Here is a 288,358-nt window from a genome sequence, read left to right on the forward strand (position 1 = left end):
CATTTGCCAAAAAGATATTGCTGCCTTCTACCCCCTCTTCAGAAATTAAGTCTTCACTTACAGAAAAAAAGACTGACTGTGCCTGTGGTAATAAACAGGGTTTTCTGCATTATTAATGCCTCCTTCTAATAGATTGCCTCAACTACCAGGTAACAGCTCATGCCAGGAGAGGCAACAGTAATACTCATATAGATTAAGCATCATACATTTCTTCTTCATTCCCTCATACTTATTCATGATTGTGGAGTTTTTCCATATTAATCCCAAATCTGTATATGTTTTACTTTGAACTTTGTCAGAAAAAAAGACAGCACATCAGAAAAAGAGAATAAAAGACATAAGCAAATAATCAGCTTCATTAAAAAATAAAAAAAAGAGCACTGAGGCAAGCTGGAAATAAAACTGTGTGCTGGACCATGTTATTTAAAAAGTCCTAAGAGAGCAAAAACTGTTAATTTGGCAGTAAATCTCAGTGAATCTGAATAGTAAATAAGCTTTAGATAACACTAATTATGAAGATGCTTCGAATGTTACTGCTGCAGCTGCCAAAACACCTCCTATAGCTCTGTTTTGTGACATTTTTATCAAGCATTTGAAATGAATAGCATCATTTCAACAGGCTGACTTCAATGTTCATGTGGCTATATTTAAACAGATTTTGTCAAGCTTCATTCCTACAGAAAGTCAAGAATACTACAGAATTCTGAGTGAAAAAACGGAACGCATAACAAAAATCATAATCACGGTAGAAAATAAAGACCTTTTTTAATAAAAGATACTTCGTCAACAAAGATCCACTGAGCTATGAGCACCCAGGCATATTTTTTTAATTCTTGGCCTAAAGAATATCTGCCAGGTTAAAATATTCTACCTGAATGCCTGTGAACGTGATGGATGCACTCGACCCCTTAATCAAACTAGCGGTAGTTTGGTACAGGCTCCAAAGGAGGTAAAGGCCTGAGCTGTAGCTGGGCCAAGAACTCCTCTAGTTTTGACCTGTTCTATGAAAACCCGCAAAGGAACAGAGTGACACAGTAAACATCAATACATACAAGTTTTGAACACCAATCGTGCGATTAACGCGTAAATAACAGGTGGCTTTTCCAAGACTCATTTATCAAGGAACAAAGTTAGTTGTGGGTACAAGGAGTCTCATGCCTACCTTTCCATCACATGTGATTTGACTACCAGCCAATCACTTTATCCCACAAATATGACAGCCTAAGTGAGACTTCTTTGAGCTCTCTCTGCTAGGCAGCATGGCTGCATGGCAGTGATCTCCCCTTCAGCTGGGACACCTCTCAAGGTTGCTCCTCAAGGCAGAAAGACCTTTTACCAACAATAGATCATTGGACAAGCGGTATTTGAGCTCCGTCTGAACTGCAGCTAGGCTGCTACCAGCTGACTCTCCCCTTGAACAGGGATGCCTCTCAAGGTTTGGGATTCCTCACCTGAGACTCAGAGATATTTCCTTGCCCGAGACAGAGAGATCCCTTACTCCTCGGTGTTGAGAAATCCCTTATTCCTTGACACTGAGAAAGTCCTTGCCACAATATATCCCCATTAAATGACTAACAACTTGTTAAACTTTTTGTTAAGTTTCGCTGACTCAATTTTCCTTTGTATGTTTCTTCCATGCAGTAATTATTAAGGTGAACCTTGCCATCAAACTTATTGAACTTTCATAAACCACTGTCAAACTTTGTTGAATTCCATTGAACTCACTGAGCTCTGTCAAATTATTATTTTACCTCAATAAAACATATTGCTGCTTCTTTCTTTTGAATGAGGTGCGTTCCAGTCATCCATGACAATGAAACAGAATGGTCATTGCAAAAATCCCTCTAGGCAACCGGGGGCAATTCTAACTGTGAGATGAGTGGGTTCACGGTGCGCTGGGTGAAGAACTGGCTGAATGGCAGGGCTCAAAGAGTTGTAGTGAATGGGGTTAGAACTGGCTGGCGACTGGTGACCAGCAGTGTTCCTCAGGGTTCAATTGTAGGGCCAGTTCTGTTCAATATTTTTATCAACAATCTGGATACAGGAGTTGAACGCACCATTAGCAAGTTTGCTGATGATACCAAACTGGGAGGTGCTGTTGACTCTCTTGACGGACAAGATGCCTTGCAGAAGGATCTAGATAGATTGGAGCACTGGGCAGTGGTTAATGGCATGACATTTAACACGAACAAATGTCAGATTCTGCACCTAGGATGGAGTAACGCTGGGTACAAGTATGAACTGGGAGAGCAGTGGGTGGAGAGCAGCCCTGCAGAAAGGGATCTGGGGGTGCTGGTCGACAGCAGGCTCAAAAAGAGTCAGCAGCATGCCCTGTCAGCCAAGAGGGCAAACTGCATCCTGAGGTGCATCAAACACAGCATAACCAGCCGGTCAAAAGAGGTGATTATCCTGCTGTATTCAGTGTTGGTGTGGCCTCAGCTTGAGTACTGTGTGCAGTTCTGGACTCCACAATTTAAGATGGATGTGAAGGTCCTTGAATGCATCCAGAGGAGGGCAACAAAGTGGGTGAAAGGGCTGGGAGGCATGTCCTGTGAGGAGCGGCTGAGGACTCTGGGCTTGTCTAGTTTGGAGAGAAGGAGGCTGAGAGGCAACCTCATTGCTCTCTACAGCTTCCTGAGGAGGCCAAGTGGACAGGGAGGTGCTGAGCTCTTCTCCCTGGTATCCAGTGATAGGACATATGGGAATGGTTCAAAGCTGCACTGGGGAGGTCTAGACTGGACATTAAGAAGCATTTCTTTAGCGAGAGGGTGCTCAAGCACTGGAACAGGCTTCCTAGAGATGTGGTCGATGCTCCAAGCCTGTCAGTGTTTGAGAGGCATTTGCACAATGTCCTTAATAACGTGCTTTAACTTTTGGTCAGCCCTGAATTGGTCAGGTAGTTGGACTAGATGACCGTCATAGGTCCCTTTCAACTGAAATCTTCTCCTCTTCTCTTCTCTTCTCTTCTCTTCTCTTCTCTTCTCTTCTCTTCTCTTCTCTTCTCTTCTCTTCTCTTCTCTTCTCTTCTCTTCTCTTCTCTTCTCTTCTCTTCTCTTCTCTTCTCTTCTCCTCTCCTCTCCTCTCCTCTCCTCTCCTCTCCTCTCCTCTCCTCTCCTCTCCTCTCCTCTCCTCTCCTCTCCTCCCTTCCCTTCCCTTCCCTTCCCTTCCCTTCCCTTCCCTTCCCTTCCCTTCCCTTCCCTTCCCTTCCCTTCCCTTCCCTTCCCTTCCCTTCCCTTCCCTTCCCTTCCCTTCCCTTCCCTTCCCTTCCCTTCCCTTCCCTTCCCTTCCCTTCCCTTCCCTTCCCTTCCCTTCCCTTCCCTTCCCTTCCCTTCCCTTCCCTTCCCTTCCCTTCCCTTCCCTTCCCTTCCCTTCCCTTCCCTTCCCTTCTCTCCATCCATCCATCCAGATGTTAAATCACCTTTTAATGCAGGTGCTTAACAGCAAAGCATGCATGCAAATCTGTACTTAGAATACAATGCCCTCTTGTTATGTAGAATACTATCATCTGTGGTTTCTTTCAGCATTCTTTTTCTTGCCATGCACTAGGTGATTCAGAAATCACTTGTATTAAGAACGATGAAAGTGAATTCCAAGCTCTTCCTGTCTCAACAGTATTTCAGCAGCTACTGGGAGGTCCTGCTTCCTTTGTGCGTAAGGTTTGAAGGTTTTAGATTTTGTATTTTTAAATAATAAAACAGCATTTCCAAAGTTGAAAGTGATATAGTTGCTTTTTTAAAAAAATGAATGAATCATCGAAGTTACGCATTACTGACACTAATCTGTCACTGTAATTTCTTTCACTAAGCAGTTACTTGCATCAAAATGCATTGGAATAACTCAGTGGCCTCTACCATTTACTGCATGGACTCCTGCCATGGTCTAAAGAGAACACTCGCACTCTAAAAGGCTCCAGAATAATGGCAGCATGACCACAAGAGTCTCTCTTTCTCCTGACCCTCATCCCTGGATGTTTCAAAATCTATGGACTGACATTGTGTAACTCCTAATTATCTCTGAAAAGGGTAACTTCATATTTTTCTCATATCCTACAAAAAGATTGGGTTTAGATTAATATTAGGCCTGTCGTAACATAAGAAAAACAACTCAACCACAGTCATGTTTTTATTAGACTGATACTTGGTTTGGGTATTTTTTTCACTTGCTATGAAATTGCTGTGTCCACTGATTTGTTATGTACAGAGCTTTAGAAAAGACGGGATAGCGAAGCTTTCAAAGTGTTCTTCTTCCTCTGCTTTTGTAGGCTCCTTGTTCATTTTTCTTGTTTACTCTAAGCAAAAACAGTAATAAAATCAAGCTTCTCAAAAAATTCTTTATTATACTTCAGCAAAACATAATTTCTGAAAAGTAAATTCTTGGTATTTTGGGGAGCTAGTTATTTAACCACAAGTTTTATTAACTATTATGAGACAGCTAACCAAGGGCAGAAAGCAGGAAATGGAACTTTCCGGGCTTTACTTTGAAGATTTTTCTCCTAACATTGTACAAAACAAATTAGCTTCATTCTAACAGAAACAGAAATAGACTCTTGACTATAGCAACCTCATTGTGCTGTGCTTTCAGGGAAGCTTGTCATCAGCTGTGTGATCAACTCTGATCTTGCTTCCCACTGTAAACATCAAAGATGCTTTTTGTGGCTTACCATAAAAATAAGTATCAGACTCCAGCATGGGCTCTTTTTGGTTGTTGTCTTCTGGGGACAACAAACTGCAGAAATACTGTCTGCAGAAGTGCTAGAAAAGATCTAAACAGTTTCTGCAGTTTCTGTTCACCCATTCCAACAACTCTTCTTTGCCCCTCTTCTTTCTCTTGCCAAAGTTGTACCATTTAGTCTTTTACACAGGCAAATTTATCTCAAACCTGTATAGCGGCTTGAGTGCAAAACTTAAAAAGTTTCATACTAGACACTTCAGCATGAGTCCACCTGTGCTTTTATGTAGACTAGACCAGATCTTCAAGAGACCCCAACAATGCAATGGCTCTATGGATTTTGTGTCAAATTCCGTACTGTTACACTGGTAATATTCACAATGTTAACCCATCAACATTACAGAGTAAGATTTGCACTGATGAGAACAGAATACTTTCCACAACAAAACACCATTTTTAGAATTTCTGAAAACCACACAGCTTCCTTGAGTGTCCCTTTGGCAAAGAATAATTTTACTCCTATGCTTGATTTAGGCAATAGTCCCAGTCCCTACTGCTGACATTTGATTCAGCCCTCAGAGAAGTCAATTAGAAACCTACTTTAGCTACAGCAGAATTGTATCTCTGTTGAAAGGTCTATCTGCAAATAATTGTCTAGGATGTGACTAGGATGTGCAGAACCTTTAGAACAATACAGAACTAAATATCATTAGGTTGTTCTGAAAGTAATAGGAATGCTGTCAGCATCACAAAACATCAAAACCTTTTTAAAAAGATAAACAGTATGTGTACTCCAAAGACCAGCTCCAAACACATTAGAGACCAGCAAAATGGAATTTAAGAAGGGAATATCCTTTTTGGTTTTTTATGTGCACTTACGTGTAATCAGTTTACTATTGTGACATGTCACTTGGATTAAAGAATCACATTCTGTGTTAAACACATGAAATATTATCTATTATATATTTTTGTGCTAATTTGTTGAAAAAGTAGTGACTGGCACTTGGCTGGTATTGGATGAGTTGTGACAGTGACATACAAATATGAGTGCATTTTACACACACAGTGAGTTTGCCAAGTTCATCTGTATTCTTATAAAATATTTTAAAACTAAGATCCATAAATAAATGGCATAGATTTTAGGTACTAGTGAGCATAAAGATCTTTAAAATTGACAGAATTCACACATAAAGTGGACAGACTAGTCAGTGCTGGTTTTGGTGGGTTAAAAGTCAATACACTTTTTTGGTACAGTGATCACTTTAGATAACATGATCCAGATACTCATGATATCCCAAAAATATAGATGCCCTGAGGGATCTTATGAATGAGTTCCTCCATGAAAAAGCTTGCAATAATCTTGCACTGCAGTGAGGGAGCAGTCTAAACATACTCCCTCTGTCCCAGAGAGGACTGCTGTGAGCCAGTCTCACTGCTAAATCCCAGGGTTACGGAGCGCTCTCCGTTGTGCCTACCAGAAGCACCACTGGCATAACCACCTAGCCCAGGAGGCTCCCCGCTCAGTATGCTGTCCTGAGCTGCAAACTTTGTGATGACTTTCTGAGGTAGGCAGGAAAAATGGGTGGCTAGCACAGGATTCTAGGTGTCACTGTTGAGCCCAGTCCCTCCAAGACTGATATGGCAATAACTAATTTCCAGGCACCAATAATTATGCCTTGTATACACATACCATGCTTGCAGGGAAGTAAACAAAACAAAGCCTGTGCAGCCCATCATCAGGCAAAATAATAAGGCAAAATGCAAAGGCAAGAAAGGAATCTTCTTCTGTACCCTTCATGGTACTTTTCCCTATGTTTTTTAATAGTTCTTGATGTTTGGAATTCCAAAGTACTGCCAAAACTAGTACAATTACATTGTATTAAGTTCATGCAGTTACATTCATTATTTCTGATTACCAAAAAGAACAACTTCAATCTCAAAACATGTACTGAGTGTTGAGGAAAAATCTAGGGCACAAGAATATTCGGAATAAGTTTAAGCTATAAGGCAATGACAGTTTCTTCTTCATCTATGAAAGAAGATTTCTTTTCATGTATCCAAGATGATACCATACTGTTCAACTTTAAAATTCAACAGCTTTTTCTTCTCAAAAAAGAATAAAACTCTCAAATCCTTCCCTAAAATATTAACCAGTAAGTGGACTGTCTTAAGGTTCTCTGAATCATCTCTTGGAAGATGCCATGTCTTCCTAAGCCACACTGCTTCCAAATATATTCGCCAACTGAAAGGGGAAAAGGCACCCGCACTTGCAATTTAAACATTTTGAACTTTTAAAATACTAAAAATAGATAATTTTTGAAGACACTGAATTTTGATTTATTTCCTTAAACTATTTAGAAATACATTCTATAAGCTTTTCTTCTACATCTCTCACCTATTTATGCCTCTTATATTAAAGCCCTCACTATATCACGTCTCTACTAAACAAAATTATCTGCCATAGGTTGTATGCACAAGGACCCTAATTCTGCTGTACTTCCTATGAATTATTTCTCTTCATCTTCCAGCCACTGCCATCTTCCTTTCGTGATTCTTGCCTGTTAATGACACCAAAATAGTATGCAACACAGAGATAAATTGTCCTCAATGACTGCGATTACAGATTTTATAGTATTCACAAGTCAAATCTAAACTTCTTTTCAGTGTAAAAAATGATGCTTAAGGAATGCTGATTACAAATATGCTACTGTTTTAAATTGGGCATGTAGAGAACTGCACTAATTTATCCTTCATGTCTCCTTATGCATAGAAATCACTGTTCATTTTAGACATGAAACTATTGGTACGGTTCAAGTTTTACTGGAGTAAAAAGATGCTATTCAGCTTGCCAAAATTCCTATTATTTATATATTAAGGGATATGTTTTCTTTTTTTTAATTCAGATAGTTATTTGCTTTAATGGTGCTTAGGCTTCGCCTTGCAAGTACTATTCTTTAAAAGACAGAATTAGCACACTTCAAGGATTAAGTTTGGATTTAAATATTTAGCACTTCTCATAAAAGTGACCCAGTTTCAAAAATATTATAAGCAAAATTCCACATACGGCCACAAAGCTGCAATCACTTTCTATGCATGATTACTTATATCATGAGCATTTTCAGATCTAATTCAAGAGAATCCATGAAAAAAACTAGAAACATGTTTCTCCACATGCAGCTTTTAGGAACCAAGTTAGGGAATTTCAGAAATATGTAATCATACAGGAAAACTGTCTTTAAAAAGCTTATGAATTCTGATTGATCCTGGGGACTAGACATCTCTATCTGATTGTAAACTCCATTTTGAATGTGGTTTGTGATCCTTTCAAGGACTTAAATTTCAGAGGATAGACATATGTGGCTGATGTATCACTGTCATCACCACATATCACTAACCTGGTTAGGTGGTTAACCAGGAAGATTGTCATTCCAACAAAAGCATCTTTGATGATAGCCTGGCTGAAGCTAATAAAAACAATTTTCACTTTGAGTAGCTAGGTTTGAGATTTAAATATTCTCTAATGACAGGAAATAAAATCATTGCTCTGATCTTTTAAAATTAAGATACTGAAGAACATTACAAAACTGGACTTTTAGGTAAGTATGTATTACATTTACAATGGATTTCAAAAAGCACTACTGCCAGGGTCTTCAAAGGGGCTTGTTTGGGCAATGACTGGAACTGCATCACAGAAGATAGGATGGGATGCTATTCAGAGGGACCTGGACAAGCTTGAGAAGTGGGTCCATGTGAACTTCAGGAGGTTCAACAAGGCCAAGTGCAACGTCCTGCACCTGGATCCGGGCAACCCCTGGTATCAATACAGGCTGGGGGATGAAGGGATTGAGAGCAGCCCTGCAGAGAAGGACTTCAGTGTACTGGTGGATGAAGAAGTGGACGTGAGCCGGAAATGTGCACTCACAGCCCAGAAAGCCAACCGCCTCCTGGGCTGCATCAAAAGCAGCGTGGCCAGCAGGCCGAGGGAGGTGATTCTGCCCATCTACTCCGCTCTGCTGAGACCCCACCTGGAGTGCTGCGTCCAGCTCTGGCGTCCTCTGCACAGGAAAGACATGGACCTGTTGGAGAGGGTCCAGAGGAGGCCCATAAAAATGATCAGAGGGCTGGAAGACCTCTCCTATGAAGAAAGGCTGAGAGAGTTGGAGTTGTTCAGCCTGGAGAAGAGAAGGCTGTGGGGACCCCTTATTGCAGCCTTCTAGCACTTAAAGGGGACTTAAAAGAAAGATGGGGACAGACTTTTTAGCAGGGCCTGTTGCAGTATGACAAGGGTAATGTTTTTAAACTAAAAGAGGGTAGATCTAGACTAGGGATAAGGAAGAAATTTTTTACGATGAGGGTGGTGAAACACTGGAACAGGTTGCCCAGAGAGGTGGCAGATGCCCCATCCTGGGAAACATTCAAGGTCAGGTTGGACGGGGCTCCGAGCAACCTGATTTAGTTGAAGATGTCCCTAGTCATTGCAGGGGGGTTGGACTAGATGACCTTTAAAGGTCCCTTCCAACCCAAACTGTTCTATGATTCTATGAAGACAGGGGAACAGACAGTGCTACAGGCTCCCCAAAGCAAGCTTCATTGTGTGCAGGTCCAGCAAACAGAGACCCAAAGCCACCATCCTGTTAAGTGCTGGAAAGGGGAGCTCAGCTGTTGTGGTGGAAACCTCTGAGGTGGCCTACAACCAGTATGCACATTATGCACATTAGTCACCCCACCGGGGTTCCTGGAAGAAGCATGTTTGAGGATTTAGCAAATCACTGTCTTTCCTTAATTAATGTCAAATTGCCCGGACAGGACAGTAATAAGGTGATACAGTATGTTATTGAAAGGACAGGTTTCTGGATATCAGTCACACTTTTTCAGGGAGGGATAAGTCTCTAAATGCACATGAAATAATGACAGACTATAAGGAGGGTAAAATGAATACGCAACGAGGTGCTCCTGGTGGGTGTCACAGAAAAGGATTGGGGTGACTTCTTGACAGTATGCTTCAGAACACTTCAGGATGAGGGTGAGCCTGCCACACTTCACACTGCAGAGGAGCTTGTAAGCTGAAAGCGGAGCTAAGAGCTAAGAAGTCATATGTACTGAATCTCTGATGATTTACTTTCATCTGTTAGGAGCATAACAGTAATCTCTATATTTTCCAGCTTTATTACTGGTATTCCACAGATCATTTGTTCTCCTATCCAATACCAGTGGCTTTGTAAGGGTTGATAAATGTTTGTACTGTACTTTGGATACTTATGATCCCATAAAAATATTAAGTAGTACTACAAATATAAAAGCAGGGGAGCAACATGGGTTATTTTAAAATTATTTTTCCTTTAAATACATAAGTCCAGGAAATTAGTTTATAAGGAAAATCCTATATATGATAGCAGTCTCAATTAAAAGAAAATCAAAAAGTTGACAGCCTTGAAGTTATTAATTTACTTTTGAGACTGCTTCAACAGAAAACATAAAGATGTGAAAAGAAAGATAGAGTTTCTTTAAGACTGTTTTAGAACATTTCCTAGAAAAGGATACAGTCCATTTTAGGAGTAAACCAGGTACCTATAAAGATGGAGTAGTGGCAAAGATCATACCATTCTGATAAGTCCCTTCTTTTCCCTTGGGAAAAAAAAATCATGCTTGTGATTCTTTATTCTTCAAATGACAATAGGTCCTTCTGTTGTCTTCCCTGCAGTGCTCTTATGTACTTCTGTGCAATTTCCTCAGTGATTTTTACAAATCTGTTCCTGAGCCAGTTGTGCAGGTAAGTTCCTGTCCTCTTCATGTCTCCTGTTGTGTTAGTAACTGAGCTATGGAGTAAAAGAGAGACTTGTAGAGCAAGACCAGAGAGCTTCTTTCAAGGGAGGAGTCACTTTTTTTTTTTCGTATCTGGTTGACATCTACATTTTCTACAGAAAAGTGCCATCATTTGGAAATGCATTCCTGCTGATGCACTCTAGTAGCGGTGAGAGAAATGAAAGCCACAAAGAAAAATGAGGATCAAGCTGAAGGTGTATATCCACAAAGAGACCGAGAAAGAATGTCAGAAAATGCAATTTGTCTGACAGAAATACCTTTTGTCAGAGAAATCTTTGAAATGTTGACAGAATTTCAATTAAAAGAAAGGATCTTATCTTAACTAAATGATATAATATGGCAATGCTCAGTACAAACTGCTGAGCTTTGAAAGTGGCAACTCTTGATAAGGAAGAGAGAGAAAATGTGAAAAAGCTCTCAGGTAATAAATCACAGCCTTGAACCAACAGAGCTACTACATTTATCAACTAGCACTAGTGAGATTCCTTAGGAAAACACAAGACTGATATATGAGTATTTATCTCAGCAAGTAGTGCTGCACTGTACTATTTCTGTTACTGACTGTGCAACAACAGTAGGTTATATTGTCACTAGGACAATCACAGTCTTTAACATATAACTTTATATATAATAACAATTCCACACTGAAGGACATATCAACTGGTAGATGAAATTCTATGGTTGCTCAATCCTCTGGACAAACCCATGTAACATAAGGAATATGTGAAATGCTGGCCTTCTGCACGTACTTGTATTTTCTCCTTACTTAGTGTATTTAGGTCAGAGGACGACTCATGCCCCAGGTTTCCTGGAATACAAGAAACAAATTTGGACCACAGAAACAAATGTAATAATTAGCTTTGTTTTTCCAAATGCCAGTTTAGAAAGGCAAGTTTCTTCTAGCAGAGATAGGACAGTAGAGATAACACTAGTGTTAATCGTCTTGTGTTGTCTAGCTCCACGGAGGTCTTGTTGAACACTGATGTTCTAGTTGGGGGGCATAACTCTACACAGTCCTGATGTCCTAACACCAGTTAGGATCACTAGTCTAAGTGTCATCAGCCTAAGTAAAAATCAACTTGTAGAGGATGACTTAATCTCGTATTTTATGCAGGCCTAGCACTCATTTTCCACACAGCAACAATATTTAACCAGGCTACCAGGCAACTTCCTGGATCTGGTGGTGCTGAGCTTGGTACAACTTGCTTCAAGCTGCCATTTTGTCACTTACTCGAAATAAGCTTTTCCCATATTCCTACAGTGTTATTATCACAGTCCTCCAGTGTGGCAGGTACTTTGCAGTGACCCAAGTTTTCTTTACAAATTATTCCAATGCCAGTGCTTTATGCTTGTGTGTGCAGTGACAGATCATTATAAAGGGTTATTACAAATAAAATATATTTGTGTGAACACACTGAAACTTCATGCAGGAAAGCTGTATGTTGCTGAGCATGGGTCTGCTAACTGCCATCATCATCCAGAATCATTCTGTTTGTATCTTGTTTGGTGAACACAGGGACATTGTGGAAAGATGGCTTAATAAAAATGTGACAAGCTGTAAGAGAGTAACACAATGAAATTTTGAGATTATTTTTTAACTCTGGGGTACATAAAATTAAATATTTAACTACAATCCCTCATTCTCAGAGTGTTTAGTGCCCACAGTTGCCTTTGTTAGACCTTCAAAGATTTTTTTTATTTTTTCTTTTTTTTTTTTAAAGCAGGATTTTTTAAATAAGTGATCGCAGCTGAGAACAAAACGTTACAGTTCCTGTAAGCTAACACCTGGAAATTAAACACCATTCTCTAAAATGTGTGGCAACTTTATATGTTGTAACCCGCACAGTGGAAGCCCCTATATTCCCCATTTCATTGTTTCTCAGTATGTTGGGGTGTTTCACTAATTCTTTCTTCTCTGAGGATGTACAATTTGCAAAAAAAAAAAAAAAAACTTCACCTCTTTGTGTAAACCTCTTTTAGAAGGAAGTTCATATAAAGAATTTTTAAGTTACGAATGGAGGAAAGTTACAGGAGAGGAATTGTATTCTTGTCATAACTAGGATCTGTTGTTTCCCTATTTGCTTTGTATTGATGGCTGTTGTCCTGTGAGCAATAGAAAACAACTTGTCAGGAAAGTTTCTGATATAGGTGTACATGTACTGCACATCCTGGAATTGCCTGGGTTTGCCTGGTTTTGTCTCCTGTTTCTGGTTTCCTTAGTTGAAGTTACAACCTCGGAATTAGAAATGAAAACTGATAGTAACAGTAACAGCCTGAGTAATTACTAAGTAACTTCATTTTAATGCCCCTGAAGGGCACTTCAGTGGTTTTGTATGTAATTATTCAGAAAAAAAAGCCTCTACCTCAGCTGCCAACGTATTGAAAGGCAGGGATTCTTTCTTCAGATGCCTTAGTACAGGCACACCCAAGTTATCAGGTAAATCGTATGGGTGGTGGTTGAACACACAGTGTTAAACTCAATGCCAAAATTAGAACAGCCATGAAGTTCAAATCAAATCTGTTAATCCAGGTGGGGGAAAGGGTTTAGGCAGGAGGAAAAGGATTTGTCATAAATACAATAGAAATGTAAGACTGCAAGAATCTGAAAGAGGTCATCTAGCCCATCCACCTGCTCAGAGACAGGGTATATACCATCTCTAAGAGATGCTTAATCTCTTCTTGAATCACTTTCACTGGAGAATTATGACAAACGCCTTGTATAATCTGATCCAGTGCTTAACTATGCTTAAACAGATTTTTTTTTTTCCTATAATGTACCCCACAGTACTGCTCATGAACACATCCAGCCTGCACTGGCTGCTGCTTCTGCAAGAGCATGACACCGTGTTGTATTCAGAGTGGTTACCGTATAAACCAGGGGAATTTTCAAAGCACTGTTATCGCATCATAGAGTAGTACATTTGAATATTTGACTTCTTATTCGTGAGTCTAACATTGTCATTATCACATTTAATCTTGTTGATGTACTAATTTTCAGGAATTGTAACTTACTTCCACACACCCAGCATATCAACAGGCTGCTTGTGCTAGACCAGCCTGCCTGCCAGGCCAGCCAATGCCATCCAAGTACCTTCTTTTCAGCTCCTGTAAGAAGCAGTATAGGACAAAGTTCGTCAAGTTTGGACAAAGCTGCTCTTCGAGGTTACATTTTTTAAGCAATCACAATACTATCTACACTTTTGTGTCTCTCTGAACCACTCCCTCTTTTCTAACAGCATGCTAAGAAGAAGAAAGAACATAACTTTCAAAACAAAACTTGGAAAAAAGAATATCTCTTGTAGATGGGCTCTTCAAGGCACTCTACAGAGTACCATTGTGAACAAGTCCTCAGGGGATAAAATGAAACCTGCTCATCTTTCACAAGCCTTTCTACCATTTGCCTGAACTTTCATCAATGCTGCAACAAAAAAGAGAAATTTAGTTATAACTTTGCCATAGGAAATAAGAAAAGAAATTACCTTCCTTAGGGAAAGCTCTGGGAGTCAGATGATGCTCTACAGGACTCAAGTATAGATCCAGAAGTTTAGTAACCAGAAAGTAATACGAATACACTTCTTTAAGCTGAAAGAAGAGAACAACCTCAAAACATTGCCTACCCACTTTCAGAGCTAAACATAAAAAGCAGTTTTCTCCCCAATATACTTTCACTATGTGTGTACCACACAGTACAAGTGTAAAAATTTTAAATATATTTAAGTATATTCCAGTAGTTGGATCCAAAATATTCTAGTCTCATTTTTTCCTTCCTGTACTTGATCCAGTGAGCTTGGAAACATTTGAATTCAATTTTGAACATTCAGGTGAAAGAACTGTACACTAGATTCACAGTGTATCGAGGCATGCTGGTATTTCCAAATAATTCCTCTCCTTTGACACCAGCAGCTGTCTCTCACCATAGCCATGCCATGCCTTTCAGCCAGGCACTACATCTTCTTCAAAGGCGCCTCTGTCCACAACTCAGTATGACAGCTTTTGTGCCTTCAGCTTCAGAGACACCCAGAGTTCCTGCCACCTCCTCTGAGCAGAAAAGGACTTGCCCAAGCACTGATGCCTGCTGGAGCCCTTCCACAACAAAGTGCAATCTCACCCCATTTGTATTTTGACCCTGACAGATGTCTGTGCCACGGAATCCATTCCAATGCCACTTATTTCTTAGAAATAGGTGGGATTTCAGTGTTTATCCATGTCACCTGCCATAAAGAGCCCAGGTTCTTCCAGTGGGTTGCCTTCCTACGCATTGAATGTAAAGGAATCCTTGATTTCAAAAAAACTTAAAGAGCAGTTCAGCTGTAACTGTACTGAGGTTAACATCTACTTTGACAGGGAAATTACTGTAGTAATTTCTTCCAATCATAATATTTCGTTCTCATTGCTTTGGCAAATTAAGAAGCAGTAAGACATTTGCCTGGGGACTGGAAGACAGTGGGGTTATTCGATTTTATAAGCTTCACCATTTCTGAAATCCAGGAAAAAGGAACACAGTTTGGCTATACCTCCTTCTATATTATATAGAAAAATAACATATGGGCTAGCTTACAACAGAAGACAGGGCATTAATAACTTTTAGCTTTTCTGGTTATTACAATAAGTAATTACAATGTCTGGGATATTTTTCTACTTTAAGGGCAAAACATTGTTTGCTGTGCTTATAACTCTTATGAGTTCCCTAAACATAAATAGCCTTTGTTATGATACTTCTAAAAATCTTTATTATGACAAATGCAAGCAACTTAATTTGTCAAATGCACAACTGATCAGAATAGTCTGCATATATCATTTCTGTCTAGTTTCCAAGGTGAATGGGTAGGAAAGGCAGTCAGATTTGCAAGGGTATAAAAACTGATAAATCTTTTCAACTTTTTTGTTTGTTTGTTTTCTGACATTAATGAAGATAAAAACATGCATGAATCCATTTGCAAGCAGATTTCTTATTTTTTCCCAGGAATCTGTCAAGCAAGAGTAAACGTTTATTTTAATCAAATTGCTAGACAACAATTGCATTTTAAGAAAATAATTCTATTTAGTAGTGATTTTTTTTTTTTAATAAAAGAACTTTTGCTGTCTGTTTTAAAAGATTTAATGCAGGTTTGTTATATGGAAAAACACAGGGAACGAAATGCACCTGATTGCACCAAATTCTCTCTTGTAGGAGGGTAGGGATGAACAGCACAGTTTTAATGAGACTTTTAAATGACTTTGATTAAAAAAAAGTTACCTCACTATTTTTACTTCACAAAAGTATGCATCATTATAGTTAGAAATGTGCTCCAGTTGCACAGTCAGGGTGCTAGCAGAAGGATGTCTACTGTCAGAGGTCTGTGCTAGTGCTTAGAAGGAAGCTCGGGATTGCTGTATCATCTTACTTGTTTCAAATGTTTTCTATCTTCCAGGATTCCAGGGGAATCAAATCCGCTGACTGTCTTCTTTTAGAATACCCTTTTAGCTTGAATTTAGGTCCTGACTGTCTCATGACTGAGAAATTTCAAATAGTTCTTTTTGTATTTTTTTCACCTCTCTGTTGTGTGTTGAAGAACAGGCATATTCAGGACTGACTTCCATGTCCTTTGGGTGCAGTACCAAGCCCAGTGCATGTTTGGGTGTTGCCATAGTACTATGCAGTGTAGTTCTAGCTCATTACAGAGAGGTTATACCAGATTTATGAAAGGGCATTAAAAAGGAGTAAAATCATGAACAGGAATGTTGACAATCTATATGAATCCAAACTTCAACATAAAAATGCGCTAAAATATTGTGTGTTAAGACAAAAATACCTCAGGTGTGACTACCTGGTTTTAATAATACCGTGCGCTAATGACACAGAAATATATAGAAAGCTATAGGATAACTTCTAAGAACAAGAAACCATTCAATTTTTACAAAGCAGATTAGCTCTACATGATATGCTGCAGAAGCCCTACTGGTGGGGCACAGACAGGACGTAATTATTAGATTAAGCTACAAGGCAGATGCGTTCATGCTGAAGTTATTTTCATAGGTAATATGATACAGGGTGTTTCCTTCTGACAGAAAAGTTACATTGGATAGCAGAAGGATGTAGGAAATGTGTATTTATCACTCAGCTGAATAGCCTGACGAGAACACTATTTTACCACAAACCCTCTGAGATTTCCCTTGAAGGTTTGGAGAGGGGAGAGAAGGGAGAAAAGAGAGAAGGAAGAGGAGGATGAAGACTAAATGCAAGTACCCACAGTATAGTTTTTCTGGGCTTACCAGCAGCAAGTGGCTTGGAGAGAGATTGAGTTTCACCTGCTTTTGCTCATGTTTTTTTTTCTGAAGCAGTTTGCTATCTAGCAGGAATTCTGCCTGTGTTTCATACAATCAATAGGAAAGCATAATTAAATGTGACCCCAGATACATAGGTGCCTTGGGCCAGACACTCAGCAGCAGCATATGGAATGAATAAGAGCATATGTAATGTATGTGCCAGAGCCATAATGACTACACCACTGTCTACTGCAATAAGCACATCCAGCTTTGTTATTCTTCAGCGCTTCTATCATTTTGTGACTTTTGAACTAGTGTAGTTTTTCTGTACTGTCATTTTAACCTTAGCTATGTGTTATGACTAATCCAGCCAACGTGCACAAGTAGCTATGAATACAGGAAAGAGCAAAAGATGTTGTCACCGTGGCTACAAACGTAGAGCTGGAGTGAAGGGCACGGTGAGAGAAGGAGGTGTGCTTTTCCCTAACATACTTTTTTTCTTTCATGTCTTCTGTGTTGAAGAAACCGGAATACATTCACACGCTTCTTCATTTTTTTATTCTCTAACTAGCACCTAGCAATGCTCCACTTTTCTGCATGCAAAAGTTCTTTAGGAGTGCAGCTCATTCTGGAATAATAAATAACAATTTTATTTGTATACTTGCACTTGCTTTAGGGGCAAATTTGCTCAATAATTATGTTTCTCCACATTTTTGACTGATCATCCAAACGAGTAGAAGTGTACCAAAACTGCTACATGTGGAATGACGTTCTTCACAACAGCAGAGGTCAGTGAGCCTCACATTTTCTTACTGTCTTTGGCCTGATCATGCACCCTTATGCCAGTCCTATGCGTGCTGCTAGAAGGATTCTTATAAGACAAGATCTAGAATTACCTTGAGAAGCCACATGGAAATAAAGTCGTAAAAGAAAAGCAGCTAGAATTGCAAAAACCATACAAACAGATTTCTCTAGCCCTATTCATGCACATGAGAGGCTTTTAGAAAACCTGACCTTCTTAGGAAGCATACAGACAAGTGACCAGAAAAGCCATGTTAGGAGTTATCAGAGTGCTGTGGTGGTGTGGTTTGACCCCAGTTGGCAACTAAGCACCACACAGCTGCTCACTCACCTTTCCCCACCCCGGTAGGACGGGGGAGAGAATCAGGGAAAAAAAAATAAACCCTGCAGATTGAGATAAAGACAATTTAATAGGACAACAGGGGAAGGAAAAAAAATCACCAAACAAAAAATAACGTGATAAAAGAATATACAAAGCAAGTGATGCACAATGCAATTGCTCACCACCCCCTGACCGATGCCCAGCCCGTCCCCGAGCAGTGGTCACTGCCCTCCCAGCCAACTCCCCCCAGCTTATATACTGAGCATGATGCCATACGGTATGGAACAGCCCCTTGGCCAGTCTGGGCCAGCTGTCCTGGCTGTGCCCCCTCCCAGCTCCTTGTGCACCGGGCAGAGCATGGGAAGCTGCAAAGTCCTTGACTGCTGTAAACTCTGTTCAGCAACAACCAAAACATCGGTGTGTTATCAACATTATTTTCATCCAAAATCCAAAACACAGCACTATATCATCTACTAGGAAGAAAATTAACTCTATCCCAGCCGAAACCAGGACATGTGGGATGACACTGGTGACCAACAGAGTTATTACAAACTTTTGCTTAAATTTGCTCTGTTAGCAAAACACTGCTGAAGAACAACTTAATGCTTCCAATTCTCATGATGGCATGAATATCAGTAGCTCACTGACAGCTCTATTACAGTGGACATATGATGAGTGTGTTTGAGTTTTACAGCAACAGTTTCACCACCTGCACTCTCTAACACAGAGAAACCTATTATGCTTAGACATATTTCTTTAAATCAGAAAACCTAAGCATCTATGTTGTTTCTAATATATAATTAGTTAATTATAATCCCAAAAGCGTTGTTACTCAAATGAGTCATCAGTTTGCTTGTTGCAGATAACCAGCAGAATTTGTAGACATTTAATGCAATGGAATCTAGAACTCATTTGTGGAAGACAGAAGGTTAGTTATGAAGCTCTGAGTGTCCGCTTTAAAACATTTTCACTCTCAGACAAGGCAGCTACACAAAGTCATGAACATCACAGTAACTTACTATTCAGAGGTAGTTACATGAAAATCAGATTTTTATATCTAATAAAGCAGTGGGAAATACACTAAAATATTTTATCTCTATAAGTAAGGCGGTTCTATTTTTATCACTTTCTGATACTATTGTATAGTGCTATTACTCATGAAGTGCTGTGTCCAGCAGGGGGTAGTTTTAAATAGGGATACAATACAGTTGAAGAGGTGCTTAAAAGGAAAAAAGAGCGGGAAGGGATCTGTGAGACAGCTGAGCTGTTACTGTCTTCACAAAGGCACTGAACTGGACAAGAAGAGTCTATCAGTCTAAGTGGGAAATTGGGATCTCAAACCACTTCAAGCGCTTCTTGCATATTTACTGATTCTTAAGCGGAAGATACCATCTATTATTAATTTTGCAATTTTTTTGTATGCCGCAACAGGTTCTCATGATGACCTGAGAAGCTACAGTATTACGGCAGCTCCTTTTAAAAATTGTTTCCATGTAATAAATACGTTGTAATCTTACAAGCAACCACATGTTCCTTTAATGTGACTGCTGACTGCCCTGCATACACATTTAATACCAGTTGCATTCATGCTACTAGAAAAACATTTTCCAAGTTGAGCTTTGAAAAGAAAACATTTCATATCAGTAAGATTACAAACGTGTACTACAATTAATCATATTTGCTCACTAGTGTTGTGAAATAGTTCAAATACTTAATAATCAATGACTTTTTAAGTTACTGAGGAGGTAGACTGATATTCATAACTTGGTTTTGGCATCAAAATACAGTGAATTATGAATTTTAACTAATATGACTGTGTCCGTGTGAAATGCAAGCAGATGCTAGTGTTTTTTGAAAACCGAAGAATTCCTGCTAACAGTTGAAACATAACTGGTGCATGATCATTTTCCACTATTTTTTATATGTTACTAATCCAAAAGCAGCCAAAGTTTTGAACTGAATGCCAAAGCTTCAGTATTATTTGTCCGTATTGTCAAGAGCACCAGGTACTGATGTGTAAAAAGTAGACACGTACCGCTCTGTGAATTTTGGAAACATTATTTTAGAAGCCAGGAATATACTTTCTAAAAAATGGTCAGAGAAAGTCTATGTTAGTGGGCCAATAAAATGTATTACTCTCTGTAATAAAATTTTCCTGAATGTCAATTAAAAAATGTATAACTAAATGTTGGACCTCAAAGCGTTTGTTCTTCTATTTAATGCTGGATTGGATATGTATTGCTAACCAAAACTGTGAAGGGAGACATATATTTAGAATATAAGGTAAGAAAGATCGGTACTCAGGAGTACAGTTTTGGATGTTTTTTCTCAAAAAAAAGCAACACTTGCTTAAAAAAAACCCCAGACTATTAGAGATCTTCATTTGCATAAGAAAACTTCCTGTAATGCTTTGCCATATTTTAAAAATATTTGAATTTACTTACTACTACTGCTGTTCATTTTCTAGGCACACACAAGCAGTTTTCTGGCCATTGCTGACTTGCTTTATGAAAGCCCCCATGTGTGCTTTATGACAATAACAAAAATCTCAGTTGTCACAGAGCATACAACAAAATAATAATTTTGGGCCCTATTTTCATGAGTCAACTTCAAGTTCGTATTTAAAGTTTCAAACATTCTTAAATGATTTGCTATACTAAGACCAAAGTACTTCAAAGATTTCAGGATTAACTCAAGATTGCTATGTTTAAGTTCTATTTTATTTTAGAGTAGCACCTGACTTTGTAAATACCTTTGGTTGTGTATATGTTTCTAAGATACACCGTCTTTACCTCAGTGGGATGGTTTGTGTGTAAAAGTAATCATCTATTTCTTCAGTGACAGGATTCAAATAATTTTCCAGAAAATTATATATAATTTACCTCTCCAGTTTTTCAGTTTAACCTTTATGGAATAGACAGAGCAAAGAGTATGAAAAATAATTTGTCATTTCTTATTTAACTATTTCAAATGAGATGCTCTTCAATTACTGTGCATCTAATCTTAGAATCTGAATGTTTTTATATTTACATGACATAAAACCATCAGAAAAGGTTTAATCAAATTGATCATAAATATAACAGTTAAACAGAGACCAAGCAATGGCTATCCAAGTCTGTCATAGGTACTTCTCCAAAACAAAGCTGAATTATAAAAGGTATGTCTATGTGGTAGAATTCGTGTAAAAAGAATGTTATAAAATGTTCAGTTCAAGTCATTGAAATGCCATGGAATTATAGTGGGTCAAAGAAACTTTTTTTTTTTTCATTCCATGTTAGTCCCTGCCTAATTCTTATATAAGTCTAAAACATTTGTTGCATTTTGGTTTTATTTCAGAAACATCTATAGGTTAAAAAGCACATGTGTTTAACTCTGTTATAATTAGAAGAGGCCTTTTTAAAGGCACTGGACTCTTTGTGGTATTACTTGTATCAGATCTTTTTCAAAGAGATAGTTCTTCCCAGTGTTTGCCAGTAGTCGAAATTAAATGGACAGTGACTAAACTAAACAGCCAAAGCAGTTTCGCTGGATGTATCTTGATACCTTTAATACTATAATTCCACCATAACCATAGTAAGCAATGCCTTCTATGAATAACGTGATTCGGACCTAAATTTCTCATGTAAAAAATGAAGGTGGGCAAGGATAAGAGAGTAAGACCCAGTTTTTAGAAGTGTTACACTTTCACTCTTTTCATTTTTCCTTAACACTTCATCAAAAGGGTGATTTATACCTGTTAGAGCCAATACAAGTAGCAACCATGTTGTGCAAGATGGCTGTTGCTGTTTGTTTTAACTTTCTGTCAGTTCCTCTTCTGGCTTTTCTGTGTGTGTGTATATAGAATCACAGAATGGTTGGGGTTGAAAGGGACCTTTAAAGGTCATCTAGTTACAACCTGCGTGCCATGGGCAGGGACACCTTCCACCAGACCAGGTTGCTTAGAGCCCCATCTAATCTGTCCTTGAATGTTTCCAGGGATGAGGCATCTACCACCTCTCTGGGCAACCTGTCCCAGTGCTTCACCACCCTCATCGTAAAAAATTTCTTCCTTATATCTAATCTAAACCTATCCCCTTTCATTTGAAAACCATTACCCCTTGTCCTATTGCAACAGGCCCTGCTAAAAAGTCTGTCCCCATCTTTCTTATAAGCCCCCTTTAAGTACTGAAAGGCCTCAATAAGGTCTCCTCAGGGCCTTCTCTTCTCCAGGCTGAACAATTCCAGCTCTCTCAGCCTTTCCTCATAGGAGAGGATCATCCCTCTGATCGTTTTTGTGGTCTCCTCTGGACCCGCTCCAACAGGTCCGTGTCCTTCCTGTGCAGAGGACCCCAGAGCAGGACGCAGCACTCCAGGTGGGGTCTCACCGGAGCAGAGTAGAGGGGCAGAATCCCCTCCCTCGACCTGCTGGCCACGCTGCTTTTGATGCAGCCCAGGAGATGGTTGGCTTTCTGGGCCATGAGAGCACTTTGCAGGCTCATGTCCAGCTTTTCACCCACCAGTACCCCCAAGTCCTGCTCCGCAGGGCTGCTCTCCTGTGTGTACATATATATACACACAAAGCCTGTAGGAACTGGGAGTCATAATTTCTTGACTCTGACTTGCCGGGTATCCTACTGATTTCAGTACGAAACCGACAGTGGAGGCAGGGGGAAGAGGCGAGGGCAGGCGGGTGACAGGCTGGGTGGCAGGGCGCAGCGCTCAGGGGGGTGGCGCGGTGTCAGCTGTCATTACGTATTACCCGTTGATGCGTGGATTGGGGGATTATTTTTAATAGACTGGCTTTGCTGGGGAGGAAGAGGCTGTGTGTTTAGGGGTATTCATTGTGATGCCGCTCAAGGTGACCTGCGAGCTGTGCAGGAAGGACAATGTTAAACCGGCGGTGGCTTCATCACATCAGGAACCGCCCTCGGAGGAGGAAGCCAAGGGACAATGTTTAACGAAGTGTCTTGCCTGAGGTACAGGAGTCATTATAGGGAAATGAGGAACGTGAAGTGTGCTTTGGTTTTTATCTGAGCTGTATAAAGGCATGGGGCAGTCATGAGGCGAAGACGGATGGATACGGGTGACAGCGTGGCCTTCCTGCGACCCAGGAGCTGCTGGCAGGTTGGGGAGCACGGAGAATGCTTCTAAGCTGCTCTACTTGGCACTCGGGAGCCGTATGAGCAGACAGTAGGCAGATAAAGCTATTACATTAAAACTTCAGAGCAGCTCAGGCACCATCTGGTGCCAAACAGGCGCCCGTGTTTGTAAGTCGGGGACAGGTCCAAGAGGCAGAGGTTCGCACAGGCGGCCTGCGGCTGGGGCGAGCCTCTCTCGGCCCCGGGCGAGCCGGGGTGCGGCAGGGCGGCCAGGAGCGGAGCGCCGGCCCCCGGACAGCGGAGGCACCCATCTTGTGCCGGCCCGGCCGCGGTGGCGCGGAGGCCGGCTGTGAGGGAACAGCTGCTGTGCCACGGGGGCGGGCGGGGGGGCGAGGCGGGGCCCCCACCGGCGGCGGGGTGCGGACGACGGTCGCGGCTGGGGACCCGCCCGGGCCGAGCGCCACCTTCCGCCGAGGCGGGGGGGGGGGGGGGGGGGGGGGGAGGAGCCGGGGACCGCGGCGGCCGGCGGAGTCCGCGGCGGCGCCTCTGCCCCCGCCTCCCCCGTGCGCCGGCCCTGCCGTGACGCCGCGGCGAGGCGCGCAGGCGCAGCAGCCCCCCGCGCCTGTTGTATCCGGCCGGCGCCTTTTCTCTCTCCCCCCTCCTCCCGCTCCCCGCCCGCCCCTCCCTCCCTTCCTCCCTCCTTCCTTCCCTCCTTCCCTCCCTCCTCCCCTCCCTCCCGGAGCCGCCGCGGTCGGTGCCGCCGCCGCCGCCGCCGCCGCTGCTGTGCGCGCCCTCCCCGCCCCCCGCGCGCCCGGCCGGCAGCGCCCGCGATCTCCCCGGCTGCCCCATGAAGCGATGGCAGCGGCCAACTTCGGCAAGATCCAGATAGGGATCTACGTGGAGATCAAGCGCAGCGATGGTCAGTGGGGCGGGGGCGGCGGCGGGGCCGGCCCGGCGGAGCGGCCGCAGACCCCGGCCGGGCGCCGCTGCCGCCGCCCCGCTGCGGGGCGCGGGGTGGGGGGGGGCGGGGAGAGGGCTGCGCGCGGGGCCCATTGTGTGCGCGGGGCCGGGGAGTGGCCGGGCCTGGCGCGCGCTGCGGTTGTCAGGGGAGCGCTGGCGCTCGGCGGCGCAGGGCGGTTGCGCGGGGCGCGAGCGGCGGCGGCGGCGGGCGCCGCTGGGGCCGGGGAGGCTGCGGCGGGGCCGGGGGGCGGCGGCGGCGGGGAGGGGGCCGAGGCGCGGCGAGGGGGGCGAGGCGGGGACGGGGTGGGCTCCGGGGGGAGGTGCGAGGTGGGCAGTGAGACCCGCGGCGCGGCTGTGGGTGGGGGTGGTGAGGGGGCGGGGGGGGAGCCCGGGGAGGTTTGGGCAGGGAGGTGGGAGGGCCGTAGGGGATGAGGTGATGGGGGGAGGAAAGGCCTTTAATGTGAAGAAATAACTTCTCGTTAGCGCTGGCGTACGAGCCGTGCTCTGGAAAAATGACACAACAGTACGCCCTGACAGAAATGCCTTTGGACACTTCCGTCTCTTGACAAAAAGCTTCATGTTATTATTTGAGATGTTCTTTATGATTAAAATATAAGAAGAGCGCTTGCTATTTATGCCCATGAGTTGTTATTTCTCCGTGGGGGATCCAGTGTTTCTCATCTTGCCCAGCATCTCCTGGAAGGAGGATGTATGGTGCTGTCTAGAAATACACGTGAATAAAGGAGGCGTGTGTGACAGGTTTAGGGTGCTAAGTCTTCATATTTGCCTGGTAAGAGAGAACCAAAATGGGAAGTTCACTGGCTGAATCAATGGCAGGTCACTTGTGACTTCAGCTCTTTAATTTGAGTGGGAATATGTCATCTGTTCTCGGCCTCTGTGAGATCTGTGGAGCCTAAGAAACCAGGGTGGGGTTCTGCTGGGATTTTCTGGAAAGTCTGTCTTTTTTTTTTTTTTTTTTTTTTTTTTCCCCCCTCCAGGGTTCAGGAGCTTGCTAAAGAATAAGCAGATGTTTCTGAGGGAAGAAAGATCTGGAGGTCAAAGGCAGTGAAGTTAGCGTGGTTTTGTCATGAGGCAGGAAACAAGCAGCCGACAAGCTTTATGCAGCTTGTTGTGTCCCATACTGCAGTTCAACCCTACAATAAAATAATGGTCGGTGTTGGCTGGACACTATACTAAACGTAACCCCTCAATTTGTGCTTAATGGCTTGTGTGTCACGTGAAGAATCTGATAGGTCTGGCAGTTATTTGCATAACTCCTGCAGATCTCTGCCTTGGATTTCAGAAGACCTCGCTGTAGCAACTTGTAAAGCTGTTTTTCTGAGGGCTGTGTGAACTTCTCATAAATGTTACTGTTTGGTTTGTACGCCTCTGGGAAATAAGGCATGAGAATGCTTTGCTGCTTTTTTTACCCCACCTCTGCAGGGTTCTGCTCACTTCTAATGTCAGAATTGAGGACAGTAACTCTTGAACATGACAAAATACTTATTTTCATTACTATTAACAATTTACATATTTTGCTGTATCATTTACATGTGTGATGTAGCCCATTAAATATATTACACATCAGTAATATACCAGGGGGATGCCTTCATAGCAGTTGCTCAAACTGTAGGGTTTGAGCATTTGTGTTAACTTGGTCCTTGTGTGAGCAACCAGACTGCAGCGTCATACCGGAGTTAGTGGGTCCTGGTTATTGTGAGGTTTGCTTGTTTTTTGTTGGGACGGGAGGAGGAGATGCCCCGTTCCGGCTCAGGCTACTGCAGCCTTCTGTCATTCTCTCCCCATTAAACTGTAGGAGAAACTGTCCTAGCTCTCTGGAAGGGAGCATTTTGAGAAAGCTACCAAAGGAGAGCCAGCACTAGACTGCATTGCCTTTTGAAGGTGGGTTTCCAACCTGAGCTGTGGTTGCACAGGTAATCGAAATTGATCTAGCTGCTGCTAGCAAGGAGAGGGTCTTGCTGCCTGTGCCTCTGTCAGCTGTGTTGTTCCTGCAAACTCTCTCTCCCATTCAGTGTGGCCAATGATTTTTTTTTTCCTGATGATTTAATACATTAATTGGTGATTTGATTCACTAAACACAGTAGAAAACTTTCGGATGTGCTACTTTTCTGCAGGATTAGTGAATTCCAATAGCTCACAGAGGGATTTGTGATCCCAGCAGTATTGGGGTGTAGGAAATGCATGGCCAGGGGGAAGTGGAGGTCTTCATATGATCTTCTGGTTCGGTAACAGGGAGCTACCTGGATCTGCTCTGCCCAGAACTGTATCCTAGGTAGAATCAGGGCTGTGTATCATGCCAGCTACCCTTGCCTGAAAGCACAAATAAAACCGTTCAATGAAGGTTTTGTAGAAAGCAGTGTGTTGTTCTGGGCTTTTTTTCACGTGTTATAGTGTCTGTAGGGAGTCAGTTTTTAAAACTAACTATTATTTTGAGAGGTAGGTATAGTAGTTCTTTAAAATTTCCTTATTTACCTGTTTATTTGCTGAATCCAGAGAAGAATAAAGTTTTACTTTGTTAATGAGGTCATTTGAAAAAGTATGTGTTTTTTCTCATCTGTCCACCAGTTATGTGTTGTGGTTTAACCCCAGCGAGCAACTAAGCACCACGCAGCTGCTCGCTCACTCCACCCCGGTGGGATGGGGGAGAGAATCGGAAGAGTAAAAGTGGGAAAAATCATGGGTTGAGATAAAGACGGTTTAATAGGTAAAGCAAAAGCCGCGTGCGCAAGCAAAGCAAAGCAAGGAATTCATTCACTTCTTCCCACCTGCAGGCAGGTGTTCAGCTAACCTTAGGAAAGCAGGGCTCCATCACACGTAGCGGTTACTTGGGAAGACAAACTCCATCACTCCGAATGTCCCCCCTTTCCTTCTTCTTCCCCCAGCTTTATATACTGAGCATGACATCACATGGTATGGCATAGCCCTTTGGCCAGTCTGGGTCAGCTGTCCTAGCTATGCTCTCTCCCAGCTTCTTATGCACCTGGCAGAGCATGGGAAGCTGAAAAGTCCTTGACTGGTGTAAACTCTGCTCAGCAACAACCAAAACATCAGTGTGTTATCAACACCATTCTTATCCTAAATCCAAAACACAGCACTCTACCAGCTACTAAGAAGAAAACTAACTCTATCCCAGCTGAAACCAGGGCAGTATGTTAAACACTTTTCTGAATACAGAGCTTTATTAATTCCAGATAACTCTTATTTTTCTTCAAATAAGAAGAAAAATAGAATAGCTTTTTTTTGGTGAAACATCACTGTTAAAAGTCATACTTGTTCGCTACAACACAGTTGCAAAGATATTCAAAACACAATAAATGGGAGAATGAGACCAGAACATTCTGGAAAGAAAAGTAGCGTATTCTGTCATTTTGACAAGTTCTAATTAGGTTTAAGTGTTTCATGAGAGATTTCTTATAGGGCTGTCGGGAAAGTAGATGTTGTACAAATGAAAGGCATTGTTAGAACTCGTGGCCAAAAACACATGAAAACCAGTGTTTGGATAACAACCAACATTTTCAAGGATTGATGCTGCAGAGCTGCTCGTTGTATATCTGTTTTTTCTCAGTGGGTAAACATTGGTATAAATGTTGTCTAGAGTTGCAGATAATATTTCCAGTTACTATTGGAATAACTAGTTATGTTCATATAATGTAAGAGCGTATTAAGTGATCAGCTGGTTTGGCTTCTTAGAATAATTTCTGATACTGAAATTTACTACTTGTTTCAGTGTAATCTATGTATGTTGCTTGAAATATGCCTTGGTAATCTGTCTTGGAAACAGGAAAGAATTTGTTTGTTTTAGGTTCTGAGTTGCTAAGAATGGGCTGCATTTCCAGTCTTGAAAATTGTGCTTTACCACACGGAAGCTTGGGGAAGTAGAGAGGGGGCCAGAAGGTATCCGCTGTAATACTCCTGTCCAGAAGATGCACCTTGTTGGGGTCTGAATACGGGCTATTGGTCTCTTGACAAATTCCCTTTACTCAGATAATAATAACCCACTGCTTTACGTGTGAACTTACACTTGTATCTCCACTTCTTGTGCATTATCCCATTAATGATGGCAAAGACCTATATAATTACTTGGAGAAAGAATATCTCACTTTTTTCCCCCCATAAATTCAGTCTTTTGCTGAAATAAGATAAATCTCTTATGCCCTGCAGCCCTTTAGTAGGCTGATTGGTGTTTTTCCTTTACTTTTTCAGTCCCATCATGTGATGTCCGTTTCCTCCTCAGGCTGTTCCTATTCTTTCTGTCTTTGCAGATCTGAAATACTACCTAGAAGGACAGAGAAATTAGTTATATATTTGTTCATTTTTTTGGGGGGGGGAGGGGGGATATAATTCTGATCTCACTGTGCCAGAAATAATGTAACAGGCATGAGGAGAAGGGGCATTCTTGTAATTGGAAGAGTGACTGAAGATTTGACTGAACTTCCAGGAAAGGAAAAATGCTGAACTTTTAGGGATTAACTATCAAATGGTGTAAAAAAGAAAGATCATGAGTTTGTGCCCATTTTTTCATAATACAAGAACAGGAGAGTTCTCAGTGTTTGAAAGAGAAAATTTAAAACTGATACCGGAGAATAGGCTAGGTACAGTTATCACATGGAGCTTGTTACCAGAGGAGATGGAAGCTAGAAGCATAGCAGAATTTTAAGAAGGATGGTAGGAATATCCAGTTTTACACTAAAAATTTTAAAAATACACCAGCAACCATAAAAGGTAGTTTCTGTTCTTCCTGAGTCTGTAGTTTAAAAAACCTCTAACTGATGGGAGGTGAGAAGAAGTCTTGCCTGTGCTGTGTTATTTTGTAATTGCCTGCTTAAGAATTTTCTTCACTTGTCCCTGAAGCAGCTGGAACTGGTCATGGTCAAAGATAATCCATCTAGTCCAAAAGCCTGCTGGCAGCTCCTTTCTCCTTAGGCTTGCCAAAACACCATCATAACTGTTTCGCCTTCAGACACAAACAAGACTGATTTTTGCAGTGATAAGGGCTATAATTTTTTTCTTTAAAGCCCAACTTCTGTGAAATTGATGTTTCTCAGAGCTGAGAGGTCTGTACCATCCTCTGTCTTTTGGGTAATCCTGTATGATGATCTCAGTCTTTATGTACAACTCCCAGTAGCAACAACGATTTTATAGCAAGTTAGAAGGTACAATGACACTATAAAAATTCTGTTCAGGTTTGGGTAGTCACCCTATTTTACAAGCTCTTGAGGATAGATTTAAATGGTAATGCGCTTTTACTCTTTCCTTTGGTGACATACATCTATTCCTTCCCTGTGATTAAGACCTTTTTGTTACCACATTTAAATCATTTGACTCAATTACCTAATCCCTATGTAAGCCATATGGACACAATGTGTCTTTGTCCTTCCATAGCGGCAGGGTTTCAAGTCTGCTATTGCTGGTGGAGCTAATGGGTCCAACATTTGGGCTTACTTACCTGGTGGAGGTTCTCATATTGTTACATCCAGAGTTTCTGGGGTTTGTTCCTACAGAATTGTTGACCAAGAGGATGTGTTAAATTTTCTGTGTCCTTTTTGAAATAATCTTTAAAGCATTCAGCTTTCGTTATGCAGGAAGTGGATTTTCACTGTAACTCGCAGATTCTCAGATATTTATGTAGGCCTTCTGTATTTTGTATAAATAGCTTTTGAATGACAAGAGTCAAGTCCTAATCTTCAGAGAATCTTCTCATCTTTGTTCCATAAGTGAGTTTAATGCAGCATTATATACTGGCAATAATGTATTTAGAGCTGTATGTGACTGCTAGGATTACACAGCTTGTATTGCATGTTTTTCCCGTCTAATCATGTTGTGGGGGGATCTATCCTTTGCTTCCGTTTGGTAAGTAAAGTTACTGCTCTTTCCACTCACTCTCTATGATGGCCTTTTGCCTGGGCCCAGTTTTACTTGTCTTTTCTTCTTACAGCTTTATGAACTGAAGACTTTGCTGTGCTGCTATGGCACCAAGCATAGCTTCCCACCTTGTCGAGGTGGGAAGAGACGATAAATCGTTGGGAAGAGGTCATGCCTAACTGAAGAGTAATGTCTTTGCAGGAGTATCTCTTTCTATTTGCTCTAGAAGATAAATTAGTCTCTTGACTTCTTTTAATACATCCGCTTATGGTAGGACAATGTAGAGAAATGAGTATGAAGTATTTAAGTGGTGAGCTCCGTTCTTGGAGCACAAAATCTGTAGCATATTTGTTGGCTTGACCCGTGGAATGTGCCACTGTGGTTTTTTGTGCTTGAGGAATAAGTAACAGAACGGAGTAAATTCACTTCAATGCTTTGTTCTTGTTTGAGTTCTTCCTTTGTAAACGTTTACTGCTTATGTCATAAAGTGTGATTTAAAAAAACCCAAACAACCCACAACTTTTTCCCCATCTAATTGTTTGTTGGGTTTTCTTCTCTTCCTCACCATACTGTATGACTGGACTCCGGATCGGGAAGAGAATGCTGTGGTCAACCCATGGGGAACACTAAAATGTGGTGTTCACTATAATTGTTCACAGTATGTTTAGTCCATAGAGGAAGAGAATTCAGTGACTTTTGATAAATTAAAGGTTTATGTTAACTTTTCAGAGTTAAGTTAAATTTCTAATGTAATGCAAAAAGTCAGATAGGGAAGTCCACAGTAAGGACTACCAAGCAGTCTTGACTTTGTCCAGTAGTGAGAATGTGTCGTAAATAAAAAATATGGTCAAGCATGATGGTGTTTGTAATTTAAAATGGAAGAGTTTTTAAGAAGACATTGGCTTTTAATAGTTTCTCAGTATGCCTCCGGAGCATAGTTAAAATTATTTGGAAGCATAGATGCTTTCATTGTGTGTTTCCAGATGTAGGGTAAAAGGTTTTTATGGAGCTGCAATACATTTTTGTTATATCTGTTCATCTATTTCAAAAACATGAACAAGCTTTCAGGTATATGAGCAGTTCTTTTTGCTTGCTTGAAAGCTTATTTATGTTTTCCAGTTTTACTACTTGTGTCTTTTCAGAAGTCTTTTTCTTTTTTTGGAGGGAATAATTACAGTTCCTTCTAATGTAATTTTTAAAAATTTTCTTGCTGTTGTATACTCCAAGCCTCTGGGTTTTATTGTGGCTTGGTATTTGAGGTTTTATTCAAATTGTTCTCAATACAGAACTGAACCTAGACACTAAAACAAATGTTCCTAGCTATATTGTTTGGATCAATTTTTTCTGGGTTTTGGTAGAGATTTTTATACTTACCTAAGACTGTTAGACACTCATCATAATTAAGTTAGCTACAGTTTATTTTGACTGTTGGTGTGATTCCACAGCTGTTTAAGATGTTTAACTTTGGGCTGCTTTTGTCTGTCCACTGCATAGGTGTTTTTAGTTACATGTGTTGTAGGAAAGGGAGGGAGGGCAGGGGACTGAAACTGTGGTAATCCAGATGTAGATTGTCTTAAACTCCTGTTAGCTATATCCTCAGATCTGTTCATATTATGTATGTGCAGACATGTGTGCGGTTTCTTCTTTTTTCTGTCCTCATTCCTTTCCTTAAAATGTTTACAGTTTTATATTGCTGTTTGAGTACTATTTTTTAATTTTCACTCCAAGAATTAAAAAGCCTATAGTTTGCTATAGTGTTCCCAATATAGACAGGTGATTGACATGATTTTCCTCCACCTTTGACCTCCTGTAAGGGGATGCTTTGAATTCTATAGTAAGTGTTTAGCTATGAGACAGTACTGACAGTGTCTGATATCCTGGAAATGTATTTTGTTCGTGTCCCCAGAAGGTATCATGATAAACAGGTCAGTTGTGGCTTAGAACGTCCATAAACCATTGATTTACTAGAAGTCGGTGATGTACATCTGCCATGTTAAATGCTTTTCTCAAGTGGAGCCACCTTTGGAGGCAGAACAGGGGGCTAGATGTTCTTCTCTTGTGCCACTCTTCTCCATGCCTGGTAGTTGCTCCTGGGAAACAGAGCAGCCGCAGGCAGTAGTTCTCTGGGAGGGTGTTACAAAGATGACATTGCCATTCCCCTGTTGAAAAGTATTCTGTGGAGTTAATTTTGCAGTCTTTGAATTTAGTCGTTGCTAAATATGTAAAACTAGATTTTACATCTGTTAGACAAAAGGTAATAAAGCTGTGTGAAAAATGACATTAGAATTACCTTTCCTGGAAAAGAGAATGAATTTATCAGGCTTATCCTTATTAATTTTTTTTAATGTGTGTAGTGCACTGAATCATGTACATGAGCAGAACACACCTAGAAGACTTCCGATGACTCTACTATTACAGTCTAAATTCAGTTGTTTTATGTTGCTAGGAACCCCAGTTAATTTTAGAATTGCTTAGTTAAAAGGAGCAAGTAGAGGTTCTTGAAGATAACTCTCTCAAACTCTGTGTCTAACCAAAACTTTAAGTGACATTTTAAAAAATTTGAATAATCAGTTATATTTAGTAATTAAGCCACTTGATCAGTTTTTTTTTTTTTTTTTCTTTCTTTTTTTCTTTCTTTCTTTTTTGGAATGGGGTCTTGTTTAGCAGCGGCCCTGAATGTGATCTTATATTTGACTCTTGAGAAAGAAAAATGAGGGATTTTGCTGCTTAAAGGCTTGAATGTGGTAGTAGAGTTTTTTATTTTGCTTTGTTAAAATAATATGCTTTCAGTGTAGCTTGTTGTTTTTACCTAGTGGCAGTTCTGGTTGCATCAGGCATAAGCTGCTTTTAAGTTTTCCAGACTTGTGAAGGTAACAGTCTGCTGCATTCCTTGCCCCTTCTGCAACACCGACACTGCAAAACTAATTGTCCAATCCCAAACAGTAACTAAGTGACTTGAGGAAACTTGTGTATAACAAAAAATCTTTTACTTTGGTTTCATTTTTATCAATGGGTGGTCATGCTTTTCACATAGAGGAATGTTATTTGCTTTCAAGTTACCAGTGATCCTGTTGAAGCTTTGTCAAGTGCAAGTTTGAGTTTCTCGTGGCTCCCATCAGGCACTGACAGCTCTGTGTAATCCCAGGTATCGGAAGTGTGAGTATTTTCAGTCTCGTTTGTTACTTACAGGATAGTATGTTAAGCATTGCCTTCAATGGATGAACATGCTGAATATGTGAGTGGAGGGAGGTGGAGTGTGGGCTTTATTTAAAGCTTTCTCTTTAGAAGCAAGGTGTGCAGCATACTTGTGCCCTTGCAGAGTTTGGCTCTAGAATTTTTGTTGCATAGTGCTGCACATTTTGCAATCACTAAAATGTGTTACTTTCCCCTTGTCGCTGAGCTACATACGGAGTTTGAGGTGTATTTCCGACCAATCTATAAAAGTGTTTGCTAGAGAAGCAGGCATGCATAATGATGTGGTGATGAGGATGTCTGGCTCTAGGAAGGGGGCAGTGGAAATGAATTCAGTTTGAAAAGAACATGCGCGCTTAGATTTTGGAATACTCCAAGTTTCTGATTCAATTTTGGGTTATGTTTGCATATTCTTCTACACTTTTATGAATTCAACTTCCCAGTTCAGTTTGACATTTTAATAGGATAGGAATTCAGGTGGTGATGAATGAGGTGAATATAAATCACAGCCTGATGATTTTTAAGTTACAATAAGCTTTCATCAAACACAGAGAAGAATTAAAATATCACTTAAATTTTTCTTGTTTGTTTGAGCTTTTAGAACCTTGTTAACATAAGGGAAAAATACAGGCTTTAAACTTGTGTGGGAATAAAGGGTTCTGATTTTTAACCAGGAGCAACAGTTGGCAGCTCTGTAATAAATTAAGTAATGTTAGATATTCTTACCAAATGTAATACTGTAAAGTAAGGGAAATGAAAAAAAAAAAAAACAAAACTAACAACAAAACACTGGTTGACAGGGTGGGTCATGAAAGGCAAATGATACCATTTGAAAACATCTATAGAAGGTGCTGGTAGAAATTTTCTGTGTGATGCAAGAAGCTATTGTTTCTAGGCAGCTACTGTCAGCTTCAGAGAAAGCAGAGAAAATCGTGAAAAGGAGGTCTCTGCCATTTATTCAAGCAACAAACAAACTGAGAAAGGGGGAAGGGAGAGAGGAGACTGGCCAAGTCATCTCAGTCTTTTGGCAGAGGGTATTCACCACACTATTTGAATCCACCACAATCTTAAATCCTGTTCCTAAAAAAATTTCAACAACCACTAAACCTCAATGCTGTTTGATAGAGATACTTGACTGATTCTCCTTTTGCTCCTACTTACCATAACTGTATTGAAATTCATACTGAGCACAGAGGACTTTGATCTGTAAAAGTATATAGCAAAGTATTCTTGAGAGGAACTTTCAGAAGCAGTTTTAAAAGATTTTAAAGAAGCTGCCTGCAAAATTGTTCTAAAGGACTCCAAGGAACTGCTGACTAAATGTGCAAAAAGATGTCAAATTACGTTCAGTTTTACAAAACTAAAAAAATACTTATAAGAAGACATTGAACTATTCCTGCAACTTGTTTACAAGTTGTCAACTCCTAGGAGAGACGTGAATGTCATTACCAGGAATTGAATGAAAACCTTCACTTATGCAGCGGCAGTAAAAGAAAAGTGTGATAGAGGACAGAAAATACTATCATTGCATACATTAACATCTTGTTCTCATTTGAATAAAGTTTGCAGCTCTGATTGCTTAATCTTCCTTAAATCTGAGAACTGGAGGAGTTTCATGTGGGCCACGGAAAGGACCACTGGGCATCAGGAAACTTCGCAGGAAGGTTGAAAATGGGTGGATTATTGTTTTGGCCTGGGCTTTTTTCTACACTTTGGAAGAGAGGTTGCTAGTGAATATATGACAAAATGAAGATTACTCTATGAAAAGTGAACAACAACTTCTTTCTCCCCTCTCTCTTTATAAGACTTTTGCTGAAATTGGAGAACATGAATTTTTTTTAAAAGCTTATCAAGTGTTTCTGCCTTTTTGGATGTTCCTCCATCTCCTTAAAGTATGCTCACCACTACCATAAGAAGTACCCGAGTGGATCAGACTGATAGTTCATCCAGCCCAACAGCAGTAGGAGAGGCTATTTAGGGACAGCAGGTCAGCCTTTGCACTGTCTGCAGTCCTTCTCTTACCCCAATATCCGGAATTATATCTGGGATATTAGAAGTACAACTCTGCCTAGTCCTATTAAATATCCATTTATCTGTGAATTTATTGAGTATCTTTCTGACCAAACTTACACTGTCTGCCTGCACAACCTCTTGTGGAAGCAAGATCGGGAAGTTCCCTGCTTGCTGCATAGAAAAGTACATTACTACTTTTCTCTGCCTGAAACAAATGTGTCTTAAGAGACTGCTCCCAGCTTTAGTGTTGCAGGATTTGGTGAATAACAGTTTCCACTCATTTTGTCCTTTATGGTTGTAAAGTGCAACCAAATCCACCCACAGTCTTTTCCTCAAAAGTGAGCAATCTCACCCACCTTAATATCTTCATTCTCTTCGTCTTCTTAGTTGTCCCTCTCTTTACCTCCTGTAATCCCGCTACATCTTTTTTGAGGTCTGAAGACTAGTGCTACAGTACTTGAGATGTGCATGTACCGAAATTTTATTTATCATTTGAAAATGACACTTGCTTTTATTCTTTAGCTTCCTGATGATGGCCAATGTTTTACTGGCTTTTTTTGTTGTTGCAGCTGCATGTTGAGTCAATGTTTTTAGAGAACTGTAAGTGTTAACTTAAGGATCTCTTACTTGGGTTGTAACTTCTAGTTCCAGTTTCAGCATTGCATACCCATGAATTAGATTATTTTTCTCTGGGTGCATTATCTTTCTTTTGTCTCTGTTGAAGCTCATCTGCCACCTTTTTGTGTACTCCCTTATATTTGAGATGCCCTTTTGGAGTCATGGCATCTGACTACCCAAAAAGCTGTCTTGCCAAAGGATCAGACCCCAAATTTACTGTAATTTGGAGTGTAACTGAACACCAGGCTGGAAGATGATGTGAAAGTTTCTAGCTAATGTTTTGAAAGGCCTATATCATAAAAGAAAACAGTGCTTCACTTTCCCAATCCCCTCCTTCACTAGCACTTGTTTGCATGTAATCTTATTGTACAGAGGATTAAAGTATTTCACTGTTTGGGCTGTTCGGATTGTGAATTTGTCTTGCACCTCATTTTAGTCTAGCATCTTGATACCGTGATCATTCTCATTGCATGTGTGCTAGTTCACTTCCAGGCTCCCATCTGGAGTGAACCAGATGACCTGCCTCCTACAGTAAACCTAAACTTCCTTGGCTGGTTCTTGAGAAAAGACCTGAACTGTATCATTTTGGCTATCACTGCTCAGACATACCTTCTACATTTTAGTAAGCATCACACTTCCATATTCTCGTGCACATCCCTGGGCATGCAGCACATGCTTCTATTCATGCTCTAGTGGGAGGCTGCAGTGCCTCCCAATGTAGGCTCCCAAAGGCAGGTCAAGGAGAATAACCATAAAAAAAAATTAAGAGACCTTAGGGCTCTAGGCATGCCACTTGGGACCACAGGGGTGCACCTGTAGAAGCATTTCAGTTCAGATCAAAAATGGACTTTGGACGTCTGTTCTCTGATCATCCCTTACATCCTTGTGCTGTGCTTTAGTGCACTTTGAAGGTGGCCTTGGAGCACACTAAATTCCTTTTGGATGAAATTTAGCTGGCAGGTACACTCCAAATATGTACATGATGTACTCCAACAAGAGGTGTTCAGTCTGTTGCACTAGACACCCCCCAGTCCCCTCCAAAACGTGTAGTATGAACGTTTGATCCCCAGCACCACTGGGGTGCTTTGCTCTGCAGATCTGCTCCTGTTGCAGTATGCTACTTGCTACCATAGGCACAGCTGAGGGACCTGGGTTGAGCACTAAGTGCTGTAGTTGTGAGCAATGTGCTATGAAAGGTGCTGTCCCAGGGATGTTGTGGACATGAACCAAGCTGTACCAGTTGTCTTAGGGTTTCTGTCCATGGTGTGGTCTGGCAAAAAGGCACGGAGGAGATGTCCAAGACTTGAAGTTTTTCTATTACAACCTAGAACCGCCTGCTGCTTGAGAATAAGAAGGTTGATCATGGATTATGCCATGTTTCGGTAGGAGCGTGACAAATTTAACTTGGCAGCAAGTAATATATCCTCGTAGGAGTTGCCTCTCCTCCCCATCAAACAAAGACAGACTGTTGCGGTACCCCAACAACAAAACCAGCATAACTGAATAGAAGGATTTTAGGTCATGGAGCAATTGGCCATCACATTAACATCCATTTTGGAAGTGATTGCAGCTCATCCTGCTTGATTTTGCGCTAAAACAAGGGGAAAAATTAGAAATCTAATTGAAGCATTCTAGGAACATGCAGTGCCTCGACTAGAAGTAGCCGCAAACAGTGGAGGACAGATGCTGAGGTGCCTCTAGTCTCTGTGTCCCAAACCGGTGTCCCAGAGGTGGAGCAGGTAAATGCGGCGCTGAACCCGGAGCTGGGCACAGGGTGACCTGTTTTTTTCCCATCCATTACAGTTATTCATTCCTGGCCATACACAGAAAGTAACATTGTTCTTGGGAAACTTCATTACTGTGCTACAGTGGGAGTGTCATCTCTGTGGAGATGTATATCATGCAGGAAGACTAGGAGGTATGGAATGAAACAACTGGATAAAACGTGGCACAAAGTAAATGTGCTTTTGCTATGGATTGGGAGATCATAAACTGTAAATGACAGGAGAAAAACCTTGATATTCTGGTTAATCACAAAATCTGTGTGGATTACCAGGGTGAAGTGACAAGGAGAAAAGTGAGTGCAGTTTCAGAATTACTTCTGTTTGGCAGTGAGTGCTCCTGTGGAAAGCAGTCTGCAGCTCCTGTGGGATATTGCACCTCGTCCTGGTTGACAGTGTTGGAAAAGGAGATACTCCTAGAAGACTGAAACAGGTAGAGATAGGCTCACTGTTCTTGTACAGGTATGTTTGCACAAGCTGTAAAAGAAAGCACAGATCACTGACTGTGAACACATGTAATCTGTAAAAAAGTTTGTATATGTTGACAGCAAGGTACTGGTGCAGCTTTCTGGGGTGAATAGCAGAGGCAGACCACTTAATAACATAAAGGTGGAATGTGTTCAGTTTATTGACAGGTTTCTAGGGGATTTATGGTAGCATGTATTAGATACGATTGGACAGGTGCTTCCTTCCAAATATTGTTTTCCTGTGGCTAAGTTATATGTGGACAACTTATCTGCTTTTAGAAACGATAGGATGACTGGCACAGTACAGCTGAGATAACTTGCTGATAAATATCTAAATATCAGCGCATCTGTTGGCCATCGTAATGTGATACTTCTTTATGAATTGAGCTGCTTTAGAACCAAGCCTCCTCCCTCGCTCTGACACTGACACCTACAGAGGCAATAGGTAGCTGTAGCTTCCGAATGCTATGGTGGTGAGCTACTCTCGACAACCTTTTGTGAAGCCAGTGGGGTGACTGCCATTGATTTCACTGGCCATTGAAGCTTCCAAAAACAAATAAAGGGAAGATGTTTTAGGAGGAGCTCAGTAATGTGAAATAATGCCCTTTGAAATATGCTTAAAAGACTGTTAGCTCCCTGCCCCCAAAAGAAACTGGGCCTACCTTGAAGGGAAGTAAAAAACCAAAGCGTTTCTCTAACTGGGGAAACCACAGCAAACTTGTTTCGAATGTAAAGGGAAATTTTAGAGATTGGCCTGCAAAACGAAAGGTCAGCAGAAAAACCCAGTGAATCACAATGTGAAAAGATTGGATATTTGACAATTATTAGAGAAGCAAAAACCGTGACAGCAGCGGTGGGATGCAGCTCTAGGTGATTGCTTTAGAGAAGGTGCATCAGTGTGGAGAGCTAACAGGTTCAAGTAGACTGAGCACGGCGAATTACAGTTTAGTGGTTCGGGGTGGAGGGGCTTGTTGGTGTTCAGTGCAAGGGGAACCAAAAAGTCGCTTTGTGTCCTGTTTGCTGTATGAGGGACATTAAGCGTGCTATTTGTGTTTTTAAGCTAAATATTATATACAGTTCAGTGGCATGTCTGTGTACTAGGTTTTTTTTGCCCTTCTCATTTGTTAGTGGACTGTCAGTAAGATCTGTGAACTCTGTTTTTCTAAAGCACTACTTTTGATTTGTTTTTGCACAGAAGTTGGATACATATCTTAGATGGGCGTTTTTCTGAGTTTGGTAGCTTTCTAGGTGGGGGCAAGAGTAGATCAAGTTGGATTTTAACTGAAAGCTGAAATATACAGGCAGATATGGGAAACTTCATTTGGGTACTGTTAGTTTCTCTTCTCAAAATCCCCGTCTGTTACGTTGTAGAGGTTTACAGAGGTCATAAAATGTGGTTGTAACATGCTTGTCATTTGAAGGACTTGGGTATTGCTCTGATAATTTAGAGAATAAAACAAAGAGAGCTGGTAGCTAGGGATCGTTCACAAAAATAAATATTAAAATATATCTTTCATTAAAATTACTTTTTTTTTTTTTAATATTTAAGACCTTGCTTTAGAAATACGGCAGGTACTGTGTATGTTTAGTGACCTATTTGATGGTGTGATACCACTGTAACTAAGGTAACAGCCAAGACAATAAGGAAGGCTGGCAAAACCACAATGAATCTGTATGATTAAGTAAAACAAAACTAAAGCATAACTGTGGTAGATACAAAGAAAATAAAAGGCCACTTGTTTGTGGATAAATGAACCTTTGAAACAAAATTAAATCAAACATGTTTAGTGTTGTGGAGAAAGAAACATCTGTCACTGGTAGCTGCTGGTTTTTCCTTGGGGGATTCGCAGCAGGACTGTCCGTGTAGCGCAGGGAGGACCGCAACAAGCGCTGACTGCCTGAATAGGGACATTGCCACAGTTGACATTACTGAAGACACCAAGCCTGGAATCCTCTTTTCCTTGGGATTTTTTTCCTTTAAGTTTGGTACAGGCATTGTTCGGTGAGTAGAGGATTATTTTTCACCTCCCTGAGCTCTATGAGAGCAGGAAAGCCCTTCCACCAGAGCTGTCAGGATTGGAACCTGTAGCGCAGGAGACAATTTTCTGGACCATGGTAATTCTGGTAAATGCTGCTTATGGATTTGTAGCCTCGTGTTTCTCCTAAACATAATTTTTTTTTATATGTTGTATTATATACATATAAACATATGTATATATGTTTATTTGTATACTTGGGGGGTTGTATTATTTTTAAAAGAGAGTGAAGAAAATTCTACTTTTCGCAGTTTTAGTTTTTGAGTATGAAGTAGCAGAGGGTGGAGGTCAATCATGTCCAGGTGTCTCCAGATGAGATAACATTCATGTTAGTCCCTCATGAATGTGATTAGGAAAATCATGGCAATTTCACAAATGCCTAATATAATCTTTTAAGGGATGGGGAACTTCTGTTGCAGTGATCATCCTCAGTAAGGTTCTGTAGCAGATGTTAAGTTATAGTATATTTTTGCATTAATCTATGAAACATCTACTGTTGATGCATTTAGAAAAGTGAAGTGCTTGGCTGACGGACCACTGCCTGAGCTAATGTAACACATTTGTGCTCCTAAAGAAGTGGCAAGTTCAGAGGATGTAACATAAGCTGTGAGTTTCCTTTACTGGATGTTGGGTCCGTTAACATTGCCGTAGCCTGGTCCTGCTAAAAATAATTGCCTGGGTTGGAGCTGACAAGGCTTAAACAACTCCATGATGATCATAGCATAATGCTGCTGGGCAGGGTCATGCTACTGTTTTTGGGAGAGGAATGAGAGGGTCATAGTGGAAATTATGAACCTTTCTTCTCCATAGCCTGATCCAGAGCCTGTGTGTACATTTTTAATCATTACAGCTCAAAGATATTTCTAAGGCTTCACAAAACTCTTGCATGAGAAGTGTGAGTACAGTGTCTTTTGGGGCGGGTGCACTTTAATTAGTGGAAGGGTGGGGAAGGCTGTGGTCTTTTTCCAGCCTTATTTCTTGAGGCACTTGGGAGAGCGCAAAGATGTTTGAGTCACATGTCAGCCAACACTTTAGCCCAGACTGTAATTTAGAAAACACCAACCCATATTTAACACTGATAACTTATGTTTCTGAAAAGCATTAGGAAGATGAAAAGGCCATGGTTTTAGTATTGTCATTGATCGCTGCTTCAGAATTGTGGTGGTTTGGAGAAGTTTTGCACGTAGAAAATGTTCAATTGGCTTCGAGGTAAGGATCTAAGTACAGCTTGGTATTTGCAATCAGTTAGCACTGCTACCTAGGTTGAGGGTTAGTTAAAATGTGTGATTTAGCCCTGGCTATTTGCTTTTGCTGCTGCTTCCTAAACCTTTTTCTGCACCAATAGCTACCCTAAGGACTCTTACAATAGAGGGGATTTTAGCTGATATTTCTGCAGATGTTTATGCTTGCTTTCTTCTGTTTGTCAAATGTTCATCAGATGACTAGGAAGAGAGGGAATGGAGAGCTGATGTTCTTCACTTGAATTGATTAGGGTGAGACTATTGTAACGTATGTGTATTTAAGGTAATTGTAAAGTGTTGGCTTCAGATACGTTCATGTTGTCTTACTGCTGTATTGGCAGCAATATTTTCTGCATGCTCTAGTCAGTAGGAAATAAGCCAGATGCCACACGCTGTATGACAGAACATATTTATACAAATAATAGCCTTTTCAAATAACTTCTCCATTAGTTTTGAGCCCTATAGCAATGGAACAACTTCCCAGAACAAGTTTTGCCTGTGATGTGAATTCTAATCATGTGAGGAGAGGCACTAAAAATTAAAGAAATGCGGAGCGAAGAGTCGGTTTATCAGCACTATGGCTCTGTTTTCCTCTTTTGTTTTTGAGATACATGTGAAGATAGTTTTTCTTGAATCACTTGTTCCTTTTTCAGTTTGTCACAATGCATGTTCATATTTACATGGACATATTTACATTTCAGATTTTGATACCAACTCTGGAAAATGCACCAGAAATCAGGGATGTTGCCTTCAACCACTCTCTGCAGATTGATTTTGCTCTAATGCTTTAGCATTTGCAGCTTGGTCTTGCTTTATATGCTAGACGAGGTTTATGCCAGCCTAATTGGTTGCTGGCATTCCTGAATTTCACAGCTGCTGTATTCAGCTGTGTACTAGAAAAATATAATGGAATACTGTTTGTGGAGAGCAAGAGGCAATTGTAAAGATGTAAATGTGCTTTCTGGCAGTTCAATAACATGTAAACTTTCAGTAACACAAAGAATTTTTAGGAACAAATTGTATGGGTACATTGCCCGTTTAAACTTAATAGTATACATTTTCTATTTAAGCTGAGTATATTTGGAAGATGGATGTAACTTTTATTTTTTTTTTAGTGTTTTTTTTTTTTTTTTTTTTTAATTCAGTCCTGACTTTCTTGGCCGGAGAACAGATGAAGTCTGGCACAGAGATGGAAGATTTATTGTGATTCTTTTGTTAGGGCATGCTGGCTTACTGTGTTTGTGAGCGTGTTCAGTATTTTCTATTCATTCATCAGCCTGCTTTGATCTCCTTTCACTTGTTATCGCAAAGATTAAACCTTTTTTAATTATTTTTTGTTCTCTGTCAAAAGTAATGAAACACAGGAGCAGGTAATAGAACTTATATGATGGCTCTGTGACTAATACAGTGTCACAGGTTTCAGCTGTGAATAGTGCTTTTCTTCAAAATTTATAAAATTTGGTAACATACTGAAGATTATTATAATATTGTATAGAAAATGTTTTGCTAAACATACATTCTTCACTTCTCATTTTTTGTCTTGATTCTGGATTGACAGCTGGGCCAAGCCTTAAAACCATAGCAGAATATTATACCAATGTAAGCTTGAGGAATCTTCCAGTTCCCACAGTTTTTGTGTCCTTGCATCCCAGCATGCTCTCTATAGAAGTGGCAGGAGTAGCTTCTGTTGCTACTTTGCTGATGGACTAGATAGCTAATTGAAACATTTCTGCAACAGGGTGTTCTTGCACAAAGTTAGGTCCCTGGAGGTTACAAAATGCAGAAGAATTAATGGAGAGGTGTTTGAGGACCTTGCACAAAGAAAACTTGCACAAAAATGCTTGTCCAAGGAAATAAGGTGCAAGAGCGTCGTGCTTGGTGAGCCTGCTTCAGCCCGGCTACCAGCAGAATTTGGGCAGGGTCCCGAGGGCAGGGTGAGTGCCTGCACAACGTCCTTTGGGTGAGGGGAATGGAGGAGCGCCTGTGGGTGGAGGGGAGGGCATGGCGGTGGTCCCTGCCCGCCCATCGCCTGGCTGTGCCTCGGTGGGGAACGCCGGCCAGACCGTCCCTGCAGAGCACCCAGCTGGGGCGTCCGGGAGCGTGGTGCTCCGGAAGCACAAATGGAAGGGTTTGTTCAGACAAAACACAGGTCAGGGAAATAAAAACTAGCAAATGCTAGAGGAAAGGAACCAAGTGAAGCAAAGGGGGAGGCTTTCTTAACCTTCTGTAGTGGTGGAGTGAATCTTATGCTTTGGGCAAGGACAAGTGCGGAGGTTGTAAATGCATATGTAATGTATGTTGCCAGCGCAGTGAGCACCGCAGATGTGAAAGCAGTGCTGCCCACGGGTGCTGGCTGCTCTGTGAGTGCCCTGCGTGCTACGCTTTGCCTGAGTTTCAGTTAGTCTCTTCCTCTGCACGTTACATTAGAGTACACTGATTTGCTGTTACCTCCCGTGACACTTCCCCGTAGTCTCTATTCTTGCTTAATTTTAACTGTGAATGTTTAGGCAGCCTTTGCAATAAAGAAATATTAACAGAATACTTTTGTCACTTGTGCTGTTAGGTGAGATGATCTGGGATATCAGTTACAGTTGTCTTCCTTTCTGTCCCTCAGCAGGCCCTAGGAGGCTTAGACTGTATAAAAACATCAACTTTGGAAAACTGTGAAATTATGACTGAAATGGATAAAACAGAAGTTTGAAACAATCAGTGGAGGAGAAACCTGGAGTGGATTTGGTGTGGTTGGGAGCTTTAGGAAAGGAGAAGAGAAGGTGCAAGGTGGAGGAGACCCAGACCAGGGCAGATGTGTAAGGACGGCGCTGCGTTTCGGCCCCGAGCGGGTGCCTGGCAGCAGCAGTGTATGCACAGACTGCGCCAGGACGGTCGCTCGTGCTTTGGGAGCTGCATGGGGCCCTTGGGCACCTGGGGGTGGCTCGGGGTGGGTGAAGTGAGGGATTGCTTGTTTGTGCTACGGCTCATTAAAAGAGGCTGTTAGAGGAGCAGTCGCGTTGGACTCGTTCTTTAGAAACCCAGTTCTTGGTACTCTTAGGGCAAAGCACAGATGTGAAATCAGTGTGACACCTGGGTCTTGATCCTTTTTTGTTAGTGCATGGCTGCTCTGTTCTTCCAATTGCTCCTCGCCAACATGTGTAGGAGGTAGGACATAAAAAAATTGCGGTATCCTACATATCTAAGAAATATCCTTATTCCTACTGAAAGTTTACTGGTTTTATTGTACTTTATGGGGACCTTCTGGCTTTGGGTCTTTCACTGGAGTAGTCCAAGCAACAGCACCTTAACTCCAGCTCAGCAGTCTGTGTCAGCAGCTGTTTTTAAAATGATGATATGTATTATTGTTGCAGGCAATTTCATTTTAGTTGAATTACCAACTGATTGGATGCCCATAAGAAATTGTCATCAGAATACAATTTTGGGGGGCTTTACTCCTATGTTGCGACATGTAATGTTGTATCAGCCTAGAAGGGGGACAAAAAAGCCTTTGTGGAGTGCACCTCAGGAGACTTTACCGCCGAAGGGAGACTCGTGGTGTTGAAGTTTTCTTCTCTCAGAAAAGAATCTAAGTGGTGTGGCTTTCACATGGTGTTTTGTTTATGTACCACTCAGTTTTCTGTTCATAGACTTTTTCACTTGTATGCTGACTGCCTCTGCTGGTGGACCAGGTCTGAGCCATTTCACAGGGTGTGGCCAGGAATCATCTTCTATTTATCCCCTTATTTTTTTTAACCCTCTTCTTCCTGCCTCTCACTGCATGTCTCAGTGCAGGGATGAAAATAACTTCTGGAAAATTTTTGCACCAGTTAATAAACGATAATTTGCATTTGCTTTCTAGGTCGAATTCACCAAGCTATGGTAACATCCCTAAATGAAGATAATGAAAGTGTAACTGTTGAATGGATTGAAAATGGAGATACTAAAGGCAAAGAGGTAAACTCAGTTATTGTAGAACTTTTCTCTTTTAAAAAATGTGTAATCTACATGAATATTACTTTGGAATTTGCACTGGAAACAAAGAGAAAATACAAATCTTTATTTACTTGATAATTCTTTGGTTACAGACTGTTGTGCATGGGAGCTGTTGGGCAATTGCTGGTTTCTGTTGTATTAAATTTGACTTCCTGAGCAATGTGTCATAGCTTTTAAATAGTTCTTTTCATCTATTGATTTTGAACCAGATTTCAAAGGCAGACCTTGTTATCTTCCTTTTACAATTAGAAAAATGAAATTTTTGAGAGGGAGAATGACTTGCAGTTCAGACAGGAAACTAGTGGGAGAAGTAGATTAGAAATCTTTTTGTGTTTGTATTATTGAGGAATTGAACTGCTAGTTTGTTTGCTTATTTATTTGTTTTTGGCAATAATTTTTCAGCCTTGGTTTCCTTGAGAAACTGTGTCTTTGTGTAACTCTTCACTATCCGCTCTTCCTTTAAATTTTGGACCATGTTAGCCAGTTTCAGTTGAAATTTGGAGAAGCATCTCAGAAATAATTACACTTAACTGGTTTAGTGAAAACACAGGAAAAAGAAAAAAGAAATTGTGAGAATGTTATGGTGATCTCATCAGCTGAGCTCATCCCTCTGAACACACAGAATCCATACAGTAGTGAGGTCTTTGAAAGGTCTGGCCAGGGGAAATGGCAGTCTATAGAGACCAAAGCTATTTAAGACTTTTAGGAAACCAAGTTTCAATAGATCTGAAGCCAGCTATTTTTAGGATCCTAACCCTTACATTTTATGGCATTTTGAACAAGAAACAAGAAAAATATAGTATGATAAGTTTAACATGGTTTCAACTGCGCTTTTATTTTTTGGGTGGTTGTAATTAATCTGTTTCTTTTGCACTGTCTGGGAAATTTCAGATGACTGAGATCTCATTCTTTTTATGTTACAGAATGTCTTTCATATTTTGCAGTAATTGTCAAATTACCACAGTAATACTGGGTACTTCTGTTTTAATTTAATCAGTTCACACAATTAGGAATATCTATTGGTCATTTTTAGTTCATCCCCTTTCTGAAGGGTGTGTTTTCAACTAATACGAAGACCAAAGCTTACGCTGTTTTTAGTGAACATAAGATAATTCGGGTTATAGAATTAACAAATTGTGGGGTAAAACCACTGAATATATTTATTGTTTATTCTCAAACATAACAGGAGAAATGGAGAGGGTGAATATTGTTCTAAGACTCATAAATATGTTTTGTGTTCTTTTACACAGATTGACTTGGAGAGCATATTTTCGCTTAATCCAGATCTTGCTCCTGATGAAGATATTGAACCTAGTCCAGAGACACCACCACCACCTACTCTATCAGCCAAAGTAAACAAAAGCGTGAAGGTTGGTAATAGCTATGCGACATGTTCATGTTAAACTTACAGTACTCCTACACACGTTGTCATGCTTGATTTTTTAACTTTAACTTTTGTGTCTGTGGAACTACTTGATAACTGTGTTCCTTTCTTCTTCCTATGGTGAGTAGGGGTCTCTCAAAATTTTCTAAGAATAAGTTTGGCAGAGAGGGAGTTGGGGACTGATATTTGTATAACTAAATATATCTCAAGGAAAAATACAGAAAAGGTTTTGGAGGTTATTTTGAAACAGTATGTATAGTTCAAGCAGCCTTCAGTCTAAGCTCTTCAGGGAGGGATTTGGCAGCAAACACCTCTCTGTATTGCTGACATCATGTTACTTTCATTCACTGGAAAGAAGCAGCGATGGGGCTGCAGTTTACGTTTTCAGTAATAAGGTGGTCAAATAACAGAGATTTCTTTCTTTGTAGAGTCGACGAACTGTGGCACCTATTAAGAACGACAACCCTGCCAGAGATAACAGAGGTAAATGTTATCTCTTTCCATTTCAAGGAAGTAAAAAATATGGGAACATTTTAACCTCCTGCTCATCTCACATTCCTTAATAGTTCTGCATTTTTAATTCGGTATGTATGCATGTGACATGTAAAAGATATGGTACATAATTCCTAGAATTATTCCTATGTATATTTAGTAATTCATACTGAACAAGTAGTATTTATATGCAAGTTTAAGCAATATAGCATTAGGAAAGTTAAGCTGAATGAACTGAAAGTGCAAAAATTTGAAGCTAATTAATTATACCACATTAAATCGTGTGGACTTTTCCAAGCTAAAGTATCCTCGGTTTGCTTCAGCTTAATTGAGTGTTTCAATATACACTAAGTAGTGCACTTAAAATTCTTATGCTTTCAATTTTTTAGCTTAGTTTTGTAACAGTCTGTGCGTAAACATTCATTCAAAGAGTACTTAAGCCCTATGGGTTATTTCTCACTCTACAGCTAATAGTGAAAAATCTACAAAAAATGCTGAAATACCACAGGAGGATAGGTGAAAAGTATGTATTGGATGAATACAGATGTAATGCATCTATAACATGAGAAAGAATAGTTATTGCTTATTGTTTTCATTTTCTCTCCTGTGTTAAACTTAACTAATTTGTACTGATGATGGTAACGATTCTTCTTCCGAACATTAATCTACTGTCCTTAATTCAGGCTAGATTCCAGTCCATCTGTTTAAACTTGAAAAACAAGTGGGCTTGCATATCTTTGCAAGTGTTCAGACTCTTCTAGTGGACAATTGGGACCACATTCTCTCTTCTGCTGTTTGCCTCTGGGGTGTTAAACAAATCTGAAATCTCATGAGGAGGGCATAATTTTTTTTCAAACTAATATGGGTTAAATTTGAGACATCTTATTGACGGGCTCTCCTCACAGCCATACATGTTGTCGTTTGTAGTAAATAGTCTGTTTGGTATGGAATAACCCTGTAACTTGTATTTTAATAGGTCCTGTGCATCTTACTATTCACAGTTGGCCTAAATATTTGTTGGCCTTGTAATTAAGCTTTTCTCAGAACACTGTCTTGTTTAGTGTAGTCGATTTGTGCTATAAACTAGATCTCCTATCATATTTGGAATGATCTGGGCATTTGTCTTGTCTGTCCCATTCAATACCTGCTTCCACAGTTGTCTCTGTGTTGCACAGTGAGCTGGCCTTCGTTTAGAATGTCATGTCTAGGCTCTAATCAAAGCTGATACCTTCACTTTCACACTCTTCTGGCAGACTCTGTTAGGAACGCATTCAGGAAATGGGCCAGCTGAAGCAGAGCTGCTTGAAGCAACTCTTTCAAAAATAGTTTAAAACATTCAGCTCTACCAAAGAGGGTTGCATGCTCACCACTCCCACTGCATTCACTGGAAACAGAAATCACCGCATCTTCAGAAATTGGCATCCTTAGCACATGTAGAATCAATGAATAAGTTTAGATATGTTGATTGTATCTATATCGCTTTCAGTATAGTGTCAAAAAGGTTTGTTTCTTCCAGTTGCAGACTGAGCTGCACTTTGCCTTTCATTTATATCCCTCTGCTCCTCCAGAGATTGTAGGCTCAATGGAGTGGGATCATTTTGTAACATCTAGAGAACGTGAAACAGCAGGGCTTCTTTTCTTACTCCTTTCTTGGCTATAATCACAACATAAATAAAGTTTCAGCACTTTAAGCTTCGAGACTGCGTATCTCCAAGTATACGCATCGTTCTATGCATGTAATAAGTTGTACCAATTCTGTAGTGGAGTATTTTTTAAAAATATGCACATGCAGCATTGGTACTTAATAATTATGTTATGTTGATGTATAACACTAGGAGAAAGAGACTGCATACCAAATGTCTTTATTAATAGACTTTCTACATGTATGGCTTCCCCTCACCCCCAATAAATTGTTGTGTCTGGAAAGGGGCCTCATTTTATCTCATCATAACAAAGCATTTCAGAATGGGGTAGAGATGTTACTCTTCCATGTGCAGATGAGCTTTGTGCTTTTTCCTTTGCAGTGGTTGGTTCTGCCCGCGCGCGACCTACTCAGCTTCCTGAGCAGTCTTCCTCTTCTCAACAGAATGGTAGTGTTTCAGATATATCTCCAGTTCAAGCTGCAAAAAAGGAATTTGGACCCCCTTGTATGTAAACCGTGTATCAAGGATTCATTCGTTCTGGGCATTACATGTACATTCTCTTGGATTATGTTGTTGTCCATAAATGACAAATGGTCTGTATGCGCAGTTGTCTGTAGGCTTCCTCGAGAAGCTTTTTCAGAGAGCTGTGGCTAAACCAATGTTCACTTCTGTCATAGTTGTCTAGTATTTGGAATTTGTTTTTCTTTTATCTTTTTTTAACCATGGTGGTGGGGTTTTTTTGTTGTGTTTTTTTTTTTTTTTTCCTTTAATTTGCCTGGGCTTTCTTTTAATTCAAACCAAGAGATTACATGTATCTGTCCAAATATTTTTTGAGGGCCATTGTCCTTATTTTTTTTGTTGCATAATAATTGTCCCATTCCCATGATTTTTTTCTAAGTCATTTATTTTATAAATTTTAGAAATTAAATTGCCATAATTATTCTGTACTAATACTGATTTGCTTGAATAGATAGTTGATATAAATAAATGCATTCTAATTATTGATACATTAATATAATTGAAATGTTACAGTGTAAATACTAAATTCATACAGCACACTGAATATATTTTAAAATGATATCATTTTCTTTAAGCACGTAGAAAATCTAATTGTGTAAAAGAGGTTGAAAAATTGCAAGAGAAACGTGAAAAAAGAAGGTTACAGCAGCAGGAACTTAGAGAAAAAAGAGCTCAGGTTGGTATTTTTAGCTCGGATGGAAAACGTATGTCAGCAGGAGAAGAAGTTTGCAAAGTCGTTGTGCTTTTTTCAGTCTTTTAATAATTTTTATGAACTGTAATAATCTTGAAATTAAATGTTTTCATCCTGTATACAAGTTCGATAAATATTTTGGTGCTTGGTTGCATTGCTCTCATAAATATTACTTTAGACAGCTTTCCCCCTCTTTTTCTTCCTACAGAAATAATTGCTTACAATTGCTTATTTTGCCATGTGTTCTTTAAAGATCAAGTTATGATGATAGCTATTTCTTAGGGAAAATATATTGTTGAAAATAATCAGACCTTTGGCTTTTAGATAGGGCTGTTATTCTACAGGAGGTATTACAACATTATGATAAATTGTTCTTTATGATCTTTGATGCTTTGTAGGAGGTCTATTTGAGGCTCAAGTTTGAACAGTGGCTTTTTATTTTTTTTTTTTTCTTTAAACCTGTCTATGCATTTATAATTTAGCTTTGCATCATGCAAGCCATTTGGCAGCAAGTTGTTAGAAACTTGTGTGAAAGAAATTAAGTTGCTAATCCTGTGAGAAAAATCTCTTAATATTAAATGACTTTCTGTCACAGTGGTGTAAAAGCTTTTGCAAAACTAGGAGCATAATCTTGTTGGCAGCCCTGTGCGTATGTGTTAGTCTCTCTAAAGAGATACTACCAATCCGCTACTGACATGAGAAGTACCACCACCAAGTAAATAATTCAGGCAATTTACTTCATGGTTTAATGATGTTCCTAAGTTGACCTAAAATCACCTATGTTGAATTCATGTTCTCTAATTTCCATCCATTTACACAAATGCAAAACATTACTATGTCTTTATGTGTAAGGAACAAATATTTTTTGCTTTATATATTAAAATTCTTTGACATGGTACTACACCTAAAATTTTCTTTTTATTGCTTTTGTGAAGACTCCCTTTGCATCTGAGTCTTAAACTTCTGTATCATAGAATCATAGAATGGTTTGGGTTGGAAGGGACCTTTAAAGGTCATCTAGTCCAGCCCCCTGCAATGGGCAGGGACATCTTCAACTAGATCAGTTTGCTCGGAGCCCCGTCCAACCTGACCTTGAATGTTTCCCAGGATGGGGCATCTGCCACCTCTCTGGGCAACCTGTTCCAGTGTTTCACCACCCTCATGGTAAAAAATTTCTTCGGTCTTTCTCTCTTCTGTATGAAGAAGCTCTGTTTGTTTTGGTGACTTGTATGTAGCTGTGCTTCATGTTGTTTTGTGTATTCTGTCATCATTGTGAAATGCAGCAATGATTAGCCAAGCACTGTCTTCTAGGGCACAAGACCTTTAAACAGGGTTTGAAGAATATTAGGCAAACACATTTTCCATGATAAGCAGTACCCCTTTCTGAATGTTAGAAGGAAACATTTCAGCAGGAATACATTTTGTATGGACTCACTATCAGCAGTTATTGGTTCACTGTCGTCAGGGTGAACAACATCAAGGTACAGTCAACTTCTGATTACGAGGGCACAGTTTTATCTGAGGTGAGGCTCGTCTCTGTCACAGGTGCAGAGACATGAGCTGGGTCCATTTCAGCTTGTTAACCCCAAAGCAGTGCTTTCTAAGAGTGCCTACTCTGTTTGCACAACCAGCTGTGATCCAGAAGGAGTTTTGTATCATTTGTGGGGAGCCATGCAAAGCTTAATAAGGTCTTAGCACCAGAAGTGGCTATGCATTATATCAGCAGCATGTCCTGAAATGGTGTAAAAACTGACAGTTGTGGGGAGAAGTGACGGGAAGGACGTTTGAGCCGTTTAGCAGAGAACCAGCCCAGCTTGCAGTAGGCTCAGACTTAGCAAGGCTTGGAGGGGCTCTGTGCACGGCCTCTTATGTGTCCGTTCGCTCTGGGGCTGATGGCTCCAGGTTTAGGGCCTAGATTTAGCCTATTGTGTATCCTTGGGATTGCTTCAGCTTTTTGGGGGGTCTAGGAGTATTATAAGGGTTTCCAATGCATCTAAGTAACTGTAGGAGTTAACTCAGGGCCTGTGTTAGGATCAACCTCCTTTAACCAACTAGCATCCAGCAGGGTTGTGTTTAGAGCAGCTGGGGGTGTTTTGTACCTGTGCAACGGAGTGTATCCTTTTGTCTGTTGGACTGCCTTATCTCAGATTAAGAAGCATTCACTGTATATGCTGTCTGGTGTTACGCAGTCACTCAGAGGTGTTTCGTAGTGTGAAGATTCTGGCAAAGGTGGGAGTCATTTCTCTTTCTTGAGTAGACTGTTAATGAGTCCTCAATTAAAAAGTATTTTCTATTACATGCTGATGAAAACCATGAAATAGAAGGCATATAATTGCTTTGCTTTATGATCAGTAAATTAGCTATACCAGAATGGAAAAAGGCGTTAAACTTGCATTAGAGACTTTTCTGGCATTTTGGAGAAAAAATAAGATTTCAGTTGATGTGTATTTTTCTTATAAATAAATAAGATACCGAAATTAGTCCATTTCAGGAAAAAAAGTGTATTAGAAATTCTGTTGCTTACTTCCCTAGGATGTTGATGCTACAAACCCAAATTATGAAATTATGTGTATGATAAGAGATTTCAGGGGAAGTTTGGATTATAGACCACTGACAACTGCAGATCCTGTAAGTACCACAGCAACATGAAAGTTTTTTTCCTTCTGTGTTTTTGCCATGTGTTTTCAATTCTTTCAAAGTATACTTCTGTCTGTAAACATGAAAAACAAGTAGTTTAATACATATTAGCATTCTTTATAACGTGGATTTATTTTTTCAGTAATTTGATGATATTGAAATTAGTAGTTATTGAGAATCCTAGGTTACGAAGTTATTGTTAATTATGTTATGCCATTTAAATACCTTGTGACTATAAAATAATACCAACATGTACTAAGTAGTCACTCAGCCTCTGTGTTGTAAATTTTCCTGGGATACTAGGGGATATGCACACAAAACCATTAAACTTCTCTGAAAAACCCTATTGAGTATAAAGATTAATATTTGATCTTTGAAGATGATGAGGGCCTTTGGTTTGCAGAGAAGTCAGAGGAGCAGAATCCTTAAATGATGAAGATTATCAGATCTCTGTGGAAATTGGAGATTGTGACAATTTCTATCAATAGCGTATCTACCCTGTTAGAGCTGGCTTTGCTTGCAATGTTCCAAGATGTACCTGGTACTCTACAGGATTAGATCACTGCCTGCAGGGAATTTTGTTAATGTGTGGTTCTCCCTTTTGGGTTCTTGGCTATTTTGCAGACACAAGGGGCTTTTACATGTTCAGATGACTCACTGTCTTGGAAATTTCTCTTTGCTTAAACAATTGGTTAATTAATTCAAGAATAGAAGTAAAATAAAGTAAAATATCGTATAACTGGAACTGGGGTATAGTTCACTGAAAGATTGTTTCCTTTGCAGATTGATGAGCACAGGATATGTGTTTGTGTACGAAAACGACCACTCAATAAAAAAGGTATGACGATTTAAGATTTTGCTAAATTTGTTCTCTGAAAAGGTGCTTCTGATAGTAATGTTACTTGTATTAAAGAGATCTAGAAATACTGATCAAAGGTGAAACTCTGTTATACTAGGCAATATGTGTGGCGGACCCAGAAAATTCATAGACTCATCACAACCGGGATAAAGATGGGGAGAAAAGTAGCTTAACTGTCACCATTTCATGTATTGGGAGCTGCAGAGAGACTGCAAATTTTTTTTCCAAGATCATCTAGGATGTATTTAGTTGATCTAGGAATTAATTCTCCTGTAATTTCTTCGGTGTGCTTACATTGCGTTAGGATCACCATTCTTTTAAACTATCTAAGTGATCTCCTGAGCAGAGAGCTACCCAATGAAAACTTTTCTACACATTTTTTGTACATATATTTTTACACTTTCAAGTGATCTTGAATCAGACACCAAGGGAGCAATTCAGGTGCCTAAATGCTGGTATCTTATGACATGTTAGGTGACCAAGCGTGTCTGAGACATCCTCGCAGGGCTAGTGGATTACAGAGAAACTGGAGACTTGTATCCCCTGGAGTTACTGCTCAGGACTGGGCGAGATACCCTAGGGCATATGAAATACCACTAAAAAACTACTGGGTACTGGAATGACTGCCTAGTGACTTTTTTGTATATGATTAGTGTGATTAGCGTTACAACTTTTTTCTTACTGCCTGCTCATCAGACTGGAGTCTGTATTCCAAAGAAAAGGTTCGGATTTTGAACTCCAGTTAAATCCCAATCTTCCCATGAAGTTCTTTACTTTCAGTGGGAAATTAAGAGTGCAAATGCTTTGGATTGCAGCCTGTCTGAATCCAGTGCTTGAGTAAGCTGACTTCCATTTTGAAAGATGTTTCTTTCCTTATCTTGCTATTATATTTTGTTTAGCTAAAGGACTCTAAGAGCATCGCTCTGGCTCTGAAACAACATGGCATGCATTTATTATTTTTGTACCATCAGAACTACACATTGAGGATTATCTGGAGCATATCCAGAGGAAAATGGGAGAATTGTATGGGAAAGGGAAAACTTACGTTGATACCTCTATATAGTTAGGTTTTGTCTTATTTTTTTTCCCTCTACATTGCTGCTTCCTCTACTTTATTTTTTTCTTCATTTTTACTTTTACCATTTTCTTATTCCCTGTGGTTTTTTTCTTTTATTGATCTGAAAGGAATGCATAATCTCAAAAATTGGTTAATTGATACTGTTTTGCACAACTTATTTAATAAGTGTATTCAACATACAAGTCTGGTAGCAGTTAATTTCTTTTTCAGCATTGGAGGTTATCTTTAATAAAATATGACTTAGAAATCTGATACATTTGGCAGAAATGTCACCTTCTACCTGTGCTGAAGGTGGACAAAGTGAAATGAGAGTAAATGAAAGCAAGTTGTCATGAGGCATGAGTTGGGATTCAGAAGTAGGATTTGATTTTGTGAAAGTTGCATATCAAGTGTTAGTTTGGAGGTATTAAAGAAATAGTTCAGAGGTGCTTGCAGGAAGATGAATGTCTAAGTAAAAATGAGGTTGGCACTAAAGTTATTTTGCATTTTTAAGAATAAGCTAGAGTAAAAATGTATTAATGAAATAATCTATGCAGGGGATGAACCACAGAGATAATCTAGTACCCACACGATACAATCTTCTGAAAACACACACTTCATAAGAAACAGTATTTCTCATGCCACGTTTTAAAATTGAAGAGTATAAAAGAATGAAAGATACTAGGGTGTAACCCCCTGAAGAGAAAAAATAAAAATAGTTTGTTTTGTCAGTCCCTCAAACACAGAATTATCACCAAAGTCTTTATGTGTTCTCAGCACCAGTCAGTCTGTGGATTGACTTTGCAGGAAGTAGGTGTTCAGATTGACATTTTAAGATTTTATTTCAGTCAGATATATTTATAATTGAGAAATGTGTGGTAGGTTTCAGAGACGCTATTCCAAATTTTCATCTGCAAGGAATACAAGTCGTCACAACAAATAGCTGGGAGTGGGTAAACGTCTTATTCCAAACAATCATTTAAGAAAAATCAGCTTTCGACTGCTTAAACTAAAAAGCTTTTGGTGCAAAGAATTGACCTTCATATATCTCTTTTCACCATTGTTCCTTATTTCTTCTTTGTGATTGCTGCAGAATAATTGCATTTTATTTTATTGCAGTGCAGTTGAAAAATTGATTATATAGTGACTTGAATGCATATTTCTGTTGATGTGTAATGTCATGCAATGGTAACCATCGTACTGTTTGATCAGTATGTTAACTGATGAAAAGATTTCAATCTGCTTGCATAAAGCCACATCAAATTCTTGAACCGCATGCCTTAAGAAATTTTACATAGAAATGCAAGTAGAACACATTAGGATCCTGACTGTACACACAAAGGATCGTTATTTTTGTGCATATCATGGATCACTGGGTTCTCTGTTTTGCTGACTCATATCTCATACAACAATTAGCAATAAATTGTAGTGCTATGTCGTAATTACAACCTGGGAATGCACTATTGAAATCTCTTCTAGGTGGCTTTTGTTCATTCCCTGTGATAGGAAGGATCATTAGCATTTTCAGCTTTTCTGCTTACAAGATAATTTGTAGAAAGGATTTTACTTTAGAGAAATTCTATATTAAAGATGTATACTTTAGGTTCCAGGAGGAATACACAAATGAAAATATCTGTGTAGAATGAAAGCAAAATTTTTCTTTTTGAAAGCTGTGAACGTATGACTATAACGTTAAGGATTTAGGGAAAAGAAAATGGCAAAATTTTTAAATAAAGCAGATTATCGTAAAGATACTAATTTCTTTAAGTTTGACAGTGTCCAGTTTCTCCAGTAGAGAAGTTACTATAAAAGCTCAAAGGATTTGGCAGTAATCTATAAAACAGTATAGAAGTCCTGAGGAAAAAGAACTCAAATCTATGGAAAGTGTTATTATAGAATCCATAAAAAGCCACAATGATAGTGCTATAATTAATGATCTTAATTTTTCTAATCAACTTTTTACAACCTCTGTTTAACTTCTAGCAATTGGTAGGATAGGATGACTAGACTTCCAAAATGAAATCTCTTACTTAGCAGATTACTATCTAGGTATCAGAAGCCCAAATCCATTGCACTGTTGTTACTTGGAGGAGCTGTGTTATCTGAGATGTTATAAGAGTGTAAGCAATGAAAAAATGTAAAACAAATTATGTGTTCCTAGTTAAAAATATATATTTCACTTATTTTTTAGAAACTTTAATGAAAGACCTTGATGTAATAACAATTCCTAGTAAAGATGTTGTGATGGTACATGAACCAAAACAAAAGGTGGATTTAACAAGGTACCTAGAAAACCAAACTTTTCGTTTCGATTATGCCTTTGATGACACGGCTCCTAATGAAATGGTTTACAGGTATGTGTATATGTTTTTTTTTGTGAATCTTTTTTCTCATGTATCTCCCATGTCAATAACTGTGGGCTTACCTTGGTCATAGACTTTACTCCTATTCTCTGTGTTACCAGATATGTATATTGCTACCTCCATTCTTTTGCCTGTTTACTTTTATTTTAACTGTTTATCCTGAATTCTTCACCTGCAATATCTCCACCTCCGTTGACCTCAGTCCTGCTCACAGTCCTCCTCCACACCCTGCTGGTTTCCAGGCGCTAGCATGTATTGCCTGCCTGCTCATCCACTGAATATTCGAACAACTTCATGAGCTCTCCATTTGCCTCAGGGTTATCATCTTATTAATTGGTGCGTGTGCAGCACCTGAGGAAACTGAGTCATGGCTCTTGGTCTTCAGGAAACTTGGAAGACAAGGACAGCCCCAGCCCCAAAGAGCTTGCAGTTTGAATATAAGATATTTAACAGATGGAAACAAATCAGGAGAGGGTGGGGAAATATTACAAAGAAAGTGAGAGAGGTGATATTGCTGTATTTCTGAGATACCTGAGCTGGCTTGGCTTCTGGATGCAATCTGGCTGATGTAACACGGAGGTGCGTGGAGCTGTTGTCTTGCTCAAAATGCTGAATCTTTCTGATTTAAAAAACAACATCAACAAAGACATACATCCACTTTCAGCCCCAAGGTATTTGCATCTCCATTTTCTACTTTATTCTTCTGTTTCACTTCCACAGCTGGCACAGAATAATGCACACAGCACTTTTCAAAACAAGTTTAGAAGTAGCCGTTTACCTTGTACAAGTCACTAAATGGAGTAGATACAATAGCAGGCAAAGTTAGACAATGCGACAAGTCATAATCTTGGTACACAGTCTAAATCCTGTGAAGGTTTTTGCAAGGAATATTGATATTAGAAAGGAATTCAATGAAGATAATTTTCCTTATGCTTGGAAACTGCTTCCCATAGCCTTAAGGAGTAGTGACAGAGGAATACCTTAATTCTCATTTTTAATCCAACAACTAGGAAGTGAAAGTTAGCATCATATGCTGATTGGTGTTGGACGCTAACATCCTGTCAGTTGATAACAGAAAATTCATAGTAAAAGAATTATTACAAGGCCTTGAAAATTAAAACTCCTGTCTTATGCTTGGTATAATTAGGAGAAGGGTGGCGAAAGGAAAATCTGTGCAGTCTGTTAGTTTACACTAAGATAAGACTTCTAAACAGCAAAGCTGTGCCCTTGGAGATTTCTGTCTATAATGGTTGTCTACTGGTAACATCTTTCCTTTCTCAATACTGAAGAGCTGCGGGAGAGCAATCTAGCTGGTGATGTGTGCCTCTTGCAATAGTTCTCCTCCTGCTTAACAACCAGTTCTTCTAATCTCTCTCCTTCCTGTTATTTATCTTTGTGAGCATAGTGTTTAAATGTGAGGGGTGTTTTTGGCATACGGTGCTATCTTTTTGTATTCAGTTTCCTCCAGGCAATTTTTATTAGATATGTAATACATTAGCGGTAATATGGAAAGATATTGAAAGGTGGTTGTATTCATACTGAAACAGTAAATCTCTAGTCTGTGTAGCACTACAGGCTTTAGCAGTACAGGCTTTTTCCTTCTCCCTCATATGGCACATTAATGATTATTACTTGAAGGGCAATTTGCTTCAAGGCCTCCTGTAATAACAGAAGTAAGAACAAGATAGGTATCGTCATCTGCTGTCACCAGAACTTCGGGGTCACAGTGGGGAAAAAATAGTGTGGCAAGTTACTCCAGTTTTCTCCAGTATGCTAAAATTACTCACTGTATTTCTATACTGAAAAAACATTCTTCAGTTTGAAGGAAAAAGGTACTACTCTTTTTTTAATTATTGTTATTGTTTTGTTTAAGCTGTATTTTAAGTATTTTTGCATCCGTGAGCCACAACACTGAGTTGCAAATTTTCATCAATATTAAAAAACACACACTCGTTTCAATGTATGGCTATGCCTTGCAATTTTAAAGGAGAACCAGAGTTTACATTTCTGAAAGATCAAGATTGCAAATAAAGGTTCTAGTAAAAGTAAAGTTGGACTGTTTTGGCATGGTACCATTTGGAGTAGCATAATGCTTTATGAAAAATTTTCTAGATATGTTTGTATTTTGCCTTACTTTAAAATAGATATAATTAAGTCCCTTTTTTGTAAATCAGCAAAATAAATCATTTCAAACTCAATTAAACAGTGATAATGGAGTGTGCTCCTTAGGTGGATAGGCTTGTATTTTATATATAAAAAGAATAAACACCAAAATATGGGAATATCCTCTTGAAGACAAAGGAAGTATATGTTTAGAGGAAGAAAAAAAAAAAAGACTAAGGAAGGCTGATCAGGAATCATCTGGTATCTTTTTGATGAAAATTCAAGATTCGATTAAACTTAGATTTTTGCATAAGCCTTGGTTGCTCAATGGCTCAGTCTTACCCATGTTATTTTTGTAAGTGATCTTGTGTTTGTTCCAAAGTGGAATGAAAGGAGGTTGTAACACCTCAGTGTTTCTGTAAACAATTGTTCCTCTTTCTGTCACTTAAAGGTACTTTACGTGTAAACACCTGGAAAAAGTTTAGAAAGAGAGACTTTTGCAGAGAGACTCTTACCTCCATTGGTAACCCTCCGCTAGCTTACCCTTTGCTTTTGGAGTTTTTAATGAAATAATGGTAATAGGCAGCTGAAGTAGGAGCAATAACTCTATATTTTTTAAAGTAAAAATTCTCTAAAATAGAAAAATGATACTTTGAATAATATTTTTTGACACATCAAATAATACTTCAGGGATAACTAGATTTTTCCATTCTGAAGAGTTTGGGTATACGTTTTCTTGAGCCTTTTCTAAGTATGTGTATGTTATCAAAATGTTAAGATGTGCAATGTTGTTTCGGCCACCTGTCTTCTAAATTTAATCTTGAAAGCTGATTTGGGGAGAAAAAAACCCCAAAACTATAGCAGAATTTAGTATTGGCAAAACCTAAGTATTTGTCTGCTCCACTGTCCTACTTCCATGTCTTCTGATGCTGTCTCCTTGAGGGAGCTCCAAGCTCCATTTAGTAAGCTGTGCTGTGTTGCATCATTAAAGCAAGGAAATTTTTCTTCTTAAAGAAGGATAATATTCTTGTAAAATAAATGAGAGAGACCTTGTAGCTTTTATTTGATTGATTGGGATATTTTAATGCCTTAGAGCAGGTAGTCTCTTTAGTTCAGGAATTAATGTGGAGATGTCCTTTGGCCTATCAAAGTACAGGACCAGCTTTGTCACTTCTGGCCTTAAAGTTTATAGCATCCTTCTGGTAGTGGCATCTTAAAGTAATTCAGTTTCTTAAGTACTGTTGGTTTTTGCGTTTAAGGTTTACAGCTCGACCATTAGTGGAGACAATATTTGAAAGGGGAATGGCCACTTGTTTTGCATATGGGCAAACAGGCAGTGGAAAAACCCATGTAAGTATTGCTTCTACATGTCAGCAATACACTTCTTTTTATGTACTATACACTTAGATAAACTCTAATAAGTAACAAATTCTTAAGTTACAGTTCTATATTCTTTATGGTCTATTTTCGTCTTTTTTCTTTTAATTTAGACTATGGGTGGTGACTTTTCAGGAAAGAACCAAGATTGTTCTAAAGGAATATATGCACTTGCAGGTGAGACTCTATTTGTCTGTTGGCTTTTGGCAAGTTAGTCGAGATGAATAAATTTTCTACTCCTTGTCATACCAACATAAGGGTCTACATATTTTGCATTACAGTGGAGCTTTGGTAACATCAAAAATAGTTCTTAGATGTGTAGTCTTTACACAGTAAAGTAAATGTATATATAGATTACTTCAAAAAATGTAATAAATATAACAAATGATTAATTAAGTTCATAATTTTGGGGTCTTCTGCATCTTCTGATGTAATGTGGCAGTTTAAACTGCAGTGTTCTGGACTTGGTTGACTGACCCTATCTGTCTTGCAAAACATGAGACATGCTGTAAAATATACTGTTATACATTAATGAGCCTTCACTAAATGAAAATACATAATGAGATTTCTTTTTATTCTGGAAATGCATTTACAGCTCGAGATGTCTTTTTAATGCTAAAGAAGCCAAACTATAAGAAGTTAGAACTTCAAGTATATGCAACATTTTTTGAGATCTACAGTGGTAAGGTAAGTACCTGATCTTTCTCTGAGAAAGGAGGAATTTCCCTTTCACAAACAAGATTTTGAGCTTGTCACATAAAAGATGTTTTTCCTTTTTGTACTTGCTCTCAAATAATTCTTTACAATTCCCTTCCAATTGTATTTTTCCATGGAATGCTTTGCATACTTTGATATGGGATTTGAAACAATCGTGCCTTTAAAAGCTCCTCTTTAACTGTTATGTTTTTCCCCCCTCCCCAAGGTTTTTGACTTGTTGAACAGGAAGACAAAATTAAGAGTGTTAGAAGATGGTAAACAGCAAGTCCAGGTGGTGGGATTACAGGAACGGGAAGTCAAATGTGTTGAAGATGTTCTTAAGCTTATTGAAGTAGGCAACAGCTGCAGGTATCTCCCACAGCTTCCACCAGTTTTTCATTATACATTAAAGAATCAGAACAAGATTTTTGGGGGGTCTCTTCATAGTGATGGCTTTTTAATATTCAGTGGGCTTTTTGATGATGTTGACTGCAAGTAAAGAATCTGCCTACCTTTTGAATAAAGACATTTAGAGTTTCTCTGTCTCCTAGAGAGAAATAAGAACTGATTTTTCTACAGGCTGTGAACTGCATGCATTATGTAACCAGTTTACTGACTTAAATTCACAGAATTTATAATCTGGAATACTGCCAGATTCTTCAGCTCTAAAAGGCCTTGATATGTAGTGACAGAGGTTAATCGTAAAATTTTTTTTTTTTTTTTTTTAAGAATCCAGTTTCATTGTTTTTAAAATTAGCCTTGTGCATAGACTGCTGCCCGACAGATAAAAATGCCATCAGCAGTTTATGTGTAAGCTCTTTGATAACCTGAAATCTTTGAAGATCTGGTTATATTCTTGCTTTTAAAAGTGAGGTAAAAATGTTACTAATCTTCAATTTCTCTTTGAAGAGATGGGAAAAGAGGTATAATTGTACTATATACATCCGGTTATTAGAGTTGTATCTCTAGCGTCCACAAGAACTTTAGACATGCTGTCAACACATGTGAGAAAATACAGAACTCTGCCCTGAAAAAACTAACGTTCTGAGGTTAGTGTGTGTAACCTGTTTATATGTCCTTCCCTTCTCCGCTTTTGTTTAAAGGACGTCCGGCCAGACATCTGCCAATGTACACTCATCTCGAAGCCATGCAGTCTTTCAGATTATTCTCAGAAGGAAAGGGAAGTTGCATGGTAAATTTTCTCTGATTGATTTGGCTGGCAATGAAAGAGGAGCAGATACTTCCAGTGCAGATAGGCAGACACGACTGGAAGGTGCAGAAATTAACAAGAGCCTTTTAGCACTTAAGGTAACTGAAATGTTTCCATTGCCTTTGAGTAGGTGGAAGCCTTCTACGTAAAATAGCAATGACTATTAAAACGAGTATTTTTGCAGGCTTTGCTTGTCTACATTGTCTACTGATGTGACAGGTAAAATAATGTATTGATTTTTCCTTTAAATGCCTGAAGGAACACTTGGTAATTACCAAGTAGAAGCATTGCAGAAACGTTGTGCTATCAACTTGCATGTGGTTTTAAAAAAAACCAAAAAAACACAAAAAAACCCCAAAAAACCAAAAACACCCTCAACAAAAAAATCCCCAGTGGTTGAATTTGAAGACTTTTCTGATATATATCTAAAGTGGGAGGCCAGATGACTTACTTTGGTACTCAAGGTCTCAAATACGAACTGGAAATATTCTTACTGATCTCAGTATTTCTTTTTTTTTTTTTTTTTTTTTTTACTAAAAAATAAAGTTACCTTTATGACATATTTATTTACTACTGCCAATTAATTCACTGAAGCAACACAATAGCAACATATCCAGAAAGAACTAACAAATAGATTAAAATAACCCTTGAAAGTTGGAATCCATTTTTGACTACTGTTCTTTATAGCAAATTGTATGATACAGTCACTTTACAGATTTTCATACATTAATCCAGGACACATCAAGAGACCTAAAAAATAATATTTAAATATTTATATGCCTTTTGTTTGTTTGTTTTATGATGCTTGAAAGAGGTTCAGTCTAAATAGGGAAAGTAATTTTTTGGCCTCAACTGGGGGAGCAATAGTTTTGAGTGTCTCAGAACTTATCTGTGTTGTTGGTTAGTTTTGCTTAGTTTTACTACTCTCAGCATCAGCACCGTGGTTTTATATAAAGAATCTGAACCCCAAAGTCACTGTGCTTACTTTTTTGTCCCCAGTATAAACTTGGGAGAAGACTTGTATCTGACTCTCTAAGCAGATTTCACAAAACACCACAAAACTGTAACATGTAATGTGTCATTACGAAGTTGTATGGCATGTTGAAAAATTGGAAGCAGCAGTTCCAAAACTGTGGCCTGTTTTGATTCAGCATCAAAGTAAATAATGCAAGTAACGTTGTGTTGACATTATCACTTGTTTCCAAATGTAACTGAATAAAGCTCGTTTGGTTTTGGGTTGGGTTTTTTTTTCAGTTTACGTGTTGATTTTGTACTGACTAGTGCCTTCCGTGCAATACCCATACAACGTACTTAGTTCATTTTCATACAACTTGTCTTTTTAATTAGAGCGAAAAGTTCTGCTGCTGCTGTACTCATGGTTGTGATCTAAATTACATGGGGAAGGGGAAATAAAAATAAGTGGAGGTCTTGCAGAGGTCTAAACAGAGGTACAAGAAGATATATGCTTCTCAATGTTATGTTAGTTTTCCATTTTTCATCTATCCCCAAAAACATTACACAGCTTTTTCCATTTGTATTCAAGAACCTTGAAGTTATTGTCAAGTTTGAATTAAACTAATATGTTCTGAGGAGTGGAGCTAATCCAAGATTTACTGTTTGCATTGGCATTTTTGGTACAGGAAGTTATTTCTGTAATGTCTCTACATGGAAGTAGTGTTGTCATTTTGTTACCTGGTTTTCTGAGCTGTGATGAAAAGCAAAAGTAGTTAAAAACTCCATTAATTTAGAAGCTGGCAGTGTCCTCCTATAATCCTGCTACTAATAAGGAGATAATCCAATTCTAATTTTTCAGGAGTAAGCAAACTAAAAATCATTATAGTAAATTAAAATATCTTGATTAAACTTGTTGGTTGCCATATCAGTAATTGAACATACACATTTGTTACTGTTTTTAGTTTGTAATGTCACTTGTTGAAAATCTGTTGCCCCTCCTCCTGTTAATCTGCTTTGCTCCTTATGTAAGTATAGTATTAATGTGCAAATTAAAAAAATTCAAGGAATGCACTGCCTTGCTCACCTATAAGTATTGAGTTCTTTTTAGCATTTGCATGTGAAATTCACATTCAACAAGCCTCAGTCTTTCTGTTTATCTATCTGAGCTGTGTCCATTCTATAAAATTCAGCTGGTGAGTTTTTTAAATAATCACTTTAGTTAAAGCCAACTTGCCCTTGTGTTTGTTCTGTTCTGTATCGTGGCAGTTTTATTCTGAGCCTCTTTTTAGTTCTGTTTTATGCTGTTTCAAGGTTGCAATGCTTTCTTGGATTATCATCCCACAGTTTCTAGCCTGGCTTTTGGAAGAAGCTGTTTGTAGGAAATTTCAAAAGGCCACAAGGATATGGCTGCAGCTGGAGGATTAGCTGAACTACTGTAGAACTATTCGTGTAACACAAAAGCCATTCCAACTGTTAGTGCTACTAAAAGCAATTCTCTAATTTGAAAAGCTTTTGAAGTATGGTTGTTTGACGAAGTTCTGTGTGTAGACATGTTAAAACTGTACCAAGCAAATGCCTGTACACCAAGTATTAAGGCAAAGGCAGAAACTGGAATTAATGATCAAAATATGATGACAACAACAACACAAAAATTTAAATTTAAACTTTCTTTGTGTAAGAAGTAATTTAGGAGCTGATGTTAGAGTTCTGAGTGGGCAGAAGTGATGTTTAGATTAGTGCGATCTTGGTTTGCACTGTTGTACTTAGTTGCTGCTGTAACTTCTATAGTAATTTCATAATATTTACATCTGTACAGTATTTCTCACTGGAACTCTCCAACCAATTGCAAATATCAGTTTAGCCCCATACCCTTGTGAGTGAGAGAGGAGACCATATCCCTGTTTTTTTCACATGAAGAATGTTTTAAAACAGGGAATGACTTACATTTTCAAGTGTCTTCCAATATTGAGTACATCAATAAAGAGCTATGCTTACTAGGTTTGTCATCTGTGGAAGCTTTTAGGAAGTTTGTTTTCTTCTGAACTGTAAAGAAAGTCAGCGGTGGAGCCAGAATCAAAGCTACTGCTTTTAACTGATAGAGTTCACATGTGTCCCTGTCCTCACTGCTTCTGCTAGCGGAGGCTGTAGATCATTCAGGCTGTTGTAGTTGATAGAAATAATTGTTAGTTTGGACATTTAACATCAACACTGATTTTTTCCTTTTGTTTTGATGTTGTTGTTTGATACAATAGATGTAAACGTTTTGGGTGAGATTCAGAAAGTTTTTAGCCTCCTAAGTAATTCTTAAGTTCCTACCCCTCTACTGAACTTAATGAGATGTAAAAGCCTAACACTTCTTGAATCCAAGCTTTAATGTTAAATTTTAATGATATTTAGGGGCCAGCAACATAACTAAGACATGTATTTTCTGATTTTGAATTGCATTTGTGTTATATTTATTCAACCCATGTTAAAGAAAAATGCATAAACTTGTTTGTTCTTTCAGGAGTGCATTAGAGCCTTAGGCCGAAATAAACCTCATACGCCCTTCAGAGCAAGTAAACTTACTCAGGTGCTAAGAGATTCATTCATAGGAGAAAACTCCCGTACCTGTATGGTAAGTTGGTTTGGTTAACTGTCCTAACAATTACAAAGAGAAAAGGTACTGGGAATTTAGGCTTTTATGTTTAAAATTGGTCACTTGCTACTGCTGATGTGTTGGACTTAAGTTTATGCGCTACCTGACACTATATGTGGAGTGAGACTTTCAGCAGAGACATTTCAGATAACTTGCTCCATTCTCACTTTTTAGTGGCCTTTCTTATTGCTTGTTCTAGTTTCTAGCTAGGCACCTAGCTCGAAACACTTCTAGCTTGAAAAGTTTGTTTGTTTATTTTTAACAATGCCTTAATTAGATGAGAGTATTGTTTGTTGACTCAGAATTTTGGAGAAGGTGGTGTAGACTGGAAGTACAGTGGTGAGTTATGATCTTTAAATGACAAAGACAAATTTAAAGTTGGTATCAAAGGCATCAGGATATGCTCTAGGCTGTTGAGGGGGAAGTAGTTGGGAGAGATGGGATGATTAGTTGTGTATTGTATAAATGTGCACTTGCATCAGTCTGAAAAACAGAATTCTTCTGTCAGATGGTGGAAAGGACAGATAAAAGCACTAATGTCCACTTGTTTTATTTGTGCATCCTTAACATTTCTACTTATGGAAATGCAGACTGTCTGCAGTGGACAGCAATTGCTAGGCTTGTTTGTGTTGGTTACTTTTGACAGACTCCTTGGAATTAATTAGTCTAGAGGCCAGAGAAGCCTGCAGACCAGAACAGGAAAACCATGGTGTTAGAGCAGCCTAGCCTTCCCTTTAGCTGTTAGGTATGGTTCTAATTTGAAAATTGTGGTAAAATAACATTTTTTATTAACCTTTTTTTTCTCCTTCAGTTTTCTGATGAAAAGACAAGATTGATTTCTTTGCACTGAGACATGACTTCTTAAATCCTATGCAGCATCAAAAGGCTAAATTGTGCATCTCTAGCTAGTGTATCCACACTGCTGAAGACTGTTTGGGAAGTTAGCCTGTTGGAAATTACTCTCTGTGGATAGAATAATTAACATTTGTGAATATGCCATGAAATTCTCACCATCACCCTTACCTCCTTAAATTCCTAACATGCTGTCTTTGTTTTGGAGAAGCTTTTTTATTTAATTATTACGCTTCTCATAGAGTTGTTGTGACATTTTTTACCATTTAAATGTGTGAGAATGCCATTGGGAATAATCCATGATCTATGGGTGTTCAATGTCTGATAAAGCTTGCATTCCCTTATTTTATATTTGATGTAGTTCTAAATCAAGGAAAAAAAAATCCCCTCTGAAAGTGAGTGGAAATACGCTTGAATTAATTTTTATTTTCGCATTCACATAACTACAGTCACTTTACAATTAAGAATAAGAAAACCCTTTCACGATGAGATACTGCTTTCAAACTCATTCTTCTGAGAAACTACGTGAAAAAAACCCAGTACTAGGACCACTTGTGACATTCTGGTTTTAATATTTGTACATGCTATTTTTATCAAGAATTTCATCATCAAAGTTTTTTCTTAAGATACTGATGTAGGAAGAAGAGCACTTGAGTGGTTGTGGCTTACTCTGAATTACAGTTGAAAGGAAGCAGGGAAAGAAAAGAAACCTACGGTGCATCTTTAAGTTTGTTTGAATTGAGCGCTCTCGCATTTGCAGCACTTATTTCTGTAATAACTAGATGGATGTAGAATAAAGCTGCCTGGCTAGCGATCTGACAGGTTTCTGAACAGCATATATTGAATTGAGGGAGGTGTAGGAGATACCTTAGCCTGGAATTACTTCCAGTCCTCTCCAGTTCCCTGGAAAGAGGAAAAGAGATTTGCCTTCCAGTGGCCAAGTGGTGGGAGTAGTGGATAATGATCAGCGACTTTACCCCTCTTCTGGGTCTTCCTTTGCCTCTTTCATCAAGACAATTTATTCAGCCTTCCAGTGTGGTATTTACAGTTGGCTCCTTGGCAGGGTGTGCCTGGTTTATAAGCATGTTCATGTGTAGGTTTTATGTCATACACTGGCAAAATTTTACTGACAAAATTTACAGGGAAAGAAAAGGGCAAGTGATTATGGCTTATGATAGCTGAAGTTGAACAACATTTTATTAAATTAAAAGAGTACTTATCCTGCAGGTGTGCTGACTGCTGGTTTGCAGCAGAGCCCTGTAATTAACTGTGGTGCTTCAAACTTCTAAAAATGATTGCAAAAATAGTTTAATAATGAATAGTTTCCTTTCACATTTCTACAGTAGACTGTATAGATCATTGCTGTGTTCTCTAGAAGTGTCTACTTTATGTGAAGTAAATTAAAGCATAGAAGAAGTTTTTAGTTATAACTGTTACAACTGTCACAAGGTAACATGTAGGTCATGATGGTATTTCCTCCAAAATATTTCAGCCTGTTACAGGCAAAATAAATGAATGAGTTTGCAACATAGAAATATTATTCAATTGGAAAATATTGCTTATTGAACATTTAAAACCTCTTTTAAGATGCTGTTTTTGCTTGTCAGTGAAGAGGCAGTTACTGTAAAGGGATTCCTCAACAAGACAAAGATTTGATCCGGTGTTCTAATGTGCTCTTTTGAGAGTAAGACATTTTGCAAATAATATGGTTCTTTTCAATATGGAATGCATATAAAATGATGTAGTACAAACTTCTGATTTTAACTTTCTAAGAGATTCTTGAAATGTCCTGGTATGAAATACCTCCTGGGCCTTTTCCAGTTGCTTTCTGACATACTAATCTGTAAGTGGGATATTTGAGTCAAATTTATTTGGTAATTTCCACACTTCGTTTTTATTTGACTTTTCTTTTTATTGTTTATGGGCTTCCTGTTGCAATTTTAAAAGTTACATTTTAGGGATTGAGCATTCTCTTCTGTATATAAGGTTAAATTATGATTTGGAAACTTTTTTTTTTTCCCCAAATTTCAAAAGAATATTTTGAAAATAACTTCATAACGTGGACAGTTACGACTAGGATCTGCTTCATTCTAAAGAAATCCAGAAACATACAGTCAGCATAAACAGGTTGTTTCGAACTTTATTAGTCATTGCAGTTTTACTGAAGTTCTTGTGTCTAAATAGATTCAAAAACCATTTAGTTGTTTTTGAAGAGTTACATGCAAGGATAATGTATTGTCATTTGAAATTTGATGGGTAGCAACATAGAATAGTCTTGTTTTTTAACCAGTGCTGCATCCTTGATGTGCTGCAATCATAGTTGAAGTGCCAGACCCTTCAGTCCTCCAGGGTGGGAGTAGGAACATGCAGACTTCAGTGTCCCAAAAGGGCCATTGATCCTGCTCTGATGGCTTATAAGCAATGTAGACACATTCGAAATAGGAAGAATGGTAATTATGGGTCTTAAAGATATTCTGTCCATAAATAGTGCAGCTGTTTCCATCCTCATTTGGAATTATGAATGAGGAAGAGAGCGACAGAGAGGTGGCAGTCCTCCTGTCCTGCCTGGGACATGAGGACATGTGATGTCGTGGACATTTGTATTCAACAGACTGAGTCTTGTGCATGTGTTCTTGTGCCCTGAACCGGGTGTCCACACGGCTGACGGCACCTATGATGGCACTTCCCTATAGCAGCTGTACCTTATATGCTTCAATATGTTGGAGGAGTCCCCTGGTGTTGCAGCAGTTGCCGTGTGTGGTGTGCTCTGAACGCCCAACTGATGGAAGAGGTGCATGTACCTTTCACGTTAAATGAGTTTGGAAGGATTTTAGGAACTTGTAGGTTTTTGTTAATTAGCACCCAGGACACTTTATAAAGAGACATGCAATCCTATGATCTTTTTAAATTTAAACTTGTTTTCATTAGTAAAGGATGTGTACCAGTATCAGAGGTTTAAACTTAAGTCTGTATGGTAGCAGGCTCTTTAGACTTTCTAACCCCCTCCCACCACATATTTTTTCCTTTCTCCCCAGTAGGAGAAATTCTTCTCAGGATGACTACCTGTGCTTTTGTACAGTAATGTCAGCAGCAGGATGAAGGAGAAGACCAGGATTATCTAATCTTCATCAGTTTCAGTCTCCTGATGCTGTGCTACCACAAAAAATGTTAGTGTGTAGGATCATAGAGGTGTTTGTCCTGGGTAGTGCCTTTATGGCGCTCCTGAAAGGAGCACAGATGGAAAAATTGGACTACTGAGAGAAGCTAGGACAAATAATGATGCCACTGTTGCCTGATCACAGTAAATATTTTTGCTGAGTGCTGAAAAGAAGGTGAGATCTTCAGGGTATTTTATTTAACTGGAAAAGGAAAGACTTACAGATTCCAGATACATTTGATAATTAGATAGCTATCAAGTATTATTTAAGATAACTTCTAATTGAGGAAAAAAATATCTTTACTTACAAAAATAGTTAAACACATGCTTATCTTTAATATTATTAAGTATGGTTTTGGACTGTGGCCAAAATAGATCTCTCAAATCAGTATACAGTCTGCTTAAATGGAGAACAGCCTACAAAGGTATATAAAAAAAATAATCTGCTACTTGTTTGCAGGATATATTAGACTTACCTTCTACTGAGTTACGTATTTCCCTTTTTGAGAAGTCTTTATTTTTTCAGTTAGAGTTTTGCATTTACATATTATGTTACCAAGACAGTGAGATGCGGGGAATTGACTGAAATTTCTATGAATTGTTAATGTACCAGGTATGGTTAAAAACATTAAATTGAAGCTTTGACTTGACATCTTTGTCCTTGAGATGTCATTGTACAAGGACAGCTGTACACAGTCGACAGTTTTTGTAGAAGATCTCAAATGAAACTGGACATTAAAAAAAAAAAAAAAGAAACTGGAAATTAAAAAAAAAATAAAGTTAATTTGAATTCATCTACCCTTTCATCTGTACAAAGCGATTTATTAATGTGTGGTTTGTTTTCTCCAGATCGCTACAATTTCTCCAGGGATGGCATCATGTGAGAACACTCTAAATACGTTGAGATATGCAAACAGGTATGGAAAATGTTATTGCTTATAGCTATACCAGCTGTTGACCACTGACATTTGGAATACTGTTGTTTTTCCATGATGTATAGTTATTTTAGCTACTTGAATACTTCTGTCGTACTTGCATTTCTTAGTAAGATTAAAACCAAGTTACTGATCCAGGCTCACGTTTAATTTAAATTGTCACTTTTTACAGCCATTATGATAGAATCAATAGAAAACACCTTTAAGCCATTATCCAGAGATGGATAATGTGGATTGCAAGGAATGTGGAAGATGCTCCTATTAGTTTTGCCCGTGCTCTGGAGGCACCATCTCTTGCATTAGGAGTAGTCAGTATTCATGATGATTCCCTGGGGTGTTAGCTGAAATACCTTTTGGCATTGTGGGGTTTTTTTCATCTCCTTGGTGGACTTGCACGCAGTTGCCAGTCTATTTCATACATATATATGAAATTTTGTACTTCCCAAGTTCAGGCAAATATCTGAAACCCCTGAGTCAGTTAATCCAACAATGACTTCATAATCAGTGTAGAGGAATTAGCAGCTCCAGAGGCTGATGCAGCACCTCTGAGATCTGTACCGCTCTCTGAAAGTGTTTGTCTCTCTTCAGTGAGTGTGAAAGGTGTCTTCCCCTGCTGCAGTTCTTCTTCATTTAATGTCTGTGAAGATGGAATGATGTGTCCCAGCAGTCAGACCTGCAACCTAGAGATCCTCACCTCCCCCCCATGCTTTGATGCAAAGAACAAAGGAGGCAAACAAGCCTCTGGGCCATCAGAAACCCTGATTTGGCCAGAAGAGGCTACCGTCTAGTGGCCTGCTTGCCCGGGTGAAAGACAGGGCAGAACCACGTCTGCTCCTGCTTGGCTGAGCACCCTGGCCAGTCACTAATTGGGCACAAAGGGCTGCTAGGAAAGCTTACTGCCCGCTCCCCTTGATATCCCAATGTCTCTGTGTCTGGATCAAGGGAGACAGTAGCATATCTGCCTGGCTTGGGCTGGTCTGTGTGGTTTCCTTCCTGGTGAGAAGGAGAAGTCTACTCTCCTGCTTATAGTAACATAACGAAGGAACTTGCACATTCGTCAGGACTCATTGGATCTTTTACCCCTTATAGAATACGCGTTGCTGACATGACTCCAGAAAAAGACACTGCAAAACTAATTAAACACCTATTTCTAGTATACTAAATAGTTGCACTGAAACTGTTTCTTCCCCTTCTTGTTAAATTTGTATGTTGTTATGGAGTAAATGCCTGTCACTGTAAAGTTGCTTCATGTGTTTTGTGTAGTATTTTAGGTTTTTCTAGCACTATATCATATTCGTAGTACAATTAGTTTTTAGGTGCTTGACACCAGTGTGTGTGCAGTGTAAGACAGGGGACAGAATAGAATTTAAAGTTTTGTAGCTGTAGTAGTTTGATATTTTAAAAGGAGCCATTTAGAGGAATACTGAATGTAGAGCAAATTTTATTAACTGCACAAACTGAAATCTGGAATTACTCTTCTGAAAACACTGTTGTTATAGTCCCCTGCAGTTTAGCAGCACTGGTTTTGTTCTATTTTGTTAGTGATCTGTAAGTCTGTTTGCAGAAGTTTTAAATATGTTGGCACATTTGTGTTTTAATACAAAAATAATTTTATAGTTAAACTGTTAAAGAAGTATGCTAAACAAAGAGTTGTCGTTTTTAATGTGTTTATGAGAACATTTTCTTTTAATTTGCTGCTGTATTTTGCTGCTGCAGAGTAAAGGAATTTGGAATTAGTCCTTCGGACATTCCCTTCTCACAGGGTAGTGGCAGTCGCTCTGATCTCTCTCCTTCCTATGAGTATGACGACTTTTCTCCTTCAATCACCAGGTCTACTTCATTCTATACATGGAATCTTTATTTTTAAGTTTTCTTTTTGGCTATGTAACTTTACAGACCAACCTTTCATTAGTTCCCTTGCCTTAAGTCACACATACTTTATTTTTATTTTGTTTGGCAGGTGATGGTTCTGCATGATCTGCAATCATCTTCCCAGTATTTTGTTCACCCTCCTTAAACGTCCACACTCTTTATCCAGGCTTGTTAGTTTCCTTCATACATTTTAAAAAAAATGGTGATGTCACCTTTGTACATTTAGTGGACCAGATCTGACAAGTCTGTGTTTAGGGTAATTTGAATATCTCTAATTAAAAAAGAAAACAATTTTCATACATATATATTTTTAAAACTTTTTATCACTCTGAAGATGAATGAAACACAACCATTGTAGTAAATAAGTGCCACTTGAAAAAACCTTTTTCCCTTTAAAAAATGAAGAATATGTTCTATATCTTGCTATGCTTGCAGACTTTGATGTGTCTGTTTCATAAACTTGCTTTTAAATGGGCTTTTTTGTTTGACAGAATCATTATCAATGTTTTAAACTATTTTCATGCTGCAAGAGCCTAACATTTTAATAAGATATTTTCACCTTTGAAATTATTTCAATTAAAGGATCTATTCATTCTCTGAGATACTCGATTGCAAATTATTTTCTTGGTGGATTTGCTTATAACAGCTAGTGCGGTACTGATTGACTAACTTTTTTAAAGCACAATTATGTGCACAGAAAAAGAAAGATGGTCAGGTTTAGTGTGCTGAATGAACTTTTCTTTGAACTATTACTCATTATTAAGGAGTTAATATTGAAGGTTTGGGGATTTTTGCCCTCTTAACTGTTAATGAGTAGTATGATTTCAGTCAGAAAATGCTTCTTGCTAGGAGATGGACAGTAATCCACCTTCAATTAGTTGAAATTCAATGGTCCATGCTTTTTAGGAGTTGGACTGACATCTTTTGTCACTGAAAGCACATTAAATTTGTGAAGCTGACATCATCATCCTTATTAAATGAATTAGTTGCACATAAACCCATAGAGCTTTGTTTTGGTTGTGAGTCTTTTGCATCGGAAGTTACTAATTTACAAAGGAAACATTTTCTGCTCGTAGGGTGAAGGAGCTGACGGTCGATCCTAGTGCCGTAGGAGATATCCGTCCCATTATACACCATGCTCCCAATCAGATCGACGACTTGGAGACACAGTGGGGTGTGGGGAGCTCTCCTCAGAGAGATGATCTCAAACTGCTTTGTGAACAAAACGTGAGTGGTTTACAGCATTACATGGAAAGAGATGATCATAAATGCAGTGGCAGAACAAATCCAGAGTAATGTGTATTTATAGCCTGTTAGCAAGATCATTAAATAAATACAGCATGCCTCTTCACCTTTTCACTTTATGGTATTATGTTCTTTCCCATACAAAAAAACAAAACCAAAAACATTTCTTGAAGGTTGAGAGGAGAATGTTCTACTTTTCTTTATCTTCCTTGCTGATTAGGGCTTTTAATCTCTAGGCAGGGTCAGCTCTGGGCTCTGGCATTCTGTAGTGTGCATTTTTTCCAGCGTAGCTTCATATTTTTTTAGGCAGTTAGAAGTATCCTGGGTCACTCATCTGTTTTATTTAACACTCTTGTGTTTTTGAGCATTATTTTCCCTGCAAGGAACGCCCATTTCAAGTGAGTTGCCTTTCTCTGCATTTAGAAATCTGGCTACTGTCCTGGTTTCGGCCGGGACAGAGTTAATTTTCTTCTTAGTAGCTGGTGTAGTGCTGTGGTTTGGATTTAAGATGAGAATAATGTTGATAACACACTGATGTTTTAGTTGTTGCTAATTAGGGCTTATACCAGCCAAGGACTTTTCAGCTTCCTACACTCTGCCAGGTGCACAAGAAGCTGGGAGGGAGCACAGCCAGGGCAGCTGGCCCAGAGTGGCCAAAGGGCTATGCCATAGCACGTGACGTCATGCCCAGTATGTAAACTGGGGGGAGCTGGCTGCGGGGCAGTGACCACTGCTCCGGGACGGGCTGGGCATCAGTCAGCAGATGGTGAGCAGTTGCACTGTCCATCACTTGTTGTGTGTATTCTATTATTATTATTATTATTATTATTATTATTATTATTATTATTATTATTATTATTATTATTATTATTATTATTATTATTATTATTATTATTATTATTATTATTATTTCCTCTTCTGCTGTCCTATTAAAACTATCTCTATCTCAACCCGTAGGTTTTACTTTTTTTTTTTTTTTTCCTGATTCTCTCCCCCATCCCACTGAGGCGCGGGGAGGGTGAGCGAGTGGCTGTGTGGTGCTTAGTTGCCGGCTGGGGTTAAACCACAACAGCTGCCCATCATTCGTCTTCCCAACATCCTGATTTTCATGGGGTGACACTCCAGTGCACTGTTTGGGAGGGAGCCGCATCATTTTCCCAGCATGTCTCCCTGGGCTGCAGGAGTGGGGAGCTGAGAGCCATCTTCTAAAGGGCATTTTCTGCTCATTGCTGATTATCAGCTCTAGTCCTTGTTCCTTAAATGTTCAACAGGGATTAAAACTCAATTTGTGACAATGCTGATGAAAGATAGAAAAGAAAAATCCTTACTATCTTAACTTATTTTTTGTAAGACTCTCTGCCTTCTCAGACAGCTCTTCATGGTATCTGCTGTATTTGTCATTTTAGTAACTGGCTCTTTTTCCAGGACTCTATTTTATAAGAACATGCTAGTGATTCCTAGAGCTTCCCACTGGACAATCCTTCCAGCCAGATATCCTTTCATATCATACTTTTTCATTGTTCATGTGGAATTAAATTAAGCTTTACAATATGTTTTAAAAAAGATTTCAAAGGCATCGTATAAGGAATTGTACTGTCTTGCTAAAACATTAATTGCAGCCTACCTAGCAATTTCCACTCTGATTGTTAACTATTCATTTCTAAAGAAGCCTTGTTTGCCCCAGTTTGTAAATCCATGTTCTGCATTCTTCTAATGTATTAATCACTATATACATTTTAGATTTCTCACTTTATGTTTATTCCACTTTTTTCCAAAGTATTAATCTAATTTTGATTTCCTGAAATGTATTGAATGTAATTGCTGTTCTCTTTTTTTGAAAATTGCCTGTCTGTTGCGATATGCACAACAAAAAGCCCTGAAAGAAAACCAGAGTTTTCTGTAGGCATTAAAACCTACTAGGAATTAGCATTCTTCCTTTGTAACTTCCTCTTCCCACTATTTTAACATGTTTTTTTAATGTGGAATATTCTGGTTTCCAGTATTCACTAGGATTAGTGGCTGGAAATTTTTAGTGAATATGAATTAAATTTAACTCTGTGAACATTTTGAATTTGTTGCCCTCTCTGCTCATTGCTGGAGATTTTCTTGTTAGAGGTATTAAATTCTATTTTTGACAGGTTCTGCCTTCTGCATATTTCTTTTCATGTTCTGTGATGAGAAGGATCACATTTAATATATTTCCTGTAGCCACAGTTCTTTGCAGACTAACAAGCTTAACTATTGTTTTTAGGAAGAGGAAGTTTCTCCGCAGTTGTTTACTTTCCATGAAGCTGTGTCACAAATGGTAGAAATGGAAGAGCAAGTAGTAGAAGACCACAGGGCTGTCTTCCAGGTAAAAGATGGAACTTCACTTTGTTTTATCCTAATCCAGGAATTAAGGTTTTCCAATGAAAGTGCATACTCTTGAAAATGTTGGATATCATCTGGTCATTCCGCTGCTGTCAGAGATTTCTAAATTGTTTTATTATGCTAAGCCCACTGTAGCAAACCAACAGGGACAGATCCCGTAACCACTAATGTTTGTCCCCATGATGAAAGACGAGCATATTTCTATATCATCCCAGAAATTTAGTGAAATTTTCCTTTTATTCTCAACAAACATTCCTAAACAGACTGTGTTCATTGTAAGAAGAGTTGCTGTTTTCATTTTGCTATTTTTACTATTCACTATATTTTCTGTTGTTCTGTCCTTTTCCAGCATTAGTGACTGGGTTTTTTTTTTTAGTTGCAGGGAGTTTATTCAGATTGGTCTTGAAATTTTCAATTTCACTGTCTGATCTATACCAGTATTCCTACATCAGAGCTGGCAATTAATAGTAATGTCTCTATCAGCACCATTTCTGTTTGGTCACCTCCCTCTAAGATACTGTAATAGTCCCTCCAAATATCTCATCTGAGTATACTTTTGTGACATCTCCCTCTGAGATACTGAGATCCAAAAGAGACGTATATTTCTAACTGCCTGTTTGCTTCCTTTTTACAGAAACATAAGTGTTTTCACTTGCTGTTATTCAGGGTCTTTGGAAGGAATCAGTGCCCATGCAGTGTAATGCTGGTCAGCGCCAGGGAGCCTTTTACATTCACAAAATAAATTGTAGTAATAAGTATGAGTTACTAATTTTTAGAAGGAAATGTGAGTTGCTTCTGTTCATAACCATAGAGTCTTTAGGCAGGCTGTCTGTTTGGCACATCTGCTGCAAGAGAACAGCAGAGAATTAAACCTGTAGGGAATACACACATCTCCTCAATATAGGTACCTAACTTAGTGGAACATTGATGTGTGCTCATAATACAGTAGGATGCTAAATAACACATTTTACAACAGATGTAGAGATTTAGTTATTATGAAACATTAGCCCTGAAGTAAAACATGCAGAAGTGTGAAAGTCATATACCATATGCCGTAGCTATGTCCTAATGTGTGCGACTTCTGGAGAGACAAGCTGTATTAGTTTAAGATGTTACTGCCTCTGTGTGTCCATCTGGCCTTCTGCTGGAGATTACTGCTCCTCCCAGCAGTCACTGGAAGGAAATGCATCCAAGCCTCAGCTCCCTTTGTTCGCAGCATGGCTTGTTAGTTTATACCATGGGTGGAGGTGGGCTGCACCAATACAAAATCTACCAGCTGTACCAGGCAGAAGTTCTCTTCTGTGAGCTTTCTTCTGGAAGCTGCTGATACAAAACATTGTTTCCTAACAAAAATGTCTAAAAAAGATCAATGGAATGAATACTCTAGAGGTATTGGTCTTCCTTTGTGTCTTGGATGTATGAGTTTACATTAGATGAGATGAATCCTATCCCAATGTGAGCTCCATCTGTCCTGAAAGCCGAAAAACATGCATGGGGTTTGGACTATGCTTTCAATATTACTTGGGCTACTGAGCACGGAGGGAAAGACTTAATTTTAATATTCTAGGCCCGCCATGCCTAGAACTGTCAGCTTCTTTCTTTTTTTAAATCAAAGCATTTCCAGTGGGATCAGTTCTCCTGATCACAGCTTTGTATGGTTCTGTAAGCTTTAAGCTACTGGTTGCATTCTTCTTGGATGCAAGACTTTTTTTTTTTTTTTCCCCTCTTTTTTTGTAACATTCGGAGTGCAAAGATGCCTAAGAGCTGCTTTAACCAGCCTTTACTGTACTCTTGTCTATCTGGAGAGTCAGCTCATGCAATAGTGAGCTTAAAGTAGCTCTTCTTTTATACAGCTTCTCTCAAAACTGGTTTTGATTATGGGCAGAATTATCTTGGCTCCTTGACTGTAGTAATGACACTATGATTATAGTCAGTGGCAACCAGCCCAAACTTAAAATTGACAAAGTTTGATACCCGCCTAAGGAGACATAACTGTGACACAAAGTTCTGTTCTCTGAGTTTCTTAGCTTTACAACCAGCTAATGTTCTGAATTTGGAGAGAACTGGGGTAGCTGGGGTTTACTTGTTGCTGGTATGACCACTGGAATTAATAAACAGTGTAGAAAACATGCAGTTTGGTGACTTAGGAATAAGGTTTCAGTTTTGCTGAATTAGGAATAAGGTTTCATTTTAGGATTGAAATCTGTTATATTGAAGTGACTAGACAGTAAAAATGTGGTTGTCTTGAGAAAAGGTCTAATTCAGCCGTTTGTCTTCAAACTTGTCTTGAAACTTTGCTAATGTATTTAGTTGTTTTTTTTTTTTTTTTTTTTAACTTTTATGTAGGAATCTATTAGATGGCTGGAAGATGAAAAAGCTCTTCTTGAGATGACAGAAGAAGTAGACTATGATGTGGATTCTTATGCTACCCAACTTGAAGCAATTCTAGAGCAAAAAATAGATATTCTGACCGAACTTAGAGGTAGATTGCATTTAATCACTTTTGTGTGCATTATTAGCAGTGTGTTTTCATATGCCATGGAGACTTGCATTAATATGAGGAGAAAAAAAAAAGAGTGTGGTTATATTTTAGGGTGGTTTTTTTCCCCTTATGCTGCCCTGCAGCGTCCTGTGGAAGGAACACTTATTCTGCTGCCTCAGGACAAGTTCACATCTGTGCTCAGTTAGTCGTAGTTTAAAGGAAAAATCTCTGCTTTACCTCCAGGAAGTATAAACTCGGTCCTGCAACTTTCCTTTTCTTTTCCTTTGTTCCAAAACAATAAAGGAAGGAAAAAGAAAATCCAAACAAACTATATGAAAAAAGAAGGTAGTGCGATGAGGAAAAAGTATTAGGAACTCTGAGCATCGAACTCTGAGTAGCTTGGTTGTTAGCTTACCTTTTTCTTCATCAGCCTTTCTGTCTGAATTTTATCAGCCTCTCTGTATGGAAAAACAAACTGCAGATAATTCTTATTGCCCAAAATTGACTCTTCCACTTGTCTTCTAAAATCAGCTTGTCAGCTTGGTACCTCATGGAGATGATTTTTTTTATTCTAGTTTCTGTAACTATTTGGACTCCAGCAGGCATGCTATACTGGTAAAAATTCAAGGGTGGGGACTGAGGGGTGGGTATGAGGGTTTTTTTGATTTATATTAAAAAACTCCTTCTAAGATAAAACCTTACTTTTTACTCAGTCTGAGTATCTGCGGTAAGTTAGAAGAATACATCAAGCAAATCTGATGTGGCCCACTTGCCTTGTAAGCATGCATTGGCACCAGTATACTTTAGCAAAGAGTTGGAGGTACATTCCTTTGCTTTTTATGGATGATGGCTTCCTCTTCAGAAGAAGATAACTTGAGACACCAGCAGTGAAAAAACACAGTTTAGGTGACTCCCTGTTCTTCAAAAATTTATTAGATACTGCTTTTGAAACAAGGTACTGGAGGGAAAGGCTATCTAAGAGATCCTTGCATCTTTACGGGCAGCATGATACATGCTTTACAGAAGGGAAGAACTGTTAAGTCAAAAATTCTTTCTCCCAGTATCTTCTGTGTTCTGCTCATGGCACATAATGGTCACTGAATATTTCAGCTTTTATTGCTGTCACTCTGGGACTGACATCTTTATGCTGTCATTTTTGGTTTCCTTCTTCCCATTCTTGGGCATATTACTGGGGAATGGAGGGGGACAGGAACAGAAATATGAAAGGATGCCACACTTCCTTTCTCAGGTTTCTCCCATTCTTGTTACAGTTATGATGAAACAAATGAATGATGCATTTATCTATTTATGGTGAATAACTTCCAAAATTTAATCACAAATGCTTTTCACATTCATAGAAAAACGGGGGAGTAGAATTTACTCTGCTGGGCTTTAGAATGTACAGAAATGAGTGATTGTACACTAAATGCAATTTTGTATGCCTCTAAGGATGGTTTGGAAGCTGCTGGGAAGGAAAAGGATGAATGTGGTGTATATCTCTCTATACTCTGTAAGCTAGAAGCAGAATTTCAGTGAGAACAGGTTACATGCTGGGAATGCAATTGTGCAGTTTCCAAACCTATCCTGCCTAGAGACAGGGGTAGCATCTAAGAAGGGAGTAAGTTGCTAAGCAACTTGTTTGTATGGTGAGTATTGAATTTAAGCTTATTTCAATCCTCTTGTAGTTTGTAGCATCAGCTATTTTTGTGGAGGCGTGTTCTTTGTTGTGCATTAGGGCTGGGGTGGGGAGCATCAGGGCTTAGTTTCAGGATCTGTGTTGAGCACAGGCACATCAGTACTCATTCTCTCTTTTTCATTAAAGATAAAGTGAAATCTTTCCGGGCAGCTCTACAAGAGGAGGAACAGGCCAGTAAGCAGATCAGCCCGAAAAGACCACGTGCCCTTTGAAATGGGCCTTTGCTGCTAAAGGAATCCACGAACTTGTATTGCTGTAGCACCATTTGTTACAAAACCCCGTGGCCGTAAGAACTCAACTACTTGAAAGTGTAAAAACGTTAGAAATGTCTGTGGAAATGTCCTGTTTCTTATTCACCTGAATGACATTTTCAGTTTTGTGTGAAATGCTCCTATGATCTCTACAAAATGCTTCTAGACCAGACAGCACAACCATGCAGAGTTCAGATCTGTGAAGCACTTTGTTTAAAATATTTCATTTATTCAAATTGTGAATTCTGTTTGGAAATATTCGCCATGTTTTTAATAATGAAGTACAAGCTGTGGCCATTGAAAAGTCACAGAATTTCGTTTCGACTGTGTTCAGTTTTGTTACAAAGACCAGCTGTGCCGTTTTAAATTGTGTTTGCGTGCATGCACACCTCACTAGTGGTTGTACATAACTTCTCTTCTACAGGCGGCTGTGCTTACCTCTTCCCATTCTGTGCCTTGATGAAGGCTACTTAACCCTAAATATCCTCTTTCTGAAGCACAGCCTTAATAAACAACATTCCTTATTTGTCAATATAAATTACTTTTAGTGTGTGTACATTTTTAATGTGTTTTGAGACCTTTTTTTGGTGGCTAGTTTCATTTCACAGGATGTGCCATATCATTTGAACAGGAACTGCAAGAGCTGTTAAGAGTGGACAAGCAGCTGGACATTCCATCCTCCTTGTAAAAATGTGGAATCTAGATTTATTTGAATACCGTAAAGAATGGTTATATAATTCTAACATTTTCTCTGTAATAAAAAAAAAAAACAACAAAAAAACCCAAAAAACCAAAAAAACCCCGAACAACAGCAAAAACCCAGAACAAAAAAAAAAAAAACCACAAAAATATAAATTAGTTGATGTATAATAAAGGGTAATGTTTAAGTACTGACGAGAGTTGTATCTTAGGATAATGCAGATATACAGTATGTGGTATGGTGTGATAATGCTGTCAGAGTACAGGTACGATCTGACCTCTGCGTATGGGTAGGATAACTGTCAGAGTTCAGGGATCCAGCTAAATACATGCATATTGGCCTTTCACATACTGTTAAAATTTGGCTTTTGATGCATGACAAACTTACATGTACATTAACCGTAGTTTGCAGGTAGTTTGAGTAGCTCTGTTGCTTTAAAAAAAAGTAGCTAATACCTATTTTTCCCTTTGTACAGTGCCAGCAGCTGAAAAGTGGGGTGAAATTGCATCATTTGAGGATTTTGCACAATACCTCTACCTAGCGCTAACAGAAATCCCACAAGTACCTGAATTCTCACAAATGGCGCCCTGTGTATCAACACTTTTTAGGTGGTGGCACTCAAGTTATTTTTGCAAGTCAGTGTCCAAAAAAGATTGACCTTTCATGTAAGAACTTCATGTCAAATGAAGAATTGTAGACCTCTCTAGGAGTTCTCCCTGTTTCCAGGAGTTCGTATCAGCAGACTTTCCCTTGGAACTGTTTTAAAATTACTTTTGGAATACAAGCCTGTTTGTTTGTGCCAGGCCTGAAGGGAAATAAAGGGAAGGCAATGAAAAGAGAGTTAAATGAGCCAGGAATTCTTGTAGTGTTTAATGTTTGTATCTGCCATAGAAAGGTAGGCTATGGGAAGCTCTTGTCGCATCATGGTTAAAAATAAAAAAAAGCCTCCTGTGTGTAAACATGAAAACTGAAACAACAATGTAGATTTTACATAATGTGTTTAATAAATTAAGCTATTAAATGAACTACAGGTGAGAATTTACTTCTATGAAAGTTCTGTTGTGCTTTGGGAAGGGTTTCACTTCGTAAGCACATTGGAGTTACATTTCTGAAAAGGCCTCTGATTTCAGAATGAATATTTACTTCTGGAGCTAACTGTTCTGTACAAACAGAGGAAGAAGTTCCCCAGAGCACTGTCCTGACTTTAGTTTTGCAGCAGCTCTTAAAAGACACGACACATCTTTCTGAGCATTTAAGAACGTCGTCCACCACAGTTAAAATTAAAAAACAATGAACTAGAAGGCAGCAGCTTTTGTTAGCAGGTGATAGTACAGGTTATTGTATAATACCAGGGTTTCTTCGAAGCTGCTCCAGAGAAATATTACTTTCTAAAAAGCCTCTGAAGAGCGAGATATCCTACATGAGAAACAGTGTCTTCCCTGCTGTTCCTCCGTGCAGGCCTAGCACCACAACCGGGCTGTGGTTTACAGTGGGTAACAAAGAGGACAGGAAGAACAGAGGCAGTTAGATTTCAGCAGCTTTTTACGAAGCCTTGTAAATGACGTGGCAAGCTGAAATTGTGTCTGCTGCAGGGGTAATGTTAAGAGGCAGCCTGTGTGAGAGAGCCTGCTGTAAAGGTCAGATCTACACCAATACTGAAGCAGTGAGAATCAAGACAAACTTGATATGGCTGGTTACGGCACTTGAATTCCTGTAGCCCACCACTGTGATGGACTGGAATTACTTGAATAGGACTCAGACAAGCTTGTCTTTATTCCTGTCCCTTAAAACAAAAGCATTTAGGAAGTGTGACACACGTTTCCAGCACTGGTTCCTTCTGTATTGGTCTGTGCATACTGCTGTGGCTACTTGCCTCACTCACAAACTGGTCCTGTATCCAGTGAAGCAGCACTATAATCATTAAATTATAAAATAAATTCTGTTTTCCAAGATAATCTCTCAGGATGCCTGCAAATTCCAGTATGTATTTCTGTACGTTTCTGCATCAGTGACTCTTGAAGAACTGACATTGGATGTGTAGAAAATGAAAGTTACGTCTTAGAGGCGTTTTTGCTAATTTGCCTCTTCACCTACTGTTGTCTTACGGAAAAAATCACAGAATCATTTTGGCTGGAAAAGACCTTTAAGATCGTCAAGTCCAACCATTAACCTAGCACTGCCAAGTCCACCACTAAACCATGTCCCTAAGTGTGATACACTATGCATGAAAAAATGACTTACGATAGTTAATGGATGGAGTCATGCCTTCACCCCTGCATGATGCTGCAGAGTTAATAGTTACTGTTTTCCTGGATCATAAGACAGACCAAAGTGGATTTTTCTTTTGACAGCTGCTATGCAGAGTTAACGCAGACTTCCTTGGGAAAACTGCCTTGTCCTTAATAACAAATATATATAATCCAAACTATATTAAGACACTTCAGTGAAGTCTTTCTGTCAGGACACAGGCATGCATTGCTCTAAGAGCCACTGAAATCTTTGATCTACGCTAAAACTCCTCCTTGCCTTGACGGACAAAGTAGTTTTATTATAAAAATAGCTGCTTGGCTTTACAGTTGACAAAAGAACCCCGTTCTGTTCATGCTTACGAGCAGTGTCCCTTTGGTAATTTTCTGCTGGTTCCTACAGTGGTTTGATGGCAATAAGAAGGGGGTAAAGGAGATGACACTGGTAGTTTCATCTTTGAAACTGAGGTACCTCAATAATGTTTTTGTAAATGATACCAAGCCCAGAAGATAAATGCTCTTGTTTCTGAGAAACAGTTACTGGTATTTCTCCAAGAGAAGCAGATTACTAACAGACTTGGAATGCAGGTAGCTACCAGAGGACAAATGGAAGCGACAGTGTTTAAATAAATTTTAAAACAAGCAAACAAACAAAAAATCCCAAGCAAATGGAATGACTACAACTCTTTTGGTTGCCCAGACCAGACTTAGGGGTTGTGCTGTTGAGTATTGTGCAAGAATGTACTGAGGTGAAGTCCATGATCAGAGAACACAGATTCCAATTATGGCAGCATCAATCCATGTTACTGGGTGTATTTAAAAATACACTGTCATGTGGAAGTCCAGCACCTCCCTTCAGTCAGGAAAGAATTTATCGCTTTTAAAATACAGAGCAGCAGCTTCTTTCCTATCTGTGATAAAATTGCATGTAAGGTTTTAATAAGAACCAGAGTCTGTACGCTGTATTCTGTTCATTGCTTTTGTGAGAAGAGCTTGTCCCACTGCAGTCACTCTGGCTTAGGGAAGACTTCGGTGACAAAATACAGAACGTCTTTCATTCTTCTAGTAGAGTCTATGAGAAATGGATGCCTTCTGAATTGAAGCCGTGCAGCAGTCTGAAAGTGAAATATTTATACAATTTATATATATTTATACAATTTCAATTAAGTTATACTTCAGCTTATGGCATTTCTAAGACATGCTGGCTGGCAAAGATCATATCGAAATAGCATGAAAGCAGTCATCACTGTTCACCTGCCACAAAGAATTGTTACAAATCTTAAACTAGAAGTTATTAGCAAATTTGCCATTTTAAAGATGCAGGTATATTTTCAGTGCAGTTAGTTACATTGCATCCTACCACATTTACTACGTTTCTTTAAAGAGCAGTGGCTGTATTAATTGGCACACTGAGAAACAGCTAGGAATTTTTGTCTTAAATTGGAGAGGATTCATGTTGCCACTTAAATTAACTGACCGGAAGCAACAGCAGAATATGGGAGTTAATTACTCAAATTTCCAAATTATGCTATAGACTAAGGCTTAGTTGTCAAGACAGACAGACAGAGAAGGGCTATGTAAGTCTCCAGGGAAATTACAATAATCAATTCCGTTATTAAAGCCATTTTTAGAGGAGACCTAGAAGGGTCTAGTACACAAATACCAGAAATAGGGATCTTTAGCTAGTTGCTTCTCGATACTGTAAGCAGCTGTTAAAATACATATAAAGTTTAAGTGTTGTTCATGTTCAGGACTGGAAGCAAAGAGTGTCTGGTATTGAGAGGAAAACAGAATTAGTACTATTCCTGTGTAACGCAATACTAATCTGTGCTACACAGGTACAGATGCAGATAGAATTTGAAGAAGCATAAAAGGCAGGCATAAGTAGAAAAAAAAATACCTAATGAAATCATCTATATCCATTGAACGGGCTCGTTTTTCAGAGTAACCTGTATTTTTTAGGACTGTCTGTATTTTCTCTGCAATTTTGAAGTTTTCAGGTATTTCCTGTCAATAGAAAATAGGATACAAATTCATTTTCTATTCATAGCATAGAAAAAGGTTCTTTTAAATAACCTATTATTTTCCTGCTTTTAGAATAGTCCTTGTTTCAACTGATAGAAATAAGTTGTATTTTTTCTTGTATGCATTATTGTATTCTTCCATTCTTGTATCTGAATTTTTATACCTCAGCTCATTCACTACAGATGAATCACAACAGTATTGCTAAGCAGACACAAAAAGTGTTAATTAGATTCTTATTAGATTAGTAAAAGTCCTTGAGACACGTACAGCCAATATATTACTAACATACTCGGCTTTCAGCTTTTTCACTGTAATTTAGTGACCCTTTTAGATTTTTCTCTAAGAAAAGAGGTAAGTTCCTCCCTCCCTCAAACTCTCTTGGAAAAACTTTAACGTGTTAAGCTTTTCAATGTTAAGTTTTACTCTTACAGAAGTCAGTATGTAGGTCACAGTACACAGAAATAGAATTTAATATATTAAAAAGGAACTTACTGTATTATGTAAGGAACAATGAATTCGGTAATTATGATCCAGCAACTGCTCTACAGCACTTGACCTGGAAGAAATACAAGTTTAGAATGAAAATTGAGCTTTAACTGCCTTTTTTTTTTTTATTTGATTAGTTGTTAATTTTTACTATAAAAAACTGATGACTACACAGAGCTGTTCTTTTTAAACAGCTGCCTAGTTTTCTTCTAAGAGAAAAAGCTTGTGATCTCAGCATAAATCCTCCATCATGGTTTATCCCAGACTGTGCTAGCATGCATACAACACTGCTATGCACTTGCACAAAAGCAATGGTTAACTGGATGGACTCTCAGACTCTGAAAACATTTCCTTTAGTAGAAGTTACTTACTTAAATGCTGCAGAGAGTGTCTTGTTTTTCCTAACAAAGGCTATCCTTACCAGACCATCCCACTCCTGAAATTAAAAATTTCAGAATTTACAGAAAGGAACAGCTACTACAAACAAGAACAGTCACTACTGACAATTTCACAACGATACTGAACACAAAGAAAAATCTTTCAGGAAAATATCTTTCTAAGCAATACAAAACCAGTCCTGTCTTGGACAAAGCAATACAAATGGAAGAGAAAATACTTCACCCACAAAAACCTTTGAATTCTTCTTTCTTGTGCCTAGGCACTATTGGCGAGATCTTATGTGCCGAGAAGGCAGATACTTGAAGAAAATTCGGCTAACCTTGGGCAAGACTGAAATAGTCTTGAAGATCAAAGCATTTTAAAAATTCACTTTAAGAATACTATCCTGTAACATCTGTCCTCTGAGATTATACACACTCATCTGAAGATAAGGCTTCTCACAGATACTCCTTTGATCATAACCAACAAACTCATCAGCCAGAAGGGTCTCTGGGAGATACAAACCACGATGAAAGGGACGTTATTACTAGCAACTCTCCAACGGATGTGGAGATGGTACCTCAGTCTTGTCAAAAATACTGTAAACAAAGCTGCACCCCAATTGACGGTGGCACGTTCAGGTAGTGTCCTAATGCAAGCCTGCTCAATAGAGGAGTAAGTATTTCGGAATTCTGTAAATGCCAATGAATAGCTGATACTTAGTAGTGAAAACAGCACACAGAACTGAGTCATAAGTGAAAAGAAAAATGAAGTATTATCACTAGTATGTTACATTGTTATTAGAGTATATGATGCTTACCCGGAAGTTGATAGGTGGTGGCGGGTTTTTCGGTTCTATTCTGACAACACTGGATTCAACTTTGGGAGGCGGCCTGAAGTTGTTCTTTCCAACCTGTTGGTCAGGAGAAGTCGGGCAGCTGTATGAATAAGCAGCAAATCCTCACATTCCTAGAAACATTCTTCTGTCTTTGATAGCTCTCTTAGCTAAGGCAGAATGACGTACCTTCATCAGATGGTCCACTCGAGCTAATAACTGAGTATTAATAGAGAGTCTGCAGTATAGTTTAGTTCCTGGTTTTGCAACCAAACGAAGTGCAAATTCCCTTTGAAACATAAGTATTGCACACCTGAGAATAACAGGAATGAGAAAAAATAAATTCTAATAATCAACTTTTACATCAAAAGCCAACTAACGCATTTGGAATACACAGGATTTGCCTCAGCACTCAGACACAATAGAAGTTTTGTCATGAACAAACTCTGCCTTAATGAGCTCAGAGTGTGTTAAAAAAAAAAAAACAAACACAAAACTTGGTGAAACCATCTATATCTCCTTAAAGCTACAATAGAATTTGATTCTTTATACTGCTAAATGGATGAGGACCAAAGAGACAGAGGGTAGTCTCAGAGTTTTGTGCCCAACTGTAACAAATCATTCTGAATAATTCTATGATGAGTCCTTCAAATCCAAACTCTCTAGCTCCAAAAATTTACCAGTAATGTGACTAACACTAGTGCTTCAGTGACAGAAATCAAGAACTGCTGACATATTGAAAAACACAGAAGTATCTGGGCAGTCTGGACCAGAAAACAGGAAGTGTCTTGGCTTCGATCCTACCCCTGCCACCCTTCCTTTCTAAGGTAGGAAGGCATTTGAAATGCTACAATGCCCTACTTAACCCTGGAATAACAATTAGTTATAATACTAGCGTAAAGAGGTGCAACTCCTGTTTTCATCAGCTGGACACCCACTGATGCCAAGACTAAATTTTCTTCTCATGCTTAATACACTGACACAAACTGATTTCCAGGCACTGGCAGTTTTCATGTTACAGAAAAATTCTGGTGTGGCTCTGACCCATTAAACTGGCATTTAAGAACTAAAAAAATTGATTTGGGAATATTTTTAAAACTATTTTTTTTTTCTATCAGGTAATACAGGGCTATGTTCTTCCACATACCTGAAGAAAGGTCTATGAAGCAACAACTTGAAAACGAAAGGTGAAGAAATCTGAGGAAGAGAGTAATAGCATTAGTATAATTTCCGGGCAATTAGCATTTAAAAAGAAAAAAAGGTTTGCCCTGTTCCTTAGCCCATACCTGGTAAGGCAAGTTAGCCACACATGCATCAAAGAATGGTAAATCTGTTTTCAAGATATCTCCAACCTTGATTTCAAGTTTGTTTGCCAGACACCTGGGGGAAAATACACTGTGGTTATCCTCAGAGAAGCATGTTGCCAAAATCTTTGCCACAGCAGGTCCACTGCTGTAAGTGCTCACTATTTCCACAGTTGATACTTACGTGCCCTGGACTCTCTTCTGAAGTTCACCAACAAGTCTAGGGTCAATTTCACAAGCAATAACCTGAAAACAGAGTATATATTTGCAACTTTATACAACTCCTCTGTTTAGGATTAAAATTTCAATTGTAAAGAAACCCTGTATCTATTGCTACAGGTTTAAATAATTCTTAAAAATTCCCTATTAGGCTATGCACCCTCCTCCCTCCCCAGAAACGTGCACGACTTATGTCGTAGTTTAACCCCAGCCAGCAACTAAGCACCACACAGCTGCTCGCTCACTCCCCCCACCCTAGTGGGATGGGGGAGAGAACTGGAGGGGTGAAAATCAGAAAACTCGTGGGCTGAGATAAGAACAGTTTAATAATTGAAGTAAAATGAAATAGAATAGTAGTAATAATAATAATACAATAATAACATACAAAGCAAGTGATACACTATACAATTGCTCACCACCCACCGACCGATGCCCAGCCCATCCCCGATCAGCGATCCCTGCCTCCCAGCCAACTCCCCCCAGTTTATATACTGAGCATGATGTCGCATGGTGTGGAGCAGCCCCTTGGCCAGCCTGGGCCAGCTGTCCTGGCTGTGCCCCCTCCCAGCTTCTTGTGCACCGGGCAGAGCACGGGAAGCTGGAAAGTCCTTGACTGGTGTAAGCACTGCTCAGCAACAACTAAAACATCAGTCTGTTACCAACCTTATTCTCATCCTAAATCCAAAACACAGCACTATACCAGTTACCAGGAAAAAAAATCAACTCTATCCTAGCTGAAACCAAGACAACTTACCACATAAATGGATAACAGCAATATAGTTTGATAAAACTATAGAAGATTTATATGAACAGCTAAAAACTCACTGGAATTATACAAATGTTACAGAAAGTATCCATAGAGTAATTCTCCTAATTTGAATCAAGCAGATGAAGAACATTCTGTTTGCCATAGTCTAAGCCACAATATGGTTTGAGCTTGGGAAGGGAGGAGGAAATTGGCACCTACTTTTTTTACTTTCTCTAACATCTTGACTGTCAGGTTACCGGTTCCCGGGCCCACTTCCAGAATGACATCTGTGCGTCGTAGGGCAGCCTGAGGACAAACGGTGTTTCAGTTGTTTTTCTAGAATCGATTTCAAGCAAGCATTTAATTTTAAAACTGACGGTATGCGATGTATGTGCAGCTCAGTAAAAAGCCAAAATCAGCTAGCAGAGGAGTGCAAATGTTGTTTAGAAAGGGGTGGGAAGGAAGCAGTGAAAACAGGAATATCTTAAAGCTAATTTACGAGAGATCGTTGGCCAAGTATAGAAAAGTAAGCAAGCAGCCACATGTAAAAAGACAAAAAAAAGCAGCGTCAAAGCAGCGACTGCCGCGCAGAAGGAAGGTCCCTCCACCACCAGGGAAAGGGCAGGCTCCGGGATCGGACCGTGCATCGGGACGCGCCCTCCCAGGGAAACCTGGGCCAGCCCTGCCCGGAGCGGCCGAGCCGGCGCTGCCCCGGCCGGGGCCGCACGCCCGGGCCGCCGCCGCCGCCTCCTCCCGCCGCCGCCCCCGCTCCGCCGCCCACCTTCTCGATGATGCTGTTGACGACGAGGGGGTTCTTCAGGATGTGCTGCCCGGCCCCGGTGTTGAAGAGGATGCCTAGGGCAGAGAGCGGTCTTACTCCGGCGGCCAGCGCAGCCCGCGGAAACGCGACGGCCCGCGCTTAGGGCTTCGCCTCCCGCCGGCATCCGCGCTTCTGCCAGCCCAAACCCCGCTCCCCGCCGGCGGCCGCCCTCCCCCGGGGCCGCTCCCAGCACCGAGGCGCCCCCCGGACAAGGGCGAGCGCAGGCCGCGCCCGGGCGGCGGGCCCGGCCCCGGCCTCCCTTCCCGGGGGCGCCGCCGCTCAGCCCGGCCCGCGCTCACCGGTAGCGCGGCCCTCCGGGCGCTCCCGCCGCGGCCGCTTCCCCGCCCGCAGCTTGGGCATGGCGGACACCGACCGGCCCCGGCCCCGGCCCCGCGCACGTGCCGGCCGCGACTACAGCTCCTGACGGGCAGCGCGGGAGGAGCGCCTGACGCGGGCGGGCGGGGCGCCGCGGGGCGCCGCGGGGGACAGCGCCCCCTCGCGGGCCGGCGGTGCGTCCGGGCCGCGCTCCGCGGGCGGGTTCCGCGGCGGAACGGCGGGTGCCGGGAGCGGAGCGGTGCCGTCGCTAAAAAAGCAAGACCTCCCCGTGCCCGGAACGAGCCCCCGCAGAGCTGCAGGCGTGCTTTGCGGCGGCGTCGCCCTGCTGGGGTAACACCGGCTGAGCGGCGGGGCTGCAAATACGGCACGTGGCGTCAGACCGCTGTCACCGTGAGTTGTGCGGAGAACGGGCTCCGCGGGGGGCGGCAGCGGGAGCAGCTCCGGAACGGCGGAGCCGACGCGGCCCTGGCGTCGTGCAGAACGACAGCACGCTCCCCGAGCCAAAGGCGCGTCGTGCGGCGAGCAGCGGCGGGGCGCCCGCGGCACCGGCTGCTCCGGCGCGGCTCCGTTGCCAGGCGGCGAGGGGCGACCGAGGGAGAGGTGAATAACCGGGAGCGAGCCCCGTCCCCGGTGGCTGCGGATGAGTAGGACGCGGGAAAAACTGAGGGAGAACAGCCAGCCAGGGGCAAGGGGAAAGAAACCATGTTACTTAACATCAGACACCTCAGTATAAACTCGTATCCGAACGCCCGTATCGTGCGTCCCTGCCGCAGCCCCTCGCCACCTTCTCCCCGCCGCCCTAACCGTGCAGGATAACCACAGAGCACGCCCCGAAACTCCGCCACAAGCCTCCATGTTCCTCGGTCACTTCCGAGGGCTCGCGGGCCGGGCCCGCCGGCAGGGCGCCGCTCCCCGGCTCGCTGTCAGAGACGGGCGGGGCGCGGGGCCGGGCGGCGCCCTCCCGCCGCGGCGCCGCCCCGCCCCGCCGAGTCCCCGCCCCCCCGGTCGCCGGGCGCTGACGTCAGGGCGGCGCGCCGGGGTGGGCGGGGTCCCGCGGCGGCAGCGGCTGGTCCCGGCTCGTGGCGCGAGCTTCGGAACAGGCGGGGGTCTCGCGCGCCAGGCCCGCCCCGCCCCGCCCCGCCGCGCGCGCGGCGCCGGCAGCGGTGAGCCGCGCTCGGGGGGCGCCGGCCCGGGCCTCCCGCCGCTCCCGGCGGGGCGGGCTGCGCTGCGCTGCGCTGGGCGGGCTGCGCTGGGCGGGCGGCGCGGCGCCGAGCCGAGCCGGTCGGTGGTGGGGTGGGGCGGGCGCCGCGCCGCGCCGCGCTGTGCCCGCGGGCGGCAGGGTCGGCCCGGGGAGGGAGAGCGGGGCGGCGCTGGGGAAGGAGCGGCTCTTCCGCAGCCGCGTAGGCTGCTGCTCCGCCTCCTGCGTCTCTGTTGGAGCTGCCCGGTGCCGCGCCGTGCCGGTGCGGCGTGGCTTTTACCTTGTGTGCCATCTTCTGTGGGCCGCCGAGGATGAGGGAGCTCAGCTCTGCGCCTTATATTGTTTGGCAACGGCCAAGCGCTTCCTCAGAGTCAGGAAGAAAGAACCGTTACCTCATTCCAGGGAACTGTTCCCCAGTTCCTCCTTGAAACAGTTTTCAGGCTGGGTAGAGTTGGTGGGAAGGCGTCAGAAGAACATGAGGCATTAATCTGCACGGTTTGTTGGCAGAACTTGCTTTTCACAGGAAAGGGCAAGTGTTGGCCTTTACTGAAGGTGACTCTTTCCTTCCCGCAGGTTGAAGAACAGCAGTTGAAGTTTCACAGTAAAGCGGATTCTCCCCTAAATCAAAGGCAGGGTCAGTGCAGCAGTGGTGAGTTATTTCTCCCGTTTGTTTCCTTAGAAGACAACACCATGTGTGAAATGGAAGCGTGCGGCCCTGAACGCAGCACTGGTGCTGCTTCCTGCTTCTGCGTCTGTGTACCTTGCTTCCCACGCCTCGTAGGTGAAGTCGTGTCCGTAGCGTATCTGCCGTGGCTTTCAAACTAGTGTTCGTAATATGTGAGAACTACCTCGCTCTTTATAAATAGTGTGTTCCCTATGGGTTTTGGTTTCTTCGAACTTCATTTCAACACCAGGTTTTTTCATCGCTCTCTGCTTTTCTTCTCTCATTCTTTTGTTGTGCCATTTTGCAGAAGGGCATTCAGTACCATAGGTATAAATGACATAATAATGGTTTTTGTTACCCAAGCTTTATGTATAAAACTTTAAAAAACTGTCGTCAGAAGCAGGTTTCAATGGTGATTAAACTGAAATGTTTCAGAGCATGAGGCCAGACTGCAACTTGCATTTCTGTTTCAGCTGTTGCACACTAGTTTGTTATAAAGTGTTCTGCCACATCTTTTTGAAGATCTGATAAAAAGAGGTGAACTTAAAATGAGGTGAATGAGGTTTTAGTTTGAATGTTGTGTTTTCGTAAAAAATAAATTTATAGCAGTTCTGTTCTTCTATTTCTGTCAGTAGCAGTATGGGAAAAAAACCCATAACTCTTTCCTACCTAGACATATTTATTTGTCTTCTGTACTGTGGCTTAAATTAGGCAAAGTGTAGACAGCCTTGTTCATTTATCTAAAGAAAAATTAATCTGTTGTTTTTGAAAAATCTTGGTAATGCCTAACATTAGTCATTGTACTGATTGTGGTTGTTAGTGTAGTTGTTAGTGGTTTTAAGTAGTACCTTGAATAGCCAGGATACTGGCAGTTCTTTTGGTTTTAGTGCTCAGTAGAAATACTCATATGACATGAGTGATACGGGTACTATAATGTTAGAAAAGAGACTCAGGGGAAAGTGTTTGGAAGGCTGGAGAGAAATTGGAATAACTACCAACTGTTCCTGAAATTGGCGGTATCCTTAAGAGCATTGCTAATGTGTCATATCAGTATCACTATGAATGCTAGCATTTGTGTTACTCTTTTCAGAAGGTGACCCATAAGTCGTTCTTGCGGCTTTTCAGAATGAAAACTTTTTTTCCTGTTTTCCTTAAAACAAATGTGCTGGAAAAGACAGTCTTAAGTTTCTACTTGAACCTCCCAAGCTGCAGTTTGTAGCTTTATAGTTAGCTATTAGTTATATAATCTGCTGATAATAAGTGTCTGTTTCTGTCCTCTTTGTAAGTGCTGCCCTTCAGGAAGTTAGTTTGAAGTGTCCACTAAGTCTTCCCTTAGCTTCTACGTTACTAAACAAGTCCTCAACCTCTCCCCATAGGTACTTTGCTTTAGACCCCAGATCATCTTAGTAGCTGTGGCCTCTTTCCAGTTTCTACACTTCTTTCTTGAACTGGGGAAAGGTAGAACTATGATGACAAAACTGAAGACGGGATTCTAGAAGCAGTCGTGCATACTGCTGCGTGAAGGAGGATGAGAGCATCCCTAGAGCCGCTTGCCATGTTCCTCTTAAAGTAGCCCAGTGTGTATTTGGATTATCAGTGAGAACATGCTGTACTTTGAGTGATATATTTATCACTTTTTCTCCTGATTTCAGGGAATCTTAACTGAATCTGTTCTTGTACCTCATTACAGTGGAAAAGAATTTGTTGAATTCTTAACAAAAGATAACAAAAAACGTACAGAACTAATTGCTTGGATATGAGTGAGTTGTTATACCGTATTCTTTGAAGTCCAGAAAAAGTGAAGTATGGAGGTGTTTACTGATGAAATCCTTTGGTTTGTTCCCTTGCAGATGTATAGCAGTCCTTGATTTGTTTTCAAAACTGACATGTGATTCTAAAATTTGGATGTATTTCAGTGTTATGGGAAAAGTACCTGGATACTCTTTTGCCTCTATCAAAAGGATTGACGACTCAGGAAGAACATTAAACCAGTATGGCAGAACATTTGAGAGACTTCGAATATTCTCTGAAGTAAACTGTTTATGCAGATACTCCCTTAGAAAGGGAATTAAAGAATGAAGAGTAGAACAGAAGTGAGTCTTGTATTTTTGGAAGCGAAAGGAGATGAAGGAGTTTGGGAGTGGGAATGTAAGTGCAGGACATTGGATGGTAACGATGAGGAGCTGAGGGGTGGCACTTGATGTGTTGCTTAGGTGTAACGGAGTGGTTTTGTTTCCTGTCAGCTCAGACTTGAGGACATGCTGTTGTCTCAGTTCTGTGCATATTCAGTGGGATCTTTGAGAGCGGCTTTTCCTTGCTGTGTGTCATTAGGCTCTTTTCCCTCATACAAGAAGAAATTCTGGCATGGCAATAGAGACATGCCTGGATTGCAGCTGACAGTATCAAACGTTTTCTAATTGAATGAATTTCTTTTCCTTCCTCCCCCTCCTAACGTGCTTCTTGGTTATGATAGCAATGGGTACGAACCACAGAAAAGCAGCAGAAAGCAAGTAACATTCCTGAAATTGCTCAGTGTTTATTGTGAAGACACAGCCTGTGATTAGTAAAGATGGGAAGCGCTAACCTTACCCAATGATGGAACTTGGAAATTCTGGCTGTTATGACTCAAAGTGCAGACCCTGCCTGCCTTCTATGAAAACGTTGCTTATATGGTTGACAGACTCTACCAGCGTTTCTATGTATGCCTTATGGCTGTGAAAGTACCCAAAAGACAGCAGCTATTTAATACTCGCCTCCTGTTTCATGTCTAGGACAGTCTTGTAGAACTTGTTGAACAGTGAGTTAAGCTCTGGAAGTACCCAACAGAAAATCCTTGTCCCTGTGATGTAACCCGTCTATGGTTTAACCCATGTGCCTCTGCCTTTACTGGGCAACAGAAAAGCATGATTTGTAAGAGATGAAAATTGTCTCTATCCCACAGTATTAGAGCCAGTATTCATGAGCCTTTCCTGCTCTGTGGGGTCTAAGAGCATCTGTATGTCCTCTGCGTAAATTGTGATCTGAAGAGGCCCTGACCCTTCAGTTAAAAAAAAAAAAAAAAAAAAAAAAAAAAGGAGGGTAATGGGTGATGTTACAACAAATCAAGATTTGCGAGATCTGGGTTTAAACTCCTGAAGTACAGCTGTGTTCTGTTTGCAGGAATTCATTTCACAAAGGCATCTGTAAACAGTAGTAATTAAAACTGTGTTTTGGGAGGATCCCGTTAACACGAGGTGTGAGCTGATGCCCTCATTGAGTCAATCATCTTTACAGAGTGCATGCAGAGTTCCCGATAGAAATCCTGATGGTGAGAAGGGAATGTAAGGAGAGACTTTGTCAGAGTTGAAATTGCCTGTTAGAACCTGAGCCTGTAATGGCCTGGCACTGTTGGAAGTCCCATATTCCTCCTTCCTCCCATAGCCACTTCTGGTGTCTGTGGAACAATGTGTTCAGATGGCTTGACTTTTTGGCTTGTTTTTTTGTCCTGTTCCCCCCTGCCTCTCTTTTGGCTTTTTGGGGGCAATTATTAAGTTGGCTCTGTCATAGTATGTAAGTTTCCTTTAAATTCACTTCACATTTTGATAAGACAGAGAAGCAAAGGAAGAGTGATATACAGGATTAGATCCGAGGAACTTGTGGTTTTGCATTTAGGAATTAATTTTACTTGAATGTTCTGGAGCTGACAGGAGTGCTGGAGCCATCTTGAAGGCATGCTATTGTTTTGTTTTTATGTATCTGAATGTGGTAATTGATTGGTTTTAATTTTTTAAGATTTAAGAAAAAAATTTGCTTTTTTTTCCCTTTGGTGTAAAGATTGGTTTTTCTGAGAAAAAGAGGGTTGCTAATACCATATCATTGCATTTCGCTGGGAAGGGAGATCTCTAAATGTGGCTACTCGTTCACTCTAACAGTACTGGTAAGCACCCTAATATAAAGTCATGGATCTCCCAATAGTTGTCATAGTGTTTATTGAAATTGGAGTTCGGTGAACACCTTAAGCAGGCAAAAGCCGGCACTGCTGCTGAAGAAGCAGTGCATCTGTTGCACAGTGAAGAAGCTGTGTCTGTTATGCCTGCTTTTTTTATGCCTAGCACATTTGTCTGTCTAGCTGGGGAGCTTGCTCCAAACAAAAAACTGTGTTTTCCCCACTCCTTCCAGCTTCAGGTATTTAAGGGGTGCAGGGGCAAGCAGAGGGTCATACTATTTATTTTGGTGACCATACCTCTTTAAATCAGCTTAACTTATTTGTAGCTAGCTTAAAGTGCAAATTTGAGTTTGATGTGGTAAGGGTTGATTTGAAATAGTTCTTTTTTTTCTTTTTATATTTAAAAAAAAAGGAAAAAAAATTGTAAAAATAAGGCTGTAGTCACTTACCAGAAGAAAGCAGAAACTGTTTAGAGGAATTTCTTAAACATAAAAGCAGTGGACAGCTTCTTATTCTGTTCTGTGTGGGTTCTGATGATAAGGTTACAATGGAATTAGCAAAATCCCAGCCATAATGAAGCATTATTGCCATTTGTGCATCTTGCCCTTTGTATTTGCTGCACATGTATCGGATGTTTTTCCAGTTAATTTTTTGCCATCCAAATCATACAGAATATAGTGCTTCCTTAAGTATTTTATGTTATTTATAAACTTTATCTAAAAGTTGCCCCATCTTCAGGGAGATTATTGGTTTTGTCTTCGACTTTGTTATTTTGCTTGTGACAGCCTCATCCAGTGTTGTGTGAAGATTGTTGTTTACATGGCGTCAAAAAGCAACTGTGCAAATTCATGGAAGACTAAATCTCAAGGGCTATTAAATCTAAATTCCCTGCCTCTTACTAGGAAATCCTTGAACCACAGTTTTCTGGAGGATGGGAGAGCATTATTCAGAAATACCACTAGAAGATTGTCCTGACCTGGCCATCTACTGTGGTCTTTGACAGAGACAGAACACTGGGTTAAATGAATTTTTGTTCTGACCTGCTAAGGTTGGTTTGGTTTTTCTTGGGTATTTTTTGAGCAGCAATAGCTGCACCAATTTTTACGTGAAAATACAAACCTTTTCAAGAATGAGAAGCATTAATAAAAAAGAACCTTTGTGAATATTTCTCCTTGATTTTTTGTTGTTGTTGTCTTTGGATCTGCCAGCTAATTATTTTGAAATAAGAAAATGGAAAAAAAGCCTGTTGGTTTTTGTGTTTGTACTGTACTAACTTCAATAAGTAAGTCTTCTGAGGAGAATTGTTGTAGGTGAATTATATAAATTTTCAGTAGAAGCACCGTTCTCTTAGGGGGAAATCCTCCTTTTCTGCATCAAGTTTGAATGTAGCTGAGAAATAATTTAATTTAGCTGACATGATCTTAGTTTTGTAGTGCAAAACCAATTGTTACATGAATGATCTGTAATTCATTTTTTTTTCCTCTCAAACAAACGTGTCCTTGCTATGAATCTTTAGCAAGTATCTGGGTATGTGCTGCAGATTCTCTGTTGCTACACACGCAGTTTTCCTATGGCAACTCATTATTTGGAGAACACTGTTCAGCAAAAGGCCTAAAATCAGCTTCTCTTCAGAAGTATACTTTATCAGGTCTTGTTTGGTAGTGTAAGATAAGACTATATTTCTTTTGAAAGTAAGTAATTTGACTTTTGAATGGAAATAAATGAAATCACTTCATAACATGAAGTGTAGTTTTGATCTTGCAGGAATTGAGCTATGATTTCCTCCTTAGTGCAAACTCTACACCTACTTCTGTTATATATTTTCTCATATCCTTCTTTTCTTCCCTCCCTTGCCTTCACTACCATTTTCAGGTGCTCTGAAATTCTGTTACCTATACTAGGTACTTCAGTGCTACAGTGTTTATACCAGAAAAATCTGAATATACCTTTTATTGCAGCTTCTCTTGTGTGTGCTTATTTTATTCAAGTTCTTTGTGCTGTGAATATGGAGTTCCTATTGTGATCTTCACAAGTTAACCCAGTGTTTTCTGGTGTTGTCATTACATTGCTACTTCCTGGCCAATTTTGGTTGTGCAATAATGAAGGCAGCTTAAGGTACTCAAGATGTCAAAATGTCTGCAAAAAAGAAGAATGTTAAAGATATTGCACCTAAAGACCTCTTTTTACTGCCTGTCCTGTCAACAATATTATGTACAAATTTATTATTTCATGATTATTTTGATGGAAAAATGAAGCTAGCAGGTCTTCTAGTGTAACATCAAAAATCTTGCCTTGACATTGATTCTTTGTGCTGGGCACTATTCCACATAGGGTAAACCAGTACCAGTTGGATTCTGTAGTCTAAATCGGGGTCTTGGTTCCCTGGAAATTAATGGTCTTCTGAGGAGTGAGCTGAGAATTTGAATGTTTAAGTTTGTTATGCAAAGGTCTCATAACTGCAGGAAGATTTTGGAGGATCTGCAGATTGATAACAGTTGAAATGACTCACATAAGTAGATAGGAAGAACTAGAAGGCAGGTTGGTTTTGCAGGGTGAGGTGGGTTAACCTTGGCTGGCTGCCAGGTGCCCATCGAGCCACTCTATCATCCCGGCTTCTCTACCTCTTCTGGAGCAGCACAGGGGGATGGGCAGTGGGGGCTGCAGTCAGTCCATCATGCATTCTCTCTGCTGCTCGCTCCTCCTCACACTCTTCCCCTGTTTCATCATAGAGTCCCACCCATGGGAGACAGTCCTTCATGAACTTCTCCAGCGTGGGTCCTTCCCTGGGGCTGCAGTTCTTCATGAACTGCTCCAGCGTGGGTCCTTTCCATGGGCTGCAGTCCTTCAGGAACAGACTGCTCCAGTGTGGGTCCCCCACGGGGTCACAACTCCTGCCAGCAAACCTGCTCCAGCCTGGGCTCCTCTCTCCATGGTTCCACAGGTCCTGCCAGGAGCCTGCTCCAGCATGGGCTTCCCATGGGGTCACAGCCTCCTTCAGGCATCCACCTGCTCTGGTGTGGGGTCCTCCAGGGGCTGCAGGTGGGTATCTGCTCCACCGTGGACCTCCATGGGCTGCAGGGGGACAGCCTGCCTCACCACAGGCTGCAGGGAAGTCTCTGCTCTAGTGCCTGGAGCACCTCATCCCGCTCCTTCTCCACTGACCTTGGTGTCTGCAGGGTTGTTTCTCTCTCATATTCTCACTCCTCTCTCCTGCTGCAGTTGCGCAGCAGTTTTTCTTTTTCCCCTTCTTAAATATGTTATCGCAGAGGCGCTACCACTGTCGCTGATGGGCTCGGCCTTGGCCAGCGGCGGGTCTGTCTCGGAGCCGGCTGGCATTGGCTCTCTTGGATATAGGGACAGCTCGCAGAAGCTGCCCGTCAGCCCGCCTGCTCTCAAAACCTTGCCATGCAAACCCAATGCAGAGGGTGGTTAAAGCAGAGAGATAAAAAGATGCATCACGTGTAAGTATAAAGCAGCGGTTGAGTTACTTGTTCTGTTCAATTATTGCTGTAGAGAGATCTGATGTTCATAGAATCATCAAGGTTGGAAAAGACGCTTAAGATCATGAAGTCCAACCATTAACCTAGCACTGCCAGGTCCACCACTAAACCACGTCCGCAAGCACCACGTCTACCCTTCTTTTAAATACCTCCAGGGATGGAGACTCAACCACTTCCCTGGGCAGCCTGGTCCAATGCCTGACTACCCTTTCGGTGAAGAAGTTTTTCCTAATATCCAACCTAAACTTCCCCTGGTGCAGCCTGAGGCCGTTTCATCTTGTTCTATCGCTTGTTACTAGGGAGAAGAGACCAACCCCCACCTCGCTACAACCTCCTTTCAGGTAGCTGTAGAGAGCAATAAGGTCTCCCCTCAGCCTCCTTTTCTCCAGACTAAACAACCCCAGATCCCTCAGCCACTCCTCATAAGACTTGTGCTCCAGACCCTTCACCAGCTTCGTTGCCCTTCTTTGGACACGCTCCAGCACCTCCATGTCCTTCTTGGAGTGAGGGGCCCAAAACTGAACACCGTACTCGAGGTGCGGCCTCACCAGTGCCGAGTACAGGGGCACTATCACCTCCCTGGTCCTGCTGGCCACATTATTCCTGATACAGGCCAGGATGCCATTGGCCCTGTTGGCCACCTGAGCACACTGCTGGCTCATGTTCAGGTGGCTGTCAGCCAACACCCCCAGGTCCTTTTCTGGCAGGCAGCTCTCCAGCCACTCCTCCCCCAGCCTGTAGCGTTGCATGGGGTTGTTGTGACCCAAGTGCAGGAGCCAGCACTTGGCCTTGTTGAATCTCATGCATTTGGCCCTGGCCCAATGATCCAGCCTGTCCAGGTCCCTCTGCAGGGCCTTCCTACCCTCCAGCAGATCGACACTTCCACCCAACTTGGTGTCATCTGCAAACTTAATGAGGGTGCACTCAATCCCCTCATCCAGATCATCCATGAAGATGTTGAACAGGACCGGCCCCAACACTGAGCCCTGGGGAACACCACTGGTGACCGGCCGCCAGCTGGATTTGACTCCATTCACCACCACGCTCTGGGCTCGGCCGTCCAGCCAGTTTTTAACACAGCGCAGAGTGCACTTATCCAAGCCGTGAGCAGCCAGCTTCTCCAGGAGAATGCTGTGGGAGACAGTGTCAAAGGCCTTACTAAAGTCCAAGTAGACAACATCCACAGCCTTCTCCAGCTCCATATTGTGGCTCATAGTTTTGAAAGTATATTTTCTTTAAGCTTAGGACCTTCAATTTTTAGTCTGTTTTTGTTGAGGATGATTGGAGAGTTACAGATTGAGAGTTCGTAGGTTTGTTTTTTTTTTTTTTTTTTTTTTAAAATTGTGCAGGGCTGTTAGTGGTATAAAAGGTCTTTAATCTGTTGCTAGATTTGTTGTTAAAGTTGTTGTTTTTTAAAAAAAAAATCAAAATTTTAAACCTGTGTCAGAATAAGATTTCATTTGTCCAGCTTTCTTACCATCACCATAAAAATTTTACACCTCAGTTTTTTTTTCCTGCAGGTTAGAAAAATAAACTTTTTTTTTAGTGTTAAACAAAAGCAAATCCTCAGGCCTGTTTGATGGAGAGAAACTGTGCTTGGTTATTTATTTAGAAAACTTAAGTATATAAATATTTAATGTGTCTGTATTATGAAAAGTTCACATAGGTTATAAACAGAAGTTTTTATAGACAGAAAACCAATTTTAATTCTCAGACCTCATAGCTGCTTTTATGTATGTTTCTCTTCAATTTGTTGTAATGTTGTTTCTGTGGTCATTATAAATGTAATCTCTGTGTCATCTGGAGAGCAATGTTTTGTTTTGACTTTATAGAATACAAGAATGTATTTATATTGGAAATTAGGCAATTGGCATTCTTAGTTCAGCTCATTAGGATTTTGCATGCTGAATAGATAATCAAGAAATACAAATATATTGAGGAAAATTCAGTTTCGTTTAGGACTCTAATTGTGGAACTATAATTCATCTTTTAATGGATATAAAATGTCTAGATCAATTTGAATTGTAGAATTTAACTATCTGATATGGGTCATTTTCTCTTTCAGGGAAAAACTATTCAGAAAATAACAAAAATGTCAATACTCTGTATCTTTGCCTCTTTCAGACAACCCCATGGTTTGCTCTGACTACAGCTGAAGTCATCGCTAGTTGTGGTTTTGCTCTTATTTTGCTGTGCTTCACAGGAGAGGTAACTGGTTTAAAATCAAAATATTTCCTGTAATTCCTCAAATCTAGTAAATGTGCTTGTAATGATAGACTTAATGCTTGCTTTTTCTGCTGAGAGATTTCTGAAAGCAAAATAGTTTAATCACTGTACCTTGACGCTGCCTGTGAGTGGGTGTAATGCTATCTTACACAGTGTAATCTAATGAAAAATTAGCGTGGGGTGTTTAGATAATACAAATGCAAAATACCTGTCTATATTTGCTGTCTTTTTTTAAATGTTTTTCCTCCTTTTCCAATGTTCTCAGATTTTCATGGATCTCAATAGTGCTAGCACTATTGTTTTGCGAGTCTTGACCCAAGCTACTAGTCAAGATACTGCAGTGTTGAAGCCAGCTGAGGAACAACTGAAGCAGTGGGAGACACAGCCAGGTTTTTATTCAGTCTTGTTGGTAAGATACAGTGGAAAAGTGGTATTAAGTAGACTTTGAGTAATTTTGAATGTGGGCCTCCAGAGTACTGTTGAACCATGACCTCTGTTTGAGAGAAGCATTGAATCATTATGGTCCAGCTACTAATATTCTTATGCTGTGCAGTGGTAGGCATTGTCATCACTGTGTCTCAAAGCAGACTCTTTTCCCAGGCATTCAGAAAGAGGAAATCCAACTTTTAACGGCATGAGGGGGTCAGCTCTAGGGCTAAACCTGTTGTTGGCCTGTTGTGAATTCTAGGTAACAGAAGGCCAACAGGACCCTTGTCAAAGGAATTACCTTTACTACCCCATGAGGCAGGGCCACTTGTATATACCAAGGCAGTAAGCACCATTTCTTTATTGTGGAGGTGATGCGTTATGACCGTTTTCATGGAAGTTCCCCCATGCTTTTCATTGTGCTAAGTTTGATACCCAGCTGAGATTGCTTTCCTTGTCAGTGGAGAGAGACTCCCAGGGAGATTAGCTGACTGGACTGGTAGTAAGGTTCCTGAAATGGGAAAGGTGAATACTTCTAAAGGTACTACAACCATTGATGAAATAGATGCATTAATATGGTGTAAGGTGATGAAAACATAGTCAAAGAAGGAGACCCAACTGTTTCAGAAAGAAAACACTCGGAAGTTAACAGTGGTGGTGTTCTTCAATTCCTATGTGTATGTTTATAATAGTCTTAAAAACACAGATAAACTGCTTTTCCTACAAACGTCTGTCTTCAGTGCATAGGATGAATGACTCAAGAGTTGTGGAGTGACATGTTCTGTTCTCTGTAGACCCTCTTTTTCATTTGTTTGGAAAGTTGAAGGCGAGTCAGGGGATTTAGGGAAAAAGGGAAAAAAATCTGACTTCTGAGCTGTCAGATTGCATTTTACCCACTGCCTTTGTCATAGCATTTCTGTGGTGATAAACGATCTTGACAGACAACAGCAGAAATTCTACTGACTGGGCATTCTTTATTTTCTTGATGTTTGCTGTGAGAGCTTACAGCTCAGGTTGTAGACAAGTTGAGCACTCGCAGGTGTAACTGAAGTTGATATGAGTTCATTTTAAATATAAGGGCTAAAAATGCAGGATTTGAAAGGATCAAATACTGCTAATTCTGTTAAGGTGGTTAAGTAGCCCTGTTTGGGAGCACATCAGCCTTTCTTTAAGTGTGAAATATAAATAGTAATCTTCTGAACTAAATAGAAGTAGAGAATCTGTACTTCTTTGTTTAACTTGATTATGGCAGGGGGACTGCCTGGGAGAGAAGATGGCTGGCACCTTCTTGGTGGAGCAGAAAATGGTGGGGGGAAGCAGGTGATTACAAACAGAGAGTTGGTAAGACAGTTAATCTCTATGGGATATGGGAAGTAATAGAATTACTTACTGTCGGATACATTTGCCTTTGGGATGATCAGGATAGAAAAAATTATAATGAACCATGAAACACACATCTTTGAATCTACAATTTTTAGTACCTAGTGGAGCTGTTAATGTGAGTTTCTGTGCTTTTCTTTTGAAGGTGTTATGTACCTCTCTTTTGAAGAACAGAGCTGAAGAGTGGCTGTTTTTGAAAAGCAACCTCTGTCCTTTACCAGTTGTATTGGTTTATGTATTGTTTAGCCTCATTCATGTTATTTCTACAACAGCATTAGTGTGTTATATGAAATACTTTATGTTTTGGGAAGCTCGTATATATACACAGAGTACATAGAGAGGTTTTGTTGGTTCTTGGTGTAGATACCGTGACCTTTTTTTGCATTTCTTATCCAGGCCTGATCTAGTTTTAAAGTGTTTTGATTTGGGGAAGCTTTGCTTCCAATTAATATTTTAGCAAGGAGGGGAATGGTAATTAGAAGGCTCAATGGGAGTTTCAGAAAAAGTAGTTTTCTTTTTCCATATTTCATTTGTTTTGCAATGCTTTTCATGGATATGAGGCTAAGCCAGTGTTTGAAGTTTCCTCTTCATATTGTAAAATGCTTAAGTTGCATTTGGGAAAGGTCAAATCTTTCAGAGATTCAATCCCTCTTCCTCAATGAGCTTTCGTAAAGGAAGACATATTACATACAGATCCTTTTCATGTTGTGTGGTGTTTTATCAGTGGGCTCCAAAATTTCTGGTGTTTTTCTAAAGGTTGCTAGTTTTGGAACCGATACCTTTCTTGGCATGTAAATCTGTTTGCTTTCTAGTGATTGGAGTTTGTGAGGGTTTGTGGTTTTTTTTTTTTTGTGTTGGGCATTATATCTAGAAAGCTGTTACTATTATAGAAATAGAGGTTGAGAGAAGGTTAAGTTTTGAATTCATAGTGAAAACACTTGATGAAGTCCCAGGTGTCTATAGTGCTGAGTTCTTTCAAGAATTTATTTATAGTTCTTCAGACATGGCACCCAAAAGTAGCAGATGCTCTTCACCTGAATCCCTGCATTTTTCATGTCCCTTCTTAGTGGCCTTCTAAAAGCAATTAATACAAGTGGTGCACTCTTTTTTCTACAGTGCACTGTAAGACCACTGAGGTCATGCCTATTTGCTCCCTAAAGGAGGGAGTAATGTCTCAGCCCCTCGAGAAGGACCCATCCGATGCAGTGGAAAACAGAATCATAGAATGCTTTGGGATGGAAGGGACCTTTAAAGGTCATCTAGTCCATCCGTCCTGCAATTGGCAGGGACATCTACAACTAGATCAGCTTGCTCAGAGCCCCATCCAGCCTGGCCTTGAATGTTTCCCAGGATGGGGCATCTACCATCTCTCTGGGCAACCCGTTCCAGTGTTTCACCACACTCACAGTAAAAAATTTCTTACCTATATCTAGTCTGAATCTACCCTCTTTTAGTTTGAAACCATTACCCCTTGTCCTATCGCTACTGGCCCTGCTAAAAAGTCATTCTCCATCTTTCTTATAAGTCCCCTTTAAGTACTAGAAGGCCGCAATAAGGTCTCCCCAGAGCCTTCTCTTCTCCAGGCTGAACAACCCCAGCTCTTTCACCCTTTCCTCACAGCAGAGGTGCTCCATCCCTCTGATCGTTTTTGTGGTCTCCTCTGGACCCGCTCCAACAGGTCCGTGTCCTTCCTGTGCAGAGGACCCCAGGGCTGGACGCAGCACTCCAGGTGGGGTCTCACCAGAGCAGAGCAGAGGGGCAGAATCCCCTCCCTCGACCTGCTGGCCACGAGAGCTGCTGTTCAGAGGAGTACCTGTATTAAGATTCAGTAGCCTACCTTTATTTTAGTTTTTCCTGCTCAGTTAATTTTACAATGTTATGATATAAAATAATGCCTCTGTGTTTGTCTGGATATACATACAGGTACCTAAAAGTGTGTATAGATACACATATGTATGTATGTGTATAGATACACATATATATATATCTGTATAGATATATAGCTTTTTAGTAGTAGAAACTAATTCCCTAGAATAAGCATAGGCAAGTTTGAGAATTGCTGTCCTACCAGGTCACTGTTGTGCAGTCAGCCTTGGTAGTCAGGATGGTTCTCAGCACATGTCAAGATAATGAAGAAATCTCCTGAAAGGTCTCCGAAGCCTGTGGCACTGCACAATACAGAATAATTCCTTATTCTAATTCTAGTCAGAATCCAGCTATGTCATTAATGACTGTAGTCACTGTCTGGTGCTAGTAATTATTATAGTTTTATTCCCTGCTCAGCCAGATAAAAGTAGAAATACATTTGCCCTATATGTTGCGTTTATTTTTTATAAATCAAGTATTGGGGCTAGTGATAAGCATGTTTTTAATCTTTAAAAATTAACGTTTAACACATTGTTTCACTTATCAGTCAAATGCCGACTAATGCATTTTGTTTATATACACCTGTACATACAGAGGTGTCTGTATTTATACATATACCAGTGCATGTGTTAATATAATTTCTATCCTGTCTGTGGCATATTGAGCAGTTTTTAACTTAATTTCTTTTTTTTTTTTAAACAGAATATCTTTACAAATCATACCCTGGATGTGAATGTAAGATGGTTAGCTGTGTTGTACTTCAAAAATGGAATCGATCGCTACTGGAGACGGGTCGCACCACAGTAAGTTCTGTTTTTCTTCCACTTCACCTTCTAGAGTAGGTTTTGTTACACTTGCCAAACAAAAACAGCAAATTCTTTGGTTGACAGGAGTTACTTTAGAATTCATGGTGAAACTATAAAATGTTTCAGCATTAGGACTCACTAATGAACCAGTCTGTTTTCATATTACTTCTTACACCTGTGTTCATGTTTCACTTTTAAAAACGGAGTTAGAAGGCTGTTTCATAGAAACGAGATTTTTGAAGCGATGTGATAAGCTTTATATGTTAACACCTGGACTTTCTAATAACGGCAGATGTGAAAGGTAGGAAGTCTCTTGGAGAGATTATTAAGGAGACATTTCATTTAAGCTGATCAATAATTCATATTCAATGTGTACATGAGAAGGAGGAAGTAGCTATCATAATAGCAAGTTCTAATCTTCATTTTCTGTTGTTTTGATGCGTGATAACGCATGACAGAAAGTTCTCCAAAGAAGCTAAAAATCTAACCAGCATTCTTGAGCACCAAATCATTTATGTAGAAGTTGCAAACAATGCCATCATAATTTGTGGTACCTACAGAACTATATAATTCTCAGCGTCCTCTGTGACGTTTTTTCTTTTTCCTTTAAAAAGCAGGTGTAGTTTCAAAAAGGGTTTTAATTTTCTTTCAGTGTTTCAGGAGCTAAGAAAGACCTAGAAGTGTTCAGTGTGCCTCTTAAATGCTAGTAATATAAGTAGGTGGGACATCACTGTCAGGTTGTGTAGCGTGTAAGTTGGAATTGCAGGCCCAGTTTTTATGGGTCATGAATCTAAGCTAGTTCAGAAAGTATGGCATGATTTTCATTGTGTTCTTTGTTTGAGATAGTTTAATATATTTTGCCTTACATCGTAAGGTTTTCTGAAGACCTACCAAAAGAGGGAAAAGTGATGAAATTCTGCATCTGTACGGCATTTTAAATATTTTAGTACTCCTTCATTATTACGTAAAGCACTAGAGTTTTTGTATGTGTGGATTAGTATACAATTATGGAACATCTGTAAGCATTCGGATTCTCTTTTATGCAAGAGGAAATTACCGTCTTTTTGCATGGAGGATGGCATATCAACATTTCCAGTGTAAGTGATAGGATAATGCTGATTACATTACTGGTACCTAGCAAGCATTATTTGAGGCAATTAAGAAACATTGTTCCAATTTGCTAATTTGTTGTAAATGTCCTAACTTCTAGCCCGCCTTTAGCTTCTGTGTGGAGCTGTGGGCCTTTCCCGGGGCGCCCTGCCTGCGGCGGCGGTGCGGCCGTCTGTCTGCGGCGGCGGTGCGGCCGTCTGTCTGCCTGCGGCCCGGTCTGTGGCTCCCGCGGGTGTGCGGGTGCCCGCGCTCCAGCAGGTGTCGCTCTCGCACCGCCTCAAGGCGGGTCCCGCCAGCGGCCCTCCCTCCCGTCAGGGGCGGCCCGCACCGCCGCCGGCTGCCGGCGGGCATCGGCGGCCTCTCCCTTCCTCCGTGCCCACTCTGCCTGTCACAAGCGTCTGTATTCGAGGCGTTCATCCTCCTGAGTCTGTTTCTTTTCCTCCCGTTGTTTTGTTCGCAATGGCAAAAGCGTCGTCACTGCATTTTTGTTTATAGCGAGTGACGAATTGAATGCCTGCTGCGCTTGGCATATGCATATGATAGGGTTGGTATAATTATAATGATGAATAAATAATTAAGGCAAGGGGCCTCATGAGCTCACAAACAAGGTAAAAGAAGTAATAAGAGTAGAACAGGTTTTCTTCTTTACAAACCAGGTTGTAGGTGCTTTCTGTTATCCCTGAAAGTGAGTTATTGTACAAGCTACATTTAATTGAGATTAGATGTCTCAATTGTATTAGTAATAGCTTTCAAGTCTTAGAGACCACTGAGAGTATGCCCGTATGTCTGGAAATTATATACTGCATTATTGTATTAAAAAAAACCCAAAACACAGAAATTTATTTCCCTAAAATGTCATCTAGTGGCTTTAGGCTAATAACTGAAATAGTTCTCTGCAGAAGAACTTTTACTGTTGCAGAAATCTTTGTAAACTTCACACAAAACGTTTTTAGGCATAATTTAATTTTATGTAAAAATATCTTAAAGCCTCAGTCTTGATAAAAAGTCATTTAAATGTGATTCCTCAGTGCTACAAATTCCCTTTGAAAATAAGGCTTAGTATGCAGTTCTGAGTCACCAGTGAAACAATAAATTGCCCCCCTTGTGTGCTATACTTGAATGGCAAGTCTTTGACTTAGGAAATAGTGAGTGCTTGTGTTACATACAGGGCAGGGAAAAGTGAAAGCTAGAATGTTGTTGCAAATGTGTGATCTTAGAGTAAATCTGACCTCTGTTTTTTGTTATTTTGAGACGAATATTTAGTATTTGTCTAGATTAGTGTAAAAGCTGTGTTTTAGGGAGCTCTAGGCATCATTTTAAATCTCACTATATAAAACTAGTAGGTTCGTATCTGTGCCTGAGGTCAGGCAACAGGAAGTGGTGGTGTTGGTGTGTTTAATCTTCTTAATTTCCAGCCACTAGACTTCATTGCGATGTGATGATTGCATGCATGCTTCTGAACTGTTGCAGTGTTAGGTGAAACAGTTTCATCTAAACAACCTTGCGTGATAACTTAAGTCTTTTTTCGTACAAGAAACAGCTTTCTAGGTGCTGTTAGTAAGTGAAAGTGGATTGATTTTTTTTTTTTTTTCCCCTGATTGTATAATCTATGAATACAGACAAAGCATATTTAAAAGCGGTTTGTTTCCTGCCTGGAACTTAAAAGAAAATTGCATGGGTCATATAAAGTCTGAAGTCATACAGGAGTGATATGATACTCTAACTTATAGGCTTAAACTGATAGAAGTCACTTAAAAGGAAGTATAAAGATAGCATAAAGCTGCACTTGAATGAAAATTGACCTTTATGGCTTAGAATTTATCCTTCTTACTGGTTTTCCCTGCATTTTTGAAGACTATATCAACGTATTTTTCACTCAAAGATATAATTTTCAAAGGATCCATATTTTTAAGTGTAGCTACATGACTTGCTTGTAGAAAAGGATTTGTAGTAGAAAAGGATTATTGCTTTCCCAAAAAGAGCTATCTTCTGATACCGTGATTGCCTTATACTGGGCATCTTTTTGTCATTATCCACTAGTATACATGGGCAAAGTTATGCTCAAGTCGTCAATTCCCGCAGTCATAACTGTATGATAACTGTCTAATAACAATCAGTTTATAGTTTGTACAATTTTCCCTTACTTTCATAATATGTTTGGGTACCTTACTCTGTGAACTTTCTCTTTTGCCATTTGTGTTTACAAAGGTCGCATCAAAACCTGACCTTAAAAGGCCTCATAAATATTTGTCTGTTTCCCTGTTCCCTCTCTTTTAAATGTCTTTGAGATAGTGGAAAAACAAGGGATGTTGTGACAGTTTATCATACATTAGTTTCAAGAAAATGGTGTATGACAGCAATATTCATCCAGTCGAACACAGATGCACAAATGGAAATGATCATTTAACTTGTGTCTAGTAATAGTGAGAAAATAATTCTAAATATAAATTAATAGTTGTTTTTTTAATTGAAAATTAAATAATATTCTAATAAATATATCCTGACAGTGCTCTTTCTGAAGAAGAAAAAACTACATTGCGTGCTGGACTTATCACCAACTTTAATGAGCCAGTGAATCAGGTTAGTGGTGAACGTTTATGATTCTCCCAGCAAATGCTTGTATGGATGTATAATTTGGTTTCACTCTTTACAAAGTGTTTAATAATAGTAAAGTTGACAAGTTGCAATTTACATGTTGCCTTTCAGATAGATCTTTATGTTAAAGTGAGATCTTTTTCCATAGATCGTAATTCATAGAATCATAGAATTATTTAGGTTGGAAACAACATGTTTTGTCTCTTTGGTTCATTTTTTGTTGCAGTGGTATTTTATGTTGTCCCTTGCTGTTTATGCAACCATTTGTTGAAGTGGTTCAGGGAATGGATGTAGCTCAAAAATAACCTTTTTTCCCCTGAAAGTTTTTTCTTTTTTCAGCCATATGTGTTCTCTGATCTGACTCCCAGTACAGCCGTACAAGGAAGTGTGGTGGTGGTATAGCAGGAATGAGCTGTTGAGAATGCTGCTGCATAAACTCACCTAAGCAGTATTGCTGTTAGATGTCTAATCGCAGCATTAATAAATTTAAGTAGGCATAATAGAGCTTCAGGATGATAGTGCCTTGTCTTACATAAAGTGACTAATTCTAAGCTACTATTTTGATCAGAATAAGGATTTATTGTTAAATTGAGTATAGAGCTAACGTTAGGGGCTCAGAATATGCATATGCTAGATGAATCAGTCTTCCTTCTGCTAACTTATTTTTACTGATGTAGGTATGAGATTCTGCAAGGAAGTATTTGCTAATATTTTAAGCTAGGTCTTAAAGGACTTTTTCAAAAAAATACAGAAATGATTTGCATAAGGTAAAGCTTAAAAGAAAAAAGTGTAGCAAACAAACTTCTGTTCTGCAGACAGTTCAGTTTCAACTTTTCAGGATTCCTCAATGGGATTAATGTTATTTGTAGGATTAGAGCAATGTATCAGAATTAGGGTAGTTTAGTCTTCATAGAAGACCTTTGTGCAGTGACAATTTTAACTAGAATTTAAAGTTTTTATTTCAAATGCAATTTTTTAAAATGCAGGTAGACATAGAAGATGTCTTTAAATGTGTATTGCAGGTATAGTTTCAATGTAAAAAAAAAAAAAAAAGACCAAATGTTACTTGTTTCTTTATTTCAACGAAAAAGAACTATGAAGTACATTATGTTGGACCATAAAGTGTGTGTCATTTACACTACTACTAGGTAGTATAAAATTTAGCAAATATTTAATTTTGAAGTGGTTGCATGATATTTACATTTCTAAAAACCTAATGTTAACTGTATTGTACATAAAACAATTCAAACTTGTTATCAATATTTTTTCCATACCTGCATTAGTATTTAATCAGTCTGCCTGTTAAGACAATATGGTATGGTATATTTTATAGTTATAAATTCCGCTGCTGATGAACAGTTCTGCAGTTCTGAGACTATAGTTGCAGGCTGAGGTTGGAACCTTTTAAAGACTAGCAGCTTTATGTAATTATTTGTGTGTACTGATGATATTTTTGGCATGTAATCTTTTATGTTATGGAGGATTTTGTTTTATTTTATGCCAGCAGCCTGCTTCTAAGTGATTGCCCAAGCTATTATTGTGATGCTTAAATATGTTTACAGAGCCCATCTCCTCTTCTTTCTCTGTTGTTCCCCAATCTGTCGTACATATCTTGAGGTTTCCTTTCAGAGGCACCTTTCATTTAGTCCCCAGTCTGCTTGATGTGTCTGAGTTTTGATAGTTTGTGTTCCTGATGAGTGCTCTTTTCCAGTCGCAGATACTTCATAACACAGTTGCTATCTGCTTGTGCTTTCTGCATCACTAAAAGCAGAAAAATTATGACCCTTGTATGTATAAAAATAAAAAAAAAAAAAAAAAAAAACAAAAATATAAGAATTAGACATAGTATTGAGATGTGATGATATGAGCTGACTTCCAGGGGAGGGGGAGAAGAAAAACAGAAAGTACCATATGTTGGGAGCATAATTTCCATGCCCTCTGAAGATATTTACCATATGGAGGGAACAGAGGAACAAAATACTCCTTGAAATGTATGAAGGCAGATCTTTTTTTTACTTAAAAAGCCAGTCCGCAAGGAGAAAGTACTCTTGGCATCCCTGGAGAGGTTGCTTCTTGTATCACATATGGAGAAGAGTTTATTTGCTCTGTCCTGCCAATCAACATCACTTGATCTGAAAATAGTTAAGATTCCCAGCTCTTCCTTGCAAATGTTGACGTCAATTTTCTGAAGCAATTCTCTTCCCTAAGCAAGTGGGTAGGAATGAATATTGTAGGAAGTTTTGTGGGGTGGTCAGACTTCAGATGAAACAGCTAAGGAAGCAGTAAAGTAGGGCATGGCTGTTCCCTCTTATGCCTGTCAGTTGCTTGGATTCCTTTTGATAGCATAAAAAGGTGACTTCTTCGCTAGGCTGGGAGTGTGGTGACAGTTGTAAGGGTGTTTGTTGAAGGTGAGAGCATCTGCTTCATTAATCCAATCAAGGACCTTTTCAGTGTGAATGGGATAAGAACAGGGAAACAAGAACATAAAGGTTTGGGATATTTGAGGTGGGGTTATGAGGGACTATACAAAATATATTAAGGAATGTTTAGGGGAGGGGAGTTGTGGAACAGTAAAGTGGGGAATAGACAGAAAGAGGGTATAAAAAAGGTCAGTCGTGTAAACCGTGGCTGGTCAGTACCTATGTCTGAACAAACCCTGCGCCTGATCACCACCATCCATCCTGTCTTCTCATTGAATCCCTTAACTATCTTTCTGTGTAATCTCATTCTGTTCATCACGTGTGCGTGCTGCAAGGACTAGGTGCCAGCTACTGGCAAGACTGGCATGAGTGGGATTTGGTGCCAGCAACCAAAGGCCGATGGCAGGGGTGGTGTAGGTGCTCCTGGCCTCTAGTGTGAGGATCTGGAGCAAACGAGAGTCTCTGCTTCAGCCACTGGGACAGGACTGTGGCTTACAGGCACATGTGCCTGCGGGGAGGCAACATCTCTGTCTAAAACCTAAAACTCTGGTATAGCAGAAATAAGAGTGATATGTATTCAGCAGTCTATACTTGTTTGTAGAAAGCGGTGGAAAAGGTCACAAAGTAAAAAGTGGTTCCCAAATATCTGTTTCTTCATTTATGTGATTTCTAGAAAAAAAAAAATTAGTGGTCTTTATGTAAAATTTGAAAAAGGTAGCCAGCTTAGCATTTTATGTAAATGTTTATAGTAAACATAAAATAGAAGCCATTTTCTTTCCTCTACATTTATTTGCATTCAGCAAACTTAAAAATAGTTTGAGAAAAACCACACAAAAATCTAGTAATCCATACTAGGTTTTTTTGATTGAGTTTTTTTTGGCTGTTAATTTCTGCATTGTACATTTCCTGAATGGTGTTTAACTTTGTGGTATCTGTGTTTTGTTTTGCTTTTTTGCAGATAGCAACTCAGATCTCTGTGCTGATTGCTAAAGTTGCCAGGGTGGACTGCCCGAGGCAATGGCCAGAACTTATACCCACTCTTCTAGAATCTGTGAAGGTCCAGGATGATCTCCGACAACACAGAGCACTACTTACCTTTTATCATGTTACAAAGACCCTGGCATCCAAACGGCTTGCTGCGGATAGGAAACTTTTCTATGATGTAAGTAATGTGATGCAATATTGTAGAGCATGCAAAACATGTGTTGTACGTGCTTCCCACTTCCCGTGATTAGCTGGCCGTGCATTAATGGCAGGTATGTTGACTTTAATGTCTAGCTTTGAAACAGAAGTGCTCTTTCTTTGGTGGGTGTATGTACAACATGAAATAACTGAGTCAGTTTCTAGGTGAAGTGTTTTTGAGATATTTATTAATTTTGCATGCAGCTTGAGTGTTATTATAACAGCTTGTGTAAAGAAGCAGAGCTTCATCTACGGAACAATACCTGCGTATCAGCCTTATGCTATCATGCCATACAACAGATTTTATTATATATGAATTTGCAGTATTTTTGGAAGTGTGCTCTGGATTCATATTCAATATTGTCTCTAAAAAATACTGGTTTTTAGGCTTCCATATCACAGTATTTTTGGCTTTTATCGTCAGTGGGAATGTGTCTGGGGTTTTTCCATATCAACTTCTTTCTCCAGCTTAATTAAAAGGCAAGATGTGAATGCAAATGCCAAATCTTGTCTCAGGCAGCTTATATTCTCCATTCTAAGAATCCACAGATTAGAACACAGATTTACCGTTGGCTGTAGCCTGTTGCATCTCCAGTCCCATTTGGAGTTAGGCAATGACGTACAGTTAACTGAATTTAGAGAGTTAAACATCTTTTCCAAACGTTACATTTGAATTTTCAAAATTTTATTTTATTCCTCCATTTTAAAGAAAAGATTATAGCGCAGATAATGAAGGCTATTTCTGAAAGTTTACCTATTTATGTAGAAAAAATTTCTGGCTGTGTAATCATTAAGATCGAATTTTAATTGTCAGGAGTCTGAGGAACTGACTCTTGTCTGGCTCTTGTAATAGGACAGGACTGAAACAATGATATGTTGCTATGAGATGTGTGTGTAGAGGAACAGTGTTTTCTCTCTCTGCCATGTATAGGTATGGATGAATGTAATCTTTGTATAGGAAATATTTGTTTGTATTTTGAAATTTGTTGGGCCATTATACCTGGTCTGGATAATTGAACAATACAGGTTTTGGTATATTAACAGATATTAATTCCAAAGCAATAAAGAGTGAGTGAGATAATGACTTCTTTTCTAGAGCTCTCCTAAATCAAGATGTTGCTTATATGGCCTGGCTATGCAGCTGAAAATACTGTTAATGCTCAAGGATATAGCAAAAAAAAAATATCAAAACCCAAACCCAAAGACCTGCTTTCATAAAATAGCCAAATCCGTACCATCTCAATACAGGGACAGAAAGGAATTTGTAGGTCGTAAGGTCCAGTATTTGTTGTTACAGTTGTCATGTCCAACAGTACTTTTGCTGTATTTCCATCATCTTACCAGGTTCAAAAAGAGCTCAGTTACCTTCAGTCATTTTTGTGTTTACAGGAAACTCATTAAGTTTGCATGAACCTTTTTCCTTATGGAATGCCATTTTTCTAGCGTGGTATTTTCTTTGTGTATTCTTTTTTTTGTAGAGTGCGACAACTTCAGACATGTGAAGAAAAGGCTTATAAATTTTTTTTTTTTTTTTTAAGATTTGTAAGGCAGTGCTTGTCAAAAATATCATTGAAATTTCATTTTAAGAAGCATACCCTTTTAGTAGGCTTTTTATGCTTAAATGTTGGGTTTTAACTTGTGGATACATTCAGTATCCAAAGTTTCTCTATCATCCAATTTGATGTGAATGAAAATTTTCAGTGCATCCAGTTTCAGTCTGTTGGGAACACTGTGTATGTTCACGTTTTTTTGAGCTTTAGGTGGGAAAAGGAAATTGTCTGAGCATCTGGCAGTATACGGTTCACATTTAAGGATTCTTTTTTTTTTAATAATGGCAAAATTAGACAACTTTGAAGTCTGCTTCTTCTGTCTCCTGGTAAAGGGAATTCATGTCTGTTGGGTGGCACGTGACTTCTCTTGCGTGGTCAAAAAACCTTTCTTATGGAATGAAGCCATTTGAAGGTAAAAGTTGTAAAAGCTTATGTAACAGACTGCAAACTTTCTTGATACTTTCAGATAAGTAGTTACAGTTTCAACTTTTTTTTAGTACAGCTTTGGAAACACTTGATAAATTTTTCATGTAATATGGTACTCAAAGATTACAAGGTCATGCTTATAGATAAGGCATCCTTTATTGAACTCTGTTACCTGAGGTTTAAAAAGAAAAATATTAGATGACGTACAGATTGTGATACAGTAACTTGTAAATGCAACTTATTTATAACTTCATCTTTCCAGTGAATAGTACAGTTATGATTATAACTACATTAATGATCTTCAAGGTAGAATCAGCTACTTTCTACAAATAGGAAAATGTAGTGTCTGATTATATACCATTGCTGATATGCTTATAAACATCTATTTTCTTTTGAGCCTATTTTTCTGGACTTAGTCTATTAAATGAGGATGGTGGCTCTTGGAAGTAAAACCAGTGAGTTTTATTTTTCTGTCTAATAAAAATGTACTACTATTTTTAGGAAGAAATTCATTGTATGTTTTAATGCCTGCAGTATTTGGATCACATAGCCATATAGCACATACTGGAGAAGTGATATCATGAATTTACTGCAAATCAGCAAAAATAAGTTACAATTTTTTCCCCCCTAACTCATTTGATGTTAAGCTTTCAAGTCTTCCTGTTGCTTCTTGGACCTGGTTTTGAAAGAATGCTGTTATGTTTTTACAGATTATCTGAAATTTCTTTTTGTTCTGAAACTGTAGAGTTCTGCACAACTTCTGTCTAACCAGAAGCACTTTTCTTTACAGTCCTACCATAAAGTACAAGAAGGTTTTGGGTACCTTCTCTGCTACTGGCTACACACCATTCAGCTTAGTCTCTCTGTTGAACTTCAGTGAGGGTTTTTATGATTGTTCTGATTTCTTTGCTGCTTTGGAGATTGCTGAATCTTTGAAATACAGTCATAAATAGAAATCTTGAATAGGAATCTTCATGATCATTGGCAGCCTATGAAATCAAACATTGAGCAGGTCTGCCATCTTTGCTTTTACTGTTACTATTCATCATGAACAGTTTTCATTTATGAAGGTGTTTCGTATTTATTCTTTAGCTTGAGTATCTTGTCACCACCAGCAGCATGCCTTGCCTGTTTTACTGACTAGAGGAGTTTAAGGCAGCCTAGACCCATAACTAGGTCTTTAGATCCTGATACAAATTATAATTGCCTGTTGAATGGCTTCCAGTGTAAAACTATGGTGGGTCCTGCTAATGGATACTGTGTGTATTTGTGGTTCTGTCCCCCCAGTTTTTAATAAAGCAATTATTGTTTTAAATTTTTTTAGTACTAAGGTAACACTGATCGGATGACAAACAAATGGGTTTATCCAGAGTGTATTATACTATTAGGACTATTATTGCTGCCTTGAATTGTTTTTGGTTTTGTTTTTTTTAATCTGAGTTGTTACTGCTTACTAGTATAGTTAGCATTAGTGTATTCTATTTAAAAGACACTCCCCCCCACGAATAAGCGAAGTCAACCCCCAAAACACGAGTATGTTGAAACTAATGATAATTATTCAGTGATGTGTTTTTGCAACTCCATGAACACATCATTGAATAATTATCAAGAGTTTTTACTGTCTCACCTTTACTCAGTCAAAGGAACCAAATAAACAGGTGCTTTTGATTCCATTGACGTAACATGTAGCAAACTAAGTGTAGTTTCTTCCTTAACTATGAAGCTCTCAAGTGCTACCATAACTGAATCAGAAATTAATTTATCTTCTGTTTATACTTCAGTTATCTTTATCAGGTAAGCACTGTTTGGAAACTGTAACGTGAATTAAGTTTGAGATTTGTTCAGTGCTAGCTGATGAGAAACTATTTGTCATTCTGTATTTTAAATGATATGATGCAAAAAGTCATCATGTTGCAGCTATCAACAAAATAAAGTTAGTTTCAGTGTAGGCATTGTTCAATAATATTTTTATTAGACATAGACATGTAACTGCTCTCTGTGTCCCAGAGTAAGCTGATTCAGATACTAACTATGCTGTGAGACAAACAGTTTAAGTCTTGTGGGAGAGGAGGTGATGAGGAGAGCGGATAGTTTTTTTGAAGCCTCATACTGTATTATAGACCTGTGGCCGTATTTAATAAAAATCAGATAAGAATGGAGGCCTAACTAGTTATCTTTAAAGTGATAGAGTTATAGACCAAGTAGTCAGGGAAGCAGGTGAGTCTATCATAGGATCTTCAAATTAAGATATTTTTCTGGAAAACATATTTGGCTCAGTACAACAAAGTAGTAAGTGAAACACTGTGGCCTGTGATATACAAGAAGATGGATTAAATCATTTAACAGTCTAAACTGGCCTTTAAAATTTAGGAATTTATTATGCTATAGCCAAATTCAGGAAATCAAAGATATTCTTGGTCTTTCTTCCTTTTGCAGCTTGCATCAGGTATTTATAGCTTTGCGTGTTCCCTGTGGAATCATCATACCGATACATTCCTACGGCAAGTTTGTACGGGGGATGAAGCTGCAGCTGCAAATTCACTAGAAAGAACCTTGTTGTCACTGAAAGGTAATAATATAGAATGATATTAAATATAAGGAATCAAATAGGTTTCTTCACAGTGAACGAGTAAGACTTCTTTGATAAAGAGTTAGCATTCTCTAACAAAGCCATGGCCATTGGGAAAACCAGTAATCTTGGTCTATTTCACCTGTACCTTTAGCAAGGCAGAAGGAGGATTGTTCACAAGGAAGGGGGAGAAGGTACTCTTGTTTCTTAGTATGTACCATTCTGATATGCGTGTTGTAAGAAGTCAAAGTCTGGGAGGTGGGAAAGTGGAGGTCATAACAGGACGCTTTTTTACATGTGTCGTAATTTAGGCTTGCATCTGTCTATCTTTAGGCAGTTAACTGAGGAAGCTAAGCTATGAATTTTGTGGTGTTAAGTTCATGTGTTCAGTGAAGAGGTAGCCTTAGCCGTCAGTTTAGATTTTAGGTTGATGGTGAAGTAGTTATCAGTGGGATGAATACATATCCTTACTGTACTTTGCTGTCTTGAAGAATTGAGTTTTTGCGTGCAACGCTTGCAATGTAGATGATACCAGTCTTGAATTGTTTCACAAGGTGCAGCATGAGGCTTCTCTGGGTTACTGGCAGTGATAAACCTGAGAAAATTCATAAGATGGCTTATGGGCCCTAGTTGACTGTACTTGGCCCTTTTCCTGCTGCAGAACCTTTCAGAGGTTGAATACTTATAGCTTTTGCAGAATTCTTCTTGATTCAGTAATTTTTGGAGTTCTCTTCATTATTTTACACATAATGTGCTGAATTTTAAAGTAATTTCAACAAGATTAGATTCATGTTAGGTATGGTTGAGGCATCCAAAGGCCCAAATGTATTTTTTAATATGGAGAATTGGAAGAAAGGCACAGCAACTGTAATTGTAATCGTGCTCTGAAATCTCTTGGAACAAGGGCTGAGAAATAGCTACAGAAGTAACTTTTTTTTTTCCCTAGTGCTTCGTAAACTGACAGTCCATGGGTTTGTAGAGCCTCACTGGAGTGTAGAGGTGATGGTAAGTGACATATCTGTTTCTAGTTCTAGATTAGAAATCTTTTCTGATGATTCCAGTTGTTAGAGCTATGTTTAAAAACCATTGAAAGGCACACATTTGTGTTATGTAAAGGAAGATCAAGCAACATGCTCTCAGAGTTGTCCTCTCATCAGTTAAGAACTGTCAGATCCTAGATAGATCCTAAACACTGTGATACCAATGGCATGATCTTTAAAAAAAGAAAAGGCGCCCCTTCCAGTTTACATGTCACATGATAGTGACACCCCTGTTGCCTACTGGAAGATGTCTTATATGTACCCTCCCCCATCATTTGAAGAGGATGTTTTCATTTAATGATGAATGCAATGGCATATTTGTCCTACCAAATTCTATTGATAGAATTTGTCTGATAGAGATGAAAGCCTGTGGTATGCAGCCCATCTAGGGGGAAGAAAGAAACACAAGCATCTCCCTTAACCCCAAACACTGCCTACTGTGCTGGAGGAATTGGTTACCTATGACCTACATCCTAAACTAGAAGTTGAGAACAGGAAAGAACTGGATAAGCAGATTGTAAAGAATATGCCTATATTTACTTATACCACCTTCTACTAGAGATGCTTTGCTGTTTGTGTGGTACTAATAAGGTCACTTTGGATCATCTGTGGAGTCTGCTAGCTAGCTAATTATTTGTTTCATGAGGAAATTGCTTGTCCAAGATAATCAGTTAGTTCAGGTAAAAGTGATAAGGTGACATCTGAGCTACTAACACATCTGAACTGACTTCAATTTGACTCAACTTTCTTCTCATAATACAGTGCAAAATAAACTTCATCTTTAAAATACAAGTATACTTTTATATTTTTCAGGGTTTTCTACATGCGGTGTTTGAACGGCTAAAACAGTTTCTGGAGTGTAGTAAGTATCTGAATATTCTTCCTTGTATTGGTTGTTAAATATTAGAAGCTGGATAATAAGGTTTAGTGCATCATCATTAATCATTTAGGTGCAAGGTATTTTTTTATAAGTGCAAAACTAGTACTTTAAATGCTGCTGAAGCTGTCAGAAAAGACTTCAATATAAATGTCCTTTTGTATCAACGGACTAAAATCCCACCAAAATTATACTTGGTGTGATAACGCCAATTAAAAAAAGAAATCTTAAGCCATGGATTGACAAAGTGTCCATATTAAAATATGTAGATGCTACTAAAACCCCAATCTTGCGTTTTCTTCTTTGGGAGGGCTTTATGTTTTTCTTTTTCCTGGAGTTTGTCATGCATTTTGGTAAGTGTCAAATGGGAAATAAAGGCTGCATTCAGCTGTATTTACTTGATAACTGGAAGGGTAGTAGTCTGAGGCAACCACAGGTTAACACAGTCAACAGAAATATAAGCATAATTGGCAGGTGTTAGTGCTTTTGCAGGAAAGTTACCTGAAACAAGCAAAAAGGAGATGTGTTGTTGGCAGTGTTGCATCTGAATTCACTGCTCTTTTCTTGCTTGTACAGTTGTGGTAGACCTGGTGCAAGCCATTTATTCTTTTGAAGCCTGTCAGGTCATTCTTTTAGGATCAACAACGCTTTTTCTGAGAATAGATATCTGAAATGAGAGAGAATTTTTTGATACAAATGAAGGTACTTGGCTCAGGAGCCTGTACTTAGGTGAGAGGGGCTGATCTGGGCTCTGAGTCTTCTTTCTAGAAAAGATGGAAACTGCCACTGTGTTTAGTGCCAAAATAAAATACCTTTTTTCTCTTCTAAAATGCAGGCTGCTTTGCATGTTTACCCCTTTTGCTACACTATAGTAATGCTCTTTCTGGCCCTTCTTTCATTTTTTGCAAGATAGTTGCCTAGCTTTAGTAGCCTGAATTGAAGGCCATCCCATCCTGAAGCTTGGTGGTTATCGTAGTCCCTGAGAACATGAGGACTGTGAAGTTTGAAGTTTGTCCTAAGACAAGACCGGAGCTGAAACTTCCCATTTTCACTTCCCTAATCAATAAGTTGTTTTGCAAAAGCAGGCATGACTACCTTACAAAATTAGTATGTAGATTTTTTTATATCATTGTTTTTGCCTGTATGCCTTCATTATGGCTCTTTGTTTTTCTCTTTTTTTATAAAGGCTTTATCTATTTTTTGTAAATTCAGAATGTTTTCCAGTGTCCATAATCAATTATTTTTTAAGGCAGAGTTTCTGGGAAAACCCATAGTAGTAAGGATATACCATAATTTTAATAAAAAGGCATTTACGTCTTTTCAATACTTTTTTACTTCTTGTCTATGCTAGCATTTGTTTGCATTATTTTAACTGTCCTTTGTCATTGAGTTGTCTGTAATGATGTCCCAATTGTTTTATTCTGATCAGTTACAGTGAATTTCACTGCAGCTGAGAGAAATGGTTAAAGATTTTTTTTTTTTTCCCCCCAGTACTCATTACCTTGAATTTGACTTCAAATCTGTTTTGCCATAGAACTCTCTTCTGGCTACCATAATCCTTGAACTGCAGATAAAACAAGTTGCTCTCCAGTGTTAATTTTTTAAAACTTAGCCATCTAGAAATAAAAGGCAAGTCTGAAAAAATGATAGTTGTTAAATATCTGATTTACCAGGTAGAAGTATAAGAGCAGAAAACGTATGCAGAGATCGTCTAGAAAAGACTATAATTCTGTTCACTAAAGTGGTAAGTAGATTCTCCATTCAGTTACTGAATAGTTTACCATTCTGGAGGAGCAATCCCCATTCAGATATGTATGTGCCTTAAAGCCAATAGATTTCAGATCTTTTGAAGAAATGGAAGGTACTGCAACTTCAGACTTCTGTTATGAAATATATTTTTGAAATTTTTTTAAAGAAAAGGGTGTCTGTTTACTCATGCTGATATGAGTTGCACGAGTGAAGAATACATTTCCTTAGCTCAAAAAAAATTAATGCATTCCATAAGTAAATTATTTAGTTACGATTTTGCTTAAAAATGAATTCGGAAAGCTTTGCTAAGACATTTGTATCAGCATTGATGAATAAAGAAGACACAAACTTTTCATCCTGTCTTTTATAAGTAGTTAGATTGCTATTTCCAAGGCCCTGTTATTTCTATTGAATAACTATCCACTTTTATTTTATTGAAAGAAAATTAACAGAAAACTCTCTTACCCTCTGTGACTTATGTATTATATAATACATTTGGAGCTGTCAGCTAATTCTGTGCAACCATTAATTGCATATATTATAGGAAGGTAATTTTAGTATTGTCACTTGCTCTGTTTTTAAAAGATATAAAACCTACAGAATTCCCATTGTTTTCAGATTCTATTTTAGGGCCATGGATCTTATTTAAATATTCAGCCTAATTATCAGAAGTAGGAGGCACCTGTCGGCTTCACCAAAATTGAACTGAAGGTGCTCTGACCCCACATTTTTAGTCTTTGTCATAGTACTTCTTCCTTTGAACTGCCAGGCAAAGTATGTGAGGCATGTGCATCTTTTTCATAGACCTGAAGAGAAAATACACTTCATTAATAGATAATCTACCACCTGTAGAAAGTCAGATGCAAGAATTTAGGCTTAGGCATTTTTGCAGTAGCAGAGGAGACTAAAGGAATTGATCAGTGCATTCTAGACCACTAGTTGAAAAAGCTAAGCTGAAGAAGCAAGTGCTTGTACTGCAGTGGTGGTGGGGGAGAAAAAAGAATAAAAGTTACTTCCCTCATGCTTTTTACTTACAATAATTCTAATAGGGATAAATTATCTGCTAAAATGTTCAGGGGTTTAAGTGTGGCTGATATGTTTTATACACTGTGTTGCTAGCGAGGTGGTCTAGTTGAAAATGAATATTGTTCCTTAAACTTAAAAAATGGTAGTTTTGAACATGAATCAAGAATTTCAGGGCAAAGTAACACTTCCTTAACCATTGATACTGATCTCTTCCTAATTTCCTGTCTGTGTAATTTTCTGTAATTTTATATAAATTGGCATTTGTTTTTGATAACTAGTTTATGAAAGCATTTAATAAGACTTGCACAAAAAGTCATTGGATTTCTGTATTGTTCTTCTACTTTCTTAATTTCTAGCTTTTGGACTTCCTGGATCAACATCCTTTTTCATTCACCGCTTTGATTCAGAGGTCATTGGAGTTTGCTGTAAGCTATGTTTTCACAGAGGCTGGTGAAGGAATTGTATTTGAGCGTTTTATTGTACAGTGCATGAATCTCATTAAGATGATTGTAAAAAATTATGCTTACAAGCCATCCAAAAATATTGAAGGTACTGCTGCTATTTACTAAAAACATTTTTTATATCTTGAGAAACATTTTCGTAGTTGTTCCCAAAAGTAAAACTCCTTTAAGACATTCTTTTGAAGCACTTAATGTTTTAATAGTTAGTAATGTATACTTCTGTCTCTATATGGATAATTCTTATATTGATAGTTAAAGTATTAATATATATAGACATTGACCTGCTAAAGTAATTTTAAATACATAAGGAGTGTGATTATCTTTTCTTTGTTGATTGTTTTAGTTTTCATTGAACTAATTTTAAGAAGTATTAAGCTAGGGAATTTGGTTTCTTTTCATGAAATGGTTTGATGCAACTTTCCCTTGAGAAATGGTTTGATAAAATGGGGTATTTGCTGTAATTAACTAATACCAGTATTCTGAAATACAGAAACACAGTGAATTTGACATGCAGTTGAATATAAAGCAGTTTATATGTTCTGCTTATGACTATATTAAAAAAAAAACAAACCTTTTACATTAGTTTAACGTTTGGCAATGACTAGATAACAGTTAGCATTTTCTTTCTAGATTTAAAAAAAAAAAAGTTACATGAACATACTGGTATGTGTCTGATTACACAACCCCACCATTTAAAATTCTTCAGAATATTGATGTATTTCAGTGTTATTCCATAATGTTGTAATACATTAGAATGTTCTAAATCCACTGATTATTAAGCAAAATTTCTACTTGCAAAAGTTCATAGATGTGTTTGAGTTTTTGAAATAGAAATGTGGTCACTTGAGACAAGAACAATATAGCACATTCTGATAAAAGCTTTAGCACTTGGCTTTTTGAGAACTATGTGATTAAAAAAAATTAAACTAGAAAATCTATTTTTCTTAATTTCTGACTGACATATAGTGTTTGTGTTGGTTATATAGCATACAGTATTTGGTTTTATTGCTGCTTTCTTTAGCAAATGTTAACTCCTAAAAAACCAAAGTTATTTTTAAGATTCTATTTGGATAAACTTTCTGAATAGCTATAAATGAAACTTGCTGAGTTCTGTGTATTTTTTAATTCAGTAACGCTAAATAAAAAAAATACCAAAAGCAGCAAGTAAACAGTTTTTCATCTACATAGTAGCTGAAAGGCATTATGAATACTTTGTGAACCCCTAACAACCCTTCAGTTTAATTGTGCTGGTAGAGAACTGTCTTAAAAGTAAATGAATTTGGGAATTTAACTTGCCTAAAAAAAGTACCATCTGAAAGTCTGTTATGGAAGTCTGCCATGAAAATTTTTTTTTTTCTTTTTTTTTCCTCTGATGATCAGAATTTCTTATCTATTGATTTCTGTCTAATTTTACTAACTACTGTTTTATCATTAAGGCACTTAATTGTAATTTGGAATTTTCTGTGTTTTATTTCAGATAGCAGTCCTGAAACTCTTGAAGCACATAAGATAAAGACAGCATTTTTCACGTATCCAACACTAATGGAAATATGTAGGAGATTAGTCACTCACTATTTCCTGCTGACAAATGAAGAATTAATGATGTGGGAAGAGGACCCAGAAGGCTTCAGTAAGAAATGTGTTGTATAGTTGGTTGCAGTTTGTTTAGATATAGGTATAATAGTTTCATATCCGCATTGCCTCTAGAAGTTACTTACTGCAATATTGGCTGTTTTCTTTTCTGCAGTCTTGTTACATGGACAAATATTCCCTCTAGAGATTATTCTCATAACAAGAGATTTCTCAGTAGTCTGTGATAGTTGCATATCTAAATACTAAAATGTATTTGAACCATAGTTGAAATAATACTTTTTCCTTTTCTTTGTGAAATAATAGCTGTAGAAGAGACAGGAGGAGATTCTTGGAAGTACAGTCTCAGAGTAAGTGTTTCAGTTGAAAGAAAACCATTAAACATTTCTGGATGCTTTTCTTGATAGTCTTGTAACCAAGAGAGATGATATTTGGTAGAAAGATAAGCTCATGCTTTTCAAAGAAGTCTTCAGTTAAAGAAATTTCATTAGAATTAGTATAAATTAACTTTGTTCATTTATCAATGTCCAAACATGCTGCAATACAGTGGACACTATGCGCTTCATATTCTAGGAGGGAGGGAAAAGGAATTTGCTTCAGCATTTGTATTGTGTAGTATCTGATGGTTACTAAACCCAGTAGAAGTTGTAGTCTTTAAACTGATAACTGATGTTATCACTTATGACTTTGGTAACAGACATGATGAATGAAGAAACTTTCAGATGCATCTGTATGAGCCTTTTAGTTTAAATCAAAATTATGCTGTTGTAGTGAATCTCCCAGTTATCACTACTGTGGTTTGCTTTGCAAAGACATCTCAAAGTTCATTTGCTCCAATAGTTTCATTTTAAGTAGTGTGTTCCAATTGCAAATGAGTATTCATGAGTCAACTAGAGCTAATCTGAAAAGAAACCATGACATACCTACAGTGTGGTCACTGGCTCATGAACACCAGCTGTTTCACTCCACAGATCCGTTGTTCTTCTACCGCAGAGCTGGCTGAGATAGCCATCAAAATCTTGCTAGAGTTAAGCATACTGTATAGTAGTAAGAGTGGTATTTCATATAATACTAATTTTGCTACAGTATATTGCATTTTAAATGACCTTTGGTGTGAGATATTCAGCACTTACAAATCATAGCATAAATGTATTTTAATTGCCTTTATTTTGATAGATTCCAAAAAAAGATCTTTTAATTTTTCAGCCATGCACGGAAGTTCTTTTTATTGATATTTTCCATGAGTATAATCAGACTCTTACCCCTGTGCTTCTAGAAATGGTTCGCAGTCTACAAGGTAAGTTCTTTAAAGGAACTGTAAAATGTAGAATTCTTTACATTCGCTTTTGTCAACTGTTAAACAATTTTACCTTGTGATATCTAATTTTACATAGTGCATTCCCTCTGTATTTTTGAAAGGGCATGTTAATATTTTAAAATTATTTCTAAACCTACCATAATGAAAATGCAGTGCATATGTAGGAAAAGGAAACCATAACTATTTTAGATGACTAACGAAAATTGGGGCATTTCTACTTGCATGAGTTTCAGCTTTCTTGAGAATGGTTGACAAGCTTAATAAATCCTGTAGGTTGTTTTTTACTGGGAACTCCCTGTTCAAATGTTGCAAGGCAGTTTATGGTAATTCTTCCATGTCTGCAAAAATCCTGGGGAAAAAAACAGGTTCAAGTTACCGTGTCATTTTAGAGAGTCTAGAGGACTTTCCAAATCTGAAGAATATGCTTTAAAGATTTAGTGTTTTCTGTATGAAGACTGGGGAATGATTCAGGTTTTTTTCACCCCCAAACTGAGTTTTATAGTGGCTATGAAAAATAATGAGTGGTAGCTGCCACTTTGTTTTCCCTGTCATTTCAGCTTAGGTTGTTTCCTCAGGTTGCATCTTACCTGACTTAAAATATTTTATATTTGAACTTACCAGAATGGATCAGTACATTTGATTAAATAGAAATAAATACTAATTTTCTGAGGGTGGTTTCTGACTTCAGAGAATCTCCTCATAAAATACTTTGTGTACATAAGTTTCGGGATGGCTTGCTCTGCTGTAATACTGGGAATGGTAAAAGGTTCCTTACAACAGGGTTGACAGTTATTTTGTTTTCCAAGAATTATGAAAGTTAATACTTCCATGCTAAAAGGTACACATACGCTATTTTTGTTTTCTTCTGAAGCCCCTCGTAGCCATTTCTGGATGTTTTCAACTTGAGAGTTACTGTTGAAGTACTAGATGATATTAAAAATTCATTAATTCTTAAGATTTTGTAAAATTTTTACTTATACATTGTAAGTACACATGCACACATATATAAAGTATATAGGAACTAGGTCTAGGACTCTGTTGGAAATAGTACCATGTGGTTGACAGTGTTCAGCAATTTGCGGGTTTTGAGTCTGTTCATTTAAAATATATGCTTCTGACTTACTTGAATGTTGCTGTTAAAAATGTTCAGCTCTGAAGAAGTCGGTCAAAAATACGGTAACAGCAAAGCAAAGTCTTAATTCACAGCATACTTATTGAAAGTGTAAAAGTGCAAAGTTGTTTGTGTTCTTTGTTTTATTTACACCTTTTTCTTTATTTTAACTTTGTCTTGTAGGATCTACCAACGTGGAAGATGCCAGTGCTATACTGATTAAAGATGCTGGTAAATTAAATTTACTTTACCTTTGAAGTAACAGAGCTGCTTTTGTGTATGTGCTTGACTTCTTAAAAATTATATGAAGAATTTGCAAGATTTTTTAAAGACATTTAAAAAGTAGGACCTAAATCCTATTTCTGCTTGCACTTAATGTCAGTCTTCACTTTTTGAAATGCTTATGTAAAACTATGGTGCTACTTTCAGCTTTTTTGTGAAACAAACCCTTAGACAATCTCCCTTACTGTCCTGTCCTTTCCTCTCTGGAAATAAATGAGCTACAGTGCTTCCATGGAGACACTCTGTTCATTTTACAAGTAAGAAGGTTTTATGGCAAAAGAAAAGAATTGCCTAAGACCTCTCGTGGAACCATTCTTGATGTTAGAGTAAGACCTTAATTGTTCTTATGGCTTTTAGCTATTTTCAAGAGTCTGAATTTTCTTCTGTAATACCTTTCTTTTACTAAAATTTCCTCCAGAGTTCCCTGCGCCATGGTCTGATAATCTCTTTCATCACAAAGCTATGCTTTAGTTTTGTTTTCTGTATTATGTTCAGGTTATCAAAAATGCTTTTTGAAACTTAAGTTAGTCTCATTATTTAATATTAAAAATTAAACATTTAAGCAAACAATAAGCATAACTATTGTTTTTCCCCAGTGTATAATGCGGTTGGACTGGCTGCTTATGAACTATTCGATAGCGTGGATTTTGATCAATGGTTTAAAAATCAACTATTAGCAGAACTACAGGTTTCTCATAACAGGTAAACACCTTGGTTTGTTATGCCTTCATCATTTAAATATGAACTGTTGATACAAATCTGGTAAGATACAATGTCTAATAATTGCAGACTTGAAAAATACTCAGTATTTAAACATACCCACTAAATGAGCAGAGGTATGAAATACATATAGATAACTGACAGAGTCACAGAAGTGACAGTGTTCCTGATAGTTTCTGTTTATGTTTAAATTACTGTGTGGTGGATAATTCCAAGGTTCTGTAAATATAGTGTAAGTCTGTCCTCTTGTATATATTTGAGTTGACTAAACTTTCTCAGGACAATCACCTTTGCTCATTTAAAGAAAGATATTTAGGCCTTCTGAGATCCCAGAGCCCTTTAGGCAGTAAAGTCCAATTGAAATCTGGAAATAATCTCTGTAAAACTGTAGCTTAGCCAAAATAGTGATTTGTTCTTCTCTGCTAGTTTAAATACAAGTCCTCTGTAGCACTCTTCCGTTAATTTTGCCAGCAATAAAGTGGGGAAGTAAGGATTTGGGTTGTGTTGTAAAGTGTGAATGATTACAGGCTGGTTCTGCATAAGCGCTATTATATAGCCCGTCTGCTGTGTGTTTTCCTTCTTGGCAAGGTCCTCTTCACTTGGATGGCCTTCACATGAGTACCTTTTTTTTGTTTAGTAGATATAATAGGGTATTTTGAAAGATCAGTTTGGGCATCTCGGTACAGACTGAGCTGTCCATCTCTACAGCTGACTAGAAGACAGTGTTCCTCCCTGTTCCTCAAACTGTCACTCTTCCCTCCGGGGAGAGACAGTGACTGCTATTGTACATGCTAATCCTCATTAGATGAGTTCCCATTCACCCTTTGACTCCGAATAAGTGTGTCCTATTTTTCTCATCAGGGTCATTAGCAGTAGTGACCCTAATGTCTATTGAAGAACTTAACTATTTTTTTTTTCTACATTTGAAATTCATCTTACCAGACATGATTGTTATCTGAAATATAAACTGATTTGTTTGCTAATGCCCCTAGGAGCTACTATAAATTGTAAATTATTTTCCTTTTTTTTTTTTTATTTCCAAATGCCAGTTACAAACACTTTCTTTACAAATACATTTCAATTTCATGTAGAGTAGAAGATCCTCCTAAACTTACAAATATTAAAATGCTTATTTTCATGACAATATACTTCTTAAAATGAATTATTTACTGTTGGATGTATAACCTTACTTCAGAGTCACAAAATAATTGCCACAGTTGTTTACCTGGTGTCTCTTAATGTTTTTATTCTTTTTCTTATTAGTATTTTTTTTTTCTGTATGCTCTCAACTTCACCTTGCTATCTACCAATGGCCAAGCACTTTAATGGTTAGGCTAAATGTCAGAAGAGCAGGAAAAAATGAGAGATCTTCTATATGATTGATCCTTTGTTGTTCTGCCGCACCAGCATCGATCTCTGAATAAAGCTGCTGTGGTATTTGGAACACATGCTGGCCTTGGCATTTTTATGCTCTCTGCCCATATAGCATAAGTAAAACTGACAATAGTCTTCTACACTTAATATAGTTGTATTTACAGTAGGGAAGACACCTGATCTAACCGTTGTGTTTCGGAACACAAACCTATGTGTTGTCAGCAGTGACTATTTGCTGTGTTTTGTCTTCTTTGAATGTTTCATTGTCTGTTAATAGTGAGACTGTCAACCATGACCATAGCAGTAGGAGAAACATGAGATTAATGAAAAAATATTCTTAGAGATTTTTAGAAACGTTGCATTGCCAAATTTATCACTTGCCATAATATTTAGTTTTGTACTGAGTAAGGAGAAACTTTTCTGTAATATGAAAATAGTTTACTGAATACAGTCTTTTGCAATCATTCAATCTTAAAACAACTTTTCCTGCTGAGAGAGAATCGATGTGACACTTAGTACTTTGGTATCAAGTAAAATACCTTTGACTTGAATGTCCGAATCCTGTTCAGACTGCTTAAAGCTACCATGCTGTGACTATTGCAACAGAAGCTGCCTTATTTTGGAATATGGCCAGTTTTCCCATGTAAGCTTTAGGTCCAGCAGGCTCAATCTGCATATACTTATTGTGTGCTCTTAGTGTAAAAGCTAATGATGTTCTAAGGTAGGAGCTTTTCCCAGAAGCAGTGAATGTAGAAAAGGTAGGACCTCAAAAATGAGCAGCTATGAGCAGCATTTCTAGGAACTTCAGTCCTTTAAAAAAAAAACAAAACCAAAAACAAACCAAAAAAACACCCCAAAAAACCCCACACCCCCTCCCCCACCCCCCACCCCCAAATGCCAAAAGCACACTGTCTTTTCTCTACCAGGGAGAGAGAGAAAGAATATAAAGATGCAGGTAGAATGTATGGATTGCACAACAGGTATCACCAGAGCTGAAAATCCTTGCTGTCAGCAGACAGTTATGTACTTATGGCATATCATTTAAAACTTTCCGTTATGTGATAGTGGTTTGAAAACTATCCAATGCCAATCTCAAGAAAAAACTCTTAGTTTTTTAATATTCTGATTTTTACAAGGTTATGTATATCAGGCGCGAGCATTCTAAGAATAGAAAAAGTTGTATCATCACAGCTTCTCAAATAAATAGAAGGACCTGTTAGTAAGGCAATGTCTTGTGTAAGTCATGCTTCGCCATGGGTTGTTCGTGCTTCACTGCCACTCAGTAAATCTCAAGCAGCACTGGAATGTTATTCCTTATTAGCTTTGTGTTCCAGTCTAATGAACTGCTGTATTCATGCTGCTTTCACAACTTTCATGTTCTCTGAAGGTGTGCTTTGTTAATTGTCTCATGGTTATGGGAATGTTTAATAAATCATATATGTTAAATGTAAAGATGCCTCAATAACTTCACTTTAAATTGCTTTCTTGTTGGCTTACAAGGCAGAAGTTCATGAAATGAAAAATACATTTAGGATAACAAGGCAAAATAATTTGTTACTTAAAATTCTGTGAATAGGGTTCATCTTACCTAACTTTATGTGTCTGCAAGTTAAGCATTTAAATCTGAGCTGCTCTTCCGGATCAGCTTTTTTAATCAGTGGAGAAAAACGGCAGCTCTACAGAATGCTTTTATCAATCATTATGTTAGGCAATTCAGCTCATCGTTGTTCTGGTTTGTACTTCTTCCCATTGACTCTAAAGCTGTTTGGTTTGTGCCCTTGTTGCGGCAGTGGTGCAAGATTAGATATGTCAGTTGTTTCTGAGAATAGTTTTAGACTGGTGACAGGAAATACTCTGGCAGTTACTGTAATGCAGTACTTAAGTTTACAATTTTAAATTGTATCTGACCTAAAATTTTGAGCATAGAAAGAGTGTCAAGGAAATTAATGGAAAGTGTGGTGAAAGCAGGGGATGCCACGATGGCAGTAATAAATGTAAGATTTATTTTTAGTTTCTTTTATTAGTGTGCTATGTGCAGAATAAACTCTCTCTCTAGTGAGACCTTCAAGATTCAGTCATTTAGGATGAAAGCTATCTTTTTCAGACTAAGTTCATGTTTACTGAGCCTTCTAGTGAGGAATTTTGATGAAAAAGATTTCTGCATTAAAGTTCTAAAGTTGGTCTTGACAAACAAAATCTTTTAATAATTGTTTTGGGGAATAATGTTTTCCTAGTTCTTCTTAGATTTCTTTTTCATCAAAGTACTCTAGAACGGCAAGTATAATGAGTTAAAGAGTACAATTTTTTTTTTCCCCCACTTTTAAAGATATAAACCAATACGCCGACGAGTAATTTGGCTGATTGGACAGTGGATTTCTGTAAAATTCAAATCAGACTTGAGACCTATGTTATATGAGGCAATTCGTAACTTACTTCAAGACCAGGACTTAGTGGTAAGTATAAATAGGTAATGTTTTGGGTTACACATTTGTTCTGTAAACACAGGTGAAACATAAATACCATACCTTATGTAAACTTGATTGAGAACTTCATAACATCACACCTTAAAGACTGTTGTGTCTTGCAAAAGATAATCTCTTGGGAAGTTGTGGTGGTGTTTAATTATGGAGATGTTGAACAATAAGGTTAAAGACATGAAACGAGCTCTGAAGATGTTCACTAGGCGATGACTTTGGGGAAATGAATGGCAATAGCAACAGTCTAGTTTTCGTAAAAAAAAAAAAAATTGTAAAGCGTTGTGAGATAATTTATGAACAAATGAACACCTTGTGTAGATAAAACAGGGTTATTCTGTGACTAGTCCCTGCAGTACACGATATTATTTAAGCATCAACATAGTTATCTGCTAACAGAATATGATAAATGGCATTGTTTGCTAAGCTGCTCGAGTACAGTTCTGTGGTTTTAAACTACAAGTTCAGTTTACCAGCAGGTGAGGTTGAGTTGAGAAAGCTGGTTTTGCGACTGTTTCTTTTGTTTTCTATTTTTAAACAGACCTAGCACCCAACAAATAAAACAAATAAACCTAGCTAGTTTGTTAGTTAAATACTAGTAATTGGCAGTCATAACAGTTATTTCTGTGATTCCAGACAGCTTCAGCAGAGCAGGGTGTGTTTCTGTATCGGTCTTGTGACTGTTTTCAGTTAGTGCTTTCCGAGCCTCTGAACATCTGCCAGGGAAGAACATGCTAACTTGTTGAGTTTATTTGGTTCTGTGCTTTTTGGGTGACAGCAAGCCCTGAGATAATCCCAAGGTAAACTCCTTCTCTATGGCAAGAGTTTTTATCACAGGCTAGATACCTTCTTGTTTAATTCTTTCTTGGCCTTCATGAAGGTTTTGCCTGAGTAGTTTCTCCAGGTGGTACCACTTTAGCAATGCCAAATAAACTGTAAAGGATACTAAAATGAGAGCAAATGAAGATGTTTGAGTTGAACTAACTACATTTCTTAGCTGATGACAGAACACACAGAATGATTCAATTGCCAAAAGAGCAACTGGTTTGATATTGTCAGATATTATGTTGATAATCAAAATGTTTAATGGACGTATGCACGATGCTTCTTGACTTTTCTTTCAGGTCCGTATCGAGACAGCTACGACACTGAAGTTAAATATCCTTTTATTGGCAAAGATGTTTGATTAGTTCTTAATTCAGAGTTACTGGAAAATAAACAATTTTAAACTTACTACCAAATTCTTCACATTATAATATTTGTGTATCCATGGAATATTTCCTTATTTGAAGCTCGTATCCATCTGCAGTCTGTATTGTTTTTCCTTAATGGTTGTTTACCTGTAGATGACTTTGAGTTCAGAACTGACCAGTTCTTACCGGTAAGAGCATTTATATGGGCATATTCTGATGAGCAGATAGAGTAATAGAGGAAACCAGGAAAAATATATTCATATATACATATATTTTTATATATATATACACATATATTTTATATATACATATATTTATATACACTATTTAGTAATCAGTGTGTATCTTTTTTGGGTTTGGTGTTTTGGTTTTTTTTTTTACCCTTCATAGGCCAAAACATGTAAAGACTCATACTGTCAAGGTTGCTAGTGTGCATTGTCAGACAGACAATTCAAAAACTTTTAGTATTATGACTATTACAACTTCTTAGCATTGTGTTTATTGCTAATATATATTATGTGTTACCAGATGCTAAGTTTCTTCATGGTAAGACAATATGAATGCTGTCTTTAAAAAATAAGTCTCCACACCGATGTGACTTCCCAGTACGCCTGTTTCACACAGTACTTTCGAACCTGCTGTTTCACACAAATATTTAATAAATATGTGTGGCTAAAATAGTGCCTTAAAAAACATTGACTTTATTGGTCTCCTATATTTGTGTTGTTTACAGTGGTCATTACTGTTGTCATTAAGTAAACAATGAAATGTTAGCTATAAATACAGCAAAGATTTATTTTGATCACTCAAATTTAGCAGGTGCTTTTTCTTCTCATTTGATTATGACTTCCATGTTAATTGTAACTCTCTTGTGAGCAAACAAAACAAAAATGCAGAGTGCATCTACACTGTAAATATTGGAATTCTTTAAGATGTCTTTTTCAGTTCAATATCTAAATTTTATCTACTGACCCAAAAGCTGGACGACTGTACCTTTGCTTTGACCCTAACAAAGTGGAGAGATGGCCTTCAGCTTTATCGTATTTTAACTGTGAAGTCATATTTACACTTACCAAAACATGAAAATGTTGTATGTTCAAATTGATCTCATTTGAACTATTACGTAAGACCATATCTGAAATTTTGTATCTTGTTTAGGCAGTGATTGGCTAGTGTGTGTTTTTCCAAATGACAGAGTAACATTTTGCACACTTTGTAAGTGTCTTTCAAAGTTCATAGATGTCTTAAAGTTGTAAGCATACAGGAAAATCACCAATTCGTGTCAGCAATTGTATTTTTGATGGTCTAATCTGTAGTTGTTTATTTTTCTTTTAGTATCTGGAATCCATGTTTACACTGCTCTTTCAGCTACTTCAGGAAGTAACGCAATGTGACACCAAAATGCATGTTCTTCACGTTTTGTCTTGTGTGATTGAAAGAGTCAATATGCAGGTATTTTTTTTTACAGATTTCAGTGTTAGCTTTGTAGTAAGAACACAGAGGAGGACTTGATGTTTTTGTTTTATACAAAAATAGTAGAAAAATGTCATCAATTAATAGACTGGTTATTGTTATGGTAGATGCCTGCATTGTTTGCATTACTTGGTTCTCTTTTTCACTTTTCAGTTCTCATTTATCTTTTGTGTGAAATGTTCTTGCTCAGTCACTACTTCATTTACTACGTATTTTTTAGAGTACAGAAAGGCTTCCACTGCTTATCTTATTGCATTTCTTGCAATTTTCTTTTTTTTAATTGTAATTTTTTCTAATTGCCTCTTCTTATATCTGAACTAGTGTTTTATTAAATCTTGCATATTAAAAGAGACATTTTGAGGGACAAAATGCTTCACACTCATAGGGACTGTGCAGTTAAATTTGTAATCTCTCATTGGCACTGATACAGATCACAATTGCCTACGCAGCACTCTCCTTAACTGCACGAAAAGTTTCAAGCTCACATTATGAATTTTCAATACTTCCTTCTTAGTGTTAAAGTATATTCTTCAGCTTATACATAAAGAAATTGAAGACGATTTTGCACAATTAAAAAATGAATTGTTGACTGCTTTTGTCTCAGGGTTTTTTTGTAGTATTACTGTATTAGGGACAGAGATAATGCATATTTTTGAGGTTATCTCCTCTTTCTACAAGGTCCTGTCTGAGAGCCAAATGAAGCTTTCCTAATTGTCCTTTGTAGAAAAAAATCAACATGACAGTGGATTTCCCTGCATTTTAGATAAGCTAGAGAAGCAGCAGAAAAAACAAGTTGAGAAAGAACCTTTAAGTCTGTTTAGGTTAATTCCTAATTAAGTACTTAAAAGGACAAATAGATTAACCTTTTAGTATTGTAGAGCATAATAGAAAAAATTTAGGCTGGGACAAACCTCTGGAGGTTATGTAGCCCAACCCCTGCTCAAAGCATGGGTAACTTCAGAGGTTATTGAGCATTTGGGGTTTTTTTTTGTTGTTGTTTCGTTTTTTTACTGGGACTGTTTTTGGTCTTCTTAAAGGATGCCATTATTTAGGAGTGTTGTCTAAGTGAAGAATATATTAATATTAAAATATCTCTGGTTATCAAGTCAAGTATTTTTTGTTCTATTTACTACTTAAGCCCGATTGCCATGCACAAATGTTGCCATGAGTAATATGTTCTTTTCAAACCAGTGTGCAGTCAGAAGTTAGTTCAGTCACAGAGTATGGAATATGGTGTTTTAGGAAGAGGAAAGAGGAGTAAAACTCTGTATTTTTACTGTGACAAAAGCAGCTCTTAAATATTTCAGAAATTATGCTTGGGATAAATTAATGGCCTTGTTTCACACATTAAGAAACAAATTTGTGTTCTGAACTTCAGATACGACCATATGTAGGATGTTTGGTTCAGTATTTACCACTCCTTTGGAAACAGAGTGAGGAGCACAATATGCTACGATGTGCCATTCTAACCACCCTAATCCACCTCGTCCAGGTAAGGGGTCAGAATCATGTAAGTGTTGTCAGTATCTCGTACAGTTCTTTCTCAGACATGCCGACATGTTCTGTGTGTGTGTGTATATATATATAAGTATATAGGTAAAATTAAGGTATATTTTGGTTTTATAGGCTATTTCTAAGTGTTTCTCAGTCTTAAAATAAAGACGTGGTTTTCTAATAGCAGAGGTAAACATGGCTAATGTTAAGCACTTAACTATTTTGTTTCCAGGACCTTGTTCAGTAAAAGCAGTTCTTCAGGCAGATTTGCTTGTGTTCTGAGCGTTTTGGTTTTGTAATCTTGGAATTGAACCTACTTTAGTGACTTTATAGTCTATGTGAAAGAGGTTGTTCTGGCTTCCTTTATTTCCCAGCCAGCATTAGGAGCGATGGTCTCTTCTTACAGTCATTGTGTATGCTTCAGACTGAATTCTGCAGTGTAAGCACATCTGTTTCCCTGTTGCTTTCCATTCAGCTCCCAGGGATGTGGAATTTCTATTTGGGTTGCAAACTTTCTGTGAAGATAAGCCATTTTTAAATCACAGTCCAAGATACGGGCCACCACAAGTTTCACTTTGCCTGTTCTTTTAAATTTGCATTTTAATTCAGATTAGCATCAAATGTTTCTTGTTTAAATCTTAACTGTTAGGTTTAATGTCTCTCAAGGGTATTCTTGGCATTGACTAATTGTGGGTCATCTTGTTTCTTTAGAATTCCGACCCTTTTATTGTTACCATTTTTACCATTAGCTTTCTACTGCATAACCTTTGATAGCTGTTGTATTCTTTTGCAATGATTTCTGCCATGTTTTTATATACTTATTTCTTCCCTTCTTAAATTTCCTAGCTTTTCTGATGTTCTTGTTTGCTTTGTTCACGTGTTATGTGAAACAGAGATAACAGAATCATAGAATCATAAAAGCTCTAAGGCTGGAAAAGACCCTCAAGATCATCAAGTCCAACCATTAACGTATCACTGCCAGGTCCACCACTAAACCATGTCCGCAAGCACCACGTCTACCCGCCTTTTAAATACCTCCAGGGATGGAGACTCAACCACTTCCCTGGGAAGCCTGGTCCAATGCTTGACCACCCTTTCGGTGAAGAAGTTTTTCCTAATATCCAACCTAAACTTCCCTTGGCGCTGCTTGAGGCCGTTTCCTCTTGTCCTATCACTCGTTACTAGGGAGAAGAGACCAACCCCCACCTCGCTACAGCCTCCTTTCAGGTAGTTGTAGAGAGCAATAAGGTCTCCCCTCAGCCTCCTTTTCTCCAGACTAAACAACCCCAGATCCCTCAGCCACTCCTCATAAGACTTGTGCTCCAGACCCTTCACCAACTTCGTTGCCCTTCTTTGGACACGCTCCAGCACCTCAGTGTCCTTCCTGTAGTGAGGGGCCCAAAACTGAACACCGTACTCGAGGTGCGGCCTCACCAGTGCCGAGTACAGGGGGACTATCCCCTCCCTGGTCCTGCTGGCCACGCTATTCCTGATACAAGCCAGGATGCCATTGGCCCTGTTGGCCACCTGAGCACACTGCTGGCTCATGTTCAGGCAGCTGTCGATCAACACCCCCAGGTCCTTTTCTGGCAGGCAGCTCTCCAGCCACTCCTCCCCCAGCCTGTAGCGTTGCATGGGGTTGTTGTGACCCAAGTGCAGGAGCCAGCACCTGGCCTTGTTGAATCTCATACAGTTGGCCCCGGCCCATCGATCCAGCCTGTCCAGGTCCCTCTGCAGGGCCTTCCTACCCTCCAGCAGATCGACATTCCCACCCAACCTGGTGTTGTCTGTGAACTTACTGAGGGTGCACTCAATCCCCTCATCCAGATCATCCATGAAGATATTGAACAGGACCGGCCCCAACACTGAGCCCTGGGGAACACCACTCGTGACCGGCCGCCAACTGGATTTGACTCCATTCACCACCACGCTCTGGGCTCGGCCGTCCAGCCAGTTTTTAACACAGCGCAGAGTGCACTTATCCAAGCCGTGAGCAGCCAGCTTCTCCAGGAGAATGCTGTGGGAGACAGTGTCAAAGGCCTTACTAAAGTCCAAGTAGACACCATCCACAGCCTTCCCCTCATCCACTAAGTGGGTCACCTTGTCACAGAAGGAGACCAAGTCAGGGAAGCAGGACCTCCCTTTCATAAACTAGTGCTGGCTGAGCCTGATCCCCTGGTTGTCCCGCACGTGCCGCGTAATGGCACTCAAGATGATCTGCTCCATGACCTTTCCCGGCACCGAGGTCAGGCTAACAACCCCCAGGTCCTTTTGTGCCAGGCAGCTCTCCAGCCACTCTTCCCTGAGTCTGTAGCGTTGCATGGGGTTGTTGTGACCCAGGTGCAGGAGCCAGCACTTGGCCTTGTTGAACCTCATGCAGTTGACCCCGGCCCATTTATCCAGCCTGTCCAGGTCCCTCTGTAGGGCCTTCCTACCCTCCAGCAGATCAACACTTCCACCCAAGGTGGAGTTGTCTGCAAACTTAATGAGGGTGCACTCAATCCCCTCATCCAGATCGTTGATAAAGAGATTAAACAGAACTGGTCCCAGTACCGAGCCCTGGGGAACACCACTTGTGACTGGCTGGCAACTGGATTTAACTCCATTCACCACAACACTTTGGGCCCGGCCATCCAGCCAGTTTTTTACCCAGCAAAGAGTACACCCATCCAAGCCATGAGCAGCCAGTTTCTCCAGAAGAACGCTGTGGGAAATGTTGTCAAAGGCTTTAATAAAGTCCAAGTAGGCAACATCCAGAGCCTTTCCCACATCCACTGAGTGGATCATCTTTTCACAGAAGGACATCAGTTTAGTCAAGCAGGACCTGCCTTTCCTAAACCCATGCTGCCTGGGCCTGATCCCCTGGTTGTCCCGTATGTGCTGCATGATGGTACTCAAGATGAGCTGCTTGGAAGGTTTTGATTCTTGATGTAACTTGCATCTCTTCCCTTTATTTCTATACATGTACAATAAATTCCCTAATTCCTCTAGAGGCTAACTGTAATACCTTGGCAGAGAATTTTGAAAGCCTATAGAAATTATTAGCTGCTTGCTTTACCCAGAGATAATAGTTTAAATTAACTGAATTTCTTATCAGTGAAGGAAAAGATCTTGGTATAATTAAATAATCCTTGGACTTGAAATATCTAGAAATATCTGTGCTGTTGGCAGTAAAAAAGCAACTAAAATGTGCCTGAGAAAACACTGCCGAATAAAACAATACATGGTTATGTTACCTGCAGAATCCGTGCTATTAAGCACTTATTTAATATGAACTATATGCCATCCCACCTTCTCTAACTAGAAAAGATCAAGAGGAAGTGCTCCTAGGATGCAGGGCAGTGTCCTTACAGGAACAGACTGAATATGCAGGCAATCTTGAACTTGCAGGAGCACATGACTAAGAAGATAGTATTATAGAGCTTAACAGTGGAGAGAAGGCAGAAGGGGAATGACCAGACATTACAACTAAAGGAAAAATTAGGGTTCTTTTAGAAGTGGAGTTAGTTCAAACAAAGAGAAAATGTATTTTCACAATAAAAAAATTGTGGAACTTCTTGTTACTGATGCCTGTGGAGGCCAAAAGTACAGGTGAACACGAAGAGATTAAACAAATTTATGGAAGATGCTTTTTCTTTTAAGACAAGTTTGTTTAAATAAATAAATAAATCAATCCACAAAGAAGCCTTAACTTAGAAACATCAAATAATTTTAAACTTAACAGTTTCCAAATACAGTAATTATGCAAAAGCAGCATTCAACTAGCTTCAGTTCTCTTAAGTAGTAATCTTACAAAATAGGCAGTAGTTCCTATTTTAAGAATTCCATTCCTTTTAGGATTAGTTTTAATTTATGATTACTTTTGACAAGAGTTATCTTTAGAAAACTCAGTTTTTAAAAATAAGCTTATTAAATGTACGCTGAAAAATTTTTTTACCCTGCATTCTTGGGAAGACATCATTGTGTCTGGCTCATGAATCATTTAAAAAGTAAGTCACTGTCGTCAGTCTGGGAATCTTTGTGTAGCAATGAAAAAGAACCCTTCTCCTGGTTCTTAGAATATGTCAAAAGATTTAGTATGTGGTAAGGTCCAAAGAGTAATTCTTTTCTTGATCTTTAAAACATTTTATACAGCATTTAGTCATTTAATATTTATTAGAGCTGTGACTTTTCCCAGAAAGAGAAGGACCAGTGAATGTTTTTAGGAATGTGTATTGTTTTATCTTTTTTTCTTGCAGACCATTGATAAACTTAGGTAATTTTCTCAAGCCATGTTGAGAGAAAGCTTGGGAGTATCAGGCTATTTTGTTGTTGTATGAAATGGATGCAAGTTCAACCTTTGATTTCTTGAATGCGTGTTTACAGTATGCAAATAGAACAGTATCACAGATCTTTTTCAATGCTATTCTTTAAATGTTTGATTTGAGGTTTTTGAAGTATTTTACATTTTTTATTTACTTTTATAGGGACTGGGAGCGGACAGCAAAAATCTCTATCCTTTTCTACTTCCAGTTATTCAGCTAAGTACGGATGTGTCTCAGCCTCCACATGTCTATCTTCTGGAAGATGGTTTAGAGTTGTGGTAAGAATGTTCTTTATCAGTTTCTTATTTTAAAATATTATTTATGTATCCCCAGGAGAAAAAAAAAATTTTTAAAAAGCTTTGACTGTATTAAGAATTTATGTATCTATATTTATGTATTTATGTATCTATATTTATGTATCTATATCATACTTTTTCTCAGTATAGGTGAGGTTAGGAAGTTAATAAAAGAAAGACAATTAAAAGTAACTGAGTAGGTAATCCATTTTCAGGTAGTTGCTAGTGAGATACAGTTCTGTTGTGATAACAGCAAGACAAAAAGCCTAGATTCAGTATAATGTGTATGCTAAACTAACAATTTGATGCGTTTGACTTCGGGAGCCTAATGACCCAATGATTCTCAGAGATGGTTGCTGGAAGAGATGGTGAGTTTACAAGGATAAAATGTAGAAGTTATGTTCTAGATCTTGAGCTATTTGGTGACTGAACATAAAACAAGAAGTGGCACTGTGATGAGTCTGCCATGAGCCTAAATTGTTTGTTTCTGGTGCAGCTGACACTCTAGGAGGGGGAAACTGTTATCAGGACATCTCTTTCCTACTAGAATAGGAATACATTGAGTCTGTCTTGAAATAGCGAGGGATTCCTTTGATGTAAATTTTAGATGGGCATTTGAATTACAAATACTTAACCTACAAATGATGTGTTTTATGTGCAGCAAAACTAAGTTTTATAATGCTGTTGGCGGTGGCGCAGCAACTCAAAGTGCAAGATCTTCATAAAATTTAAGACGGGCCTTTTTAATGTATCAGTTCAGAATTTTTGTATCTTCTTAATAATACTGATCTTGAGGTTTTTATTCTGATGCCTATGCAGAAGAATATTTTAAGATGTCCTAGAGCATCACAGGATCTGGATGGAGCTGGCAGAGACAATTGGGACTCTAATGGCTTCTTGAACCAAGAGCAGGATAAAAGCTAAGATACTTTACATAATCAGAAATGTTATTTAAATACAGTTATCCCACACCTAAGATGTAGGAACAAACTGGAATGTATTGCTGTGGCTTTAAGTATGAATTTAATTTATAGCTACTGTTTTCAAACCTCAGGAATTTTAAATTGATACAAACAATGCTGAGCATATCGTTATGCTTTTATGTATGGTAATCAGTGCATCATTTCAGACCTAAAAAAAAAGTAAAGGTTTGAGCTGGTTGCCACCGCAGCTGCTCCTTTGAGGTATAGAGCACTACATGCCTTGTCCTTAGACCATGAATATTCCTCTCTACCCACCTTCTCCGAGTTCCCAAGTTGGGTACTTGGGCATTCTCACTGCTGCATTGTGGAGATTATGTTGTCTTTATAAAAAGACAGTACCATGTTTTTCTTTCTTTTCCTGCCTTAGCGAGACCCATGCCTATACTGCTGGGTGTGTTGTAAAGACTACTGCTGCACTTGAAATATGCTTCAAGTAATTGTTATACAATGTTTTACATCTGTCAAAATGATTGCTCAATGTTACTCATAGATCATCTGAAATATTTTGCTTAATCTATTCTTACTTAGGTTAGTGACATTGGAGAACAGTCCATGTCTTACACCTGAGCTCCTGAGAATATTTCAGAACATGTCTGCCCTTCTTGGTAAGTCTTTCACTAATAAAATTCCTGTTTTTTTTTTTCCTACTTCTTGTGTTGTTCATGCATTAGGTAATGCTGCTGTGACTACAAGAACTAAAGGAGCTTGCAAAATTGTAACTATTAAAAAATGAAGAACAGGTTTTTATTGTTTGACTTCCTCGTCTTCTTTGTTATTTATTATCTATTTACCCTGGTTCTCTTTTTTTAATAAATTGAAGCTGCTTTGTACCCAAAATTTAAGACAAATTTCGGTTTATGATTTCAGAGGTTTTTTTTAAGAAGTTCCTGAAATTTAATACCAAATGTGCTGAGTTTTAGTGATACCGATTGTATGGAATACTTGCCTGTTCTGCTTACAACCAGAATGATGATTCCTAGTCTGAAGAATTGAAGTTTCCATCAGTAGCTTTTCCATTATTCAGTTAATAAGTGTGTAGGATGTTTTCAATCTACCTACATATGTCTATAATCATATCAGTCAAGTAGCACTGAAATTAAAAGCAGTAGTTTTGCCTGAGTTGTTGACAAAATATAAACTTATTACTGGGGTAAGATTTACTGCTTAGGAAATACTCATATTTCGGGTGCTTTCGCTTTGTAATTAAAGGGAGTATAAAAATTATGTGGTTTAATTTTATTATGTAAATATGTTTCTGTTTAAATCTTTAGCTGTGTTTTTGTAGGTTGTGGAGCTAATGTAGCAAATGGATTCATTTTTTAGAGGAATGTGCTTATAAAATTACAGAAGTTAGCTTTTTAATTGATTGTTGTTTTCAGCACCCAATGTTTTATTCTGACTAAGGGTCAATAGAAAGTTACATGATGGTGGGTAGGTGCAAGATGACACCTTCTGTTATTTCTCTGTGTATACTAGATCTCTAACAACAAAACTGCTCAGGAAAGTAGTAGTTTGTAGTGGGTTTAGTATTTAATTCCAGGGCTACCTCTTAGGCTCTGTAGCTGCCAAATACTTATGATATGTCTTTGTTCATATCTATGCTCCTACTCTTCCTCCTTCTTGTTCTTTGTTAGTAATAGATAGTACCTGCTACAGGAAGCTTGCACTATACAATTGGTTGTGATTTTCTTAGTGGTGTCATACGGCTGACCTGCTTGAGTTGAATTCAGAAGTACTCTGTATTCATCGCTTGTTTACCTTTGCTACTACTGTTTTCTCCTCACCCTGTCCTCCCTGGTCATCATGAGATACTTTCCAGGGTAGAGATGAGTATGAATGGAAACCTTGGTGTACTCTTCTAACAAAAGATGGAGGTATTCAGGAATACTCTACACTTGTAACAATTTCCTGATTTTATGAACGAATCCTAGAGAATAGTGATGCTCTCCTTTGGAAAAAAATATATCCTCAAGACAATGTTCCTTGTCCTGAAAAATGAAAGCTGTAGTATGATGTTGGTAGAGCAAGTAGTACAGTTAAGTTAGGTAGATGTTCCTTAAGGTGAAATTGCCTTTTTTAATCAGTAATGGAGGTGAATGGCAAAAACACAGCAGCTGATGTGTAATTATAGGTCGATTTACTCATGTAGCCTTCTTGTACTACTTTACTTCCTGAGCATTTTTCTGAGAAACTTGTTTTCTGAGTGTCATGTCAGTTAAAAATTTTGATTGCTGTAGGCCAAAATGGTGTGCATTTTGCTAGAAAGTAGAAACCATTCTGGTATGCTCTTTGCCTGCAATTCCGTTCTGTTTGCATGAGGAGAAGAGGAGGCTGAGGGGAGACCTTATTGCTCTCTACAACTACCTGAAGGGAAGTTGTAGTGAGGTGGGGGTCAGTCTCTTCTACCAAGTAACAAGCAATAGGATGAGAGGAAACGGCCTCAAGCTGCACCAAGGGAAGTTTAGGTTGGATATTAGGAAAAACTTCTTCACCGAAAGGGTGGTCAAGCATTGGACCAGGCTTCCCAGGGAAGTGGTTGAGTCTCCATCCCTGGAGGTATTTAAAAGGCGGGTAGACGTGGTGCTTGCGGACATGGTTTAGTGGTGGACTTGGCAGTGACAGGCTAACGGTTGGACTCGGTGATCTTAAGCATCTTTTCCAACCTTAACAATTCTATGGTTCTATGAGAATCTAGCTGGACAGCCTCCACATGATGTAGCTGTGGCACTGTGATGTTGAAATACAGCTTGAATCTTGGATTAGCGCTAACCTTACTTTAAAACTTGATAGTTATAAAACCAGTGCAATACTGCCATCCAGTACCCCCCAAGGTAGCAACTTCATTCAGTATACTTGAAGAAAGGATAGTTCACTTAAATCCAGTGCAACAGCACAGTTTAAGCTGCAGCCCCTTGCAGAAGAAAACTTACCGATCATTGATGATCAGCTGTGCAAGTTAGTTAAGTAACAGTTCAGTCTTAGTTCTGTAGTACAGTTTCTCGAGTATACAAGTGGCAGTATTCACCTGAAACTTCCAGCACTTGAGAACAAACATTTCCTATCCTTCTCACTATGGTGACATAGCTGTCAGGACAAGGTGTTTTAAATGGAAAGTCTGCTGTTTTCAGTTAGACAAATGGAGAAATCCATTCAGATTTTGAGATCCTCAAATTTAAAGTTTCAAAATTGCAAAGTCTTGCATGCCTTAACTATCTGAGATAAAGCAAGACAGAAAATCTCTCTGAGGCTGGTTCTCAATTCAGTCTTTAAGTTATCAAAGTGGAAGCCAAAGGGCAGATCTGGTGAAGGGAAGTTCTGAGTAGATGACTGCCTTGCTTATGTCTTTCAGAGCAGGGTGGTGAACTAGCAACAAGGTGCTCCAGAAGATGATTTTGTTGAAAATACAGTGTAAGGAATATGAACTTCCTGACCTTTAGTTTCTGAATTTATTCTTACTGAATGGTATTATTCTAATATACAGGTAATGGAACTATTTTTCTGGTGGGTTTAACTGCTGCATCAGCATTTAAGTCCTTCAGAAAAAGGGTCCTGTTAGAGGTCGACATGGTTGAACTATAGAAGAGCTAGGAGGGAGGGAGAGAACAAGTTCATACATGAGATTTTTGGACGTTAGAGGTATATAGCAGACCCTGCCCTGCTGAAGAGGAGGAAGCAGATGTGGCAAGAGGTCATCGAACTAGAGAGGGAGAGAAGGCGTTTTATGTTCTTTGTGGCCAGATTATAGCATTTTTAAGTCTTGCATAGATGTTACTTCTTAGAGTTATTCATATAGAATAATAGGGGACAAATTTCTGTGGGAATTGAACAGTGTATGTAAATAGATACAGTGCAGCTTTGATAACTCAGACCCAAAGGGACTGTGGAAAATAATATTGGTAACCATTTGTATAAAAATAGACAATTTGATTATGTTTAAGGAGATACAGACAGTAAGCTGGATTGTATATGATTCAGGTTGTTGGTTATTCATTGTGTTGTAGCTTTTGCTTTGCATAGATTGCCTTTGTGGACAAGGTCTTGTGGGAGTTGATTGTGACTGTACACAGTGTTTTTTCAGAAAATTCAGGAGGTGTGCTGTGATAGATTGCCAGTTCTGATTCAGGATCCTTAAGAGCTCTTTGAGCATCTAGTGTCTCCCATTGGATTTGGGAGTTTAGCTTAACCATTGAAGTACAAAACTTGATTTATGATTTCTGTGTTACAACAGAACGTTTTCTTCAGCAAAGTGATATAAAACTGAATGAGATATACTGTTTGCAAATCATGTCTGGTGGTTTTTGAAGTGTGCTATAGATACCACTTAATAGAAAGGTGTTGCTGTGTTGTTTTTTTTTCCATTTGGTGAGTGCATGTTTAGATGACTGCAAGTGAATATATCATCTGTTGCACAATTTTTTTTAAGTGCTCTTAAGATGCATGCCAAGACTATGTACTGCACAAGCACTTGCTTGTCTATCATTGCTTCCTGGCCCACCAGTAATGCCTTAGAAACCTGAACTTTGAAGGCCTCTGTGCTGCCACCTGTCGTGCTCTCTCTTCCAGAGCTGATTGTCTTACTGACAAGAATACGCCTTCAGTGTTCTTTGACTTTCATTCCTAACTTAAATTTACAGCCTAGAGAAGTAATTGCTTGCCGTTGCTTCTGCTGCATCTTTTAGGAGATTTTTTTAAAACGTGTTTATCTGTTGGCAAGCAATTCCAATGTATGATGCATAAAAAATTGGTTTGAGATTTAGTTAATGATTTTCTTTTTAGTGATTCATTCATTCATACTAGGCTTTTCATTATTTGAACATGTCTTTGTCATGGCCATGTCATAGGCCTGTGGCATATGTCACCATAGGTTTATGTCAGTGCAGTGATATCTCTTTAACTGTTAACAGTCAACTGAAAGGGGAAAAATATAGAAATGTTTTTGATTTTTCTTTTTTAACTAGTCTGAAAGTAATATGTAGTTGTTCCTTTCCAGATATATTTGTCCTTCTGAAAAGAGCTTTTCATACCCATTTCAGGATACTACTGCTATTGGAACTGGATGTCAGAGGACTGGTTCAAATCAATTAGATTTGCCTGTTAAAGTAATCAATGCTATCCTTTAATCTTCTAGATACAGGAGTAGAATGTTGCATTTGATATGAAGGCTTGATTCCACTTGCATAACTGACCTTCCTTCAAAGGTTGTGGTGCTATCACTGATGTACAATAATCATTCACAACATAATTGTCATATTTCGTTTTCATATCAGCACTGCTGCTAAAGTTGAAATTCTGTTGAAATGTAATTGCCCTATAGAGGGGTTGCAGAGGTTCTTTAATCCATCTCTTGGTGCAGCAGATTGAATAATGTGGAATGGAGGAATACATTAATTCTCTGAGGATGGATGCGTTTCTGCACTCAGACTGCTTAAAATGACAGCTGAATCTGGTACAATTTCAGGCTGGGAATATGGTCAAAGTCAAGACATAACTGCTTCAAGAAGCATCAGGTTTAATGTGCCTATGCTGTACTTAGAATCATAGAATCATTAAGGTTGGAAAGGACCTCTGAGATCATCGAGTCCACCCATTAACCTAACTGCCTGGTCCACCTCTAAACCACGTCCCTAAACACCACATTCACACTTTTTATGAATACTTGCAGGGACTGTGATTGTACCATTTCCCTGGGCAGTCTGTTCCAATGCCTAACCACTCTCTCTGTGAAGAAATTTTTCCTATTATCTAATCTAAATCTCCCCTGGCGCAACTTGAGCCCATTTCCCCTAGTCTTATCGCTTGTTACTTGGGAGAAGAGACTGACCCCCACCTCGCTACAGCCTCCTTTCAGGTAGCTGTAGAGAGCAATAAGGTCTCCCCTCAGCCTCCTCTTCTCCAAACTAAACAACCCCAGATCCCTCAGCCACTCCTTGTAAGACTTGTGCTCCAGACCCTTCACCAGCTTTGTTGCCCTCCTCTGGACACGCTCCAGCACCTCAGTGTCCTTCCTGTAGTGAGGGGCCCAAAACTGAACACCGTACTCGAGGTGTGGCCTCACCAGTGCCGAGTACAGGGGCACTATCCCCTCCCTGGTCCTGCTGGCCACACTATTCCTGATACAAGCCAGGATGCCATTGGCCCTCTTGGCCACCTGAGCACACTGCTGGCTCATGTTCAGGGGGCTGTCAGCCAACACCCCCAGGTCCTTTTCTGCCAGGCAGCTCTCCAGCCACTCCTCCCCCAGCCTGTAGCGTTGCATGGGGTTGTTGTGACCCAAGTGCAGGAGCCAGCACTTGGCCTTGTTGAAACTCATACCGTTGGCCCCGGCCCAACGATCCAGCCTGTCCAGGTCCCTCTGTAGGGCCTTCCTACCCTCCAGCAGATCAACATTCCCACCCAACCTGGTGTTGTCTGTGAACTTACTGAGGGTGCACTCAATTCCCTCATCAAGATTATGGATAAAAATATAATATATATATATATAGTATACTTGCAAAGTATATTTTTTATATATATAAAATAATACATATATAATATAATATACTTGTAATGGTAATGGCAAAAAGCAGGTTACTGGAACCGAATAGTTCCTCTGATCCCCAGCAAAACTTGGAGGAACGCATTAATTAATTCAGAAAAAGATATGTTTGATTCAGGAAAACCTCACAAGAGAATTGATGCATAATTGATTTTTTAAATGTAATCAGTTGAAGGTGATATCTTTCTAGAAAAATGCTTGCACTAAACATTGAGCTTTATGCACAGTTGAGTGACTGAAATTCTGTCATTTCCATGACATCTATCTTACCTGTTTTTTTTCTTTATCTTACCTGTTTTTTCCTTCTGTCCTGAAATAACTTACTTCTTGCAATTTTACTACTCATAGTTTATTACCTTTGTATCAGTAATCACAGAATGCAGTGCTGGAAAGCTTGGTAGCACTTCATGTTTATATGACTGTTTCTTTATAAATTGTCTACTGCATCAGTGCCTGAAACTTAAAAGTATGGTTGTATCCAGTAAGAAGAAAAAAAAATCTGCAGACCTCTATGGAGAATGCAGTAAGTTCAAGAAATGTTTGACATTTAATATGTAATATGCTACTAAAGCTAATTTATAGATGTATTGCAGTCTTTTGATGAGGATATTGGATGGATAGGTGAAAAATCATCTCTTTTGAAGTCAAGATATGTAAATATTCAAAATAAGTGATAACAAGACATCACCTGTCCAAACACTGAGATGTGAAATTAGTCATGCGTTCAAAGCTGTCTAATGGCCATGTTAGATAGCAGGAGCATTAATGTTCTTTCTAATGGGAGGGAAAAGAAGAGAAACTACTAAAACTCCTCAGAACTTTTCAGATGTTATAATGAAAAACCAGCCGTAGTTTGTCATGTGATACTTTTTGTGGAAGTTTTTCTACATAAGCATCACCAGGTGTAAGCCACACTTTCATTCAGGCTGCACTCATGTAAGCTGTGGAAGACATACCAGTTCTTAGCCAGCTGCTGGTGTTAGTTTAATTGGTGAGAAACTTTATTTAAAACTTACATAAAAGTATTTTCCTCTTGGCTCTCCGTGATGAATTTATTGGAATATTAATTAAAGGTGGTGAAAGAGAAATCCACTTACTTTACCAAGAATACTCTATCTCCCAAACTGATTTTAAGAAAATTTAGCAAGCCCTTTGAGGTTTTTTGGTCTTCCGTTTTGTTTTCAGACAATGACGGCTGTTGGCTTTCTGCGCTACTATCAACCTCAATGTGAATCTTTGAATCCTGTTGTTTTGCTATGAATTGTGTTTATAGATGTTCCGGGGTGATTTTTTTTAAAAACAGTCTTATAGGTACTGCCTGAGGACATGTTTTTTTTCTCTCTTCAAACTGATGCAGTACACCATCTCCTGGGTATATCTGCCTCTTAAATGGATATGCTTTCCTTACTGAAATACTCAAGGTATAGCCTAAAACTTAGCATGTTTCAGTCCAAAAGCTCAGTGCCATTTGATGTGGCACCTGGGTCAGCAGAACAGAACTGCAATCTTTATTTCACTCTTTCTACTCAGCATTTACTGACTCAAATGTGAGAGAGATCATTTATCACTAATTGCAGGTCTTTTAAGTACGTGTTTAATTTGTTCCATCTTTAATATCATCTTAGCCCACTATCACATCCAAAACTTGACTTTTTTTTTTTTTTTTTATTAGCATTGGCTTTTGAGGTCATAGGATTTCTTGTGCTTCCATTTGAAAACATGAGAGTTGTTATCATCCCTCTTTTGTTATTGTCTCTGGCAGAGAGGCAGAACCTGAATGGTACTGAATCTAAGATAACTTTTTTCTATTTATAGGCATCTGGCACTTAAAAGCTGTGTGAGGAAAAAGACTTAGAAGCAAATCGTTTTAGTTGTACTTCAGTTTGGTGTTGGGGTTCTGAGCTGTGATTTCTTTTTTTCCAGAGCTGAGTTCAGAAAACCTCAAAAATTGCTTTAAGATCATCAATGCTTATATTTTCTTATCATCATCTGAATTTTTACAGGTATGTTGCTATTATATAAAGACTCATATTAACACCTTAGTTCCCTACTGGCAAACTATTTTTTCTCTCATGTTGGAAAACATCGTGTGCAGAAACATTTATAGTCTTATTCATTTATGCGTATACAAGCATATTGTTCTAATGTTAGCTCTTCATGGCATGTGGTGGACACTCAATCAAATCAGATTTGAGAAAGATTATGATTTAGAATTATTATTTTCATTTAGGATTATTATTTAGAATATTTTGTGGATTGATTTAGTACTTTTGTACCTGAAAAGCTCCTGTGTGGGGTAGTAATAGTTACTCTAATTATCCTACCACATTAAAATTATGATCATAAATTCTACTAAGAATTGAACTAGAGATATTACGCCTTGCTCTCACACCTTCTTCATTAGAAAATTCATTGAGATGGATTGTTTAAAAAACCTGCAATGTTAAATAAAACCAAAATGCTTAGATTAGATTTTAATTAGTTCAGGAAAGATGAGCATTTTAGCAAATATGATCTCTGAAGAGAAGCTGTGTCTTTGGACATACGTAATCCCTAATGTGTTGATTTTTGAAATATATACATAGATATAAAATGCGTTTGCATAATACCTTCTTTTTCATTTCATTTTCAGATGTATGCTGCTGACTTATGCCAGTCATTTTGTGAACTATTGAAGGACATAACTACTGAAGGTCAAGTTCAAGTTTTAAAGGTAAAGTATAATAAAAATAATACCTAGATATTCAGCTCTGTGCATCTGTTATTCTTGATAGTGTTTTGTCAGGTTATAGTAATATTTTCAAGTATGATGAATGTAGAACATGTAGAAGAAAACAGTTTAGCACACATTGATATTGCAGTCAGTGGTGTTTTAAACTACATATTTAAAGTGTGTGTGTATAAAGAGTGCGTATATACATACCTGTATTTTTACACTACTTTTCCCAAGAGAAGGTTAGTATAGCCTTAAATATAGCACCCTAAAAGGTAATCACCTAACACACTGTTCCTGTACCCTCTCTGCAATGCTTTCTTTACATCATGCAATTCCAAAGTGTTGTCCTTAGGTAAATGAGTTCCAAGGTAGTTTGAGTCCTCTTTATATAGATGGATTTAGATTAAGAGTCCCTGATATCTTTCCCATTTGATTATTTTCTAGATTACTAGAGGAAGGTTGTTAGTGAGGGCTTGGATCTACATGAAAATAGTTTGTTCTACAGCCTGGCAACAGCACACTTAAACAGCCAGATGACTAATCACTGCATTGCGAAGATAATGCCATGTATAGAAAATCTTGCGAGCATTGAGTCACAAAAAAAGGATTGTGTCTGGGTCAAAGAAATGTGATTTAATCTTTGGCTATCAGTGGACTCATGGAAGTTGTAGAAAGCTAATCAAAGTTGTTTATTTCTAATTGAATTTTAGAATGGAGAAGAGTACCACAATATAACACAAAAGATACTTACACTTCTAATTACAAAATCAGAAGGGAAAATCAATCTGATTAATGAGTTTTAAGAGTTGTCCTAATTCAGTTTTCAGCTTTGTTCAGAATTCAGAAAAAATTTAATTATTTGGACAAAAATGCAACATTAAGAAATGATTCAACCCTAAAGTCAAAATCATACTTGTGTGTTAATAATCTAGGTTCATTTATGAGTGTTTCTAATCAACATGTGCAAAAGTAATTATGTAATTGCCATATCTAGCCATGTAAATCTGAGTTTTGTCTGTACCCTATCAACCAGTATTGATCCCTTTGCTAATACAAACAACAATAGTAATATCTACTATTTTTTTTAATGTTAGTTTTCCTTTTCAGTATTCATTACCAATAAAAAAATAATCATGTAGTTCAATTTTTGTAACTGCACATTTGAAAAACTGGCAAGATAAGGGTTAAGTAATAAGTCTGCATACATACGAGTATTATTATAAAAACTGTTTGGGTGATTTTATGATTAAATAAGCACCAAATGTTCAAGATTCACTTTTTATTTTTTTCTGCATATCTGTATGACTGCTAGAACCTAGTAGGTCTAGAGCCAAGCTTTTTCAATCTTTATTGAATGTTGGATTTATGTACTCTCTATCACATGCCTTTGTGTAGTGTACTTACATTTGTACCATGACATAGTGTTCAGACAGTCTTTGTTTTAGGCATAAGTTGCTATTGTAATGGCAACAACTGCTTAAACAGAGTTGCTAAAGGTTTTTCAAAGTAGTAAAAAAACTATTTTCACACAAACTTCAAATGGTATTACGAAAGAGATGTTATGAAATTCATAAGTTTTTGAAATATTAAGCATGATACCTTAAGTGTGCCTTTTGAAGAATTCCAGGAAGTGGAGTATGCACTGACAGATAGTTGAATAGTAACTGTAGTATAACTACTTGCGTTTCCAGTGGCTGCACTAACTGGCAACTCTGTGTTGCTTATAAAAACTTGGACTTGAATTCAGTTCATTATAAATGCAACGGAGGGAAAAAAATTAGATCCCTACCTCTTTGGTGGATTGCACAACTGCTTGCAGAATCCTAGGACAGAAAACAACCGGAGAAGTTGATAGTCGTCCCTATTTGTAGTTCCTGCTATGAGGAGCTTAAGGACTCGAGTTCTGGAATTTAAAATGTCAATTCCTCTCTATCGATACTATTATTTAGAGTCTATAGTTGAGCAAATGTTTGATGCAGCAGCTTTTAATCAGATCTCTAAAACTGAATGATGCTGCTAATATGGAGTGGCGTTCCTCAGGGGTTGGTATTAAGACCAGCGCTGTTTAACATCTTTGTTGGTGACATGGACAGTAGGATTGAGTGCACCCTCAGCAAGTTTGCTGATGATACCAAGCTGTGTGGTGTGGTTTACATGCTAGAGGGGAGGGAAGCCATCCAGAGGGACCTGGACAGGCTTGAGAGGTGGGCCTGTGAGAATCTCATGAAGTTCAACAAGGCCAAGTGCAAGGTCCTGCACATGGGTCAGGCAATCCCAAGCACAAAGACAGGCTGGGTGGAGAATGGATTGAGAGCAGCCCTGCTGAGAAGGACTTGGGGGTGTTAGTTGATGAAAAACTCAACGTGACCTGACAATATGTGCTTGCAGCCGAGAAAGCTAACTGTATCCTGGGCTCCATCAAAAGAAGCGTGACCAGCAGGTCAAGGCAGGTGATGCTACCCCTCTACTCTGTTCTGGTGAGACCCCACCTGGAATACTGTGTCCAGCTCTGGAGTCCTCAGCACAGGAAAGACATGGACCTGTTGGAGCAGGTCCAGAGGAGGGCCATGAAGATGATAAGTGGGCTGGAGCACCTCTCCTCTGAAGACAGGCTGAGAGAGTTGGGGTTGTTCAGCCTGGAGAAGAGAAGGCTCTGGGAAGACCACATAGCAGCCTTCCAGTACCCAAAGGGGGCCTAGAAGAAAGCTGGAAAGGGACTTTTGACAAGGGCATGTAGCAATAGGACAAGGGGTAATGGCTTTAAACTGAAAGAAGGTAGATTTAGATAAAATATAAGGAAGAAATTTTTCACTGTGAGGATGGTAAGGCACTGGAACAGGTTGCCCAGAGAAGTTGTGGATGCTCCATCCCTGGAAGTGTTCAAGGCCAGGTTGGATGGTGCTTTGAGCAACCTGGTCTAGTGGAAGGTGTCTCTGCCCATGGCAGGGGGGCTGGAACTAGATGAGCTTTAAGGTCCCTTGCAACCCAAACCATTCTGTAGTTCTATGATATAGTATCATTTATCCACTTGACTCCCAGTGTGGCCTTTCATTAACCACAAGGTTTGTCCAGTAAACTTTGAACACCTTCCTAGTACACCTGCTTGCTTCCAGAGGGATAACTGAGCTATAATCCGTACAAGTATTTTTACAAAAAGGAAAATGTTTTGTTAGGCATCACTATGCTGACATGTTAAACAAAAAAACACTAAGATAAATATTGGGAACCAGAAGCACCTGGAAGCATTCTGTGAAATATTTTCCTACAGACAGCTTTGTCTGGATTGAAAATAGACATTAGAATAGTAAATAAATGGATAAGGTTGAAAAACACTAATTTGGACTTATAAGATGATTTATCACAAGATTGCTGAGGCTTGATGTTACTTGATTTTCTTATTATCCGAGACAGATAATAAAAGGTTTGAAAAGACTCTGTACAAGAAACTTGAGTTGGCCAAAATTTGCGGTACCAGGAAGAGATGAGTGGGGGGAAAAGTTATGTTCACCTCCATATAACAGTATATTAAAGGTCTACGAAATTGAGAGGCATTGAAAGGGGTCAACCATTTAACGTCTCTTTCAAGGCATGAAATAGAGGGCATTAAATTAAGCTAGTAGGAACAAGGTTCAAAAAGAAAAGAAGACTTAGGGGAGACTGGACAAGAGCACAGAAGAGTAGTTCCTTGTGGAAGTCCCTCTGAGCTGAAAGTAGGTAGAGACTGAGAAGAGTGTTTAAGGGAGGTACCTTTATGGTACCTTTATACGCTTTATACACATCAGTGTATAGGTGCGTGGTCTCTGTCTTTACTACCCATGGGAGTGAACATGTAGTGGCCTGTTATTCTCACAGCCTCTTACCCTCTCCATCTTGGTACAAGGGGAGTGCCCAAACAGCTGGGCAAAAGAAAGCCTGAAGAACAGAAAAAAATTACTTCAGGGAACAGCTCATGGGGGAAAAAAAGAGCAAAGGGTAAAGAATGTAAAAACTGGGAACCAGAGCATGGTGCAGAGCATAGCACATTTGAGAGCACTTGTGGTTACTTGATCACCTGCAAAAAGATGGTAGGTCCTAACCAACGGTTCTTCAAAACAAGTGACAGGACAAAGGTATGGAAATAAGCCTTAAACTGCTGGTACTCCTCCCTGCCAACCCACCTCATCAAACTGCTTTTCCTGGCATTATCAAGGTCTTTCCTTCCAACCCACCTCATCAGCTTTGCCAGGGCAAGGAGGAGGCTGATGAGAAAGTGTTTGGCTAGGTGGGCTTCATTTGGCATGCCAGTTTTCATCAGGTCTGTTGTGCAGATCAGATTTGTAGGATACTTCACTAGAACATAACTTCAGCAATCCTGTGGTTTGCTGGTATTTAATGGTAAAAATCCTGCCAGGACTTTATGCATGGACCAGTATATGTAGTTTTAAAGCTTCAGTTAAGATTTTTAAATGTACTTAACTAATTGTCTAATTCCCTTTTGTTCTTAAGGTTGTGGAAAATGTCCTAAAAGTAAACCCTGTTTTGGGTCCTCAAATGTTTCAACCCCTTCTGCCATCAATATTCAAGGGGATTATAGATGGGGAGGTAAGAGTTACTCTTTAACTACTCTCTACTTTTCCCTTTGAACAGGAAAGTACCTTCCGTTATATGGCCCAGTTTTCTTATATTGATGTTGCATTTTCTCATATTGATGTTGCATTTCATCATGTTTTAAGAGCATGATAGATCTTTAACAGCTATTTTAAAAGTCTGTTGAAGTAACATAGTAGTGCAAGAGTTGAAGCAACATATCCATCACTTATTTTGTCATATAGTGTTTATTTTAATTGAATAACACAAATGTTATTCTACTGTTCCTTGACTGTTGGCACTGATAAGGTGCTATGACTCTGTGCTTAGTTAGATCCTTTGTAGGTGTTGGCGTTTTTTGTTGGGTTTTTTAAAGACACTTAGACTACTCCTGTTCAAGTGTACCTGCACCAGAGAAAAATAGAGTGGACAAGGAAAAGATTGACTTGACCTTCTTTTTCTAACTGACATATCTAATATGAAGAGCTGAAGGATGTGAGAATGCTTTGTGTGAAATAGAAGAAGCTTTAAGATTTTGCTTCCTTAGATGTCTTAAGTTCTCCCTTTTCTCTCTCTTTGCCTTCAACAAATTTCCATGTTGCATAAAAAGGAGTAAAAACAAATATGCTTTAACTCTGTTGAACCTTGCAGTACTAGCAGGAGAAAAAAAATACTTTAATCAGCAGAATCAGTGGGTGGAGTTCTCAATGCTTTTGACTTTTTTGATCAAAACCTTTGCTTTTTTCAGATTTGAAGACTTTCAGATATCAATTTTTGGCTCCTATCATTATTGAGTTAAATAAGATATTTCCAAGATTAAACCAAGTAATATGACTTAGCAATGTACTTCTTGCTGTACAGAACACAAAAAAGACAGTTTGTTTGAACAGTTTGCAGTTTAGGAAGATATAAAACTGGAGACTGGATTATTAAAATGTAATAAATTCATTGTTCCCTATTCAAAAAGATATTCATCTGGGTTAACTTTTTCAGGTAAATGTTAGCTTTTTTTTTCCAAGTAGGCAATTCTACAAAATACTTACTGTTATATTGTTACATGCTGAAATTAATACAAAGAAATCTGTAGCTGCTTTTAAAATTAAAAGTAATAACAAAAGGTAATAAACTAATGAGCTTATTACTGTATACAGTTAATTTTGAGACACTTGCAAATTAGTTATTGGCAGATGTGTTATGGTTTCTCTCAGTGAAATAAGTAACAACAACTTCAGAAATACTAAGCACTTCTTAATGTTACTAAAATTGTAAATGGTATTTTGAACCTGTTGTGGTTTAACCCCAGCTGGCAGCTAAGCACTATGCGGCCACTCACTCACTCCCCGCACTGCTGGGATGGGGGAGAGAATTGGAAAAGTAGAAGTGAGAAAACTCATGGGTTGGGATAAAGACAGTTTAATAGGTAGAGCAAAAGCTGTGCATGCAAGCAAAGCAAAACAAGGAATTCATTCACTACTTCCCATTGGCAGGCAGGCGTTCAGCCATCCCCAGGAAAGCAGGGCTCCATCACGCGTTAACGGTTACTTGGGAAGACAAACGCAATCACTCTGAACGTCTTCCCCTTCCTTCTTCTTTCCCCAGTTTATATGCTGAGCAAGATGTCATACGATGTGGAATATCCCCTTGGTCATTTGGCGTCAGCCATCCCAGCTGTGCCCCCTCCCAACTTTCTGTGCACCTCCAGCCTACTCACTGGTGGGGTGGTGCGAGAAGCAGAAGAGGCCTTGATTCTGTGTAGGCACTGCTCAGCAGTAACTAAAACATCCTTGTGTTATCAACACTGTTTTGGTCACAAATCCAAAACATAGCCCCATGCTATCTACTGTGAAGAAAATTAACTCTACCCCAGCCAAAACCAGCACAGAACCATAACGAACTCTGAAAGTAATTTTTTATCAGTACAATATACTGTTTATTCCTTAAGATGAGGGTTTTTAAATTTAAAGTAAGATCACCCTGTGAGTTGTCTTGGCTATTCAGAGGAAACTGACTTTGAGATTTCCATAGTTTTCCTATTGTAAGAATCGAGAAACTCTGGTAATGATTGCTCACTCAGTCTTGTGTTCTTAGAGGCTTTTAAATTACAATTTATAATTTCAAATTTAATAAAATACATGGAAAACACTTGCATGCATCCTTTATGTATTTCTGCTCTATATGTTAAGTATTTTTCTCTTAATTAAACTAAGCCCCCTTTGTTTTTGTTTACTTTTGTTTCAGAGATACCCAGTGGTGATGTCAACTTATCTGGGGATCATGGGTAGAGTTCTACTACAAAATGCGAGTTTTTTTTCATTACTTTTGAGCCAGATGGCATGTGAATTGGGTCAGGAGGTAAGGATTTTTGTCTTGGTATTTCAGTTGGATTGCATGTGGAAGTCTTGCATTCTTTTGACCTGAAAGAACTTTCCCCCCTGTTTTCCATGCTTGTTCCTCCCCAGTCCACCTTGGAAAGGGACCCTTTCCCCTCCTTTGGTCCTTCCCCTGAACATCCTGAAACAAGTTTTATGTGTTCCCACAATTACCTTAAAACATCTCATTAAAAGCTTTATACAATCTCCAAATTCTCTTCCCACTGCATCCCACAATAAGCTGTATAAACTCCTTTAGTTTGCACAGTATTGCAGGGTGAGAGTTTCTTTCCTTGTGCCGTCTTGATGGGTCTTTCGCCAGGGATAACGATCCAATCATCCTCTGCTGAGTTTCTAGGATTATCGGGTTCAGTGTGCTCCAGTTTCACCAATGAGATTACTGAGGTTCTTTTGCTACAAGTGTTCTACTATATCTTAAAGTGAAATTTAGTAATTTTCTTATCCTTAGGTATAACACAGTTTTCGAACAGGTAAAGACAAGTCTTTTTTTTTATTTGTCACCAGTGGAGGTAAACCAGAGAGTAAGTTCATCTGATTTATATGTATTAGACTGTTATAGGAAAACTGTTTTAGTAATTGACTGTTCAGAATCAGTGCTCCGTCTATGAATTAAATGCATTTCTAATTTCTCGGTTACTATTAATGGTGAGGGGGGCTAAGGGTCTGCAAGCACTGTCATAGAAAATTTAGAAAATACCTGTTGCTTGCTACTTCTGTCAGGTATACGTGTGGTGTCTTTCTCAGATTGAATAATATATTCAGTTGGTAGAAAAATTAAAATAAATTATTTTCTAAATATGCTGAAGTACTCATAAATGAAAAGGAATGTTCTGTTTCCCGTTGCAGTTGGACCAAATTCTTGGTAACATGATTGAAATGTGGGTTGATCGGATGGATAACATCACTCAGCCAGAAAGAAGAAAACTTTCTGCTTTGGCATTGCTTTCACTTCTGCCATCATTGAGTAGGTAAGCAAACGTACAATGCCTGAAATAAGAATGCTTTGAAGGCCCTTAAGATGGCTTTTAAGGTATTTCACAGTTCTGCAGATAAATATTCCAATATAAGTAGTTTTATTGCCTCTTTTTTTCCCAAGAGAAACTTAAAAAGGTAGAATTTTCATGCTACCTTATATTAACTTTTTATTTGGCTTCATAGCAAAATAGTAACCTTTCTTATATTTCATGGAAAATGTCATTTAGTAAAAGTGAGGAAACGGCACAGCATATTTTATGGTCCATTCTCATATTAATATTGAACTAGCGGTTTCTCTTATCTGTGATTAAGTAGTTGCTTTAGTTGGCTTCTTAGCATTTTAGTGTCCCTTCCAGGGAACAATGTTTGTTCAGTTTGCTTTCCTGTTGTGGGTAGATCTGAACTTTCATCCTGGTTTTCCCCTTTATGACGTTAAATGGAAGAGTTGCTGTGAAAGGCTGTGAAACTGTTTTTGCACCGTAGATTTCTACAGCAAGCAGCTTTTACTCTTATCCTTTCTTTAGCCATCGTCATTGCTGAATATACGTACAAAGTAAGAGTTTTTAACTAAAATGCTGATTAGTGTTACACTGACTTCTAAATTGTCACTACTAGAATTCATGTATAACACATGTTTAGGTGAGAGTTCAGTCCATACTTACCTGCAGATTATTCTTGTCTGAAAGTCGGGAAGACAAGACTGCATGAGTTTACATTTAGTCTGCTGGATTTCCTGAAAAGTCTTAAGTATTCTCTAATGGGAATTTAGATGTTGCTCACAAATCTTAAAGCTATCTTAGTATCTGTAAAGCTGTAGAATATGTGGTCACTACCTAAAAAAATCAGGGAAATCTTACATTTAAAACTTAGAGGCTTGATTACTTTTAATGTGCACAGAAGCTTTCCTTTTTTGTCCCAGATTATCAGGACAAACATCTAGCCAAAGGTGAACCAAGCAGCTGCTTTATTAGAAAGGTTTTGGTTTTTTTCAGTAATTGTAACGATATTATATAACTTACAAGTTTACTCCAAATTTTCTTAGAGAGGTGTTGTCAGCTGCTCCAAACTTTCTGCTGTAAAGAGCCACTTATTTGTGGCAGTCCTTAACATAATAAAACCTTCTGCAAATGGCAGTTTTATTTTTCAGATACTCAAATCATTTAAGAAAGCCGCTTCTCAAATAAAAAGCCTCTCTTTAGTGGACATGTTTATGTCAAAGTTACAAAAATTTTACTGCACTAGATGGACTACCAGGGCCAAACATACCTTCAGACAGAACATGTGAAGATTTCTCAGCTGCAGAGACGGAACAAAATTCTGTCTCCCAAGGATGGCCATGAGAGGGGTTTGCTGGGGAAGGCCGAGCTGACGGTGAGGCTCTACCCTCAGCTTGCTCCTGTGCGATGGTCAGGCATGGTACCAGTAGCGAGCTCAGATTCTCAAGATTCTGCTATAGGGAAAACAGATGTCTGCACTGTGTCTAGCACTTCCTTGGGATTTTGCTGGTTTTGCCAGTTTCTTCCTCTAGCCTATAGCTGGAGCTGTCCCAAGAGCATCAGGTTATTTTAGAGAGGAAAGGGAGGAAATAGACTGGGGGAAAAATGAAGATAACATGTATTCTCGGTTCTTCCCTCACAGTTGCTTTATGGATAAAATGTTGGGGAAAATATTAAGGAGTGACCTTTTTTTATTCTCCCTCTAAACTCTATAGTATTACTTCATTGCTTTTAGGTACTTTTCTAGTTAGTAGTTGTGTTCATAACTATACATATGTGGACTTGGGACTTTCTGCAGGAAGCTAAAGCTTCTGTTGTTATTCATGTAAAACCACCATGGCAAAAATAATTTCCTATTTCCAATATAGTGCCTTTGACAGCACCATGAGTGAAGGATTTTAGAGCAGATAAGATGGGAATCTCTGCAGAGCAGTTGTAGTTCATAGTGGTTCTCGGGCCAATTAGAAGGACTAAGAAGGCTATAAAGGGACAGTTTTTTAGCCAACAAAGCTTTCTTGGCTAGGCGATATCATCCAGAGACACATGCAATGACATATCTTTAGTACCAACAGTACCATTGCATTTTATCATGTATGCATATAGTCCTTCGATCCAGCATCCTGTTTATCTTCCTACACACAGCTGCACATTGTGCTACTCCTCAGAAGTCCATATTAAAAAAGGAACAATAACTGCTTCTTTCCTGATTAGTGTGTTGCAGCACCTTTTCACTTAGCAGTAATTTCCTGGTATTACTTAAGGGTTCTGTGTAAATTAAATACTACCTAATTATCTGCATTTGCTGAGCCTGGCCATTGAATGTTAGTTTTTGTGTCTGTCTGATATATGCATTAATATTATTTTCCATATTTTGTACTCTTGCTCCCTGTTTGCCACTTGTATCTATCCACATGCATTTTCATTTATTTATTAAAAGCTTTTGTTACTTCATAAAATAAAGACCTTTAAACTGATGTGCATAACAGTAGGGTCCAGTAACAAGATTTAGACAGTAAGGATACACTTATGAAGTAACGGTGTCTCCATGTTCAGCACGAGGGAAGTATGCATAGACACACAATAGCTAGAACAGTGAGGGTTTTTTGAAAAACACAGAAGGACTTGAAAGGTTGGTGGAGGAGAATCATATCTGAGCTAGGGTGTGAGACATGAGAGGTGACAGCAACCTACATGAGTACATTCACATATGTCATAATTTCCTGGTCTAGTTCAGTCATATTCCAGTTTGCCTACAATCGTAATGGCTTGCTTGTGAACCTACAGCTTCAAGAGTACTCTTCTAGTACAGTACAGTAGATGTATTTGGGTTTTACTAGATATGCCCTTGGTCCCCAAAATAGTGCCTAGTGAACATGGTCAGGAGCAGCAGTCTAAGTTTTCTTTAGGCCATTGCGGAAAGCATGTGGGCCCCCACCGCTGTCTCACGTGCTACATTTTCATATACGCATCTTCAGCATTCTTTGTATTTCATGAGACCAAAGTGGCTAAAATTGTACCTCTTCCCATTCTTGTACGTATATACATCTGGAAATAATCTTCCTCAGCTTGCTTACTGTGCTTTTGTCACTTTGCACAATGTCAGCATTACAGTATTTTGCAATGTCCTTATTTGGGCATATTGAAAGCTTATAATGATTTAGTTAGCAAAGCAGTTTTCTCTTTACTCCTCCAGCTATTATCTGTGTGTCTTGGTAGAACAGAAACAATGCTGAAAGATGCTTAAGAGTGATACGAGTATTTTAGTCTCTAATAGGAAATGTAAACAGAATTTGGAAAGATATTGTGTCAATAATTAGCTGAGCTTGGTGTAGTACCTAACTGTAAACACGGGTAGCATTTGACACCATGTTGAAAGCTAAGCACCCCCATTTTGCTGTTAAGTGTTACTAATGCTGTGCCTATCATTCCTGAATGGGAGGTTGCCAAGTTTGCATTTACTCAAAGTCAGTGCTTTCCAAAACAGTCCACTAATTTTGGTGCTTGAGGACAGGTTCATTCTTCGTGGACCTACCAGTGTAGAGCGGTACCACTCCAAAGTAGAGGAGACTCTACTGAGCTTGAAATACAAAACATTTAAATTGATCTTTTGTTTTTCCTTTTTAATTTGTGGTACACGAGTAGTATTTCCAGATGTCAGTGTTGATTTTTCCCCTTTGAGTCAAACGTGTTTTTCGGGAAAATCTATTGTGAGGAAAAGGTTAAGAGCCTAAGACGTTATCCAGGTTGCTCTGCTCATTTCTAATCGTTACGTAAATGAATGTCTGCTGTTTCTCACTGTGTATCAAATCTGATATGTCAGCTAGTATGAGTTCTGCCAATTAGATAATTGGCATTCTGTGAGTATAAGTACTTAGAGTATGCAATTATAAATCTTTATTAGGCTATTGCAGAAGTTTTTACTCTGTCATTTGTTAAAATTACTTTGTTAGAAATTTAATTTTTCTCTCAAGAAGTTGTCTATATGTAATGTTAGGAAATGGCAAGAAAGTGCCTAATAAAATGTCATGTTCTCCTTCAGGGTAGTTATGTCCTCATTTATAAAGTCAGAATTTGCTACATAACTAACTTGTACATCCTCCTTTCTCTATAGGGATGATACTCCGAAGCCATTTCCCTATCTTCCCCCCGCCTTTTTTTTTTTTTAATTCCTTTAGTCAAAGGTGTGCTCGCCCAGGCATCTAATAGACTACTAGTATTGAAAGGACCTCTTTAAATTATGAATTTGCAGTTGTCATCCATGTTTGGCCTTGGATTTGTTTAGTTTGCCTGCAGGTAACAGTGCAGTTTTAACGATATGAGTGAAAAATGTGGCTTTGGTCTTGGACTGAGTATCAGAGTCTGCATCATTCAGAGTGTTAACATACAGTACTACAACTTCCTTAATTGTATGTCACATCATAGCATGGGCAAGGGGGTGCACTCTTTAAACTTTCCGTGTTCACAATCTCCATTAATTTTTTTCTCCTACACCTAATTGTTCATATGGACTGGTCAGGAACAAATTATCATTTCCCCTAGGACCCGTAAGGCTTGTTTACAAGGGAAAATGTGACAAGTGATGGCAAGGGATTATGTCACTAAATGCAGCTGAACTGCTGCAGAAATCAAACTGCAGTCATAAGGGATTGATTGCTCCTGATATTTTGCTTTTGTTTGTGGCCTATATAAAGAATTTCAGAAGTCTTTTCCTAAAACTCTTCTAAATATAATCTACCGTAAAATTGAATCTCTTATATAATTAAAAGACAGCAAAAAATGATAATGGACTAAATAGCTTTCTTCAAACTTTTTATATTTGTCCTTTGTAATGTGCACTTTACATGTTTGCAAATTTGTTAGTGAATAAGCAGTGACTAAAGTATAGCATATTATTAAAAATGTGTAAAAATCACAAAATTGTAACAAACTTTAAAAAAAAAAAAGAATACAGATTTGTACCTGGTTTTCCACATGTGTTTGTTCTGAGCTGTTTTGGTACACCTACTTATCTCTCTGCCCTGTACTCTGTGAAATTTGAGACTCACTGAGAGTAGCTGAGGTTTTTTGGTGTCTTTTCTTAACAGTGACAGACTATTATGATAAAGATACCAAAAAGGGGTAACAACAGAACCCATGGCACAACAAGAACTTCTGCAAATAAGTATTGTCTTAAAAATTAACATCTCATATTTGAACAGTTTAATGAGAAAGTGAGGGTTTAAAACAAAATATCAGATTTCAATATTAAGGAAATGCCTAGTGTAAAGAATGTTTGTATTTTTAGGGAAGCAATAGCTATTGTATTTTGTGTGTGGGTATTCTCTGTAGCAGTTTTCAGGAAATGCACTAGTTGCTTGTATTTTCTCTTTTTCTCACATTTTTAGAAGCTGTCAGTTGCTAATGCCAAGTGCATACCCGTCCTGTCTCCTAAGGTAGCAGGCAGTGTGCTGCTGAAAGCTGTACAATTGGATTTAGTTTTGAATCAATTTCTAGAAGGTGAATTAGTTATTCTGGTTGAAATTTGGGAAATTACTTTGCTTTGAATTCTTTAAACCTTTTGGTTTGAATTGCATACATATTGAGTACATTTTATATTGCTTTTGTAGTTTGAAGAGTTTACTAAATATTGCAGTGAATAGTAAAGGCTGAAGCTATAAATATAGTTATGCTTAGCATATCACATCTGTGGATTTCGTTGATGGCCAACCTTTTCATGTTATTGTTTTGTTCACAGACTTACTGCTCACTCCATAGAAGACTATTTTTTGTCAGTTTGCCTGACAAATGCAGTTCATTGATGCAATAATTCTTTATTACTAGGTGAGAAATTTCTCTAACAATTTCTCAAAGTGAGCTTTTAGTTTCATAAGAGCTTTCCGTCATATTATTTTACTAGAGTCTAAAGCCAAATAAGATTTATAGAATGGAAACTTATTTTCTTATCCTCAATGGGAAAAATAATTATATATTTTTCACTTCTTACTGTTTCTCAGCATGTTGCAAAACCTGCTTGATAATTTAATCAAAAATAATGAATGCCAAGGTTAAAAAGGAAAATAAGTTACAAAGCTTCATAATTTTGCAATAGATTTTGTGATGTATGTTTACATATACAAATGTTTAGTACTGTGGGTTTATTAAACAGGAATGTTTTTGCTGGGTTATTAATTTGGTATTACAATTTTTGTGCCTGTGCCTCCCCTTTGTAACTATCACTTGCTATAATGAGAGTGGAATAGCACTCTGAAACGGAGAAATTTTCAGTAACTGAAGCAGCAAATCAATATTTTTATTTAGGCAGGAATATGAAATACTAGGAAGTATCTGTAATATTTGAGACAATCAGAAATTTTGAGATAATCTGGATGATAATGAGAAAAATAAAAAAGGGTTTTGAGGTCTGATAAGTTAACATTAATAAGGTGTCCGCAGCAGGTGTTACTGGATGTAAGTAGGTGAAATGAGATTAAATGTTGATGTATATGCTACCCAAGCAGTAGATTAGTAGCTGAATTACTTTGACTGGTCATATGTGGAGAATGATGTGGGCAAAAGGTGATAGCTATTTGAAAACAAACCAAGAAAGTTGTATCATAGCCCACCTGTGGAGAATAAAAGCAGAAGGAAGGAAGACCTGCAAGAGGAGGTACTTGCTAAGTACACAGTGGGAGGGCAACAGACAGTTTCACTCTTATTCAAAAGAATAATTGCAGTGCTAAAAGTTGGTTTTCCTCTGTTTTGTGAGTGTTGACATAATTTTGTAGTGATTATGAGAATGAAATCCGTCTTTTAAAATTGGCTTTAATAGATTTTAAAGATGGGTAACTTTAGAACCTGTTTCTGAACTTGTTGCATGTTTTTCTGCTACACATAAATTGGAGTTGGGTGACTGTTTTATGCTAGCTAATATTCATAACCTGAATTATATTGGCTTTAATCTAACATGGATCAGTGAGAAAATAAGAGGTGGTTTGGAAAGGCTGCACTGGGTGCAGCGCTTTTACGTTCTTTCAATTACTTTGACCTGTCATTTTATGCACAATTTAACAAATTGCTGTTGCTCAGACTTCATGCTTGTATTGACAAGGAGTCGTTGTTGAGCTAGATTTTAATATGTTAAAAAGCAATGACATTGGTAACTTTATCAATGGTAGCATATTAAGATAAAATTCACTTCAGGATTCAAAAATAATTTTATCTGTTGCCGTGTGAAGCTGTATTCTGATACAGACCTGGTATTTCTATCACTGGAGAACAAAATTTGCAGTGAATAAAATGTACCACTATTGGAGCTGCCTAAGCTTGTTTAAAAGAAATGTTTGCAGTTTTCCCGTTTAAGTGTTTTCCTTAGTTTTCAACCGGTAATGAATTTTATTCATTGAAGTACAACCCAGTTTGAGAAATACTGTTACACGTCTCTCAGCCTTTTTTTATGTGTGGCATGTTACTTTGCGCCTCGTTCTTAACAGATATTGCTTTCAGATACTTTAATAGTGTGTACTATTAATGAAGCAATACCTGGAAATTACAATTTGATCGGATCTGCAGGCCTCCAGGTGCCGTATTTACAAAATGCAAGACACGACTCCCTCCAGATTTCCTAGTGCAAATTGAAAGAAGCCCTGACTTGGATTAAGATTTTTTTCTTCCTCATGTTGTACATGGGATCTGAGAATCAGAAAGGTCAGCAATGCACTCAGAGCCACAGTGGCAGCTAGGGTTTGAGCAAAACTTTAATGAATATTGATAAGATACCTTTAGTACAAGACCACAGAGACATTCAGACAAGACCACAGAGACATTCAGCCACTTACTGGGCACCAGCTTTCATTTATCTGGCCACTACTCTATTGGTTTCTCTAAATTTCCATGCTATCTGATATCCCATAGAGCTTAAGCAATTTCTTCAGTCTTTCTAAATATGTTAATTCTGGCATTTTGCAAAAAGGGAGATGTATTAACATTTGTCTTTTAAAACTTTTTTTTAGATTGGGACTTGCTTCTTTTAGCCCTATGGGGTGGTTTCACACAGCACGTCTTAGAAGAAATAATTTTTAATAATTTCTTTACCCAAGTAAAGATCAGCATAAATAAATAGTGAAGCTTAGGTAGGAGGTAATTTCCTGTTTGAAGTAATTTTTTGTTTTCGGTCAATCTCTGTTTTTCCCCTCCCCTGACTCTATTTGATCTGATAATATTTTTCAATTACTCCTGCTGTTTTCTCTGCCCTGTCTGGGATACTTCCCTGCTCATCCTGGGAACTGTTCAAAACTATGCAGTGTTTTCCTTTTAAGGAAATGACATGCCATTTTATTTTACTTTCCTTTATATCAACAATTATTTTAAATACCATGAAAAATCAGAATGTGAAAATAAATGGTTAAATTTAAAGAACAATTAGTTTTCCTATTGGTTTAATGGTCTCAGAAAAAAAGAACCAAATGCAGTTCAAATTCTGCGTTGTAACTGATACAGGCTTTGTCTAAAGTGGCTCATGGACTAATTTTACTGGTCCTGCTGATTTCTTACTTTAGACTAGATATTGTAAGAGGTATTGACTCTGATAGAATTGAAGGTTGTTAATTTTTGTTGGTTTTCTTGCTTTCTTTTGTTTTTAAAACATTGCTCTCTATCCCAACTCAATTTTGGCCAGCTTAAGTTGAAAAATGGAAGGAGTATTTCTCTTGATATTGAATGTTTTATAGTTTTCAAACATAAACAACCAGTTATATATGGTCAAAAACATTTTTTGAAAACTTCAGAAATATAAGTTTCTTTTGGCAGAATTTGGAAGAAAGCCTCTTTAAAAGCGTATCCTTGTCTATTTGCTTCCTTTGCTCATACGCTACATGCATTTCAGCTTGGATTATTATAGACAAAGATATTTGGGTGATATTTTGCCTGTTATGTGAACTCGTGCTTCCTGTGTGAGATCATCGTGGCTGAAGTGACTTGATCCTTCTGCTGTTGTGTCTCTTGCTTGGCTATGGCTGCTGATGGGCTTTGTCATCTTCGTTTTGCTGAGTGGAAGGTCTTGTTACAGTATAAATCATGATTGTATAGTTACATTGCTGTTTGCAGGCTTAATCTCTAATTTACTATCTCATTTTGTGGTTTCCCCTTTCCCCCTTTGATTATGTGACTGGACTTTGCAGGTATTTAGTTCCTGTGATGGATAAACGAGGATGTAATCTCCGGTACTTAAGCAAGGGGGATATTTATAGCACACACATTTGTACTGAGTGTTTAACTGCACAAGGGACACTGCAGGAAACGAAAGCTGTGGACCAAAGGTGTGGCTGTCAGAATATACATAGTCTTCTGTGGATAAATTTGCCTTACAGTGAGACATAACAAAGTGCCTGGATCACATCTGAAATACAACAAATACGCAGCAGTTTAGTACCACATCATGAGGTTCTGGCTTCCCTGGGATTGCTGGCAGGGTGTGTCTTGCCGGACTGCAGGAGGCACCAGGGCTCTGCCCTCCAGACCTCGTCTTCTCCCTCCGCTGGGCCACTGGAGGGTGTGTGTCTTTTGTGTGTGGTGGCAGCAGTTTGTCTCTGCAGACAGAGAGAGAACAGCATAAGTGTTGCTATTGATTTAATAAAACATTTCAGAATTCAGCTGAAAGATAGAGGATTTACAGATAATGCAATAGTGCTGTTACAAATAGGTATGCTTTATTCTAAAAGTTATACCTAACTTAGATAAAACTCTTTTGAGCTCTCCTAGTTAAAAACAGTAGTTTAAAAAAAAAAAAAAGCAACAGTTACAAACTTAGATAGTTCTTGGTTTTCTAGAAACAAATCATTGAGATTTCCTTTCCAACAATACTTCTGAAGCACAGATAAAATGGCTTCCTGTCCCAGGGTTTCCTGTATCCATGGCAACCTGACTTTAACCACTTCTTTCTTAATTTCCTGAGCAAACAGTTGCAAATCCTGGGGCAAAATGTGAGTGCTCTAGTACACGGCAATACTGCCTTTACAAATGAGTGTACTTGGTCAGCTTGTAACTTAGTCCAATTAACTGCAGAACGGCAAAATAACAGAGATAATGAACTTCAGATTTGGGGTAAGGAATTGTTTTTATTTATTTTGAATGTAACTCAGCTTTATAAAAGTAAAATTCAAATTATAAATGAGCTGCCAGTGAACGGAAACTTGTTTCCAGTTGGCGTTTCTACTTGAATGCTATTGAAACCTAGTCAGTCTTAACTATAAAAAATAGTTAGTAAACAGTATTTTGAATTTACTAGAAGCTGGTTTTGGCAGCTTAGTTGCTTTTATGCTGCAATCAATTAAATATTTTTTGGCTAGGTTGGCAGTACATTTGTTTCATTGTTCATTTACTTCGAAAATTTTTTCAGTGCAGTTCAAACTTATACTTAGTAAGGTTTCTTTTTAAACTGCTTATTTGATGTCAGAGGAGAATGTGTAAAATACTAATCTTGGAAGCAATGCTTGTATTGTAGAGACTGTACACACAGAATCTTTAAACTTTCGAATTAATAATATTTATAAACTTCTTTTTATCTCTACTAGCGAAGTCAGAGATGAGTGAGAAGGCCAAAGACAGGGATATGTGTGGTCTGCAAAGTTCTCCACCCTGCCCGGGAGCATTCCTGTATATCCTTAATTGTTTTCTTTTGTTGCTGCTCCAGAAGGAGGCTCTTGGCTGTCCAGCTGCTTGCCAGCTCTGCACAGGGAGACAAGTTAGCTGTCGTAATTTAGGGCTTTCAACCATCCCGCGGAACTTTCCAAAAACGACAATTCTTGTGTACCTCAGTGGGAATAATATATCGCATGTCACTCAAAATGAACTAAGAGGCCTTCAGAAGCTTGCTGCACTCTACATGGATAACTCCAGTATTTCACATGTACACCCGAAAGCTTTTGTGGAACTCCCCAAACTGTGCTACTTGCATCTAAATAACAATAATATTAAACGCCTTGATCCGGGAATCTTTGAAGGTCTTTCCAATCTTCGTTGTTTATACCTTCAGAATAATCAAATAGCTTTTGTTCCCAGAGGATTATTTAGTGATCTTCTTTCTGTTAGATATTTAACACTTCAAAGAAATCGTCTCAGTGTCCTTGGAAGTGGGACTTTCTTGGGAATGATAAGTCTTCAAACACTGAACCTAGCCAATAATAAGATTTCACGGATATCAGATTCAGCATTTCATCATCTTGAAAACCTTGCATATTTGTTCCTTGAAGGTAACAGCTTAACACTTGTGCCATCGAATGCTATTGGAAGGCTCAAAAATCTTGAAAGACTTTCTTTGTCTCACAATCCCATTGGATCAATACATCCTTTTGCATTTAAAGGACTTAACAAGCTTAGATATCTGTCTTTAAAAAACGTAAAGCTAAAATGTATTGCTGTAAATGGATTTTTTGGATTAAACAACCTTAGCCAGTTAATCTTAAGTCATAATGATTTAGAAAATATAAATTCCAGCACTTTCACTTTATTGAACAATTTAATGTATCTGCAGCTAGACAGAAATAAAATAACCAACATTGGTGATGGTACCTTTGAAAAAATGGGACAGTCACTTAAAATACTCAGTTTAGCATTTAATAATATTACAGAGTTAGAACCTGAAGTGCTCATGCCCTTAGTGTCTTTAACTCATCTACAGGTAAATTATAATCCTTGGAACTGCAGTTGCAAAATGCTTGGGTTACTTAATTGGCTAGCGTCATCTCCGATTTCTGTAAAAATTCATTGTCAGAATCCCCTGAGTATGCGTGGTAGACCTTTGCATTACATTAAGTGGACTCAGTTTGCAAACTGCAGTAGCCCTACTGCCAGCCCAGAAACGGCCTGGAGTCTAGGATCCGTAGGTGTGCATCACAGCGCTACCACTTTGCTGATGGCGTGGCATAAGGGAAACAGACACAATACATTTGAACAGTTTGAACAGTTTGTCAATGCAGGAACTAAATATGTTGCTTTCTGGGAAGGAACTACAGCTACATCTGCTAACCCGTTGCCCTATGAAGAAAATGCTGCTGAAATTCCATCCCGGGCTACTACAGTATTATCAACATTACCAGTGCAAATATCAGCACAGATTATACCTGTTAACAGAACCGTAGAAGAAAAAGGTTTACTCCCAACAGATGCTGCTCCTGTATCATTAAAAACATCCCTGCTTTGTACACAACAGGTTGAAAAGCTGAATCAGGCTTTTGACATTTTACTAGCCTTTTTCATTCTGGCTTGTGCTGTGATCCTGTTCTTAACCTGTAAAATTATTCAGTTTCGGCAGAAACTAAAGGTGCTGGAAAACTCAGGGGAAAAGAGAATAGAATATTACGGTTTTTATCAGCCTGGCAGATACAACATAACTGACCCAGTGCAGTCTCTAACTCGGAATTCAATGGGGCATTCAGAACTGGACCAAATTAGGCTGCTCAAGCGAACAGCATCTGAAAGTCAGGCACAGGTCATATTGTTTGAACATTCATCATTGTAATTTATCTCATTTGATCTGATGTTAACTTTATTGTGATCTGAAATGTCAAGAAATCAAGAACTCAATCTTCTAAAAATACATTCACTGGTTAAAATCAACTGGTTGATAGAATTGTGGAAAATAGTATAATTTGGGTTCTGCATCATCATTTGCTTCCTGAATCTTTTGAAGTTTATTGATTTTTATTAGATGTCATTTAAATGTGACATGGATAGGTATATTATCCTCTGTCCCTGTTGTAGGAATCTTTCACCTATAACTCAAGTATACCTGCAGTATAAAGTACACATATATTTATTTTTATTTTGCAGTACTTAAGTTTCTATAGAAAATCCATAGCTAGCTTGAAGCAAGCAAAACAGCAGTTTTTTAGGAGGATCATGAAGCCAAGAAATCTGCGGGAATGAGGAAAAAAAAAGCAATGCTTCATTTATTTATTGTAATGCCTCTATTAATCATCACAGTGGGGAAAAAAAGTAAGCATATTTACATCTAGCATGTTCAAAGTCTTGAGGAAAAGAAAAATATAAAATGATACAAATTTTATTCATACCTATGACATTTTAATATACAAAGTTGTGTATTCAGTCTGTATAATGAATATATTAAAGTGAATTTTTTGTTAGTGTGTATCTGTATCATTTTATGACAATACCTGAAACTGGAGTTAATAGGGAAACTAAATTTCTATGGGATTGAAAAATTGACCCAAGTTTATTATGTCTAAGGTAATAGAGCTGGTTAATTATTGTCAATAAAAGATATTTTGTCATCTATATAGTAATAGTTTGAGGGATTTTTTGGCTGGATAAGAGGTATGAACTGAAGAAATATACTACACTTTAAATACACAATTCTAGATTAATTGCTGAAGATATTTACATATTTGTGGTGTATATGTGGAAGTGTCAAGTCACAGTATGTTTTCTTAGTGGAAACCTAATTTTAGGATTCATCTTCAAAAGGTGGGTATTATTTTACTATATAATTTGCATTTGTTTTAACTTTTTATTTCTATTTCGAATATTGATGTTCTGTTTACATTTTTGTGAGGTTATGTCTAGTGTATTGTAGCTTTATTTTCAACCTGAATTTCTGTGATTTTTTTTTTTTTTTTCCTTGTTACTCCAGTAATTCAAACTTTATTCAGGAAAAAGTCATAAAAATACATTCCAAATAGTCTAATCTTGTAAAATTTTCAGCTAGCTGAATGGGACTTACTTTTGTAGATACTGTTTGTCTTCTACAGGCCTGTGCCCTAGAGACTGCAGCCACTTGGTTTATAAGCAACACAATTTACAGTTAGATCGTTTTTCTCAAGGAAGAATGGAGAACAATGTTTTGATAGTCTGTCGTGCTGTGCCTGTGTTAGGAGTTTTCAGAGTGGGCAAAGGCTGAGTCTGAACAAACCTAGTTCTTGAAGAAATCTTACAGGGGACAGCTCTGTTGTTTTAGGCTCTGATTTCCACAGCTGCTCTCCACAGAAGAGCACAAAAGGTTCCCTCTGAAGGTGCATCTTTCCACTGACAAGCTGCTGTAGGAGTTGTTTGCCAGGTGTGAGTCTCACCATCTGCAGTGATGGAGCATGAAAGGAAACCAATGCTGTCAAAGCTGTTTGTGCAAGCAAAGAGTTGGGGCAGTTGGAAGGCATCCTTTGGAGTGGAGTCGTGGTCTAATATCTAACTTGCCGGCAATTTGGATTAGACTACTAAGAAATTGAGAGATGCGCTATGCTGTTGTGGGGAAAATGCCCTTCTTTTGCAGTTAGTAGCTTTTGTTTTTAAATGCTCGCATTAGGAAATGGATCCTTTCATGTATGCTTGTGGTTCATAGGTCTAACTATTAAAATCATTAGAGAATACATTCGAAGACTGAGTTGAGTCTGCCCTCATGAAGCAAAATGGCACTTTATGGTTATCAAGTTTATGGTCAGCCATAGGACTCCCCTGGAATTGTTGTCTTAGCTGCTACATTAGTGTTTTAGGAGCTCTTCAGCACTGTGCAGCTCCTAAGGTGGGGTGGATGTGTGGAATAATAATTCATATTACTCACAGTGTGTGCAGAGTAATCCCCATTTGTCCCACTCCACCTCTTTCCTCGGCTAATGAGATAAGAATAAATAATGAATTAATCTTTCATAATAATGAATTAATCAAATCTACTGTACACTAGTAAAGATATGATATTAAGCTTTTCCCTTTTTTGGTGTTTACTGCTTCATGCTGGTGAATGTAGAAAAGCAGAAAAGATTTTCTCCTCTTCCTTTTAATCCCTAAAAAAGTGTGCTTTCCCATGCAGAATTTTTCCTCCCTTTCTGATAAGCTGAGGAAGATGCATAACAGACACGGGGACCGTTTTACTTACATACCCATACAAACTTATCATTATACATGTTTTATTAAGCTGAGGATAAAGCTTTATTTACAGTGGCTATCTATATAATTGAAATCCAAATTCTGATTTTTTGCATAAAACCTCAGGATAATAAAAACGTTGAATAGATAGCTTGAGTATATTAGAAATGATAGAATAAGGAAAAAATGACTATTACTTTTTTCAGAACAGATGTGACCTGTTTTTTCCTTGCAAAGCTTTTATTCTTTTATCTGAGAAATGCAAACTTTGAAATAAAAGGTTTGAGATTATTCATTTACAAGCTGACCTAAATGTTTGCTACATTTTGTTTTCATTATAGGCAAGGTGAATTTTATTTACAGACAGCAGAAAAGATCCTTTCTGTAATAAAAAATAATGTTAATATATGTTAATTGCATCTTTGAAAGTGTGTTCTGGAGTGTGTTAGATCCTAACAAGTTTTTAGAAGTTATAATCCTCTAATTCTGGGCCTGTCTTTTGATAATTTTTGTGGCATACCAAATGAGGTTTTGTCCTGATAACTTAGGGAAGCTGTGTAGTTATAAAGCCAGTTATAACTTGATGCTGTTGTTTGTTCCATTGCTGATCTGGATTATATTTACTTCAAGAGGGGGAACTGCTTAAATGGTGCCTTCCTCCTGAGTTAAGATTTTAGTACAGACAGTATTAACTGTTCCATCTTGAAAGTTCATCTAAATACAGTGTTCCTGTCTTTTCTGAACCTACTCATATGACTTTCTAATGTATTTCTTGAGACAAGCAGGCTAATTTTAGTCTCTGTAAAAAGACATGCATTGATTTGCATGGCGCTCTCTCTTTGAAAACAAGGCCTGATGCATTTTATATTGCCATTGAACTTTAATTGAGGCTTCTTTTTCCAAATCACAATGAGCCTATGCTGTCTTTATTTTTCACCCGCATGTGTCTTGTATTCTAAAAAATAGTTGCATTGTTTAATGATTCCATACTTGGTAAACACTTAAGTTAGTCTTTGCTAGGAAGAAACTTCATGTCCCATTTAAAGGGAAAAAGAAGGGGAAGAAAAGAGAAGGTATTCTCTTTACTGAAAGCTGCAGGCAACAGTTACCCATTTTGAAAGGTCTTCTACATGCTTTGGCATTGCTTTCCTCAAAAAAAGAAAAATTTTCATTAATTTTCTATCTTTCACTGAAGAAAGAAGTAAAATGCCATTCCTCATTTATGCCGTAAAGTAAAAATGTCCTCTCCAGCTAAAGAAATTAATGATTTCTCTATGTGCTTTGGAGCTAGCTATCAAGAACAGTATTTTGGGTCTTCAGCCAGTATCGTCCATTTCTTCTGGAAATATCACAGATCCTTAGAAACACAAGTTACTGAAACGGGCCTCCCTGTGCGCTCCTCGTATCAATCTGCAAGCTTGGAAAAAAACCCATGAAGTTAATGAGCAGTGTGCTTACAGTATTTTATTTACCTGTTGGTTAAGTAAAGTAACCTCCCTGAATAGATTGACCATAATTAGTCCTGCAGCTGATGAAAAGGCTGTGCCTTCATTGGGTCAAGCACCTTTCTCTTCCCTCCTAATATAAAATTTCTGTGGCAGTTAGGGATTCTTCAGGCAGCTTGGAAGGAAGAAATACAGCTACCAGGTAATGGATAGCAATTTGTATTATGAATTAAATAGTGCATACGTACAGGGCATAGTTTACTTCTCCAGGGTGCAAAGTGTTTGCGTTTGTTCTCGGTTGAATGCCCCTTGTCCTCTATTGGCGTGAATCTGAGGACAGTTGTTTCCTTTCTCATGTTGGAAAAAATTCAGCACGTTAATCGCATTTTCCTAGAGATATGTTCCCAAAAAGGCATGAAGCAAAAGAGCTTTAATGGGAAGTGTGCTAGGTAGGAATCTCTGACTCGAGTGAAGAAACCTGCTCTGTCTGTAAGGGCTCGTTCTGCAGGCCACTAAGCAGGCAGCACTTACTCTCCCAGCGGTGCTGTGTGGTCGGCAGGCTGTTTGCTTGCTGTCTGCAGAACCCCGCAGAGATTCAGTCTCACAAGATGTAATACTTCGCTGTTCTGAATGAGATGGGGAAGCTCTTTGACAAGGGAGAAAAGTCTCTTCTGTAATATATACTTGACAATAATAATAAGAATAAGCCAGACTGAATGAAAATTGTGTCAATTTTCATTTTGTGGAATTTAGGAGTTTCAGGTTTCATTATACAAAATACAGTTCAGATCCTGGCATTTGACAGTAGCTGAATAAAACAGGGAACAAAAATAATCCTTTGGAAATAAAATGGTTGTGAGTTGAATATAATCTTATCAAAACACATTTAAAAGAAATATTTTATATGCTTAATATTCTAACTTGATATGCGTTTTTTCCAAAGCATCCATTGCCATATAAAGTCTGTTTGTCATACATGTAAAATTGTTGTATGTCTGACAAGAAGTTTTTCAAATGCAATAACTAATGTACAAGGAGCTACGGTTTATCCAGTTTTTCAGTTTTCATCCCAAATAAGAAAACAAAATGAAAGAATATTAAGAAATAGATTTGTCTATGTTAAAACATAAAGGATAAAGCTGCAATACATGAACTTAGTATTCAGTACCTTTAAACAAATATGGAATATGTCTGCTTCTGCCTACTAGACAGCAACAGTATCTTTGGGGAAAATTAAGCCTGAAATTCCAAACAGGGAGTAATAAATGCTTCAGTCAATGGCAGTCCCAGGAAGAGAGTTGTAGTTTACCATCACCAGTTAGGCCATTTCTGGTTTTTTGTGGCTTGTAGCTGGAATTTTTGCAGTCTTCCCGAGATGAATATCTTTTCACTTGCAGTATGTCTTCACCCTTCAGCAGTTCACAGAGTAGAAGTCCATGCACCGAAGTCCCGCAATAGTGCATCTCTGGCATTAGACCCACAGTAGCAGGAAATTCAGCAGAAACAGGAGTCACAGCTGCTTTCCATTAACTATGAGCTGGTGGCACCTACTTTATCCATCATGGGGAGATCACATTTCTATGCCCTTACGCTACAGGCACATCAATTCTCAAGGCAGGGGCAAGTGTCTAAATGTAAGTGTTTAGTGTCTTTTTGGGCATTGAGGGGGTATCCAGTCTGGCCTTCAGCTTATGCTGGGGAAAGGTGCTTGTCTCTTTCAGGTCCCAAGTGATACCTACCAGCCCTTTGCAGTTGTCTTAAATAGCCTACTGCTTCAAATGGCAGGAGGTGCCTGTGTTTAAGCAGAGAAATCCTGCCCCACGTTTCTCCTTATCATCAGGGAGATGATGCTTTCGTGCAGATGTTTTTCACCCTCTTTGGGGAGTCATTCAGCTACCTAGGAGGGTTAAGAAATACCCATAAGGCTGGACAGAGAAAACAACAGGGAGATGTACCATCTTTACGAGCTACCGTTTGCTCAAGGGTTTGTGTGTATATTTTACATTGAATAGTGATGGAAGAAAATGTGTAAATGTGTTAGGAATAGAAGCCAGTACTCTGACCTCCCTGCTAGTGGGAGCCCTCCCTACTCAGTTCTCCAGTCCTGTGCTAATGTATTTTTACTTCTATTCCATTTGCAATTATTTCTAGGTTTTCAGCAGTGGCACATGAGGTTCTATTCTATTTAAGAATATTTTTATTCTATTTTATTCTGTTCTTTAATGTTTCGTGTGTATTTTTGAAGCCTTTGTGTAACTAAAAAAAAGATTGAATCAGCTGCTTGATAATATGCTCAGCTAAGCAGTAAGCAATGAAAATACTGCTTAGTAAATGTGCTTTACAGTTACTGAGCAAATTTCCTGTTTAGTTCCTTTAGCTAAGTCACTTTCCTGTTCTCTTCCAATGGTATCCAAGAAAAATTTTGTTCTTTTCCAGTGTTATCCAAGATAAATTTTGTGGTATCATCAACATTTCAGTGGAAGGACTGCATGATGTGATGACTGAAGATCCTGAAACAGGAACATACAAAGAGTAAGTGGAAAATCTAATCAATTTTTGTGTGTTTAACAGTAGTAGTACTGTTTTATATGTAGTGTTTTGATTGGAAAATTCTGTAGGCAGTTAAGACATGCTTGTAAGAGTTCTTTTTTCACAAGAGTGAATGTTTTAGTAAGATAGGAAAATTTTAGTCTTAAAAAATAATTGTAATGGAGGGAGGGAGGACTTAAAATGACAGTCAATGTAATTTTGTATTGTTCATTAAGTTATCTACTAAATGATGTCTTAAATTAAATGTTCATATGCTTAGATTTGCTTTTTGCTCACATTACTATTGTATCCAAAATTACAATCCAACAAGCTTGTATGTTGATAGGGTGGTAGCTCAGAGTTTTTGAGTGTGACATCCGGAGTTTAAGGTGGTGTCAGGGGTGCTTGGAGTGCATGACCACCCGGCACCACACTCATTCATCTCTTGCTGACTCCCAGGTTACTGGTGGTATTCCATGAAAGCTGGAATAGTAAAAAACCACTGAATAATAAGAATTTTTTAGTACAGAGATCTTAATGTTGTTGTTTCTCTGTAATGATTACATAGTTTTAGAATGATGGAGAGTTGTAAGACATTAAAAACAGGTGCTCTGCAAGATGTCCCTACAGACACTATATTCTAATAGCAGTATTTACCAGATGCTAAGAATCAAACATTTTCTGACTTTCAGATAATTACCTGGTGATGGAACAGACTGTATCTGAACTAATTAATTAATTGCTTAAGGGGATGTTTGTTGGCACTGAAACCAGCTGGCACAGAACAGCCTGCATGCAATCTATTAAGTTTTCCTCCACTTAAAAAAGAGGGGGTATGCGCACAAGTGAGTGCTGAGAATGGTCTACACTCACACTGAGCCTGAACTATGCCCAAAAATTGCTAGCAAAAGTACTTTTTTTTTTTTTTTTTCCCCTCCTAACTCTTAGTATAGAAGATACAACTCCAAAGTCTGGGAATGTGCTTTGGCACTGTGTTCTATTTACAATCGGAGACAATGTTACAGAGTCCCTTCTACTTCTAAACATGTTGCTTTGCCAGCCCTTGTTGAAAAGAGTTGTCACAGAGAAATAAATACCTCTTTGTCCTAGTTAATTTCATATTTTAAGCTTGAAGGCTTGTAGAACTTGTCACTGTACTTTTCCAAACTCTGGGCATTGTTTTTGCTTTGTGAAATATAGGCACGCTGACTCAAGGACATATTTCTGTTGACCGATACTGAATGGGCTGTTTGAAAGATTCTGACATTTGTGTTACACATTTTGACATCATTTGAAAGTAAATAAAGTGAGAGCACTCATCTGGAGTCACGTGTGCTGTTTTGGCTCTCCAGGTTGAAGAAGAATGATTTAAGCTTGAACTGGTTCAGAAAAAAAAATTTGTACCTCACTGATTATCATAATATCTAATTACCGTAGTGCAGAGACTAAAACAGCATGTGTGTTTAGCATAAGAAAATCAAGGCTGAAGTAATACAGAACTGCAGCCACTAAAGGATGAAGAGGGGGTAAACATGCACAGGGAACACTGTACAAATTAAATGGCAGTGTTGGCTTAAGTGTAAACTGACCATGAATACATTTAAACTGGAAATTTGAAGAAACTGTTGTAGTTAGAGCAATGAGATTTTGGAAGAGCCTTTCCAAATACAAATGCAGAGCTAAAGGTCTCACCAGTTTTTAGATGGAATTTTGATCAGGTTATGAAAATGATTACACGATGCCCTGGCTTACAATGCAAGGCGATTAGCCTCAGCCAGGTTTCCTAGCATTTATGTTTTGCATTGTAGTAATAATCACAAGAAAGCTTTACAGACCTCAGATTTTCTGCAAAGGGGAGCATTCCATTGCTCTAGTCTTGTCTGACCAATATTCACATTTTTTCCCAATTTTATTGTCTTCTCTTTTTTTATTCCCTCCTCTCCTATCTTTTTGAATTACTGTTTGTGGTACCTAAAATTTGTCAAGGTCTAAGAAAGTCAATTCAATCTTGTATGTTTCGGCAATTGACATATTTTTGTCTGCTTTTTCTTTAATAAACGGAGTTGTGAGAAATTATGCCATTTATGAGGAGAGGAGACAGGAGATTTGCTGTATTATTTTGAAATAACTAATCCCTTTGTTGGAAGTGGCTTCTGTGTTAGCATTTGACCCTTAAGCCACGCTGTTTAGCAAGTGTTTCATACAGCTCTAAACAAATTAATAGAAAACTGAATATATAAACAGAGTAAGTTAAACATTTTCACATAAAATCACTTTTTTTTTTTTTTTTCATTTTAGTAACTTTAAAACAAGTTATTCAACTTACCTGCAGGAACATTTCACCTGCTAGTGGAATGCAGGAATTAAAAAATGCACAGTAGTGCAAGTCTGAAAATGAGCAATAATGTGCATATGTCTTGGTGCTTTGTAATATGTGGATTATGTGTCCTTCCTACCATAAAACATACCTAATACGTGGTGGCAAGTTGTTGTCACCTGAGTGATTTTTAAATCCTTTTGTTTTTTAAAGCAGATTTTCTAGGAAAAAATTAGTAAACTGGTGGAATATTTGTGTATTCTTTCAACGTAGAGAATGTAAAGTGAATGGAAAGCATGTTTGCTATAGGTTAGCTTTTGCCGATGTCTTTATGAAAAGTCCATTAAAACTGTTTCAAGAGACAGAAAAACCTCTGGCATTTAAACTTTTTTTTTTCATATTTTCTGGTTTTATACTTACTACAAAAATAATAGTTAAAATATGGCTGTTACTTGTGCATATTGGTACCTACCAGTTGAGGATGGAGCAAAACAAAAAATAAGTAGTTTAAAAGCTTTGCTTTACCTGCCTAAAACAAACTCTTTTAAATAAATGACTGCTAACTCATTTCTGTTGACCTAAAACATTACTGTCAGTGTCTTGCAGATTTTAGTCTCTAGAACCAACAGCAGTGACCATACTAGTTTTCAGGTCCTCTTGTTAAAGATCTCACAGGAAAACATGAATGCAATGAGAAATCTTTGCTAGTTTTGCATATTTGCCACTTTGATTTTCACGTTGATAGGATACAGACTGCTTGTATAGCACTTCCTTGGAAAAACTGGGAAATTCTAGTTAGGCACAGTAGGATTTTCTATATTAATTATTTTAAACCCACATAGTCTGTTCTCTATATGCAGAAATGCATTTTTAAGCCAGAACTTGAGCTAAAATATGGATGATAACTGAGATTGTTACATGGGTATAGGTGACACAGAACATGCATTCAGGCTTCTTTAGATTCACTGTTCTCAGAAAAAAAAAGATGTGCTAACAGATTGCCTGACTTTCATCAAATTCCCTCATATCTGTCCTGTGTTTCTAAAACTGCTTTAAAGTACTTTCTAATGGTAATGTATGTTAAAACTATTCTTATTCCCATTGTTAGCTGCATGTTGATGTCTCATTTTGAAGAGCCCAAAGTTACAGAAGATGAGGAACCTCCTACAGAACAAGACAAAAGGAAAAAAATGGTAAGTTTTAGATCTGTTATTCAATTATAGAACTCTGTGTGATTCACTTGTGTCAGACTAAATTCTTTGCCTTTGGATTTGGTTCGTCTGTTGTTCTTGGAAAATTCATCTCTTGAATCAAAAAAGGAAAATGCTTTATGACAGACTTTGCAGCCACAACACTTATGCTTCTGCCTTCCTTTTGAGTCTTGGAAAATGTTGCCAAAATAAACATAATCTGTTCACAAAATCTGGACATTACAATACTAAGACAGTATAAAAAGGGTTTATTGAAAAATGCAGGGAGCTAAACTTACCAAAATGTCATGGCAGGCCAAATTTCTTATATTTAAAACAATCTCTATTATATTGGATTATATGTTTTACCTGAGCAGCTATTGATCCATATGCTTGCACAGAACCTTTTCCAAATGTAAAGAACTCTTAACAAGGAGATTGATGTAGATGAAGATATCCAGATTAGGTACCATGTAATTGTGATATTTTTGTCCAACCTAATCTGTGAATGTTTCATAATTTAACTTATTTTTGTAAGAGTTCAGGAAAGCTGGTTCCTCACACAGAAAACTGCAGTGTATGAATGCTGCGGAATAAAATAGAGTCTGAACTGCTTGGCAGTGAGTAATTGCAAAATGTGGAATTTGATGATTGAGTAGATGTGTATAGCCCTGTTGCGCGTTTGCTTTAACTGACCTACATGTATCTAAAAGAATATTTGTAGACAGTCCTTTAGTACTTTATTTCTTCTTGTAGGAGCAGAAAAGAGTTTGGATGGCTTTTGATTTTGATGGTTTGTTTTAATTTGGGGTTGTTTGTTTGTTTTGTTTTTTTTTTTTAAGCCACTGGATGCTTTTAGTTTGTTAGTAGGCTTTTCTTTTAAATACTAATCAATATATGGTTCCTTTTTAAAACACAGAAGATGACACACAGACTTCTGTGTATTCTTCTGCTGTTAGTAATGCCTTAAGAGAAATTCCTAGTGTCTTGCAGTTTCAGATTTAAACAAAACATAGAAATACTATTTTCTACAGGCCTTAAAAATGTGTTAGATAGTTCTATAATTCAATTACTCTTAAAAGCATCTCTACACTCTGTCAAATTTGGTTACAGTTTCTTCCAGCTCGGGGGCTTAAATTACATGCTAAATGTTTATTGCAGAATGATATTATTTATTCTTAGTGGTTTTGGATAATCTCTTGACATATGTAGATAGATACGTATATATCTTTATCAATAGGGATTGATATATCTATATATCAACAGAGAGAGATACATGTTTGGTTTGTTAATCAGATTTAAAAAACATAAAGTGAATTTAAATCTACAGTCCTTTCATGTTCTTAGTTTTCTTTGAATATACTGAAATTTTATTTCTCTCTGGCTAAAGTTTTAATAACTTCCTTGCAGAAATTCTTTTAATTTTTCAGTTACAGGTTGACTTTAATAGTTTGGATATGTATTTAGGAATTTCGGCTTGTTAGATTTGCTGTGGACTACTTTCAATTCAGATATATCAAGTCAAAATGAAAAGTAGGGCACATTGGTTTATGACCTGTATCATTCTTCCATCCTCAATGATACAAAGCACCAGTAAGGTGTTGATGAACACAGTCATGATGAGGGAACTGTTCTGGGGTCACATGCAACACAGAGTTAATGGCCACTTGAATAAAGAGAAATGGTTGTGCTTTGCTAAGGAGGAGCCAGAAGCGATAAGGACATTACAATGCAGGTTTTGATTTGCAGGGGAAATACATCTTCCCTTGCTTGTCGCTTTTGTTTTTTCCCTAAGGAATTGCTTGTGATTTGTTCCTCAACTCTTATTTAACATTCAGCTTAAACACCTTTTCAGCTTTTGTTTCCTTGGAAGGTTTACACAACATAAATTGTCATACATGAACATCGAAGCTTCATTTTCGTTTTGGATCTCTTAATTTAGATGTAACTATTTCCATGGTTACTGGAAATAACCTGATAATTCCCAAGCATTATGAAAATCCTTTAGTTTTCTCCTTTCAATCCTCTTTTGTAAGAATAGCTGTCTATTTCACTCTTCTCATTCCCATATTTAGCCAATTATTCCTGATATATTTCAGACTTGAGCCTTCTATACTGTCATTTTTTCAGCTAAGTTTAGTATTCACTGTATTCTTATTCCTTTCTATGCAATTTCTAGAGCTGTTAAGCAAACTCTAGTTGTTATGAATGTCTGCTATAAATTCATTCTGAATCCCAGCTGAAATTGCTTTGTATAAATTTTTGTGAATGGTGCAGAAATTGAGACTTGCCACTTCTCATGGCTGTTTATTTCAAAATGATACAGGCCATTTGGGTAGGTCACTCATAGTAGAAGTGTCAAATAATCAAGATTGTTAATCATGGCTTTGAAAGCACAGCTAGCATTTGATTTGAAAAAAATGGATTAAAACCAAAACATCACCTTGGCCCATTCCTACCCACCTGTACTGGAAGTTTCTTCTTCTCTGTAGGAGCATGAATGCAGACACTCAATTCATGTGACATTGAGAACAACTGCGGTAGCAGGTATCTCTGGTGAAATAAAAGTGGGAACAGGTATTTGAAGTGAGAAGAGGAAAATCAAGAACAACCTAAAGGGAATCTGCAGTTGATTTGAGGAAGTTTCTAGTCTCCTGTCCCACTTTATTCCTGCAAGAGGTTTCTACCCTCTTATGCATTCCATTGCTGAATCAGCAGCTTGTATCAAGGCTTAGAGCTTAAACCTCATAAAACAATAATGAAAAGGTAAATGGGATATTCTCTCTTTCAAAATAATAATGTTTTGCAACTTTTAAGGCCATTAATATGAGAAAAAAGGTAAACAGGCATGGTCAATGCTAGTATCACTTCCCAATATTTACACAGGGTCTAGATATTTTTCTTTGATCTATCCCTTTACCCAGTCATTGGTACCTCTCTTTATTATTATGCATAGCTCAAAATTATTAAAGAGAGTTTTAGCTAGAACAGTGCTTTAGAAGTTTATGATAATTTTATGTAATCGACATTTCCAGATACTGCTATATTTCAGTCTCATTCCAAATATAACGAGGAAAATGTAAACAGGTGGAGAGTGATTCATGACCTTTCATTGCACATAGTATATAGACCTCACGTAACTTATTTTTATGTGCCCTTAATGCATGTTTTTAAGAACTCCGATATCATTGTTCAAAAAGGGAGCTCAGCTTTTTCAACTCTTTATTTGAAACTGTGGAGAGGAAAAATGAAGTATTTTCCAATAAAAATCTATCTTATTTAAACTTGAATTATCCAGGCTGATACATGTTTTAGATGATGCTTATATGTAAATATAGATGGCTATGGAGATTTTTATTTTACCCTACTATAGGAAGAAACTAGATGAATTGTGATTTTTATATCTTCAGGAAAATAAATAAATGAGTTACAATGTAATAAGCCAAATGATGAAGTTGATAATGTGGTTTATTAAAAGTAATACTTTTACTTCATTGTTTGGGGTATAATTTCTCCTTGTACATTGAATCTACAAATTAGCCACAGATCTAATGAGTGTCCCACTGAAATCTGTTAAAAAGGTTTGGTATTAGGAGCCTGTTAAAAGTAAACGATGCATTCCGTCCTTAAATTATTTACCAGTCTTTCCAGAGCATCCCAGTCACGAGATACTAACCATCATGGTAAATATGTATAATTTTACATCCAGCATTCTTGCTCCCTCTTTAGTATAGAAGTACCCCTACTTAAACTGAAGAGAGCCTCTCAAGTTCTGGAAGTCATTTCAACAATTTAATTCAGATATCACCAACACACTTTTTTTTGAGTTTTGTTAGACTTTTATTGCCTGTTCTTGCATTCTAATGCCATTCCATTGGCTTGTGTTACTGCTTGTCGTGATTAGATCACTGTTCTAGTACAGAATACTATATAATTGTTTATTGAAAATAGTGTAATTTTTTGAATGTAGTGTTGTCTAAAGATGTTGAGGAAAAAGATCCACCTAACAAATACTGGTTCAAACAACTGATAACTCTGTGGAATGCCAATGATGCTGGGAAGCGGAGTTTGGAGGGATGGGAAATGGTTGTTCTGTAAAACCTCTGTACTGCTTTTCTGAATCAAACTGCTGTTTACAACCAGTGAGGCAGGAGATTAGGTTCTTCAGTCTAGCCCCAAGGTAGGCACCCGTGTCGAGTTTCAAGATCAATTTGTAAACTAACTAGATTCAAAAGCTAGTCAAATCATGTTTTCACTAAGCAGCATAAAGCACATTTCGATAATGTATATTTCCTCACCAAACTTCTGTTTCCTGTCTGTAGCTATTTTGACTAAGAAGCTGTTGGAATTTTCTAGGATTTTTTTTTTATTTTACTGGAAAATATGTGTTTTGCTCTTACCAGAATCAGGAGCATTTCAATTAAAACCTGGCCACACACCTAGGAACTCAGTGTAGATACTTACATTCAAAAATATGGTCCCTGACCCAGTGTTTACCAACTAAGTAGCCAGCGTTAATACTAATAGGGTTGTGTTCTGTGCTGGACTGATGTTGGATGCTCAGTGCTTAGCAAGTTGAGGACTCAGTTTTCAAGAGGATGATTTTTCCTCAAATAAGCAAGTAGAATAATCTGAAAACATCTCATGGGTCTTCTCTTAAACCAGATACTATTTTAATTTCGTCATAACAAAAATACAACATATAAAGAACGGTACTTCTGTTCTTCAAAACTTATGAATTTGCTGGCTTATTCAGCTAAGACTGCAGCTGATCGTCTAGTATTGTTGGCAAACTAATTATACCAAGCTATTTCATGTGTTTTTTTAGTTCTGAATACAAGTTCCAAAAACATAGAGTGAAAGGAAAGCAAATTTATTATTGTTGCAGAAAACTCTTTAATTTACTCAAAATATTTTTGACATGACTATCTGAATGAAATCAAAATAGTGTATTAACTCCTTAATTGAGTCTGAAAACTCTTGAGTCCCTTTTGGCTTACAGATACTAGATACCGCTTCTAGCAGCAAGCATTAATCATACTACAAAAGTCCCTAGTGGCTTACAGTGCGCTGCTGCTTTGAACTGCGAGGTATGTGTTTATGGTTGTTGCAATAAACTAAGCAGTTTTGTACAATTTCTCACTTGTCCTGATAGAACATGTGTTGGTAAATATGCAGCAAAAGTGTTTCAGTAATTTTCCTATCTAATGGAAAGACGACATACAAAGTTGACTAGCTTCGCTGAAGGAAAAAAAAAAAAGAAAATGTGGAATTATAATACTTATAAAATCAAGGTAATTATGTACCAAAGTTGCAGTGTATACGTAGCCTGTTCCTGTAGCTCCCAGCATTGTGCAAACCTAGCAGCTCCATTAGGAATAAAAAATATTAACTTTGAATTCTGTAATATATTAAGTTTTGTCGTCTTCTTCCCTTTGATTGTTTTTTCAAGATTAATTACTTTTCTGTAGTATTGCAGAGATGATTCAGGGTATTATTTGGAAACGCATCATCACCTGCCATGAGGCAGGTGGTGCTAGAGGGTTAGCACCTCTAAGAGGTGCTAGAGAGCATCTCTATAATTATTATTATGAGAGATGCTAGAGAGAGCTCAGACTTGAAGTTCCAGCAAGCTTTGCCAATAAGCAAGGATTTAACCCTTTATTTTCAAAACAATACAGCACTTTTGTTCAGAGTTTGAAAACCACCATTGGAGTGCTAGAAAAGCATTACACACATACTTGTATTCTAGTAGCTTGTTAGAATTGGGAAAAAATTTGCACTTAAGTTGAGGCTTATTAGTGAACGTTGACATATGAGAGATGAGTGGTTTATTTACCGTTGACTTAAGTCTGGTTTTCTTTAATTCATTTTTTTTTAAGGTATCAGGAGAATAAACTTTGTAATATGAAATTGCTGGTTAGATTCATTTGTCTTGGTAGAGTAGAAAGAAAAATTACCTGAAATTGATATTTTAAGGCAAATTGTTCTGACTTCCCATTCTAATTCTCAGTACTTTAACTTAAACAAGGGTTTATGGTAAGATCACATAAGTCATACAGTTAACTAAATATGCAGATTAATTGGTTTTGTAGGTTAAAAAGTTGTTAAAGAATGGCTTTTTGGCACTGCTTCCCAAGGTGACTTTGTAATGCATGCCATTCATCTAGTTGCTGCTGTGTCAGGGTCACAAGGATGAGAACGCTTGTCTATGGCAATTTTAATGCCAGTTTTTCTGTGCAGAATTCCCTACAGTAATTTTATACATGACTGTTTAGAGCTATGAACTTGCTGAAACTAACTAATTAGAAATGTGTTATATGTCCCAAATTACAATTGTTGGTTAACAAATGCAAATTGTTCACAAACTGATAGATTCTTTGCTTGGCAAGACAGTCTTTTTTTTTTTCTTTTTTTTTTTTTTTTTAGCCTGTAGATTGTGCTAACGCTATTACAAAAGGATATCACTAACCTTGGCAAATCTTGATGAGAGTAGCTGTGGTTTAGAAATTTTGTTAGAAAAGTCTATTTCTATTCTAGAGACCAGATTACATTTACTGAGAAGAATTATTACAGAATACTAAACTATTATTGCAATTACAAGAGTGTAATGTTAGGAATAAGAAATAAAAAGATCATATCTTAACTTTGAAGTGTAAAATAGCTGGATAATAGAAAATGGTAAAGGTTCGAAGCCTAAAAAGCCAGTATTAGGAATACTGAGGGAATAAGTAAGAGATTTACAATATGAAAGGTGAGGTGACCATAAGAATGAAGAATTTGCAAGCACTGATGTAAGAGGCTTAAAAGCAGCCTGCTTTTTCACTGGAGTTGTTCATAAAAAACAAAACTAACTTCTCTTTTGTGGTAATTATAGTGGTTTTGGATGTCCTATTCTGTCTTATATTTATGTGGCTGTTTCAATCAGTATTTCCCCCTGTTTTAGGTGTAATATTGTTTAATAAATAAGTAAGTAATATTAAGCTTTAATGTCTTCCACTCCATATTAAAATTAAAATATTTCTTTTTTTTTTTTTTTTGTATTCTACCAAAAGAGCAGTTGTTAATATGCCTCGTTTCTTTGGAAATAGCAATATAGCAGGGTATTATGAGCTCAGAAGTCTCCTGTTTCAGTGGGCTTTGAGATCTAGCATTGTATTTTGTTTCCTGACCTTCCAGCGTAAATAGTAGTGTTGTTTGGTTTTGATACTAAGATGAATGGATCACAGGTCTGCAGTGACTGCACGTTTATTTCAACATCTTTATGATGCAGCAAGCACCAGGTGTCCCCACCTCCCGTCATCTTTCATCCAGCTTGATGGACTGAGGGACAAATGCTGCATAACTATCTGTGTCTTTAGCCTGCCCACACCTGTCTTCTGATATTGAAATTAAGAATAGGTCCTCTGTCAATGTAACCCCTTCATTTACCCCTTTTTGCTTTCATTAAGAAGCAGTTAACACGTGGAAAATAGTGACACATACTCTGTGCCTCCCTGACCAAAAGAAAATTGCATAATCCAGCTGGACTGATGAGGGTGTATAGGTACAAATACTGAAGAAGTGTGTCTGTTCTTTATGCACACGGACAGTTTGTTTTAGCTGTTGTTTGTCATATAATCTAAACCAGTTCAACTTTTTCAGTGTTTTGTGTACTTACTAATAAAATACAACTGACCATAGTTCATGCCATCTCTAAAGTGCTTATCATGGTAACATCTGATGTGTTTTTTAGGAGTTATGGGAAACTCATTCAGCAGTAATTAACAAAGTAGCTTTGAAAGTGTTTTATGTTATAGAAGGGTGAAATTCTTCAGCAGACTGGGTCCATGATTTGAAACTGTTTCAAATAGTTTTAAACTGATATTTGCTTTTGATAATAATTAATTTGATCTTTGCTTTACAGGAGTTTTTCCTGTTGTTTCTCAATTAAGTACAAAGAAAAGCAAAAGATTTCTTTCTCGAGCTGAGGTTATAAAAGAGATGAGTAAGTCACAGAGTATTTTTTTAGTGCATTATCATATATTTTTCTTTTGCATGTTTTCCACAGCTGGCACTGAAGGACCCTGTACACACTGTGTCACTGCAGCAGTTCATCTATGAGAAGCTAAAGGCACAGCAGGAATTACTGGGAGAACAAGGTTTTCAGGCACTTATGGAAACCGTGGATACAGAAATAGTTGCACAGCTACAAGAATTTTTACAAGGCTTCTAAATAAGCAGAAACAAGATTTTATATGTCCAAGTTCCCTTCCAAAAAAATAGGAAAGAACTCTAGCCTTCCATCTTGTATGGAAGAGCCTACTGAAAGCTGAAAATAACTTGTGTTAAAAAATAAAAAATAAGTTTCTGTTGTTGCTATTAAACTAACTTTGGTAACGCTTTATGTTATTTTTAATCATTTACTTAGGGTTTTATCATCAAAATAACACTTCTATGATCCCTAACATGGTATATGCTGTCCTAGATAGTACCATTTTTTTTGGTACCATTACTGTTTTTTTGGTTCAAAAAGCTATGTCATAAACTGAGAGGTCTGAAGGAACTTAGTAATGTATATCATAGAATCATGGAAGGGTTTGGGTTGGGAGGGACCTTAAAGATCACCTAGTTCCAACCCCCCTGCCATGGGCAGGGACACCTTCCACTAGACCAGGTTGCTCAAAGCACCACCAGCCTGGCCTTGAACACTTCCAGGGACGGGGCATCCACAACTTCTCTGGGCATATTAATGAGAAGTGTCTATTAATCCAGCAGTATAATTCAGTATCAGGAGCTGCTTGTCTTGATATTGTGTATCTAAACTTTCTCCCCTTCCTGTTACCATTTCTTGACGGTACATTCAACCATACAAGCAGAAAGAGTTAGGAAAGCAGTAAGACTCTGAGCAGAAATATTCCTTCATGAGAGAAAGATAATTCCCATTTGATTTGTCTCACAGAAGAAGAAACTTAGATTGTGACGCTTAAATTGTATTTGAAGAGATGTTAGAGAATATCAATGTATATATCTCTTTGAAGGTGTGTGTTCTCATTTTTGTCACCAGTTTCTTTATTATGAAAAATCTCTTGCTTTCTTGAGGTCCCTCTATCTCACTTGTAACTGTCATAACACAGAGAAACTCACCAGAGCTAGATGGGTAATTAATTCCAATTAATTCTCGGCTGTACCCGGACTACTTAAAATTGCAGTTGTTCAGTAACTCCATTCTTTGCTTTTTTCATCAAAGGCATATCATCAGGATACTTCATAGTTGTTACTGCAAAGTCTGAGCCTAGATGGTCGCATTTGAAATAATTATTTGCAAACATGAGGCTCACTTTGAGTTTTCACTATTTATCAGCTACCTGGTCAGCTGCAGGAATGACCGGGTAAAGCTGCTGCTTTCTATGTGCCTTTTGTCTTTCATACCTTGCAGGTGGGAGGGGCAAGAGAAGGCTCTTTTCCATTTTGAGATTTTCCTTTTAAGTTCTGATCCTCCACCTTTAAAGTTGAAGTGAACTTTGTTTGCTTCACTAAGGGATGATTAAGCTTTTAAGACAGGTTGTTTATTTTTTTTTTTTCCCCCAGAGGGAATTAGCTGTTTAAAGACACCTACATGGTTTTGATAATCTTATCAGATAACCAGATGCTTTTACAAATCTGAGCCTTTTTCTTTACTGACCCTTTGGGGAGTAGTTGTTTTTGAAACCTTCCTTCGATTTGCGGAGAAAGCCTGACCGTTCCCTCCTTCTCCTTTGGCTTCAGTGGCAGAGGCTGCTGGGGCTCTCACACCTCTGAATGCAAAACCTCCCCTGTACCCAGCTGCTAGCATCTGTCTGCAGAAGTTGTTTGATAACTCATTGTTTCCTGCTTTTTACCTTGGTGTAGGGAAGTTTGTTAGAAGAATTGTTACAATTTGTCTGTATGTTATCTGCGTGTCTTTTCCTCAATCATCCACCAGCATCAATTCTCACAATTAAGAGTTTTGGCTGCTGATGTTTTGTACTTGCAAGGGAAGGGACTCCGTGTGCTAATGGTCCCTTTCAGCCGTGAACTAGTTACCAGAACCTGGTGGCATTTGACTGAAATTGCATTTCTTGCATAATCTGCAGAGATCCTCACCTTTTGGCTCAGTGTAAAACTAGCACAGATCTGGTCGGCCTTGCTAGCTTTGACCCTGCATGGCACAACTGCATGGCATACAGAAAAACCTCAGGTTGGGAAGCAATATTTTTCTATCACGGTTCACTGAAATCACTTGTGCAGGGCGGAATGGGGCTCCCTGATGTTTTGGAGGGAGGGAGGTCAGTCCTACCTACTGTAGTCCAGCCCTGGCCAAAAGGCTGCTCTCTGCATTTCTGCTGCATGGCTGAGCCTCCAAGCTCCCTGTGCAGCATCTTGCAGTCAGGTCAAAGTTGTCAGCACAGCTGCCTGCCTGCATCGTTCTCAGAGATATTCAAGCCCCCATTACCTCCTGTGGTCGAGTGTTAACTGCAGTTTATTGTAGTGCATGGTAACTGATGTTGGCACAGACTCTGTCAGGAATGATGGACATACTTGTGGCTAATAATGGCACAGTAACATTGTGATTAACTTTGAGTAATGTCTCTGAATAAGTGTATGTATGCGTTAGGGAACAAGTTAAATTTGTCACTAGGTGTTTAGCTTTTCATCTTGGAAGATTTTACTCCAAGGCTTGGACTATAAATGAAAACAATTATTGTCACCATAACTGCTTGTATGACAACTACTGTCAGCACTCTGCAAAACAAGTGTCCGTCTGTACTCAGCAGCAGTCTAGTACTGAGAAAGTGGAGAAATTTCAGCTTAAAACAGCAGAAAAACATATAATATCCTTATATATTAAATCCCTATATATAGAATTAAATTTTCACTGGAAGGTTGTGGATTAGGACTACAGCAAGCTTTAGCCCTTTTTGTTGTTGTTGAAATTTCTGACTTTAGCCTCTTGGGAAAGAAGGGAAACCGAATTGCCTGACCCCAAAGCAGTAAAATACAGTTTCTGAAATTCTCGTGAGGAAGGCTTTTTGATCCTGTTGCCCTTTGAGCTTTGTTTTTCAAGGCAAAAAATAATTTAAATCAGGATTTTTTTTTTCCTATAGCAGAGTTAAACTCGTGAGGCTTACAAATTTTATCAGTTTACGTTTCAGAAGAGGCAATGACTGTGGGTTGAAGAAAAACTTTTTCTGTCTCTGATAAGAGTTAAATGTCTTTGAAGGTATGTGCTGAAAGAAACTGAGAGGACTAATTCTACTGCTTTCATCTCCAAAAAATTAACTTTGGTGTATCAATGAAATGACCATTTTTAGGCCTTTGGCCTAACTGAAATGTTAATAACCCATCTAATCTCATTGCATTTTGTTGATTTTTTTTTTTTTTTTTCCAGCTAAGGGTAATGTTATCCGTGCTATAATTTAAGCCTATTAGATAGTCTAGGTGTTTGTCTCATACAAAACAATTAGTGGAATAATTTTACTTCTAAAAAATGCTTTCACGTTAAATAACCGAAGTATGATAGATAGCCTTAAGTATGTTAAGCCTCTAGATTTACAAAGTAAAAAAAAAAAAAAAAAGTATCTGTATAAAACGTGCATGTAGATAGATGTATATCGTGTATACGTGGGGCTGGGAGGTAACAGGCACTTGTATTTCACTGTGACCGCGCTGTTCCAGTGGGGCCAGTTGCGCTGCTGCCCCGGCGGCCAGGCCTGCCAGCGGGCACTGCCACGGGGGCACTGCCTCAGGCCTCCCGCCTCATGGCAGGCCCCCCCACTGCTGCCGCGAGGCGGACTGACACCCCCGCCACGCTTGGCGTGGGCAGGGGAAGTGATCTCGGGCTGTTACAGCGTTCCCTGCCTCGCCAGAAGGGAGGTTGCGGCCTCCTGCCTTCGCTTTAGTGATGCGATCGAGGTTTTTTGCGTCATTTGCGAACAAGTCCAAGGGCCAGGCCGCTTCCCAATAACTTCCGCCATTGTGGTGGCCCGGGAAGGTGCAGGGAGAGTGCACGGCACGGTGGGTGCCTGTAGATGCTGCGATGCTGCCATTCCAGGAGCCCTTTTGGGCAAAGCCGTTGGAGAAAACTCTGCTTCTTGTCAGGTAAGTGAGTGATCGCAGCGTTGCTGATGGATGGCAGGAGGTGTTCTGCCAGCCATGCCTCGATTGAGAAGGGGGTCAGCAGTTCCAGGGAAGCTTCGGAGGATTTGCAGGAGGGAAACCTGGCTCCTGCAGTGCTGTAGCATCTCGCTGAGGAAGAGCTGTTGCCGTTGCTCTGCAAGTTACATTATTTAAGCTAATACTGCCCTGAAGAAAAGGATGTTAGAGCGCTAAGATTTCATCCTGAAGCCAGTTGTCTGATGTCTTCAACATCATGAAGTTGTCTGTTTTCCAAGGTTCGAATCACAATTTTTGATTGAAAAGGGACCACCATATAGTGTTTACTCCTTAGCAAAGCTGCTCATGAAGATCCTCTTTGTCTTCTTGTTGGTCCCAATGGGTGTTCAGACATCTTCTCCCAGAGTACCAGGAGTAATGGCCGAAGTCCTGAGCAGAGTCACAGCTCCTGACTGCAAATTGTAACAGATGGGCGCATTTCTATGATGGTTTGGCAATGATACAATCACTTCTGTAGATCATATTAACAGACATGCTATCAGATTTACAGCCAATATTCAGTAATGTTTAGTATGGTTGACTTTTTTTTTGAATTTATTTAGTTCCAAACTCTTGTGATGCTCCTAAATTGCAGTTCATGGTGTTCTTTGAACTGCTGAACATGCCACATCTTCACTTAGCAAAAGCAGCACCTTTGTAATTAAGGCACACATTTTGAAGGCTTTCCAAACTCATTTACTTGTCTTGATTCAATGCTGCTGCTTAAAAAAATAAATGATTAGTTACTAATTTTAAAACGTTCACAATTTCCATCATACTGCTCACTATGATTAACAATGATGACTACTCATCAGATAATCAGATTTGACTGGTTCTGTAGAAACTTTTCATAAGGTGCAATAGCTTGTTCTTAGCAGATTTGCTGACTCTTGGGGAAAATGAAATCAAATTAACTAGTCAACCCCCTTTAAAAATTCATTTGGGATTCATAAGGAGTGCTTAAAAATGTGACATTGTCTGTTCTCCACACTGGCTAGGCACCATTTTGTTAGGCTGAGCGCATACTGCTTCACTGACTAGTACATACTACTTGCTTAAAAGTATTGATCATGAAGGAATTTGTTTTCAGGTTTACACAAAATGGGTGATCAGTTTCCAAAGAGTGGTCTAAAATGAAGCGAAAAGGAGCAAAAGTTAATTTGCTGCAAACAAGCAAATTCCACCACCAATACATAAATGTGACTAAAGCATGCCCCTTAAAAGTTGATTTTACAAAATAAAATTACATCCCACATCGAGGTACGTGTCATTTCTGAAGTCAGCCATGGCTGTTGGCAGGTGGCAAAGTGTGTCTCCTGGGCTGGAGCTCTGCAAGTAATTGACTTTTTAATTTCCTTTCTGAAGGGAAAAATGGCGGGTTGGCAAAAGTATTTTACTTGACCCAAGGTTTAATGTTGTATTTCTTCTTTAGATTTCTTAACCTGCTTTTAATAAAATACCAACTGATTTTGAAGTCAAACTGTCACTTCTAAATATGTTGAAAGCCTAGAAGATTTAAAATATTCTTAGGTAAAACAATTTGCTGAACTTGCATACTGTTTCTTACCACCTGACACTAGTTTTCAGTTTCTGCATTTTATTAACCTCTGGAAAGCTTATCCAATTCTATTATGAAATGTAGTGCCAATAAAGGGACACATTGGTGTTTAAAACAACAAAAAATTAGTCATGTTGACTATGATTGCGGGTTGTCATCACTTCCCACAGCAATTTTACTGCTTCCTAGCAAGAAAGATTATTAAAGCAGCATTTAAAAATAGGCAGAAAATGTTTAAATGAAGTGAATGTTTGACCTAAAAGTTACATCTGTTTTTCCAATATTTGCTCCAGCAAAATCTTTGGTGTTACTCAGGGAAAGTAACAGAACACTGTGGGGCCTTTCTGGGGGTCAGTGGTTGGGGTCTAAGCTGAGACTGTTTCATACGTTATTCAGGAAACCAACTGAATCGATCATACAGTATAGACAAATATTATCCATTAACTTACCAACTTGAGAAAATTGGAATTGCTGATAGGTAAGTTCTGAGCATAAAAAGTCTAATCTGGGTTATTTTGCTGCATGGCAGTGTTTCAAAAATACATTCATTTCTGAAATTGTTCTTCAAGTATTTTAAACCAAAGTCTTTATTTCAGTTGGAAATATTCTCTTTTTTGTAGTTATCATTTGATTTTCTTTCTTTTTTTTTAAACAAAGTTGAGAAACTTAGTTGCAGATACTTTTCCCCATTTTTTCAGGATACTGAGGAAAACTAGAAACACTGGTACAGCAGGAATGTGGGAATTTGTACATGCATACAGAGCTTATGACTCCTGACTCACTGACTGAGCTTGCAAGGGAAACAGTAGGGATGTAAAAACATCACCTTCACTGTGATGGTTCATCCATCCAATCTTTAAACATCAGACAGGTGTACAAGCAAGCACACAGGTATAAAGCACACATTTTCATCTCATTCTGCCGCTGAAATGCTCTGCCCTGTATTTTTTCACTCCCTGTACTACCAGAAGTTGCTTTTTGTTTTACTACATCTGTAGCAAGTGCCTGCTGGTTCACTAGCACTTGTGTTTTTCAATTTTTAAATACATAAATGAAATCCCTGTATGCAGGCCACTGAGCACTCTGGTCAGGGATAAAACAGGCGGGAGATTAATTAATCCAACAGCGGTGGGTGTAGAAAGCAGTGAGTCTCTTCTAGCTTTTTGCTGCTAGCCATGCTCATTTGTTGAAGCATTTTGATGTATTGTCTCACTTTTGAAATCAGGCCTATAGCCCTGCAAGCAGAATTGTTCTACTCCACAGCAGTTCCTTTCCCTCCTCTCCCTCCTGAAATACCTGTGCAGAAATCAACAAGTTTATTTGTGCCTCTTTCTTGAGGTTCTGCAAGCACAATGTCAAAAGTACGGCTGAATGAGAGGAGCTGGACTTTCAGAAAGCTGCAGTACAGAGACTGGTAAGGAGGCTGGGTGGTTGTGCAGTCAGAGATGAAATTCTATAGTGTAAGTAACTGAGACATATAAAGCAAACAGGTGAATAAGCAATTTTCAACCCAGCAAAAGGTTAACAGCAAGATGCCGCAAGGTTCTGTATTAGGACTGATTCTTATCAAACTTTATGAACGGTTTGGAAGCGCTGATGAATAGTGAACTGGCAAAAATTGCCACTGAAATAGGAACTGTAAGGAACGTAACTGAGCAGGGCAGTGTAGCAATGCAAAGGGTGATGAAGCTTCAGTGCTGGCAAATGCTGATCAGCCTTGCAATAGATCTTCAGGATCAGCTCTCCGTCTCCCCCAGGTCCCTTGGAGCTGCTCTCCAGCCAGGTGGATCCCAGTCTGTGCTGCACTCCTGGATTATGTTTTCCCAGGTGCAAGGCCTTACACTTGTCCTTGTTAAACTTCATAAGGTTCTTGTTAGCCCACTCTTCCAGCCTATCCAGATCTTCCTGCAGGGTGGCTCTCCCTTCCAGAGTGTCTACTTCCCCAGTCAGTTTGGTGTCATCTGCGAACTTCATCAGGCTACACTTGATCCCATTATCCAGATCACTTACGAAGATACTGAATAGCATTGGGCCCAATATCGATCCCTGGGGGACCCCACTTGTGACGGGTTGCCAGTTTGAAAAAGAGCCATTTACCACCACCCTTTGGGTGTGGCCCGTCAGCCAATTCCTCACCCAGTGCACAGACCGCTTGTCCAGGTTACAACGCATCAGTTTCTCTAGGAGGAGGCCATGGGGAACCGTATCGAAAGCCTTGGAGAAGTCTAGGTAGACAATGTTGACCGTTCTCCCCATGTCAACCAAGCAGGTCACTTTCTCATAGAAGGCCACCAGATTTGTTAGAAAAATGTTTTGTCAAAAATTGCAGAGTAAATGATGGGCTTGAAAAATCCTCCTTCTAAGGAAGGTGAAATGGAGTTGAAACTGAGCGCATCTTAAAGTTACTTGGTGTGGAAGAGAAACAGGATTGTTTGTGGGTTGGAAGAGAGAACTGCTCAGTGTTAGGGTACGGAGACTGGATGGACCCTTAGTAACAAGAGGATGTGGATTTCCACAGACTGGAGGGGTCTTACAGAAATTCTGTAATGAGGAAGTAGAAATATCTGAACCCTGATAAAGATGATATTTCAGGAGCAAGACCAGAAGGATGCAAGGACCTCTTCAAGAAAGGTGTGGTGGTATTTTATTTGGATTCCTTGTAAAGGGAGGAATTCTGATTTGGGGAGAGGCAGAATGTGATTTGGAGAAGACTTTCTGCCTTGATGCCTACAGCTGGCAAATTAATTGTGGAACTAATTATTTGATCTCATACTGTTTAAGGTTGAATTTGTTCACAAGACCTGTGCTGAGGTTGTAGAGTGAAAGACAGAATCATTTTGTCCTGTGTTCTTAAGTGAACTTGCACAATTGGAGAGAGATGAACTCTGAATCCATTGTTTGGTTTGGAGGCATCTCATATGTACCCAGCCATGCGCGTAGTTGCATCACGACAAAACCAGCAGTGTTGGCTCAGACCATTTGTAAAACAGTAAGGAAGATATTAACTGTAATTTGAGATGGGGGTATTGACTATTTTTTCATGACAGCATGGGCACCCCCATGGATTACGCTGTCTCTGGAGTTCAAGGCCCTTATTTTAATATGTAAGGATATAACTGTGAGTTAAACACCGAAGACATACTGAAATGTTTGTCTTATTGCCCACAGGCAACCGAGTGGAATAAACTGGTTTAGTTTGCACTTTGTGTAAAATCTGTTTGTAAATAGTAAAATAATGACATAAACTGGCTTTAGAAACTTATCAATGTTCTGTTCTGTCACTTTCTCACTGTTTTGTAGCAACATTAGAGTAGTATGGAACACTTAAACCTAGCAGACCATATCAGAGGCTGTTCTACTCTTATGTTTTATTTTGAACCTCTTTTATCATTTATTCTGAAGGATTCCAGGATGCTGCTTCTGATAGACCACTGTGTTAGACTGGCATTTTCCTATTCTATTTACCAGATTCAAAAGGAGGAAAAAAAGGTTGGCTTTGTTTTTGTCTTGTTTTGTTTAGTTTTTTTTAAACAGAGCTACTTTCAATGTGTATTTCTCAGGCCATTGTTAATATGCTTCATTACCTTTACAGACATATAGAATAAGCAAGTTAGCCAAAAGCTGCAACTAAATAGAAAACAGTGGCATTAGAGAATCCTACTGGCCCTATATCTTGGGAAACTTTGATGGACTGGTAGTTAGAAATTGAGGTGAAGATTTTCTCAGGCTTTCAGAAATATTCTATGTTTGCATCTATTGGCACTTGAGAATGATTCCAGGTGCGCCTTTTTATTTACTGTATTTTTAAACTAGTTCCCTCTGGCCTGGAGGTTGGAATGGTAGCATGGCCTTCACAGTGTCACTCCTGCAGATTAATTTTGTCTGAATTGCATATTACTGCCAGTGACTCCTCAGCAGAGGTGGAACGCAACCAGGTTATGTTTTCTGCTGCGTGGTTTCTCTGCATAGCTCGGGGTAGCACTATTTCAGCTGCCTGCTTACAGAAAGGAGGTGAGTACAAGATAGCCTCAGTAGGAGCTGAAAAGAAATGGACTGCCTTAGTGAGGAAGAGGATAGAAAAAGTGCATTCTGGAGGAAAAGTAGAGTGGGAAAGAAAGAGGAAGGTGATGAGAGTTACATGGGAACAGAGGCAAGAAGTGAATGATACCAAACTATGAAAATTATAAATACAAAAGGATGGAAAACAGGAAAAACACAGACAACAGTGTCAGAGTAACACTAGCATGCGTACTGAACAGAACATTGTGTGTGCATGCACTCACCTGTGTTTCTGTGACTGTTGCCAGGATTGGTACATTTTTCAGAGCTCCCCCAGTGAAATAAGCCCTTGAAGCTTTCATCTGAGCACACTCAGAAGTTTGCCAGAACTTCTCCAGTTTTGGAGAAAGAAGCTGTTTGGTGATTAGAGCCATATTCATACAGTAGCAATAGAAATCATGGCATATTGAGTTACCACTTTGCAGAGTTGGTATGCTGTTTGCCTATGATCCCTTCCTGTTTTAAATAGGAAGTACAATGCATTTGCTTAAACCACAATGAACTCACACCAAAGGTGCATAGGACTGTGAAGCTTCAGAGCTTAACAGCAGCAAATCAGTAGTAAGTCACCAAGTGACAATAACACAATTGTTCTTGGTCATTTTTGCACACTCCAAATACAGATATAAGGCCTTACTGTAGGCATGACCAGTGAAAAAAGTGGCTTTGAAGTGTGGGTTTGATTTAAGAAAAAACAACCAAACAAAAAAACCCCAGTAGGATATTTGCCTCCCCCTTCAGAGAGTGAGTATTTTGTGTGATCTTTTCTCTCGAGTTGTCAGTCTACCAAATACTAAATTCACTCAGTTACTTTAACACTTCTTTCAGTAGAAATGATACCTGAAATCTATATTATTTGCCCTTGCCCACAGTTATGTTTGCACTTCAAAGTCAATAAAATCTTACAGTAATAAAATCCTAAGCAATCCTAAGTCCAGGCAAGTACAAGGTAATTTGTGTGCAGCTTCCAGGTTAAACTAAAGTCTAACTCATCTTCATTTTATAGTAAATTGGGATAAAATAATTAGTACAACGTGTAGGGCCCATAAATAGGACAGATTTTAGTCGACGCTCTACCCTAAATAGAGACACAATTTAAAGTGAAAAAGCTGCCATAGTAATAAGCTAGCAGAAACTATCACTGTAAGAAATTGTTAAGAACTGTAGTAGAAGTAAATGATACATAACCCAAGGCCTGCATTCCTCTCCAGTCTGTCTTTTATGGTCTGAAATTGCAAAGCATAGGTCAGGAATAGGCAAATTATTTGTGCTTGGGTTAAGATATGGGAGGATTTTTTTTTTCCGCATTGAGTTGTTTTGAGTCCCATACAGCCAAATAATTACCATTTACTGCATGGATAATGTCAGTATTAGAGAACATAGTGAGAAATGGTGCAAAGATCTTGGTTGTACCAAGTGGGGCAGGGTTTTAAGGCTCCAAGTCAGAGCTGGCTGTCCTTGCTTCTGCAGAGCTCCTTAGTGTCCTGTGCTTCCAGGACTTGAGTTCTGGGATTCTGCTACCTCTGTGCCCATGCTGGACACAGCCCGCTGCTTTGTGCTTTCCCACACAAGAACAGGCTCTGCAAGAATCGGCTCAGCTCCAGCGAAGTCCATGCTGAGCCAAAAGTGATGATCTTTATTCCACCAGAGCTGGCCCTGATACAGATGTCCTTGCGCTATTGTATCTAGCATTCTCAAGTCAAGAAAGGTAGCCAGAAACACTGTGTTTGGATTTCCGTGTGTTAGTGTAGGTTCAAACGAGGCCTGTTAGTTATGGCCCCTCATAGCACTGAAGTAGCAGTAGTGCTTATCTGTCTGAATTAATGTGGAATTTATAAATTATGCTCAAATTATTTCCTAGCTGAGCTAACAAACGTTGCCAGACCAGGCTCAATCAACAGCATAGCAATTCAGATGTTTCTATACTTGCTACCTTCTTAATCTGCAGCCTGGATGTTCTAATGCATCACTGAAAATGGTGTATCAGCAACACTAAAGCCCAGTTAAAAATACCTCCGTGGTAAATACCTAACTTGTCCACAGCTGGCCTGCACTGGTAGAGATGCAAAGACAGGGGTCTAGATAGCATCAAGTGTGGTCCCTTTATTAGTTCACCCAATTCTGTTTGGGCTCATCTTGGTTTTAGAAAAGGTACTGAAACTTGGAAGTCCAGCTCCGTACTGTGGCTGCTTGAGTGTATGTGAGCTGGATAGGAGGTGTGTGAAGAGCAGCCATGATTCAGCTCCTAAGGTGGGAGGCTCTTATTGGAGCAACGCAAGCCCTATGGATTGGATGAACAGCAAAATGAATTGGAAAACTGCTTCATGCTCACTCATACTTCCTCAGTGTGGAGCTCTGACTATACGTATCGTTTATATAGCTGCAGTCCGAGTATCTTACTCATTGCTTCTGCCCTCAAGACAGGCAGGTGTTGGGCATTGAGGGCTTCTGGTAGGCAGCATCAAGGGCTTGGTATTGTAGCGCCCTGTGTAGTGCACTCTCGCTGTGGTGACAGAGGTGGTGATTAAGGCACTGCAGATAGAACTGCTGTTCTGCTCATCTCTTTCTTTGGCTCTAGATGCTTCTTGGACCTCGTTACTGTTCCTAGGCATAGTACGTTGTGTTCCTCTGTGTGTCATACTTCACAAGTAAGGATTGTTACTGTTGTAGTAAAATAGCCTAGCTAGAACTGTAAGACTTCTCTATTTGACGATGCTTCTTGCTTTATATCACATTAAACTGACAAGCAAAAATGAACAGGTGTGTGCTAACTCAAGAGCTATGAAATGATGTGGCACTAATGATCTCTATCAAAAATACCAGAAGTACCAAGGCAAATTCCTCTGTTGGTTAAATTGCTATAATTTGGAGCAGACTGTAAATTACAGACAGTGTGTCTGAGTTAAGGGGTGACATACGCATTAGTCCTGGGTTTAGCTAGTTGCTGTAAAATTTGCCGAAAACAAATGTTTGCCTAGTGACACTGTGCATAAACAACCTCTCTGTAGTAGGAGAGTCTCGCTTGAGAAAGCTTCCTGCTTAGGGAGCTGAAGAAAGGAAGAACAAAAGCAATATAAATGGGATAATGGCAATTTTTAATGGTAGTACACAGGAAGAGGAGGTATAATCCTGTATTGAGTATAATTATCATAACAGATTATAGCACATCCTAACAGCATGATACAGTTTTCTGTCCCTGTAATTGATGAATGGAAAGACACGACTAGTAGCTCTCTTTTGGGGTGGAATGTTTCTGAATACAGAATGACAATTATACCTGAGAGGTTATTGTTTTTGATATTCAGGAAGGATGAAAGGGGATAAATCTATTGGACTTGCTTACATTAGCAGACTTTACCAGAGCTCTTTATTCAACTCTACCGCTGACCATGGGCAAGGCCATTAACCCCAAGTATTGCCAATCCATCATGTCATGTATTCCATTGCACTGCTGCTGTGGTGCTTCTGTACTAATATAGAGGCTGTTAGGAGAGCTGAAGTTCTGCTAATTAAACAAACACACACCACCAGTCCCTGCAAAACAGCAATGTAGAAACCTATACATACTTTCCTCTAATACTTTGTTTCATAAATTAGTAATTTTTTCATATATGGGAAAAGTATGTGATGGCAAATTGTCTCATGAAGATTTCATGGGTAGGAGTTTGGGTTGGTTCTATTATTTATAAGTAAAAAAAAAAACACAACTGCTTTTCCTGAGATTAATTTTTTGAAACAGGCTAGTAGGGTGCAGAATATATGTACTTATTATTTTTGTTTACTTTTATCGAGAAGGTCAGGTATACTAGTTGCTACAACTTCAACTATCCAGAATGTGTAATCTTTTTTTGTTTTAAAGTTTCTGCAAGTGGCTTTTAATTCCTTTTATTTCTGTAGTGAGGTAATGACCTCAGGAACTGATATTTCAGGACAAAAAGCAAGTTCTGTGTTTCACATGAAAAAATCGTAGTTTGGGTTTTTAATTCCAAACAAATTGAGAGGTACTGAATTCTAAATTTACCTCTCTTTCAAGACTAAAATGTGTGAGTTCCACACACATCCTTGAACTAGAGTTATACGCAATAACAAACATCTGCTGCGAGCAATGAGAGAGGGATTGCAGAGATACATAGCTATAACATATATATGCTTGCAACACCATTGTATTTCCTGAGGTAGGATGAGCCATGTAATCGGAGAAACACCAAATTCAACTTAACTTTCTAAGTTTAACACTACCCTTGCTCCAGCCCTCCTCCAGTGTCTGAAGTGGATCCCAAGTTATTGCAGGATCACTGTGGATCCCAGACCTTTGGTCAGAATATACAAAGAATATACAGTTCTTGATGGTAACTTTTGAAATCCTTGGTATATTTATAAATCTCCTTTTTAATCTTTAATTCCTGTCATCAGATATTTCCTGTCTTATTGAGGTGCACAGCCTCTTTGCACACAGCGTGGAAAAAACCCTATGAAAGCCATGTAAATGATACCGGGGTGTCTTCTCTAGTGGTATAAGATATTTTAGCACACAATGAGAACGCGGCTCTGAGTTTTTCAAAGGAAGGTTTCAGCAATTCACTTACTGGACTGCTTGCAAATGTCAGTCCTCTGAGCATTAATGAGGCAACAAGTAGGCTGAGAAGAAAGCTTCTGATAATTCTGGTGATACGTTTGAGGTAAATATGAGGGCTGTGATGGGTAGGAGTAGGAGATTTGTGTCTCTGGGGAAAATATTTGTGTCAGAAAAAGCATTAGGCAGTGTGAACTAGGCTGTTCACCAGCTGCATGTGCTTTTGAGAAGCGTGCTTAAAAACAATAGCGAGAAAATAGAAGATAGTATCCCAGAGGATATGGCGGACATTTTGTGAGCCTCTGCAATGGTCAGGGAGGATCTGTTTTGTACTGCCTTACTGATGAAGGCTGGATGCTTGTTAAATCTACAGCTGTCACAGATCAAAGAGATGGTGTTTATTAGGCAAAACATTTTAAACCAGGCTTTTTTTTTTTTTTCCCTGTGCACTCAGGAGTTCATGATGACTGGGGAGAAGAGAAGGTTGTTGCAATGAAGAGTGAGTTGTTTTATATTTTTAGACAACCATTACTCAGAAACCTGGGACAATGTGTGTGTATTTGTACAGCTTTAGAACCAATATGTGGCATGTCTGAAAACAGTTTTACTTTGCATAGTATTTTTTCCATCATAACCTTAAATGTGTGCAATATTCAAACAAGAACTGTCTTAGTTTACTTGATTTTTAGCTATGACGCCTCTGGCCAGCTTTTTGTGGGTAAATAGGTAAATAGGCACAGTCTGAAATAATTCAGATAAATCAGATGCAAAAGTAGTAGTTTCTCTGCATTAGTGGTACAGCAGTCTAGATGTAGCTACATTTGCTCCATGGGGGAATAGACTATTTGTAGTTAGGGGAATGTGAACTAGCTTTTTGCACATTATACAATATATAAAAAGGCTGCAATAGCCTTCTTTATAGTTTGTTGTTGCTGATGTCTCTCCTGAAGCTGTTTAAACTGTTCTTTCACATTCCCCTATGGCTGGTGAACTCTCTGAAATGAAGGATAAAGCCAGGTAGCTTCAGCCTCTGTTGACTGTATTCCACTGATTTGTGCTCTGGCCCTTAGAATGTGTGGATATAGTTTCTCATTTCCATTTCACTATTAATGCTAATCCTACATTTGCAAATCTGTGGTTGTTGTTGTATAGGCAGAAGTAGAACTTGCAATTGTTTGTATCTGCCAGGCCTGAAAATTAGGCCTCCAAATATTTGTCAATAGGGAGAAACCGATAGTCAGCTTGTTCCAGGTATATGTTTTGCTATACAGTTTTCTTAAATCCTTCCTTGCTGTGTGTGAACCTTAGTGTTGTTCTTCATAATTGTATCATACCTCAGAACTGTCCAGTCAGTTTTGGGTTGACCTGCCATTCTTACCGTGCAGAAACTGGGATTTCCTGGAGCCAGCACCTCTGAAACCTGTGCAAATCTTAAGGTACTAGTATAGTAACAGCAGGCACTCACACTGATGAAGAGTATTTGACCACTGAGCCAAACATGAGGCTCAAATAAAACCAACTTCTCTTAGTATAGAGAGACTTCTGCAGCAACTTTAGTATACTTTGCCTGCTTCACCTTATTTTCTTTTTCTTTTCTGTGTCCTTTGCTTTGACTCCTTTTCTTTGCAAGGATTTTTGCTGTAAAAAAGAGAAGTAATCTATATGCTGATGGCAGGGCTGGTGACATGAAGGGTTTTAGGAAGGCGGTGACAAGAAGGGTTTTTAATCTTCTTCAGTGAACAAAAGCTGACCTTTGTGTGTAGTAACTTGTTTTCTTGATATGGTTTTAGTGAGAATACAATAGTATGACAGAAGGCTATGTAATGATGACAATGCTTAATATGAAGTGATCATGCAAAGGTCATGCAATGGTTTGTTGAGAATGCTGTGGTTTGAGTGTGCTTGTGAACAAAGTTGAGACCTTTTAAAAAAAATGTCCTTTTAAAAAAAAATTACAAATCAACCCCCAATTAAATATCAGATGAAAAATTCCACTTGCAATGGTGCAATTTGTCATCAGTTATTTATCTGGGCCAGTGTATTAATATAATTCTTAAAAAAGGATAAGCAGGAGAATTTTTGAAGGTTTGGAAGTTCAGCTCTTGTGTTCCTCTAGAACCTGTTGACAGGATGATTCTTGTCAAAGGCCAACCCTTTAAAAATAAAAACCAGTAACCACTTTGGACTTCTTACCATTTGCTGCTTTTCTATAATAACTGCAGTGTGTGTATGTGCATATGTTGAGTGGGAGGTTCATAACTGTTCCTCAATTACCTATTATGGACACTCCTATTTTTATAGTATTGCAGTGATTTGCTGGAGATAGTTCTGCAAGTTTCTAAACCATTGTCAGTGCCTTCACTTTATTCTGATGGTTTTTGTGTTGTGCAGGTTAGAACAGGAGGCAGAGAGCCTTAGTAATGGGATCTTGGTCTTATTTTTGGTTATCAAACCTCGGGAAAGTCCTGTTCATCATCTGCAGTGTCTAATGAGTGGCAATAATGGCTGCATAGGTTATATCATGTTCTGAGGTTAATTTACCTGATGATGTTCTTTAAAAAGATCAGAATAACCTCATTTTGAATAAAGGATTTCAGGGATCGCTACGTTTCAAAAGCCAATATAAGGTCTGATGGAACCAGAATCAGCGTCATTATTGTTGAACTTAATGTTCACACTGAGCAAAAATTGGGATGGGCTGATAAAATGGTAAAAGATACATAAGGATAAAATAAGTATTCTTTTTGTAGGGTAGGGATTTTCTGGAGTGAGAAAAAGGATGTTGAAATGGGGAGAAAAATGTAGGTGTGATACTTTGGTCCAGTTAATGTGGGATAGGAGAAGGCAGAAATTTGTATGTTGTGTCTAAGTCAAGACAGAATAAAAGAATTTTTGTTATAGCAAATTCTGGTGGGAAATCAGTCCTGTTTTGCAAGCCACTTTGATCATGTTGAATTTTAGGTAAGCATCCAAACTTTGGGATCTTTGTCTGGGTGCATTTCCTAAACCACTTAAAGATCATTAAGTAGAACCTTGTGCTTTTTTGGAATATGAGAGCTGAGTGACGAACATTTTTTTTCTTTGACAGACCAGTTTAGGTCAGCAGGACTCAGGATTTAGCACTGAAACTTTCCAGGAAAGCCACAAAGGGTGCACAAGTGCTGTTTCTCATCATTTTTTCTGAAGCAAAAAAAATCATTACAGAGATAAAATGCTTTTCTACTATCATCTGCTTTATTTGAAGTCAGAACATTATATGAGAGTAATTTGAGGAACAAGAATTGTACAGGCCAGAGGTGAATCCACTATATTTCCCTGTATTCATTTGGGCTGCTGGGCTCTCATCATATTCTGTGAAACCCATTCTGGTTTGCAGCTGGCAAAGAACAGGTGGGTGTGAGACTGCCAAATTAAATCTAGATGTTACAGAAATTATCACTGCAGATGGTGCACCTTCTTATGAATACTTTGGGTTCTTTATGTTGAAGATGGGGCTGTGCATGAGGGAATGGAGGGAGAAATTGTGGGGGTGGCAATGCAGTTGTCTCAGAAACAGAGTTCATAAAGCTGGAAGGCATGGGAAAAGAGCCAGGCTGATCCTGGCGTACCCTGGTTCAGCTGGAAGCTCCCTTAATTGGTCTATGATTTTGGTGGTTTTGCAAATGGTGTTGCTCCTGCAGCACTGCTGGTACAAGGGAGGGAGCAGGAAAGTGTGGGGTGGGACAGATCCCAGCTGGGGTTTTGTTGCTCCCATGTTTTCAATGTCTCTTCTAAATTTTCCTCTCTGGATCAGTGTAGCTTAAGGAGCAGTCCCAAAGCTTGGGAGATTTTCCTGCTCCTGCTGAGATAGCTAACGTCCCAGCCTGACTGCCCTTCCTCCAGGTGCTGTGTTGCTGTTCATGGGAGCAGTGAAGGCTGATGGCTTTGGTGCAAGGGAGATCTCCCAGAGCAGCCTGCCCAGAAGTGGAGGAGGGAGACTGGCTCTTGGGTGGGGGCATGTGGTTGGCACAGGAGCTTCCTCTGGTGCTGAAATTACATCTGGGAGGCAGTGCTTGTCAAAAATACAGAATAAACAGGACTTTTCCTGCTTTGCTATCACTGTGCACAATTTTGCTAGCACTCTAGGGTGGTTGGGAGGCTAATGTGCTGGGTACATAGAGAGAGAAACACTGTTTACAGTTAGGTTTCCTGTTCGCTTCCTTACTTCTCAAAGGCAATTTCTTTTCTGGGGCTGAATCTGCCCCTGTTCCTGTATCCAGGAGTCACTCTTTCTCCCTATCCCCGCTTTTGCTCCCAAATACAGACTGGTAGTGGGAAGTTGTCTGTTGCCAAGACTGGTGCTTTCTCTACACGCACCTGACCATCAACACATCTGAAGCTTATGTGATCCTTGAAGAATTTAGTTGCAACGCTTAACTTCTTTTCCCCGAAAAATAAACCTGGAAAACACTAGCTCTCATTCCTTCATATCGTTGCTTTTGGAGAGAACTAACCAGCAACTCTTGTTAGAGATGAATGATTTTTGTTGTTGTTAATCTGAAGCTAGTAACATGTTTGTATTCAGCAGTTTGTTGTGGGTTAATTGATCCTATATTTCAACTCAAGAAGCGGTGATTCTTTGTTGTACTCCTTGGGTACCAATTCTAACTTTCTTGCTCTCAGAAATCAAGCATGTGCATTCATTAGTGATTTCAGATGTTATGTTGATTTTTCAGAAGACTCTTCTGAAATGCAAAATTACGCTTAGAATTGTGTCTTTGGTTTTGTCTGAGAATTGCATCTTTGTTTTTATGAGGATTGACTCAGATCAAAGCTAGAAGTTTCCCACCACTCTTTTCTTAATTTTGTGATGCTTGCCTTAAGAGCCTCCATTCAGTTTATTTTTCTGTAATTTTAACATATCTGCATTGTTTGAATAACAAATTTGTTAGATATTCTAGGTCACCAGGTCCCTTCATTTTGAAGGTACATACCTGCTGACATATCCTACCATCTTATGTTTTCTATAATATATTGCAGATTAAGTTATTAATAAGTGAAAACCAGATTAAATGTATAAATCACAAACCTGAACAAAATACAGAAAGATTGGAAGTGTCTGAAGCAGTTACACCTCATCTCTTTTCCAAATGACTAATTGAAAGGACAGAAGGTATCAGCACAGGAGAATTCATGTTCTCTCAAAAGAACTTTGATTTTTTTTTTTTTTTTGTTCAGCTCAGAAATATGAGCTGTAGCAATCATTTTAAAAGATGAAAATGTTATGAGAAAATAATTTGTCCTTTCCTTACCATTTTTCTGATAAACTGAGATTATAAGAGAGAGCAGATAGTTCTCTGCAGATAAAGATACAAATAGGTTTTACTGTTCCAAGCCATTTCTCCTCAGTGTGTTTTTGACCCTAAAGGTGAAGTAAAAAGCTGGAACAATAAAAATAGTGAGAGGGAATTGTGCAAAGTGCTTGCAAGGATATTGAGTTTTGAGGGGAATTAGCTGGTATGAATGAATATGGCATTATAGCTCTAATCTCTATGATTGTGAGCTTCTGGCTGCTGTTGCTTTGCTAGCAGACTCTGGATGAGGTGTTTGGTTCAGAGGTCTAGGATTTCTTGACCCTTCATTGCTCACAGACAAATATATTCTTTACCCACTTGTCTTGGCAGGATAAGTAATGGTAACTTAAATCGCCAACTACAAGCACTGCAGATAGATTCCACATTAGTGGTGACTCTGGTCTGTGCTTGGAAAACCAGTATGATTAGAAAGTATGTCTGCAGTACCATTTGTTTGTTATCCAGCTATGAGGATCAAATCTTAAATTTGCATACCCATTTTTCAGATATGCTCATGAGTTTGCAGTTTGCTTTGTGATGATCAGTTTTCAGTTGTGAGAACTAGGCTAAAATGAATTTTATGGTTAGTTAAGCATGATTTCATCACATTAATATCTAGCTTCTTGCAAGTGCTAACTGGAATCAATTTATATCTTGACCATCTTTTACTGGCAAAATATATATATTTACAATGATGTTACCTGTGTGCATGTATGCACATACAGATTTCTCAGTTTCCTGTGAATTTTTTACTTTTAGCCAATGTTGATTTCATCATGAATATTACTCTTCATGGCATGTGTGGCTAACAGTCTCTTTCCTGGCAAAGTGAAGTAGAGGTGTGAAATTCTTTTGTTTATTTTCATTGCCCAGTCACCTGAAATATCTCTGATCAACAGTTTTGAGTCTTGTCATTCAGTTGACTTTTTCTCTTGGCCTGTAGATCTAGAGGAAGAATTACTACAAGCTTCAGAAACAGAACACTGAATTAAAAAAATCAAATGGATGTGATCAGTGCTGAATTTTATATACCCATTGTGTTAGTGGTTTCTCCTATTTTAGCTCTAGGTTTTTCTTTCCTACGTATGTCATTACTCAGTGATATACAGCCTTCACTGTGAGGTACTTTTAGTGTTGGTCAATGATGGATTCATTGTATAAGGCACAATTGCTACTGCTTTCTCATCTGCAGCATATTCTCTAACTTGCACAGCGAGGGAGAAGCAGTGCAGCTTTATCCAGCTGAGGGAGCAAAAGCACTGCTTGCACCTCGCTCTTGTTCTACTGCAACAACAGAAATGTGATGCTAGGACCTGTCAAGTAAATGTTACCCAAGAGACTGCCAGCACTTACCACAGGGCTTCTGCGTTTCTGCTGGCTGCTCTGGAGCTGCTCGTGAGGAAGACGCAGAGGCGTCTTGCCGACACAAGGATTGTGCAAATCAACTCTGTGGCTGCAGGGAATGACTGTATGTTTATGAAAGGGTGACTTGAGGTCAGTTCAGTTTGGAGGGCAAGAATTGTTCACAGATTTGTGATGAGGATTTTGTTCCAGTGAGTCCATCAGTTGTCCTCATATTACCCTCTACAAGACCGTCATCGACTCCACATATACATCCTTCCCATCATGCCTTTCTCTCCATTAACGAACTTGAGGTGAAAAAGAAAAAGGTTGACTTGTTAGACAAAGTTAGTCAACTTGTTAGATTTTTTTATATTTTCATTTGTAGTTATACAATCAATTTTGCTGATATGGGAAAAAATTTATAACCTAAGAAAATGGATAATGTACCTGAGAGTTAATCCATACTGTATATCTAAGGAGATAAATCTGTCCTGACAATTGTCAGCATTACTTCAGCTGTGATGAAGAAAGGTACTTAAAAGTTCTCTCATCATTTACCAAAACTATTGATTTTTAATATACCTGTCATAATTCTGGGATTTTATTAGTAATGCTTCGTTATGTTTCGGTTGTGTTTGGAGAGTTTTCTCCAAGGATTGATCCGACACTGTTACTTTCCTGCTTAAAGGCAGGACCCAGCTCAGGCCTTGCTCTGTTGGGAAAGAGGAATAAAAAAATGGAGGAGATGCTGGTCTGGAGCAAGTGGCACTGGGGACTAACCTGGTACCTTGAGGGAGGAGGCAGGGGGAGGTGGAAGGAGTGAGAGCCAGTAGCTGGAGAGAATGGTGCTAGCTCCACCCTGGCTACCGCCCTTCTTGAAGTCCTGTGTCAGCCCCTTGGGGCCACAAAGTATCCATGCAATACTTTAAAATTATGTGCATTCAGGCCAGTGTTAATGGAGTGTGCAAAAGAAAGTTCTTAATTAGCTGCTTGCTAAGCTTTTTACACTTTACCCTCAAGCCTATCTCAAATGAACAATAGCATATTCCATACTATGCACTTAAATCCTCAGTATTATGAAAATATAAATATTTTCCTTTGAGATTTTCTCTCCAAACACCGTGACGCCTGTGAATTGAGCAGGCTTATCTAAGGAAGAGAGAAAAAAACAAATATCTGACACAACCAGGAGTTATTCAGCTGCAAGACATTAAACCCATTTCCAACACCATTCTTCAGAGATTCATAGAACAAGCTCTATAGATACCTGAACTGGAAAATTTTTAATGCTGTTAACTTCCTAGATTTTGAGCTGCTTATTTTTTCATCTTTGCAAATTGCATCTTCCATGACTCCTGTTAAGGAAAGTCAGCTGTCTTCTGTTCTTCAGCTGATGCCAAACTGAACAGTCCGTTTTCTTCCTATTTATAGCCTTTGAAACTTAAAGATGTACAAGTAATGCTTAGAAAAAAATCAGTATTTGGATATGTAGAGCAGAAGCTCATCTAACTTACGTTAATGAAGACCACAATCTCAAAAATAATGCTTCCAAAGGGAAGATCATGAATTGTGCAACTCTTCAGTAAACATTATGATGCATGAACATTTTTTCAGGGCTTTAGAATTTATTAAAAAATAAAAAAAGAGAGAAAAAAAATAAAAATAGAAGGCTTTCAAACCAGGGCAAGAGGATTTGTGCAGAAAGAGAAGTTTAAACAATGCTTTCATCATGGGCTGAAGGCTGCCTAGGTAGTCTGCCAGGGATTCTGGCAGATAGCTTCTGTCGTTGATTTATTAATAGTAAGACCCATTGGCTTGGCAGACCTTGCAAGACCATCTGTCTTTTTGTGCGTATCTTCAGCTAAATGCTTTTCTGTAGTAAGCAATCAGACTTGGTCAAGTGAGCCAGCTCTGCCAATATGTAGTTTAATTTTTGTTTGAATACTAAGTAGAGTAAGTCGGTTGTGGATAGAGATGATTTTTACCTACACTTTTGTAATGATTAGTTAATAAGAAGGGGTGATGTTAAACCTGTCTTCAGAAATCATTCACTGGTTGTGTGCTTGCTTACTCTACCTGTTGGCCAGATGTCCATGCCAGCAATGACACCTCAAGTTTATGTATACGCTGAAAGTAAAACATCAAGGCCAAGTTATTAGGTACAACTTAGGTACAAGCAACATTATTAACCTATAGCATTGTGAATCTGAGTGCTGCCTACACTGGACAGAAATGCCTAAAGATGAATTTAATGATAAATATACCTCTTCTGGTTTTAGATCCAGGAAAGACCTAGTATGTGTAGAATTAATTGTATCGTAAGTCCTGCTGGCCTAAGTAGTGGGTTGTATCGGAAGATTCTCAACAGGAAATCAGCATAGATGACTTTAAAAATTTCTGTGTTTTATGTTACATATAAATTGCACCTGAATTATATATATGTAATAACTCAGCTCCTTTCCCCATATTTTCACATTTGTAAGCCTTGAGCAAAAAGCTGTCTTTCACAGGAACTGAAACACTCCTAGTAATCATTCCACCAGTTATCATCATGGCTCAGGATAATAATCAAGAAGGCAGATGAGCTGGCAAAACAAGGTAAGTAAATGATCCATATTTTGTACCTCCACCTCCAGAGTCCTGTGCAAAATTAAACAGAAATCAGATAAATTTATGTATACACATAAAACTCTGTATGAGGTGGTTATGAACAGTGTGTTCTGTGCTTCAGTTTTATATGGCAGCAGTGGCACTTGAAATGAAAGCAGGTTCTAAAAATAAATGTCAGTGAGACCTTGAAATAAAAATCAAATCACAAGGGTGCCACTCAGTCACTTTGCTATTATTGGGGAATTTTGCCTATGTGAAAACTCATGGATTTCATACACTTATCTTAAAATAAAACCTGTTTGCACGACCTGCAGTTTGCATGAACCCAGCTGATGCCATAAAATTTGTTTTGCATGCAGACTGCTGGTTGGGTGTGTCCCTAAATGATGAGAACACAAGAACATTCCTTTAATGCCCTGCGAGAGGTCTCAGACAGGCAGGCACTACTAGTGCTTCAGTCTGAACTTACTACATTGCGGGGACGAGGTGGACCCAATGTTCCTGCCAGCAGTATTTTGTAAGACTGGTGATCCATGGTGAGTTACTGAGAACAATTTCTTAATGGTTCTTAAAATGTGCTCCGTCTCCTGCATATGGAAATGAGCTGAGACAGGGCAGATGCCACCCAGAAATCTTCATGTGTTTCATTTTTATCTGTTCATGAGAGCTGTAGGAGGAAAGAGCCATGGGAAGGAGATGAAAATGATTTGACGATTTGTGAGGAAGGACAACACCCATTCCCAACTATACCATTGCTTCTGCCCTTCCAGCTGGTGTTTGACTGGTCAGTGAGAGGATCTGTGGCAAAGCATCCATTGCAGTGCATTCCCCACAGTGTCACAGTGCTCACCAGGTAATTACTATAGCTTTAAGCACATGTAATTTACTAGCTCACCCTTTCCTTGATGGGGAAAGGATGTCAACTTGTGCTGGAGCAGTGCAGGCTGTTCTGCTGCCGGTGCAGGGACGGGAGGAAGGCCAGGAGGGGCAGTGGCGGACATGGCTGCAGTGATTCCTGTCTCTGGATGAATGTATGCATTTACACTACATACTGCACATCTTGCTTCAGACGCCTTCTGGTTCTCCTGAGAGCACCTTTTGGAAGAAGGGCATGACTTCTTTCCCCTCGCGAGGCTGAGAGGAGACAGCAACCGAGTGCTGGGACACAGGCCTGGGTACTGTGTGCTTCTTCATGGGAACAAGGCAAGCCCATAGACTGAGCCATTTTCTTCTTGCACCTATAGTACATGTGATGCATAACTTGAAGTATTATGCAATCAGTAGTTCAAAAATAGCTTATAAATGTACTATTTATTTGACTTGGGGTACACTGCAGATAAAGAGAAGATAAAACTATAAAATCAACTTTATTTCCTATTTTATAAGACTTTTTTCTTTCATGTTGTGATAAACATTCGCTAGCTTTCTTCTTAGTGGAAATTTCTGTCAACCTGCTCTTCCTTTCCTGAACTAAACTCATCTCTTTACATACTTACAATTTTTTTTTGTCAGGCTGTCAAGTTTATCAAATCCATTTGTTACTCTCTCTGGCACCTGGAAAATAGTGTTCTTCCTAGCCACTGTTCTGACTTTTCTGAGGTTGTGAAACAGGCGTCCTACCTCCAGCAGTGGTTCATTTTCCTTTTGTGTTGCTCTTTGACATGCTTCTTGGATGCAGTCAATGGATGGCATTGTACTGGTTATAGATAAAATTCTTTTGATAATAAAAAAGATACTAAAAAATTCTCTGATTTTCTCCATGTTTATCCTTTAATCAGATATAAAAATGCCAAGGGGAGAGGCTTGGCCCTACTGAGTGGTGGTCCAAAGGCTGGAGCTTTGAAGAGTTAGAAAGTAAATGTTTTTCTCTAAGTAAATTTGGGTTTATTGTGGGTGCACCTTTCTACTATTGTTATTTTTTATTAATGGGTTTTAAAGAGTATGTACCTACATGTAGATTTATGACATTACAAATACCAGTTCCAGACCTAAGTTCACTGAACTTACCAACAAAATGTTGTAGGATCACTTATGAAAAATTCAATACAGGAGTTACAGGTAAAATACCTACTTTGAAGGAGAATTAACCCTATAAATCATTCAGTAAGCAGTAACTTTGATGGGCTTGGCCACTTGTTCAAGGTGAGTCAAAGGAGAAAGCTATTTTTCTGCCTTCCTGTGCACACCAGTAGAAGATTAAAAATCAGAGTGGAAAATAGTTTGAAAGTACAAGTATTTTCCAATTAATCTTTTAGAATGAGAAAATACTGATGACATAAAATTCTCAAATGCTGAAATTTCTAGACCTTTCAGAACTAGAGGAACCTAGGAGGGGGCCAACTTAAGGAACATTGGCCTCTCTGAAAAGACTTCCATGCTGTTTTAAAGCCAGGTGTTTTAAGGGATTAGCACTTCAGAAATCATCTTTAAACTAAGAGCTTGTCTTATAGCACAGGTATGTATTCCTGCACATATTCCTCAACCTTTGCTGAGGAGCATCAGACCTTTACGTTTTAAAGAGCTTTTTAGCTTGGCTGCTTGTAGACTTTTTGTGAGTATTTGTTGTTTATAATTTTAAACTACTCCAATTTGATATTTGTTTTTGTTCTGCTGCTGTGGTTTTCAGAGCTGGAGCTGCTTTTATAATGTACAAGAGATATGTTTCTTCTAGTTTTGCAAAATACATTTTTGTAGGAAAAGCTGCATTTTGGAGAATGCTTCCTTGTTTAAGATCTTTCTTACCGAAGTGTGTTAAGACAGTAAATTTATATGAAAGTTATCCGTATTGTGTTACTCTGTCCAGTAATATTTTTAATCTTAAGACAACCCTCTTGTTGCCACAGAGCGGTGCTGTAAACAGGGACTAGTTCCTACAGGCTTGTATTTTCAAAATACGTTGTTTTTTGTAATAAATATGTTGGTTTGAGTTTGAGATGAGCAGAGGGCATGAGATGTCAGAAGCTACTGGTGGTTTTCAGGAAATCCGCTGACATTTCCTTTTAAGAAATGTTTTCAATTTTTTTTTTGTCCATCTCATAACTTTATATTACTGTCTGGATTCTACTGAAAAGTTGATTCTAGATACAAGTGCTCTGGGCCCACTTTGCACCTACCCTTTCCAGCAACAGATGGGTGAGTAACAGGCAGGTAGAAGGACAGCTACAGAAGTGTAGCTGGCTGAGGCACAATAAAAGCAGCTTTTAGAGAAGGAACCCTGAATCTGAGCTTCCTCACTGACAAATTGAGATGAGATGTTTTTCGAGGGGAAAGAAGATTGAAAGGAAAATTGAGGAGTAGAGTATTCTTATTCAAATTTTTACCACAGATTTCATAAAGTCAATTAGATTATTTAAAAAAAAAAAAAACAAAAACAAAACAGGGAGCAGATCTGTGACCTGGGATAAGTCATCTTACACCAATATGTTACTTTCTTAAGTCTAACAGAGATGTTTTGGAATTTGGAAGATTTTAAATGTGCAGCTTTTAAAAGCAGAACAGCACAAAGTTGGAAAGTTGCTGTGTCACTGGAAAAATCCAGATTTATCATTTTATATACAAGGTAAGTGCATTTTTTTTCAAAGCCTTCTTTCCTGACTGCTCTTTGCATTTGCATTACCGGCACCACCAGCCGGTGTTCTCACCTGCTGCTCCTTCCATTTCTGTTTTGGTTTCTATGCCATGAGAGTTTACTCTCCAGCTCCCAGCTTCCTCAATTCTGAAGACTTGTGTAAGAATTACAAAGAACTGTTTTCCTCATGTAAGACTTACGTAAGACTTATAAAGAATTATAAAGAATTTATAGTCTGGTTGGAACAATAAGGTTACAGAGGGAATTAGCTGTTACTGGGTCTTTGATGTAGTACTACTAGCCTACAACACTGAGGAATATGGAGGATTATGGTTGCTTATTCTTAAGGCGAAATATAGATTGCTTGAAGCACTATGATTTAGTTTTTTCTTTAGTGCTAATGCAAAGGCAAAGTCCATGGGCTCAAAGGCTACCATCAGAGAGAACCATGCATATTTGAGATCTGATTTCCATTTACTGTTGCCCCAAGGCTGCCTTGTTCAAAAATATTTTTCACGTTCCCAGGTGAAGACTGCATCGCAGCCATTTGAATTTGGGTCCCGGTTACTAAATAATTTATTTCCACTTACCCATTCATTCCCAGCATCAAACTCTCCATTCCAGTCATTGTATTGGGGCAAATTGTTTTTATTATAGATGGCTATACCGTATGTCCAGGGAGTCAGCTGAAGGTGGTTTGATTTTTATTGAAAATGAAATAAAATTACACAGCTGCACTATTTATAAAAGCCTCTAAAAGTTTGGTCTCAGTAAAGGCTGTTCAGAAGAAGTACAGATCTACAGAGATCTTTAACATAGTAATCAGAGGTTGATGGCTGTTGAGATTGTGAACAAAGAGAAAGATTTATTGCTTCTGGTTTTTTGTTTTTCCAGAAATACAGATGCCTTTTCCACAGAGATATTCTCTAGATATTTGACCTCTCTGAATTTAAAGAAAAAAAAAATAGAGAAAGTAAGAAAACTTACTAGTCCTGAAGAACTGAGCTAAACAATTCAAGTTAAAAAGGCTTCTTGCAGGAGAGAACATTAAATAATGTCAGCATTTGGGATTAATGAATTATGTCAATGTTATGGTACTCAGTTAAAGCTGATTGTAAATGCTCTAAATTAGCAACTAGAAGTTCACACCAAAGTAGGTCCCATCTTGGTTCTTGATCTTCCAGTTCTTTCTGGTCAGTCATGCCATCATTTTGATTCTTGCTCTGGTCTTTTTTATTACTAGAAAAGAAAAATTTTGGAACCATTCTATTCATTGTCAACTCTATGAGACTATGAGGTGCATAATACTTCTTTGTGATGCCAGTTCGTTTTCAGAGAGTTTTGGATATTTTTTCACTGTTTGGAGTAGCAATGTTTTTCTGTCTTATTCCACCTTTGAATGACTTTTCCTTCTAGCAAAAAATAATGAAAACAAATAATGAGTTACTTACAGGGAAAAAAGTAGCAAGACTAATTTTTCTTTTTTCTATGGGAATATTATTTTTGTTCAGAAACTTACATTTCCGCTTCAGTTAAGAAACGTTATTTGTAGAAATAAGCCCATGATTTTTAGCTGGATGTCTAAACCAAAAAATTGTCATTGATAAAGAAGTGGTGAAATTTTCTAAGATGTTTGGCTCTCCAGAAGCTTAACCAATAATGGCCAGTGAGTGCTTAGGACTCTGACATTGAGTGTGTCTTATTTAAATTACGAAGTAACGTGTTTTAATGAGGAATCGATGTTTCATAATAAGTAATAAAGCTTATTGTGATGTCCTGTAACTGGAGCATTTGGCAAATATCAGCTTCCTTGTGTGTATTGAAGTATCTATGTACCTTGGCAGCTCTTTTCTAAAAATGTTAGTAAAAATCTGGAGTTTGTATCACTGAGTTCTGCAAGAGTGGACATGTAACGCTGCAACTTATGTCACAACATCTGGCTGTGTTTCTTGGCCCCTGACAATACCACTGAGGCTTTTTGTGGTAAGTGAGTGTTTTCCTTCCAGCAGTACCATAAAGACGTTTGCCCATGTCCAGAGGAACAAGCCAGTGCCTGTATATTGAGCAAATCCGATTTCCGTCTTGCAGCATGGATGTGTTCGTAGCATTGTTACACATAATGATTCTCTAAACTTTCTTGCTACCAGGCTATGTCTCAAGCTAAGTAAAATTGGCTTTATTTGAGTGCAAAATCAAATTGAATAGTGGTATCTAAACGTGCCTGGAACTGAGCCAGATGGCAGAGCTATTGCAGAGCCTATAATCCAGACTGCCCTTCTCCCATTTATTTAAATTGTGTAAATAGCTGGTGTTTTTAAAAGACAAAAGCTGTTAATCCCAAAGGGTACCAAATAAAATGTAAAAATTTAGTTTGAGCACCAAGCCTCCAGTATAGATTGTAGTAAAGTGTACCCTGGCAAAGGTCTGCAGCAGCCTTTGAGACAATGTATAGTGAATGGTACTGCCACACTGGCATGTACTGTGCTGCTCAGCATTTCAAATGAGTGTCCAAGCCTTTCTGATTATTCTTTTGCGTATAAGAGGTGGATAACAAATAAAAACATGCAGCCAGATAGCATTTCACAGGTTTGGGGTAATGTTTCTTCCCCTTAGCTTGTCTAAAGCATCTTTTCCAGCTGCATGTTTTTCAAGCTTCCTCTTGAATGAAATGAATTGGCATACATTTCTAGTGTGCATACCGCAGCCCACAGCATGTTTCTGGTTTAAGTTACTTCAGATCTCAGCCATCTGGCTGACAGTAGAACTGTTTTTTTGTTCCTATGCTCCCCATGCTGGTGTGAAGTAATCTTTACACCTTTTCTCTATGTAAGTGAAACAAATCCACTTGACATACAGACCTTGTTTAGAATGCCAAATATGAGGTATAGTGTGGGCAACTCAGTACTCCATCAGTATTTATTATTGATAAATTTGTATTAAACACATCACAACCACAGTTCGGGGCTCCATCATGCTATGAACAATGCAGACACACAGCAAAAAAAAACAAACAAACAAACAAACCCAAAACCAACAAAACAACCAACTAAAACCAAAACACAACAAAACAACCCTCTGTTTAAAAACATTTCCTTTTGTACAACAGGGATTGAATTCTAAATACATCATGTGTGGGAGTTTTTTGACGGAGTGCTAGAGAAACCAGGTCATGTCTACTCTGTAGATGTGGCCAGTAATAATGTAAAAAAAAAAAAACCACACATTGAAATTCTCCTATAGAAAGCAAAATTTAAAAAAAATATTTCCCAAGAAAATTGCTACCCTGTCTCGTAAAAGAAGAATGGAGTGGGCATAGTTGGAATCGTGAAGTTTTCAAATCTCTAAAAAGGAGTCACAATCTGTGAAAGTATCTTTTGGCAATGTGTGTTTCCTATTTATGGAGAAGTAAAAGCTTAGGGTATAAACTGCCGTGGACAGACCACAAAGATGGTAACACTTGAATCAGTGTTCTTTCTCTTGCACTAGCGACACTGGGCTGTTGGACATTGTCTTTTGACAGTGCTGGCCTGTACTGAAAATCATGCAGCTGAGGGAAACACCTGAGAAATGTGGTTTGACTGAGGATGGCAAAATCCTCCTCCAGGGGTCTTCAGAAGAAACTCTTACAAGGATGCAACCTGCTTCCAAATAGGTATCCACCTAAGTTGAGGCCAGAGAGGTTTCTTTCCCAGGTGGCATTATGGTGGAGGAATTCCTTTATTGTCTGTGAGGGGGTACAAAGCTCTGCATTGGTCTCACTGGCTTCCCATCTTTGTTCACACACTCAAGGAATGAACCCGTGCCATCATAGTCTCATGAAAAGTAGATCTTTTGTTGCTGGGGTTTTTTATGTTCCTGGAAAAATGTTCCCCTTCTTTTTCCTGTACAACCTTTTAACACAGCTTGCTTTGTCTGTATCTTCCACTATTAGAAAATATTTGAAATTATATTTTCATTAATGCACAAATCTCAGCTTTCATGGTTAGTTAGTGCAAAGTTGGCAATGTAATAATATGCCAGACGTTAGGAAAACCTCATGTAATTTGCAGTTGAGAGCTACTACTTATGTTGTGTATCTTCTTTGCAAACTAAGCATCTCTAAATTATAGAGCAAGTTTGGATTCCAAGGAACCAAGATGCCACTTGGCACCTGCAGTTAAATATCAAATAGTTCTGTTATTGCCCAGTTGATACCATGTAATTAAAATGCTCAAGATCAGCCTTTGTGATGAGAATGGCTGCTAAATAGCAGTACAGAATATACAACGCTGTATAAAAGGAGGTACATAATACTGCAGTTTAAAGGTAATTCTGAAATATGACAGTGACTCTATATCTGAAAATTATACTGGCTAATGTTAACAAGAATGATACATACAATAAATATCAAAGGTTTTAAAAAATGAATATGTTTCTTCATTATTGAATATCATTTTTGCATGAAAGGGGCACTCCATATCCAGTTCGTCTGTGAACATCAATGCTTTTACTTCATTACTGTTGCACTACAAAAGCTGTTAACAGGAAGCAGATGAGTCTATGGAAATGTAGCAGCTGTGCAATGAACTCTCATTGTTTTTCAAGATAATACGTACAACTAGTAGAATAAAATGCAAATATTCTAAGGTTTTATTTATTTGCTTGCTTTTCTTGTGTCATGCTCTATCCTTCATTTCAGGAATAATCTGCAAGGAAAAAAGTAATTGAGGTGACATAATTTTCAGGTCCTTTTTGATCTGCAGAGGAAAAATAAATGTTCTTGATAATAAAAATTTTGGGCTATTATCTGCTTGTTCTGAAATTTAGATTCTACCTGGCTGGAAGATGCAGGTACTTGAAGAACACTTGAAATTATGACAAGAATGAAACAAAACTTGAACAATTTCTAGGCTAAGGTAAAGGATCTAGCAGTTTCGTCACAAGTGAAACTATTTAATACTCCCATCTAAAAAATGACAGCAAGAAAGAAAGATTAACTAAAAAAAAACATTAAGGCACTCCATAATTGTATAAAACTTCCCCCTAAACCTAATTGAAATGTCTTTCTGGGAAGGCTTCTAATATTTAGAGGCTCTTATTGAAATCAGTGGGCCAAGGTGCAAGTCAGTGCAAGAGAAGAGATGTGGGCACAACTGAAAATTCCTTGCAGATCATTTGAACATCTAAATGTTTTGTTATGGAAAAAAAGGCTCCATAAAAAGTGACTTCCAGTTCTGAAGGAAAGACAGGAGAATAAAAATTAATTTATTAGTATCCAGTTTTTATTTATGGTACAGGCTTTTCAGAAAATGATGTGTAATTATTTTAAACCTTTTGAGGGTTGCTTCTGGCCCCGGTTTCACAAGTGCAACTCTTAAGTGAGGGCAAAATTATCTCTATTCTGTAAAATCAGGGGTTTGATCCCAAGTGCAGAGAACATTTGAGTTGGCTCATTGACTTTAAGTGAGATTATTCACATACATAAATATAATACATAGTATAATTATGCCAAATTAAACACAAGCCAAAAGCAGTCACAGAACAGAGCTTCAAAGGAAGTGCTTCATCAAAGGATGACTATATGTAGGAGAGTTTTTAGAATTTTCTGGTGTTGGGATTCATGTCACGGAGAAAAATGAGAAGATGTCAGTGTCCTTCATACGAAGATAATGAGAAGAGTATTCCGTTGTATATAGAGCACTGTTTGGCTGTATTATAAAAGACTGGCTTTCTTGAAAAATGAGCATTGACATTTCATTGTCTTATGATCTATGCACTGAATAGAAATCTCTTCATGGACTAGTACCCTTAATGAAGGTCATACACATATGGTAGTTAACTATATTAAAGAAGATTATCCTAATAATGGGACGTAAAAAAAGAACATGAACTTTTTGAAACGTGAATTGGTACATGACCTTTTGGTGGGAAAAGCACTGTTAGATAAGTGATTTGCCACCACTGAAATGTAGCACAGGAAAATATAAAAGGTAAAACTTCAGTATTTCTTCACTCTGGAGACCTGTGACTAAATCCTCAAAGACCTGAGCCTCATCATCCTCACCTATTTTCAGTGCAAATTGTGTTGGTTTTATCTCATGAGGGAGAGTTCCTCTGCACTGTGTAAGGTCAAAATGTTGAAGCCCCAGGCTGTTTACCTCTATGTCGCTAACCTTAATTTTTCTTGGTAGCAATCTGGGGGGGGGGGGGGGACGGGGGACAGGAGCATAGAGGTTAGCTATTTTCTAATGTGGAACTACAGAACTGATCAAGTAAGTTCCATGAAGCCCAGAAATAAGTTCTTATAGTAACATTCTCCCCATAAAAAAAACCCATGAACCTGGTATCATAAACATCCTTGTTGATACTTTTTCAGAACTTTTTATTGGTGCTGAATGTCTGCACTCCTACTGACTTGGAGTTTAGTGCTCTGCACCTCTGAATACCATGCCTGCCGTGCTAAGTGTGACCTTATTTGCAGAGCCAAAGTTACTTTTTGCCAGATCTTTGTCTCATCTGAGGGGAAAAGGAAATATTTCCTGTTTACAAACTGAAATATTCTTAAAGCTGTTTTTCCATGTTCGTCATCTTGCTGATAATTCTTTTTCCATCAGCTTGTAGGATGAAAAGAGGTGAACTAATATTTTTCCTGCTTTCTGGCTTTCATGCACTTGCAGCCCAGCAGTGCTCTGCAGCTGATGAATTGCTGGGACTCTGGTGTGAGCCATGCTTTGAGGAAGACAAGGCTTCTTGAGCTCCCTTCCCTCTGACACTGCTGAACATCAGACAAGCCAGCTCGTCTGAGGCCTTGCTGATTGGCCTTATTATTCCTAAAGCAGCCAGCCTGCAAAACGGCATAGCTACTACCTGTTTGTATCAGGCTGAGGTATACTGGGCTACTGTTTTTACTCCATCAGAAAAATTTTAAAATCCAGTTGTGGGGTGGCTAAGGCAGCAACTTTGGTTTCCAAGGACTGTAAAAACATTCTCTTAAAAAGTAGTTGTTGAAGAATAAAGATTCATGATGCAGTATTAAATTATTGCTCAGTTTCCTGTAATTTATTACAAATTAGGTATAATTTATGTCCCTCCAGGATTCACTTGAAAAGGAGATTAAATCTTATCTGGCTGCTGGGCTGGGAACAGGTACAGCCAGGCTGAGATAAGTGAAAAAACTTTAAGAAATACGCTTTGCAGTTCACTTTCCAGTTTCACAATTTTATTTATACTTGATTTAATCTACTTATTTTAATTTGAAATTGAATGCTAAATCAGACGCTCTCTGCAGAACATAATACAATAACAACCCAGGGAAGCATTGCTCTGTTGTAGAACTGATGGAACAGTGCAGCCATGCTGCACTCTGCTGTGGTTTGCCCGGCCTTTGTGAAATGTATGCTGAAAGGGTGCACGTCTTAGTTTATATAGTAGCTGCAAACACAGTATGTATTGTTAAATCTGAGACACAAAGGAGCGTGGTGGGATGGGGTTCTGATCAGTGGAGTTTACCTACAGGCCCGAGGGAAGCTTCTAGTGCTAGTCATTACCTTGGGGTGTGTATAAACCCAGTCATTGATTCTTGGGGGAAAATTTTTTTTTACAAAGCCTACTAATCATTAATAAACATTTATCTTCCCAAGGAGTCCATTTTCACTGATGTGAGGGATGAATTTTATCTAATTCCATTTTGCATTTGGGTACCTGAAAAGTTTGGGTAAGGAGAGGGTATGCACTGTGTGCTGAGGAAGCAAGAGGGCTGTCTCGGTGGTGAAGAGCAGGCACTGCTAGCTGTAGGGCTGCTTGCGATCAGTGGGGAGCTGAAGTGGTCAGAGAGAAGGGGATAATTTGCACTTCAGAAAACAATTTGCCTGTCTTTCATTTTTCTGAAACAAAGCTAAGAAGACTTGTTTAACATTTTTTAAATGATACAAATATACAGAAATATTAAATATACCTCTACTTTTCCATGGATCTCCATGTGTTTGCTTTTAAAATAAATTACTGCTGTAGCTTTAAGTGAAGGTCCCCAGGAGAAGAAAAACACAACTCGGTTCCAAAACTTTTTACCAATAAACAACTCTAAACTTAAAAAAGTGATAATTTCCTTGAAATTTCCCTCCTAAATGCTGAATATCGTCTAGGTGTTCCTGTGGTCATGATACTTAAAGGACTTACACATATGAATTCTTAAAGAAACTGAAAACAAGTCGACACCTACTCCTTGGTGAATAAATGTGCAGAAAGTCTCTGTAGTTTCAGGATGCACGTTGTCCTCAGAAGAGCATGGATATGAATCAATATACAAAACCAAGCTGCATTTAGAGACAAGGAAAAGCTGAGTTTGGGTGGAATCTAATGACATTTCATAGTAATGCCATCACTTAGTACAGCCACTGCGCTGTCTTTTCACAAATGTTTCTTAGCTGTTCTTTTATTTATCTTACTTTCTTTTCTCCTTCATTCCTCCAGGACTTTATTGCATCTCATCATTGATTAGACTATATAGATTATGAACTTCATGTTAGAGAGTATGGCTCATTATATACTTATATGGTATTTAGCATACTAGGACTTGAGCACACATACTTTCTTGGACAGCTGAGAACTTTTCACATCATGATTCAGCAGTACAAAAATCTAATAAACATGGCTTTGTTTTAAAGAATTAAGAATCACCGTGCATAAATATATATAAATGTTTCAGGTACATCTCACATGCTACACTTTGCATTGTGGTTTGGGCAGATTCTGATTGATCAGAAACTGTTTAGGATAGCAGGGAGTCCTCTGTACCTACTAAATGTAAAGATGGCTATAGAATATAACCTCTGAAATTACATAGGGTCAAACTAACTAGGTTACAGTTTGTACAGCATATTGCTTCTAGACATTATATCAAATTTCAGTTCAAATTCTCACAACTGATCTTTAAATTCCTGGAAATGTCCATGGACAGTTATCATTGGAACACTGTGGGTGTTGCTGTACTTATATTGATGTCAAGATTGTGTTAAATCCCTATATACAGGTATTACAATCCTGAAATCGTTGATGCTGAAGCTCTCAGCACCGGTCCTGCATTACCGAAAAGAACACTTTTTTTGATGGCTAATACCCTGAAAGGGCACACAGTGTGAATAGTAACAAACCCACGTTAAAAAACACAGCTGATCTTGTAGCAAGTCATACTGGAGGTTCTGATGTCCTCTAAACTGTTGTCTTGGTACATGATCACTATTCATTTTTATCTGGTATGGCATGAGCAGCAAGTATACGGTGCTCATGATGAAATTTTGTTTATAAATACAGTGCAGCACAGAAGCAGGAGGTACAGTTTCTGCTTCACTGTCCTGTCAGTATGGCTCATTTATTTTCAAGGTATCAAAATAATAATTTTCAAGGGCACATTGAAGAGCCTGTTTTTTATAGAGAGAAAGTTGGGGATAAGGGACAACTGAGTGCACTCAGGTTGGGAACCAGTAGTTTTCAAGGTTTTTTTGAGTCAACCTATCTTGTGATGTCTGTTCTAGCTTTGGTTTTTTTAAGGGCATAAAGGGTAAGAGCTATCAGGAGACTGTAGGATATCACTATGCTGGTCTCCTTGTCTTCCTAAAAAGCCAATGGATGTTAATGGTTCTCAACCATATAGTAGAGCAAAACGATGTTTTAACTTTTCATTTCTGGTTCAAGTGTCTTAAGATTTTGATTTTAAATTTTATTATAATATGTAACATCATATATTATCATTATTTATCATATAAGAGCTAAGGTATTCTTATTCCAGTAGTGCAGATGACTCAGTTCCTATACAGAGTGACACTTTAGATTGAAGTATCGTCTAGCAGTGGAATATTGCAGGACTCTCAAATCCTGCCTTTTCCAATATGCCCTTTTGAAGGAATGCCTTGAAATAATTCAGTCCATATTCATCTGCAGTTGTGTTTGTACCTACTAATAGAAAATGTTGTAGTTTTCTACACTGTCTTTTAAGAGTTTCTTGATGTTACTGTGAACTGTTGGGAAGGAGTCATTTCAGATCAGAGATTTATCCAGATCCTTTCTCTCAATAACAATATCTGCTTTGGGTTACTCTACTACAACAATTCCTGCTAAACTGAGACACTAAGATTTGATCCAGCTAGTGCTCAGCTGGTGTATGCTGGAGAAAACAATTAACTTGTTTCTGGGTTCAGCATTGGAATAAAGATTTGAGAACAAGTTTTTGGGAGCTGCTGAGAATTAAGTTCAGTAATTGACCTGTGTTCCCCTTTTTATTGTGGAAATTATAAGACAGTATTTTAAAAAAAAGGAAAAATTTATTTAATGAAATAAATCAATGTGTGATAGATGAATGAAATGCTGCCACCTTACAGCATCATTTCTCAATTTATTTGTCTCTTTTTTTTCTTTCGACAAATCTCTTCCTATACATTTGTATGAGAATTAATAATTTGGAGTTGGTTTTTTTGTTTTGGTTGTTTTTTTTTTTTTAATGTTGGCAGAAAGTATCCTGCTGGGAAAGAAGCTTTGATGCTCGAGCGGTATTCCTCTGGGAGTGCAGACCTGAAGCAGGTAAAATGGGGTTGCTGGAAGAAAGACAGGTAATGTAACCACAGTGAAAGGAAGACTCAGGGCACACTTGTTGATGGGTCTCATTGCTGCTGGAGCTATGCCTTTACTTCTTAGTAGAGGTCCCAGGGCAATGGAAAATGATGGAGAGAGCCTGAGAGGCAGTGGTATGTTGCCCAGCAGTCCTGGGCTCCTTCTGCTTCTGCTCTTTTTATTGCCTTCTCCTGAAATCCAGCCTGCCTTCCACTGTGATCCCTGGGCACCCTGGTACTGTTTGCCCTCCCAGGCTGAGAACTGTGGTCCCCTGGGACAGGGGCAGGTGCTGTAATGTTAATGGGAAACACTTTACATGCTTGGCTTTCCACATTAGGGAAGAGAGATGTATATGTGGCATCTTTATCAGATGCTAACGTCTCATTAATTTTGTTTCTTCCCAAAGAAGAAACTGTTTTCTTTGTGTTGATTATCAGGAAATGAGTTGAAGTACTAGGCCTAATGAGGGCAACAGTCATTATTTTAAGTGTATTTTCGTGTTTAATTTATGAACCCCAATGAAAGTCATATAATGAAGTGATCAATCATTTTCAAATAAAAATACTTCCTTGGAAAAATGGCTAATCAGTGAAATCAGAGCACTAGGGGCTCCTTTTAACAATAAAACCAGAAGCCCAAACCATTATGACAGCATCAGTCATGGTAAAAATGCACCACTACACCCCCCGGCCCCCGCCCTGCCATCTCTCTCTCTTTTTGGCAATGTTTTGATAGTAAATTTGGAATGAAAGCCCTGGAGTACCTAAACATGAAATTGGCCACAAAATAAACAATTCCTGGTTTGACTTGCAATAATTTTATGTAAATTTCTGAATGTTTTACTAAGGGCTTTTCTTCTTGCTCTGTAAGCATTGGGATTTGTCTTGATATTGGGGAAAAATGACAAAGGAAGAAATTAGAGATATGGTTGTAGTATCCACATATGTAAAACTTGATTAACAATCAAGCAAATACAGGTTCTGAAACAGAAACTGTTGTATGTGGCAAATTGGAAGCTGATAAGCCTATTACTAATGATGACCTTGTGAGCAACACATATCTGGGCTTTCCATTGGTTTGTGCCAATGCCAAGATAGATCTGTGTTTATCATTGTAGGAGTTTCATAGTTCAGATGCAAATATTTTAATAACTCACTGTAAATATTGCTGGGTTTACTGATGTTTTCCAGATAAAGATCAGTATGCAGGTTAAGGAAAACAACAAAAAAGTTAAATTATTATGAAGAAACTTCAGGCAAAGTGTTTTGTATAACACCAGACCTTCCTTCACAGATTTTTTTCCTGCACTGTGGGTACTCTTTTCTGTTTGTTTCTGTAGTATTTTTTTCAAGGCTCAAGCCCTACTTGGAATTTCATTTTGATGAAAGCATGTGCAAATAGTTCTGAAGTTTCAATGTGACTACTGAAATTTATAATCATGCATGTGGTATAAAACCTGAAGTCTGGGCTGAAGTGTTTGCATTGACAAAGCTCCTACTGACACCTGTGAGAGTTTTGTCTGACTTTAGGGTTTGGTTTGAGAAAATGAAGAAAATAACACCAACAACACAAGAGATAAGCAAGAAGAAAATGTGTTCTAGACAAAAAAGAAATTCTACATATTCCACAGCAGAGAACTAGATTGGACAAGGCTTCCTACAAATGAGATGGAAGAAAGGAATGCTGAGACCGTCTGGTCTCATCATCCTTGTCCAAAAGGTGTGTAGGAGTGTTTCAGTAGGGCTAGTGCTGTTGAAAACGCTGAGTTCTCAGATATGTCAGTTCATCCTTTTGTGTCACATTTTACAACAATTATAGGAGTAGTAATGCTGCAGTCTTTCAACACACAAGCAGCACATATAGCAGCTCTTCAGAATAACAGAGCTCCATGTAGCAATACTTCACTGCTTTTGACTGAAGAGCAATGGCCTGGTCCTGATTCTAACTTTTTTTTAGAGATCAAACACAAATAACGTACAGAGCCCAAAGTTTCATGTGCATTCTAAGCTGAATGCTTGGATGTGTGCTGGTGATGTGCACCTGCTTAATATTCTCTGGAGAAGACATGTTAAACAGCTATGCTATCAGCAAAAAAGAAGGAATCGAAGCTCTCTTTTTCCATACAGGTACAACCTTACTGGTAAAAAATGTTACATGTTTTGCTGCATACCTCCTTCTTTTGAAATGAAATCACCAATGAGAAAATCTTCAAAAGCTTTCAATTGTTCATTTACAAAATAATAAATCTTTCTGGTAGTGTCTGAGACAGCCTGGTAAGGAGTGATACCTAAAAATTAGCTTTGTGTCTATTCAGAATATGATATGATATGATAAGCTATCGAACCAATGTGTGTGAATGAAATGCTCAGGCTCTCCAAAGCTTTGTTAGTATGTCATTAATTCATGGACATTCTGCCCTGTAGAATATAGAATTGTACATAGCATGTATTGTATTCTGGAAATTTCTTTACATTTTGTACATTATCTATTTTTCTTTTTTTTCCAGTTGGAAGATCATAAAACTGAAATATTCTTGGACTTCTCTTGTTCCTGATTATATACATATTGTATATGAGGATTTCAGGAAAACATCATTGCTATCAGGCCCAGTGGCAGCAGGTGAACAGGTGGACAAAGGAGCAAGTTGCACTCTGTCCTCTGTGTCCCTCTGCAGTGACTACATAATGTTTCAGGTCTGTCATCTCAGTGGGTCTGGCAGCACATAGCAAGGCGTGAGATTGTGGGAAAAGGTTTTTTTCAGGAGGATGTGTTGTCTGTGTTACATGGATCCTGGAACCATTCTCTATTCTACAATGAATGGATGTGCAGGAGTGTATGGAATGCACAGTCAAGTCTTCTGATCTTAACATGGGAAAATGTTCAAGTAGACTATAGTTATGTGTAACATACTTCCATTAAAAAGTTTTAAAGTAGGCTTAATCTTACAGAAAGTAAGCAACTTTAGAGTACCTTCTGTATAAAATTATCAGGGGTGATGAAATCTCAAACAGATTTGGATTGCATTTGCCCTTTTCCTTGCATCGCAGAACTTAGCATGCCATTTGGAGGAAGGCGTGGGAACAGGAGCTTGAGTGTTACTACTGGTGGAAAACCTTTCTTGCAACGTTAGATGAAGATGCCAGGAGTTTCAAATTAACTTCTGTGGTAATCCATAGCCTAACCTCCTTACTGAGAATGTTTTCTTGCCCTTCTTTCGTAAAATATAAATCTAGAAATGATTGTGCTCATGTGGTTTGATCTCCCATATTGATAGAGTATCTAGACCTTGCCTAAATTCCTATTTGAGCTGGAGTGATTTCTTCAGAAAACTAGTGGTGAAAGATTTTGTTGTTGACAGATTCCACTGCAACCTTTGGTAGGTTTTTGCAATCACCATTAGTTGAAATGAAGCAAGCTAGTTTTGCCTATTTCAAATGTAATGTGATTTATCCATGGCTTTGTTATCTTTATTGTCCTGACAGAGTGCAGCTGCTGCAGTGCTTCACAGACCAAAAATGATCTCTCTGACGTTCCTTGGTGTCCTGGTTTTGGCTGGGATAGAGTTATTTTTCTTCCTAGTAGCTGGTATAGTGCTGTATTTTGGATGTAGGATGAGAATAATTTTGATAACACACTGATGTTTTAGTTGTTGCTAAGCAGTGCTTACACCAGTCAAGGACTTTTTAGCTTTCCATGCTCTGCCAGGTGCACAAGAAGCTGGGAGGGGGCACAGCCAGGACAGCTGGCCCAGACTGGCCAAAGGGCTATGCCATAGCATGTGACGTCATGCTCAGTATATAAACTTGGGGGAGTTGGCTGGGGGGGCAACGATCGCTACTCAGGGACGGGGTGGGCATCAGTCAGTGGGTAGTGAGCAATTGCATTGTGCATCACTTCTTTTGTATATTCTTTTGTCATTATTATTATTATTTTCTCTTCCTCTGCTGTCCTATTAAATTGTCTTTATCTCAACCCATGGGTTTTACTTTTTCCCCCCCGATTCTCTCCCTCATCCTACTGGGGAAAGGGGAGGCTGAGCGAGTGGCTGTGTGGTGCTCAGCTGCTGACTGGGGTTAAACCACAACACTCGGATTTCATCGATTAATAGCAGTGAAAATGAGAGTTAAAAGCTTTAGATGTGATCAAAATATCCCTGAGGAGCAATATGAGCTCAAGCATGTGGTATCCACAGCAGGCTGGATCATGGGGAAGTCAGGCAGCCGCCTCCAATTCCAGAGGTTATGCCTGTGTCATCGTCATGTTCAGCTTCAGGGATGGAGAGTCACAGCCGCCCACGGTGAGATGGAAATGCACAGTCCCTATCTGAGAGGAAGGGGACAAAATCACAGAAGCCTTGGAAACAAAGTAAAACTCAAATATTTGGAAACCGATACTACTGCTCCCAATGTAGGGAGAAGTCCAGCAGGTCTTTAGAGTTTTGCACAATGATGACGTGTAGGTTCCTGCCATCACTGAATGTGGAGACGATATGTTGACGAGGTCTTCTACAGCCATCAGCTTCAGCCTACTGCTCATTATCGAAAGCCTCGTTGTTCCCAGGGCATTTAATGGTAGCTGAACCAAAGAAAATGGTATGAGAATCACCATCTGGTGAGATTAAACAACCATGACTGCCACCTCTGCCAGAGATCCTGTGCAAATATTAAAAAAAAAAAAAAAAAAAATATATAGATAGCACTGTCTCCAGCTGGGACCAAAGACATCAAATGTTTCCCTCTGCAGTCATCTACTGGGTCTCTGGTGCCTGGACAGTTGTCAGTCAGGTGAGAATATGTCAGTCTTTACCAACCCTGAAACAGGCTGATCTTCAGCCTTGTTTAATTGTCGTATTGTTTGCTTTCTCCTTCAGTTTTTCATAAATGTTCATGTTGTATTTTTCTCTTCAGTCCTTGAATTACTATTACTGACTTAAATTCTGGTTGTTTTTTTTTTTTTTACTGTTTCCTATCTTGCCTGGTTTTAGCTTTACTATCCTCTGTTACAGCTCACCAACTGTTTTTTCAATAAAGCTAAACCAGGGATGCATAGCTGTGCTGGAGTGATCTGGGCCCTGGATCACAATAGCTGAACCCCAGACTCGGGGTTACAGTGGCATGACAATAGAGTTACTAGTTGCTTGAATTCTTTTTAGAAGCACCTTAGGTAAGCCTTACAGAAAACTAAGAAAAATTATAAAAAGGCACTATACCTTGGTGGTTTTGTTGTATGTTATATGCACAGTAATGCATATGATGTAATGCATAAAAAAAAAAAAATCTGGATCTTAACATGAATGGTGCACAAGGAAACATATCAACTATGAAAATTTAATTTATGATTTAGAAAAACAAATAAACCCTCTGACATGGGATTCCATTGCAGTTTTACCCTGATTTATTGATGTGTGCATTTAGGGGGCTCAGCATTCCACTGCTCAAGTGAAATACGGCATTAGTACTTGGGAACAACATTTTTGAAGATTAGGATTTGAAATTTCAAACCAGAAAAATCAACAGTTGAATTGGAAAGGTAGAGTTCAAAACAAAAAATCTCAGCTCCCTCCTTATGCTTCATATGATCTCTTTGGGTTTTAGAAATTATTTGTGCATGGAATCTGATTGTAGCCAGAATAATGAAACTGACTTTCCATGAATATTTTTGTTTAAATATTTACATAATTAATTCCTGCCTTATTCACTCCTCCTTGTGGTATTTGTGAACATTTCTGTGTATCAGGAATATTTGTAGATAAAAAATATCAGAATAAATTTTGCTGCAGACAGTGGAAATGCTTTCATGCACACACCATCAGCCAATTTACATTATGAAGTAATTGTCCCATGTCCTCTGTATCACATGGGGTTGATAGAACATATAGATTGCATATATATATGATATAAAAATACCATATGGTTTAAAAAATGTATAAACTGATAAACATTTACATCTTCCATACATTTCCAAGCAAAGAAGGTAAGGCTACTGTCTTCAAAAGCAGTTTGGGAAGTGCCAGCCTTCAGATGTGTTTGTCAATCTTACTGGCTAAACGTATGTTCCTGTAGGATCAGTGCACACGTTTGTCAGATGTATTTACTTCCAGTTGGTATGTGATGTTGAGGAATATGCTGCATCTCAGAAAGATGTAGCCAAAGGAAGGAAATCATGCACATTGGCATGAGTCTGAAGAGCAACAGAATGGAAGGCAGTGCAGACACGTGCCTCTGGAGGAAGAATTTATGACTATTTCTGCCATTTGATGGGTTCCAAAACCAGTGCAGCTGTGATGATTTTCAATGAAATGAAATATGGAGCAAAACTCTGAATTACTTCAGCTGGGCCAAGCTCTCACCTGTTACTGGTATTTTTGCCTTAATTATAATCTGCTCAAAGCAGGGCACATCGTGTTTCCTGTTGTCATGGATGAGTGGAATGCACCTCACTCAAAAGAGAGAAGCAGCAATATGTTTTATTGAGGTGAAATAATAATTTGACAGAGTTCAATAAGTTCGATGGTATTTAACAAAGTTTAACAGTGGTTTGACAAGGTTCAATAAGCTTGATGGCAAGGTTCACCTTATTAATTACTGCATGGAAGAAACATACAGAGGAAAAATGAGTTAGATTGATTCGCACAGAGACTGGAGATGCAAAAAATAAGCAGGACCCACCTGTTGAGTCATGAGGTTCAGAGTGGACCCCCTTGCTTTCTAAACTCCTTTTGGAGCCTAGGTGCAGCTGGATCCAATCTTAGTCTCAGACTTCATCAACGGTTTATGTATAATGGAATTATATATACAATGTTTATAATAATACTGAGTAGATACATGGCTTAGTAATGTTTCATAGTATTGATTCAGCATGCTATCAGTAACTTATTGAGGATCTGTTGTGGGTAAGGGATCTCTCCTGCTTGGGTAAGGAAGGATCTCTTAGACTCAGGTAAGGAATCTCTAACCTTGAAAGGCATCCCTGCTCAAGGGGAGAGTCACCTGGCATGCAGTCCAGCTGTAATTCAGGTAGAGCTCAAATTGGGCCCATCCTGATGGTAATATTTATAGAGTGAAGTAGTTGACTGCTAGTCAATAGTATGGACAAGATAGATGTCTTCGTTTTAGCTGTGGTATCTTGTTCTGTACTTTGGTTATCTTGCACTTTTGGGTTTCGAAACCATCTTTCAAAATATTTTTCAAGACACCTTCACTCCATTGTACGTGAATCAGGGGCTTTCCAGCTCGCAAGTTCACCCCAAGGACATGAGGCCTGTTGCTCCTTAGTCAGCCTGAACCAAAGTATGGCTAGGAGTCAAGTGTATCTGTCACACCTATGTAGAAATGTGTGATCAACAGCAGCTGTGCACTAACCATTGCCAAGGGCTAAAGGATGGAAGTAAAACAAGAAGGCACACGGTATGGAATTTAATAGAAGGTTAACTTTAGGATAGCTTTTCTAGCAAGACAGATTAATAAAGATGCTGTGGTCATGAATGCAAAGGACTTCTTGCATGTTGGCTGAGTCCAGCTCAGGCAGATCTTGATATTCTGCCACTGCAAATTGTGCTTGAATCCAGTGGCACCTTGTGTGACAAAGCTTGGGATATGCAACCAAATATTTGCCTTCAGTTGTCTCTGCACCTTGTTCACAAGGTAAATTATTGTATTGATGCCCCCAGTACCCATTAGGACTGTGTTGATACACATGAGCAGGATATAAGATGGGAAATGAGGCTCTTCAATAGAAGCCGATTTTAATAGAAACCCACAGGAGAAGAGAGAGGCCAATGGTAAAAAGTGAGAGGGAGTTTAGTAGTTATTGAAATTGTCTGTGGTTTCTTCATAGTATAATAATATAATTCCCAAATATATAATCTGCTGAGATTTATCAGACATGAAAGAAGGGTGATAATAATTTAAAGTAGAAAGCCTGACCTTTAACTTCATGGAAGTATTCCTGAAACAAGGCAGGTATTGGTTTGATGAAATTATGGGAAATTTCATTAAAGGAAATGGTGTTTTTGATATACTGAAGTTCATTGCTTGTTAATTGTTATATCTTATGGTATTAATGCATGACATTTGAATAGATTCAACTTTAAAGACTTCTCTCCTTCCAGAGATTGATAATTACAGTATCACAGATAAATTAATATAAATAAAGACTTTTAAAATTGACTTTGTAAGAAACAGACTTTGCCTGAACTTCGTCCAAATCTGCCTGAATTCCAAGGAAGATCTAGATTATTTTAATATAATCTGGGTATGGAAGTTTTTAATGCCTAGAATTTCAGAGAAATTTAAGCTTTACATCATTTTCAAGGTTTCATATCTTTGAACTGTTTTCTTTTCAAAATTAGCATTTATCCTTCTATTACATTTATGTTGTTTTGCTCATCACATTTTGTAGTGGGAGGAGATATTCTTACTGGGATCCCCACTTCATTGAATAAATGTCAGGTTTTGAGTATTTTGTCATATCAGTAGAGAGTTTTTTAAAAAAGGCAGTCCCTGTCATTTATATCAACTAATCTGTGGTAAACTTTTTATAACCATATAGCTCATAGCTTGTACCTTCATACTCACGTTTTTACTGATGAAGTTGTGCATCAATCTTCCGTGTGCGGTTATATTTAGTGCAGTGAAACTGCAGCTAATTTGCACCCGTGTAGAAGAACTTCAGACCCAAGGCCATACAATAACTGTTATTCTCAATAATGGGACGAGCTTTGCAGAAATCTGATAATTGGACTGTTGCTTTTCAAAACCTATAATTTTGACCCTCCTCTTTAGAGATCTTTTGTCTTTCCATGTTATATTCCCTGTTGATTCTTGGTATAGAGTGCAGACTGTAGCTTGCTGCTACACCAAACTCTGCTTGAGTTGAGCCAGGGAGAATCTTCCTGATAGAGTCTCTGTCTCTGGACCAAAAGTCCTGGTTTAAATCTGTCATGGGATTATGTGGAATACAGAGTAACTATGGCTACAGCAGGTAGCTGTGCAATCAGTATAAAAAACAGCAACAAAAAACCTGTGCCAGCTAGGCAGGATTTTAACTGCTTTCGTTTGCAGCTATCACAGCCCCCAATTTTTGTAACAAGAGCAGGCTTCATCAATAAGAATGCTCTGATATTTTAACACACTTCCTATTGCTGATGTTATTTAGGCTAAAACAAGACTGGCCTTTAACAAAAATAAATTTATTCAGCAGGGATAATAAAATCACTGCAAAGAAAATGTGCAGATTTATTCAAGTTCATAAAGACTGGCTGCTCCTTGCATGTGTCAGTGCAAGTGTAGCAATCTCCTCAGTGAGCCATAATGCTGTGGAGGTGTGCAATGACATAGGAGGTGTCATATAGTCATGTAAGTGCTCCGTGCTCCAGAAGAAAAAACACAATTCGTGTAGAACATGTCCCTCTGCCTGCTAGCCATGAGAACTGTGCTTTCCAGAATTAGGGATGATGTGTTTCTGCCTCCTAGGATTTTGTACCATACTTAAGTTCAAGATATTTAATTGCTTTAACTTGTTCACGAATACTGTATGCTTATCAGAACTAACATAGAGCATAATGCTGAACGGAAGGAGTTCTCAGACTCAAATAAAAGCATTAGCCACCTACAAAGCACCATAATTTTGTCAATTCAGATCAAGCTAAATTTCAGTTTCACAAACACTGAAGAACCTATAGCAAATACAACCTCATTCATTTACTATGCATGGAAAAGATTTCAGTCCTCCTTCTCTGAGGAGTACCTTTGGTGCAGAGACACAAAATGTAATAAAATTTCTGAAGCAGTCAGTCTTTAACGTTCCAGGTAAGTAACAAGATGTATTTTCTTGGAGATTATAGATTACTAATTACAAGTGCAATGCTATGAAAATTAGTGAACTGTTATTATTTTTTAACAATGGGTGACTGTTAAATAAATGAAAGGTGGTTAATTTCCATAAGGGTTAAGAGAAGACGCTAAAAAAGGCACTTAATTATTTTAAAAATTGAAAACAAATACAAATGTAGGGTTGAATTGCTAATGAGGAATATAATGTGGAGATTCTGAACTGAATTTTAAAATGGCAACACTTACACTGTATCAATGCATGAAGGATCCCCAATTACACAGAGTTAAAATAGTATAGATTTCATCAAGAGTGTATTCCTCTTTGTGTTCAGAGTTGGCTTAATTTCTGTGGCTGTGGGATAGCACTCAAGACAACCACTGAGAATGGAAATTAATCAGAAAGTGCCAAATGTCTTGCATGATCATAGGATGTAACTCCAGCTGGACTTGTAGTTTTCACAGTTAATTATTGCAGTTCTTAAAGTAAAAAAAATGTCAGATGTCTTAATCAGACTAACTGCATAGTTTCATTTTCTAATGAAAAGAAAAAGGATCAGTGGAGAATAAGCAAATTTGAAACCATGAATAAGAAGGAAGGAAAGGAAATTATGTTGAAATTAAGCATTGTTGTGTTCCTTATTTGTTCTATGACTCCTTAATAATGGTAACTCTAATCTGCAGCCCTGTACACATTAATAACGCTGTACACATCCATTGCGCAGTGCTAATTTACAAGGGAATACTTACAGAATGAACTCATGAAGGAAATGGTAAATTAATTAAGAACTTGTTCTTACAATACAAGTCAACTAAATAGACTGGAAGCTGATCTTTGAAGTGCTACTTTACTAAAATGTCGCTACAAAAAAGTTGTGTGTATGAGAAGAACATAATTTTTCTTCCCCAAAATAAGTTCAACACAGAAGATATTAATGTAATTCCTATTCTTCTCTCCCCTCAAGCTCACTGTTGTTCTTGTTCAGCTAATGTTTCTCAAGGAACTGGAATGAAGCAGGTATAGTCTACTGAGTAGTATGTCATGTATAGTAACTCTTGTTTTTACAACAGTTTTTTCAGAGGTTGCTGGTGCTGTACAGTAATGTGTCTGGCTAGTCAGCTGCCTTCGGACACTTCTGATGACTGTCCGGGGGGTCTTCAACTGGTAGTGTGGACTGACAAGTGCCAAAGAACATTGTACCACCCAGCACTCTGATTTTAAGAGGAATAGGGAAAGTGATTTAGCTTCATAATTAACAATTTCCCTTGCATGCAGGTGTTCCTTTTTCATCTGATTTACTGGCTCTAAGATTTATGAACTCCACTGCACACAGGAGCTCCTGACATGGGCTGCAGACATCGAGTTGCTCTGAAAAGCTATGCAAGGGTACATCAAGAAACAAGAGAGGAAATTGAAATGGCAAGACTTTGGAGATGGTTGATGAGGCTGGCTGATAACTCCCACTCTGGAGGGAACCATAGGATGTGCTTTTGCAGTAGGGAAAAACAGGCAAGCAACTTGGAGAGAATATTGGTAATGGCAAACATATTTTCTTGCTGCTTATTATTATCCCTTCTGAATGTCTGTGTTGGTGACTGTTAGGCTATTTAGTGACATTTCAAGGAAATGCAAAAAAAACCTTTCTGTTGTAACTGAGGGAATGTATAACTAGGGCATCTCCGAAGTTTCAGGGTACCCAGCTGCTGAGAAAATCCAGTTCTCCTTTCAGCTACCTGTCCACCGTATTCATTGTGGCAAGCTTGCTTATGAGAGGTGGGCTCTGTAGGTGAGAGGTGTGCTGTGCAAACCCCTTGGACGGCTGCTTCTCCAAATGAGCTTTGCGGGATGTGGATCAGGGGTTTCACAATGCATCAGTTCACTGCTGGGAAGGAGCTGTGACTTTCAGAGAGAAGGAGGAGACCTTCCCTTAGCCTTGTGGTCTGACTTCCCAAGCAACAGGCAAGACCGTCTGCATAGGGCACCCACCACTGAGAGCTCAGCTGCCACCCCTCTTAGGGCCTGCTTAGGTGGCTGCTCTCTCAGAAACTAGGATAAAGATGTAATTTCTCTCCCTAAAGGATCTGAATTCAAGATATGCCTGTTTCGCAGCAACCCATACCCAAAGGTGCTGTGACAGGACTTTTGAAATATTTGTTTTGAGGGACAAAGAGTGCAAAGTAGCAGGTCCATGTGTGGTGGGTGTGAGGCTTCAGGGAAGGGACTTCTGATGGGGAGCACGTTGGTTGTGTGAGTCCCTGATGCAAGTGATGCTAGGTAGTGGGAAGGACAGCCTGTGGCGTGCCCACACGTTTTGCAGTAAGGCAGGCATGATTTCTCTTTACTGTACCACTGTTCTGCTAAACTGGTCCTTTTCAGCCAAAAATGTTTTTCTTGCTTACTGCTGATGTGAAGTCCCTCCTTGTATCTTTGTGGTACTAAGAAGTAGCCAAGTGAATTGCTGCTGTGTAGCAGGATCCTTCCCTTAACAAGGTTTTATGAAGTATGTTATTTTTCAATTGAATTCCAGTATCGTTATTTTAACTTGAAGTCTTTTCAGACTTTTTTCTTCTGCTAAAGGATTGAAAATAATTAGAATGAAATCATCAACAAGAAAATTTTCACTTTGATTAATGGAAAAAACATTTTAGGAAATCTATTTTTGTCATTCATTTGAAATGGACAGGATTATTTTACAGCTTTGCATATAAAATACATCCATTTACTGTATAAAGGTAGTGGCAAGATGTGATTAGAGACATAGGTGAGAAGCTGCAGCTGAGCCAGTTATTCAACCATCTATTTTGAGCAAAATTTTTCTGATATAAGGAAAAGCACCACTTTTCACATATAAAATTGAAAGGGCAGTTTATATGTAAGTGTAGCTGAACTGTCAATCTAAAAATTCATCTTATGATTACCTAAATCTTAATATTGAAAGAGAAAACCTAGGAGAAAAACAAAGCTTCTCTGAGGGTGTTTCCTTTTCTTTCTATTGCAAATCTTATGCTAGCTCATTAGAAGTCAGCCATAATGTAGTATTTCATGCTCTCTTCAAGCACAGAAGTTTGGCCAGTTTACATATTATTATGACACTAAAAATAAGTTTACCCATGTCTGGTGTTGTTTCAGCTTGGTTTAAAGGCAGCCTAGAGTCATCCAGATATGTATTTCTCAGAATATTGTGTCTTTTCTCACGTGATCAACTAGAAAAAAAAAACCCCACCTACTATAATAATATAAAAAAAAAAAATGCAGGGAGAAGATCGGATGACTGTACAGTGATCTGGCAAAGATGCATACAAGAATCCAGCCCTGTCAGCAATGAGGTTGCAACATGTGGCATCAAAAATAAAATTTTAAAGTTAACCTAAAAGTAGATCAGCAAGTCACATAGCTAAGTAAGGATGATTTTTCCTTATAATGAGAACAGTAAGGGAAAAAAGTGGATTTATGGTATCAGGCTGAAAAGAGGGAAACTATGACAGAGGAAGCAGAGTCTTCCAGTTTTAGTCAAGAGGTGAAATGGAAAGGCTACTCCAATTAATACAAGGTGTCTGGTTTCATGTGCTGTCTTATAGATCATTCTGGTAAATCCTGTCACTTGAGGAAAAGTCTTACTGTTTCTTATACAGGTCATGGTTATTATTTCCACTGTCCTAAGCTCTCCTGAAGGTAGGCTGCAAATATAAACCCTATTTTCAGCTTTCTAAGTCAGAGAAATAGATTCCAGTTGACAGAAGTCATAAATTTAAGTGATATAGGTAAACCAGTATATCTGGAATAGCATCTCTTTCAATATTGTCTGTGACATCTCATTAATGCTGAGAACCATTTGCATATGCACATATGTATCTGCTTCCTTACCTTCCAGTTAGGACTGATTTTGTTTAAAACTGTAGATGTATTTTCTAAGCTAGCAATGATTCTGATACATAATTTTATAATGAATTAAACTTTGTCTATTGTCCCTTCTCCTGGACACCTTAGGATTAATATTTTATGGAAAGAAATAATGTGTGCTTTTCTCTCAGATATCATTGATTTGCATTCTTTATGAAGAGAGAAGAAAATACTGAAGAAATACAGATATTCTTTGATGATTTTAGGTTATTTATAAAGTAACACAGCTTTTGATTTTGGGTAGGTATGCTATTTTGTTCAAGCTGTAGCTTTTTTTGTGAAATTTCTGGGAAATTCACAAAAATCTTCCAAGCAAAAATATATTGAAATTTAAGAAAAGGTATTGAAGTTTTCTTCATTTTCTAAAATGTGTAAAGTGTTAATTTTTATTATTGGAAGTAGCTTAAGCCTATAAAAGCCTTCTTTCATGCTATCACTGCTGCTGGCACGCAATAATTACGTGCTCTAATTTTACTCTTGTAAATGTTACCGAGAGCTGCTGCCACTTAGTAATGATATATTTTCTCTTCTGGATCAATGTTCCTCCTTTGTTTGCTGTAGTATCCCAGAGTTTTATAGAAATGAACCTTAAAGATAAAAATATGATAGCGAACATTTACTGAAAAAAAGAGGTTTTAGCAATTATGTCGTAATATGGTGGACTGAGAAATGATGTAAAAATATAAAAATGGAAATCCTTTAAATCCATTTTGAATTTAATTTCAAACTGGGCAACTTAGGTTTATAATTTTGACACATTTTAAGCCTTCCAAACAAATCCTTTTCAAATCAATGCAAAGAATTCTGTTTCATCAAAATGTTGAACATTTGTTTTCCATTTCATTCAAAGTTGTTGTTTTTTTAAAATTTAATATGTTAACATTGTCAGTGAAACTAAACTGAACTAGGAGCAGTTTTAAAGGGCCAGACCTTCCAAACACTTGATTTTAAAAGGTTTGTGAAAACCTGCCATGTGTGCCCTGTCTGTGCTGCTGTAGTAGATCTGTCCAAGAGCTGATGCAGGTGAAATATCAGGGATGGCAATTTTACATCTGGTATGAGAGCTTGCAAAATCAGATTCTTAATGTATTACAAATAATTATAAAGACATTAATAATTGTTTCACTTTACATGGTATTAATTTTTCAAGCTGTGAGACTTGCTGTTCATCATTATGAGCAAAATAAAAACATATTTTTCATCTTAGATGAGAATTTTCATTTTTATGGTCTCCATATTCTGAATATGGTTAGAATACCCCAGACAAGTCCTGCTTGTTAGTGGAATACTGACCTTGTCTCTGAATGAGTAGTACAGTATTCAAAACAAAGTGATGAAGCATTTTCATTGACTGCTTCTATGGGTCGGTTAGCACTGTTGTCTTCATCTACAATAGTTGGATTGTTATCATATGCCATGCTGTCCTGCTGTATTCTTAATCGGCAAACTAGTTTCAACGTCCCATGGCTTTTCTGCACTGCCTGACAACTGTTTGGCCCTGGTGCGTTGAATGCCTCTTGCCATGAGAAAGCAAACCTTATATCCTGTATAATTAATTTTCTCCTTTGATTTCCTCTCCTTCTTGTTCAGTAAATGAAACTGCTGCTCCAAAAGATATTGGTGAAAATTTAATATAGATTTGGGTTCTGATATTGCTAGGCAGAGCTGTCATTTATTCAAAACTGGTAAGGGAGAACTGCCTGCTTGTTTAATTTGGGCTGTTCTCTTCCCCACATTATACAAGAGATAATTTGAATGACGGATTCAGTAGACATGGGAAGGAAGGTACTGTAGATAACACTGTGGATGATACTTTGTCATAGCAGCTCTGTCTGGAAAGATACCTGGCAAATACCCAGGCACACACAGTGCCTGAGCTCTGCTGAGGGGTGAATCACCCCTTCTTTTACTTTCTTACAACTCCCACATGACTTTTACTAGCCTCAACTTACTCTTAACCCATGGGTAATGGTTTGTGTCCCTCTGGCACCTCTTGGCACCTTTGTGCATATTCAGTGTGTCTCCACAATCTTTCTTTCTCACTTCCCAACATCTCCCCTAGTTTTGCGTGTTCTTCATAACCTCAAAATGGGCTTGCTCGTCATTTCCAAGGGAGCTTTCAAAAATGTAAAGCTGAACTTTTTGACAGGTTTTTAATCTCTGGTAGCTATTTTTAGCACACTGAACTATTGGGAGAAGAGTATTAAATATACCCTCCATGCTGCACTGAGCAGTGAAGGTGGGAGAGTAGACATTTAAAGTGGGCTCACTGGGGAACTGCCTCAGGCTGGTACGTGCAGGGAGCAGGGCTTGTTGCTGGACACTGTCAGCTGAATGTACAGGAATGACTAGGAACAGAATCATAAAATTGTTTAGGTTGGAAAAGACCTTTAAGACCATCAAGTCCAACCGTTAAACTAGCGCTGCCAAGTCCACCACTAAACCATGTTTGTAAACATCACATCTACCTGTCTTTAAATACCCCCAGGGATGGAGACTCAGCCACTTCCCTGGGCAGCCTGTTCCAGCGCCTGACTACCCTTTTGGTGAAGAAATTTTTCCTAATATCCAACCTAAACCTCCCTTGGTGCAATTTAAGGCTGCTGCTTCTTGTCCTGTGACTTGCTACTTGGCAGAAGAGACCGACCCTCACCTCGCTACAACCTCCTTTCAGGTAGTTGTAGAGAGCAATAAGGTCTCCCCTCAGCCTCCTTTTCTCCAGGCTAAACAACAGTTCCTTCAGCTGCTCCTCGTAAGATTTGTGCTGCAGACCCTTCACCACCTTTACTGCCCTTCTTTGGACACTCTCCAGCATCTCAGTGTCCTTCTTGTAGTGAGGGGCCCAAAACTGAACACAGTACTTGAGGTGCAGCCTCACCAGTGCCAAGTGCAAGGGGACGATCACTTCCCTAGTCCTGCTGGCCACACTCTTCCTGATGCAAGCCAGGATGCCATTGGCCTTCTTGGCCACCTGAGCACACTGCTGGCTCATGTTCAGGTGGCTGTCAACCAGCACCCCCAGGTTCTTTTCCGCCGAGCAGCTCTCCAGCCACTCCTCCGCAAGCCTGTAATATTGCGTGGGGTTATTGTGACTGAAGTGCAGGACCCGGCACTCAGCCTTGTTGAACCTCATACAATTGGCCTCAGCCCATTGATCCAGTCTGTCCAGAACCCCCTGTGAAGACTTCCTACCCTCCAGCAGATCAACACTCCCACCCAAATGGGATAAGGAAGATCATGCCCGCTTCCTCTGGATGTTGTGCTGCATCTCTTTTTTTGTCTTGAATTAATCTGTTTAGCTACACTGCTGATGGTGCTGGAGGGGACGTTGCCCGAGTTCTCTTCGAACAGGCACATTTTTTCATTACCACGGGGGCTGAGCTGCTATTACCCCATAATCTCTGAGTACTCAGTTACCTGCTGACATACATAGCTTTGGCAAAGCTCTTTGTAATTGAGGGATTGGTTACTATGGGCTGCTTTAGGCTTGTAGTGCTCTGACATGAGGGAATACAACATTGTTTAGCTAACGCTACATGAAAACTTTCAAAATCTTTTTTATACTGAACTTTTAAATTTTATATTTCACATTATAAATCCACTTAATGAAGGAAGGATAGAATTTAAAAAGCCTTCAATAGTAAATCTGCAGCATAAATCATAAGTATTTAGCTCTTGTACATGACTGTCTGTTGAGGTTAGCAGGAATTGCAAGTAAGATTTCTCTGAAACATATTCCCCATGCCCTGATTCCTCAGAGTCCTACTGTGCTTCACTTTGCACTGGTATCTGCTAAGTGTAACCAGAATTTGTTGGTGACATGTACTTGAAGGGCTAAAAACTTGCCTTTTCCTAAAAGGCTCTGTTCTGCAGAGAAGCTGATCTTTTGGAGCACACCTGGGTATCTGCAGTCCTGAGAGCACGTGGAGCGGTGAGAGGGACCAGAGCAGCACAGCCAGATCTGAAGAGGAGTGTGACTGGTTCATATGGCTGTCCACCTGCTACACAACATTGTTGAAAACTTTCAGATGGTTAAAAAGGACTTAAATCTTTTGCAAACTTACAGCTTAGAGACTGCAGCAGGTTGGATGAAAGCAAGGTAAAGCATGGGGTATTTTTTAACATTGTTCTGGTTACTGGACAGAATTCAGCTGCTGCTGGGAAGCTTTTGATTGCAACAGAGCCCTGTTTCGATTGCTGTTTCACAGGTGCTTTGAAAAAATTCAAAGCAGTTTTTTCAGGCACTCCCTGAAGCCACCTGAAGTTCCTGCATCCATGGCATTTTCTGGCAAGGGGCTCCACACATCTATGTATGACCAGTTTTGTAAGAATCTCCTTTTGCTGGTTTTGAACTTGGCTCCAGCCACCTTCATTTGGTGGCCTCAGTTTATTTGCATTAGTAGAGGAAAGAGTCCCTATCCACTTCTTCTATGATAATTATCTTGTAAGCCTCTATCATTTCACTCAAGCATATGCCTTTTTTCAGGCTATTTAAATTTAGTCTGCTCAGCCATTCCTCTCATGAAAGCTGCTTCATAATTTTGAGTATCTTTGTTGCCTGCATTCAAAAATTTTCCAGTTCTAAGGTATCTCCTTTGAAGCTGGGGTATCAGGACTGCTCAAAGTATTCAAGGTGTTGCATTCAAGTAAAGGATTTGTACAGTGATGCAATTACATTTTCTGCTTTGTTCTCTACTCCTATCTTAAAAACTCCCAATGCATGTCTTGTTTTTTTGGCTGCTACTGAACTTGGAGCTGCTGGTTTTGTGCAAGAGCCTGTCCCAACTGTAAGGTCTCACTATGGTGTATTAATTACCAGCTCAGGACCCATCCTTTCCCTGTGTGCAAACTTGGCATTTTTCTGCACTGAATTTCATCCATTTTCTGCTTTGCCTAGTGCTCTGTGGCTTTATTACTCCTTTTGTTTCCTCTTGCCAGGGTTGTATTAGCTCAAGAATGAAGGCCAGGACAGCCCAGGCAAGGCCAAAAGGTACTTTAGAAGATATATGGCACCATTTGTCACACTTGTGCAAATCTTCATTGAGTCAAAGATGCAGTTGCCGGAAGTGTCACATCTGACCTCCAGTTTGCTACAAAACTTGTCTTTCTTTCTCTCAAAAGGGCAACAGGTCTCAGAAGGGATTGCTGCAATTCACCCACCCTGAGGCTGACTGTGAAGGTGGTGAACACAGCCCAGGTGGCACAGATCTAATTAATGGATCAAGCTTCGAATTGATATTAAAAAAAATTAAAAATTGGACTGTGAGCCATTGTCACAGGTCATTGTCACAGATCATAAAGCCTCAGGGTAAGTGCAGGCAAATTTATTTGTTGTCAGAGGGGTCCACCTATAGAGAAGTACTATAGGGGTTGCCTCAGTCTGGAATTTTGTACTTTTAGGGGATGCTTCTAAATCTTCCCTTTGGATTAATGCGAACAAAATATTAATACCACCTCCAGTTCAAGAAACCCAGCTATTTAGTAAATCAAACAGTCCATCTGTTGTGGTTTAACCCCAGCCAGCAACTATGCACTACACAGCCGCTTGCTTACTCCCTTCCTGGTGGGATGGGGGAGAGAATCGGAAGAGTAAAAGTGAGAAAACTCATGGGATGAGATAAAGAAAGTTTAACAGGTGAAGCAAAAGCCATGCGCACAAGCAAAGCAAAGCAAGGAATTCATTCACTACTTCCCATTGGCAGGCAGGTGTTCAGCCATTCTCAGGAAAGCAGGGCTCCATCACACGTAACGGTTACTTGGGAAGACAAACGCCATCACTCCGAACGTCCCCCCCTTCCTTCTTCTTCCCCCAGCTTCATATACTGAGCATGATGTCATATGGTATGGAACAGGCCTTTGGCCAGTCTGGGTCAGCTGTCCTAGCTATGCTCCCTCCGAGCTTCTTATGCACCTGGCAGAGCACGAGAAGCTGAAAAGTCCTTGACTGGTGTAAACTCTGCTCAGCAAGAACCAAAACATCAGTGTGTTATCAACATTATTCTCGTCCTAAATCCAAAACACAGCACTATATCAGCTACTAAGAAGAGAATTAACTCTATCCCAGCTGAAACCAGAACACCATCTTAAAAGCATTTTAGTATCAATGAATGTTATGTATATTAAGGGACTACGCAGCACAACATTCTTCTGTGTGTATTTGAAATGTCAGATCCTGGGACGTGAATTGTATTTTAACTTAAAAATAGTCCAATTAAAATGAGAGGGATTGCTTTGAGGAACCTGCTTCTCTCTGTGTCCAGTGAGAAGAGCAGAATGTGTTTTGTTTTGCAGAAAGAACCAACACTGGCCTTTCAAAACTTCAGGCACACACGTGCACCTTTGTGAACTCTGCAGTTTTCTTACTTGCCCATAAGAAAAATGCAGCGAAGCTTATTACTAGCCATTCATGTGTACCTACTCCTGATTTTCCTGTATAACTACAGGCAGAAGACCAAATTTTGGTAAAACCATGTTCTTCAGATGTCAGCAGCATTGATGCTACAAGAAGAGTAGTTATTTTTTCCCATTCTGTATTGCAGTTTGGGAGACTGGAGCTCTAGGAATGTTTTCATTGTTTTTTCAGCTATGTATTTTCCATTATAAAATAGAAGAAGAAAATAATTGCTGTCTAGTTTCAAATGCTCAACATGTAAAACTACAGAAGGAGAAACGGCAATGTACAATGCTGATGAAGCACGTCTTACAGAATTTCTCATGCTTTGTGCTAAGGACAGAAAAGGCACATCTGCTTCTTTTGCTCTCCACCTGTACTGGCACAGGGCACGAAGATTTTCTTTTCATCTTCTACAAGGCTTAGGAGGTCTTTTAGCCAACATTATGTGAATTTTGCAATAAACTTCTCCTCTTCTCTCTTTCTGCAGCTACTCTGCCTGGGTTTCTCCCGATTTTGTATAGCTTACACTTTTTTAGCTTTTCCTTGGAGAGACTATTATATCCTTTCTCCTTGTGGCAGGCAGATTCTTTATTTGTTCTGATTTTGTTAATTCTGTAAAGTTTTCATCTGTTTTCCATTTATGCTTTTCCTTCTGTACTTCTTTCTCAGTTTTACAATACTTTTTCTTCATCTTCCTCTTTCAAGACCTTTCTACACAGACAGACACGGAAGATCTCTGATAGTTAATGGCAGCTCATCATTCATTTTCATTACACTACTGTACAAATCTTGTGAGAAAAGCTAAGGAAACCATAAAGTAGCTCACCTTATAAACTTTGCAGTATGTCTGATGATTGATGTATCCCTTTGTCATTAATGATCCCTGAGGATGTAATATAAAATTTGACCTAAAATAACCTAGAAAGGAATAGGGAGGAGGAGTTTATTTTTTATTAACGCAGTCAGAAAGCCCTCAGAGCTAACGGACTGAGGTGTTTGGGATAATAGCCTTGGAGACTTGTCCTGTTCCTTGGTAAAGGCTGAATTGTTTGTCTAAGCTTACTTTAACGCTGCAGAAGTCAATGAAGTGGACAGGCCTCATGTGATGCACTGGATGGTGCAGGCATGCGTTTAGTATGTGGTCTGGTGTATCTGTGTAGAAATAACTGTTGTGTGACACAGGAAGATGGGTGAATGGTGTTACCTTGAATCACATATAGAACAGACAATTTTGCAATGTATTAATATGTTTTAGTTTATAACATTGCAGCATACATGTGATTCTCAATATACAAATAGCCGATGGAAAAGTACTACTGAACTATGTATCTTCCCTTACGTTGTACTGTAGCTTGATGTAACTGTATCTCTGTTATACCGTATATACTGGATTCTGACTCAGCAAAATGAGGTATAATTATCATTTCCATACCATGAAGCACAGTAAATCAATCTCCATATATACCTCAGTTTTTACACCTATAACAGTGCAGTTTTTCTGGCTTTGCCTGATCGTCAGTTCAAACAAAAGAAATTTAAAACCTGAGATTTTCCTAGGGAAAACAAAGCCAACAGCAGTTCAAGATGCAGCCGTGAATTCTGGGCACTGGATTAATGGGAACCCGCACAAGGGCTGAGTCTCTGGAGGAACTGAACTTGGCAATTGCTGTGGACCATGTGATAAATTAACAGTGCTATGAGACAGAACAGATTACGATTTAATACTCTCTCTCTTGTAAATGGCTATACCTTTGGGAACATAAGGGTATATGATAAATGAAGGACTTGAAAGGGCATTGTAGCTGAATTTCTGACACATTTTGGCATGTTGTTTGTGAAGCACACTCAAAAAGAAAGGTCTGGGTACCCTTGCAGTACAGTGGCGATCTGCAGATACACAGGTTAAGGGGTATATTATGCTGGAGGTGCCTTGGCTAAATTTCTTTCTCCCCTCTAATCACAACTTTACAAAATAAATGTATATTTAATTTAAAAACAGTTTCTGTGCCTTGTCTGCATTGAATTATAAAGAAAGAAATTAAAGTTTATAGATGGAAAAATGCTTTGGAATGTTAGATGAAGATGAGGGGAAAACTATTACAACTCTTTGAGCTATCTATCTCCTCTGTGGTATTGCTCTACTATAAATCATCTCTACTGTATGAAAATCTTGAATATCTTATGAAGGTATGTACACGTAAATCCTCCCTAAACATGCCCTTTACAGCAAGAAAGGCAGGAAATCATGTCTGAAGTCCCCCTGCATCTTGCATTATACCTGTAATATTACGAAAAGTGTATGTGTTAAAGATGTCATTTTCTGGCAAAGAGACAGTCACCTCAATATAAAACAGAATCATAGAATGATAGAATTGTTTAGGTTGGAAAAGACCTTTAAGATCATCAAGCCAACCGTTAAACTAGCGCTGCCAAGTCCACCACTAAACCATGTTTGTAAGCACCACATCTACCTGTCTTTAAATACCCCCAGGGATGGAGACTCAGCCACTTCCCTGGGCAGCCTGTTCCAGTGCCTGACTACCCTTTTGGTGAAGAAATTTTTCCTAATATCCAACCTAAACCTCCCTTGGTGCAATTTAAGGCTGCTGCTTCTTGTCCTGTGACTTGCTGCTTGGCAGAAGAGACCGACCCTCACCTCACTACAACCTCCTTTCAGGTAGTTGTAGAGAGCAATAAGGTCTCCCCTCAGCCTCCTCTTCTCCAAACTAAACAACCCCAGATCTCTCAGCCACTCCTTATAGGACTTGTGCTCTAGACCCTTCACCAGCTTCGTTGCCCTTCTTTGGACATGCTCCAGCACCTCAGTGTCCTTCTTGTAGTGAGGGGCCCAAAACTGAACACAGTATTTGAGGTGCAGCCTCACCAGTGCTGAGTACAGGGGCACTATCACTTCCCTGGTCCTGCTGGCCGCCTTATTCCTGATACAGGCCAGGATGCCATTGGCCCTCTTGGCCACCTGAGCACACTGCTGGCTCATGTTCAGGTGGCTGTCAACCAACACCCCCAGGTCCTTTTCTGCCAGGCAGCTTTCCAGCCACTCCTCCCCAAGCCTGTAATATTGCATGGGGTTGTTGTGACTGAAGTGCAGGACCCGGCACTCAGCCTTGTTGAACCTCATACAGCTGGCCTCAGCCCATTGATCCAGCCTGTCCAGAACCCCCTGTGGAGACTTCCTACCCTCCAGCAGATCAACACTCCCACCCAACTTGCTGTCATCTGCAAACTTACCAAGGGTGCACTCGATTGCGTTGCCCGGATCATTGATAAAGATATTAAACAGAACTGGTCCCCAGCCCTGGGGTACACCACTTGTGACCAGCTGCCAACTGGATTTAACTCCATTCACCATTACCCTTTGGGCCCGGCCATCCATCCAGTTTTTTACCCAGCGAAGATTACAAGCCATGAGCAGCCAGTTTATTCACGAGAATGCTGTGGGAGACAGTGTCAAAGGCCTTACTAAAGTCTAGGTAGACAACATCCACAGCCTTTCCCTCATCCACTGAACAGGTCACCTTGTCATAGAAGGAGGTCAGGTTAATCAAGCAGGACCTGCTTTTCATAAACCCATGCTGCCTGGGCCTGATCCCCTGTTTGTCCTGTATGTGCCATGTGATGGCACTCAGGCTGATCTGCTCCATAACCTTCCTCTGCACCGAGGTCAGGCTGACAAGCCTATAGTTCCCCAGATCCTCCTTCTGGCCCTTGTAGATAGGCGTCACATTAGCTAACTTCCAGTCAACTGGGACCTCCCCGGTTGACCAGGACTGCTGATAAATGGTGGAAAGTGTCTTGGTGAGCACTTCCACCAGCTCCTTCAGTACCCTTGGGTGGATGCCATTTGGCCCCATAGACTTGTGTGTTTCTATGTGCTGTAGCAGGTCACTAACCATTTCCCCTTGGATTATGGGGGCTTCATTCTGCTCCCGGTCCCTGTCTTCCTGCTCAGGGGGCTGGGTACCTCGAGAACAACTGGTCTGATTATTGAAGATGGAAGCAAAGAAGGTGTTAAGTACCTCAGCCTCTTTCTTGTCCTCTGTCACTATGTTTCCCCCCACATCCAATAAAGGATGGAGATTCTCCTTAGCTCTCCTTTTTTTGTTAATGTATTTGTGGAAATATGTTTTGTTGTCTTTTACAGCAGTAGCCAGATTAAGTTCTGGCTGGACTTTGTCCCTTCTAATTTTCTCCTTGCATAACCTCATGCCACCCTTGTAGTCCTCCTAGGTTGCCTGCTGCTTCTTCCAAAGGTCGTAAACTCTCCTTTTTTTCCTCAGTTCCAGCCGGAGCTCTCTGTTCAGCCAGGCCGGTCTTCTTCCCCACCTGCTCATCTTTTGGCACATGAAGATGGCCTGCTCCTGTGCCTTCAGAATTTCCTTCTTGAAGAATGTCCAGCTTTCCTGGACTCCTTTGCTTTTCAGGACTGCCTCCCAAGGTACTCTGTCAACCAGGCTCCTGAACAGGCCAAAGTCTGCCTTCCAAAAGTCCAAGGCAGCAGTTCTGCTGACCCTCCTCCTTACTTCTCCAAGATTTGAGAACTCTGTCATTTCATGATCGCTATGCCCAAGACAGCCTCCAACCATCACACCAGTCCTTCTCTGTTCACAAACAAGAGGTCCAGCAGGGCCCCTCCCCTGGTTGGCTCGCTTACCAGCTGTGTCAGGAAGTTTTCTTCCACACCCTCCAGGAACGTCCTGGACTGTTTCCTCTCTGCTGTATTGTATTTCCGGCAGACATCTGGTAAGTTGAAGTCCCCCACGAGCACAAGGGTTAGCAATTGTGAGACTTCTCCCAGTTGCTTATAGAATACTTTATCTGCCTCTTCATCCTGGTTGGGTGGTCTATAACAGGCTCCTACCATGATATCTGCCTCATTGGCCTTCCCCCTGGTTCTTATCCGTAAACACTGAACCCTATCATCACCATCATTAAGCTCTAGACAACCATGTTGCATCCTGCTTGGTTTAGCATCCCAGAAAACAGCCTCCAACTAAATCATATGTTCCAGTGTATTAGATACGAACCAAGTAAGGCTCATGGAACTATACAAGGTTTGTGTGGATCCTTGAATTTATGAGACAAGCATATCTACTACCATATTCATAAGTTGTTGAGCCAGCGCCTTGCTCTAAACTAGCTTATGTAGTAGCTCCACTTAGGTGGTGCTCAGAGATGAGTAGGTCATAGCCATGTTTCTTCTCCCCGATTCTTTGGAGTGGCTGCTGTGGAGGTTTTACCTTCTGCAGAAATGCAGCATGCCTGTACAGGAGCGGAGTGTACATGGATATTGGTTATTAAATGCAGATAAATCCATTAAGATAGAAGAAAATACTTAAAAGGTCAGGAACTGCAATAGGGTTTGCACAGGCACATTATACAGTATGTGGTGAGGTAGTCAGCGGCCAGCTTGACTAAGGAACAGAAAATGTGTATGCAGCATGGTTAAGTTTTCTATGTAAGTAATCTTTTAATCTTATGCTTTTCTAATTTATTTTAAAAGTTTTGTATTTTTGTACTTAAGTTAGCAGTCTTGCAGCAATGCTGTGATAAGGGTATGAGAAAAGCAGGGCTGCTGGAAGGGAGAATATCCTTTGTAGACTGATGGTGCTGTTGGAAAAATTGACTAAACTGTTTTCCATGCAGGGTCCCTTCAGTTCTGAAACGAGCAGCAAATTTCAAATGGCTCTGATGAACAAGTACACAAATATGGTTGGTTTTTTTTTTTAGACTAAACATCATAATATTGCAAATATTTATCTTTGAAAATCCCACTTATTCTATTAGTTCTTTTGGATAAGCACACTATTTTATTCAGGTCTTGTTCAAACCCATGTTTGGTTCCAGAAAGCACCTTTTCATATAATTAAACTTTACAGAACTGCATCCCATGATAAAAGGCAGCTGAAAAATGAGAGAATTAAAAATACTTAGAAATCTACTAGGATGTGAGAAAAATGACCATGATTGATAAACTTCAGATTGCAGCATAGGTGAGTGGTATATAATTTATGGGTTTAACAGAAAAATCAGTTGTCATACTATATCTTAAGAGGGCAGACTGTCATTTTCAGGTCTGATGAAGTAAGAGCATTTTGAAGAGAGGTTTAAAAGAGGAGAGGATAGAAGATGGCAGATGGGGTTTCTAAAAGAGGGAATCGCTTGGAGGAAAGTCTGGAAAGATACATGAGGGAAGGAAATGTAAATTGGTTGGCTAGGTTTATAGAATAGCCTTCTATAATAATGTTATGGCAGATGGCATATAGAGACTAGTTATTTAAGAAGCCCAATAAGAGCTCAATATTATCTTTAGTTTAGCTTATATAAAATCTTATATTTATCATATGAAAAACAGCCAGGTAGGAAAGACTTCATAAGGTCCTGGAGCATTGAAAGGCATGTTTTCACATGAAAGTCATCAAATACATAGGGTGCTTTCTTTCCTAAAAATGCACTGTTTGTGTTAAGAATCCAAAGTTAACCTTTCAAAGGGAATGTAATTAAGACAGTGTAACTTAACAATTTGCTTTTAAGATCAGGAAGGAGTGGAATTATCTTTCTAAATTAGGAATTAAGCTTTGCAACAGGTTGCTGTTAACCAGCTATGCAATGGTAGTGCATAAACATTTGAGATATAATCCTGTTCTTGAAAGAAATAAGATTTTCCCCTGGTTAATCCAGGATATAAATGTTTTAAAATACCTATTGCTCTGCTGAATACTGATGATTTGAAATTTATTATATAACAGTGCTCTAATTCTCTTAGGCTGTGTTTAAAAACCAAGGCAAGCAATCAAGAAAGCAACCAAACAAGAATAAAATCCTTTGTAATGACTAGTGAGAGGACATTTGTGTACACAATATACCAGTTCTGGGATGGGATTCTTAATTCAGCAGGCATTTACCACTTACTTGAGTTTGCAATATTATAGAACCCTGTATAGTAAGTACAGTACAGTAAGTATTGCATTACAAAAGTGCTCAGATACAATGAGAATGAGTTATTTATAAATGCAGAAGTGAAGTAAAACACAGTATCTATCTGCAATCTTTTTTCCCATAACACTGTGTGCACACTAGTATTACCATAGTACAAACACCAAGGGAACAGTATAAACATCACACCTACTCTGCACTTTTTGAGAGAACATTTAATGCTATTTTATGGCAGGTCTAGAGAAGTGGAGTTGTGATGGTGACAGTTTAACACAATCTCAACTGAGTACAGCAGTACCACTGGCATAGCTCCAAGAATAATCTTCTAAGCTACAGACTTAGATTATGTCAGACAGCAAGTAAAGCAGGGAAAGGGTACAGCTCACTGCTGTGTATTCAAACAACAAGTGGGTGCAAATCCTCTTTTGACACCCTGGTGAGTACACACGAGTCCATGGTGGCTTCGACACCAGACCAGACAAACCACCCTTCCACTACAGCTGCTGAGGTTCACCAGTACCAGTGCCTGCTGGCTGAAGTGCCTTCACCATGTCCATTCTCTGTACACTACACAGGGCACTTTTCTTGCAATTAAGACATGCTTTGTGATGAAGCTTTGAGCATTGTGTGTTTTGAGATGAGGAGAGGAATTGTTGTTTGTCATATTTTATGATCCTGTCACTTTATGATCCACTTCTGGGTCCTGTCACTTGCCACATGCAGCTCTAAAGAAACAAAGAGGTCTCTTTCAGTATCCACAAGCCAATTAATTTACTGGATCCCATGGATCTCTGTATGCAGCAGGGAGTGTGGGTGGATAATAGTTTCCAGATAACATATATTAATGGGGAATAGGAAAGAAGATCAGCCTTTTTAGCTTTCATTTTTCTGACTTCTCAAGGATTTTTGGAGTAGGAGGCTGAAAAGCAGTGGATTTCTGGCTGTGTTGATCATAGAATCATAGAATGTCCTGAGTTGGAAGGGACCCACAAGGATCATTGAGTCCAACTACTGTCCCTGCATAGGACAACCCCAAAATTCACACCATATGTCTGAGGGCATTGTCCAAATGCTTCTTCAATATTGTCAGGCTTGGCGCCGTGACTACCTCCCGGGGGAGCCTGTTCCAGTGCTCCACCACCCTCTGCGTGAAGAACCTTTTCCTAATGTCCAACCTAAACCTCCCCTGGCATATCTTTCTGCCATTCCCTCTGGTTCTATCATTGGTGACCAGGGAGAAGAGATCAGCACCTGCCCCTCCTCTTTACCTTGTGAGGAAGCTGTAGGTCACGATGAGGTCTCCCCTCAGCCTCCTCTTCTCCAGGCTGAACAGACCAAGTGACTTCAGCTGCTCCTCATATGGCTTCCTCTCTAAACTGTTCACTATCTTCGTGGCTCTCCTCTGGACACTCTCTAGTAGCTTTGTATCCTTTTTCTACCATGGCGCCCAAAACTGCACCCAGTACTCAAGTTGAGGCTGCACCAGTGCAGAGCAGGACAATCACCTCCCTTGACTGGCTGGCAATACAGTGCTTGATGCACCCCAGGACACAGCTGGCGCTCCTGGCTGCCAGGGCACACTGCTGGCTCATGTTCAACTTGCTGTCAACCAGAACCCCCAGATCCCTCTCCGTGGGGCTGCTCTCCAGCCTCTCATTCTCCAGTCTGTATGTACATCCAGGGGTGCCCTGTCCCAATTTTGACCGGTGCAAAATCCGGTACTTGCCCTTGTTAAACTTCATATGGTTGGTGATTGCCCAGCTCTCTAATTTGTCTAAATGTCTCTGCAGGGCCTCTCTGCCCTCAAGAGTGTCAACAGCTCCTCCCAATTTTGTGTCATCGGGAAACTTAGATAACAAACCTTCAAGTCCTGCATCCAAGTCATTTATGAAGACATTAAAGAGCACTGGCCCTAAGACGGATCCCTGCGGAACCCCGCTAGTGACTGGTCGCCAGCCCGATGTAACCCCATTTACTATAACCCTTTGAGCCCGATTCGTCAGCCAATTGCTCACCCATTGCATTAGGTGTTTATCCAGCTGTGTGCTGGACATTTTGTGATACTGGATACTGTGAGAGACAGTATCGAAGCCTTTACTGAAATCCAAAAAGATTACATCAACTGGCTTCCCTTGGTCAGCTAGGTGGGTAACCTTGTCATAGAAAGAAATTAAGTTTGTCAAGCAGGCCTTTCCCCTTGTGAACCCGTGCTGGCTGGGGCCAATGACTGCGTTGTCTTTCAGGTGTTTTTCAATAAGTCCCAGAATAATCTTCTCCATAATTTTCCCAGGCAAAGAGACTGACAGACCTGTAGTTACTGGGGTCACCCCTGTTGCCCTTCTTGAAGACTGGGACGATGTTTGCGAGCTTCCAGTCAACTGGGGCTTCTCCAGATTCCTAAGAGCATTGAAAAATCATTGAGAGAGTTCTCGCTATGACATCAGCCAGCTCTTTAAGTATCCTTGAATGAATCCCATCGGGCCCCGTTGACTTATAGGGGTCCAGCTGGAGCAGCAAATCCCGGACAAGTTCAGGGTTGGTTGGGAGTTTATCATTCTCACAGTCATGGTTCTCTAGCCCAGGGCTCTGAGGTTTCGCAGAGCCCATCATTGGTGTTGAAGACTGAGGCAATTGATGATCATATGCATACAAACCTGTTTGGTCCCTTGCAATGGTATTGGCCTTGAGGGCACTCCTGGCAATGTTACTGAGTGCTGAGAGCCATTCATTGCTGCAGGGTGCAGGTAGGTATAAAGAGTCCTCATCAGGTGAAGTCGCACAGTAAAGGGGTGGTCATTCTCCAGGAGCTGAGGCTTAGCTGAGTTTTACTGGTTCCAGAAAGTAAGAGTTTATTTTTTTGGTTTTGAATAAATAAGGAGATTTTGTACAGAATTATTATTGAGATGCAGAGCAAATGCAATTTTTAAGTAGAGAGTGCTTTTGGTCATTGCAGTCACTTTTATATATTGCTTCATCCCTTTTATTTTTGTTTCTTAGAATGAACTTAATTGTGTGTGACCAGAGTCAAAACTATGAAGCTATCCGCTCAGTAGTGTTATAGATAATAATATGCCATATATGTTGGATATTATTTCAAAACCACATTGCATTATTATTATGTTTCTGCAAAAGGAGTGCTTGAGGAGAAGAACAATTAAAATGAATGCTATTCTATGCTCTAAACTACACCTGTGGATGTATTGGGATGGTGTATTTTTATGGGTTGAAACAGTGTACTAAGAAATCCAGATATTTTACTGCTCCTGGGAAGTTTTTTTTCTTGGTACCCTGCTGTAATAAAAATATAAGTTTTCAACATTTTCCATAAAGAAAGTGTAAACATAAAATCCAGGAATAAGGTGATTTCTTTCCTAAAGATGAAACTATCTTTTTAGAATCACAGAATCATAGAATCATTAAGGTTGGAAAAGACCCTTAAGATCATCCAGTCCAACCATTAACCGATCACTGCCAAGTCCACCACTAAACCATGTCGGCAAGCACCACGTCTACCCGCCTTTTAAATACCTCCAGGGATGGAGGCTCAACCACTTCCCTGGGCAGCCTCGTCCAATGCCTAACCACCCTTTTGGTGAAGAAGTTTTTCCTAATACCTAATCTAAATCTCCTCTGGCACAACTTGAGGCCGTTTCCTCTCATCCTATTGCTTGTTCCTAGGGAGACGAGACCGACCCCCACCTCACTACAACCTCCTTTCAGGTAGCTGTAGAGAGCAATAACGTCTCCCCTCAGCCTCCTCTTCTCCAAACTAAACAACCCCAGATCTCTCAGCCACTCCTTATAGGACTTGTGCTCTAGACCCTTCACCAACTTCGTTGCCCTTCTTTGGACACGCTCCAGCACCTCAATGTCCTTCTTGTAGTGAGGGTCCCTAAACTGAACACAGTACTTGAGGTGCGGCCTCACCAGTGCCGAGTACAGGGGGACGATCACCTCCCTGGTCCTGCTGGCCACACTATTCCTGATACAGGCCAGGATGCCATTGGCCCTCTTGGCCACCTGAGCACACTGCTGGCTCATGTTCAGCCGGCTGTCAGCCAACACCCCCAGCTCCTTTTCTGCCAGGCAGCTTTCCAGCCACTCCTCCCCAAGCCTGTAATATTGCATGGGGTTGTTGTGACTGAAGTGCAGGACCCGGCACTTGGCCTTGTTGAATCTCATACAATTGGCCCCAGCCCATCGATCCAGCCTGTCCAGGTCCCTCTGAAGGGCCTTTCTACCCTCCAGCAGATCGACATCACCACCCAACTTGGTGTCATCTGCAAACTTAATGAGGGTGCACTCAATCCCCTCATCCAGATCATCAATGAAGATATTGAACAGCCCCAACACTGAGCCCTGGGGAACACCACTCGTGACTGGCCACCAGCTGGATTTGACTCCATTCACCACCACTCTCTGGGCTCGGCCGTCCAGCCAGTTTTTAACCCAGTGCAGAGTGCACTTATCCAAGCCATGAGCAGCCAGCTTCTCCAGGAGAATGCTGTGGGAGACAGTGTCAAAGGCCTTACTAAAGTCCAGGTAGACACCATCCACAGCCTTGCCCTCATCCACTAAGCGGGTCACCTTGTCATAGAAGGAGACCAAGTCAGGGAAGCAGGACCTCCTTTTCATAAACTTGTGCTGGCTGAGCCTGATCCCCTGGTTGTCCCACACGTGCTGCGTAATGGCACTCAAGATGATCTGCTCCATGACCTTTCCCGGCGCCAAGGTGAGGCTGACAGGCCTGTAGTTCCCCGGATCCTCCTTCCGACCCTTCTTGTAGAGAGGCGTCACATTAGCTAACCTCCCCGGTTGACCAGGACTGCTGATAAATGATGGAGAGTGCCTTGGCCAGCTCCTCCGCCAGCTCCCTCCGTATCCTCGGGTGGATCCTGTCTGGCCCCATGGACTTGTGAGCATCCAGGTGGAGGAGCAGGTCGGTGACTGCCACCTCTTCTACAACTGGGGCTTCACTCTGCATCCTATCTCCATCTCCCAGCTCAGGGGCCTGAAAACCCCGAGGATGGCCAGTCTGACTATTAAAGACTGAGGCAAAGAAGGCGTTAAGTACCTCAGCCTTCTCCTCATCCTTCGTGACAATGTTTCCCTCTGCATCCAACAAAGGAGGGAGATTCTCCTTGGCCCCCTTTTTGTCACTGATATATTTGTAAAAACATTTTTTGTTATCTTTAATGGCACTAGTCACTTTAAGTTCTAGCTGGGCCTTCGCCTTTCTAATCTTCTCCCTGCATAACCTCACAACATCCTTGTAGTCCTCCTGAGTCACCTGGCCCTTCTTCTAAAGGTGGTAAGCTCTCTTTTTGTTCCTGAGTTCCAGCCAGAGCTCTCTGTTCAGCCAGGTCCGTCTTCTCCCCTGCCTGCTCGACTTAAGGCACATGGGGATGGCCTGCTCCTGTGCCTTTGAGACTTCCTTCTTGAAAAACATCCAGCCTCCCTGGACTCCTTTGCCCTTCAGGACTGCCTCCCAAGGGACTCGGTCAACCACACTCCTAAACAATCCAAAGTCTGCCCTTCTAAAGTTCAGGGTAGTGGTTTTGTTGACTCCCTTCCTTACTTCTCCAAGAACTGAAAACTCTATCATGTCATGGTCGCTGTGCCCAAGATGGCCTCCGACCACCACATCACCCACCAGGCCCTCTCTGTTCCTAAACAGCAGGTCCAGCGGGGCACCTCCCCTGGTTGGCTCGCTTACCAGCTGTGTCACGAGGTTATTTTCCACACTTACTCCAGGAACCTCTGAGACTGCTTTCTCTCTGCTGTGTTGTATTTCCAGCAGATATCTGGTAAGTTGAAGTTTCCCATGAGAACAAGGGCTAGACATTGTGAGACTTCAGCCAAGCGCTTGTAGAATACTTCATCTGTTTCTTCATCCTGCTTGGGTGGTGTATAACAGACTCCCAGCAGGATATCTGCCTTATTAGCCTTCCCCCGATCTTTACCCATAAGCACTCAACCTTATCATTACCTTTGTTGAGTTCTAGACAGTCAAAACACTCTCTAATGTACAAGGCTACCCCACCACCTCTCCTTCCTTGCCTGGCCCTTCTAAAGAGCTTGTAGCCATCCATTGCAGCACTCCAGTTGTGTGAGTCATCCCATCATGTTTCCGTGATGGCGACCACATCATAGTTTTCCTGCCGCACAATGGCTTCCAGCTCCTCCTGCTTATTGCCCATGCTGCGTGCATTGGTGTAAATGTACTTCAGTTGGGCTATATATCTTGCCTCCAATACAGGCATGCCAGCCCTAGGCTCATCCCTAGCAAGCCTGGTTTTATCCCCTTCCCCCTTCGCATCTAGTTTAAAGCTCTCTCAATGACGCCTGCTAACTCCTGAGCCAGAATCCTTTTTGCCCTTTGCGACAGGTGAACCCCATCTGTCGCCAGCAAGCCTGGTGCCATGTAAACTGTCCCATGATTGAAAAACCTAGAATTCGACCGCTGGCACCAACCTCTGAGCCATGTGTTAATGAGGTGGGTCTTCCTGTTCCTTTCCGTATGCCTCGCGGCTACTGACGGGATGGAGGAAAACACTACCTGTGCTCCTGATCCTTCAAGTAATCACCCCAGTTCTCTAAAGTCCCTTTTGATCGTCTTTGTACTTCTCTCAGCTACCTCATCACTGCCAACCTGGACAACCAATACTGGGTAATAATCAGACAGTTGTACCAGCCTAGGGAGCTTCCTAGTAATGTCTCTGACCCAGGCCCCAGGGAGGCAGCAGAATTCCTTATGGGATGGGTCCAGTCAGCATATCTAGCCGTCTGTTCCCCTCAGAAGGGAGTTGCCTGTGACAACTACCCTTCTTTTTTTCTTACCAGTGGCTGTTGTAATGTGTGAGGCTGACTGGTTCCCCCTAGTCAACCCCTTGGATGGATCACTGTCTGTATCTTCATCCTCCTGGTTCTCGAGTTCCAGAGCCTCATACCTATTGTGTAAAGGCACCTGGGAGGGCAAGGTAGGCCAGGAGAGGATTTGCCTGCTGCGCCAGTCTCTTAGGTCCCCTCCTTCTGCCTGGTGGCACAAGGGCAGGGGAGCCTCTCCTTCTCTTGATGCTTCAGTCTGGCGTGCTCGTCTCAGGGATGATAGGGGGTGGCTCCACCAGTCTTTCTCCCTCTCGCACTCCCTGATACTCCTCAGTCTTGCTACTTCTTCTTTCAGCTCTGCCACCACGCTGAGCAGATCCTCCACCTGCTCGCACCTCACACAGGTGTTGTCTCGGCAGCCCTCTGTCACCAGAGCAAGGCTCTGGCACTCCCTGCAGCCAGAGACCTGGGTGGCTGCATGTTTTAGTGGGAGCTCCGTCTGTGTCACAGCATCCCTTCTGTCAATATTCCTTTTGGCACTATAGAAGCAAAAATCTTCATGACCTAAGCTAATCATCAGGAAGACATTTTTTTTCTGTTATGGTACAATATCCTTCTCTTCAGAGGGTTGTAGAAGTGTCCTGAATTCCACTGAAGCACCTGACATAAGCCATTCTAGGGGAAAAAAAGTATGAGAGGGAGTCTTAGGTGACTTCTTCTATAAGAAAGCCTATGATATGAAATGCTGTAAAAGTCTTTTCTATCAACGAGAATGCAATTTCAGCTTTAAGGATGAAGCCTTTGCGAGGCTTGAGGAGAGTCTTGTGATCTTACAGGGTATATTCAGAGAAAATATTTTATTGACAGCACTGATGAGCAATTCTGATGGGAAATTAAATGCTCTATTATGTTTTCATTAAAGAGTATCAAATTTTATTTAGTTTCTATAAGAACAGGACTATGTTTTAACTGTTTTTACATTGACAGTTACAGAACATGTTAGCTGTGTGCTTTTGCTCTTCAAATTTGTGCTAAACTTACTACTTCAACTGTACAAATATTTATCAAACAATTGGTGTATTTAAGTTGCATTTCAGAGTTGAGATTATAAACAGTTTACCAATACTCTTCTAACTTTGCTAAGTTAAAATATTTGTAGTGAGGCATCCTTTAGGTGCTCATCTAGTTTTACTGCATAGTTACAAAATGGAGGGAGTAATGAGTCTCCAACCTTAGGCATACATGCTTCGCAGTCTTAAACAAGTCTTTATTTTTTGTGCAGAGGTGACATCAATTAATATGTACTTCATCAGAAGCAAAGTTTCCTAATAAGGTTTTCTAATCTGAAAACCTATGACTGTCAAGCTCCTTGTAGATATTATGCTCTTTGTTTTGCCTCATTAGTGAAATTACATATTATTCAAACCTAGAGACCTGTTTATGGAACAGAAGAGAATACATCTTCTGTTTAGTCTTTTATATTGAAGTAGCTGATGGGAAAATCCACTTTTCAGGAGGCAATATGTTGTAAAAGTTAAAATAGATAACTGGACTTCCACTTCCCTTTCTATCATTGACTTATTTGGTCACTTTGGCAAAAGCTGTCTTAACACGTATGTGATTGCTGAAGATAACATCACATGAATCTAACTTACTGTGTGCTTTATTATGTGCTTTGCTGTTTGTGAAGAGGTATTTCCCAAGTCTATTAAGTATACATCAGATGTCCATATAAAAACATTTCTTGCATGTTTTGCACAAACGATGCTATTGGGCTATTTTGCTAAGGTCTGTCTCGTAACAAAATACCTTCACCTTCTGCACAGGAGGGCTAGTGCAGGTCCTGCAACTTGTTGCGATGCCATGTAAAGAAGTGCTGATAAGAGTCTGTGTCCCTAGTAAGGGTGTATTGCATCTTCTTGGTGTACTGCACTGAAGAAAGTACATGGGACTTTGTGCTGAAAACCTCTCAAGTTTCTCAACTATCTTCATGCCTGGCAGTAGAGGGATTCTCAAGTAACTTTGTCGTCAAGAGGTATTGAGTGTGTGAACATTTCTACACAGTAATGGTATGGATTTTTTCATAGATAACTCCCTAAGAAAGTTGTACTCTTTTCATAGTAGGCTGTGAGACTTCAGAGGGAAAGCATCAAATAAGGTATTCCTCCACCATTTTGATCTGAATGCCATATAAATTTTTTTCTTCACTTTATATCAGGGAGGGAGCAGACCCACAATGAAAACAGCAGTGGGTCAGTGCAGAAGGAGATATCATCCTGTGGCAACAAGACTTTAACTCCAATGTAGAAAAATTAGTAGTTCTTCTCCCTAAAAGCTACACACTTCTATGGCTGGAAGACACTATGAGATTAAAAAAAAAACAAAAAACACCTACATAAATAAATCTTTTGGACTGAAAACAAAAAATATGTTCCTGCAGTTGTGAACTGTGAAGCGTGAACACCTTTTAAGGTCATACAGCCAAGGACAAATTCCCTGAAATAGCTAACAAGCAAGCAAAACCCACAATAAAAATCTTCAGTTTACTTCCTTTTCCTTTGCTGCTGGGTTGAGATGAACCTTCATTTTCTGCTTATTGAGAAACTTTTATAGATTACAGCCATTTGGGCACTGTTGGATGCTCAACCTGAGTGTAATACATTTGAAAAGTATTTGCTACCTATTTTTTATTTTATCTCCTGTAACTCTGTTGCAAAAAGGCTGACAGAAGTGGTCACCTTGTTCCTTCACTTCAGGGCATTTCTAAAACTTGTTGTCAGAGTTTCATCACACAAGGAGCGAGTAGCCAAGACTACTAACAGTGAGGGGAGATCACCCCGGCCAGGAAATTGTGAATGGTGGCTGGCTGATGCGCCTAACAGAAGCATGTTTTTCAGATGAATTGCAAAGATTTCTCTAGTCTCCACTTGTCATGGAAGGTAAATATTCAGAAGCTATTCCTGAAGATCTGTGTGTAAACAGAGGGTATTTGAACCTGAGGTACTGAAGCACTGATCTGTTTTATTTCATTTTCCTCTTTTTGTTGAGGGATAGGTTACTCTGGGATCTGTGAGGTGTGTGCTATAGCAGCACTGCAAACCTCTAAGTGGGCTGACTGACATGGAGTCTGTGGGTTACTCTCCAGCATTTTCCCAAGCCAGTCTGCAGGTGTACCACGACAGCCATCCCCCATGCTGACTGCAGCGGGTGTAAGAGCGCCTGCTGCACCCGCCAGCCCCTTATGGAGGCACTGCTGTCAGCCACGTGCGCCCAAGCTGGTGAATCCCTGTAGCTGTTGTGCAGTTGTTTTATCATCTTGCTATCTGCTTTTTGACCTCTCTACAATTATCCGTCATAAGGCATGGGTGTGTGCATCGTTTTCTGGTACTCTTCCAGCAGTCTGCTTTCATTTCATGCCCCCTGTTTCACTGAGGTAATTTTATTCAGTGTTCATATGATATTGACAAAATGCTATTCTGACTTGGGGCAGTGCAATGCTACCATAACAAAGATATTTTTCAGAGGTGGAAAGACATACACAAGATTTCAAGTTTGCTTTAAATGTCTTTCTCATCTGTAAAATGGTGACTTGAAGATATTGGTCCTGAACTGTGTGAGTACTTCTAACTCACATTAATTTCTCTTTTATTCTACTACTAGAGTAACTTACAAATAGTTTCACCATTTCACTTTTCTTGTGTAAATTAGGCTGTATGCAGCATAAGAATCTGTAGGCAGGCTACACAGACTTATGACAGGTCTTTGCTACAGGTAGAAGCAGTTGTACTTCAAAATCAGTAACACTACTCATAGGCTAACCATAATTTATTTACTTCAGGATAAGGCCTTAGAGGATTTAATTCCAGGCTCACCGAATGGCAGAGGGAGTAAACAATTTCTCAAGAGGGCATTAATTCTCCTACTTTTAAGCTAAACTTATTATATATATGACATACTTTATATATATATATATATATATATATGTATTTTACCCCCTTGAAGGGAAGCAAGATGGAGAAAAACATATCGCATTTGAAGCACCATCTTTTTTCAGCATCTATTACAGACACCACTTGCCTGCTCTGAAGGGCTGCTGTTGCCACATTTATAATCTTGAAGTGTTTCTATCATGCTTTTATGTTATGCTGTAATTTAATAATGCACAAAATTTCTGGTTTGAGATTAGCAATGAACGTGTTCTCACCTGTTACCTAATAAGCAGGTGTGCTGCTCTAATGTGTGTCTCTGCTGATGCACACGATTGATGAAAAGCGGAATATAACTTTATTGCCTATTTTAAATTTCCTAAGCCTTTTCCTGTCCTGCTGTCAGTCTTGGCTGTTCCAGTGTGACCTGCTTGTTTCCCTATTCGTGATTTTTTTTTAAACCGTTATAACTTGGATTAAATTGCAGACTAATAATTTTTTTTTCTTGTTAAGAGTTTAGCAAATCAGGCTGTAGTCTCTGGCTTTTATGCCTAATTAAACCTCTTTATTTTGAAAGACTGTAGATTGCCATGCATTACTGTTTCCCATTCTCTTCTTGACATTAATAATGTGTTTATGATTCTCAGTAAGGTTCATTTCAGCTAACGGTCTTCATCAGTGCTTTAGACTTACAGCCAAGAGCGTGCATACATCTAAAGAGTAAGAAATACAATGCATAAGAAGCAGCATCCTGTTAAAGGCCTCCTTCAGCTCTGATCATCTTTCACAACAGTTGTCATCACAAGATCATACATGGGGAAAGAGCTTGAGGCTCTAACACAAAGATATAGCCAAAGGGAGGACAGAGTGAGTTTGATCCCAGCTATTCTCTTAACTGCAACTGGTTATGTTGAACCCAGAATGTGGAACATAAGGCTGCCCCTGTAGTCTGTACGCTCTTCTCTGTGTGTTGCAATAGCACCAGATTGAAGCAACTTGTCACAAAGAACCCCAGAACATGATACTCCTCCTTTAAAGAAGATGATGGACAACAGGAATAATTTTGCTAAAGCATTCAATATAGTTTCCAGGAGAATGACATAACTGACCATGTGCTAGATTACACAGCGATTATAGGGGTCTTTGTCATATTTCTGCACTACTCTGCATACCTTTCCCAGTCTTGTGTCCTGAACTGCATTATGTTTGTGTGCTGCTTTCTAGTTGTCAGAGAGAAAAAGTTACTATAACAATTATTAGTATTATAAATAATAAAAATATATGGTGTATCTACTGTATATCCACTTGTGCCACATTTCTTCTGAAGATGCATAATTGCCTCTGAATAAGGTCTCATGCAGTGTTTTGTTCACTTACATTCAGGATTCAGACATACACCAGATTACCTTAGATGCCTATATGATTTACAGTTTTCATCCACTCGAGCAAAACAATGGTGCTTTATTACTGCTTCACACTGTGTTGTTATTCCCTGTGTTGCTGTATATTTGTCCAGTCTTTGGCTTTCTTTGCTTCAGGATGAAGCAACCAATTAAAATAATTGGTTTTCAATGAATAACTTTTATTTGTGAATCAGCCCTCAGCTGTTATGTGCTAGTACATCTGTTGATAGTCTCTTCCATGCTCAGTCAAGCCATATATAATATGATATATAATATATATAATATATGATATATAATATATATACATAATATAATAAAATATATAAGTATTCTACAAGCAGCTGGCTGAAGTGTCACGATCCCATCCTGAAAGGATAAATGCTTTTGGCCACTCTTTCTTGGGTGACATACCCTTCCCATCCACAGCACAGAAACCATCATCACTAAGAACAGTGCAACTGTAAGGAAGTGTAACGATGTGACATGTCCACTACAACCTCTGCATCATTGCAAACCTCTCTATCATTTCACAGCCTGGATAGCAGGGCTATTTATGGATTGGCTTCCATGTGGTTTTTTTGTGTATTTCTAGGACGAAAATAGAAATAAAGAGAGTAGAAATAGAAATGGCTGAGGAATAATGGGAATAATGGGCAGAGTTACCATCAAACCTTTAATTTCCAAAAGAAAGGCTTTCAGTTTCCCTGTATCTAGGATAGGATGCCATCCTTCTTTTGATTTTGGAAAGCATGCATTCCTCTATATAGCATCCAAAATGTCGCTTTACAGCCTGCTGTGTTCAGGATAATATCTACGTGCTGTTAAAGCAAATTCTGCATATGCCTATGTGGGGGTCTCTGAAAAGTACATTGAAAGTTAAACTCCTACGAGGACACTAATATAACTGCTCTGAATCTTGCCAAAAAGATGTGAATTTGTAATTTATACTGTGAAATTTCATTGTATACCAAGGTCAACTAGTTCCAGTTGTGCATCCTCAATGAATGCCATTTGCACCTGTCTGTGAAACAGCTCGCCAGCTGCAGTCTCTGTCAGGGCTGATTTTTGAGGAAATCCAGAGGTGACATGTTAAGGCCAGAGCTCCCTTTTGTGTAAGATTCACTCAGATTTAGACAGTGCTCACACTGCAGTTTTTGATACTTCTAATCTCCTTCAGTTGAATAGCTTCTCTTTATTGCATTGTACAAAATGCCATAGTTAAGTCCTTGGATACATAAAGAGAAATTATAGAATTCCAAAACTGTTAACATAAATAGAATTGAGAAAAATACTTTAGTGAATCACATAGACACACAGACATTACACCTAATTATCACACTCTCAATCTGAATTCTTATTTTGCAGTGCAAAACGACTGGTGAATAACATATTTTGCATTTTTTTTAATACCTAAACATATCCTTCTCAGTCAAATGATAAAATACAAAACTAATTATAATTAAAAAACACAACATGAATTTTTTATGTAAAGAAGTAATTTAGTCAAAATGCTTTAATTTTCCAGTTATAGTGAGTCTCTCATTTTTTATACTGTAAAAGGAATTATTTATAGGAGGCTCCAAGACTCCTTTGCTAGAGTGCAATCTTCTTTTCAGTGAATACGGAATACTATAAAGTTCTAATAAAATGCATTTCTAATTCACATCACATGTCCCATGGACACAGTATCATGATACTTAAAGTTAGTTCTGCATAGTGTGCTTAGCTTCTTGAACAAAAATAGTGTGTAATTTCATTATGGAGAAAGAGTTTTATGAGCACTTGATGATCACTGCAGTAAGTCCAAATTCTGTTGTTCTCACGTGAAAATCTGTATAGGGTTTGATGTCAGCAGTGAGATGGAGCAGTCTGTGACTGTGAGTCTTTCGGAAATTGTTCCTCTCCTGCTCCTAGACTGTGGGAGCTCTAAATGGTTGGAACTGAAACTGTCCAGATAGTTTAGGGAACAGTTTATTTGTCAATATTTGTTTAGATTCTGGATAAAGTCGCAAAGCTTGCCACTGGCTCATGTTGATGATCAGTTCTAGTTTCTTGTACCGTAGTGAAGTTGCAAAGACATTGTTTCTTTTAAAGCATGTCTGAAATTTCCATGTCTCGGTATATGGTCCAATAATAAACACATGTTATTTCAGGCAGCAAAAAAGGGACCCCCAGTGAAGAGATTATGTTGGCTTTTATAAAGCTTATGTTCTAAACCCAAGCTTTTCTTCAATAAGAGCAGGATGAGAGTACAACCTTCCCAACATTATAGACTGATGCTTTTCTCTTGCACATTAAATAATTTACATTTAAATTATTTTATGTATGATATATGGATAACTTATTTTTCAGTAAAAGATACTGAAGTGTAAGTTTTTGCAGGGGGGTAGAGTTTGCAGCAAATGTGCTTTCTTACAGGGTTTTTCCCCTCAGCTTTGCTCTGCTAGCAAAACCAGTAAAGAATTAAAATTATTAAATCTACTGTAATGATTCCAGATTAATCAAGGTTTACCTTGATATTTATTTTATTTTCCATCTGTTGCCTAAACATTTGCTGGAGCAATGTACAAATAAACTTGTCCATGGAATGCTCAAGGCCCTATCCAAATTGATAAAAGCCATCTTCGTTATGATGAACTAGACAGGAAAGTAGTCTGACCGTTTTGAAAGTGTGTTACTTTTGCCTTTTTATGGAAATGGCTCAGCAGACTTGTTTTTCCTTTCATGTTCCCCATTTCTTTCTCAGTTGTGGCTTTCAGCTGGAAGATTTCTTTAACAAGAAGTGCAAGAAACCCTAGAGCCCCTGACTCAACTTTAGTGCAAGTGAGGAATCCCACTTTTGTGGTGTTCCCATGTGAAACGTCGTCCCTGTAAATCTTTTTGTAAAATCAGAACCTGAAAGGATTTTTCTGATTGTATGATTAAATAACAAGACATTTCCCTGGGTAGGAATAATCTTTAAAAATCGTTCCATGTTTTCTAGATCCCCTTCCTTGCTGATGTAAATTTATGGATGCTGTTGTTTATGAACTTGATTACCTGTTGTTTTAAATCAGCTAATTGCATCATACTTTGTTAATTCCAAGGTTTGTTTATCCAGTTACTAGGAGTCATTGTGGAGGGTCTTGGGTGTTTAATACTGACAGCTAGATAGACAGATCTATTTGAGTCCAATGGAGTTAGGATAAGTTCAGTAACCAAAAGCCCACCCTGCCAATCTTTCCTTCAGCTCTTCAGACTGGTGGTTTTTGTGACACTGTTGTGCAACCATGAACATTCAGCAGGGAAAAATAACTCTTTCTCTCTGATATTTCATTATGTAAAAGGCAAATAATTTAAAGTAAGAAAACAAATAACCTTTACAAATCTGGTTCATTCTCTATCTTTTATTTCAACAAGAAAAAAGACATTTACCAGTGCCTACCTGCACACAGCTTTTGGAAGTGAAGAACTGATTTCTCTGTCTACCATGTAACTTATCCACTCTTGTTTAAAAGAACCTCCAATAGAAAGGTAAGAGAAGACAGAGAGGCCAGGCTGATTTGCTGGGAATGAAGCATGAAGCAGAAATAGCGTAGCTTTTTTTTAGCATCAGTATTCATGCTGCAGGGGTGAGTGCAGTAAAAGGTTACCTATTATTAAACTGAATAAATGCAGGAGTTGCACATTCAATATGTTTATGTCACAGAAAAATTCCATTTGTATTTAAAATTAAAAATACTTGCATACATGGAGGATCATTTAAGATAAATAGATTTTATATTTATGCAAATACACTTCAAATGCTGCTGGTGGTATGTGATAAATACCTTTAATACAAAAAAACTTTTTGTTTTGTAGCTGCTTTAAGGCAAAAAAAGCCTTTCACAGATTTTTATCTTTCTTCTAGGATTGGAGAATGATGATTATGTTAAATCTGAACACTGCTAATAAGCCAAAATTAAGTATGTTTGCCATAAATCACCTTTTGGGGAAGATTTTGTACTGTAACCAAATTCCCCTCCCCTTTTTTTTCTTGCACTTAGTTCCTGCTTCGGTTCATGCCTGTGGCTCCTAGAGGCAGCTGTATTTGTTTCTGTTGAGTATTCAGGCTCTTGTTTTTCTTTCTTTTTTTTTTTTTTTTTTTTTTTTCTTTTTTGCTGTAGTTTCCAGAGGCCAGAAGGTAAGAATAAAGCCAGCTGAAAAACCAGTTGTGAGTTAAAGAGAAAAGGAGAATTTTAAGCTAGAATAGGCGAGGGGAGATAAAAAAGGTGAAAGGTCTGTAAAAGAGCAAGGCAGAGGGCAAACAACAAGGAGAGCTGCACTGGGTGGGCAGCGAGCGGGGTGTGACCAAAGAAATGGATTTTCAGACTGCTCCCCTCTCATCAAACTGGCGGGAAGAAATTGCTGATCCATATGTTAATCCTAGAGATGTTAGAGCAGTGGGTGCTCCCCTGAATGAAGGGAAAGGTCCTGTGAGGAAATTCTGTCCTTCTCAGTTGTATTTGCTTGGAAAAATAACAGAAATTGACTGCCCATCTAGATGCTGTTTCTCTGTTGCTCCTCTTATACCGCAAATAAACTCAAGATGCAAAAGAGAATGTCAGTAATGAAAATTACACATTTCTTGTGACCATAAAATTGAAGCAATGACAAAATCTAAAAGGATGGAGGAAGAAGAGAAGATAATGGCAGTGGAAAGGAGGGAGAAAGAAAATAACACTCTTGGGAGTGGAGTGTTGGCACACTGATGGAAAGTTAGTGGCACATGCCACCTACGTGGTCCTTGTTTTTCATTCCTATATTTATGGCAGACAGGCAGGGATATTTGGTTAAATTTGCATGTTTTATGAGCTCTTTCTTTAGGAAAAAGTGGATGAAGCCATGTCTACTGTAATTATGTGCTATTGTATGATTTTACTATGGTTAAAGTAATACAGCCTTGTGTTGTGGAAGAAGAGCTTCCAGAATAATTAAACTTTTTCATTACATTTATTTTTATACAGAAAGGGAAACACAAGTTACTTTTAATGCACTTTATACTAATGTATAGAGTGACTCTAGCTTTGTAACTGTTTATTTTCATTTTTTAAAAAGTTCTGCTGTGAACAAATGTAGTTCCATTGCCACAAAACCGGTTTGCTCCTCATGCCCGAGAACCTTCTCTTGTCATTATTTGTGCCCTTTAGTGCCATAAAAAGACCAGAGAATTGTATCAAACTGTGGTGTTCAGCAGAGATTCACTGGTTTGCTGAAGCTGCTTGTCATTTAGGAAGATCATAATGTGATAATATTTGAGGTAGGAGAACTTCTACCTATGAGAAGTGTGAGTCACACTCCTCACCATGAAAGAAAAATAAAAAATGGCTCGCTGTTACTAATCTAAGATACTGCTGTTCTCTTGCTGCTAGAACAAGACATAATTGTCTTGGGATTTGCTGACTTTACTGGTCAGCCTTCACTCTGTATGAGTGCTGTGAACAGCAAGGCAATCTTGTTGGGAGTCTTTCCCCCCTCCACTTGTTTAGGATTTATGTGCTCTTTGCATTAGAAGTCTGTAGTGCCTTATAGTGTCTGTAAGGTTGAAATGATGCTCCCATTTCAAACTGAATTTATGATAATAATGCTTATAGAATTCTAGGAGAAACTGCAAATATCTATAGGTGCCTGTTAATTTACTGAGTGTATTCAACTTGGCATGTAATACAAATATTTACTATAAATCAGTATCTTCTAAATCTCATGCCATGCAGCACAAGGGGAGGAACATTCAGAAAGTTTCCTGTGAGCCAAGTAAAAGAATTGCTGAACTGGAAAGTTGTTGGTTGCCCGAAGTTTCCCAAGTGGGGGGCAAGTGAATGGGCTTCTCTGTTTAGCATGGAAGTGTGTCCTGAAACTATCTAGCTTCTTACTCCAAGTCAAGCAGACCAATGCCTTGTAAAACCACTGGCATCACCTCTCTGTCAGAGTGGATAGTCCTTGCAATATGCTTCAGCTTAGCCATAGGGCCTCCCCAGTTCTACTGGCAGTGGGTTTTACATGGCCATATGGATTCCCCTTTTTGCAGTCATTATGTCAATACGGTAACAAAGACTAAATAACGCTTAACAAAAACATTATTCCATTTGCAGAAGAATACTAGATGTGACTTTTTTTTTTTTTTTTGAGTCTGTGTCCAGCAGCCTGTGCGATCTGTGACAGATACATTGATCAGGAGTAGGAAAGCATGACGGTTCACTCAGAGATACAACCTACTGGAAATGCATTTCCTCTACTGGGTTTCTGTATTTTTGATATATTTGTGCCCATTGGGTTTTTGCATGCTCTGCTTGTATATTTTCAGAAGTTCTTTGAATCACTCGTTGGCTCTTCAAAAAATTTATGAGAATAATTTGCCTGCTGGGACCTACCCAGAGTAAAAGAGCAATGGAGAAACAAGCATCAAAAGCCACTTCTAGAGATCTATTCTCTACCCAGCTCCACAAAGGTGAATGTTTCCCCTTGAGTTGCTATGATTTTGTGCCTGAGTTCAGACTGAGCAGAAACTGAGTGAAAGCCTTCTTATATTGCAATCATACAGTAATGGAACAATTCTTTGGGGTTGTCAACAACACAAGAATTGGGTTTTTTTGTCCAGGTTTATCTTCCCTGAGGTTAGCATCAGTGCAGTCTAACAAGTGAAACTGTGGCATCACAAGAGCACAGACCACCTGTGTGTTGAAATGTCCAAGTATCTTGAGTGTTAGACGTAAGTGGAGCCATTCCTCTGCTCTGCACACCAGCTGTTACCTTCTGCTGTATTTGAGTCTCATTTGAGTGCATCTGCAATCCTGAAGTGACTGATTTTCAGTCATCAGTACATTCATCCAAAACAAAATACATAAAGAACCTAAGACAAAGCAAAGATTTTACAAGAGGTCAAATTCTGCAATCTTTATCTGTGCTTCAACCAGAGAGGTTCTCGCATCAGCTAGAGAACCCTTTAAGAGTAAATTATCTGGTAACAGTTTGTGCCTATATACAGTAACAATCCCACATCCAAATTTTCATCTGCTTTTAGATTTAATGAAATGATTGCGAGTGTTACTTAAGCAAGGACCTAAAAATATTTTTTTTGCTCTTCTTTTGTGCTTCTCCTGAGGAATTTACAAATGAAAAAGCAATATTCTATGTGCTTCCATTTATGCAATACTTGCATTCGGAATACCATTAATTGCCTGGGAAATATTTATGGAGCAACTCTGATTATCAGGTAAAAAGGAAAATATTAATGCAATCAGATTGCTGATCTTGTGTCTCCACCAGGTCCATAATCCTTGTGCAGAATTGGCATTGAGGTTAGTGTGAGTTAGGTGTGGGAAACAGCACAGAGAGTCCTCCCCATGCGGGGTAAGGTTCACTGTAGCAGCCATCCCAGACCCTGTGCTTTCGCCTTCACTTTTGGTTACAGTTAAGGATTCAGGTATAGAAAGTAAATGTATCAGGTTTCAGTATACAAAGGAAACATTTGATCTATGTGAGCATTTCTGCAGAAAGCATATTAGTAGAAGCAAAAAGTCATCTATAAAAAAAATTGTAGCAGTTTGGAAAGAGACGGTAGCAGATGGCATTTAGAAGAGGAACTAAAGCAATGGTGTAACTGAATCCTGAAATCTAGTCGCATCCGAAGGAACACCATGTAGCAAATTGGAAAGAAAGACCTTTTTTTTTCTAATATGTATGGACCTTATAGTATGTAATGAAGCGTGAAAACTCCAACATGCCCTGAAATGGAGAAAACCTGATGACAGTGTGTCAGGGATCCCAAGGCTTTCTGATGTGGACAGCAGTGTCTACAGGTAGGGCGCATGGTGACTGAAGATGTAGCACATGGGTGTGATCAGGAGGTGCAGTTACATATGATGTGGAACGGACATAAATAATGATAAAAAGAAGAAATAAACAGCTGTAATAAACATCAGAGTCCATTGGATGTCTCCATCGTTCTGTTTCAATGAAGCAGCCACTCCATCTCGCAGACTCAGCTTAGTAACTCCAGACATGGTTTTTAGGTTGTTCAGAGTTCTGCAGCAAATAACTTATTTTATGGTATAACAGCAATGAGCACTGCACTGAAAACTGCCCAAATGGCTGCTATAGGATTTCCCATTTTGGTCAGTGAGGTGGTGGGAGTCTGGGCTCCCATCCAACCTCAATAATTCTGGGATAATAAATATAATAATAACAACATTGAAATAGCATTAAAATTAACGGTTGGCAATTTACTAAACAAACACCATTTTATAATTGGAAAATGATAAAAAAAGGTCTCAACTGTTTAACTCATGTGAAATGTTTTTTGTTCTCAAGAGTCTGGTTTTCAGTGAATAAGTTATTTCTTATAAGAAAAAAACCCCTATGTTTGGCCAACCCCCTAAATACAGAATTCCAGAATGATCTTCCAGTGTGCTTCAGCTGCTCTAACTATTTAGGGAAGCACTGGAGAGAGAATCAGAAATTCAGCTGCCATAGGGTTTACCTATTATTTCTTCAGAAGTATCAGTGAATAATGGTTTCTTTTGCCTTATTACTTTGAATTAGAAAACACCTTTGATGATGTAGCAGTGATGTGGACTGCTCCAACTGAGGGAAGGACAGCCGTAATTACCTGCATCTTTGCTGCAAAAAAGACAACAGGAGCAGGGAGTAAAGACCAAGTCTGATTTATCTAGGCTATGTTAGAAATTAGATCTTCAGTTTGTAAGCCTATGTCATCACTTAGTTTTATAATTTCACTGATTTCTTTTTTCCTGTTGTAAGTGCTGTGTGTAGTAGTCTGTTTCTGTATGTTTTGGCAGGAAGCGTCAGTGCTGTTTCAGATAGGAACTTGCTATAAAATCCTGAGACTTATTTCAGAGAGACTTTTCCCCTGTGCAAGGTGGGAACAGTTGCAAGTTAGGAGTCACTCGGTTGGAAGCTGCAGCTGTGCCTTTGGGATGTGCTCTAGCCCTTGCTTTCATCTGTCTCCTCCCAGATTTATTTTTGATCATCAGGGCACACTGAAATCCTACAGGTACAAACAGGCATTTGAGAAGCTGCAAAAGATGGGAGAAAGAGAAAAATTCTCATAATGCGTGTGTGAGCCACACATAAGTTGAGTTGCATTTTATTTTATAGATGAACACTGTAATTTTAATCAAATGTAAATGCCTCAGAGCTTAAAATAGGTGTCTGATCTATTACTGTAGAATAAAACAAGTAATCCTTTTGAAAAACTTGCATCTACATTGCAAATTACTTCATGTCACCAGGGTTCTGAAGCTCTTTCTTGCTTCCATTTATTGTTTTAAACAAAAGGCTTCCATTTAGTGTTTTAAACAAAAGACATGTTTTTCCACATTTGAGGGGAATAAAAAAAAAAGGAAGAGAGAACAAAGCAATTCTGCTCCTGAGTTGTCTGTTTGTTCTCATTATAGAGAGGGAACTGGTCCTGTACCTTGTAAAAGGTGCAGGCAGAAGTTTAACAAGTGATGCAAACAATGTGCTTGGAGCCTGAAATTACCAGCCAGGCCTGGATAAACAACACTGTGGTAGGTACATATTTTTGAACAACAGTGAATTACAGAAACAACAACAACAACAAAACAATTAAAAGCTTGTGGGTGGTAATTTATTTAAAGAAACTACAACTGTTTCTGTAGCAGAAAAACTTATAAGGAATGTTTTTACAGCACTTCTATTACTCTCACATCTATGGCAGTCTTTTTAAAGAGCATTGGGGGATTTGAATACCCAAATCCTATTGAAATTAAAAAGGAATTGGCAGTTTAAGAGTCTGTTTGAAAATCTCAGCCCTCTTTAACAGGTACCAAAACCCAAAAGGAAATTATCAGTGAGAAAAATCTTACCCGTTTTGAGAATGATTGAGAAAGAAGAGAGTTTGTAGGAGCTACTGCTCTAAATAGTTACCAGTCTCTGTCTCTCCTGCTTGCTGCCATAAGTTTCTTCCATAAGAGATGTCAACTTTGAAATAAGTGGGAGTCCTTGTTCAGTAGCTCCCACCAACAGTTTTAAAATAAGAAGAGGATTTATAACAAAGTTCGGCATATCAGCACTGTGCTGTGTGGATAACTGCTGACAGCACCAACCCCAAAGGATGTAATTTGATTAAACAGTGGCTTTGTGTAACCCCTAGAAAGAGGTGCAAGTTCTTCTGAATTCCCCGATCTTTTGATCATAAAAACGTCTCTGTACCGACTAGGTGCTTAGTTATTAAAGATAGTAACTTAAAAAAAAAAACCACCAAACAACAAAAAAACCCCAATGAAACCATAGGTTGTAAATATAGCAGTGTTTTATTAAGGTGGCTAGGTTATTGAAGCCATCCATTACATGGTTTTGATAGAGGAGAAAAAGGTAGATTATCTATTATGCATGTCCAGAGGAGGGCAATGAAGTTAGTGAAGGGTCTGGAGCACAAGTCTTATGAGGAGCGGCTGAGGGAGCTGGGGTTGTTTCGCCTGGAGAAGAGGAGGCTGAGGGGAGACCTTATTGCTCTCTACAACTACCTGAAAGGAGGCTGTAGCAAGGTGGGGGTCAGTCTCTTCTCCCAAGTAACGAGTGATAGGATGAGAGGAAACGGTCTCAAGCTGCGCCAGGGGAGGTTTAGGTTAGATATTAGGAAAAACTTCTTCACCGAAAGGGTGGTCAAGCATTGGACCAGGCTGCCCAGGGAAGTGGTTGAGTCTCCATCCCTAGAGGTATTTAAAGAACGGATCGATGTGGTGCTCGAGGACATGGTATAGATGGACTTGGCAGTGCTAGGTTAACGGTTGGACTCGATGATCTTAAGGGTCTTTTCCAACCCTGATGATTCTATGATTCTATGATTCTGTCTTTTACTTGTGAGCCATTCATTGCTGTTTCAAAAACATGTAAAGAAAGCGTAGGACTGCCGTGTTTCCAGTGACTCTACCATCAAGAAATTCTGGGCAGAAAGGTAAGTGTAAGCCACTTTGTACATTCAAGAGTAAGCCAAATACATCCACAACCTACCTAGGAATGAGCTGTTGGCGTGCAATCTTTCTTTCCCGCATACATTCTGCTAGGATGGCTCTTATGCCCAGATTTACTCTGGTAGAAACTAGACAAATGTAATGCATTCTCCCTGCTGCAGTAACCTCTGTTGACAGGCTTTGTGCCACACAAAGCAGGTGGAGGTGTTCAGAGGAACCAAAATGAGACAAGCCAATCTCTCAATTTAACCACTAAGATGATGTATCACCAGGCACTACAGATATTTCTGATGATAAGTCATGAGTCCCCTTCCAATACCACCCTCCCAGTCAGCCAAGCAGTTTTTGATGTATATTCCTTTCACCTTTTATCCCCTGTATTTTTCATCATGTAAACTAAACAGCTCTAAGTCCAGCCAGATTGCAGTCACTTAAAATGTTTCTAACACTTAAGGTAGATTTTATGGGATTTAAGTTAATTCCTTGTGCTTAACTTTGTGAACACTAACAGAACCTAGGAAAGACTTTGTAAGAACCTTTTAAGAGACCTGCATATATAGTTACATGTTTGTATGTTTCTAGCAGCAACTAAATAAATTCCTATAAATCTCTGGGAAAACGGAAACTGTCTTTATTGAATTATTGAGGGCAGGTAGAGGTATAACAACATCCACTTTTCCAGTCTTGGGATATAAGTCTTTAGCAACATAGGACAGAATGGTTTGCACTTACTGTTATTTCTGTGGATGAACTTAGCCATTTGCCTTTTGTCCATAAAGTACTATGCAGTTCCTGCAACAGGAAAGAATGACTTATAAAAATAATATACATTTCAAAGGCAGTATGGCATACAGCCAGTCACCTTAACAAGCACAGAAAGAAAGAAAATCCTCTAATGCTGAAACAACACTGGTGATTCAATACTGAATAAAGAAGACATGAGCAGGAAATTTGCACATGGATTCTATTTGAGAAGGCAGATGAACAAATTTCTACTTTACATTGCAAATCATTTTTAATAAAGTAAAGAAAAAGAGGATTTCATAAATGTATGGGAACTCATCTGCCAAAATGTCATTGTAACATGGACCAATAAGTGAAGGATACAGAGAGAGAAAACAAAAAAGAAATATTACCATAATCTATTGCCTAAAGAATGATTTTTAGTCCTCCCCTTGAAAGCCACCAGGACTGAGGCTGCTTCTCATAAGGATCCAAAGAACATGTTGTCCCTGTTTCCAAGCTGCCATCAAATCTCAGTGTCTTTCTCCCAAATATTTAACAGTAGAAAAAGAATTTACTTCTTTCTAGTGGTTTTTTTGGTTTTTTTTTTGGCCTAAGCGGCTTGTGTAGTCAATCACTTTTAGTCTGTGAAACTTCACTGATGGCAGACCAAGTGAAGGCCTGTGCATTTGCTTCTGAATACAAACCTCGTCCTGCTGCCTGGCTGATGGTGGTTACCAGGGAAATACAGTGATGCAGCATCTCCTTTCCTTTTCAAGTCGGAGAGTTTAAACTCAGGTTTCCAGAGTGAGAGTACAGAAAGGGAACAAAAATGCCATTGAATAGTTGGATATTAGTGGTTAACTGTGTTAACTAGCTGGGGTTTTATTCTGCCAGAGTTTTTTTCAATGGAAAACAACTCATTTCTATATGTGTTAGAGTTATTCAGCTTGAAAATCAAAACTGTGATCAGTTGCCATCTGGCCTGTGGTCTTACAGCAGTCAGAAACGATACTGCCAGTGGTGGCAGTAGGCGGAATTTTGGTCCTCTGTCTAAATCACTGAGCAGTCTTAAGCCATGTTTCATTGCTGGCAGCATTTGTTAACCCGTGGAGAGTACCCCACTGTAGCTGGACTGTATGGTTTCCAGGTGCTCATCCATCATCCTGCTCAGAGATTAAGGAGAACAATGCTTCCCTGTACACACAATCCACTATACACATCTATATCTAAATCTATATCTCTATATCTTCAAGATAAACCTTAGTATTTTCAAGCTGAATAGACTGACTTAACATGAGGGCACATGCTGCCCATAGTGGAACCTGTAAGGCTATTTGGTCATTTAAGGTTTGGGCAGACATATGATATCTCTAGAGTACTCCGGCTGGATGAGTTTCCCCAGCATAAGAAGATACAGAGCTTGCTTTCTCCTTCTCTCTCTCCCCCCCTCTTTCCTATAGTGTTTGCTTGTTTACCTGTTTTCATATTAATTCTCCATTTGATCATAATATCTGTTGCAGATTTTACATTAAACTCTGCTGATGAGTGTAAAATGAGAAGAAATTGGATGGGTTTTGCCCTTTCCCTGCTCTTTCTGCCAGCAGTACATCTCTGCCACCCATGTCCAGAATCAGCTCCTGATCCACCAGCTAAGTCATCTGCGAAATGACGCTGTTGTGGCTTGGACTGCCTCACTTTATCTCCCAGTTGCTTCAAGACATGCCAAATGACAAGGGGAGAAAGACTGGAGTCCAAAGACATCCTGCAAAGGACAGCTCTAGTGAAGAAGTATGCCATGCCCACGTCCAGGTAATGTCAGAAAGTGGGAGCAGAACAGTTTTGTGAACTCAAGGTACTAAGAATATGGGCAGGTTTTCAGACCTTCCTGGGGAACAAAAGATAACAGGAGAGCACAGGACATATAGACAGAGCACTGGCACTATCGGGATCATAGGGATGTGAGTTATGATTCATAAATTGTTAGGAAGCAAGGCTTCATTAGTTCTGCTCTTATTAAATGGTTTTTAACTAGCAATGCATATTTCTGTTGTTGAGGAAGAGGATTTTCTAATTAAGTACACTCTTTTATTGTTGTGGTGATAAAAGAGATTTGGAAATCGTGGAAGATGGTGCTCCACCAGGTAGGAAGCAGGAGACCTATCCATCTATGTCTGTCTTAACCTGAGCTAAGTAGGAAGAGAGAAGGAAAACCCTCTGGATGACTTTTCATGCTTTGGCTGCACTAGATTGAAGAATATTTTTTTCATTGACATGTGAATTACACCACCATCTATCAGGGTTTCTTGGAATTACAATTTGCCATGGTGGTGACACTTTCTGGAAGCATAAGAAGCAAATGGGAGCAAGAGGCAGAGTTTCCTATACATTAAAAAAGATCAGAGCTATTATTATTATGATTCAGTTGAACTCTTGATCGTAATTTGCTTTTACAGTCAAAATCACAGGTCTGTAATGGATGAACACAATCTAAAATCTCCAAACCCCAAACAAAATTAACCACAATTGTACAAAGTTCTGAATAAATCTGTTCTGCTGTACTGGACAGCACCATACAGGAAAACCAGTTAGTGCATTTTGTTCAACCATACATAAGAGGAGACTTTTACAACATTATCAGGCTTTGCAAAAAAATTAATCCAGCTTCAACTCTGTGGGAAGTAGCAAATGTTAAGCCAGTGTTGTGGGTTAACCCAGGTGGGCAGCTCAGCCCCATTGGAAGGCTAAAAGTGAGAAAATTAATGGGTTGAGAAAAAGACAGTCTAATAGTTAAAGCAAAATCTGCACATGCAAGCAAAGCAAAGTAAGGACTTAATTCACTACTTCCCACCTGCAGGCAGGTGTTTAACCATTTCCAGGAAATCAGGGCTCCATCACCCATAATGGTTACTTGGGAAAACAAACACTTCTTCCTCCCCCTCACCTTTTATTGCTGAGCACAAGGTCATATGATGTGGAACAGCCCTTTGGTCAGTTGGGGTCAGCTGTCCCAGCTGTGCCCCCTCCCAACTTCTTGTGCGGCCCCAGCCTACTCACTGGTGGGGTGGTGTGAGAGGCAGAAAAGGCCTTGACTCTGTGCAAGCACTGCTCAACAATAGCTAAAATATGGGTGTGCTATCAACACTGGTTTGGTCACAAATCCAAAACATAGCCCCATACCAGCTACGATGAAGAAAATTAACTCTATCCCAGCCAAAACCAGTACAGCCAGATAAAACAGAGTCTTCTGTTTCAGGTTCTCAGAACTACACCTGAAACCATCTGCACAAGTAACTGATTTAAACCCTAATGGCAGTGCTACTGCAAAGCAAATTAAAACCTAATGGAACTGAAGAACTAAGGAGCAGCAAATCATCAAATAAATAAGAACTACAAAAAAATCTAAACTTTTTATGGCTTCTGAAAGAAGAAGAAAATTTGACTAAAAAAATCAGTCTTTGAATGACTCCATGCTTGGCATTTCTGCAAATGAAGTACACCACATATTTATGGAAATATATCCTTTTGAAGAACTGAGAAACAGGTTCTATATAAACTTTACCATAAAAACACATGTGTAAATACTTAGATTATTCTAATCAGTATTCAATTCTAAGATGCAGTCCTATGCATTTCTAGATTAAGGTAAAAATAATCTTGATAGCATCTAGCAAATGTTTAGTTGCAATATTCACGTGTACCTAAAAAAGAAAAGAAAAAGAATTATGAAATAGGTTGAAATAGGTTCATCTAATTTAAACAAAAAAATAAAAAAGAATACTCTATGCTATGGAAGTGCAGATTTCTAAGAAGAACCTGTCCTTCTTGGAAATAAAGAAATGATTCGTCAGAAGTCTCAAAAAATAGGGACACCTTGGTGACATTGTTGAAAGAAACAGTTGCATGTTAAAAGCATCTGCTGTTTGTGTTTGCCACTGTGCTTGGGTCTGATTTTTAGGACTGTTGAACTATAGAACTACCAGAGAAAGCTGGTAGGTGCAGTTCAAGTTAATTGAACCTGCAGATGATCTGAGAATTCAGAACTGCAGGGTATAGTTGTTTCTGTTGGTTATGACTTAAAAAAAGAGTATACCCAGAAGTTTCACAGAGTGATATAGATTTGTTATAGAAAGATGAGAGCAGAAAACTGTGAAAGAGTTTGGTAGTTACCAGAATTACCCAGGGATGTTTACCTTTAACTCTTTAGCTACACCTAGTTCTGTCCAATTCAAATTTTGGTATTATGTAAACTAGTTTTTCAGGAATTGCATATTAACTCTTTAATTTAACTTGTAGAAAGGCACATTGATTTTTACAAACTCACAGTCTGAGTCCTGATTTTTATCCAAAACAGAAGAATTTTCATGAGTCTTGATGTGATTTCTTTGCTCCCTTGCAAAGCTGTGGAGTGATAAAAAGTAATGGATTTTGACTAAATTATTTATGCAGTCAATATCTCTCTTCAATAGAGTAATGACTGAATTGGGGTTAGTTGCCACTAAAGAACTATTTAAAAAAAAAAAAAAAAAGTCAAGCCTTGTGGTAAGAAGAGAGCTTTTTGTTACATTATCTGAAGTTTGTTTTATATACCTGGACAAAAGTGCAGCATCCCAGAAGCTTATCTTTCAATCTGCAGTTGGCATACCGGTTTTGTCCTTTCTGATGCTAATAACTGTCACCATGACATAGCTTTTTCATAGATTCTTATGGAATTTTGTGACCTATCTTTATAATAAGGTATTGACTGTCATGAATTTTAATGCTAACCAAAGATTACGTTACCTGATTTAAGCCTTTTCTAAGAATTTTTATGAGGAATAGACTTCAGCAGCAACATCTAGCATTTCACTGTGGGTTGGATTGGGGTTTTTAATTTGTTATGTGTCATTGCTGTCATCTCTGGAAGTCTGTGGTTCTTCACATTTCAGTTTTCTAAATAGCGAGAGTGATGTCTACGGAACCAGGCATAGTCCAACACACAGTTTTGTGCTAATTAATGTGGTAATTCACAGACTGCCTCTGTACGTGAGCAAACTTTGCCTTACCACCTGGAATACCAAGTACCATGAATGAGTGTGGAACCTTTTGGAGGGGGTTACGAAACTTTGTGTGTGTCGTTTGCTATATTTCTATCCTTTTCTGCATTATAAGACACTCCTAAGTTAATAATTCTCAGCATCCTTATCCCTGGAAAGTCATGACTTTGCCTTGCATCCCTTATTCCATTTCCTTTCTCTGAAGTATGCTCAAAATCCTGTTCTTAATCTCTTATATGTCTTTTAGAATACAAAACCCTCTTGAAACCTGTAGCTTTTTTTACATGGCATGGTTGAAATTAAGTCATTTAGGAGCCCAAATCATGTTTCAAAAGAGATTTAAGGTCTGTGTTCTTGAAAGTAATTGAAACCAATCAGGTGCACATGTCGATGCAATTAAGCTTCTACATCTAAGAACACTGAAGTACCTTTTATATCACATTTCTAAATGGAATTTCAGCCCATACATAACTTAGGTCCTTTTGAAAATGGGGGCCATCAAATTTTGCTGGAGCATTTCTGCTTTTGTTGTTAGCTGGCCAGACAGTGAATAGTGAACTATGTGAGAATGCATCACTACTTTTACGCTCCAGCATCGTCATTTTTCTGTACCTGATTCTTCAAACATTATTCATACATAGCCTAATGTCTTGTTTCCTCCTTCAGTTGGCATGAACATTTCCACCTCATTAGGGATCACATAACTGCATTAGGCAAGCATATGTGAAGAAAATAGAAATGAGGCAGAATGTAAATTATTTCTGTGACTGAAACAGAGAGGCATGTGAAGAAACTGGCCTGGAACAGTGGTGAATTTGAGGCAGGAATAGACCAAACTAAACTTCCCAAGTAACCTTGCCGAAGCACATCTATGCAGATGAAAATTTTACTGGGTAGCACCTGTCTCTGTAATAGAATTGATAAAACACTGGATATAATCAACCCAGAAAATGTCGATCCAGATTTGCATTTTTAGCCATCTTCCATACTCTTTATCTGAAATACATTCTTGAAAATTCAGTAAGAGGCTGCAACACTACTTCTTTCTCTTACTCATCTGTTCTTATGGTCATCTTCCTTTTGCAGTTGTTTCATTTCTCCCTGACATCCATAATATATGGAGCAAATTTTCAGAATGCCAGTTTTGTCCTCTCAAAGGAGGAGACAAAAAAGGTCTGTAAAATTACCTGCTACGTTCTTTATCTAGTCATTCTGCTTCTACCTTGTGTTAAATATTGGGTTGCAGTAACTGCCCATGTTTGTAACTGAGATCATGACTGTATGTGCTCCCCAGCATTTTTCATTTGGTTAGATTTTTTTTTTTAAGATATTTTGTGATTGTATTCCTTCTCTGCACAAGAGGAACAAAAACCATTGCCCTGCTTTCGGATGGGATAATGTTAATTTTCTTCCCAGGAGCTGGCACAGTGTTGTGTTTTGGATTTAGAATGAGAATAATGTTGATAACACACTGATGTTTTAGTTGTTGCTAGGTAGTGCTTACACCAGTCAAGGACTTTTCAGCTTCCCCTGCTCTGCCCGGTGCACAAGGAGCTGGGAGGGGGCACAGCCAGGACAGCTGACCCAGACTGGCCAAGGGGCTGTTCCATACTGTATGACATCATGCTCAGTATATAAACTTGGGGGATTTGGCTGGGGGACAGCTATTGCTGCTCAGGCATGGGCTGGGCATCAGTCAGTGAGTGGTGAGCAAGTGTATCATGCATCACTTGCTTTGTATATTATTATAATAATATTATTATTACTACTACTACTACTATTTTACTTTATTTTATTTCCGTTATTAAACTTTTCTTATCTCAATCCATGAGTTTTCTCACTTTTACCCTTCCAGTTCTCTTTTCCACCCCACTGGGGAGGCAGGCGTGAGTGAGCGGCTGTGTGGTGCTTAGTTGCTGGCTAGGGTTAAACCATGACAAACATTTGCATTAAATTTCTTTTAGCATGTTTCTGAATTTGAGAAATGTCTGGTTTAGGAATTAGCATGCCTTGCAGACTCCATAACAATGCATTTTGAATTGTGTCTTGTTTTTTACCTTCATGTCATCATTTTCATTTTTCTGATTTTTAGGCCTTTAAATTTAATGAGAAAAATAAAGACCTGCTGAAATAGTCCTTAAATTAAATATTTCCCAACACTATTCTCTTAAAATGGATTGCAGACAAATTTAAGTTTTGAAATAGGGTAACTGCTAGCTTACTCCTTAGGAAACTGTTTGGTTTTAGATATGAATGCAATTGCTGACTCATACTTCCAGTTAATTTGTGTTCCAAACCAAACCTTACATTTCAAATCTACTAATTTAGCAGTTAATATTTGTCAAGACAGAGAAAACTGAGACTATATTTTATGTTCCGTGAGTTTTTTGATTTGCTTTTAAATTTATTGGGCATGAACTAAATACTTATTATTAAATCAGTAGCACAGCCTGCAAAAATCTGATGGCTGAAATTCTGTGAGCTTTGGGATTTCTTTTCTGGGCATTTTAATGCTGATTAAACTCACCCACAGGGTTGAAGATACAGTGCTTTACCTGATGAAAACATTCTGAACACATTAGCAATACTCATGCAAATCAGTTTTGCTTTCTTTTCAGCTTGAGTAATTCATCGCTACTGACCATATTCATGGCAACAGCTGGTCTGAAATATTTGTTTCTTGAACCCAAGGAAAAATATTATCATTTAATTGATAAAATCTAACCATCAGTACTCAGTTAAGATCACCTGTGGTTCTGTGATAAACCAGTTATGCTCTTCTGCTGCAGAGAGAGAAGTGCACAAGTCTGAGTCTCACTTCAGACTCCCATGACATGTGATGCTGGAGAGTATGCTAGATCATCTAGCAAATCCTCTCACAAATGATGATGTGAGCGCTCCACTCAAAGCAAATACTCCAATAAACAGTCTTTTCATGTCTTCAGGACAGAGATGTAGTATTAGGCAGACTATCAATATTCAATTTGAATGGTTTTATATGACTGTAAACAAGCCATCATTTAAAGCTTTGCTAGAAATTTATATATTTATGTGGAATATACAGCAGTATTGTCTAAAGTTCTATAATGACATGTTAAGAAACGTGATTTGCATTCAGCAGGGATAAGAGGAGAGCATGGACCTTTCACTACAGTAGGGCTGGAATCCAGGTAAATGCATCTTAGGCCCAGGCTTAGCTAGGAGGCCAGAAAAGAGCTGCTGTTTGAATTAGCAGATGGTGAAAAGTAACATAAAAGTCTCAGAAAATCATTTATTTGTTTGTTTGAAATCCGAGAGTATGAAAAAAGTAATAAGAATTTAGTGCCTATTTTTGTCTGAAATGGTTATAATCAAGGGAAAACATTTTCTTAAAGTTTACTTGTCTGCATCAGGCCAAGCATGCCTGTTTACCTACATGTTACTTAAGGCTGGATAACAGCTGTTTTTACTCTCTGGCATAGCTTGAAGAAGAGTAATTTTCTGGAGTTTTTCAGTCATCACCTTATGAATACAGCTGGGATATTCAGGTGCCTCACCACACACTCTTGAGGAATTAGCTTTGTGAAACAACAAACACAACAAAGACTCAATGGTCTCCTGCAAGTGCAAGTTCTTGTTGCCCCACAAAGTAAGTGGGGTAGGGCAGCAAACAGATGGCATTTCAGTTCTTCCCAAGGCAGCTGGAGTGCTAACTTTGACCTGGTAAGAATTGTGCAGAAAAGCTGAATTTAACCAGGTGGGTATGCTATACCCAGGGAAGCCACTGCTACCCTCAAAATTCCCAGATATCCCAGTAGCAGCTCTCAGGAGCTTTATATTGTATATAATAATGTATGTTACCATCAGTGAACTTTGTTAAATTAATCTCAAGAGTTCTTTCTGAAATGCACACATTTAACACTCCTCGATGGCTGCTTCTGTGGCCTTAGGAAGTTGACTATTGTCCTTGCCTTTGGTAAGGTAATATAAGTAACGTAGAGTAGGCAATACAGGTGCATCCAATGAAAACAAACCATACTTATAGTAAACATATGTGTGGTGGGTTGACTTTGACTGGATGCCAGGTCCCCACCAAGCGACTCTATCACTCCCCCTCTTCAACTGGACAGGGGGAGAAAAATAGAACAAAAGACTCGTGGGTCAAGATAAGGACAGGGAGATCACTCAGCAATTACTGACAAGGGCAAAACAGACTCGACTTGGGGAAATTAATTTAATTTATTACCAATCAAATCAAAGTAGGATAATAAAAAATAAAACCATATCTTAAAACATATTCCCCCCACCCCTCCCATCTTCCTGGGCTCAACGTCACTCCTAATTTCTCTACCTCCTCCCCCCAAGTGGCTCAGAAGGACAAGGAATGGGGGTTGCAGTCAGTTCATCACACACTGTCTCCACCATTCCTTCCTCCTCTTCCACAGCTCTAGTGTGGGGTCTCACCCACAGGAGACAGTCCTTCATGAACTTCTCTAATGTGGGTTGGCACCACAGCGTGCCATCCTTCAGGAACAGACTGCTCCAGCGTGGGTCCCCCGCGGGGTCACAAGCCCTGCCAGCAAACCTGCTCCAGTGTGGGCTCTTCTCTCCATGGGGTCACAGGTCTTGCCAGAAGCCTGCTGCAGCGTGGGCTTCCCATGGGGTCACAGCCTCCTTTGGGCATCCACCTGCTCTGCTGTGGACGTCTGTGGGCTGCAGGGGGACAGCCTGCCTCACCATGGTCTTCACCATGGGCTGCAGGGGAATCTCTACTCTGGAGCCTGGAGCACCTCCTCCCCCTCCTTCTCCACTGACCTCGGTGTTT

At 39.0% G+C, this 288,358-nt stretch overlaps 3 protein-coding genes across 10 annotated transcripts; 2 read left to right on the plus strand and 1 right to left on the minus strand.

The window, feature by feature from the left end:
• Positions 1-23,739: 23,739 nt before the first annotated feature.
• On the plus strand, positions 23,740-82,194 carry KIF2A (kinesin family member 2A). Of its 2 annotated transcripts, none has more exons than XM_082337474.1 (20): positions 23,740-23,857; positions 44,980-45,074; positions 46,364-46,483; positions 46,926-46,980; positions 49,014-49,136; positions 49,727-49,827; positions 52,375-52,470; positions 53,263-53,317; positions 56,587-56,749; positions 60,121-60,211; positions 60,352-60,415; positions 60,834-60,925; positions 61,161-61,303; positions 62,038-62,242; positions 65,605-65,715; positions 70,595-70,662; positions 73,629-73,779; positions 76,049-76,150; positions 78,514-78,649; positions 80,472-82,194. In XM_082337474.1, exons 1-20 carry the CDS (start codon positions 23,794-23,796, stop codon positions 80,555-80,557), a joined length of 2,121 nt encoding a protein of 706 aa, XP_082193600.1. In that variant the 5' UTR covers positions 23,740-23,793; the 3' UTR covers positions 80,558-82,194. The 2 variants fall into 2 exon arrangements, with proteins under 2 accessions (XP_082193600.1, XP_082193601.1); XM_082337475.1 differs by having other exon boundaries at positions 49,014-49,079.
• Positions 82,195-83,803: 1,609 nt separating this feature from the next.
• Positions 83,804-90,753, minus strand: DIMT1 (DIM1 rRNA methyltransferase and ribosome maturation factor). Its single transcript, XM_082335564.1, has 12 exons — positions 90,657-90,753; positions 90,319-90,392; positions 89,757-89,843; positions 88,755-88,816; positions 88,553-88,646; positions 88,414-88,463; positions 87,456-87,579; positions 87,252-87,344; positions 86,425-86,489; positions 86,060-86,123; positions 85,443-85,549; positions 83,804-84,657 (listed from the first exon to the last, which is right to left on the minus strand). The coding sequence occupies exons 1-12, from the start codon at positions 90,715-90,717 to the stop codon at positions 84,615-84,617; spliced, it is 924 nt and encodes a 307-aa protein (XP_082191690.1). The 5' UTR covers positions 90,718-90,753; the 3' UTR covers positions 83,804-84,614.
• Positions 90,754-90,883: 130 nt separating this feature from the next.
• IPO11 (importin 11) lies at positions 90,884-190,115 on the plus strand. 7 transcript variants are annotated; one of them, XM_082335418.1, is made up of 32 exons: positions 90,884-91,083; positions 92,465-92,540; positions 102,105-102,188; positions 102,472-102,615; positions 106,581-106,681; positions 110,302-110,374; positions 113,768-113,971; positions 118,404-118,536; positions 119,483-119,541; positions 120,390-120,438; positions 122,127-122,197; positions 123,585-123,777; positions 125,167-125,319; positions 125,586-125,629; positions 126,486-126,576; positions 127,892-127,939; positions 128,587-128,692; positions 132,411-132,537; positions 133,683-133,716; positions 133,899-133,939; positions 135,087-135,203; positions 136,603-136,716; positions 141,185-141,300; positions 142,830-142,906; positions 150,760-150,839; positions 151,469-151,549; positions 156,038-156,133; positions 158,357-158,470; positions 159,355-159,476; positions 178,208-178,303; positions 181,726-181,810; positions 189,858-190,115. In XM_082335418.1, exons 4-32 carry the CDS (start codon positions 102,478-102,480, stop codon positions 190,020-190,022), a joined length of 2,928 nt encoding a protein of 975 aa, XP_082191544.1. In that variant the 5' UTR covers positions 90,884-91,083; positions 92,465-92,540; positions 102,105-102,188; positions 102,472-102,477; the 3' UTR covers positions 190,023-190,115. The 7 variants fall into 7 exon arrangements, with proteins under 7 accessions (XP_082191544.1, XP_082191546.1, XP_082191549.1 ...); XM_082335420.1 differs by having other exon boundaries at positions 92,465-92,525; XM_082335419.1 differs by lacking the exon at positions 90,884-91,083 and adding an exon at positions 91,746-91,856.
• The last annotated feature ends 98,243 nt before the right edge of the window (positions 190,116-288,358 follow it).

This window comes from Platalea leucorodia (genome assembly GCF_965183815.1).
Source record: "Platalea leucorodia genome assembly, chromosome: Z".
In the NCBI taxonomy this organism is placed as follows: domain Eukaryota; kingdom Metazoa; phylum Chordata; class Aves; order Pelecaniformes; family Threskiornithidae; genus Platalea; species Platalea leucorodia.

Bases quoted from the DNA above. Each gene is read 5' to 3' on its own strand.
- IPO11 (XM_082335418.1), top strand. From the start codon at position 102,478: ATGGATCTCAATAGTGCTAGCACTATTGTTTTGCGAGTCTTGACCCAA. The intron at 119,542-120,389 runs GTAAGTGACATA...TATATTTTTCAG, and splicing joins ACTGGAGTGTAGAGGTGATG to GGTTTTCTACATGCGGTGTT. The intron at 133,717-133,898 runs ATATCCTTTTAT...ATGGTTGTTTAC, and splicing joins AGCTACGACACTGAAGTTAA to CTGTAGATGACTTTGAGTTC.
- DIMT1 (XM_082335564.1), bottom strand. From the start codon at position 90,717: ATGCCCAAGCTGCGGGCGGGGAAGCGGCCGCGGCGGGAGCGCCCGGAG. The intron at 90,393-90,656 runs GTGAGCGCGGGC...TCTCTGCCCTAG, and splicing joins CCCGGAGGGCCGCGCTACCG to GCATCCTCTTCAACACCGGG. The intron at 87,580-88,413 runs GTATGTGGAAGA...TGTTATTCTCAG, and splicing joins CTTCATAGACCTTTCTTCAG to GTGTGCAATACTTATGTTTC.
- KIF2A (XM_082337474.1), top strand. From the start codon at position 23,794: ATGGCAGCGGCCAACTTCGGCAAGATCCAGATAGGGATCTACGTGGAG. The intron at 60,926-61,160 runs GTAAGTACCTGA...CCCCTCCCCAAG, and splicing joins TTGAGATCTACAGTGGTAAG to GTTTTTGACTTGTTGAACAG. The intron at 76,151-78,513 runs GTAAAAGATGGA...ACTTTTATGTAG, and splicing joins ACCACAGGGCTGTCTTCCAG to GAATCTATTAGATGGCTGGA.